Below are 240642 nucleotides of genomic sequence, written 5' to 3'. Positions count from 1 at the left end.
AACTTCTGCTATTTTTAACAGGAAGACTTTGTTTTGACTTTTATTTTAAAAGTCTAAAGAACTCTTCATTCTCTTGCTTTTTCTCTCATGCTTTTTATGTATGCATATAAAGGTATATACATATATATATAGAGAGAGAGATAGATATAGATATATATATATATTTAACTATTTAGCATTTTTAAACTTTACGCTGGATCCTTCATCCCTGCAGGGATTTTTTTTTTTCAGATTTTATTTCCTTTGTTTATATTTTTTTTTTCAATTTTCAACAGATAATTTGTCATTTTTTTAAATTCACTCACCAAAATTTTAGATTTTATTTTCAGTCAATTTTTTTTTTTTTTTTGAAATATTTTAGTTTATCATACGTAGATATTTTAGCAAATTTCTTGGCAGTTTGAAATCAAAAACATCTTTTGAAAATAAGATTAAATCTTTGAACGAAAACTAAATATAAGAAAAAAAAAAATTGAGGAAAAAAATGGGGTTAGTGCTTCTCTCATAAAAGTCCCTGGTTGGCTTTCAACAAGGGTTTTTTCTTTTCTTTTTGCTCTTCTCTTGTCTGCATGGGTTTCCTCCTGGTTCTCCAGGTTCCTCCCACAGTCCAAAAACATGCAGTAAATGATTATATGTCTCTTAATGAGACCCCAGGATCGATCCAAGGTGAACCTCGCCTCTCGCTCAATGAGAGTTGGGTTAAATTGGAGCACCCTGGCAACCCCGATTGCGGAATAAGCAATGCAGTTATGAATGAATAGAAAAAAATTCTAAATTATTGTCTGTCAGATCCTTAGATCCATCCATTTTCTGCTGCTTATTCGAGGTCAGGTGCAGAAGCAGGAAGCAGCAGTCCGCAGGATCTTCCAGAACAAATCAATTTTACAAAATTCCCTGTTTTCGTTCTTCCTTTTTTTTAACCACCTCACTGTTTTTGAAGATTTTGCAGCGGCCATTCGGCAGCCTGGCCTCTAAACATCCAGTCTTGAAGAAGTGTCAGACTTGCAAGGGATGCAGCTGTAAAAATAAAAGCCCGCAAAAAAAACAGATCGGGCACCGGGAGCACCACATATCGGATATGTCTGATAGTGAAATAATAATCCGACAGCGACCGCATCACCTCGTCCGTCTTCTTTATGCGGGAGGACCGAGCGCGGCGTTCTAGGCTGATGTATTAACTAATAACTAAATAGCTGCGAGCGGAGTAGCACCGAGAGCTTAGCGATGCTCGGTGATGTTGTTTTTTTATACCTTACAACAACACAGGGGCTGGTTAAATAGAAATGTAAAGAATAAAAACAACATTTTCACTCCTGTTACCTTGACTGTGTTGGACCACAATGAAATCCCAGCATGGATTTTTTTTTTTTTTTTTTTTTTTTTTGTTCTGTTGCTAGCAGCTGGCACACCGCTGCATCTTCTTTTATGTCCGCTGCCTACGCGAGCAAGGTTGCGAGGAACTGCCGCCGCCTCTCTTCGGTTCAGTGCAGCAGTGTCCGGCGTGTGACCTCAAACCCCGCCGCAACAATAACAACAGGATGATGGCGTCCCGAGGCCAGATGGCGCCCGCAACGCGTCCCCTCATCTGGGTTTGGCTGCACGTGCGACGCTAATCGTAACTTCCGTCACGGAGATGAGGCAATGGAATAGAAGGTGGCAATTATGCAATTTCAAAAGGTTGCACATTCTTCTCCTAAAATTCCGCCGTCAGGCACTATTCTGTCTTTCAGAGCCCACGCTGGCTCAGACAGAGTTGTGTGGGTGGAAAAATGAAATGTCGATTGCATGGATACAAGGTCAGCGGAAACAGTACAGGTAAGAATATATTTGACAAAATATTAATAGCAAACTCATTCATTAGGAGAATGTGATTATCAAAAGTAACCACTAAATTTATCACATGTGTATATATTATTTATATTTATTTATTTTATATATTTATAGTGTTTTTATTTTTTATTTTCACAAGAAATGACGAAAAATAACAATATTTTTTTTTAATATATTCATATTTTTATTTAATACAAATATTTAAAAATGTAATAATGATTAATATTGATTGTTATTTTATATGTTTATATATTTTTAATGCAAATACTGTATTTAAATATATTTTTGGGGTGTGGAAACACCAGTAAGATTTAGAAGCATTATTCGAAAATGATATTCAGTATCAGCAAACAGTCAGTATCTAATCAATGGAATGATGCCAAAAAAAAATGAAATTAAAAAAATGAAATTAAATTGAATCTATGCGCTTGCTCACGGGGGAATCTGGCTTTCTGTAGATAATGTCGAAGAGTTAAGTCTTGCCATAAATTTAAATTGTCATGAAGTAAACTAAATCTGACTTGAACTGACATCAATAATTTGCCAAATTACCAGAAAATCTGCACGATAAATTATAAATGTTAATCCTGGCCAGCTACCTGAAATCCCATCCGGTCCAAACAGCCCGCAAACTCACGGGAAAACAAAAAAAGCTGCGTCGGCAGAAACACTGCATTCGGCAGATTTGAGGGACTTTCGGCGGAGGAACTCCGACGGGACTGTGACGTGAGGTCCTGCTGCTGACGCCGGTTCTTGTGTGCGAGGGAGGGAAAAAAAAAAAAAAATGCAATCTTCACAAAACAAAAAGCAATCCTATTTTCGGTCACACTCTATTGGCTCGCGGACAGAATCATTTTGCTAAAACTGCATCCCATGATAATTGCTATATAGTAGCTACTGTTCACTATTTGCAGACTGAGCGGAGGCTGGAATAACTCATTTGTTCAGATTTTTTTTCCAGCCTTACACACATCTGGACAGCCAACGCTGCCCCTGCTTGCAGTTTTGGTGACCCGGAGTGCCACAGAAGAATAGGGCTAGCCGAATATAGCTACTTTCTCCCTCGAAATGACTTCAGGGAATTCGTTTTCTGGAGTCTCACAGCAGGAAGCGCCCCGGTTCGATTCCCAGAGGGAGGCCATACCGCGTGTCCTAAAAAAAAAAAAAACAGCTCCAAAAAAGCATGCAGCGGATCAATCGGAGACTGAATTGCACTGCGTGAAGGAGAGAGTGAATGGTAGGATGTCTTTCTGTATAACGTCATTTTCTTAAAATAGTCACATAATGCCGCCCGTTCGTCTAAAGACTTTGAAAAAGACTCGAGGTGAACTCAGCGGAAAGCTCACATTTAAAGACTACTTTTTAAATTCTTGTTGAAATCTTCTTGTCGTGGTAACCGGACTTGGATTTCTTTACAGAAAGACGCTTCAGCCTTCATCCCAGAGGAGTCTTCAGTTCCAATAACCTGTGGGGGGTTTCCGGGTATAACTGCCAGGGTTTTGGACGGGTCTAGTTTATGGTGGTTTGTTATGTAAATGGAAAAGTTGATCGATGACATAGGTGGAAGCGCAGGTAGTTGCTGTTGTCTGCGAGGTTCCTGGCTGCCTTTTCCAACTCGTGCATGCGTCGAAGGGCGGTCATCCCAAATTGTGCTGCAACATGCCTGTGGAGGTTCTCAGTCATCCAGGTGAAGGTATATTCTTGTTGATATATTCTGGTCGTGGCGACTGGACATGAATTTCTTCACCTGAATTGATTCAAAGCATGTGTTGTCACATGCTCAGTGTAGAAATATGTACGGTGAAATTCCTACTTTTCTGTCCGCAGTGCATTTGTATATGTGCTGATAGGAAGAGTGTACACAGTGTACACAGTGTACACAGTGTGAACAGTCCATGTTGGGGGTGAGCGTGATCCTTGGCTACGGAGGCAGCTCTCCTGTGGACTCTGCGATGGTAGATGCTTTGTCGAGAAAGCAGTGGGGTTCTGGTAATCCTCTCTGCGGTCTTTACCACTTGCTGCAGGCTTCTGGCGCTGCCATACCACACTGTGATGCAGCTGGTCAGGATATTCTCAACAATGCAGCTGTAGAAGTTGCTTAGGATCATAGGTGACATGCCAAACTTCCTCAGCCTCCTTAGGAAGTACAGCCACTGTTGAGCCCTCCTGACCATCTGCGTGGTGTTGAGGGACCGGGTGAGGTCTTCCCTTATGTGGACACCTAGGTATTTGAAGCTGTTCACCCTCTCAACCTCAAGACCTTGGAGGAACAGTGGTCTCCTCTCCTTTTTCATGTCCACTATCATCTCCTTGGTCTTCTCCATGTTGAGGGTGAGGTTGTTGTCCTCATACCACTTCCCCAGATTGGCCACCTCCCCCCAGCGGGCTGTTTCGTCTCCGCCGGTGATGTGTCCTATCACTGTGGTGTCCTCTGCGAACTTCAAGATGTTTTAGCCTTCATCCAAGAGGCTTCGCCAGGTCTAATGACCTGTGGGGAATTTCTGAATATAATTGCCAGGGTTTTGGGCAGGTTGATCGGCAGAAACTAGGTCTGAGGGGGTCATTATGCTGATTGGGTTGTCATTTGTTGGGACAAAGGAGCAACTTTTGTGGGATTATCTGGAGGGAAACCTCAAAAGTCAAAAGAAAAGCCAAAACTCAGTCTTATTGTCAATTTCTCCACATGTACAACGTTGGTGACGTAGACGATACTAGGGGCTAGTTCTCCTGGTGGATCTCTCCTGGTTGTTTGGAGTGCATAGAAGGTCCTGGTCTGTCTTGGTAGTGATTCCAGGTTCTGTCTTAGGCCCCCTCCTCTGTTTAGAGAAGTTTTTTCTGTTTTGGCTTATTTGACTCCTCTCTCAAACCACCTGTCTTCTCCGGCCAGAATACAGACATTGCCTTTCTCTAATGAATGTTGCTCTTTTGTCCCGATAAACGACACACCGACATTAGCATAACAACGCCCTTACACCTCGTTTCTGCAGATCAACTCTTCCATCTACAGAACAAGCCACCATAACCTAGACCTGCCCAAAACCCTGGCAGTTATATTTGGAAACTCCCCACAGGTCATCAAAACTGAACAAGCCTCTGGGATGAGGGGTGAAACGTCTTCAAAAGTAAAAAATCCAATACCGTTTGCCCCGACAAAATAATTCACCATGACCTGGACAACTGAGAACGTCTGCAGACACTATTTTTTAAAGTTTTCAAACTGACACAAGGCTGAGACTAAACCCTACATCTAAAGACGTTGATCATATTTGGAAAATACTCATGGAAAAATACAACTCGATTCTTAAAGTAGTTTTTTTCAGCGGGTATTTGCAGAGCCTCTGCTGCTCCATTCCATCGGTTCTCCTTCTCTGCTTGGGTTGGTGTTGACATGGTCCAGGTTGGACTGTTCTCCCCACAGCTCCACCATTTGCTCCTCTTTCTGGACGCTCCATGATTGTGATGTCTTTCATCGTTCCTGTTCATCTATACCAGGGGTCGGCAACCCTTAACACCCAAAGAGCCATTTGGACCCGGTTTCTTCGGAAAAGGAAACACTGGGAGCCGCAATTACTTTTTGACGTCTAAAATAAAGGAACCACTATATATATTGCTTTAACTTCAGTTTAACTAAGTTAAAGTGAAAATCATCAACATTGGAAAAAAAGGCTTGCGCATTTTTATTTGATACCAACAGTGACCTAATAATAACAGGAAGATCAAGATATTAATGAGGAAAACTTTCATTTATTAATGATTTTAAGTCACTTTTTAAAGTTCCATACATTCTTTTTTTTCAATTTCATAAAGTGAAACTTATACTTGTCCTCACAGTGCTAAAGAACTTTCATTCTTATTTTTAATCATTATCATTTTTCTGCATGTCCTACACCCTTTATTAGTTTTTATTTTTTTTATTTGTTTATTTATCTATTTTTAGGGATATACACTTAAATGCCTCATTTCCACCGGTATCAAAGGAATATCTCTCTCTTTTCTAGTAACCGGTTGAGACAGAAGGCCGGCCAAAGTTCCTGCACAAATAGAAAGAATTTTTTTTTTCCTTACCGCCCACGCTAAGCGGTCGCTCATTAGGGAATGTTGTGTTCGTTTTACAGGGTGAAAAATATCAAGGCAAAGAGAACAATTTCAGAAAAAATCAAGATATTGATGAGGAACATTTAAAAATCACTTTTTTTAATTCCATTAATTATTTTTTTTCTCAATTCATAAAGTGAAACTTATACTGGTCTTCATATTGGCAAAAAACTTTAATTCTGTAATTCTTATAATATCTCCTCTGTGTGCCCAACACCCTTCACTTTTTTTTTTTTTTTTTTTTAATATATATTTGTTTGAGGGAAATACACTTAAATGTCTCTTAACTGATCGAGGCAGAAGGCCGCCCAAGGTTTCTGCACATGTTGAAAGCAGTTCTGTTCGCCCCTGCTAAGTGCTCGCTCATGGGGGATTGTTGGGTTTGTTTTACAGAATAAAAAATAAAAAAGCCAGGAAATATTTATTTACTGTAATTTCCGGACATTTGAGCACACCTGAATATAAGCTAAAAGTAACAAAATAAATATTTGTGTACATATGTAGGTGCGTGTGGATGGACCTGCAGTTGTCCGCCCTGCAGGACTGCCACCTGGTGAAGCATCTATTTTGTGAAAAATACAAACTATGGTTTAGATAAACATACAGATCCAGGTTCAATGAAAAATGATGTGGGTTTTAAGGGAATGTTCGCCATTTACCTGGCAGTTAAAGACATTGAAGTGAGAACATAACGTTCATCATGCAAAAACACCACCCCCACCCCACTCACATATATTCTTTCCCAGCACACACACACCCACACGTACACACACATGCATCACACCTCGCAAGCACGCATGCATTGCTAATATGTACACGTGTATCCACATTTGTGAACATATCTGCGCACTAACATGTACAGGTATTTCAAATGCGCAACACATGGTGACTGTTATGCTCGTTTCCAACCCACCCCTGCACTTTACACATCAAAACCCATGTCACATGTGCACGTGACATGCAAAATACATGTGGTGTCTATGCGTGCACACACACACACACACACACACACACACACACACACACACACACACACACACATTCACAAACATTTTGGGGAAAAATAACAAACAGGCTAAAATTAAGAAATTTGATTGGAATTGGGGATTTGTTTCGAGCATCAATCTCTCAAAACATTGCAAATAAAATAGTTAATTATATTATGACACAAGTCCTCCTCTCTAAAGTATAATTTGATATTTCTGCAATTAATGTGGCCTATCATCAAGCAGAATTGAGATAAAAAATAAACGCAATCAAAAAAAAGATAATTTATTTGTTTTATGATTTATATTGTGACTAAATAATGATATAATTTGATTTAGTGGCAGTTTTATTCTCTTTATTATTATCATTCCCAGCATATGTTGATAACAGCTGAGCCGTTTTTATCAAATGGCTCTATTAGCACAGTTTGTTGTTGTTTTGTGAATAATTTTGCAGAAACTTTCAACTCTGTAGCTATTTGGTGTTTATCCTGAAAGAAATTAAAAACCCCACCGGGAAACATTCTTTGGGTTGCACTGTTGTCGCAGTGGTGTCTCTGTGAAGTTCTGTCTTTCTTCCCCACAGGCATCTGCTCAAAATTAGCAGTTTTTCAGGATCTAGGGTTTTATTTTTGAATTCTTCACCCACAATTGTGCAAAATCATCCCTTTTGTTGTTGCAGTTGGTTTGTCAGGCGTTTACCATGATAAACATCTTTATTTTGCTTCTGCGACGCGCTGGATGTTTGAAATGGTGAACGTCCCGGTGTTTGCACGGCCATGGCACCCCAGGACGACTCGATCGTTGGACTCCGACGCTTCTGTGTGTGGTAAAAACCCCGTCAACCCCTGTCAGGTCTTCAAGGAGATAGGGGAAAACACACACACCACACACACTCACACAGGATGTGTATATGTGTATACACATTCACACACAGGTAGGTACAAACACAATGTATACATATAGATGAATGGATGCATGGATAGGCAGACAGACAGACAGACTGATGGACAGACGGACAGATAGATAGATAGATAGATAGATAGATAGATAGATAGATAGATAGATAGATAGATAGATAGATAGATAGATAGATAGATAGATAGATAGATAGATAGATAGATAGATAGATAGATAGATAGATAGATAGATAGAATAGGATGGATTTATTTCAGAAAAAGAATCCTGAAGTGTGAAATAAGATGAAGCAGCTCTATAACTTTCTAAATGATCTATAGTATTCTCGAACATGGAGGAGTTGGTTTTTTTTTTTTTGGTTGTTTTCAACAAATTCTTTTCAGCCGTGTCTTTAACGATACATTGCAGCGGTTGCACAGGTGCCTCATTAATACTTGCATGGAGAAACCACCACTTTGATCGTCAAGTTTTTACACCCGCCTCCCTAAAGATATACGAGCGCTACACTAATTGCCTCATGTTTGTATCGATCACGCCCACCTCCTCCAGCGGTCACTCATCTCCACCATCGCCGCTGTCTTGGTGCACATCAGGAAGGAGGAGTGTCGGAAGATAAAGTTTCGACACCTGCGCTAAATATCAACAATTTTTGGGATGACGTGAAGCTACAGGAAACATCCAGCTGTGACTAATTGCTGCATTAACTCCTATTACCGAATTATATTATCTTGAACCACCTCAATATTTATCCAGGCATAAATAGCATAAAATATGACCACAAGTTAAATAATGTGACGATGTAATGTCACTGATTACAACCGTGTCGTCCCATCCTTTAATCAACCTTGACGCCATCAAAGTTTACTGCGTCCTACACTTCCTGCGGGCCTGGAGGTAATTGAATTGCGTTTAAAACATCTAATCTCTGGAAAGCCTCCCCGCTCCTCTCTATCAATCAACCTCCACGATGCCCAAATCATATTGCCCAGGATATATTATATCCTCTATGGGTTTTCTCTATTCTTTTTCAGGGCGTATTCGTCTTTATGCAGATGACACCCTGGTGTCTGTGACAGACAGAAGAACCTGAAGTCCACATTTGGGTGGAGTTAGAGGGGTACGAAGGTGAAGGACAGTGGCCTCCTTTGTCATACCCATGTCCATATTCACCAGAAAGGGACGCTTTCCCAAAGTCCAATATTCATCTGCAAGTGTTGTTAATGTACCACTCACACAAGTTTAAACTCCTCTGATTAATTTTGTACCCCAAAGAAGGAAGTGTTGCCCTCCTTGGCTGCATAAATGTTTAATTCTTATTTAAAACATCATATGATGTAGAGTCTTGAAGATTGCCTGCGGGCAAAAGTGAGCTGGGATGTTTCTTCCCACGCTCAACTCTGCTACCGGAGATCAGCATCCTCTTTGATGCCCCAGATATATTCTGCCCTTTGTGGATTTTCTCTATTCATTTTTAGTCCATATTTGTCTTTATGCAGACGACGCTCTGGTGTCTGTGACAGAGAGCAGAACTTGAAGTCCACATTTGGGCGGCGTTAAGAGGGATACGAGGGTGAAGGGTAGTGGCCTCCCTCATCATACCTGTGTTCATATTCCCCAAACAGGGACCCTTTAAACTCTTTTGATTAATTTTGTACCCCCAAGAGGGAAGTGTTGCCCTCCCTGGCCGCATTAATTTTTATTCTTATTTAGATCCCATCATATGATGTACAGTCTTGAAGATAGCCTGCGGGCAAACTGAGCCAGGATGTTTCTTCCCACGCCGAACTCTGCTTCCGGAGATCAGCATCTCACGAGCATCCCTGGTGAGTAGCACTCCCCTATACTAAATTCTACACTCCTTACCCAAGATACTTCATTAAAAGAAAAGAAGTAAAAACTTGTCCAAATTAGCGATGCATCAAACCACTCAGAATCAAACACAGAAATAATGACCATGAGAATAACAATACGGTGGTTTGTATCAAAGTACCCAAAAGACATAAATTCATGAAATGGTTATTACAAATTTTGAAACATCCATAATTTATAAATCCCTTCTCTGCATTTAACCCATCATGGATGAACCATGAGCACTTGGCAGCTGTCTAGCGCACTGGGGGAGCAGTTAGGGGTTCAGTGTCTTGCTCAACAACACAGGGGTGTCAAGCTAATTTTTACTAAGGACCACATCAGCGTAATGGCTGCCCTCAAAGGGCCACATGTAACAGCAACAGTAAATATACAGTATCAACTAAGATACTTATAATTAAGATTACATTCATACATGTAACTACTCCTTAATGTTATATAACTCTGAAGGACTCATTCAAATCCATAATGTTACACATGCATTTGCATTGATGTAAAAAAAAAAAAAATATTTACTAGCTGCTTTGCTACAAAGCTAGCTTTTACTGCTGCACTTTTTTTGGAAGCAGGTTTCATAACCACATTTTGCTGCCATTGCCATTTGGCTTTCGATTCTTGGAATTTGTTGCTGATCAGGAAGGCTAATGTTAGCATACTTACCTTTGTGTTTGGTGTCAAAATGCAGACCTAGATTGTACTCTTTGACAACTGCCTCATAACACAAAAGACATACGTTTTTTTTCTCCTTGAAGCACAAACATGTATTTGCCTTCCCATCTTTCTTGAAACAGCCGTCCATCTGCATCAACTTTTCACTTCCTGGACGTATCGGGATCATTTGTATTTCTCAATTCCACTTGTTGAAATTGGCATTGATGTGAATACACCGCAATCCAATGGCGGGAGACCGTCACTTCGCCGGTAACAATATTCAGCCGAATTGTGGGCATTTCACTTATTTATTTTAAGACAATCAGACAACGTTCTCACGGGCCATATAAAATGACAAGGTGGGAGTTTGATACATGTGTCTTAAATACTGTGACCATTGATTCGCTCGGCAATGTCCAAGCATTTTTTTTAAGAAATCATTTTCAGTACATTTTTAGAATTTAGCATTTAGAGTCCTGCTCTTCTAGCATTGTTAGTGTGGATTGGAGCTGAATTGCAGACTTCTGCATTCCTGTTGTTACAGAGTCAAATTCAAATCTTGAATCTTGAATCTTGAATCTCGAATCTCGAATCTTGAATCTTGAATCTTGATTTTCCCCCCTGCAGAGATACTGCAATACCCTATAGGTGGGCGGAGTGGACAGAGCAAATCCATCTCCTCGCTCCAAAAAGCAATTCAATATACGGTCCCCACTGAGGAGATGAATCAGATATTAATCTGATAAGAACAGATACTACACTTGATCTTAGCCGAAAGGCCGAGAAGCGAATATAATATAAAAAAAAAAAAAAATGATAAGGTTATTCGTTGGAAAGTCGGTTGGGTGTTCTTGCTGGTGACGACACAACAGGCTGGTGCCTGGCAGAAGTTATTAGTGTTTCACCGAAGAATCTTGAGGCTGCGATGCAGGGGGCGGTTGACTCCTGAGTATTCACCGTTGTGGAACTCCTCTATATCTTGTGCGAAATATAAATTAGATTATCCGGGTGGATTGTCAAAGATTTTATTGAACTAGATACGATACAAAAGGTGTATTCAGAATTTTTCAACCATTATTATGCAAATTTAATTAGAGTAATTAAATTTCTACCTGAGTCATCGATTCACGATTTCCTCAGAACTTTTACAAAAAGTTCCTGGAAGTTAATATCAATCTTTAATATTACTTTTGGCCCGACTTTTGACTTTTAACAGTCAGCTCCTCCTTTTGGTGTCCACTGAGCGGATTAATTGCAACAAGCTAACTGCTAAATAATTTAGCTGAACGGCGCAACCGATTTGTTAAGCCAGAAAATAGAACTGGTGATTCATGTGGAAAAATGCTGTATAGGAAGAACCTGCTTTCACCCGCTCACAGCGTCACCAACACATTTCTCTGATTAAAGTGAGTCGGCGCCACTTTGGTCTCAAAAGGCACAACTCGGCTGTCACTTGAAGTGGATTTATTGAGTGGTATTGATCCGTTCCGGGGACCCTCGCCCCTCCACATGGAGCAGGAGAGCAAAGGCAAGGACCTTCATGGTGCGCGGAGCGGAGTCGGCCACAATGACAACGCGTCACGTTGATTAATTCAGACGCAGCGTGAGAAGGAGGAGTCGGGGAGGGCTGTGCGAGGCGCTGGAAAGAGCAAGAAGCAGTTTTTCAAAGGCACCTTTCATGATATTAAGCATAGGCGGGCGTGGATTCAGACAACTGCTGTTAGTCCATGTTTCCTGGGTTAACTGATCTTCCCCGCCAAACGCTCTGCATAATTGGTTTGACATGGAAAAAAAGAAAAGAAATAGAATATATGAAAAAATCCCCATATCTCAGTCACACGGGAGATTTCCCAGATCTGACATGTTGGTTATTTATCGCATCATTGAAACTCAATCAATGAATTATACTTAAATATACATGGGAACCTTGGCTTACAAATGACTCTTGGATGAACCGAATCAATGTTTAAGTGTAAATCGCATTGATTTGTTTTACAGCACCAAAAAACTGACGGCACTCTTTTGAAACATTTTTATGGGCTTATTTGTGGCAAGACAAACAGAAAGAAATTAGAGTTAAAATTACTTATTACTGTGTTTCCGGTGTTTTTTCTGTCCTTGCCAGCACATGCACTCTGCTAATGCTATCTCTGGCTAGCTGTCTTTCATTCATCCAAACTAACAATCAATTTTCTACTTCTAAGACTTGAGACCTTTGCTTTGTCGGCCAACATTTCCCCTTTTGCCATAGCAGCTGTCTTTAGCGCATGTTTGTTCTTGAGGATTGTACAGATGATTGACTCAGCCACGTCTTATTGCTTGAAGAGATTTGCAACACCAACACTATGCTCACATTTTGCAATTATTTCCTCCTTCAGATCAACTGTCATTCTTAACTTCTTCTTAAAACTGCTATCACTAGCACTCTTAACTTTTTTTGGAAGCCGTAATAAGAGCTAAGTTAAAAAGCGTTAGAACAGGAGGACACGGCGATGAACGATGTAAACAATGTGGAGTTACACGCAAGATTGCCGCTACGCTGCAATGCCACACAGTGGAAAGCCAGAGACTTTGTTGATTCATGCACCAAGGCTTGTTCATAGCTCGATTTCGAAAATTTGATCAAAAACTTGTAGGCTGATTTGTTTGTGATTAGGAGCGTTTGTAAGCCAGGGTGACACTGTGTATCCTGAGAAAAGCCTCACCACGGGAGGGTCCCTGGTTTGATTTACTTTTTGTGAGTTCAATTTGGAGTTGGATTTATAAAAAAGCAATCACTTTCCGGCCGTGTACCTTATCAGACCCAAAGAAGAAAACCGCTTTTTTGTCAAAAAAAATCTAAATTTCTTCAGATAATTTGGACTTTTGTCGGAAACTTCACCTTTGAGCGACTTTAAATTTCTGCGTGAGATTTCCATTTTGTTTGTCACATTCATCTTTTTCAGTCTGGCAGTGCTCCATCCCCAGTTCATTTCTCTACTTCATCCTTGAAAGTAGTAATAAAAAATAAATACAGTAATTTCCAAACTATTGAGATTCAAGGCATTTAATTTCACATGCATAATGTGCGCAAGAACCATTAAAGTCGTCCTCTTCAGTGTCGGAATTGAACAGCTTCAGAATTTTAACGGTAATTTCATTGGTCTGATGTGACAAGGCTAAATGTTTTGGCCGCATAAAGCTCGTTTAGCCCCCCAAAAATCCATAAATTGCATCGCTGTTTGAAAGTAGCAGCTTGTCTTGAAATTACAGTAAAGAGACAAATAATGTATTGCCCTCACTCCATAGTTCATATGGCCTCTTTTAAGTTGCAGCATTATTAGTTACAAAATTGCAATTTACAGGTTTCTCTGTCTCCTGTTTGAATTAACATATGAATTCACCGATTTATTTATCATTATTACTATGATTGAATTAGAGAGTGAATGTGTTTGCAGATGACATTGTGATCTGTATAGAGAGCAGGGTACAGGTTGAGGGAAATTATGAGAGGTGGAGGTATGCTCCGGAAAGGAATAAAGGTTAGTCGCAACAAGACGGAATAAATGTGTGTGAATGAGAGGAAACGGAGTGGAGATCAAGAAGTTGGAGGATTTCAACTACTGTCCCGAGCAACAGAGAGTGTGGAAAGAGGTAAAGAAACAGGTTAGAATGGGTGGTACTTTGAGCTAAAAGACCATCAGCCAGAATGAAAGGTGTACAAGACAGTGGTGGGACCAGTGATGCTGTATGGTTTGGAGACGGCGTCATTGAAGAAAAGACAGGAAGCAGGGATGGAGGTTGCAGAGCTGAAGATGCTGAGGTTCTCTTTGGGAGTGACGAGGATGGATAGGTGTCACAGGCCAGGTGGACTCGGGCAGGGAACCACACCACCAGGACTGGAATCAGATCGCTTTATTTCAATGGCAAGATGGTGAGCCGAGAAACAGGGTTAGGTGAAGAGTCGCAGCAGAGTCACAATTCTCCAGCCCCAGGCTGGGCGTGCCGCTGCTCTTTATGGAGATGTTGATTAGCGACAGCTGGCCGCTGCTGCAGCTGGCACTGATTCTCAATTGGGACCCAGCCGTGTCTCCTCTCGGCTGCCTGACAATAGGATCATGGATGAGTCCATCAGAGGGACAGCACTTATTAGATGTTTTGGAGAGAAGGTCAGAGAAGCCAGACTGAGATGGTTGAGTCATGTAGACGGATGCTGGAACTGGAGGTCTAGAGGAAGACCAAAGATTTATGGACGTAATGAAAGAGGATATGAAGTAAGTAGGTGTGAGGGAGGTGGATACAGAAAATAGGGTTAGCTTGAGAAGGTTGATTCGCTGCGGCGACCCCTGAAGGGAAAAGGCCAAAGGAAAAGAAGAAGAAGAATCAGAGAGTGAATGCCTGTTTGTCTCTTCACGAAATGTGAATGTGCTTTGTATGTGGCCCCGCAATCGACCCCGGGTGTACACTCGCCTCTTGTCCAATGAAAGCTTGGATAGGCTCCATAACACTTGATATAGAACCTTTTATTTTTTTTATTTACTTACTTATGTCACCGACAGGCGAAAAGAAAACAATCAACAATGCACTGTAACTTTCTTACCATTCATGGTCATTGGAAAGGACATCGATGTTTCATTACAGAGACTCCTCTTTGTCTCACCAGGGGTCCGGCCTTTTCGGCGGCAGCTCAGTCGAAGGCAGCCGCCTTGGTGTCGATGTCACGCGCGGGGTTGGCATTCGCGATACATTGGCCGGTCGCTGAGAAATTACGCTTTACGCTACATCTGAACACTGATCTCAAACAGCCACTCCATCAGGTCAGCCCAATGGACCCGAGAACAAGTGTTCTAAAAAGAATCTGGATTAGTTCCCAGATCTGAGAAAATTGGTTCTGGTTTTAGCTCATATGATGGCCTTATTGTACCGTGCTTTACAAAAAGCTGAGAATATTACGAGCCCCGTCTGACTAAGCAGTGTAACACTATTATTCATGATATTTCCCAGGCTGGGAAGCTATTTGGCTCTATATAGCATTTCGAAGTTTTAATTTCTTTGTGGCGTTGCTAAATATGCAGAGTCGGTTTGATATTGGCAACTGAAAACCAAAGAGCAGCGGGTAAGATTTCAATGCTTTTACCGACTTCTCTTACATTGGAACCGGGTTTAGTGCGATAAAAATTGCAAACTGGATCACCGTAGCTTCAATCGGAGGTACAGCTTTATCTCCAGGAGCTGCATCAAATGGTTGCTTTAGGTAATGTTGAATTTATCTGAGAGGTGCCTGGCTGAAAATCTTACAGGGATTCATCAAGATGTTAAATCCAGAAAAAAAAAAAAGTCCATTAACAGCATGAAGGTAGATACATTCCCAAAACTAATTAGAGGAAGATGTAATCATAACGTTGAGGGAGTCTCTACCTCCGCTTTTGGATGATGAATAGATAAACAGACTTGTAGATTTAGTTGTAAACACTTCGAGCACACTTGAGATGATGTTGCCAAAAAAAAAAAAAAAAACATGTTGATGTCCGTGCTGAAGAAATAAACTCAAAACTAAATAGATGACTGACTGATTTAAGTGAGTGAGTCGTCTCTCGCCAGGAAACCAACAGCCGTTTTTTGAGCCAATGAGAACCCTTGTCCGGCGCCATGGTCATAAATCAAACACCTGCCTCTCGCCATTAAGCTATCGCCAGTCAAGGTGAAAGGGAAAACGGGAAAGAGACGCTCTCCATTCACCCGAGCACTCGGATCCACCGTCTCGGCTCGGCTCAGCTCGCTATCCCGCTGACGTTTGAAAGTCCGCGGTGATGACTTTCTACTCAGCTAGAAGTATGCTCACAAGTAGGTCTACGCTCTGGCCCTGAGGCCAGGCAGAATGGCTGTGCGGCGCTCCTCCGCCATTGTCGGCTACAGTTATCTTCCCAGCTGTGGATACAGTTGAGTGTTTTGCATGTATATGTGAACCTCAGAGGCAGAGCTCTGCTCTGGGATTCTGCCACGGCAGAGACGGAGATGATGGTGGGGGATGGGGGTAAAAAAGCCCCTCAGGATGTGTTGGTCTGTCAAAACCAATCTGATGTTCACTTTATGCCCATTTGTGCAATCATGAAGTTTCTTGACGGGCGGCACCTGGACTGCAGACCTGCAATAACAACCTGGCGAGTGTGTGAATAAAGGGATTAGGTTACAAAATATGTATGTGCCTATGTAGATATGTATGAATGTGTATGTAGGTGTGTGTGTATATGTGTTTATGTGGTTAGGTATGTATATTTGTATATATGTATGTATGTATGTATGTATGCATGCATGTATGTGTGTGGGTATGTCTGTCTGTCTGTATGTTTGTATGTTTGCATGTGTGTATGTATGCGGGTGTATGAGCATGTTATATATGTGTATGTGGGTATGCATGTATGTATGTATTTATGCATGTATGTATGCATGTTTGTATGTGTGTACATGTGTATGTGGGTATGTATGTGTGGGTGTATATTTGTGTGTCTTTGTAGGTATGTATATGTGTGTGTATGTGCATATGTATGTATGCATCTGTGTATGTATGTGTGTGTATGAGTATGTTGTATAAGTGTATGTGTGTGTATGTGGGTATGCTTGTATGTACGTATGTATTTATGCTTGTATGTATGTATGTATGTCCGTGTGTATGTTTGTATGTGCATGTGTATGTCTATGTGGGTAAGTATTTGTGTGTCTATGTGGGTACGTATATGTGTGTGTATGTGGGTATATATGTATGTATGTGTGTATGCATTTGCATGCATGTGAATTTGTGTCTATGAATGTATGCGTGTATGTATATTCATACACATACATGCAGACACTCATAGTCTGTGCGTATGTATGCAAGTATGTGTATGTATGAACACTGCTCAAAAAAGGGAACACTAAAATAACACATCCTAGATCTGAATGAATGAAATATTCTTATTAAATAATTTGCTCTCAACATCGTTAAACGTGCTTAACAAAATCACACAAAAATTACTGATGGAAATCAAATGTATTAACCCACGGGGGGTCTGAATTTGGAGTCGCACTTAAAATTAAAGTGGAAAAACACACAACAGGCTGATCCAACGTTAATGTAATGTCCTTTAAACAAGTCAAAATTGATCAGTGTTGCTTCTCAAGTGGGAAGTTTGATTTTACAGAAGTGTGATTGACTTGGAGTTACATTGTGTTGTTTATGTGTCTGTATGTGACTGAGGCCAGGTATACCCAATACATATATACACATATGTATGTATATATGTGCATATATATCCACACACATATACATATATATGAATATACAAATATATACATACAAATTTACATACTCAGTATTGGGAAAGGTAGAGTTATCAGCTGAAAATGCCCATTAGTGAACCACCCACTTTCCCAGCGTTTTATTAAAGCTAACTGAAAGTGTCTCTGAAAGTGTCTCCCATGCTAATAGAAAAGTACAGAGAAGGCCAGAGGGAGCTGCATTGTGTTTTTGTAGACCTAGAAAAGGCATATGACAGGGTGCCAAGAGAGGAGCTCTGGTATAGTATTAGGAAGTCTGGAGTGGCAGAGAAGTATGTTAGACTGGTGCAGGACATGTATGCTAGCTTTGAGACACTGGTACGGTGTGCTGTAGGGGTAACAGAGAAGTTCAAGGTGGAGGTGGGACTCCATCAGGGATCAGCTCTGAGCCCCTTCTTGTTCGCAACGGTGATGGATAGGCTGACAGATGAGGTTAGACAGGAATCCCCATGGACCATGATGTTTGTGGATGACATTGTGATCTGTAGTGAGAGCAGACAACAGGTAGAGGAAAATCTAGAGAGGTGGAGGTATGCTCTGGAAAGGAGAGGAATGAAAGTTAGTCGCAGCAAGACAGAATATATGTGTGTGAATGAGGGGAACTCGGGTGGAGTGGTGAGGCTACAGGGAGTGGAGATCAAGAAGCTGGAGGATTTCAGGTACTTAGGGTCAACAGTCCAGAGCAACGGAGAGTGCGTAAAAGAGGTGAAGAAACGGGTCCAAGCAGGTTGGAATGGGTGGAGAAAAGTGTCAGGGGTACTAGGTGATAGAAGACTTTCAGCCAGAATAAAAGGAAAGGTGTACAAGACAGTGGTGAGACCAGCGATGATGTATGGACTAGAAACTGTTACAGTGACCAAAAGACAGCAGGCAGAACTAGAGGTTGCAGAGATGAAGATGTTGAGGTTCTCTTTGGGAGTGACCAGGATGGATAGGATCAGGAATGAGGCTATCAGAGGGACGGCACATGTTCGATGTTTTGGAGAGAAGGTCAGAGAAGCCAGACTGAGATGGTTCGGTCATGTACAGAGGAGGGATAGAGAATATATTGGTAGACGGATGCTGGAATTGGAGCTGCCAGGCAAGAGGTCTCGAGGAAGACCAAAGAGAAGATTTATGGACATAGTGAGAGAGGATTTGACGGTAGTTGGTGTGAGAGAGGAAGATACAGAGAATAGGGTTAGATGGAGAAAGTTGACTCGCTTGGCGACCCCTGACGGGAAAAGCCAAAAGAAGAAGAAGAAGAAGGAGAAGAACTGAAAGTGTCTCCCGCACTTGCAAAGGCACATGGATGTTTATGGGGTGCACCTTTTCTCAGTGGCGGGCCGTGCATTTTACACCAAGGCTTTCAGTAGTGTTCCAAATCAGTCCACCCCCCCCTCCCCAATAATTAGTTTAAGGCTATAAAAAACATCTTATTATGCAGAAATGCAGTATAAAGAGAGGTGCACCGCAGATAGATAACTCGTGTAGCCACAATAAATGCCTTTGTAGCAAACAGCTGCAATACATAAAAAGCACCAATAATAACCTTATAAACTTGCAGTATTATTTAGGAAAATAGCAGTATTATACTCACCAAAAATTCTGACCATTTGTAGACAAAATCCATCCTCCTTCCTTTCCTCAAAAAGAGTCCAATTATTCTGTCAAACAGATTATCCGTGCGCTTCAGCTCAAAGCACTCCCAGCAATAAAATTTGGAGTGTACCTCGGAGCCTGCGAGCCAGAGGTACCGGTCACAGTTCGTGGCTAGAAAATGTTGGACAAATCCTTTCCCTGGTTGTGACAGGTTCGCTAGCTTAGGAGTTGTCCGACCTTTCTTCCAATTTTTTTCAAAACTCCATCTAGAAAATGGCTTTAACAATATATAAGCAACTAAATCCATTTCTTCCCCTCCTGCAGCAATTGTGGGTTGAAAAAAACGATATTAAACAAACACAGCTATATTTCTGTTCGCAGCTCTTTAGTACACCGGTCCACTCTCTGAGAAGCCAGTCAGAGGATGTGAATACGCTGATGTTGCTGTAGTCTGCTAGAAGGCTTTGGATGTCACCAACTCAAAATCTGATTGGTTGAAGAAACAGTATCATCCAAAACTTATTTTTTCTTTTGTGTAAAGGGCTAGCAGAACTGATTGTGAAGGGTCCCCCCCAGGCAGATTTCTTTGACTTTGATCCTGCCTGGCAACAGATGATGGATGAAATATGATTGGTTAAAGGCTTTGATATGAAAATGCATGTCTGGAAACGGCACAACGAGGGGAAAAGCTGTGAAAGGACGTGAACAGACCTTTGGAATCATTTTATAAGTATTCACAGACAAAATATAATTAACATGTGTGATTCAGACATTTTTTTGGCCAACGGAGAAGGCCTTGCAGGCCCTGACGGCCCACCACATCCATTTTGGGAGAAAATTAACCTATGTTTGCGTTCATCTTAAAGTGTGGTGTTGGAATCACTTCTAGCACTGACGGGTTTCTGAAATACTCGGCCTCTGGATGAAAGGTGTATCATGCTGAAGAAAGGCACAGCATCAGAGGGAAAATTCACAGATGTGTGTATTTGCAGAAAAATTACCTGACTTAACCAAAATGGTCTCTGAGGCAACAGAGGTTCAGAATTCTTTCCAGATGTTAATTTCACAAACTAGTCCAGCCGAGATGCTGTCAGCTCAAGCCCCACTCCCAATGGGTTCTTGGGGACTTAGGAATAATGCTGATTTGCTGCAGTTGCTGCCAAGAGCTGCCTGTCAGACCAGTGGAATTGATATTTTGGTTTGGCATTTGAGTGACTGACACTTGCCTCCACATCATCAAAATCATGATGGTCATGTAGCTGCAGTCTTTAATTTTTTTCCTAAACACAACCATAATAGCTACAAAAAGGATAAAAATAGGCAGCACGGTGGTGCAGTGGTGAGTGCATCAGCTCGAATATCCCTGGTTGGATTCCAACATGGCATCCACACTTCTCGTTTGGGCTTTTCCCTTCAAGGGTCGCCACAGCGAATCAACTTTCTCCATCCAACCCTATTCTCTGTATCCTCCTCTCTCACACCAACTTACCCTCATATTCCCTGTCACTACGTCCAAGAATCTTGTCTTCAGTTCCGTCATCCTTCTACCAATCCTCTGTACATGACCCAACCATCTCAGTCTGGCTTCTCTAACCTTCTCTCCAAAACATCTAATATGTGCTGTCCCTCTGATAATCTCATTCCTGATCCTATCCATCCTCGTCACTCCCAAAGGGAACCTCAGTATCTTTGCTTCCTGTCTTTTCGTCAATGCTGCTGTCTCCAAATTGCACAACATCACTGGTCTCACCACAGTCTTGTCCACCTTTCTAGCTGATAGTCTTTTAGCACAAAGTACCCCCCCGCCACCCATTCCAACCTGCTTGAGCCTGTCTCTCAATCTTTTGCACTGTCTGTTGTTCTGGACAGCTCTTGAAATCCTCCAACTTCTTGATCTTCACTCCCTGTAGCCTCACCATTCCACTCGGATTCCTCTCATTCACACAGATTTATCCTGTTTTGCTGCGACTAACTTTCATTCCTCTCCTTTCCAGAGCATACCTCCACCTCTCAAGATTTTCTTCAACTCGTACTCTGCTCTCACGACAGATTACAATGTCATCTGCATACATCATGGTCCATGGAGATTCCTGCCTAGCCCTCTTTGTAAGCCTGTCCATCATCACTGCAAACTGGAAGGGGGTCAGAGCTGATCCCTGATGGAGTCCCACCTCCACCTTGAACTTCTCTGTTATACCTACAGCACACCTCCCCACTGTCTCACAGCTAGCATACATGTCTTGCACCAGTCACACATAGTTCTGCTACTCCAGACTTCCTCATACTATACAAGAGTTCCTTTCCTGGCACCCTGTCATATTTTTTTTTTTTTTTTGGTATGAGGCCCACAGTACCAAAAAAATAAAAAAAAACACATGTGTTCATTGGCCATCATTAATATCCCAGATGTGTGGATGATTGCATGGATGACATTTAAATGTCATGTATCACGTGTAAATGAAAAGATAATGAAAGACAGATAACGAATAATACAGATAATGAATGAATGAATGAATTAATGAATGAATGAATGAATAAGTAATAATAAACCAAAAAGTTAGCAATAAGATAAAATTATTGATAGCAAATCTCAAAACTTGCGTACCATGAAGTACCGTTTAAACATACGTGCAAAAAATAATAGGATGATGGGAACCATAATCATAATTCTTCTAGGGGCTCCCTCTCTCAGTGTGTTGATCGTATCCAATTTTCCACCACGATCAATGATTGTTCCTGGTAATAATGGCTTCCGACATTTAATTAGGCTCCAGAGAGAAAGTAAATCTGGTGAAAGTGAAAAGGGCTCATCTGGAGCAGAATCTGATACTTACTTGGAGGATGATACCTCCCGTAAATTAATACTTTGAAAAGCACTCACCTTGCCAAACCAAAAAGAAATATTGATTTTGTATTGTCAACACAATTCCAGCGTTCTACGTGAATGCAATTCTTTTAATGCTGCTGTTTTATTTATCAAGATTGATTTTGTCGTTCTCTCGAGAAAAAAGTTAACAATTTAAGCAAGTCGGAGGATTTCAGGAGTGATTATGTGAATTTCACGTTTTGCTACTGAGTCATGATGCTGCGTTTGCCGACTTTTCTGACGAACTCTTCCGTACTTTGTGTCTTTCACCTGCCCTTTTGTGTGTTGGAATTAATTTTTGTTTTTGCCGGCCGTGTAACATCAATTCTCAATGCCGGGTTTCAGTGCCTGCTAAGATTGGCTGATCTCTTCAAGGTTCATTTTGCTTCATAAGTATGATATTATTGATTTGAGCTTATGATTGATTTCTGGAATGTATTTAATAAGAAAAAAAAAACACACACACGAACATACATAACCTTGTATTCTCAGGTATTGAACCGACTAGAACATATTAGAGACTTGGAAACAGAAGGAAAATAGAAAATGGAAGCTTTAAGATTTGAAAAGTATTCCTCTTCCCCAGCGAGTCATTATGTAATATGGAGTTTGTACTCCATGGAGAAGGGGAACACAAAATTAGATTAGCCGAAGGGAAGCTATATGATTTACCCAGATTTAAAGTTATGAACGTGATGCTGGCTTAAAGAAAGAAGAATGAATGCAGTTATTCATTCTTTAATTATCTCTACCAGCACAGCAGTGATGTGTGGTGAGGCTCATGGCTCGGTGAGGCAGACTGTCTTCTGCAGGTGACGAGTCACAAGAAGAATCCCTGGAATCACGAGCGCCCCTACCATGAGGCAGGAGAACTACGTGCCTCACTCTGTGGCTCTTGACACCCATTTTATGATCGCTCAGCACAAGAAACTAGTAACATACACATTTTAATGCAAACTACTTTTTCTTGACATTACGTTTTTCAAGGGAAACTGCTCATGAAAAAGTACATCTTCAGATTCAATTGCAAAGCCAAGACTTCTGTAAAGAAATGTTTTTGTTTCATATTTTTCTAATTACATTTCCAATCAACCTGAGTGAGTCCATAATTAACCGGTCCCAAGGTGTTTCAGAAGCAGACCCGAAACCAAATAACTCCAAATAAAACCAATCACTAGAATTAGGGGGGAAAGAACTATATTTGTGGGCATCATGTTGGCATAGTAGTTAGCGCTATCTTTTTCTCTCTCTCTCTCTCTCTCTCTCTACATATATGTATATATACTGTATATATGTTAGTGACACGTGATGAGGTCTATGACTGGTGAGGCACTGACTTCATCACAATTAGATTTACAAACATACAGAGTAGCTTTTTCACAGAATAAGCCAAGGAGTTGCAAGAGGAAATCCCTGGAATCACAAGCGCCCCTTCCCGTGAGGCAGGAGAACTGTGTGCCTCAGTTAGTGGCCGTTTTATGATCGCTCAGCACAAGTTAACACACTTACAGTTGTTGACAAAAAACACTGCGTTGGAAATGAGGTTCATATAGCAGAAGTGTTTAAACATTTTAGTTGTGACATACAGAGAGACAGCAATAAGGTCTGGGTGCAGAGCATGCCAGCAGTCAGCCGTCATTGCACAATCTATGTTTAGGTTCAACAGTTGGCGGCCTCACCGGTATACGCTCTTGGTATTTGAACAATAAATGTGAAAATCCAGCCATTTTGAATAAAAAAAAAAGAAAAAAACAAGTTCCAAAATAAGAAATTTGATAGTGCAAATCACTGATAAATTCAACCATTTAATCCTTTTTTTACATTTTACATTTTTTTCTTTCCAAGATTGGCAAGTGAGGCACGGCCTCTCCTGCCTCCCCTGACTGCATATCATTGTGTTAAGATCATTAAAAAGGTTTATTCATCATTTTTTTTACTACACTGCTTATCCTGTGCTCAGGGTCATGTGGGACTGGAGCCTATCCCGGCCATCATTCGGCGAAAGGTGGGGTTCACCCCACCTTTCGGTGGGGGGCCACTGTCTCTTCACTGGGCCTTTTCCCCTTCGCAAAGAGACTCTCCAAAGACATCTGTTTCTTGCTCATTTTGCTAGCTTGTGGGTTCAATTTTGGTGCACAAGTGACCCAGACATCACCAGGAGAATCATTTTTCAAAATAGAGGGTTTTTAGAAATAAATATCGTCCAGACTCAGATAATACATAAATGTCAGGGTCTGACACGGCTGGATCAAATTGGCAATCTGCGGCAGCTGCTGCTAATTACCCGGCCCCATAAAGAGCAGCAGCATGCTCTGCTCGGGGCTGGGGAATTCGCGAGGGATCGAGAAGGCTCGAGAGGGCTCGAAGGAAGGAGCGACTGGAGGTCCCAGGGCTGGAGGATTGTGGGGGCCCTTCCTGTAACCCTGCGTGGGGCCCTTCCTGTAACTCTGCCTGAGACGCTTCCTGAGGCCCTGCCCTGCCTGAGATCCTGCCTGTGAGATCCTTCCTGAGATCCTGCCCTGACCCTTCCGGTAACCCTGCCTGTGACCCTGCCCTGCCTGTGACCCAACCCTGCCCGTGACCCTTCCTGTAACCCTTCCTGCGACACCCTGCCTGGGGCCCTTCCTGCAACTCTGCCAGGGGCCCGCCTGCAACTCTGCCTGAGACACCCTGCCTACCTAAATAAAAGACCTCCAACCCTGATTTGAGCCTTGGTGGTGTGGTTCCCATTCTGAGTCCGCCCCCACCGTCCCGTGACAATAAAGCAGAAACGATTGATTATTTCTTGTGCGACCCGGTGCCAATCGATCCGCGGGCCTGTACCAGTCCGCAGCCCGGGGGTTGAGGACCATTGGGGTAAAGTACAAGCAAAGTGAACAAAAAGCGTGAATAAAAATACTGAATAAAAGTGTCTTTTTTTTTCAAAAAAAAGTTTTTCAATGTCTATTTTTTTCTTTTCTTTTTTCTCCCCCCACAGACACCTCAAGCTCTGTATATTTAAATTTCCCATATACTCATCGTCTTTCTGCCACCCCCGGGCTAAACCAGACGTCAAAATTCTTAGTAGATTTGAGCAGTAAGAAACTCATACAGAAAACTTATATAATAAACTATCTTTTTTTTTTTTGATAAAGTTATTTCAAAGACAAATGCCTTTGGCATTAGGTTGCAAAATTACAAAATTACAAAAAAATTACAAAAAGTTCACATATACAAACCATCCAATGTTTAATTTAAGATTGTGTTAAGATGAAAAGGATGAAAAATATAAAGATTTACTATCGTATGTGTATTTACATATTTATATTGTGTGTGTGTGTGCGCACACACACGCAGAACATAAATATAATGTCTGTTTAATCATCCCATAATGTACAAATATCAATAAAAATAAAAAATAAATACTATTTTTAAAAGGGTTAGGTATACACACACACACACATACATTTATATATAATGTATATATTGTTTAATTTTCCATAATGGCAACATTTCATTTTAAAGATTTTTTTTGAGGGATTTATCAATCTATCTATCTAGCGATCTACATATACACAAAGTCTGTTTAATTGTTACATAATGGGGAAATATCAGAAAAAATTAAAATAAATGTTGTTTTTAAAGGTATGTATAAGACATATATGTGACGATATGTATGTGTCTGAATATTAACACATACACACACACATATATACATATTGATATAGAAAGACATACGTAAATTATTCATATACATATATATAAACACACACACACTAAATATGTACAAAACTGGTCTCTCCACCTTGTACGTTGCTGACCTGCAGATAATATTTCAGATAAATCTAATAGTAATGATCTAAATAATATTGTCCTTATTTTGGGCCTTTGTAAGTTTTTGATATAGGTATGATACCTCTACTGGCCATTATAACTGAATACCAAATGAGCTCTCTACATTCCAGTCCTTCACTTCTGACCTCTGGACGCTCTCCCGTCACCCAGGAAACACCGCTCAGCATCTGACCCGGCTGTTCCCCTTGCGTGAGCGAGCATGTCGGGGGCAGACACGTGCATCTCCCGCCGGAGCCGGACAAGACACGTCGCATTTACATTTTCTATTAGGCTGCGGCGCCCTTTCAGCGCCCGACAGCATGCGGTTGGAGAGCGTGAGCATCTGGTGGGTTCGATGCAACGTCAGGAGAGGGTTCAAACCACGGGTGTCAAACGTACGGCACACCAGAAGGTCCAATCTGGTCAGTGGGATAAATCTGAAATTACCGTATTTTCCGCACTCTAAGGCGCACCTTAAAGCCAATAATCTTCACAAAAACCGACAACGCGCCTTATAATGCGGTGCGCCTTATATGTGGATCAATATGGAGCCGCAAGGGGTCTTGCAACTGGGGGAAGAAGCCGTTGATGCCATTTTATCACGTAGAAGAAGTAGCGCGTGGTGCATGCTGGGATATATTACCGCGCGAAGCATGCTTTTTCATTTCCATTTGTGTGTGTGTATGTGCGTGCACGCGTCTCCAAAGTGGCAGTAAAAATGGTAAAGGGAAATTCCAGTCCCCAAAGTCCCCAAAGACCCCAAAACGGCACCTTCAGTCACGCAGTAGAACACGGGAATAGTGCAGCAGCGAGAGAATCTAACATTAACGAATCAATGGTATGCAAGTGGAGGAAGAGACAAGATGACCTGCGCCAAGTAAAGAATAAGAATAAGAATAAGAACAAGAAAAACTTTATTTATCCCAAAGGAAATTGTTGTGCCAGAGTTTCAAGTAAAACATAACAATAATAAATAACAGTAGGAAGGAGAATAAGAAGTACCATAAAAGTCAAGGCTAAAGAAGACTAAAGAGAGTTTCCGAGGAAAACTAAGCAAGAGGGCTACAGAGAAAGGACAAACTTTAACAGTGGGTTGTTGAACAGAGAGCAGCAAGTAGAAGCGTTTCTACAGTTGCTATTCGAATGAAGGCAACAGCGCTAGCTGGCTAACTTAACATCAATGAATTTAGAGGCGGTCCTTTTTGGTGCTGTCGTTTAATGAAAAGCTTTGTACAGTGACAAATGGAATTGGAAATACATTGTTTTCTATGAAGGTGCCGCAAATATGCAAATACCGGTATGAGCTTCCGGTACGTACGGTACTGTATTGTGAATGCACAAAATTGCTTTGGGAGGGAACAGAGTTGTCAGAACACTGGTTTTCATTCTAGTAATTAAGTTCGATTGACTTATCTGACTGTTTTGTTGACATTCTCATTTGCGCAGCTCCATTTAGTGGATGCATAACGCAACCCCAGCCACTACTGTAGCTTCTATTATATGCCCCTTATAATGCAGTTCGCCTTATATATGATTTTTTTTTTTAAATAGACCATTCATTGAAGGTGCGCCTTGTAATCCAGTGTGCCTTATGGTGCGGAAAATACGGTAATATGAAAAAATACATAAAAATCATGAACTACTTTTTTAAGATAAAAATGTAGCTCCTATATTGTCTGTGAGGGGCGCACTGTTTTAGTCAATGTTTTTTTTTTTTTTTTTTAAATCCAGTTTTTTCAAAATAAACAGAGTGCAGCACTTTTTGTGTTCCAATCTTGCAATGGATTCTGGGATAGTCACGGTACCTTATGGGATTATAGTTCTCGGTGTTCGTGTTCAAATATACAACATCGCTCAAAAAGTGCCTCTTGCCAGCTTTAAACCTATTTTATTTAGTTAATTAAACCTTGGAAGGGTTGTTTGTGCGCAGTAGCTTCTTTTTGGGTGTTGATATTTTTTCTCTAAAAAGTTTTTTTTTTCTTTTTTTAATACAAATTTTTATTGAACACAAATACTATAAACAGATATACATATGTGCAAAAAAACATGGCAAAGTGGAATCCAATGTCAATAATACGAACTGGGATGAGGAAGCATAAGGACATAAGAACATTCGTTTTGTACGCAATCACTTGATCGTATGAGTTAACAGGATTAAAAGTTTGTGAGAAATGTTTAATATTAGAAGAAAAAGAAAATAAATAGATAAATAAAATAAATAAACATTTTTAGTCAGTGTTAGCAACATGGCAAAACACTATGCGACTCAGAGCTTACACCAGATGGCAGCAATGTAGCTTTCGGGTCTGTGAATAATATTTTTACATGTTTGTTAGAAATTAACTTGCTTTTCCGTAGGCCCTGACACTCATCAGCAAGATATTGTTGTCAAACAAGAGAAAAGTGGACATCGATATTAGGATTTTCCAAAAACCCTACGAGAACTGAGAAGACAGAACTTTTCTTACTTTTCTGAATGAATATCAGGTTGTTTGTCATGTATTTTTTTAAAGGAACAGTTCATTACATATAAAGATTTGTATAATTTATCTGTTCTCCTTCACACTAAAACAAAAGAAATATTGGGACTTCGTATTACTTTTAGGGAATTACGCTATAATTTTACTGGTCCAGCCCCTTTGACATCAAATTAGGCCAGGGGTGACAAACTCATTTTGGTCTGGGGACCACATGATTTGCTAATTTGATGCCAGACCAGTACAATCATAGCCTATTTACCTACTAAAATACTAGTAGGTAGTAGTAATACCTACTAACCACTAAGTCTAGTTGTTTCTGAGTCACATAGTGTTGTGCCATGTTGCTAACACTGACTAAAACAGTGCACCTCTCGCAGACAATATAGGAACTGCGTCTTTATGTAAAAGAAGTAGTTCATGATTTGTACGTATTTTTTCAAATTGTACTTTTATTCCGCGGGCTGACACCTCCGAATTAGTCGGAACGTGGCCCCCGGACCAAAATGAGCTGGACAGCCTTGCTTTAGATGGACTAACCTACACACACGGCCAACACTGGCACACCGTCAGATCATGAAGTCAGATAAACAATCATATTCATGGACTTAATTAGCCATTACTCATCCAGCCAAACCATTTGTCAGCTGGAGCGGGAGACGGTCCCCCAGGCCTCCTAGGCGCTCGGTTTCTAACAAGGGAATGGGATTAGCGACACGAGAAAGGATGGCTTCATTTATGGGAATCTGGCCTTTTGGCTCAAACACTCAAGTTTCCCCGCTCATGGGAAAATGAGGGTGGAGAGAAAAGTCGCTCAGCGTTGAAATTACCTCGGACATAAACTGAAATCTCCCTCCTCCGCCGTCGACCATCAAAGGGGAATTTTCTTTGGATTTCAATATGACTTTCAATAAAAATTCAAATGGCAGGGGCTGAGAATGGGACATTAGAGCAGCACTTAAGAGAAGCACTTAGGTGCACCAAATGTGAATTACCATTAACTGGAATAGAGGACCAACAGGTTTATGGCAGCACGTCGCAACATTTTTGGAAGAGTTGCAATAATATGAGATTCGGTAAAGCGAAAGGGGAAGAAACCAGAGTTTTTTTTTTTTTGTTTTTTTTTTTTATTTCCAGCCGAACAGAACAAGTCGGAAATTGGCAATGCAAATAGCGACGATAAAAGTGCACGGTGGAACACGAGAAGAGCAAGGCAACGAAATGCGGGACGGCGGATGATTTAAAAGCAGCGGCGGCAACTGACATGTTTAGGGGGAAAACACTTAAACTGATGAATCCCGGCCGTTCATTAAACAGAGAGCTCAGGGATCAATTAACCCATGAGTGATTTTCCCTCCTGATTGTTTTAATGCAGAACTGCAAACAGGTACATTAGCATTCGGACGACAGAGAGGGTTTCTACTCTGATCCCGTGTAAATGCAAAAATGGTAAATTCAAAATTGAGCAGCTAATAAAGACCTGGGCGTCGTGTTAGAAACAACCATATTAAATTGGCCGTTGGGGAATTAAAGACATTTATGACCATATATGACCCCACTTCCTCAATGCCTCAAAAACAATTAGACACTTGAACTTTGGGCAAACTTTTTGAGATGGCCCAGAATAGAAGCACAGGAAAATGCCGTCACTGGAAAGGATTTGGTATTTTAGCAAAGGAGGAATATGCGAAGCTCATTGGATAAGTTGTTTTCCAGATGCATTGATTTCATGACACAAAGTCACATCCAGTTTCAGCAGAAACAGTGTTGTTGCTCTGCCTTTTTTGCCAGTGCATACAAGTCTGGGGTTATTTTTGTTGTGGCAATTCTGGTCATTTAACTTGGATCTCTGACAGGTTTTGTAGGTGTTCATGCCAACATATGTAGGTCGAGCCAAACAAAGTCAGCATCTTATGTGCTGTCCTTTGGAGGTTTAAAAAAACTGGCTAATGTCTAATCGCTAATTTGAATATGAGCATCAAATTCGCCTTAGTAGTCAACTCTTGGTAAATTTTGTCAGTGAAAAAATTTTTGCTGAGTCTGTAAATTAGCCGTTCTTGCGTTGACTGCTCACGAGCATAGTTAGCGTGCTTCATGTCAGAGTGAATGCTGATAGCTGTATTTTTTGAAAACGGCAACAGTTTCTCGGCATATCAGGCATGGAGAAGTTGTTTGTACATCTTTAAACACTCTCTAGCCACACTCCTTTTCATAGATTTGTTCATTTTTAAAGAAGGTTCCAAAAGGCAAAGTGGAAAAAGGGAAGTACAAAGTAATACGACACACTCCAAAAAAAGGTTTGCGTATGAGGAGTGCGTCATCAATTTGGAGAATGCGGCTATTGCAGGGAAAAGGTACTTGATTGAGGTTTTATTATGATAAAATTGACTGAGGGACGGATTAAAAAGCCAAACGGGCCGTAGATGGCCCGTCGGCCGTAGTTTGCCCATACCTGCACTGAAATAACAAGTGTCTGCTATACATAATGAAAAATGAAACTCTTACAATCCAAACTATCCAAGATATTTTCAAGGAAAATACAACAACAGCTGAAAATCAGCAATGCGTAAGAAAATGTAGTTGAAGAAGTCAAAGTCAGCTTTTTTGTCAAGTTCTCCCCGTGTTCTCGACATGCAGAGGACTCTAGAATACGTTTTTTCACTATCCCACGGTGGGATGAAATCAAAATAATAAAATAATTAACAAAATGATAATGATAATAAAGTGCACATTATACAATAAAGTGCACAATCAACATGAAACAAAAAAACATTAAAATATAAAGTATGCAATCTACTGGTACTAAGTTGAAATGATGACAGATACAACGGTGTAAAACCTGAATGTCTGAATATGTCATTTGAATGTAAAGTGACAGCAGAGGTTACTGCACAGTTTACCACAAAAAACAGTCAGTGAGAAATACCATACAATAGACAATACATCGACTGAATTTATAAATATAAAAGTATAACAAAATATGTCTTGAATTTAGGGAGAATAGATCTGAGAACAGTGCGGTGCAAAAAACAGTCATACCATACAATAGTAGCATGACGATAGCAGGAGAGAAAATGACGTGGATTTAAGGGCATTAAAAAACCTGAATTTATAAATATGAACATATAATTATATGCATTGGGGCGGTAGTTTAGCGCTTCAGACTCACAGCACAAAGGACCCTGGTTTGATTCTGACAAGGAGGACCTTTCTGTGTAGGTTTCCTCCCACAGTCCAAAAATATGAAGCAGGTTAATTGGTTAAAAAATGGGAAAAATAGGCTACAGCATCCTCCACCACCCTGAGTGCGGGATAAGCAGCAAAATATGGATGGATGGATGGATGGATGGATGGATGGATGGATGGATGGAAAATATAAGTATTGTGTATTTAGTCTGAGTTCAGTGCTAAAAAAACATCAGTCAATAATACCATACAACAGCAGGATGATGATAGCAGGAGAGAAAATGGCACAGATTCAAAGGCATAAAAAAAAACCTGAATTTATTAATTTAAAAATATAAGTATATGTGTATTTAGGGATAATAGAAGCAGATGTCTGAGTACAGTTCAGTGCAAAGCAGTTAGTACATAGGAAATAATACAATAGCAGCATGAACTTTAACTGTGCAAAGTACAAAATGGTGCGATGCATTTTCAGAGTCCGGTGCTTTGGGATGCCGGTGGGGTGTCCGCCGTTGCTAACAATCGAGGATAATGCGGGTGAGGCGGCTGCTGTGTCTGTCTGTGGGCACCGGTGACGCCTCCAGCTGCGTTCATGACGCGCAGCAGAGCTTTTCTGTTGTAGTCTTTGGATGCTTTCCGAGGTACCCGGCTAGAAATTGTAGGAGGTGGCGGTTGGATTCTACAATACCTTGCTTTGGCGCCGTATGTGTGTGAATGTGTGTGTGAATGGATGAATGGTATAGCGCTTTGAAACCGCGAGGTATGAAAGCGTTCCACAATTCAAGACCAAACTCATGTAAGGTGAACCCCAATTTGGCAACCCTTTATCGAGTAGTAATGAACACTACTGATGGTGCAGTTCCTAATAAATACTAAAGTTTGCAGACTATAAGCTGCAAATTTATAGATTGCTTTGGGTGGGCTAACAAGCTTTACAGCGCCAAAACATTTAGCATCGTCACATAGGAACAGTGACATGACCGGGGAAATTCTGAGGACGTTCAATTCCAATGCAGGAGAAGACGACTTTCATGGTTTTAGCCGCAGGAGGAAGACCAAGATCGCCATCAACTGGAGTAGGACAAAGCAGGGCTATAAAATGGATGGATGGATGGATTTTTCCTTGGATTTTCCCTATTAATTATTCATTTTTTTCAGGCGCTGTTTAGAAAAAAGCATTTCCGTCACATATTTCAGAATGTCACCGGTATTTCTTTAATTAAAAGTAAAAAATATGTTTTAAGGTGAATATCTCATGTTACAGCGTGGGCACCTTATAGACAAGTTTAGCCTATATATGTACACTTATATTTATTTAGTTATTTTTAGCCGGTGCGACTTATATTCAGTTCAGAAATTAAAGTAAATAGATACATAAATAAATTGATTCCAAGAACAGAGCATGGACCAACCTGTCCACTGGTGTACAAGCAGCATAAGAAAGAAGGGGGTGGAAGCTCCAGCGAGAAATCTGTGCAAGGAACAACAAATCCAATAGCTGGTAAACATTAAGAGGATGAGCAGTGCGGTATAAGTTCATGCGGAGGCTTTCTGAGAGAACGCGTCACACTGCGTTAAATCGAAATAAAGATGTCACGCTCTCAAATTGAACAATCTCACTTCGGAATATTGATACGGATGTAGTCCATCCCGGCGGGGATGTAACTAAATACGAGTGTTTTCTGAAAAGCACGGAACAAAGAAAGTACAGACATTTTTTCTTTTTTATTATTCAAATAATCACCTCATATATGGGAGACAAGAGGTAAGATAGCTGTGACACTGAATTCCACCCCTGTCCAGTCCCACCCCATCCTGGTCCCCACCCCCAAATTGTGAAGCAAAAAAAGACTAAAATTGTAATTTAATCTTAAAGCTATAAATAGTTTGAAGGGCATTGGTTCAAATCTTGAAATTAACAGCAACTTAGAGAGTCTAAAAGTCATTTACACATTCCGGATGATATTTTCTGTAAAAACTCATTTTAAAATGACACACAGAGAGAAGAGTATCGTCTGCATACATGCGAATCCCCCCTTAATTTGGTTACAAGTCAGAAAAAGCTGACGTTTAAGTAATAACGTTTAAAATTGCTTTTTCTCTCTGCTCAGGAGTCTAGAAGACAGCGATGTCTGTATTTTTTTCTTCTGTTAGGGAACCGCCCGTAGGGAGCAACATAAATCATCCGCCACCGCTGCACCTTGAGTTACTTGGTTGCATTACCGGTTGAGGACACGAAGGCGCCGCCGCGAAGCTATTTTCCCTTTTTCGGTGAAGTCGGGCCGTGACTGTCTGTCTCGGCCTCCGGGGTACACGAGGAGACCCTCACGCAGCAGCGGGTCTCCTTCTGTAGCCGTGGTCCACTCACCCCTGAAACTAGATTCCCTCTTCCATCATGCCTGAGGGAACAATTTAATTGAAGGCCAGCGCAGAGCAAAGGACACCAGCACCCCTTCTCCTGACACGACGACTGTCAACAAATAACATGAGCAAATAAATCCCCTTGTGGACAATATCCCAGCAGCAACACTAACTCTCAACACAGATCAACAGATTTTGATAGGATGACAGTGATTTACTGTCTACGGGGACTGGATTAAACGATCGTATATTTTTTTTTTTTTCCAAGTGCAGTTTTCATGTTTGGCATCACCTAATAAATGTTTGATGTCTGTATACACTATTTTTTTTTAATTTAATTTTATTTTTGGACTCTCTCCTCATGTCCAGGCATCCACTCATAAATGATGAGACATTGACAGACATCCTCCAGAAATAGCAAAAAAAAAAAAAAAAAAAAAAAAGGCAGCCAAAACCGACAACACTTTCATTTTACAGTCATTTGGGATAATGTGACTTTTTTTTTTTTTTTTTTTTTTTTGGCTAATGATGATTTTCAGGGAAGTGTCTGGTGCAAGAGCAGAGACAGAAAATAATCCTTATCATTCAAACCTAAGGGAAGCCTAAATATAAGTAGAATAATGGCTTGATGAGGCATCCACCTTTATTTTTTTTTATGAATATTAGTGGTATTAATCACGCATTATGTCTATTTTCACGTCGCTCAGTGCTAGTTATTTTTTTAGTCAGAGATCATTTGTGCCTGTCCCTACCATCCTTCAAACCATCTCCATCTCTATCTCTATCTCTACTTCTATCTGTATCTCTATCTGTATCTCACAAAACCCCAGCTTTCCATCTCGCCATCCTTCTCCCTCGCGCTATCCTCCAAGAAAATCATCCAGAATGAAAGAAGAGGTGGACAAGACAGTTGTGAGACCGGCGATGAAACAGTGACAATGTCCGGATCTCCTCTCGGCTGCCGAGAGGAGACACGGCTGGGCTCAGTTCGTAATCGGCGCCAGCTGCAGCAGCGGGCCGCTAATCAAGAACCCTATGAAGGGCAGCGGCACGCTCTGCATGGCGCTGGGGGATTGTCCCTGACCACTGCGGATCCCTGTCATGACCGGAGCCCTGCCCTGCCCTGCCCTGCCCTGCCCTGCCCTGCCCTGCCCTGACCCTGTCTGAGATCCTGCCTTGACTTCACCCTGCCTGGGGCCCGTCCTGGTGAGACCCAGCCCTGTGCGACTCTGTCTCGGGGCCAGGGACTTGCCAGCGACACCCTACCTGCCTGTTTACCCAAATAAAGCGCTTCAACCCTGATTCCTGCCTCGACGGTGTGGTTCCCTGCCCGCGTCCTGTGACAGAATCCCCCGGCCACCATGGACTCAGAACCACACCCGCCCAGGCCAGCTCCGTGGGGTGCCAGGAGGCGCCCATTGAGGGGGGGTGTACTGTCAGGGTCTCGTCTCGGCAGCCGAGAGGAGACACGGCTGGGCTCAATTTGTAATCGGCGCCAGCTGCAGCAGCGGCCGGTAATAAAGAGCCCTATAAAGGGCAGCGGCACGCTCTGCCTGGCGCCGGGGGCTTGTCCCTGACCAATGCGGAGCCCTCTCACAACCGGAACCCTACCCTACCCTACCCTACCCTACCCTACCCTACCCTACCCTGCCCTGCCCTGCCCTGCCCTGCCCTGCCCTGCCCTGCCCTGCCCTGCCCTGCCCTGCCTTGACCCCGTCCGAGATCCTGCCTTGCCCTCACCCTGCCTGGGGCCCGTCCTGGTGAGACCCAGCCCTGTGCGACTCTGTCTCGGGGCCAGGGACTTGCCAGCGACACCCTACCTGCCTGTCTACCCAAATAAAGCGCTTCAACCCTGATTCCTGCCTCGAAGGTGTGGTTCCCTGCCCGAGTCTGCCCCCGCGCCCCGTGATAGACAATGACCAAAAGACAAGAGGCAAAGCTGGAGGGCGCAGAGATGAAGATGTTGAGGTTGTCTTTGGGAGGGATGAGGATGGATAGGATCAGGAATGAGTCCATCAGAGGGACAGCACATGGTAGATGTTTTGGAGAGAAGGTCAGAGAAGCCAGACTGAGATGGTTGGGTCATGTACAGAGGAGACATAGTGGAAATATTGGTAGACGGATGCTGGAATTGGCGGTCTTGAGGAAAACCAAAGAGAACACACCTCTTCACCAAGCAGTACCTTTCAAATTGCACTTAGCCCCAGACCCCCCTGGCTAAAAAAAAATGTATGCATCTACATGGTTCTGAGATGACTATTTGGTTGAGTGGTCACTTCTGACTTCCGACTTCTGGTACTTTGGATCTTCTGTGACTGAATTGCACTTCTTGTAAGTCGCTTTGGATAAAAGTGTCTGCCAAATGACTGTAGTATAATGTAATGTAATGTAAAGAAGATTTATGGATGTAGTAAGAGAGGATATGAAGTGAGTTGGTGTGAGAGAGGAGGATCCAGAGAATAGGGTCAGATAGAGATGGTTTATTCGCTGCGGAGACCCCTGAAGGGAAAAGCCGAAAGGAAAAGAAGATTTCCGAGCTTCTGCATCGTAGTGCCACGCAGGTCACCATGACCTTGAACAAACTTTGACCAAAGCACATTAAATCATCCAGATGGAAAACCACGGCGGCGGAAACACAGCGGGCACGACCACAAATGTTGATGTCGAACCTGGGCTCTGGTTTAGACGGAGATAAGAGATGACAGAGTTTAAAAAAAAAAAAGAAAAGACACATCCCGCTGAAAACCGCATCTCTCAGAAGATGACTCACCATTCCCGGACAGTGCCGCGGATCTGATTTGTTTATTCTCGTCTCGCTGATTGATTGTTGTCATTTGCCGGGGTTCCTGTCTGGTCGCTTTTGGCGTTGACGGTAAGAGAAATAAAATATGAAAAGCAATCTGATGGTATTGTCACGGAAAGAGCCAAATTCCGCCCGCAGAGACAAGTTCTGCCGGCATGTGTCCAGTTTGATTCTAACCGGGGGATGTTATTGATGTAACTTCTGTGTTTAAAAGTGTAAAAACTGGAAAAAAATAAATAAATAAAAAAGCAAAACATATAATTTACTGGGTCGCAGACAAAGATTTTGTTTTTGTGTGTTTAGCAAAGATTGATTTGTTTCAGGGAAATTATTAATCAATGAAAACATCTCTAATTAGCTTTCGCTACATCGCTATATCTATATCTGCTCGGAGAAAAAAACACGGTCTGAATTCATCTTAAACGTCTTTTCCTTTTTAATTTAAATGAAGTCACGAAATGAGCAATCTGGCGGAAGAAAATGTAAAGGCAGTTTGAATTGCTTATTATAGTTACGAGTCAAAATACGTGTTCTGCTCATTCACACATATATATTCTGTCTTGCTGCGACTAACCTTCAAATAACACCTGCGAATAAGATATATAGTCTAACTATGGAAAGGACAAAAAAAGCTCGTCGGATCGTCTCGTCAAGGTCCTCCAACCCCCACCACGGGGAGCAGCTTTCGCTCGTAAATCAGCGGCGGGCAGATTAGAGGGAGCATAAAACGGGGATAGGCCCACGCGGACCCTTGACAATCAAGGCATGTAAGGGGCGACGACAGGCAGTAAGTAGGTGCCGGAGCCACCTGGGGTCTTGAAGCAGTCGTAAACAGCTGGCGGGGGCCGTTTTTCACCGCAACCTTAGCATCGTTATTATCGTCATCATCGAGGGGCCGCCCCGGCAATCAGACACCGCTCCGCCAGCACCATAACCTCGGAGTTACAAGGACCATTAACATCGATCAACATGCTCTGGGAGGGTGATTGCTCTTTAAATTTGCATCGCAACGCGATGGCCGGGGTGAGGCGAGCGCGCCGAGGCCATTATTTTCTTTTTGAAAAATGGCGTTAAAGATAACTTGACTTAAAAACTATTGCTATTTTTTACTATATTTTTTTTTAACCGACTTGAAAAGGCAGCCGATGATAGCGGATTACTTATCGCGGTGTCGCGGAGACCCCATTAAAAAAAAAAAAAGAAAAAAAAAAAAAAACAGGGAAAAAAAAACATGGTTTATTTTGAGTGGATGTTTCCGTTTTAAGAATATCCACAACCTCACAGTGACATACATTTATCCTTTTACGCCATCATGGATAGAATTGGAATGCTTTCATGAGTTATAACATCCTGAATTGATTCATATTCTTTGCACACGGAAAAATATATGTATATATACAGTTTATAGCTAATTTATGATATCGCTGTACAAGTATGTTTCCTCAATGATAGTTAGTGTTGTATATGGATCACTGCAGTGCTTCCATCTCACACCAACAAGGTTCTGGGTTCTCTCCATGTCCAAGTTCTTCCCTCAGTCCAATAACATGCAGGAGGCTCATTGGAGACCCTACATTGCTGTGTGAATGACAGAGTGAATGGTTGTATGTCACAATATTGCTTGGAAAGGAATGAATGGTTGTATTTCTTTATATGACGTGCGTGTGTGTGACGGGATGGGCGATGGTGGATGCGGAAGAGAGATTCCTGGAAAATGTTTTAGTACCAGAAAACTCAAACTGTCATCATATCCCCCAAAAACAAAATTTGCTAAGTCTCCGATATAAACAGAGGACAACTACGCAGCAAGGGTAAACGCACCAGACTCAAAAATAACTTGTTACTGTCATTTTTGGACTATACTTTTTCCACATGCATTGAAAACACAATTTATGGATTTTTTTGGGCTAACGAGCTTCATGCTGCTAAAACATTTAGCCACTTTGGATCGGACCAATGCCACCCCCTGCCTGCAAGTCAAAGTGTCCTGCTGAGCCTCAAGGGTTGCATACTAGCTTTGCCGCCATAGGTGTGTGAATGTGTGTGTTTGAATGGATGAATAATATTTAGAGATTTAAAACAGCGACATATGAAAGTGTCGAGACCATTTTTTTCCGAACACTCATTTAACCCCAGCTTGGTCAACCACTTGGCTAGCAGTACTGAGCGATACTGACAGTCCTGTTCCTGATAAATACCATAATATCCGGTAAGCCATTCCTTTCATCACATGCTTTGAATACTGCAGCTTAAACAGTCATGCAGCTAATTTATAGATTTTTTGGGGGGGCTAACGAGCTTCATGCCACCAAAACATTTAGCCTCATCACATCGGACCAATGAAATGACCATGAAATTCTGAGGCAGTTCAATTGCAACACCAAAGAAGACGACTTTCCTGGTTTTACTGCGTGAGAATTGGCCCAGATAGCAATCAGCTAGCCATTACATTACATTACATTACATTACATCCATTTCGCAGACGCTTCTATCCACAGCGACTTACAAAAATTGCAATTCAATAACCGAAAATCCAAAGTACTGGTAGTTGTTATTCAGAAGTCACCACTCTACCAAATAGCCATCTCAAAACCATATACATACATGTATTCATTTCTCTGTTTTTTTTTTTTTGGGGGGGGGGGGGGGGGGGGGGCTAAGTGCGATTAGTGGGGTAGTGCTTGGTAAAGAGGTACGTTTTCAGCTCACGGCGGAAGATGGGCAGCGACCCCGCTGTTCTGATTTTTTCCGGGAGTTCGTTCCACCACTGAGGAGCCAAGACCGAGGAGAGCTGAGACCAGTTCGATCGGCAGCTGGGGGCTCTGAGTGATGGTGTGGACAGTCGCCGAGAGGTGGCAGATCGGAGGGGACGGGGAGGGACATGTGGCTCGACCATATCCTGAAGATGTGACGCGGCTGTCCCATTCACTGCCCGGTAGGCGAGCACAAGGGTCTTGAACTTGATGCTGGCAACTACAGGCAGCCAGTGAAGGGACATAAGAAGGGGAGTTGTGAGGGAGATTTGGGACGGTTGAACACCAGGCAGGCTGCCGCTTTCTGAATAAGCTCCAGAGGCCTGATGATCACCACTGGGTTACCGGCAAGAAGGGAGTTGCAGTAGTCCAGGCGAGAGATGACTAGAGCCTGGATGAGTATCTGCCCTGTATCCTCCTTGAGGAATCTGCAAATCTTCCTGATGTTGTGAAGGAGGAATCTGCAGGAACGTGCAACTGCTGCGACGTTCGCTGAGAACAACAGTTGGTTGTCCAGTATCACACCCAGGTTTCTCGCAGTTGGGGTTGGCCTTGTCAGTGTTGTGGATGGTGATGGCCAGGTCTCTATGCGGACAACCTTTCCCCAGGAGAAAGAGCAGCTCAGTCTTGTCCAGGTTGAGCTCCAGATTGTTAATTGCCATCTAATCTGAGGTTGGCTGTTGCGGCTTATATTCAGGTGCGCCCAATAGTCCGGAAATTACGGTATTTATGTTGTATCGCCACATCCAAAGATGAAGTAGAGAAATTTACTGATGATGGAGCACTGTCGGACTGAAAAAGGTGAAAATGAAAATCAGACACAGAAAATTAAAGTCGTTGTTTTGTCAAAAAGCTGACGTTTCTCACAAAAGTCAGTTATTATCTTAGCCTCCTCACATCGGACCAATGAAATAACCGCGATATTCAGAGGCTGTTCAATTCCAACACCGAAGAAGACGATTTTAAAGGTTTTAGTGCGCAGGAGGAAGACCGTGATAAAAAAGCAGGGATAGAAAATTAATAGATGGATTAACTTTTCCCTTTGTTATTAATTATTCATCTTTTTCATCAGCCATGTTACAGGCACTGTTTGGAAAAAAAGCATTTTCAGTATGTATTTGTGGATGTATGTATCTAATTGAAAAAAAAAAAAAAAAGTCGAAAAAGTTTTTAAAAAGTCTAAAAAAAAAAAAAAAAAAAAAATCTGTGTAAATATCTCATGTTACAACATGGACACCCGTGACTTATAGACAGGCCTATATATGTACACAAGATTTATTTAGATATTTCAGCCGGTGCAGCCTGTGTTTTCAACAAACCGGAAATTGCGGTACTATATATATTCAAATTGCACATATTTATACACTTCAGTCTTCATGCCGTCAAATGTCCGTCATCTTTTCACCTCGCCAGCAGTTTTGTATCTTCGTGCACTTTATACTTCATACCTCATTGTTTAATGTTTAATGTAACGGAGCATTTTACCGTTAACTTGGACCCTATTACGATTATCATTTTATTAATTTCACATCACTGTTGGATTGTGAGAAACGTCTTCTCCATTCATCTGTACGTCCAGTAGATGTGGAGAAATTAATGAAAAACCTGCCCTTAACTTTAACTTTGAATACTTTGAATATTTTACATCTCACAGTCAGACAGCTTCGGTTTTACACCACTAAATAAAAAAAAGACACTGCTTTCCCAGTGAATTAGAGTGCAAATGGTGTCTTGTCGATGTCTCGTTTTCTTCTTTGTGACTGCTGAACTTCTAGCACGCTTTTGTTCTATTTTCCCCCAAGACAAACCACCAGCATCATAAAAAAAACAGTGTTTTCTATTTGAAGATCTCAGGAGCCACCCCTTGGGCTCCGGTCACAGGGGCGACGAGGGATAACCGGGTTTTGGGCTTCACTTTGGAGTGTAAAACAATAACTACATCATTTGCAAATGGGGATTCATTCACAGCCTCTTTAACAAGTATCTTAACTATTCCCGTCAGAGCTGACTTTTCACTGACCTTCCAAAAGCGCAGAATTCAAAGACGGCCTTTTTTTTTGTTTTTTCCCCGGCTATTTATGATGTGCTGTTGTTGTTGTTGTTATTATTGTTGTTTAATGTCGCCTTTCCAGCCTCACACATGTTCTCACACGTTATTCCCCAGCGACTCAGATGGCGACGGCAATGTGGATTAATGCTTTGGGGAGGTCTCTCGCGTGTATCCCATGAGGACATCTGTGTGTGTGTGTGTGTGTGTGTGTGTGTATGTGTGTGTGTATTTCCTTGAGCAGATTACGTACGATCACTGGAAAAACAGGATGAAAGTAAACAAAGCTCTGCTTTTGATTTAATGCTCTTTGTTTTACATGCATTAACGCTACAAGGCGAGTTGGAGTCGAATATAAAAAGACATACCGACGTCACAAGGACGCTATTTTATTTTTATTTTTTGAGGTCAACATGAATGGGACATAAAGAAGCAATGAAGTGATGGTTCTCAGAGGAACAACCTGGAGACCCTTTGGCTAAAAATATATATTTGGTTTGCATGCCCCAGTGATCCCTGTGCTATGTTGTCTGGGGCTTCATTCCCCTGATGGGGTCGCTCAAGGCTGATAGGTCCTGGGTGATAGCCAGACGGAGCATGGCTCAAGAAGACCCGGAATGAAGAAAAAGATGAATGGACTTGGTTTTCCCAAGTTTTGCCCAGACGGGGGTCACCGGGACCCGCCCTGGAGCAAGGCCCAAGGCTCGATGGCTCGCGCTTAGTGGCCAAGGCCTGCACCCATCTGACTCAGTCCTAAAGGGCGAGACAATCCCTTGGGCTCACCACCCATAGCAAGGGTGCAATGTGAGTTGATGAGTGGTGGCCTGAAAGGGGGACCTCGGTGGTCAGATCCACGACTGCAGAAGCTGGCTCAAGGAACACTAAACGTCTCTGGCATACCTCTCTGGCAGGGAAGGAGTCTGAGCTGGTGCGGGAGGCTGAGAGGTTCTGGCAAGAGATAGTCTCTTTCAGCTCGACGCACGGCTTGTGCTCTGGAATCAGGCCTCTTGAAAGGGGTTGGTCTCTTCTCCACTCTGGAGTTTTCCCCAGTGAGGTGTGGGCATATTGATGGCCCCTTGTCTTGGCGCTAGCATGTTGGGATTCCAGTAAACGAGAGGGTAGCCTCTCTCTGCCTTGAGGTTGGGGAAAGGAGTCTGACTGTTTGCCTACGCTCTCAAAAGCAGTTCAGACTTCCAACCCTTTTTGAGATCCCTAGAGGGGCTGCTAGAGACCACTCCTATTGGGGACTCCTTCGTCTTACTGGGGGACTTCAACGTTCACTTGGGCAGCAACAGTGAGATATGAGAAGGTGTGATTGGCAGGAACGGTTCTCTGGATTTTAAGCCGATCTGTGCTCTGTTACTGGACTTTGCTCATCATGGATTGTCCATAATGAACACCATGTTCAGGCAGAAAGGTGTGCACACAACTGCAGTTCAATGGTCAACTCTATGATTGTATCATCGGACTTGAGACATTTTCTGCCTCAGTTATAGCACTGAACACTCACGTGAAGAGATGGGTGGAGCTGTCAACTGATCACCACCTAGTGGTGAGCTGGCTCAAAGGGTGGAGGAGGATGGCAACGTCTGGCAGAGTCCCCTGTCAGAAAGACCTTTAACTCCCACCTTTAGCAGAGCATCAACCCCATCCCAGGGGGGCAAGGGACATTGAGTCTAAATGGATAATGTTTCAGGCCCCATTGTAAAGGCAACTGGGAAGAACTGTGGCTGCAAGGTGGTCAGTGCCTGAACCTGTTGGTGGCATCCCTCACCCCAGCACAGAGGGATGCCATCAAGCTGAAGAAGGAATCCTACCACGCCTTTCTGGCCGGTGGGGGCTCCGAAGGTAGCCGACAGGTACCGACAGGCCAAGCAGCATGGCACTATGGAGGTTGCCAAGGGAAAAATTGGGCATTCATTGAAGTTTGGTGAGGCCATAGAGAATGAATTTTGAGAGGCACTGAGGAAATTCTGGTCTGCCCCCCCGACAACACGCCTTTGAATGAGGTAGCAGAGTTGAGGGACTCTGGGCTGGACTCTACTATTTCTGGGGTGGAAGTTGCCGAGGTATTCAGAAAGCTCCTCGATGGCGGGCCCCGGTTGTGGATGGGATCCGCCCTGGGCTACTTAATCCTCTGGATGTTGTGGGTCTGTCCTGGCTGTAATGCCTCTGCATTATCGGGTGGAAATCGGGGGGAGTGCCGTTGGACTGGTAGACCAGGGTGGTGAGACCCCTCTCTAAAAAGGGGGTTTGGAGAATGTATTCCAACTCCTTGGCCTCCCCAGAAAAATCTACCCAGGGGTGCTGGAGAGAAGGGTCCAACTGGTCGTTGCTCCTCCTGATCCATGAGGAGCAGCAACCCGTATGGGAGGGCACATGGAAGCTTGCCCGACCAGTCTTGACCAGTCTTCATGTGTTTTCTGGACCTGCAGAAAACACATGACTGTGTCCCACGGTCATTCCTGTGGGGATTGCTCCAGGAGGAAGGGGGACAAAATCCTTGAATTTGGCCTGTTGCAGTCCTTGTATGATCAGCGTCAGATTCTGGTCTGCATTGCCGGTTGTAAGTCTGACTTGTTTCTGGTCCAGGTTGGACTCCTCCAGGGTTGCCCTTGGTGTTCATAACTTTTATGGACAGAATATCTCGGTGTAGCCAGGGCGTTGACGGGGGTCCGGTTTGGTGACCTCAAGATCAAGTCTCTGCTTTTTGTGGATGATGTGGTTCTGTTGGCTTCATCGGATGATGATCCCCAGCTCTCGCTAGAGAGTGAAGGGTCCGGGGTGAGGATCATCACCTCTAAATTTGAGACTATGGTCCTCAGCCAGAAATGGGCGGAGTGCCCACTCTGGGTCGGGGAGTCCACAAGTCAGGGAAGGACAGAACAGGAGATTGACAGGCAGATCAGCAGTGATGCGGACTCTGAACTGTCTGTCCTGGTGAAGAAGGAGCTGAGCTAGAAGGCGATTTACTGGTTGATCTATGCTCCTACCCTCATGAGCTGTGGACCACGACCACAAAAACAAGGTCATGGATCCAAGCGCCTGAAATGAGCTTTCTTGCAGTGTCCAGGCTCTCCGGAGAGATTTGGTGAGCAGCTGGGCTATCCAGGAGTAGAGTCGCTGCTCCTTCATGTGAAGAGGTGTCAGATGAGTTAGACTCACTGTTTAAGCCTACTTTCATAAAAATCATTCTGAAGAATTATTTTAATATTGTGATACAAGTGGTGATGGAGTCGAGGAAAATCATGTTACAGTGACTGAATCAAGCTAAAGTAGAGTAACAGGAGTGTCAACCTTGTATTATAAAATTGAACCAAAATATGATATTCCAACAAAACATGGTAAAATAGAGAGCTTGCAACTTATTATAATTATTTTTACTTTTCATTTATTAAACGCAGTGACTTTTACCTTTGACTTGACAGTGACTTTTTGTAATTTTTATTGTTCAATTTCCTAAGGGGTTTTCTTTGTCTGTTATCTAGCGTCCCTATTGTTCAGTGTTGTTAACTTATTTTCATTTTATTTCATTCCATTCTTTTAATTCTAGCCCATTTGCCATCCAATTTTATTATTTTCCTTTTTTTTGTTGTGATGAATCGGTTTATTTGAGATAAAATAGACGAGGGAGCGGTACAAATATTACCCGTTCAAGGCTAACAATGAAATTTTTAAAGTATTTATTCACACATCCATCAGACTTAGAAGGTATCTCAACACCATGTCCAGTTTTGAACATGGGCATCCAGTAAATCAGGCTTTTCTCAAGTCTCCCCTTTAAAACTTTCAGTAATCCTTAATGAATTTATGAGGGGATTAAAGGGTTTATTAATGTGCTCAACGGCAGCTATAACTCCTCCTGTGCCCATGATTTAGTCAACAGATAATAAATAGCCGTACAGAGGAAGGCCAGCTATTTATGACCTGCAATATGCAAGTTAATTATTACCTGTTGCACGGAATTACAGCACTAACCACATGGGAAAATTTGGCTTTTTCAAAAAAAATTAATGACAGCGGTCATATTTCTTTGTGGAGGCTGTGGGCTTCTGCTTTAATTCAGTAGCTTAAGATGAATTAATAATGTTTTTTTAACCGGTATCTGGAGTATCTTGAGTACATAATATGTATTTTTAATCAAAAATCTGTCCGACCATTTGTGCATTAAATAGATCCTTGAGACTTTCATCCTGGCTTTATTTATCGTGGAATCTAATCCGTTGTATTTATTTTGCCGCGCAATACCAGTTTATGGCGCTCCGTCCTCTGTGGATCCAACATAAAGAAATGCTTTACAAAGCGTCCGCTTTACTGTCAGACACGGGCCTAGGAATTGCTCTTTGCATCACAACTTTTAAAGTTACGGCTCGGCGCCGTCGATTTGTTTATCTTAAAGTTACCATCTGCTGCCGATTCCTGCAGAGATGTGAGATAGATGTTGAGATAATGTGTGCTGCCAAAAAAAGGCAGATTAATCCAAACTGTGACAGGGTGAATAAATAAAATGTTGGAAGGTTTCATATTTCTTATCACTGGCCCCATTGTCCTCCTTGCCTGAAAAAATGTGAATTCTCTCTAGCTTTCATTTCATTTCATTTCATTTCATTTCACCCATGACCTTCAACAGGCACGGCAAAACAACAAGATCATCCTCAACTACAGCAATGATAATAATTATAACTATGATAATGACTATTAGGGTTATTATTATTATTTTTATTGTTTTAGTGGTTGTTTTATTAGTGGTAGCGTCATTATTATCATTTCTACTACTAGTATTATTATTATCATCGACAACAATAACATCCTTGCTCTTTATTATTGGTAATGTTATTCAATTATCATTGATTGTCATAATGATGATTAATTGTTATTATATTTTTTATTACAATGAATATCAGTATTATATTTATTACCTGCTTTATTATCACGGCAATTTGTTGCCCCCTCGTTTGCTATTAATTTTATTAATATTAATACTACCACTAATTATTAGTATTGTTAGTAGTAGTAGTATTGGTAGTAGCATTATTAACATTGCTACAACTTTTACTACAACTTTTAATATTACCATTACCATTATAACATTCTTGTTCTTTATTATTGGTAATTTCATGATGATCAGTATCTTGATTATTATTGTAATCATTATTATTATGACCTGCATTATTACCAATACTATTTTAATTATAATTTACAATAACAACAATATTCTTCTCAATATGACTTATAGTAATAATCATAATTATTAGTATCATCATTACTGATATTATTAGAAGCATTTACAATAATGAGAATTTTCTTTATTATTATTATATTTATCATTGTCATTATCACCACTTTCATTATCATCATGAACAATGATAACTTTCCTATTGTTCATTATTTGTTGAAGAGTTGTACAGTGTCATAATGTCTTGCTGTATCAATTTGTTGTGACATACAGTGAGATTTTGTTGTCCAATCATTTTTTTTTTTTTTTTCCCAAATGTCACGATGGATTTTGTAAATATCTACTATCTATGCGCTGTGTCCATGTCCACCTTTCTTCCAAACCCCGACAGAATCACGGATTACAAAAACACTCTGGCGAGAGACAGAGATAGGACGTCTGGGATGGACGTCTGGGAACTCAGCAGGCCGGAGGAATGTTCTCGTCAGATTAAAATTATTAACGGCGCTGACATAAATCTGCAAAAGCTCCCGATCCAGAGCTGTCATCATTTTAACTTTATCAAATGTCTGGACTTTCAAAAACATCTCATTTGTCGCTCGGAATGCCGGCAGGCGGTGAAATCACCGGCAGACGCAGACATTCGGTGGACGGAGGTTGTGAAAACGGGTCAATTCGATATCAGTGCAACATGATTCTGTGCGGGCGACATATATTGCTGTTTACAAGTGTATCCTCAATATTTGACAGTAATACATTTTTTTAGGTCCCTGCACTGACCCTGATGTGCAAGTATGATTTTTTTTCTTGATTCTAAATAGCAAACGGCCTTGCAAACCCCAGAGAAAATGTCCCTGTAGGCCCTCATAGATGATGGAAAAAAAATACCTCAGGCAGATGGTAAATAAAACAGTTGTTGTGGCTGAAAGTACTCATTCATAATTAAATAAAACAAAATCGAATATAAACGAATGCATTCTGTTATTATAATTTTTTTACAATAAATAACAGTAAGGACAATAACATTAAAAATATGATACTAATTAATATTATTGTTATTATTTTCTTCTTATAAAACTAATAATGTAGTGATCGAATTACAAATTAATTTATATTCATCATAAAATTCTCATTATAAAATGTAAAATTGTATTAATAACAACGATAAAAGACATATAATAGCAATAGTAATAATAATAATAATAATAATAATAAAAGAATAAATTACTATTATTATATCATAGTATATATTGTTATTATTATTATTATTATTGGAATAACAACAATGACTCAAATAAGTAAAAAAAAAAGTCTCATCAGCTCCTCAAGGATGGATAGATAGATAGATAGATAGATAGATAGATAGATAGATAGATAGATAGATAGATAGATGTGTGTGTGTGGGTGTGTGGGAAGGTGTCAGGGATAAATCCAACAATAACCACTGTAGATGCATTCAGTGTGAAACATAAATTAACAATTTGACGTCTGAAAATGAGAAGGAGGAAGCGCAGCATTCCGTGCAGCTGCCATCCCGGCGGAATAACACCGGGTTTTAATATCAACCTGATTATCATTTTAATAATTCAGCGTCCATGGGACGTTGGATCTGGTTATTGTGCTCTACACCATACAGCCGGAATGCTTTTTGTGTAATAGCTCATTATTTATCCAAATATGCAACGAGCAAACACTTCCAATTCCCCGCCTCAGCTGAAGCAGACAATGGAGTTGTTCGGTTTCTGATGTTCAAACTTGTTTTTCCCTATTTCCTGATTGGCCTCTTTTTGTGCTCTTCGGTTTAAACCGTTGAATACGTTGAATCGGAAAAACCCAAATCGCCCAATTCGCTTTCTATCGTCGACCTTGGGCTGTTTCACGGTGAAACCGACCTCTCTACAAATACGGGAAGGCGTTGCGAAGGCCGTCCCAACATTAACATGTGTGTCACATGGTCAGACATAACATGTGATTCTGTTAAAAAATTCTCTTAGGACTCTTGTTGAACTCTTCTTGTCGTAGCAACTGGACTCGGAAAGAGAAACAATGGACTGGAAAAGCAGAGGTTCCGAAAATACCCAATGAAAACATTGCACGGTGGGAAAAAAAACTGCTGTATGAATTGGATTGTAGTTTTCCACAAGTCTTTTCAAATATTTTCAAAGTCTTTAGATGTAAGTGTAACCCCTATAAATATAGGGCCCCTAAAATGTCGTAATAGAGGAATTACATGTCGATGGCGTACTATGCTCCTCGGTGAATAGTGATCAACTAAGTTCTTCTTCCCCATGTTTTGAACATGAGTTCATGAACTCCCGGCTCTTGAATCGAAAAAAAATAAAGAATACTTTAAAACTGATTATTTTCCATCCACTTAGTATTTTAAGTACCTTCATACCCAAAACGAAGGTTGATGCAAGAAAGCAAGACGGTGACATCGAGTCTTATCATATTGAGAGTTGAGCGTGTTTTTGTCCTCTGCTAAATCAGCCACGCAGGGAGATTAACTTTTCGCTTACTAATAAGAAGTATTTCTATAAAACCAGTCGGAGTAGATGTTGAGAATTATTTTATGAGTTAATTACAGTTACAAATGCACTTAGTGTTAATGTTAATGTTTTATCCACTTTGATACATCCTATATAATTGTGTTTGTCTGATTTGGGGTACCAAATATTCTAACATTTACTACCTTTTTGTTTGGGAAAGCCGTAAAAGCCAAATATTTCAAACTATATTTCATTGAGAGCCATATAGTATTTTTAACGTATAATAAATTAAAAATGTCTTACTTATAATGCGACCTCTGGTGCTGCATAGATTTGTTCGAAGTGCCGCTTTATATTTGACCGTTTCATCAATGCAATTTCATCATAGCATATTAGACATACCGCAGATCCAAATGCTAATTCCTCTGTCCAGGCAGCCTGGAATACACAGTAATTATTGTCTTTTTTTCTTTTCGCCATCTTTTCCGTTGCAAGGGACGACGCCGGTAAACTAGTTGGCTTCACCTTTACAATGACCCTGATGTGCTCGGGAGCCAATGGTTCCCGACCCGACCGACGGGTGACCCGTGAATTTTATATTAAAAACTGATTTCTGTTTACTTTAAAATGACACAGTATTATGGGGAAATATCACACGTATTTTAAAATCAGTTCCAAACAGATTTTTTCTTTTTCAACTCAAAATAGTGTTGGGAGCCAGCGTCACTGGAAGGGCCATATATGGCTACAAGCCATTGGTACCCGACCGCTACTGTAGTTGCTGGTGCTGCATAGTAGCGTGGCCAGTGGAGTAGCCTACTGAACAGCTTCTGAGCATTTAATGTAACGTGACACTTATTTTGCTTATTTTAGGCCACTCCGTTTATACCACTTAGCGAGTGTTAATTGTTTTCACTAAGCACTTTGTTTCTTAAATTAGTAAAAAGGACATTTTATTGTGTTATTTATGCAATATATTTTCTTTACACTGGGGCGTAAGTTTGTAAGTAATGCAAATGCCTTTATTATAATATTATGGGTTGATGTGAGGAGCACTTCATCTCATTGTTAAAAAAGGAGAGTATCCTTAGTTATTGGTTACACAAAGGTATAAGAATATAATCAAAAAGAAATCAGTCATTAGTCTGCACTCTGTATAGATTGGTTCTATGGTGAGCGACAGATTCCGATCCAAGGCGAGTCAGTGAAGACTGAGGACGGTCAAGAAAGTGGTGTGGCCAAACATGTGGTTTCCTCAGAGGAACCTGATATTGGATTCTAAAATAGATGAGACAGCAAATAAGAGTACTCCCACTGACTCAACTTAGTTATTGGATAATACAAATTATTTGGGGGGAATACCGTTTGGAATTTATTTTTGGACTAAGGGCTGAATTCTTGTTGGTATTGCTTCGAAGAGTTCTTCTTTTTCCAGTTCTTTTAGTCCACAAATTTGTTAACTAATTTTTACTGTTCTCTATTACAGTTGTGAGACACCTAAACCATACCTCTCTCCTGGTCCAGGTAGATGTTTGGTGCTTGCAGGTCAAAGTCTACAAGCGCTACGAGAGGTCTACAGTCTCAGCTTTGTGTCAAACTCAAAAAAACTAGTGTCTGTGGAGGTTCTCAATCATCCAAGTCATGGTGAATTCTTGTCCAAATCTTGTTGTGGCAACTGGACTTGAATTTCCTCTAATGACCTGTGGGTAGTTTCCAAATGTAACTGTCAGGATTTTGGGGGATCTAAGTTATGGTAACTTGTGTCAATGGATGAGGTGATATGCAGAAAATAGGTTTAAGGGGGTTGTTATGGTAATGGCAGTGTAGTTCTTTGGGACAAAAAAAAGCAACTTTTGGGGATTACCTGGAGTGGAACGTGAAAAGGTAAAGCTAAACAAAGGAGTGAAACCCATTGGATCCCATTGACCGAGATTTATGTGGAAGTAACCAGGGTCTGGTCCTGGTGGTTGATCTTTCCTGGTTGTTTGGAGGCTGCAGAAGGTCCTGGTCTGAGTGTGCAAATCCGTCTTGGTATTGATCCCAGTAAGACGTTATAAGCTTGTGAAATGTTGGGTCTGAGGCCTCTTCTTTTTTCTGTTTTCACAAAGATGTGTTCTTTGACTCATCTCTCGCCCTCTGTCCTCTCTCGCAAGAATACCGCCGTTGCTGTCTTTGAAAGAATGCTCCTTGTGGACCGTGGAGTCCTGTCTTGAAGTGGTGGCCCTCCTGTGTCAGGCTATCGAATTGTGCAGAGGTGGTTTGGTCTCTCAAACTGTAGACACCCGCACAATCCTCAGTGCAGGTGGCAGCAGACACCAGATTCTCCATTTTATGTCCTGGGTGTCTCTCAGGACATAAACGTCTTTCTAAATAAATCTAATGAAATGAAAGATAGCTTTAAAAAGTCCCTCGTTCCGAAGTTCTACGTCTCACCCTTTCTCGCAAGACCCTCGATCCAGTTTTACGACTCACCCTTCCTAACAAGTCCCTAGTTCCAGAGTTGTACATCACGTCCTTTCTCACAAGTCCCTAGTTCCAGAGTTTTACGTCTTGTCCTATCTCACAAGACCCTCTTTCCAGAGTTCTACATCTCGCCCTTCCTCACGAGTCCCTAGTTCCAGAGTTCTACGTCTCGTCCTATCTCACAAGACCCTCTTTCCAGAGTTCTACATCTCGCCCTTCCTCACGAGTCCCTAGTTCCAGAGTTCTACGTCTCGTCCTATCTCACAAGACCCTCTTTCCAGAGTTCTACATCTCGCCCTTCCTCACAAGTCCCTAGTTCCAGAGTTCTATGTCTCACCCTTTCTCACAAGACCCTCGGTCCAGTATTCTACGTCTCGCCCTTCCTTGCGAGTTCCTGAGACTTCCGTGACTCCAGAATCAACCCAGACCCAGCGCAGTGTCCTTGTAAATAAACTCCCGAGAACGCCTTACCTTTCTTTTCTACTTCATGCCGTACCCCTACACAATAACTCACTCCAAACAGTTACTGCACTTCTTCACATTGCCACTTTGCCCATTATTTTTTTCCTTTGTATTCATTTTTTTAGATCATACTTTTACACTTCTGAGTTTATTCATTTTTTACATGTATTTTAGCTTGTCTTGTCCTTGTATGTCTTGCTGCTGCGAAAACATTTTCCAAGCATGGGATCATTAAAGTACATCTCATCTCCTCAGAGTGTCCTTGCATTTAGGTAAGGCATTTGCCAAAAAATCATGACAGACATTTGCACTAAACTGCACACAAAAAAAAAGAAAACAAAAACCTCTTCTGCTACTCTCGCATGTCTCTATCTTTGTGCACTTTATACTGCATACCTCATAATTCAATTTCAATATTTGCACTCTATGATTAATTTTATTTCACGTAACTGTGGGATTGTGAGAAACGTCTTCTCCATTCCTCTGCATGTCCAGTACATGCGGAGAAATTGACAATAAAGTTGATTTTTGACATAAAAAAACAAAAAACAATGTGTGCATGCGGTATCCCTGCGCCGCCTGCTGCCGAGACGGCAGCTTTCTGACCGACCTTTGCAGAAATCATCCGACAGATCTGAAATATTCAAGACGAACCGCGGGGCGCATTATTCCGTCACATTAGCCGACGCTTTCTTCACACACTGCCGTCCGTCGCTTTTCCCCTGACGGGACAGGTTTCTCGCAGTTGCCTCACATTTTCACCTTCTTTGGCTCCGCTTGAAAAGAAAACAACCCCGCTTCCCAGCCCCTTCGCCTTTGCGGGGGTTGCAAACGAAAACAAAGGGTGAGTCGTTGCGGCCTGAAAGCCTCCGGCGGCGAGCTGGCATGTTGTCTGACAGATGGAGAACAGCGACGGGGTCGGGATGCGTCCGTGTTCGCCGGGATGGAACGTCGTCGACGGATACGGCGGCCGCATGTGGCCTCTATGTAATGAGGCGGGCTTGATTTTGGCCAGATGTTGTTCACGCAAGGAGGACTTGTTGCGGTTCGTGTTTTGTCATCGGAGGCCAAAGATGGGCGGCTAAAAATAAATAAAATGAGAGCAGATGCAAGCACATTCCGTGCAAATATTTCTGAAAGAGCATATATTAACAACGGCATTCACAGCCTGCTGAACTGAGAGTTTAAATGTTGCATTAAATCTAGCTTTAAGGAAATTTCCCCTCGATTGGTCCTTTTACTGATATTTTCCTGCCACAGATTCTTCAACGCACTGAAAAGGTGTTTAGACACTGGTGTGTGTGTGTGTGTGTGTGTGTGTGTGAGCGTGTGTGTGTTGGAGGCAGGGAGGGGGCTGCATTTAAGAGCTTTTAAAATGCAGTATTCTTTCCCTCTCAATCTTTGAACGTCAGTCAACTCCTTGTGATATGGTTTATAAAATATGCCTACGTATTGAATAAAATTAAAAGAAAAAAAAAAAAAGTTGAAATAAATTAAATTAAAATTAAATATATCTAGATAAAATTTTAAAAAATACATTAAATTAAATGTCATATTAGTTAATGATATTTGGCTCCAAGGCTCCCCCTTGGAACCAGGTCCCGGGACGGGGCTTGGTGGCCGGGTCTTTACCCATGGGGCTCGGCCGAGCACAGACCAAGGGAACGACATGGGTCACTCTTCCCCCGGGGCTAAACACCCACAGGAAGTGCCAAGGGGGTCGGGTGAAGTGTGAGTCGGGCGGTAGCCGGAGCGGGGGATGCTGGCAGACCGATCCTGGACTACAGAGGCTTGCTCTTGGAACACTGAATGTCACCTCTCTGGTGGGGAAGGAGCCCGAGCTGGTGCGCGAGTCTGAGAGATTCCGACTAGATAGTCGGACTCTCCTCGAGGCACAGCGTGGGGTCTGGAACCAGGCATCTTGAGAGGGGTTGGACTCTGTTTTTATTCTGGAGTTGCCCCCGGTGACAGGCGCCAGACAGGTATGCGCCCCGTCAAGGGGCCTGCATTTTGGGGTTCTACCCGGTGGACAAGAGGGTAGCCTCCCACCGCCTTCAGGTGGAGGTCTTCAGGTTCTGACTTGTTTGTGAACAGCAGTTCAGTTTACTGTCAGAATATTGTGTCATGACTGTAATGCACTATGTTTACATGCATTCATTGTATTCACTGTTTATTTTGATAGTCCTTGACGTGAGGATACTCACGTCAAAAGAGGTACTCCTACCTCTCACCAACATTTCAGTATCAATTGCAAAGATTGTTAAAATGTAACTGTGAGATCTCATCACGTGATGTCAAGGAACGCACTACTCTGTATTCTTTTACTGACACCCCCCGCGTGTAATCGATCAAAGCGGATCCGCGGTTTTGATTGAAGCAGGGTTTTACGCGGCCCCGCACCCCAGGTGCCCACATTCAAAGAAAGTGTGAAACCAAAAGGTCGGAGGATGTCCTTATGAGGACTTTTTGATCAGAAGTATAAAATGAGCCTGACCCTTTGTCTCGGGGCCAGAACTCTTTAATCTACACATTCGACTGGACGTGTCTCAGTGGGTGTCTCGAGGAGCTGAACGATCTCGGGATATGGCCCGGGATATCTCGTAAGTGAATTTTCCTGACTTTGAATAAACCATTCTTGCTAGATTAGTTCCTGGCCGTTCTGACGTTTTTCCCTGAATGATAATCCGAACACACCGGGACTACAAAGTCCGGTTCCGTGGCGGGAGCCACAAAAACGGACATTACCCACCCCTCTTGGGGTCGCCAAAGGGGCTGCTCGAGACTGTCCTACAGGGACTCCCTTGCTATACTGCGAGACTTCAACGCTAACGTGGGCAATGACAGGGCGTGATTGGGAGGAATGATCCCCTCATCTGAACTCACGGTATTTTGATATTGGACTTCTGTGCTTGTCACAGATTGTTTATAATGATCACTAGGTTCAGGCATAAAGGTGTCCATATTTGCACTTGGCACCAACACACCTTAGGCCACAGTTCTTTGATTAACCTTGGGGTCATATCGTTGGACTTACGGATGTATGTCCTGGAAACTCAGGTGAAGAGAGGGGCGCAACTGTCAACTGATCACCACCTGGTGGTGAACTGGCTCTGATATTGGGGGAGGATGCCGGTCAGACCTGGCAGGCCCAAAAGTAACGTGAGGGTCTGCAGAGAACGTCTGGCAGAGTCCCCTGTCAGAAGGAGTTTCAACTCCCACCTTTGGCAGAACTACAACCATGTCCCGAGGGAGACAGTGAGTCCTAATGGGTCTTGTTCCATGCTTCCATTGTCGAGGCAGCACACCAGACCTGCGGTTGTTAGGCGGTTGGTGCCTGTTGGGGCGGCAACCCTCAAACCCGCCGGTGGACTCCGGCGGTGAGGAATGCTGTCAAACTAAAGAAGTGCCAATGGGCCTTTCTGGCCTTCCTTTCTTCTGGACTCCGGAAGCAGCTGACAGGTACAGCTTCAGTGGTTGCCGAGGCAAAAACTCAGGTATGGGAAGGGTTCAGGGAGACCATGGAGAGCGACTTCCGGTGGGTGTCGAGGAGATTCTGGTCCACCATCCAGCGGCTCAGGAGGCGGAAGGAGTGGTCTGTCAACACTGTGTACAGTGGGAGCAGGGAGCTGCTCACCTCAACTTGGATTTTCAGAATTTCTAAGCGCAGCCACGAGGTCGAGGGGATCTTCAGATCTGATTTTCACAGATGATGTGGTTCTGTTGGCTTCAACAGGCCATGATCTCCAGCTCTCACTGGAGCGGTTCGCAGCTGAGTGTGAAGCGGCCGGGATGATGATCAGCACCTCCAAATCCAAGACTATGGTGCTCAACCTCAAACGGGTGGATTGCCCATTCCGGGTCGGGGAAGAAGTTCTGCCCCAAGCGGAGGAGTTCAAGTATTTTGGGGTCTTATTCACAAGTGAGGGAAGGACCTACAGTACGTACCCACCCTCAACTATGGTCACGAGCTGTGGGTAGCGACTGAATCTGGGATCCCAGGAGAGGTATTCCAGGCACGTCCTTGTTTGAGGAGACCTTGGGGAAGACCCAGGACACGCTGGACAGACTATATCTCCAGGTTGGCCTGGGAACGCTTTGGGGTCCCCCCAGAGGAGCTGGACCATGTGGCAGAGGAGAGTGAGGTGCTGCTGCCCCCGGGACCCGACTCCGGATAAGTTGGAAAAGATGGATGGATGGATAATGTGATAGTAAATGATAGAATAATGAATAAAAATAAAAAATACAATTAGATAAAATAAAATATAATAAAAGAAACAATAAAACAAAATGAAATTTCATATTAATTAGTGGTGTTTGGTTTTATTTCTAAATTGTTTTAATGTGTGAAATAATTAATTGAAGTAAATTAATGTGATAAAATTAAATTAAATCTTCATGTGGAATAAAATAAAGTACACTAAAATGAAATAACATTTCATATTTATTAATGGTGTTTGGTATTATTTCTAAATTTCATTTTCATTTTTTTTAAATATATCTCTCGGGGAATAGATTGTCAATGATTGATGAGGAAAGACTGGTAAAAGCTTCTCAATTAAGTTTGATTTTATTTAATTTGATATCATTTCATCTCATTTAATCGCTGGTGGAATAAAAAGGATAACATTTGTGATAAAAGGAAGATAAGAAGAAGGAAGATACATTTATACACATATTATACACAAACTAAAATTAATTTATAATTTTTTTTCACCTTTGAACGTAGATATTCATTGAATATACATCAAACCTACTCGCTTGGTGTTTTCAGCTCGTGGCTGGAATCTCACTCACAATAACTTCAGTCTTGATAAAAATCTTCCTCCCCTCTCAGGAACCGTCGCCAAATCACAGCCTTGTGGATGGTTTTTATTAAGCAATGAATCTTTTGCAAATCACCTCCGCCTGTTGACATTCGTCCACCTGGGAGGGGGCGGTAACGTCCCTGTGAGGGGGAAACTAGGCAGCGATAACGCCGTAATAACAATAAGCCAAAGAATTATTTTTTTAAAAACAAGAGAAGATGAAGAGTCTGGGAGGAGAGATGATAAACAAGCTGCAATGATTAAGAAAAGTGCTGCAAGAGAATGCAAACCAAAAGGAAATGCAGCTAACAAGGAGATATCACCCAGCTACATTTGTGTATGGAAGCTAAAATGGTTTATGTGTGTTTAATTAATATAGCTGTTTCAGCAGTTAGCATGCATTAGCTATTTCAGCAGTTAGCATGCATTAAAATGAATTATGTGTGAGTTGGGGGGGTTAAAAATTATGTAATGAGAAATGGAAAAAGGCCCTTAGGACCGGGGCCCGATAGACTTGATGGGGTGATATCGGCAGGTGGTGATTGTGGCAAAAAAATTGAACGTACAGAGAAAAGACGAACTTGGCGGGGAGAAAAAAAATAGATAAAAAGATGAAAAAAATATATATAAATCTGACGATCCTGAGGACAGGCTGGAGAAATAAAGTTAAGATGTGATGAGATAACATAAAACAAGCTTTATTGATCCCACTCAGAGAAAGTCCTGCCCGAGTTGAGATTGTCTTTTTCTTTCAGTCGAGCACTGGAGTTTCACCCACGTGCAATGATGTTGGTGCAGAGCCTGATACCAGACGGGTGTTTTAACATCTGCCGAATCAGGGGTGTCAAACATGCGGCCCGCGGGCCGGTACCAGGCCGCCAACAGGTCCAATCAAGCCCCTGGAATAAATCTACAATTTGAAAAAAATACAGAAAAATCATGAACTCGAAGGTCGACAACCTCAAGAAGGTGTCGCAAATTCCGTTTCAAGCGTTTCAAGCGTCCGGAGGGGGACTTTCATCTGGATCATTTAGGACGCCGGTTCTTTCATCGTGTCCCCTTTTTTTGGAGAAAATTCTCTACAAGTTGAAAGAAAAAAACAATCTGGTCATTAAAGTTAAAAAAGACGATTTTGTAACATTTTGCTCTTGACTTATGTGATGGTCATTGGCCAAAAATGTGAAAGAAAAAGGTCAGTTTTGCAGAAAAAGGCTATTAATTTATCAAATGCATACTCAAGCAGACAAAAAAAAATACACAAACTAAAAAGATCCATCTGTGTATCTTTTTCCTTTTGGCTTTTCCCTTCAGGGGTCTCCAAAGCGAATCATCCATCTCCATCGAACCCTATTCTCTGGTCTTCCTCCGGGCAAAGGGTGTCAAATGTACGTCTCGTGGGCCAGGGGGTCCAATCCATTCTGTGGAATAAAACTACAATTTGAAAAAAATACATAAAAATCATGAACTGCTATTTTAAAATAAAAATGCTATTCCGATATTAGTCGGTTAGCAACATGGCACAACACTTTGCAACTCTGAACTTTCAGCAGATGGCAGCAATGCGGCTTTTGGGTCCGTAAATAGCATTTTGTCTTATTGTTAGAAATATAGCTGCTTTTCCGTTGGGCCCCGACACCCCTATCAACAAGATGTCGTTGTCAAAAAAGAGAAAAGTGGGCATCAAGTAAAGGGTTTTCCAAGAAAAATGGAACTGCTTATTTTGTCCTCGCACGTTTGGTGTGGATGGAGCAAGTTGGGCCGAAAAATACTTCAAAATGCACGGAGAACTGAGAAGACGGAACTGAGGCACAGTGCTGTTGGAATCGCAATTACTTTTCTTAATGAATCTCGAGTTGTTCGTCATTTATCTTTTCAAAGGAACTGTTCATGACATATAAAGATTTTTATAATTTACCTGTTCTCTTTTACACTAAAACAAAGGAAAAAAAAAATTGACTTAGTGTTACTTTGAGGTAATTGCATTATGATTTTACAAACATCAAATAAGCCCCGATGTGGCCCCCGTACCAAAATGAGTTTGAGACCCCTGATTTTTTGCGTGGGATATATCACATTACCAATATCTCTGAAGGTGGTCCTTTCCGGACGCTATCATGCTAACAAAAATTTGCATAACTGGGTTTGCTGGGACGCACCGTCTGCCTAACAAGAAAAGTGAGAAATATTTGCATGTTCATCAGACATACATACGTCTTCATTTTCAAAAGACGCTGGAAAAAAGGTTATTGCACTCCAGTTCATTAGCGGTGACGGGTCAAATAATAAACTGCATTCATTATCGTTTGGCTTCCGTCTAAACTATTCCACGGAGAACGCTAAGTGCTATTTTATTGAACAACTCGGCTCATTATTTGAAAAGGGTGAGATACCTGGGGAAAATGGCATTTGATGTTTTAAACCACAATATTCATAAACTTTACAAATTTAATTTTCTGATAAGCTTTTGCTGAGGCTTCCAAACATCATCTTATGTTTTATTTTTTTGTTTTTTTTTGTTGGGTGAGCAGACAGTAGTGCTGCAAGGCTCATCCCTAGGCACACTTCTTTTCAGATAAGTTTAATAATTAATGTGCAGGTGTTTGCAGATGATACAGTGGTATCATTCTGAAACCTGCGATGCGGGACTTTTTTCCATCAGCAAGGACACCAACTTGCTAACATGGCGACCATACCGGACTGGTACAGGTCTGAGGATCATTTGGTACCGCTCCACAAAGAAAATCTTTCTTGGCACAATTTCTTTCATTTGAACTTCCAAATCTTATTTCGAAAAACGACTGTTACCGCCTTCGCGTTAAGGCCGCACTTAACTCTGTCGCACCATTTCACACATCAGCTACCACAAGCTAGGCCTTAAAAAATGAGCCAGAAACAAAAGGTACCGGAGCTTTTTCGGGAAGAAACGAGAAAACGATCAGACCGCAGAACCGTAAAAGAAAAGCAAAAAGAATGCTGTCTTTGAAAGAAAATGTCAATATTCCTACCAAAGTTACAGGTTCATCACAACAGGTGATACACAAACTCCACGCCCTCTATGCATTTTTTTTGCAGTGAACAGCCACCCAATGAAGTTATGAAACCCAAAATCTTCATTCTTATTTATTATTTTTTAGTATTTAGTACAAATTTATTGTACTTGCCTAATATGGGGTTAAAGCAGTCGTCTTTTGAACCAAGCAATTCAGGTCGGATTCCCGACTTACGTCACCACAGTTGTTAAGTGGTACATCCAAGAGAGGGCAGTGCAGAGGTCAGGGTTCACTTCCAAGTTCAGAGTTCTTTTTCAGGTAAAAATAGATATGGCGATCGGGGGGTGCAGGTGTCTTCTTGATCTCTGTTTCTTTAAGCTGGTCGCACACGAGCATACAAGTATAGGGACGGCATGCCTCAGTAGGGTTTGAGCTGTCATATTGGAAAAAAACATTCCTGTTTGATTCCCACAATTCCATCAATCCTCCACGCCCCGCCTGAGTGCTTTTGACCAAGACACTGAACCCTTAATTGCTCTCCTCCTGGCGCGGCTCCTTAGCTACTGCTCCTGGTGGATCCATGATGGGTTAAATGCAAAGAGGAAATTTTCTGCATGGGAGTAATAAAAAAATAGATAAATAAGAAAAAATAAAAATAAAAATAAAAATAAAAATAAAAATAAAAATAAAAATAAAAATAAAAATAAAAATAAAAATAAAAATAAAAATAAAAATAAAAATAAAACCTGGCATTTATATTCGGAAACTCATTACTGAAGAAGCCCCTAGAAGAGCGGTGAAACATCTTCAAGTGACGGTTCAGTTGTCATGACAAGAAGAATTCAACAAGAATTTGCCATGACCTGGATGACTGAGAACCTCAGTAGACTAATGACAATATTAATTACTATTATTACTAATAATATTAATGATAGTAATAACATTAATAACATCAATAACATCAATAACATTATTATTATTATTATTATTATAAATAATAATAATAATGTTGGAAGCACTAACCACTGCACCACCTTTCTATATCTGCAAAAATTTTAATCCATCTTTTTGTTAAAATTGGACACTGTTAGCTTATTTAGCAGTGATAGGATGATTCGGCTCATCTTACAACCAACTCCTTGAAGGTTTGAAGGAGTGCTATATTTCTTATCATACGTAACCATAGCATCGAAGTCTTGTTTCGTGCTTTTCACGTCGCCAAAGATGAAACTTATTTTATATTCGGCAACGTGCTGTCTCTTGTGTCTTATGTATTTTTAAGGCCCTTCTCAGAATAAACGAGATCGAGCTGTAAATGCCACCGAATGTGTCTTCGGTTTGTCCCCGCCAGAAATAAACTTTGGATAGATCCATTTTTAATGAGAGAGAAGGACTAGGTGGCATTTTTAAGGATTTTATGGGCTAATTATATGTTTTCCTGTGCCAAACTATGCCTGATATATATTGCATTTATTTTTTTTTTCATTGGCCTTAATAGAAGCGTGGAGTGACTCTTCAAGTGTCGCAGTCGAAGAACGAGGACAAAATCATGAATAAGGGATGACTAAAGACACAGGATCATGAATAACTTCATACAATATTGCCGTGTGGGGAAAAAATAGCCAATTAGAATTGATTGTACTAACACACACATACACTTATATGTAAATCCAACAGATATACAGTGAACATGTAATGATGTGTATATATACTCTTTCACACTGGCCTTATTTTGTACTGTGAAAGCATCCTGCTGTCCACTTGTTGACCTTCAAGTCCCTGCGAGGCGGAACCGTAAACGGGAGACACTTTGCAGCCACTCTGGGCTGCCAACATAGCTGATTCTAATATTTAATAATATATAATACAATAGAATAAAATATAATATATATATTTCATTTAAATGAATAAATTATTATTTAATAGAGTTTCATGGAATTTACTATTTTCATACTGTATACGGAATGTGAATTCAACTTTTTATCCATTCATATCTATACAATTTATGGAAACATAGATAGATAGATAGATAGATAGATAGATAGATAGATAGATAGATAGATAGATAGATAGATAGATAGATAGATAGATAGATAGATGGATGGATGGATGGATGGATGGATGGATGGATGGATGGATGGATGGATGGATGGATAGATAGATAGATAGATAGATAGATAGATAGATAGATAGATAGATAGATAGATAGATAGATAGATAGATAGATAGATAGATAGATAGATAGACAATTCATAAATCATTCATTATTAAGAATTATCAACATCACTGTTATTGTGTGTCAATTCATTAACTTTTACGGGCCAAATAAACAAATAAATAAATAGATACATTTTTTAAAAATTAGCGCGTAATACTCCATCACGTGGGAAACCCCAGATCCCCATCACCGGTAAACAAACCAACCTTATCAGGTTCTTGCAGGTCCGAGTTTTAATTAACTTCGCCTCTTTTGCAGCCCCTTCTCTCCCTTCTTCCCCTTCCTGCACCCTCTCTCCTCCCTCCGTGCCCTCTTCCCCCCCTCTTCCCCCAACTCGGGGGGCTTTAAGACCCTGCAGAAGTACAATAGTGAACATCTGTCCCTTCGCTCTCCGCCTGTATGAATTGCGCCCGAACTCCACCGTCGGAGGCAAACCGGCAGCGGCGCGCTGGAAGGCGGACCGGACCGGGACGGACGGACGGACGGCGTCGGCGGGCTGCGAGCGTCCGGAGAGCCGGGATCCGGGGGATGCGACGCCGGTCCGCGTTGGTGGAGCGGAGCCGGACCCGGAGAGAATAGACCGCGCAAAAATGAAGACACCCATGGTAAATTTCTTTTTTTTTTTTTCTTTTCTCCTCCTCACCCCTCAACCCGAAAAAAAAAAAAAAAAAAAAAAAAAAAAAAGAAAAAAAACAGTTTGTGCTCCCTCGGTACCGGACCACACTGGCCGGGGACGTTAACGGCGGCGCGTCCAGATGTGCGCTCCCCGTCCTCCTCTTCATCCTCCAAGGGGAGATGCGCCGGATCGCTTTTCTTCTGGTTCCATTTATTTTACCAAAAGTGCACTACTCTGAAAATGCGTTAATTACTCCTTGTGTAATACCAGCTTAATAACTCATCTATTACGGTGTTATTACAAAACGTGTGCACAAGTTCAGTCCGACCAAGATTATTTTTGATTTTAGACTGAAATGTAAAGTTACCAAGAAGCAAATGTAACTTTGTAGCACCCTAAGTAAAATGCAAAAAATATATTTTGCACTTATTTAATAACTGTTACATGTTGTCTGTCTTGCACCGTCAAACAAAGCAAATTCTTGGTTGTTGTAAAATTACTTGGTGGATAAAGCAATGCTGAGTCTGATATAGGGGAAGTAAATCAAATGTAACAAAAAGTGCAAAAAATGGGAAAGCGCTTCTTTCGGGGCTTTTTCCCTGAGGGTGCTCGTAAATGTAGCGGGTACCTGATATGAGTCAAAGTGCGCCCTTTGGAGTTTATGAATTGAACATCAGGCGCAGAGAAATTGCGAGTTAATAATTAATATTAACTTCCCTGCCCGTGGGCAGCTGCTTTTGAAAGCTCCTGACTGGAGATGAAGTCTTTTCATGCTTTGTCACAAAAGAAATTGGAGTTCATCTGGTCCTCTGTGATTTTGTCCGCAAGGCAAGAGTGCGTCCGTCTCGCGCTTGTGAAGAAAAAAAAATGCAAAAAAAAAAAAAAAAAACGGTCATTTGCAGGCAGGAATGGCTTCGCTTTGCCCCGAGTTGGAGGTGACGTTCGGTGCAGGATGAGGAACGGAAGCACCCCGAAGATGCGGCTGATTCATCTTCTTCTGTCTCCATGTCAGCGCCACGGGGTGGCCGTGCTCCTCGTGCTCCTGCTGTGCGCCAGCCTGTTCCTCGTATACAACGGCAGCTTTGGCGGCGCTTCCCGGGATGCCAACGACACGAGGGCCCGCCAGCGCGAACAGCCCCCGCTTCAGGACCCCACCGGGGCCTCGGTCTCGATGGCCAAGCCTCGTCCCCCGGCCCTCCAGGGATACAGCGGCATCATCGACCATAAGGTAAACAGATGTGTGCTAACACGCTGCCAAGTGCGCGCTCATGCTTTTGAAGGTGAAGCCAGTTATATTTTACCCCCATGAAAACCCATTTCGCTCCCCTCCGCATCGGGACCCGCATCTTTTCTCCTGCCTAATGACCGGCATCTATCTGCGATCTATCTGCAGCCCCCTCCCTCCCTGTTGCCATTTATCACAATTTTCTCCTGCATAGTGTTGCGCCACGCTCAATACTCACCTGTCGTTACTAATAACAGCCCAAGCTACCAACGAAATGCTCAGCGGTATAGTCTCACGCTTCTGTTAGGAAACCCGAAAGGTGGAACCTCAAATGGGTGAACCCCCGAGCATCCATGCAAGTAAAGAATAATCGTGTAATCGCATAAGAAACATGCAAGGTGGTGTGCGTTTCTGCGCCTTGTGGAGGCAGAACATGTATACTCACAAAGTGGATTCCAGGTTTGAATATTATGTGATATGCGGAAATCCGACCTCAACCCATGAGCGAGCACTTGGCGACAGGCGGGGGAAAACGACCAACTTTCGCCTGTGCAGAAACATCAGGAAGATCCTGGCTCGATGTGGGCGGCCTTCTGCCTTGTCCATCCGGGTCAATGTGAAGACAGATAGTCAGGAGGGAGAGTAACAAATGATCTCTTACATATTGTAACAGCAGCAACAGATGCATGGTAAGAGCCAAAATGATACATTTACAACTTTTAGTGACTATCGCGGTGTGATGAACCTTTTTTTTTGGCTAATTTACTAATCACGTTCCATCTTTGGCAAAAAATGTTTTCACATATGAGTGGAAAACGGCTCGAGTGCACTAATCGGTTGTTAAAAAGTCAGGAAATGATCCTTGTTCTTCCCCAGGGGAAGTACTTGAAAAATGGCAAGTTGTTAATATTCAGATACATATTCAGATTCATCACATAAATCCTCATTTATGCTAATGTTAAAGAGGCATACGGGCGGTGTGAGTTCATTTCTTGCTTAATCTTGTACACTTTCAGGTAGCTTGTTGACCCGTAGCCAAATGCACCAAATGTAGCAGTACCATCGGAAGTCACTGTTGTATGCAAATGTTGTATGCTCAAGAAAGAAAGAACTTTATTGTCACATTCAGTTATACATCCAGCATAACATTAGTGACATTTGCAATGAATTTTTTTTAACCCATTATGGCCGAACCATGAGCTGAAGGCAGCTGAATGAGCAGCGACAGGGGAGCAGTTATTGGGTTCAGTGTCTTTCTCAACAACACTTTAAACGGCTAGGAGGAGTGACAGAATTGTGGGAATCAAACCAGGAACGTTCATTTCCATGATAACCGCTCAAACGCTACTGAGCTATGTTGCCCCTGCACTTGTATGCTCAAATGCGACCTAAACTCTGCACTGCCCTCTGGTGAATGTATCACTTACCAACACTGGTGACATAGGTAGACAGTGACGACTTTTGAAATGGTAGTGTTTGTTCACGTACATAATGGGAGCATTAATAAGGCTTAACAGTGCATATATCAGAAATTAGGCCAATAATTGATCAAATGATGTTATAGATTGATATTATAGACAGTGTATCAGACAGTATCCTCTCATGGTGATATCTGAAATGCGCTGGTGCACGTCCATTGTTTTTTTTCTGTTTTTTCCTCATACATAGTTGGAGAGCAGACCTCCAGCCATGAAAAAATCTGCTGGCTGCCGCAGACCAGCATGATCAGATTACTCATTTGCATGATTCATCCGAAGGCCGTGTTTAGACGAGACATCCCCGCCGCCGCTACCGCCGCTGCACCGGACCAGACAAATAATCCACAAGAACCCGTGTCACCGGGACAGATTCGCAAGCAGGCACAGTGCCCCCCCCAAAAAAACGTCAGGAAGCCGTATGGGTTTGTAAATGGACTTTTTGCTAAATTAAACAACCAGAGGCCGGGAAGACTTACTTCGTCTTGTGACAAAGTAGTGCAGGGCGGCAACAGAAGGTGGAACCATTATTCATGAGAGCAAATCGAAATGGAGGAAGGAGCAGACAAACACGGAGAACCCGAAAAACAAAAGATGAGCCGGGAGGCATTTATTTTTTCCTCACCTGTCAGCGCGTGCATTTCTTCTGACAACATTGAACACTTGCACGTTGACATTAAATAAAAGTTTCGGGGATGCGCACGCTCATGAATACTGCTGTATTTCATTTTTGGGCAGGAAGGGACGGCCGGTTGTTTAAGTGACTCACCATCAATCCTATTTGAGAAGCGGTAAAAAAAAAAAAAAAAAAAAAAAAAAAGCGACAACCCGTCTAATGGAGATTTTTGGATCTTGTATGACGTGTAACATCCTTATCGAACACACTGGCGACTCGGGGACAGTCAGTCTTTTTTTCCCTTCTCTCCCTGGCCTAGGAAAGCGACGGAACCAGAGTATTTTTTGTGGTAATGAAATGAGACAGTGCGGGTGCGGGTGGGGGTACCCTATTCTCCAGGAAGCCCTGCAGCGTCTCCTCCTGGCAGGGGGTTGGGGGTTGGGATTGACGGTCCTGCAGCTGCAGACGGATCCTGCCGAACACCGTAACAAGCCGGGTTCTTCACCTGCTGCCTCCGAACCCCTATTTCGATGCGAAATCTGTCGACGATTGAAAATTTTTTTGCGATTAATGCTACCAGGTGGCAGGACAGATGATTTGGATCTGAGTGGCTAATAACCAGAATGACAGATGATAGGCTCAATCGAAGTCTTATCATACGTCCATTCACTCATTTTTCTTTTTATTTATTCACAACTTTTTCACTTTTATTGTGTTTAGTTTCAGTGTCTTTTAAATCTGTATTTTTGGTATACATATATGTGTACGGTGTCCTTGAGTGTCGAGTGACACTAAAATAAGATGTATTATTATTGTTATTATTATAATTATTATTCATCATCGATAATGCTTATCCTGCAGTCAGGGTCGCAAGGGCGCTGGAGCCCATCCCAGCTGTCATTGGCCGATAGACCGGTTGCGGATCGATAACACGGCCGCATACGAGTGAACGCAATCGTTCACTCGTTCATTTCGCACTTCAAATAGAGACATTAAGCTATTCACTCCCTCACTTACATCATATAGAGACAAACAGTAAATCACTCTTGTCTGTGGAGGTTCTTAGTCATCCAGATCACGGGGAATTCTTGTCGAAATCTTCTTGTCTTGGTAACTGGACTTCTTCACTTTAAGTTATATTTGGAAACTCCCCACAGGTCATTAGAACTGAAGAAGCCTCCGGGATGAGGGCTTAAATGTCTACAAGGGAAGACATTTAAGTCCAGTTGCCACGGGAAGAAGATTTGGATACGAACACGACAATAATTCACTCATAAAATCTTATGGAGAAATCCAACCATTCACTCTCACATTCATGAGCATACAAGTATTCGCTCCTCAATTCACATCATACAGGAACATCAAATATTCACTCTCTCACTCACACGTCTTATAGAGACATACACTTGTTCATTCACATAGAGATGCTATCCTGTGTCCTTTCTGGGGTTTGGGAGGAAACCGGGGAACCCAGAAGAACATGCAAACTCCACACAAGAAGGGACCTCCTGCGCCATCCAGTGCCGTCCACCGTCATCCAGCCATAGACTGTGATTTTAATCTCGCAGTCCTGACAGTGGTGCGTCCAGCTTCACCTTCTAACCGTGAAGGAAGGTGCTCGACCATCGCTTTTTCAAATTAGCGCGGAATAGGTGACTAGGTTTTAGTGTTAAGGTTAAATTTTAAGCTCAAAGCTGTCGCATGAATCAGACAACAGGATCCCTTTGTGTCACGAATGAATGACTCACCGCTAGATTAGGTGACTGTCGTAAATCTACACCCCGACCCATTACAGCCCGCCGTCTTTCATAATAGCGACAGTGATTGTGACATACGTGATCCGTTAATCAGCATAATGCCTTATTTCGACTTATCTCTTGACAGCCATTGTGAGCAGAAATAAGTCGTTCATTGACCGTCTTCACGCAGCTTTCACCATCCTGGTCGCGAGTCCTGTCATGGAGTCCAAGCTGTTGAGGAATGAGGTTTTGCAGGAATCTCGATTTTCTGTCTCTGAACCGCACACAACACAAAACTTAGATTTTAAAAAAAGAAATACCTTTATTGTTAGATGCAGTTGTACAAAGAGCACATAAGCGAAATTTGACCACTGCATTTAATCCATCATGGATGAACCATGAGCAGAAGGCAGCTAAGGAACAGCATCAAGGGGTTCAGTGTCTTGCACAACAACACTTCTACAGGCTAGGAAACGCTGGGAATTGAACCAGTAATGTTTGCTTCCAAGGATGGGCGCTCTAACTCCCATATTCAAAATATAAATATTGAAATATGTAGCTACACAAAGCAGTGAAAATGACAAATGATTGTATCGCTGGAGTTTCAGCTGTTGTCCGAAGCTGTGAGAGCCAAGTTTAGACGGGGTGAAAAAACCATGATGACATGTTCAACTCTCACAGTGGACCGGTACTTCAAGTAGCATCCACCTAGCAATATCCTGCACTAAGGTTTCGGGGTGCTGTGCTGCCATTTGGCAAGAGGCGGGGTTCACCCTGGATTGATCACAGGGCCACTCACTCCCTCACCCTGGCAATTCAGGGTCTCCGGTGAACCTTTTGCATGTTTTTGGACTGCGGTAGGGAACTGGAGAACCCGCAGGTGAAGGGGCAAGACACGTACACGACGTACGAACATACGAACAGGCAAACCAGGGACCTTCTTGCTAACCGCTGCGCCACCATACCGGTGACCTCACGGCAGATTGGGCCATACACTACGATTTTGATCCTGTACTCTTGCAGTAGTGTGTCCAGATCCACCTTCTCACCCTGAAGGAAGGTGCTCGACCATCGCTTTTTCAAAAAAAGGTGACTCGGTTTTAGTGTTAAATTTGAGGCTTGAAGTGCTAAACTAAAAAAATAAAAAATAAAAAACAGGCATCTGTTTTTGCTACTTCTGATAAAAATCAAACTGACAAAAAGAAAACAAGGACAAAGCAAAAATGTCTTCTTTAAATACTTTAAACGCTCAAACAGGAGCGGGATACTCAAGTAAAATTTAGCCAGGTGAAAGAAGGCTCTTGTCATATTCATTATGTAGATGCTGCTGCCGCACCCTCAGGTGTGATTAATCTCGGTATTTATATTTTGTAGTGTGTGTGTGTGTGTGTGTGTGTGGACCTCACACAAGGAGTTATTTTTGGCAGACAGTTTAGATTTAGGGGAGCTGGAGACCTCTGCGGTTCACGGTAATTATTCAGCGGAGGAATCTAGAGAAAAGTGTGTGAGAGCGGCAGATTGGATTAATGGAGCTCTGTAATCTGACAGGGATCAGCTCAAAAATCAGGGACGAGCTGCTAAGCTGGAATTTTCGACAGATGCGCTGAAATTATGCATTTTGAATGTCTAGTAACTTTTGTCCGGAGGAAGAATCTTTTTCCGGCTTGTCGTTCTCTTGCACATACCAAGGTTATGAGTGTCCATGGATTGCGGACAAAGGGACATTAGTTTAGTGAATGTCACCATTGTTAAATCTTGTTGCAGCGACTAAGCTTTTTTTCTTTTTCTGAAGATGTTTTATCCCACAGAGGATTCTTCAGTTCCACTAGACCGTCGGGAGCAGTGTTCCACTGGGGTCAGGGTGCTGGTCCAAGTTGGTTATTATTCATTATGTTCGTGAGTGAGTTGTTTTGCAGACACTAGCTTGAATGGGCTCGTTGTAGGCACTGATGTCCACTGTCCCTTGGTTCCTGTGTTGTCTAAATACAAACCCTTGTCCTTGGAAAGCTTCGGGATGTGGTCCTCAAGAGAAGTCCAGTTGTCAAGTGAAGATTTAACAAGAACTAACAGGGACCTGGGTGACTGAGAATTTTCAACAGATATGCTGAAATTCTGTATTTTCAATGTCCAGTAACTTTCATCCGAGCTATTATTACGAAGGATCTATTTGAACAAGAAACGCCTTTATTGTCACATACACATCAGTGAAATCTGACTCCTGCATTTAACCCATCATGGATGCACCGTGAGCAGAGGGCTGTTAAGGAACAGCGCCAGGGTAGCAGTTAGGGGCTCAGTGTCTTGCTCAACAACACTTTGATAGGTTAGGAGGAGCCAAGCTGAGGAGCCACAGAACCAGGAAGGACCATCAAGGACGATCGCTCTACCTCCTGCGCCACGCCGCCCCCTAATATTTTCGAGCTTGCAGATACGGAGGATGCGAGTGTCCTTGGATTGCTCACATGAGTGAATTCTTAAGTTCCACTAGACCGAAGGGGCGGTTTCCCACTGGGGTTGAGGTTGGGGCGTTGGTCCAAGTTGAGATGTTCATTATGTTTATAAGTGAGTTGGTTTGCAGGGGCTAGCTTGACTGGGTTTGTTGTAGGAGCTGAGGTCCAATGTCCCTGGTTCCTTTCCAGTTTGAATCCAAAATCAAGTTCCTGGAAAGCTTTTAAGAACTTCAAAAAGTCCCTGCAGTCTGCAGGCGGATAACATAAGCCTTGTTGTGCGTGCCTTATTTGAGGAACAGAGGTATGAATTCCACAGGACTCTCCTGAGTTAGAATCTGAATGGTCCTCATAAGAAGTCCAGTTGCCAAGATGAGATTTGACAAGGACTAACTGGGACCAGGGTGACTGAGAACCTCCAGAGATTCGATTTAGAGCTATTATTACCAAGGATTGCAGAAAAAGGGATACCATTTAGTGTAGTGAACTTCAGCATTGTCGAATTTTATCGCGGCGACTGGACTCTCACCTGAGCAGATTCTTCAGTCCCACAAGACTGTGGGGACCGGTTTCCTGTCAGGGTTGGGGCCAGGGCGTGGTCCAAGTTGAGATGTTCATTATGTTCATCAGTGAGATGTTTTGCGGAAGCTAGCTTGAATGGGCTTGTTGAAGGAGCTAAGGCCCACTGTCCCTGATTCCTATTCTCTGTATACAAAACTTAACCCCTGGAAAGGTTCGAGGAACTTCAAAAAGTCCCTGCAGTCCACAAGCAGCTTACGTAGGCCTTGTTGAGTGCAGGAACAGAGGTACAACTTATACAGGACTCGGCTGAGTTCTGAATCGGACTGGTCCTCAGGAGAAGTCCAGTTGCCAAGATGAGATTCGTCAAGGACTCACCGGGACCTGGGTGACCCGGAACTTCCGGAGATTCTATTTTGATCAAAAGATCCCACAGAATATTCTGCGATGAAATAGTAATTTCCGCTTGTTTCTCATATTGCTTCGCTGGCGTCCATGCAGTCTGACGTGCAGACGAAAAGCTATGGAAGATATCAATACCAGACCCGCTTGGCTTCATACATTGCTATTCGGTTAACATTTCCTCCGGCTGTTTGGGTCCAAGTCCAGTCTGAATTATTGCACAGCAGAGCCAGACGGTTCGAGTGGCGCGCAAATAAGTACAAATATAAATATGAAAAGACACATTTTAAGACATCAGCACAGCAGCATCTTCTTTCTCACTGCCTGAAATGCCAATATTCTCTGACCGAGTACATTTTGATTTAATGAGGATTTGTCTGTAATACATCAGTAAGCCTAGCTATGGATGAGAATTGATTTTTTTGACGAGAGCAGCCAAGCATCATAAGTAAACCACCAATTTATTTTTTTCTCTTGGCAATAAACTCATAGGCATTTTGGCGATAAGGGACATCAATTATGGCCACGGCTCCGCTGAGCATCATTCATGCTTCTTCAAGCCTGCCTTTGTGACACCCTTCGAATTCTGCGGCTGCAAGCACTAATCAATACTTTATGATTTCAATGCAATTTTGCTACTACAGCATGTGCTGGTGAATAATGCAGCACAACCTTTGAATACTCCACATCCGGTTTTCCGGAGCCGTTGTTTACTGCTCTTCGGCTCGGCATGACGGCATGCTGCCGAGACGTCGCCACCTTTGCTTTGCTGAATGATGAGCATCTGGAGCGACTCGCCCGGCTTCAACATTTGTCTTTTCCATCTTTATTTGCTGACCTCTCTGCCATATCGATCCATCCCAGATATCAGCTGGCCGGCAGGCAGGGTTGCAGTGCCAGTCAGCCTTTAACCGTTTCACTTTATCTACCTCCGAAGTATTAAACTCACCAGAACTTTTGCAGACCAGCGGCAAAAGTTGTTAAAAAATCAACCAAAAAATACGATTTTCCTGTCTCGACCATCCACACGACGACAACTCACATATTCTTAGGTCTCGCCGTACTTATGGAACTTGGATACATTTAAATACTTCCCAGCACGTAGTTTGTTTGCGACATATGAGGATAATATATTTCTAGCCATACGGCACCTCGTGCTTTGCCTGGACGAGATAAGGAGGCAAAGAAAGAAAGGAACTCTGGCGCTGAGATGAAAAGGCGCAGGAACTGGGAGAAGAAGGGCAAAGAGAATAAGAGAGGAGGACTAAACTAGGAAAGGGTAAGGACTGAGGGAATTATAAAAGAGAATATAGGGGCCAGGAAAAGGTGCAGCCTGAGACAATAAGATGAGACAGTGAAGGAGACATGAGAGCGAAAAGATAGAGAGAACCCCCAAGGACTTTCTTTCTACCAGACATCCCGTGTTTTATTCTCTCTGTAAAGAGGCGGCGGAGGCGGAGGAAAGGAAGCCATTCTCACCAAAACGGGGTTAGAAAACGGTGATTGCATCTGCCTCCGATCGCCTCCCCGACGCCGGAATCATGCAAATTCTCATGGAATCATGCGGTGTGTCCAAATTTTTTGCAAAGAGGGCCTTATTTGGTGACTTGAAGTCGTGTGAGGGTCGACCAATCGGGCTGAAATTCTTCGAACCACGAACATTAAATGCAAATGAACTACCATCATTTCCGTACTATTGAGCGCACCCGAATATTAGCCGCACCGGCGAAAAATTATTAAATAAAATATAGGTATATATAAATAGGCCGCACTTATCTATAAGACGCAGGTGTCCACATTGTAACATGAGATATTTACACAAATACTTTTTTTAAATTCTAAATGAAATACATTGTTCCATCGTTCTTTAAGCCACAGTGAGGAAAAAAGTTGCGGCTAATCGTCTGGAAAGTAGCAAGTTATTTGTGAGTCCTGTGTTTGATTTTGTGCGGTGCATTTACCCTCACTGCATAATGGTAGTTCATATCGGAGATTTAGCGAGTTTTGTATTTGAGGATATGGTTTGAGTTTTTTGATTTTGAAACATTTTAGAGGAATCTAGCCTCTTGCATCATCACCTATCCCGCCACACACACGTCATATAAAGAAATAAAACCATTCACTTGTTTTCAAGCAATTTAACAATTCACCCTCTCATTCACACAGCATTGAAACATATTTAGACACGGAGAGAACATGCACAGTCGGTCCGGAAAGGCCCTGAATCGAACCCGGGACCTTGCTGGTGTGAAGTGGAAGCGCTGCAGTGATCCATATACAATATACACTATCACAGAGGAAACATACTTGTATAGAGATACCATATATTAGGTATGAACTGTATATATAAAAACATTTTTATGAGTGTGTTCACAAGTAGATGTATATATTCATGGTGTTCTAAGTCATGAAAGTATTCAAATGAAGATTCTATCCATGAAACTGGAAAAGGACGGATACATACTGTGAATACTGTGAACCCGCATTGTGAATTTCATGGTAATTTCAATGGTCCGATGTGTTGAGGCTAAATGTTTTGGTGGCGTGAAGCTAGTTCCCGCCTCCCCAAAAAATCCATCAGTTAGCCGCATTGTTGTTTAATCCGCAGCGTTCAAAGCGTAGGGAAAAAAATAGTGTCTTATAATCCGGAAATTACAGTATTTCTTGATGGTTTTTTGAATGAATTCATGAATTTCGGGTCAAGTCGAAAATGTTCTTGTCTTGTTTTGGACATGAATTTCTTCGCTTTAAGACGTTTTACTTCAAGATGTTTCACCCCTCATCCAAGAGGCTACTTCAGTTCTAAAGTTTTTACCAAAATCACTCTATCTTTCACATTTGAATACCACATAAGATGAGGGAAAAATCTGGATCACACAATGCCCTTTCACCCTTGTAACAACAACACGAGTGGCCACAGGCCTACTGCCATCCTCTGATGAAAAATAAAATAGCTTTTTGTACACTGGGTCTTATGCTGTGCTTAACAGTGCTGGCGGACACATTTTGTCATTATTATTATTGAATTATATATATATATATATATATATATATATATATATATATATATATTTATATATATCTATATATATATATCTATATCTATATATGTATTATTGATTTTATGACAGAAGCTGCAGGCCGTTGTAAATTTGAAGACGGGATGCATTTGGCCCACGGGCCGGACGTTGGACACGTTGCTCTAAACAAAGTCTCAATGCGACTGTAGAGGAGATTCCAGCGCAGATGGTTGATCAAACGCATCGGCAAAGTGACCATTCTTCTTCTCTGACAAGACGGCAGATACGTTTTTTTTTTTGTTTTTTGTTTTTTTTTTAATCATTAAAAGTCAAGCAGTGACATGGTTATTAGAGATAGCATCCGCACAGTCTCGCTAGGGATAGCCATACGCTGACAAGAGGCAGCGTTTGTTTTCTCCCTCCAGTTTTCATGCGTTGGATGAAAAATACAAGAGGTGATGGCCGTGCTGTGAAGGATCACCCAGTTTGCCATCAGGCGAGAGCACAGCGCGGATCCCCTTCCGCTATCGGTGCCGTGAAGTTATGGGCTGGAGACAGCGCCTGACTTGGCTTTCAGGAGAAGTTTTTTTTTTACTATTTTAGTTGAAATCTTCTTTTCATAGCAATTGGACTTGGATTTTTTTCACTTGAAGACATTTCAACCCTCAACGCAGGGGCTTCTTCAGTTCTAATGACCTGTGGGGAGTTTCCCAATATAACTGCCAGGGTTTTAGGCGGGTCTAGGTTATAGTGGCTTGTTATGTAAATGGAAAAGTCGATGGGAAGAAACTAGGTCTAAGCGTGTTGTTATGCTAATAAGGATATCGTTCATCGGGGACAAAGGAGAAACTATTGGGGATTACCTGGATTGGAAAGTGAAAAGGTGAAGCCAGACAAAGGACTGAAACCTGTTGGATACCATGGACTGAGACTCATGTAAAAGTTACCGGGGGCTGGTTCTGGTGGATCTTTCCTGATTGTTTGGAGGGCTCTGAGCAAATCCATCTCGGTCTTGATCCCATTACGGCATTTTCCGTTTGCGAAAGGTTGTGGCTGAGCCCCCCGCCTCTGCAGAGATGGTTCTTCTGTTTTGTCAAAGATGGCTTCTTTTACTTCTCTCTGGAACCATCTTTCTTGCTGTCTTCAAAAGACTGGCCTTTGTCCTTCAGGGGGAGTCCTGTCCTGAAGTGGTGGCTCTCCTGTGTTGGGCCATCCATTTGTGCAGAGGTTGTTTAGTCTCTCCAATGTAGACATCATCCCAACTGGTCATTCGAACTGAAGAATTTCAAGTCCAGTTGCCACGTACAGAAGATTTTGACTAAAATCTTAAAAAAACAAACCTTTCGAGAAAGCCAAGACAGCCTCCAGTCAGCTGAAGAAACTCAAGTCCAGTTGCCATGACAAGTTGTTAAGATGCGAGAAAGAAGGACTTCCATCATTTCTGTGGAAAAAGGTATCAGCACATCGCCGATATTCAGCTAATCCTTCACTTAAAAGCCAGACAAAGCGGATTTTCACAAAGTAAAGGGTCTGTCTACGTTAACTGCACCCAGAGCTTTGATGCTAAAGGACTTACTGCTGTATTCGAATCCCGTGAAACAATAACTGGCCATCTGACCTATTTTTACATCAAACTGTGAGCAGACCAGCAGCACTATGATAACAGAAGTGCTTTGGAGTGGTCGAAGTGTGTCCTAGTGAGTACTGATGAGTTGGTTGGTATTGTAATATAAACACATCAACATGCCAACTGGTCATGATGGGATTTACCGAATAACCTTATGGTTAAAGTCCAAAACCTTGATCTGATTGAGTCCATTAGCGCAATGGTCCTCAACTTTTGTGTAACAGTGACTGGTTTTGTGCATGAAAATGTTTCCGAGCACCGGTTAGAAGCGCGATGGTTCAAATGATAACATTTTTTGTCAGTTCACAGTATTTAATTTGAATACAACCGTTACATTTTATATTGGGAAAGTACATCACATTTTTACATGATTACAGAAACATTACATTACAGAAACAGACGTTTTTCAAAATGAGATGAGGAAGGTCTAATGAAAAAAATATAATTTTTTTGTGCACTTTTGGGGACTGGGTACCCCTGCATTAGCTCATGATGAGAGCTCTGATAACAATAAGTCACATGCACAGCTTGATGTCATCTGTTTTGCAATCTTTTTTTTTTAAATTGCGTAAACTCCAAGGTCACTCATTCATTCATTCTCCACACTGCTAAGTCTGCAGGCAGGGTATTTCCCGATTTTTCTTCTTCTTCGCCTGTGATTCAGATATTCAGGGATTTGTTTTTGTCTTCATTTTGAGATACTCTCCCGTACAAAGTCCCGTGCATTTTCATTATTCCTTCATCCCTGCATGATCCAATCCCAGCTGTCACTGGGCGATCGGCGGGATACGCACCGGATTGGTCATGAGAGACATACGGTCACATTAAAAGACAACTATTCAAACTTCTGGTCACTTTTAGGGGCACTCAAGCCATTGGGGTTCACCTTGATCTGGTCGTCAAACAACGGCATACAGACACGTTCAACCATTCACCCTATCGTTGACAACTTTGGGCAATTTCGGGACTCCAGGGAACCTCCTGTAGGATTTTGGACTTTGGGAGAAAACCGGAAAACCCTGTAGGAAACCCACGCAGATGCGAGGTAACTCCATCGTGACATTGTGATTCCAATATTTTATCAGATTAGCGTAAATAGATGATTGTTCCCACTTGGGGGACAATTATAGTCACAAACAGTAAATACAATCTGACATCAGTCTCAATAGCAGCTTCTTTACCAGCTTTGAGTATAAATACTTGCATTTACTATTTTCAGCTACATTTTTTTTGTTTTTTCTACCCAAGATTTGTATGCAAAAAACTGAAAACACGCCAAAAATGGGTGGGTGGAAACTCCAACAGTGAGACCGCCAATGCCAAAAGGGTCAAATAATTTCATTTTGATTTTTAAAAAAAAAAAAAAAAAAAAAAAGGACAACGACATCGAAAAAACATCAGCAGACTGCTCCCACTGGGAATTCAAGATGAATTTACAAAACAGCTGCGCAAACTCTGGACAGGGTGGATTTTAGACATATCTAGGCTGGGAATACTATCTGACATGATACACTTTGCTTGAAGGCAGGAGCCAAGGAGAACGAAGCCATCTGCGCCAGCAGACATGACAAGGCGTCTCTCTCCCAACCGCAGCTTTAGTGACAGCTGGAGCAGTAAGACATTTAATATTTCATCTCAGACAGCGACATCTTCAATGGCTTCCTCCGAGCAACAAAGCTATTTTTCACCGTTCATTAGGATTTCGCGACGTAATCAGCCAGCTGGAAAGCGAGACGCAAAACTCCCCAATTAGACTGTTGTGGCCAAGGACTCGGCAGTCATTTCATGTGAACTTAAGTTGACGGTGATGTGTGTGCGGTTTCATTGTGTCTCCTTCCATTTTCAGAGTTTTGAATTACACCGCGGCCCAAATGAAACCCGAAGTGACAGTTAACCGCTATTTTTAATACAGAGAGCTCGTTAGAAAACTGAAAGTATTCGGGTTTGACTCAGGAGGAGGAATACAGCGGTGGTCCCGATTGGTTGCCAAAGTCTTGGCTCTCAACTTCCCTGGTTCTTCCTGGCGTGGGGAAGAAATTACATACTGCAAAAGGGCGGTTTGTGGGGGGACGCGTATCCCTTGATGGCACAATTTCCCCACTTGGTGCATCCTGGATGAGGAGTCACCGGTGGAGTTGTATGCTCGCGTCGTAAAACAATGGAGGGGAAAATTCGCAAATGGACCAAACCGGCAATTTTCAGATTCTTCCCAGCATAGGACTTGGAAGCAAGTATGGATAGCGGCGGGTTGGATGTGGGGGGACATGGCCCCTCAATAAGCATTACCTTGACAGTGCAATCTCCCCTCTCCGTGTCTTCTGGAAGAGGAGTCACCGATGGAGTTGTATGCTCGTGACGTAAAACAGCGGAGGGGTAAATTTCGCAAATGGACCAAACTGGCAATTCCAGATTCTTCCCGACATAGGGCTTGGAAGCAAGTATGGATAGCGGCAGGGTGGTTGTGGGGGAACATGGCCCCTCAATGAGCAGTCCTTTGACAGTGCAAGCTCCTCTCTCGATGCCCCCTGGATGAGGAGTTACCGATGGAGTTGTATGCTCACGACGTAAAAGAATGGGCCGAAACGGTGATTCTGCCCTTCTCGTTGGGCGTGTTTTACCCTTCGTGCTTGCTTGGCGGGGTTGCGGCCCACGGGGCGTCCCCTTCCGCGTTAACCCCCCTCCCCCGACACCCCCCTGCAAAGGCTCTGAAAAGGTTAACCAGTGATAAATGGGTGATGCCTCATCGGCAATGTTCAGGAGATAGATGACGGGCCTCCACCACGGCTTTCCGTATCTTTTGAGAGCGAATGCAACGAGATGGCTGGCAATAAAACCCGATTTCTCCGCTTTACCTTTCTGTGGCTTTGCAGACACACAAGGCCAGCTACATTACTCAGCTCTTTAGGCAAGATTAATGACCGTGTCTTCCACAGTGGGAGGCAAGAATGATCAAACCGCGATTTGTATTTTGCTGTAATCTCTTTCTGTATCCCGAGAGATAGGAAACATATTGAATGTGGAGGTTATTAATTATAGAGACCCGGGGTTTGCTAAACAATGAGCTTCCCAGCCAAAAATAGGGAGGAGAGTTGTATTGAAGTTCTGTTTGAAAAACATGAAACGGAAGAGAAAAAGGTTAAGGGAGAAGCAGCTTGCATATGCCAGGTTTTTTTGTTTTTTTTTTCGGCACGGATATAAATCGTCGCCTGCATCGTCGATTCCTTGAACCATTTATCATCTCCCGATCACACGACGGTGTCAAAGTTCTTTGCCCAGAAGTTCTTCAGCCACAGCACGACTCACTTGGTGACCATCCAGTAATCGATGTGTTGATTCCCCATCTCTGGCAGAGGCCATACTTTAATGTCCCTGACCGAAAAAGTGAAATCCCGATTGCCGGCAATGTATGGATGACACAAATATTAGTGTTTTCTATTAACACCAGTGACAATTGTAGGAAAAAATCGACATTATTTTTGCAACGCTGTGAATCCGCTGTGAAGTAAAAAGACGAAATAGACTAACAATGCTGAGGCTAATGAGGCTAACGCAAACCGCAGACATCACCTCACCAAAAAGCTTGATCGGAATTTCAGCTTTGTGCAATATGGGTTAATGCAGTTATATTGATGCACATATTTAACATATAAAGAGCTATCAATATATTCATAAATAAATATATGTTTTGCATTTTTATAGTAGATAAGAATAAGAATAAGAATAAGAATAAGAATAAGAATAAGAATAAGAATAAGAATAAGAATAAGAATAAGAATAAGAATAAGAATAAGAATAAGAATAAGAATAAGAATAAGAACTTTATTTATCCCGAAGGAAATTGTTGTGCCAGAGTTACAAGTACAGTAAAACATAACAATCATAAACAATAGTAGAAAATTATATCAACAGTAAAAAAAAAAAAGGGGGGGGGCAGAATAAGAAATACAAATACACTATTAAGTGTCTAAGTAACAAGTCAAGGCTATAAAGTGTCTTAAGTACCAGGTGAAAGATAAGGAGTGCACAAGAGTATGAAAAAATATTGCACATGCAGCTGTTATGAAATGAAATATTGCAGTTATGAATAAACGTATAGATAAATTATTATGATTTACAGTAAGTGGGTGAGATTTTTTTTTTTTTTTTAGGTTTAAGAGGTTTAAGGTTTGAATCATTTTGACTTTGACATTGTATAAGTAACTTGCATGCTGAAAAAGTTTGTGCACCCCTGGTATTGTGAAGTAGCAAGTAGTCAGTAAGTTTGTGAAGTGCATACGCATTTACGCCAAAATATATAAGTGAAGCCATTTCTGTTTTCGCCTATATTTGGTCTTAGAGTACTCTAAACACCTCCCGGGATCTGGGATCTACCAAGGGGGATCAGACACTGGTCTGAAGATGCCACACTGGGGTGTTTTATTTTTCCACTATAAGGGAATTATGTGCCAGGTAATACATGGAGATAGACGTTAATAAAGAATTTCAATGGTCAGGCTGGGCTTTGCTGGGGGAAGAGAAAGAAATTCAATAAACTAATGCCCCCGCAGAGATATGTAAAAATTAATTGGAACCTGTGAAATAAAACCCCTCACCTCTGTGAATGGGTATGTTGTGTGAAACATCAGCCGTGCCGATGTTTAAAAATGTTTTAAATATGTATGAGCAATACAAAGGACTTAACTGTCATAGGTAAATTGTATTTGACTGGATGAATATTTCGGGTCTCTGAGGCTATTCGGAAAAAGAACAAAGTGCTCCTCTCCGCTGACCACCCTTTGTGCCGCTCTGATCAAATCCAGCGGCCGCCCAAGCCGGCGGAACACCTGCTGTGCTGCCTTTCTCCACGGAGGCAAAATCAGGGCGTGGAGAAAAAAGGGAGCAGACGTACGTATCCAAATACGGCAAGGCGTGTCTGCACGACTTGCTCGTTGTAAAAGCTAAAATCAGCAGTTAGTTGAATTGAAGGGGCACAGGAATGCAGCTTGGAGCATTTTTTATTTTCATTGTGCGGCAGGAAATAAAAATCAAAGCTCCGCCGTCGTCACAAACAGCCTCTACCTGCGCGCCCCGAAAGGCACCCTCCACTGACATGCAAGAGCTGAATAATTCACTTAATGTGCATATTCTGTCAAGTAATTCATCCCGGGGAAAACCCAGAGAGAGCCATCGCAGAGAGAGGATGTGAGAGAGGCCGGCTCCACAGCAGCTCTTTTCCTCCGGGCTGACCGGGTCATCCATCAAAACGGCAACCGTACGCACCGCTGTACGATCTGGTGCGCGGCGAAGGTGCCTTACGGATGCGAACTCCCGCAAGTGCACCTTAATTGTAGCGTTTTACAATGCTTGCTTTGCCGTCACTCAGCGGTGCAGACATGAGTTGAATTTGTTTTGTTTTTTTTGTTGTTGTTGTGAGCATCTGAAGGGGTTCATCTCAAATGTACTGTCTGAATATTCAGTTTCGTAGTTGCACGTTTGCCACTGTAGTTTTAATGGGTAAAGAAACCAGAAAGTAATTCCCATGACAGATGCTGAAAATGAGGCCGGGAGATTTTTTACTTTTTTATTATTGCCAACAATCAATAAGAATAATATATATACATGCAAAGTGACATGCAGTGGTGCTTGGGGGGGGGGATCTTGGAAAAAAAAAATGTAAATGTAATTTAAAAAAAAAGGGCAGTTTCTTGAAAAAATTCAAATCCAGTTTGCAAGACAAGATGATTTTGAAAAGAATTCATCGTGACCTTAATGACTGAAAACCTCCACAGACATAAATGAAATGAATACATTCATCAGTGGTTTGCACTATAATGGTATTTTTTGTTTAACATCACCAGTTTTAGATTTTTTTTTTCATTCAAAATGGCTGGATTTTAACATTTACTGTTCAAATACAGAGGAGAGATGTGCGGTGAGGCTGTGGACTGTTGAGCCTCAACGTAGATTGGCAATGACGGCTGACATGCTCTGCACTAAGACCGTATCCCTGGCTTTCTGTATGTCGCTATTAAAATGATGAAACACTTTTGCTTTATGAACTACATTTCCAATTTGTCAACAACTGTATGTGTGTTAATAGTGTCTTGTGCTGAGCGATCATAAAACAACTGCCAAGAGCCACTAAGTGAGGCACGCAGTTCTCCTGCCTCATGGTAGGGGGAGCTCGTGATTCCAGGGATTTTTCTTGCAACTTCTTGGCTTATTTGGTGAATAAGCTACTCTGTAGGGTTCATATGTTCGTAAATCTGATTTAAATGAAGTCAGTGCCTCACCAACAATGAACCTCACCGCATGTCACTTATATATGTATATATCTACAGATAGCACTAACGACTATGCCAACGTGCTGCTCACAAAAGCAATGTTTTTCCTCTTACTTGTAGAGATTGGTTTTATTTGGAGTTATTGGTTTATGTCTGCCTCTTAAACACCGCGGGGCCGGTAATTCCGGTTTGCTCAGGGGGATAGGAAATGTAATTAGAAAAAAAAAGAAACAAAAGCATTTCTTAATGGAAATCTTGGCTTCGCAATTAAATCTGGAGATTTTTTTTTTTTCATGAGCAGTTTCCTTTAAAAAAAATGTAATGTAAAGAAAAAGTAGTTTGATTTAAAATGTTGATGATAAAGTCAACATGTCCTGACTATCTTTGAAAATGCTTTTTTTTTTTTTTTTGGTTTGGTCGTGGCATGGTTGTTCGTGCTTCCACTTCACAGCTAGAAGGTGCCTGGTTGGATTACAGATGGAGGCCTTTCTGTGTGGAGCCTCAATGCTGTCCTCCTCCCACAGTCCAAAAACATGCATTGTGTTCACTGGAGACTCTTCTCTCCAAAACATCTACCATGTGCTGTCCCTCTGATGGACTCATTCCCGGTCCTATCCATCCTCGTCACTCCCAAAGAGAACCTTGACATCTTCATCCCTGAGACCTCCAGCTCTGCTTCCTTCTTCAATTCACTGTCTACAAACCATACAGCATCAATGGTCTCACAAAGATCTTCTCCACTACTTCTCTTGGCCTATAAATGGTCTCGGCCTATAGAGCACTTTCACCCCTTGCGGTTTCAAGGCACTTTACACCACTTAGCTTTCACCCATTCACACACCAGCTGCCATTCTAACCCTAGCCCTAACCCTAACCCTTAACTCCTAACCCTTAACCCCAAGCCTTAATCTTTAACCCCAAATCCTATCCCTAACTCTAGCCCTTAACCCTTAACCCTTAACCCTTAACCCTTAATCCCCTAACCCTTAACCCCAAATCCTATCCCTAACTCTAACCCTTAACCTTAAACACTAGCCCTAGCCCTAGCCTTAACCCCTAACCCCCTAACTCTAATCCCCTGCCCCTAAGCCTAACCCATAACCCTAACCCCCTAACAATAACCCAAACCCTAACCTTTAATTCTAACTGTAACCCTAATCCTGAACATGGGGAGCAACTTGGGGTTCAGTGCCTTGCTCAAGGACACGTTCGTAAAATGTTTCCACGGACCGGTTAGAGATAAAATAATAAAAACTTTTGTCAGTTCACAGTTTTTAGTCTGAATACAACCATTACACATTATATTAGGCAATGACAATAATATTGCTCTATAATAATAAAAAATGAACAATAAATAATAAAGTTTTGAGAGTATCATAGCTTCATTAGCTAGGCGTTCACCCCGAATAATGCAAAGCAGTTGCGGACCTTGTGTATCACCTAGTTCGATTAACCCCTAACATAGGTAGGGATGTTTTCTTTTAAATGCAGCTTTCTTTTTGCTGGCAGTCTGCGACAGTTCTGCAGTCTCATAATTTACTTATTTCCTCCCAAAAAAGCTCTCTGGTGACTTTTGTTTCTGGCTCATTTTCTTTAGGGGCAAACTTGTGGTAGCTGATGTGTTCAATGGCATAACAGAGTTAAGTGCAGCAGTAAGGCGAAGGCGGAAACAGTAATTTTTCAAAATAAGATCCGGATGGTCTTATGAAAAAACTATCATTTGTGCCAAGAAAGATTTTCTTTGCGAACCGGTACCAAATGATCTGCTGACCTGTTTGTTTGCTACGTTAGAAGCTTGGTGTCCTTGTGCTTTTAAGCAAGAGGTCATACAGTAATGCAAGGGTGTAAAAAGGCCTGTATCATCTGCAAACAGACGCACATTCATTTTTAAACTTATCTGAAAAGAAGTGTGCCTAGGGAAGAACCTTGCAGCACTGCTGTCTGCTCACCTAATTAAAAAAAAAAAAAAAAAAAAAAAAAAAAACACAAGATGATGTTTGGAAGTCTCCGCAAAGGCTTATCAGAAATTATATTCATAAGTTTATAAATATTGTTGGCTTTACAGCATCAAATGCCATTTTCGGTTGAGGCATCCCCAGATACCTCGCCCTTTTCAAGTAAAGAGCCGAGTTGCTCTATATAATAGCACTTAGCGTTCTCCGTGGAATAGTTTAGTCAGAAGCCAAATAATAATGGATGCAGGTTATTGTTTGACCCGACTCAGCTGACAAACTTTTTTACAGTTGATGCATGACGGAAACAGTCGTTAGTACCGAGAAAGATTTTTATTTGCAGGCCGGTACCAAATAATCTGGGGGTTTGGGGAACCCTGGTCTATATGACATGCAAATGAGAAGGTGAATGGTTAACTGTCCCTGGAAGTGGACCTGTGATGGATCCTTGGTGAACTCCGCATTGGTGGAGCTAACAAATGAATGTTTGTATTTTTGTTTGGTGACTAGAGAGGGCAGACAATACTTATTTGTTTCTTCAGTGCTAATCATTGCAATCTTAACCTCCCGGAATCAACGGGGCCACTCGTGTTCCATTTATTTCTGCACTCCCTATTGTTCCCAACCCAAAAAAAAATAAACAAACTCAATACTTCTGACGGCACGAAATGAAACCGGCGTCGGCAGAAAGTCTCCTCCGGGAGCGTTTCACATCAACTTCATCGAGATCTCTGACAAACCACCGAAGAGCAAAGTGGGTCACAATCACATGTAGGTCAACACTGGAAGAGACCCTGATTGTTGGGATAAAAATGAAATTGATTTTTCAGCAGCGGGGCCTGGCGCGTAGGTTCATGTTGTCTGACGCTCGCTGCGTCAACACAACTTCATTTGCGAAATCCGCCCGGCTGCGTTTGGCGCGGTTAAAAATAGAACCTCAAGAAATTGGATATTAATTCAAGCGAAGCCAGCAGCGCAGCTCTGTTTCATTAAATTCATGGATCACTCAAAATGCCAAAAGTCTACATGTTTGGAAGGAAACTGTAAAAGAAGAATGAAGAAGAAAGTCAAGGTCCTTCTTATCGAAACTATCAAGTAATTTTTCACAGATATTTGATCAGCAAAAGCATTTTTTATTAATTTAATTTTTTTATTAAACATGCTCTGTGAGTGGATATTCCAGCCACCTCTACTAGCACATATTTCTCTATCGAATTTTTTGAATAGTAATTTATAATCATAATAAAGGATTGAAAGAAGTCCTTGTTGAAAAAGCAGTTTTAACAAATTTAAAAAAATGTGTTGGAGCGCCAATCCGTGGCAGAGAGTGGAATTGTGGGATTTGGACTCTTTGTACCCTGCTTTGTACCCTGTAAAATCGAATTAATCATGCAAATTAATAATCTAAATTATGCTATATTAATGCATTAAATTTGGCAGCCCTCGTACATACGTATTATTTTCCAGTGCATGCATGCCTTTACCATTATTCTTCTGCAAATCATCTCCATTGCCAGCTCTTGATGTCTCATTTATGATGGGTAAAATGCAGAGAAATTATTTCCTGCAAGGGATCAATAAAATAAAATGTAATCAAACAAAATATTTACAAAAAAAAGGTTTAATAAAAATAAAATAAAATAAAATAAAATAAAATAAAATAAAATAAAATAAAATAAAATAAAATATTTCTCTTATGCTTTGCTTTCTTTTGTTTTGTTATTTTTGCAAAGATCCTCCACCCCAACCCAGCTGTGTACACCCCCAACATGAGCACCCCTGTCCATGTCAAATGCTTTATAAGCCCATACAGTATTTTACATTTACAACAGACCCAGGAGATTTTTCTCCCGTCTCACAACTGCCTCTCATTATTTCAACTGCCAGGCGAAAACGCTCATATTTACAACCCGCCTCATCGTTTTTCCCCTAGGAGTTGAGAAACAGTGAGAGGCGCCCCCACCGCGATTCCTAGCTTTAAAAAGGTTGAGGTGAACCCGCCCAGTCCCTCGCAATGAGACGAGGTGCGCAAAAAAAACACAAACACACCCAATTTCTCTGCCAGACAACCTTCAGCTGGTAATTTAGGGCTGCACAAAGCGTTCATTCGACGCGGGCAAGTCCTTGTGCTGCCCTCTGTTGTGGTGCCACACGGAAAAAATAACCTTCTCTGGTCCAGACAGCTAACAAGTACACCGAGATACAGGTTCAAATCTTCCTTGTAGGATCGATAGATTCCAGTGGGATCAGTGTTCATTATGAGGCGGCAGGCAAGTGACTTTAAAAGGCGGCGCCGGCGTTTAGCGATGAAAATAATGAAATGCAATGCTTGGCAACCAGAGCCAGCAATCAAATAAAAGCTGAATTATCTCCTCATTAAACATTCGCGCCGGCACTCGTCTCGCTTTCTCGGGATTTTACTTCTTGTTTCTGAGGCGACTTTATTTAAAAAAAGTTACCTTGTGAAGCGTCTGCCAGCCCCGCTATTATCTGACAACAAAATTACTATGTTCTTTGTTAGTTGACTCGCATGGTCCCCGAATCCCAAAATTGTCTCCTGAATTGCTGCTAATACTTCGGCGCTAGGAGCGGCAGATGAACGTTTTTGAAATTGATTTCTTTTGTTGTTCGTTTGCTCGCTTTCAAGCTAAAAAATGATGGTTCCAGAGTGGAAGGTCCCCGGATTGACCCCCCCCCCCCCCGTGTCCATGTTTGTATATTCCAGCTTCTCCAGTTTTCCCCTCGGAAACACCTTAATTGCATGACAGTGACAAAGTGAATGGTTATATTTCTCAAAAAGTGGCCACGTAATCGATCCAGGGGGAACCCCCACCTTTCGCCCATTCTGTGCCCTCACCACCCTGAGTGCAGGATAGGATCATGACTGAATGAAAAGGATAATTTCAAGGCAGCTGGTGGAACAAGAGACCGCTAATTGCTAAAGCAATGGAAGCTATGATGATAATGATAAGTTCTGGGCGCAGTTCAGCACAAAGGTGCTTGAATAGGAGTAATCAGTTGCTATGGATGCCCAAATCCCTTTGGAAGTTCATCTGACGGTTTGATTTGGAGCCAATTTTTTTTTTTTTTTTATGCATCTCAAGTTAAAACCAGTTTTTATTCTTAAAATTGTCTGTTTATGCTTTTTCAGACAATTATGACCAAAGTCCGGCCTGCGGGCCAAATGCGGCACATGTTCAAGTTTACACCGGCCCGCAGCCTCTGTCATGAAATCAATAATATGCGTCCGCCAGCACTGTTGAGCACAGAATAAACAAAAAGCTGTTTTATAATCCAACAGAAGATTTCACTCGCCGTTGTCAGAAGGGTGAAGGGGCATTGCGTGATTCTTTCCAGTCTATTTCAAAAGAGGCGACAGTACCTAAAAAAAGGGAATATTGACTGTGAGGGCTGCCACTTTCAGGACAAGTGGAAATTGAAGTATCTTCTCATCAAAATGTGAAATAACCGCCTAATTTGCCGAGAGACTGCAGCTGTTTTCAAGGAATTCATCATCAAGAGGCGCTGCGAGGTGAAGCACGCAAACTGCAACAATCTAACTGGGAACGAACTTGGCCAAAAAATTAAGCCAGTGGAAGCTGTTTTAACGGCACAACGGTACTTTTTTACAAGAGCCTGCGAATAAAATGAGAACCCCACAAAGGCAAGCTATGAGGTAGCACCGCAAATCTTTTAGTGCATGTGAAATTATTAAAGACTGTTTGATGAAAATGGTGGAGAAAACTTGTCCTGAGAAGAACCAAGAGTTTGCTAATGTTTCCATGGGTGGTAACACTGTGGTACAGAGAACCGAGGATGTTTCATCTGATATAAAGAGACAATTCAAGGCAAAAGGAACAGAGTTTGACCTTTTTCGTTAGCCTGCGACGAAAGCAGGTTACCTAAACTAAATCGGACTGAATGGTCGGCCATCGCACATTTTCACCTTACCAAATACGACCCTCTTTTCAAAAAGTTCGGACACTCCTGCTTTGAGAGTATCTACAGCTTTCAAATTCATAGCGAGCCAAAATTCAAAACTGGGATTAGGTCACAGGCCGACATTGATATTTATTGAAAATAAATAGCTAGCCTTTACGATAGCCTAACTTTGTGATATGGCTTTTTTGGACATAGTCTACCTCTTCATCTCTTCTACTTTCTGGCACCTTTGAGTCATGTCCAGTACTTCTCCTAGTGTTTTTGTTTCAACGGTTTAATGTTGTACTTTTCAGTTAAAGCCACATTGGCTGCAGATACAAGACAAACAGGTGTGTCTTTTACATATGTAAAGAGATACTCTGCCTCCCACCTGTTCAGAAAGCTCGTGTTTTCTGCCTTTCTTTTTGACATTTTTTGGAGGGATAGCACGGTGCCAGTATTAGCATAAGGTTGCTATGACTACTGGCAACGGAATGCATTTATTGGTCCTGTCGTGATTTTCGCGCCCAAACCGGAAGAGCATTCTGAGATTTTTAGCATTAGCGGTGCATGTGTTGTAGGCTATCATACCAGCAGGCCAGCTTTAATAGTTATTTCGTATGGCTTGGCGGGCCAAATAAAATTACTCTGCGGGCCAAATTTGGCCCGCGGGCCAGAGTTTGACATCTGTGCTCAACAGGAACCCAACAGTCCCCCATGAACCAACCCTGGGCAACAGTGATGAGCGAAAACTTGGACCTTGGAGAGGTCTCCATGTGAGAGGCCTTCTGCCTCGACTGACTGTGATAAAAGCTATAAGAGGGAAACAGAAGGCAAGATGTGAGAGAGGCACCATGATCTCATCGAAGATAAGCAAGTTATCAGTGACAAAAGTTTCAGAAAAATTAAAAATTATTTTCACCGTTTTTTTTTTTTCTCCTATATTTAAAATGTAACATTTTGACCCGAATACCACCTGCGTATGAAATGCATGATTTTCTTGCAGATACTTCTGTTAACTTGTCAATGCCATAAGAATACTATAATCAGAAAAAGGCCAAATATCAATTCCAGCGCGCAAAGATATCTTTGTGTCTTGCAGCCGGCAGCGCTTCATCCGAAACCACTCGGATTGTCAGTTTTGAAAGAGAGAAGTTCAAAAGATTTAAAATGAACCAATATTTCACAATAAAACCCACACAAAGCTCAGTAATTACCACCCATTTGTGAAGCAGAACTTCATCCGGCCTCCCCGAATTCATCTCGCGACGCTTACGAGATAAAATGCAACACCCAAGGAGATTCAATTACACCCTGACCCGCAAGTACAAACTCCGTAACTGCAGGGGAACTTCTCCTGCCAAGGTCCGCGAAATACTTCCAAAAGAATGATGGTAGGCCAGAGGCATTGTTTCAGCGAAAACCAACGTCCTTTTGCCAAACAAGCATTTCTATACTTCTATATGACTTTATATTTGCATTTTTAATTGCCTTCTGTGTACTTTCAGGTGTTTCGCGTGCGTACCCGCATTGCTAACTTGATCTAAAAATGCGCGTCTCAACGGGTCATCCGGCGGCGAGCTGCGTCTGATATTTGCAATTCAATATCCACCTTGAAGAACAATGGCGGCTCCCTGGAAAAAAGAAAAAAAACCCTCTCTATCTGATTGTAATTACAGTTTCACCAGCATGCACAATATTTACCGCAGAGATATCAAGAGTGGGCTCGGGAAGGACACCGGCGCTTCTTTTAATATAAATCATTCAAGAACCATCCAGATATTGATTGGATAAACCTGGAATTCTTCCGACACCCTCCTCCCGGTTCTGCCGGAGATCCAAATAATCAATAAGGAAGGGCTGCAGCATCTCATGCATAAAGACTTATGTTAATGGCAAGGAGAGCTTATCATTAACCGCTGCGAGTCAAGTAGATTCGGATTTTATTTATGCGCCGGCGAATTACAAACCAGTTGTGTGATGACACTTTCCATGTAGAGTTGGTCTGGAACACGCTCTTTAAAATGATCTACAGAAATTCTGCCCATGAGCGAGCACTTGGTGACAGCGACGAGGAAATGAATGCCATTTTACCCGTAAAAAAAAAAAAAACCCAGACGCACCTGAGCTCAATAAGGGCAGCCCTTGAAAGAGAGGGAGGCTGAGAGAAGGACGGAAAGATAGAGAGAAAAAAAAAATCAAGAAATACAAAGCGATATTGTTGATATATTAAGATATTCAATGAGAATTCACAGTAAAAACCTGTCACAAAATTAAGCAAAAGTGTTTATATTATGACCTAGAAATAAAGAAGCCAAAAATAGGCAAGACCTTTTGTGGTTCCCAGAACTTTTTTCAGAAACTGCTGTTTCTTTGTGCATTCTGACGGCAAAGGAGCTGGGAAATGGGACCTCATTTCATACCACCTTTTTAATTCATACTCCAAGGCAAGGTCTTTTTATAGTGCTCACAATAGGATTTTAAGTATCTGGTCATGGGTTTGGATTATGAGTTCCACCAATTACAAAGCACCTATGTCACATAAGTTCCAATGGAACCGTAACAAGACCCTGACTCAGATAAGAAACTAGACTGTTTCTGTTATCTGAAGTCCAAGTTCCCAGCCCACTCTTCCCTGGGTCCCATCCTGTCCGAATGCTCGAAAAAAAAGATTGGATGATGTGGGAGATGGTTCAGCGGTCATGATGACTGGAATTAGCATAACTAGCATTAGCTTTCCCTTGTGAAAATCCATGTTGTTAGCTGTTGTTAGTTCCCAGTCCACTCTTCCCTGGGTCCCATGCTATCTGAATGCTTGAAAAAAAAGATTGGATGATGTCGGGAATGGTTCAACGGTCATGATGACTAGAATTAGCATGACTAGCATTATCTTTCCCTCGTGAAAATCCATGTTGTTAGCTAACCCTGCACTTATTCTGGAAAATGTTTATGGAAAACCCGTCTGTGGCGCGGTGGGCCAGAAGACCTCGGACAACTTCACCTGTCTATTACCCATTCCAAAAACAGTTTAAAGGTGACAAAAACTCCAAGACCATTCATGGTTTACGAATTGGTGATGCAATGACAACAAACTAAAGTTTGTAAACATATCGTCAACTACGAGAACCTGAACAAAGATAGGCATCCACTTACAGAAGATTGGATAATGTGAGGGACGGCTCAACGGTCATAGTAACCACTAGAATTAGCTTAACTAGCATTACCTTTCCCCTGTGAAAATCCATGCTGTTAGCTAACCCTGTACTTATTTTGGTACAAATGTTCATTGAAAACCCCTCCAAGCACCTATGTCACATTAGTTCCCGTGGAACTGTAACAAGGCCCTGACTCAGAGTAGGAGCTAAAATGTTTCTATGAACTGATGTCCTTGTCCACAGCCATGGTCCTCTGGGTCCTACCTTATCTGAATGGACGAAAAAAAGATTGGATGATGTGGGGGAAGGCTCAACGGTCATAATAACAACTAGCATTAGCGTAACTAGCACTTCATGCCTTTAGCTAACCCTGCATTTATTTTGGCAAAAATGTTCATGGAAAACCCCTCTGTGGTTTACCAGCCTGGAGGCAATTAAGCCATTGCCGCATTTTTTTTTAAAACATATTAATATTCTGAATTTCAAAATGTTTCCTAAGACCGGGTCAGCAGACAGAAGAGAAATGGACCAACAAAGAGGTCTGAACTCTTCTGGCCTTCTGCGCCCCACAGGGGTTTCCAGGGCTCGGCCATATTGTTGAAAATAAACACGAAGTTAGCAGACAGCAGGGTTTTAACAAGGAACTTTTCTTTCCAAACGCAGCTAATGTGATGAGTCCTGGAGGAATTCCCTCGAACAAGGCTCAACAAAACAACTGTGTGGCTCCAAACATTTGTTTTAAAACATTTATTTGGACAAAATTTTGCTTCCAAATCCAACTGACTCCCCCTCGGCTTTTGTGTCCGCATTTTACACAATATCTCACACCTGTCCTGACAATTATTGTCATTGGCAGCTGTTCTATTTCACCTATCACACACACACACACACACACACATAGGTCTTTATGTACTTTCTCCATTATCCTCTGCTCCTGCACATAATGGACACAATCCCAGCTAGAAAATTGAGCCGCGAAAACGTATTTGAAAGGGAAGCGGGAGTGTTTTTCCGCGCGTAAGCACGTCCGTATCGGTGATGTATTATTGATGTCTCCTCTTTGTTTATCCTGGGCTCGTTGTTATTTTTGCGGGAACACGGAGATAATTGCCCCGTTGGGATTTTCTGGCTTGACGGGATTTATTACGCACCCGCGCGCTCCAAGATTTAACAGCCAGTCTCCAGTCTGGGAGTGGAAGTTTCGCATTGGCTTGGAACAATTGCCTGTTTGCCCTTCGTTCAGAGCAAACTCGTCATCTGGAGTTTGATGGTTAACAGCTCGCCTGAGTGTCATTTTGATGTTCCTCCCCCAACGGCGCGTATATATTCGGCTGCACGCTCGGATGACGCCGCATCTTTTATCGCGTTCCTTTTCGACTCCCTGTATCTCGCACGACTTTTTCACCAGCGACGTGACGCGAAAACCAAGCGACGCGGCTAGAACATCTCATCCGAGCCCGCCGCTAACAAGTTCATCTTCTGGTTATCGACTCTGGTGGTCACCAAACGGGCGATCGGCAATTTCAAAAATCTCCTTAAACGTTGATTACAGGTGGAGCGGCGCGTTCGCGCGACGACCCCTTCGCGTATCGCAGGTATCGCCACGTTGCGGCTGAGGGTGATGCAAGCTTTTTCGAACTTTTCTTCCCCCTCCTCATCAAAGGACGCCCCTGAAATCCCGCCGGCTCCCTCTGAAGGCCCTGCCCTACATTCCTCGGTCTCCAAAGTGCCTCTTTCTCTGACAGCCACTCCTTTTTCTTGCTCCTCTCTTTCATCTATCAGATTGCCTTTCATTTTCCTCCCCTCCTCATCCCGCCTCTGTCTGTCACACCTCCCCCCTGCTCTCTCTCTTTCTCCACGTCTTTCTCCCATCTGTTCGCCTCCCTCCCTCATCCTAATGTCCCGATGTCATTTCCTTGCCTTTTTTTCTCCTTTTTTTTCAGATCGAAAAGGTGACGAGAAAAAATACTCCGACCTGGTAAAATTGTACCTTGCCTTTTTTTTTTTTTTCCCCTGCATTCGCGTTCGGGTAAACCTTCCCGCAGGGGTCGTGTCCACCCAGGCGGTCTCCTTCCTTCTTCTGTCCGTGCACAGTTAGAAAGACTGCGCGCAGTCTGAGCCAATTAAGGCAAAAACAGGTGCGTTGCAACGTTACGCGACCTGATCTTTTCCGCGTTCTCCCTCGGGCCGCCAGGGTCCGATACTGCCGGCTGAACCCATTCAGAAACTCACAAAGAGAAGATTATTTGTTGCGTTCATCGGGTCACCAAGGTCATCAGAAGAGCGCCGGGTTTATGTGATAGAAAATAAGTGGCTGCATTGTTTCCTGTCACCTTTCCAGCAACTTTGGAGGAGGGTTCAGGTTCTACGGCGCAAAGGTCGTGGCTCCGGAGAACATTTGGCCAGTTTTGACGCAAAAGGCCACTTTCAACTTGACAAAGCAGAGAAGAGGAGCGAGTTTAAGGGGGATAAAGTCCCGGGGTCAAGAGTGGGAGGACAGATGACTATGTCCACTCGAATGCACCTGTGGTTGAGGTGGATGCACTTTTATGTTAGCGCTACTTCTTCAATTTCAACTCTGTCGTCCTAAATTGCCGTCAGCTCCAAAATACCCTCAAGCAGCAGAGGAGTCGAGACACTAATTTATAAAAGAGTGTTTATTCCGTTGCAATTTTAGGGATAATCAAGTCTGTGATCCCACCAAAACGACAATGCTAAAATCGATCCAAAAACAGCTTAAAGGTGATAACAACTCTAGGAGCATTAATGATTTACGGATTGGTGATGCAATGACAATAAACCCAAATTTGTAAACCTATCGTCAACTACGAGCATCTGAACAAAGATAGGCATCCACTTACCGAAGATTGGATGATGTGGGGGGATGGCTCAACGGTCATGATAACGACTAGAATTAGCATAACAAGCATTAGCGGAACTAGCATTAGCGTGCCCTTTGTAAAACCCATGCTCTTCGATAACCCTTAATTTTTTTTCCGGCAAAAATGTTTGTGGAAAACCCCTCCGTAGCACGGTGAGCCAGAAGGGCTCGGACAACCTCATCGGTTGGTCTCCGTTGGTCCGTTGGTCCGTTGGTTCCAAAAACAAGAAGTATCTAGTAATGGGCGTGGCATATGAGCTCTACCAATCACCAAGCAACTACATCACATGAGTCCCCATGGAGCTTAACAAGACTCAGAGTAGGAGCTTAATATTTCAATGAACTGAGGTCCTAGATCCTAGTCCACGGTTCCCTACCCTGTCCGAATGCATGAAAATGGTTCCGGAAGAGGTCCTGTAAAAGTTCCTACAGGTTGAAGAGGGCTATTTCACAATGTTTCCAAAAGCAGGTCAGGACGGCACCAAGAAGGAAGAGAAATGGACCAACAGAGTGGTCAGAGCTCTTCTGGCCTTCTGCGCCTCACATGGGTTTCCAGGGCTCGGCCATTTTGGCCAAAATCAGTATCGAGTTAGCTAACGGCAGGGTTTTGACTTTGAACTTTTCTGTCCAAAAGAAGCTCATGTGATGAATCCTTTAAAGAACCAAGTTGTGGCTCTAAAGATTTTTTTTGGACATTTATTTAGACAACATTTTGTTTCCAAATCTGAACTGAATGCCCTCGGCTTTTGTGTCCACCCACGTGTCCTAGCGATTATCGTCACTGGCAGCTGTTATATTTCACCTATTTCACACACACACAGGTCTTTATGAACAGCAAAGTTCCTGAAAAGGTCCTTGGAACTACACAAAGTTCCTTCAGTGTGAAGGGGGTTATTGTGACAACTCGGGGAACTCAGATGTAACAACATTGTAAAAAAAAAAAAGTAATGTCTTCTATTCTCAAAGACATACCAGAACATAACACAGGGATCAATTGAGCCGCTGTTACAATTTTTCAGGACTGCACCAAGATAATGATCAAGGTTGGTAAGGGGATAAAAAAAAAAAAAAATCATCCCTATGCAGATATAGGAGATGGTTGAGTCCATATTTTAGTTTTAAGTGATTGAGATAAACTCTTTGCAGTCTATTTTTACAAGCGGGAACAAAGAGAGATTAATTAATACGATGAAACCTGGCCAACAAACTGAAGCCGGAACAGCGTGAAACGAACCCGTGCACTTCACTCGGACCGCGGTGAAATGATTAAAGCTGTAAAACAAAACCCCGGCGCGGGTTCTGCAACTTAAGTGCCTGCAGGAAACTAAAATACCGTGATAATAAGGCAGGACAACGCCGGACATAAAACTTTCCCGTTTAATGAAACTGAGTGAGTGTCTCTTGAGCCAGCCTGAGTTAACTGGCGTTTACGGCTTAAATATCATTTGAAGTCGGTCTTATGTTAAAATATAATGCGGTGATGTTGTAAAACAACATTGACGAACAACTCCATCAATAGAGTAAGAGCTTTAATAAATTAATAAAGTTGTTCTTATCTTATCTTATCTTAATCCGTTTAGTCTTTGTTTTGGACGTATCAGTGTCTGTGGTGTCTGTGGAGGTTCTCAGTCGTCCAGGTTACGGTGAATTCTTGTCAAATACTTCTTGTTGTGGCAACTGGACTTGAATTTCTCCACTTGACAATGTCTTAGCCCTCATCCCAGAGGCTTCTTCAGTTCTAATGACCTGTTGGGAGGTTACCAATATACCTGCCAGGGTTTTGGGTGGGTCTAGTTTATGGTGGCTTGTTATGTTGATCTGCGGAAACAAGGTTTAGGGGGGTTGTTATGCTAATTGGTGTCGTTCGTTGGGGAAAAAAAAGAGCAATTTTTGGGGATAACCTGGATTGAAATGTGAAACAGTAAACCCAGACAAAGGTGTGAAACCCGTTGGATCCCATGGACTGAGGTTGATGTGGAATTTACCAGGGATGGTTCTGTTGCGGATCTTTCCTGATTGTCTGGAGGGTGCAGATGGTTCTGGTCTGTGTGTGCAAATCCATCTTGGTATTAATCCCAGTATGTTGTTATATGTTTGAAAGGTTGTGTCTGAGGCCCCCGTCTCTGTTCAGAGATGTTTTTTTCTGTTTTTACAAAAATGGCTTATATGACTCATCTCTGGAACCTTCTTTGGCCAGAAAAAAGACATTGCTGTCTTCAAAAGAATCGCCCTTGTCCTTCAGAGGGAGTTGGACCTCAGTGTCCTGAAGCAGTGGCTCTCCTGCGTTGGTTCATCTGTTTGTAAAGAGGTTGTTTGGTCTCTCCAATATAGACGTCATCACAGTCCTCAATGCAGGGGACAGCAAACACCACGTTCTCTCCCAGGCACAACCTTTCACAAACGCATAATGCCATACTGGGATCAATACCAAGATGGATTTGCGCACACAGACCAGAACCATCTGCACGCTCCAAACAACCATGAAGGATCCACCACCACAGGAGCCTCAGTCCATTAGACCCAACACTCCTTTATCTGGCTTGACCTTTGGCCTTTTCATGTTCCTATCCAGGTAATCCCCAAAAGTTGCTCCTTCGTCCCCAACAAATGACACCCTGTTAGCATAACAACGCCCCTTAGACCTAGTATCTACCCATCAACTCTTCCATTTACAGAACAAGCCACCACAACCTAAACCTGCCCAAAACCCCGGCAGGGCTGAAACATCTTCAGTTGAGGAAAATCAAGTTCAATTGCCACGACAGAAATATTTCGACAAGAGTCCCTACTGTCATTGGGCGAGAGGAGGGGGTCCACCCTGGATCGATCATGGGGCCACTTGTAGAGACATTTAATATTCACTCATTCATTCACATATCTGGGTCATTTAAACTCTCCGATGGAGCTACCGCCTGTTTTTGGACTGTGGGAGGAAACCGGAGGAAATCCACGCAAACACGGGGGAGAACAAGCTAACTCCACAAAGAAATTGAACCGAGGAGCTTTCCTTTAGGGGTATTCAAAAGGGAAATCAGTCTTGAATTAAAATGCAGGAGCAAAGTTTACCCCTATAAAATGAACAAGTGTTGTTAATATCTTTATTTTTGAGTCCCATCATTTAGAAATTGAGTAATTATGCTGATCGCTATCCAGAAATGAATTAATCACCCGAATTAATTTCCTCTACTCTCTCCGGCCACATGGACCGTGGCCATGACTTCCTAATTGTACCAACTTTTTTTTTCCAAAAATATTGATTAAAAAAAAAGCAAAAAGATTAAGAAAGCTGTCAAACCGTTCCGTGTCCTCCTCTGACTCGAGTCCGCTCGCGGGTCAGCTGGCACTAAAAACCCAGGTCTGAAACTAATTTCATTAATATCACTTCCAGTGTCCTGATTTTTTTTTTCTGCTTCCAGTTCCACCTTTTCCTCGCTGGTTATCAGCCGCTGCCTCGGCCGTGACTGTTTCCGCAGTTAAAATAAGGGATAAGGGCACTAAAGACTATGTAGTGTAGTGAATCACGATTGCGTTTTTTTAATGGCTCGCAAACCATGACATCCCATAAAAATCCGTCCGGAGATATACATCGCCACACAAGACCGTACAAGCCCTGGAGGCGATTCTCCATCCTGACCTTGTCCGATGCAGATTCGAACTTAGACTCATTTGTCGTGTTGCTATAAAAGTTTAATGTCCGTTTTGTCCGGTTGTTTGTTTGTTTTTTTGTTTTTAATTGCGCAGCACACATCTGATGGCCCCCAAATGACCAAACTAATATCACAACAATATCACAGCAATATAACTTTCAACTTGGGTTTTACTTAATTTATTGCCTGTTTATATATTGTATAGTGATTTTATTGCCTATTTGTATATTTTATATGTATTTTATATATATTTTATTGCCTATTTGTATATTTTATTTATATTGTCCATTTGTACAGTTTTATATTTGTATTGTCTTCCCAGGACTACAGATGGAAATTAGCTATGAGCTACAATCTGGTACAAACATGTCTGCCTCTGTGCTTAATGTAATTGTACACTGTCCTAATAAACTTTTTAAACTAAACTAAACTAAACTAAACAAATCACAGCCCAACTCGCAGTACAACAGTCAATCACATCAGCTCGCTGGGTGTACAATGTTGTGCTGGGACTCGGCAAATCTCGAGATCTCCATTTAAAAGATTTGAGCTATTTATTTTTCATTAATCGCTAAGCCAAACCTTGTTCTTCTGTCATTTTTCATTCATTCATTCAGTATCGATCTATACCACTTATAGTGCACCAAAGGTCGTGGGAGGGCTGGAGCATATTCCAGCGTCATTGGGCGAGAAGTGGGGATCGAACCCTGGATCGATCCCGGGGCCACATATCGTCATCTTCTTTGAGTAATAATGATTTTTTTTTTTTTTTGGCAAGTCAACTCCTTATATGGCATAGTTTTTTATGTTTTCTGAAAAGCTTGAAAAAACATCTTCAGCGATTATTTTAAGAAGACGACAACATAGAGACACGCAACCATTCAGCTTCTTATTCACATGTCTTACGGTCTCCACTGGACCTAAAAACTGTTTTTGGACTGTGGGAGGAAACCGGAGGACCTGAAAACTCCAAACAGAAAAGGCCTGCTGTTAGAATTCAACCGGGAACCTTGTTGCTGTGAGTCCCAGCTAGTTTCTCACATCATACAGAAACCCCCCCCAAAAATTAACTCTCTCATTAATGTGTCATATCAATGTAGCAAAGGTCAAACAAAGAACGTATGATGACTTGTATGCTTGGTTACACAGTGAGGTGGGAGAAAATGATTTATGCAATTTGGCAAAACAGTGCGATGAGATGGAAAGAATGTACATTATGTTGGGGTGATTGAGGGTAGAGAGGGAAATGTATTGACAGATGCTCGAAGAGCAATGGGAAGATAGAAAGAGTACTCAGAAGAGCTGATGAATGAGGAAAATGACAGAGAGCAAAGGGTAGAAGAGGTGATGATTGTGATCCACAAAGATGCAGAGAATAGTAAATGTAAAGTGAGGAGGGCATTAAAGAGGATGAAGAGTGGAAAGGGAGTTTGTCCTGATGATGGACCTGCGGAGGCATGGAAATGTCTACGAGAGGCTGCAATAGAGTCTCTAGTTAGATTATTGAACAGAATCTTAGAGAGTGAGAAAGTACCTAAGCAATGGAGAAGAAATGTGATGGTGCCCATTATTTAGAGTAAGGGAGATGTGCAGAATTGCAGTAACCATAGAGGGATGAAGTCGATGAGCCATACAATGAAGTTATGGGAAAGAGTGGTGGAAACCAGACAAGGAGGAGAAGTCAGTCAGTTGTGAGCAGCACTATGGCTTCATGCCTAGAAAGAGTACTACAGATGTAGTATTTGCTTTGAAAATATACTGCTCAAAAAAATAAAGGGAACACTTGAACAACACAATGTAACTCCAAGTCAATCACACTTCTGTGAAATCATAGTGTCCACTCAGGAAGCAACACAGATTCGTCTTGACTTGTTTTAAGGACATTACATCAAAGTTGGATCAGCCTGGAGTTTGTTTTTACACTTTAATTTTGAGTCTGATTCCTAATCCAGACCTCCATGGGTTGATACAATTGATTTCCATTGATCATTTTTGTGTGATTTTGTTGTCAGCACATTCAACTGTGTAAAGTGCAAAGTATTTCATAAGAATATTTCATTCATTTAGATCTAGGATGTGTTTTTTAAGTGTTCCCTTTATTTTTTTGAGCAGTGTACTAATGGCAAAGTACAGAGAAGGTCGGAGGGAGCTGCATCGTGTCTCTGTAGACCTCGAAAAAACATGACAGGATGCCAAAAGAGGAACTCTGGTATTGTATGAGGAAGTCTGGAGTGCCAAAGAGGTATATTCCATTGGTGCAGGACATGTATGCTAGCTGTGAGACCATGGTGCAGTATGCCATAGGTGTAACAGAGAAGTTCAAGGTGGAGGTGGGAGTTCATTGGGGATCAGCTCTGATCCCCTTCTTGCTTGCAGTGGTGATGGACAGACCGACAGATGAGGTTAGACAGGAATATCCATTGACCATGATGTTTGAAGATGACATTGTGATCTGTAGTGAGAGCAGGGAACAGGTGGAAGAACATCTCGAGATGTGGAGTTATGCTCTGGAAAGGAGAGGAATGAAGGCTAGCCACAGGAAGACAGAACGTATGTGTGTGAATGAGAGCAACCCCGTTGTAGCACTGAGGCTACAGGAAGTGGAGATCAAGAAGGTGGAGGACTCCAAGTACTTAGGATCAACAGTCCAGAATGTGGAAAAGAGGTGAAGAAATTAGTTCAAGCATGTTGGAATGGGTGGACAAGACTCTTGTGAGACCAGTGATACTGGATGGTTTGGAGACAGTGGCATTGAAGAAAAGACAGGAAGCCCAGCTGGAGGTATGATGAGGACAAGGGTCAGTAAAGGGACAGCACATAGAAGTTTTTGAGAGAAGCTCAGAAGGTCAACAGGGAGCCTTTCTGACAAAAAACAACAACATGTTCACTGAAGACCCAGACTCATTGTAGGCCATGTTATTGCCTGCAATGGCCTGCAGGCTATCATGCTAACGTTTGAAACCAAGCATAAACGCCATCCCACTCTGTTTTTATGAGTGTTTTTTTGCATCCGTTCGGGATTGACATTCTTTTGGCAGAGGATTTGTAAAGACAGAGAAGTGTCTGAAAATTATGTTTGGAATAAGAAAAGATAAGGACACAAAAGTATTTGTGAGGACTAAGCAGAAAGATTCTAACTTGATATTGTGATAATTACACTTAAATCAATGATAAAAATTAAATGTATCAATTTTTTTTAGCTAAATCATAATAATATGTATTATTATGAGAATACACAATTATTATTTATCTAATAAGTATTATTATTGATCCAATACAACGCATGTTGCCAGAATATTTTTATAGATACCATTTTTACTGAAAGTGTGCAGGTAATTGACAAGTTTACCATTTAAGTGTTTAAGTGCTAAATTATAATAAATTATACAATTATAAATTATATTGTTTATCATAATACATATATGTAGTATTATTATGTGTTATGTACATGCATTATTATAATAATAATACCATTATTATTATGATTATGATTATTATTAGTATGATTATCATTATTATTGTTGTTGTTGTTGTTGCTGTTGTTGTTTTTGTTGTTGTTATTGATCCAATGCAACAAGTATGTTGCCAGAATACAATATTTAAATACCATTTTTAGTAAAAGCGTGCAAGCAATTAACAAGTTTCACATTAAAGTCTTTAACCACTGAGCCTGCAAAAGAAGACAATCAGCAAAAAAGATAATTATTTGAATTCCTAGCAACAGCCCGTCCGAATCAACACTTAGAAAAGTTGGGATTTTCTCTGGACAGGTCATTTGTCAAAGGCACAATAGAGATATCCAACCATTCACTGTGTCATTTGGACTTTGAGAGGAAGCCGGAGAACCTGAAGAGGAACCCATGCAGACTTAGGAGATCCCATAACCTCTGCAACATCATACTTCCATACAGCAGGAGTAATTCCTCCTCTCTCCAGCTGACAGCAGGAGTGAATCTCTGCAGCAAACACACACACACATATACACTGTCAAATGAAGAAAATCCACAAACAAAATAAAGATCACTGCAAACAGCGACAACCAACTGTGTTTGTTGGCGATGAAGGGGGAGTCATAGCTCGACGATCCTCTGTGAAGCCAGCAGCTTTTTCCGCATGCCGGTATAAAAAAAAAAAAGGATCTCAGTGGGACCAATCAAGCTCGTATTTGCAATTATAATTAATTATTTTATCAACCAGAAAAAAAAACACCCAGAATCAGAGGAAGGAACAGAAAACATATTCAAGCAAGTTCCTATTGTGCACCCAAGGATGTGAAGTGTTGGATATTAGAGAGAAATGCAACGCTACAGACAGTAGCCATGAGGGAAGGTGAAGGGGTATTGGTGAAATGGGGATGGGGGATGAGAAGCAGGGGGTCTGGATGGGGGAAGAATTAAACCCCCCCACCTTTAAGCTACAGGGGGAGAAGCTTCTTTAACTCGTTTATTTATTTATTTTAAATTAATTTTTTGTTCTTTAATTTTGAATGTTTTCATTTTCAGTTTATTTTACCTTAAATTTTGAATGTTTTCATTTTCAGTTTATTTTACATTTTACATTTTTTCACTTTTATTTTTTCATGTGTAAATTTATTTTTTTTTGATTTTACAGTTCATGATTTTTTCATTTTTATTTTGAATTTATGTATTCATGTAATTTAAATATTATTTATTTAATTTTTAACTTTTTATTTTCATTTTTTTATTTTTACATTTTACAATGTATTTAGTTTTTATTTCTAATTTATTTATTCATTTATTTTCATTTTAATTGTCATTTTCTTTTTTTATTTCAACATTATTTTTTTTTCATTTTATTTTTAACTCAAATTTTTTTCATTTCATTTTTATGTTTTATATATAGTTTCAATCTTTAGTTTTACTTTTATTTTATTTTTTTCCACTTTGTCACATTTGTTTTTATTTTTTATTTTCTCTTTTAAAATCCGTATGTCATGTATGTATGTCTTTATTTTGTGTTTGGATGTCGAGCAAGGCGCCTTATATTAATTGTATTGTTATTGTGATTAGCTGCGCTTTGTCCGCATTGTTGACGTTGGTCGACGGTCATCAGAAAGGGATGCTAGGTGGGAAGCAGGAGCCGGCAGGGGAACTAATGAAAGGGGAGGAGAAGTGGAGGGATGATATCGAAAACCGGGGCAATTAGGGATTGCGGCGGTCAGCGGTCGAACCCCGGGTCGACGGCGCCGACCGCTCAGATCTTAATTAGGGCTGAGTTTTCTTTGAGCACCTTGAAAGGGATGCATGTTTGATGGGGGGCAATTATCCTCCTCCTCCAAAGAAGAAAAAAAAATCTGACCTAAAAAGAGCCTAATAGATACACTCACCGGTGGAGTGTGTGTGTGTGTGTGTGTGTGTGTGTGAGTGTGTGTGCATTTTTTTGTTCTCTGATAAGTGACACGGCTGATGATCTTATTAGCGTGGATCGGTTCAAACAACAACCGATACCATCCGTCGCTTTTGAAGACGCGGCGAGGATGTAATCTTCAAAGCAAGCGGGAGCGGGGAAAAAGAGTGCTCTTCGTGGCTGTGTGTGTGTGTGTGTGTGTGTGTGTGTGTGTGTGTGTGTGTGTGTGTGTGTGTGAGTGAGAGAGAGAGAGAGAGAGAGAGAGTCAACACAGACAGTGCTATTACAGAGTGGATTTAATTTGTGCCTTCGTGGGCCTGTTTGCGATCAAAGTAGAAATATTTGGCCACTTGGGAGGGATACGGCAGTTTCAAGAACACCAAATTGGGCCTCGTGCCGGACTACATAGACACACACATACACAAACATACACACACACACTCTGAAATATACAGTGATTAGTCCAGTTTACTTCCAAGCGACAACCCAATCCATTAAAAGGATTGATGCCTCATCCTTTTCTGAAGTGACACCAGAAGGTCAGATGCCAGCTGTTTCTCAACCTCCCTGTTTCCTCTTACCTCGCGTTAGCCTAGCAGGCTAGTCTGATCCTCCCATTTCTTTCATTAATTTTTCTTCTCAAGCCACCGAGGTTGGGCTTGTGGTTCGTGCTACCACGTACAACCAGAGGGTCCCTGGTTGGATTCCGACTGGAGGGCTTTCTGTGTGGAGCCCTCCCGTTCTTCCTGTGCCTGCATGGATCTCTTGCCACAGTCCAAAACCATGCAGTATATTCATTAGACACCCTAAATTGTACATGTGTGAATGGGTGCTGCTCCCTTCAGGGGTCACCACAAAGCATCAATGTCCTCCAGCTAACCCTATTCTCTCTATCCTCCTCTTACACAAGCTAACTTCATGTCCTCTTTCAGTATGTCACTACCTCTCTTTGGTATCTAGACCTCTAACCTAGCAGTTCCAACCCGAGCATCCTTCTAGAAATATATTCACTATCCTTCCTCTGTACATCACCAAACCATTCTATATGCTGTCCCTCTGCTGTCCCTTGTCCTCGTCATACCTCCAGCTTGGCTTCCTGTCTTTTCTTCAATGCCACTGTCTCCAAACCATCCAGTATCACTGGTCTCACAAGAGTCTTGTCCATCCATTCCCACCTGCTTGAACTCATTTCTTCAACTCTTTTCCACATTCTCCTTTATTCTGGACTGTTGATCCTAAGTACTTGGAGTCCTCCACCTTCTCGATCTCCACTTCCTGTAGCCTCACCGCTGCAACTGGGTTGCTCTCATTCACAAACATACATTCTGTCTTGCTGTGGCTAGCCTTCAATCCTCTCCTTTCCAGGGCATACCTCCACATCTCTAGATGTTCCTCCATCTGTTCCTTGCTCTCACTACAGATCACAATGTCATCTTCAAACATCATGGTCGATGGATATTCCTGTCTAACCTCATCTGTCGGTCTGTCCATCACCACTGCAAACAAGAAGGGGCTCAGAGACGATCCCCAATGAAGTCCAACCTCCACCTTGAACTTCTCTGTTACACCTACGGCACACCGCACCACTGTCTCATAGCTAGTATACATGTCCTGCACCAATGCAACATACCCCTCTGCCTCTCAAGTCTTCCTCATACAATACCAGAGTTTCTCGTTTGGCACCCTCTCGCCTGTTTTTCCGAGGTCTACAAAGGCACAATGCAGCTCCCTCAGACCTTCTCTGTACTTCACCAGTAGAATTTTCAAAGCAAATACTGCATCAGTAGTACTCTTTCTAGGCATGAAGCTATACTGCTGCTCATAAATTACTGACTTCTTCTCTTCATCTGGTTTCCACCACTCTTTCCCATAACTTCATTGTACGGCTTACCAACTTTATCCCTCTATAGTTACTGCAATTCTGCACATCTCCTTTATTCTTAATAATGGGCACCTTCGAACTTCTTCCCCATTTCTCAGGCATCTTCCCACTCTCTAAGATCCTGTTGAATAATCTAACAAGAGACTCTATTGTAGCCTCTCATAGACATTTCCATGCCTCCGCATGCCTCTGTTTTTTGTCAGAAAGGCTCCCTGTTGGAATCCAACCACGGCCCTTCTTGCTGTGAGGCAAAAGCACTAACCACCGAGCCACCATGATAACCTAGAGTCTATTATAAGAACCTAATAGCAAAGAAACCATTATATCTGCACTCAAATGATTGATTTGATTCAGAAATGATTTTTCTGTATCTGTGCAACGCTCACTCAATCGCCCAAGAAAACGTTAGATCAGTTAATTATCTGCTTTTATTAAGAAAGTCATTGAAAAAGTTTACGAAACATACTCGTTGTATGGGATCAATAATACAATAACAATAATGATATATATTATATATATTAATGTATGTAATACATAAAATAATAATAATATGTATTATTATTATCATTATTATTATTAAACGAGTAAAATATTAAATATATTATTATTCAGACCTTATTGGTCATTATAATAGGGTTTAAAATGATAACAATTATTACCAACAACAATAATAATACTAATGATGACATAATAATTTATCTTATTGTTCTTCGTATTGTTATTGATATTATCACCATTATTATCATTGTTGTTATTATTATTATTATTATTATCATTATCATCATTATTATTCATTTATATTTTTATGACAATATGCAGATTTTATTATCATTATTAGTTTAGGCACTTAAGTATTAACATTGCCCTAGAGCTTGGAAAACATGCACACGTGTGGATTGAGTGTGAAAACGTGCGCGATGGGAACAATCTTCTCAACATGCTCTCATCACGCGATCGATACCATGCCAGACAAAAAGTGATAGATGAGAAAAAAAAATTGGGGGTTGTATCTCACAAATACTCCTCCAAGTAATTTGACATTGATGAACGCTCAGCAGGTCCGTCACCACCTGCACTGCAAAGCTTATCGGCCTCCAGACGCTCGGAGGTTGCAGCTCGGTTTAAATTATTGCAGGGAGCTAAACAAGGTCAAGGCACCAATTAGTAAGGTTAAGGTTGGGATGGGTAGAACAGTAACACAGTTGTAAAATGATAAATTACTTCTAGCAGACACCAGCCTGAATGTTACCTGATCAACGGTCGCAGGAATTTTTTTTTAACGTTTTCTTATGAATCACTTGTGCCTTTTGTTTCCTGCAAGTTCATAAGAAGCACTGACAAGTACAAGCTTCTTCTTCTTTTTTCCCTTCTAGCTTGTCCCTTCAGGGGTCGTCACAGCGAACCTTCTCCATCTAACCCCATATCTGTATCCTCCTCTCTCACACAAACTAACTTCATACCTTCTATCACTATGTCCATAAATCCTCTCTTTGGTCTTCCTCTAGACCTCCAATTCCAGCATCCGTCTACCATTATATCTAATACCCCTCCTCTGTACATGACCCGACAATCTCATTTTGGGTTCTCTGAGGTTCACTCCAAAACATCTAACATGCGCCGCCTCAATCCTGATCCTATCCATCCTGGTCACCCCAAAGAGAACCTCAGTATCTTCATCTCTGCGATCTCCAGCTCTGCTTCCTGTCTTTTAGTCATTGTCACTGTGTCTGGTCCACACAGCATCTCTGGTCTCACTACTGTCTTGTTCACCTTTTCTTTTATTCTGGCTGATAGCCTTCTATCTCATAGTGCCCCTGACGCTTTTCTCCACCCATTCCAACCTGCTTGAACACCTTTCTTTACCTCTGTTCCACACTCTCTGTTGCAGTGGACTATTGACCCTAAGTACTTGAAATCATCCAACTTCTTGATCTCCACTCCTTATAACCTCACCGTTCTATCCGGGTTCCTCTCATTCACACATATATATTCCGTTTCCATTTCAGACAATAACAAATGATGATAACAATACCAAACAGTGGTGATTCTGACATCCTGAGCAGCTCCCCTTCCAGGGGTACTACTCTGTTTACTGCGTTAGGCTACCCATCTGCAAACTCTCCGAACAGGTGCACAATTACGCAGGGAATGAACAGAAAGCTCAGTTTGTATTCTTATTTAATGTAGGGTATAAATGACCCGTTATATCCCAAATGATGAGCGATCACCGTGGCGATGGGGGTAGGAAATGGTTTAACCTTTTGACTCATCATGTTTACATTGAGGCTAAAGCTATCTGGCAAAAGTGCAAATGATCTGCGTTTCTATTCCAAATGTACTGGGCGCTCATTCTGTCTCCCCGCTGAGTCTCATGAACCTCAGCCTGACACCATATCCATCACATGGTCCTTGAACCCATTTCTTTATGTAAGAAACAGGCCCCTTTCTTAAATATCCAGTCAGAAGTTTCCCCTTTGAGAGTGCTCTATTCTCCAGATGATTCCCAGCTGTCTCTGGAAGCCACGAGGGCAAAAAACACCAAAAAGAAACCGGAACAAAGGCTTCACCGCTGAGCCTAAAGGTCGGCCTGGAGGACAGCGAGAACGCCTTGTTCTATTGGGGCGTCTCCAGGCGACTGCAGACAGCCAGACAGCATCCCGCTGGTGGGATGATGATTGCCGCCTCTCGGCTCCCGGCGTTCACCGTCCGTATCTTCTATTCCCCCGGACCCGGCATGCTCGCCAGGCTTTGCTCTATTTGCACCCCCTCCCTCATTCACTCGCGCAGAATCAATAACACTCCAGTGCTGTTTCTCCACTCCGAGGAGGCTCGGCATACGTCAGGCGTAATGGCTCACTGCAGCGTAAGTATGGCTTTTCTCAAGGGACTGAGGTGCGCTGGAGCAGGGAGGAGAAGAAGGAGGAGAGGCGAAGTGAAGTGGTGTTGGTGGCGTGGAGGGGCGGCGGCGTGACAGTCTGGAATTAAAGCTGATTTCACACCCCCTTAAAACCCAACGTCAGTCCTAACCACCAATTACGGCCTGTTTTGCCCACAAGCGGCGAGGGAGTCTCGGCGCTGACTGTGAGCCCGATGGGAAGGTGTCGACCGACGCCGACCTTTAAGCTACAATCGGTAACAATAGCTGACTCTTCCGCCGCGTGCGTTGCTTCCTGTTGGTCGGTGCAGAAGAGCCGTAGATTGCACCATTCCTGAGAGGGTTAACGTTCACAAGTTTTGCAACCCCTGCAGTTCTTTTCTTTTTTCTTTTTTCTTTTTTAAGTTGATAACAGTGCCGGACTTTTAAATTGAACAGTAATAATCTTCCCGCGGCACATCCCCGGTGCGGCACGTCTCTGGAGTGACGCCGCAGATGCAATTTCGCCAATAAATGATCTCGGGCAAGGCAGAGGTGACCATTTATTTGTACCTTACCTACAGAGCGACAAAATGAGAACTTACCATTGAAAAAAAGAAATATATATATATATATATATATGTATATATACACAGTGTACCCTCACATTTCACGGGAGTTACATTTCAAGACCCCCTGTGAAAAGTGAATTTCCGCTAAGTGATAATTTTGATGGTATTTACATATATATTAACCCTCAATGAACCTCACTCAACCCTTTACAAACCACCCACAAACTTTTATCAATCCACCATTGACTGTATTACGCTTTCCATACTCTTATACAGTAGACTAAAAACTTTTGGATTGTTGTAACATACAATTAACATTGAAATAGAATACAACGACTTACGCAAAGTGGACCAGAGCATTGTATGCTGGGCACAACCTACAAGGAGAGAAGCTGCTTCTCTCCATGAACCAATAAACATGAGGAACGGAACAACATGCTCAATCAGCCAATAGCATGCCAAGTACAAATCTACTCAGCAAATGTTATTCCGTATAAGATCTCGCAATCTCTGCGCTGCTGGGTATCTTTGTTTACCAAAGGAGATCTTGTATTTTAATAATTCTATAAAATGAATTTTAATTTAATTTTACTATACTTTTTACATTTTTTTCTTCTTAGGCTGCAGTATGGCTATTTAATCATAAAAAAATTAAATTCTGCAAAAAAAATGCTAAAGAACGGTAAGTCGCAAAAACCGAATTATAAAAAAAAAATCCTCAAAGTAGCAAGGGTCATGCCATATGCTAACTGCATATACAGTTGACCTATGGCTATTCAATCATAAAAAAAAAAAAAAAAAAAAAAAACTTCAAATTTTGCAAAAAAACGCTAAAGAATGGTAAATCGCAAGAACCGAATTATAAAAAAAAAATCCTCAAAGTAGCGAGGGTCATGCCATATGCCAACTGCATATACAGTTGACCTTTGATTTGCAAATCCTCCAAGATACAAGTCATCACTCTTGATTTTTTTTTTTTTTTCTGTGAGGCAGTGACATGTGGTGAGGTTAATGGCTGGTGAGGCACTGGTTTCATCTTAATCAGATTCACAAACATATAAACTCTACATAGTAGCTTATTCACTATTTGATTGGCAGCAGTTAACAGATTATGTTTAAATTCTCCAATCACCTTTTTTCACACATATAAACTGTAGCACATAAAAAGCACATTTAATTAAAAATAAAGATTTTTGTGGTCTTACCTTTTCTTATAAATGAAGTCCATGCGAATCTAATTTAGAAAACTGTCTAAGTTGGGATATGTTATCCTCCATTGTGAAAGTGAGGAGAGGAAAAAATAAATGGATTGATGCACTTGACTTGCTAACTAGCTGTACTCTGCAGCCGAAGAATCACAAGCGCCCCCTACCATGAGGCAGGAGAACTGCGTGCCTCATTTAGTGGCTCTTGGCAGCTGTTTTATGATCACTCAGCCCAAGAAACTAGTAACACGCATACAGTTGTTGACAAATTGGAAATTGAGTTCATTTTGCAAAAGTGTTTAAATATTTTAATAGCTGCATACAGAGAGACAGCAATCCAGTCTTAGTGCAGAGCATGCCAGCAGTCAGCCATCATAGCGCAATCAACTTTAAGGCTCAACAGTTCACAGCCTCACCGCACGTCTCTTCTCAGTATTTGAAAAATAAATGTTAAAACCCAGCAATAAAAAACAATCTAAAAGTAGTGAAGTTAAATGAAAAAATACCTGTGCAACTGTTAAATATAACCATTTCATTCTTTTTTTTCATTTTACATTTTTTTTCTTTCCAAGATTAGCAAGTGAGGCACAGCCTCTCCTGCCTCCCCCTGGCAGCATGTCACTACTGTGATACTAGCTGAGATCCGAGTGTGGAATAGAGTTCTCACCACTGTCCGAAAAGTGTCATCTAAAAATAGTCGTACGTGCCGCCCACCACTAGGTGGCCCAGAGAAATACATAGAATAACATGAGAAGTGTGTGTATTGTTTACTTGTCCATGACGGGACAGAGAAGTTGTTGTTGCTGAGATACCTTGACGGAGAGCATCATCTGTGAGTAGGCAGGAAACATTTACGGGGATTTGGTACAAAAGATGTCGGGAGCATCGATGGACAAGGCGTTAGAAGAGTCATTTGTTTTAAAAACCGGTAAGAACCACCCTGTCGCTAAATTAAGTTTAGCAATAAAGTGTAGCAAAGTGTGCAAGTTCCATTTAGCAACACAATGTAGCATGTAAGTTCGGTTAAGCAAAATGAAAAACTTATCAAGGTAGAAACCCTTAATAAAACCACTTAATTTTTCAGTTACTTTTATAATAATTTATTTACTTATTTTTACTTTTGTCTATGGAGATTCACAGTCATCCAAGTCATGGTGAATTCTTGTTAAAATATTCTTGTCATGGCAACCGGACTAGAATTTCTTCACGTTTCAGTTCTCATTCAAGAGGTTTTTTCAGTGTAATTTTTTTTTATTTTTTTTTATCTTTTCATGTGTTTTACAATTTCTTTTACATTAAATATTTTTTATACATTAAAAACCCATTTCAAGCCTGTGGGGCTGGAACAGATGAAGAGCATTCAATTCATTCTAATGGAGTGTCAGACACTCCATTAAGCAATAAATGTTTTACTGTACTAAAACCCCTACTTTTACACAAAATTATTGCATTTAATCATTTACATTTACTGGTAAATACGCATATTTATCCATTACAAATATTTTCATATATTATTACATACCTTTAATTTTTTTCATTTATTTATTTTGTTTGTTATTTTGTATTTTATTTTACTGTTTATTTTTTATTATTTATAATATAATTATTGTTATAAATATAATTTTTTTTAATTTTATTATTTGTCATTTTTATTCTTGTTTTTTTTTTTTTTTATAGTTTTATTCTAGTCTTTCCCAACTCTCTGGGTATCAATAAAGTATTCTGATTCTGATTCTGAAGTAAAATTTGATGTAAAAGCAAATTGACCAATGAGCCCAATGAAACTCCTAAGTTAGGGTACTCCAGGAATTCGGTATTGGCATAAAACCGACGTCACGTCGAGACCACGAGTCTCCGGCGCTGGACTCGAACGAGTCACATGACCGCTCCCCCGGTCCGGGGCGAATACGGATGTCCACAAATCCGAGCTGCATTAATTACGCCGCCTCGACGCAGCGGCTCCCGTCGCAGCATCTCAATTAGATCCCCAAACAATCGAAACCAATTTCCGTCTCCTCCCCGTAAGGTCCAGACACCGAGGCCCCGCTCCCCTTTTGGCTCCTCGCCGATCCTCTCAAGGTTAATCCCTCCGCGGGCGGAGCGGGTCGAGGGTCGGCCGGCAGATGTGGATGCCGACGGAATAAGGAGGCCCTCGGCCCGTGGCGGAACGGGGATGTGACTGGCTGTTGTCTGTCTGCCCGCTGTTATTTCCGTACCTTTATTAGGCCACAGCCGAAACCGGGGCAGAATATTGGAGCCACAAGTGGGACAAGGTCACCTCTTAGGCAACATGTGATGTCTATCATTCAATTTAAAAAAGAAGGATAGATTATTATCCTATTCAAACAGTGAAAACCAAAATTATCAGTGAGAATAAGTATATTCATTTAATAGAATTTTACTTTTACTCAAGTATACGGGAAATTTTCCATCCACTATATATATTTGACAGCTTTATCCACAACTTAACATATCTTGATTACTGAACGGGTTTTACATAGTTCATTTCTTAATGAAATAATAATGTTTTCTTTTTGGATAGATAATAAAAAATTCCCAAAGCATAGCATTATTAATTATTTTCATTTTCCCCATTCAATGGGGAATGTCCATCTCCCTTAGATATTTGACAGCTTATCCATGACCTAAAATGGCTTGATTACATTACAAAATACAGATAAAGACAATAGAAAATACAAATTTCCCATTATATAGTAAGTGTTAATTATTGTCACATAATTACATAATTAATTGCATTATTATTATTACAATATATATATATATATATATATATATATATAGTTTATAAAAGCATGCTTCTTTTGTTATTATTTTGTTTTTGTTATTTATTGCTTTTCAGAAATTGGATTTTAAAGATGTATTTACACATCATATTATGATGCAGCAACAGGTATATAGCTCTTGTATAAAGACTAAATAGAATAAGATAATAAAATTAGATAATAATACTTTATTGATCCCTATAGGGGACATTTGTTTGTCACAGCAGCACAACAATAAATATAAATATAGATATAAATATAAATATAAATATAAATATAAATATAAAGATAAATACAGAGAATAGAATAGAATAGAATAGAATAGAATAGAATAGAATAGAATAGAATAGAATAGAACAAAACATTATTTTTTCTTTTTCTTTTGGTTCCAACGACCAACTCAGAGGTGGACTTTCTATTTACAACTCTTCAACATTTACTTCTGCAATGGACCTGAGTTGTTTTCACCGTCAAAAATTCATACAAAAATGGAAAAAAAAAGAAGTGGAATAAAAAAAGGACAAATAAGATCAGAAAAATGCACACAATGGCGTCTGAATCCAGCCTGGTGGAGACGGTAACGGAAATTCACATCAACCCTTAAAGCAATCCGACATAAAGTTAGAATTTCATAAAAGCAATGGATCGAAGGCGATTGTCTGTTTTTTTGTTTTTTGTTTTTTAAGAAATGATTTGCATTGAGAAGATTTTGCAAAGCACTTGGTGCAGTTGGGTTAAGCTTGGGGGGGATAAGAAACCTAGGGTGTTTACATTTTCAAACTCGTCCGTCTCGGCTTTCCCTTCGACTGATTAGGAAATGACTCGAAAATGAAAACATTTCTGAACCAGCCGTGGTTGCATTTCTGAGTCCTCCTTGCGGCAACAGATGATTTTATCGATGCTGTATTGATCTGAGGACGTCCGTGTAGGGAAATACTACACGATAAAAAAATATTTTTGATCACACGAGGTCTGGATGTATGCAAAGACATGCAAAGAGAGAATTGGAAAAGATTTATCTGGGAAATATAAAACATTTTTTTAACAAAAACCAAAATTATAAGAATTGGTGGCAAAGTGGTTAGCGCAGGGGTGTCACTCATTTCTCATTGCGGGCCACATACGGCCGAGGTAGATGTCGAGTTGGCCGAACCATTAAAATGATTGCATACTCCGCTATAAATAACCAAAATATCATGTCTTTCTTCTGTTTTGGTGTAAAGAAGTACAAGGACATTAGAAAAATCCTGGAATTTAATGAACAATCCTTTTACAAAACATTTTATGAAACACCTCATATTTCCTTAGACAAACATGTAATTTACTTTTATCATTCACATGTATGCAGTTTTCAGTTGCATTCTGTGTATGCAACTGAAAACTTTAACAAGAAATTGGTATTGAAAAATATAGTAATGCACTTTAAGATTAAATGAGACTTATAAAGAAAGGGCTTTTTAAACCATTTACACATGTGCATATGAAATCTAAATTGAATCCCTACCTACATCTTACAAATTAAAGAGAGTGCTATTAAATGTGTAAGGAAGAAAGTATTCACCTATAAATGTGTAAACATCATCCATGAAACATGCATACACATACAATACATACTGAAAATGTATGGAGTTGCATGAACAGTAGAATTCCACCATACTCTTTTGTAGTGAAGCTGCTGACGAACATTAAATTGCACATTTTCGCTAGCAATTAGCTAGCTGGCTTTTACCGCTGTTTCACTGATTTCTCGGCTATCGGTGGAAGTGGACCGCTGTTTCCTCAGACCTGCCAGCAATTGGTTGATTTTATCTCTTCTCAGTTGTCTTTGCAAGCTGTCATATTTTTCACTGTGATGAGTCTCGTATTGGGGCTGAGTATTATATTCCTTAAATACCGAAACTTGTTGCAAACACACCAAGCACAAAGGTTTCCCGTGCGTCTCCGTAAATAAATAGGAAGTAGTCCATTTTTCTTGGAAAATTCTACACTCTTTATCTACTTTTCTCTGTTTTGATGACAACATTTTGGCTGATGAGGGAGTAGCGGTGAGTTAGAGAACAGGGTAGAAACGACGTTGTAAAAAGCAGAAGATGGCGCATTGATAATGTCTGCTGATTGGTCGGTCTCAGTGATGCGGCTTGTCTTCTATTCTGACCAAAACCGCGCGCCCCCTCGCAAAAAATTCTTGAATTGTATTTAATTAAAAAAATCTAATCCTTGTCTTTTATGCATTTTTTTTCTTTCAAATTATCCTGCAGGCCTGATTGAACCTCCTTGCGGGCCGTTTCCGGCCCGCGGGCCGTATGTTTGACACCCCTGGGTTAGCGTGTAAGAAGGTCCCTGGTTTGAGTACTAAAATACCCAGATGTGTGAATGAGAGGGTGAATGGTTTTACGTCTCTATAAGAGGCCACATGATCGATCCAGGATGAACCCCACCTTTCGCACAATGACATCTGGGATAGGCTCCAAACCCCCTCGAGACCCGAGTATCGATTACATATAGATAATGAATCAATGAATGAATAAATAATGAAAATGTATGGGATTTTGTGTAACAAAGTATCTGAAAATGAAGACAAAAAAAACATTACTGTAATTTCCGTACTATTGAGCGCACTTCAATATAAGCTGCACCAGCTATGCGATCGCTAACTTGGGCTTCCTCCTGCGCACTAAAACCGTCAAAGTTGTCTTCATTGGTGTCGGAGTTGAACGGACTCAGAATTTCCCGGTCATTTCATTGGTTCGGTAATGTTTTAGAGGCGTGTGCTCGTTAGCCCACCCCAAAATTTATCTGTATCGTTGTTTAAGTGAAAAAAAATTGTGGTTTATCGTTCAGAAATTACTTTACTATTTCACTATTTGAATGACACATAAGTAAGAAAATTGAAAATAAATAGTCAATGACTTTAGGATGACGTATGGTATTAAAACAAAGCAAAACAAAAAAAAAACAAAAAAAAAAGAAAAAAAAAACAAAACTATATAAATGTATTACAACAAAAAAGCGAACAAAAACAAAAGCCAAAATAAAATAAAAAATAATAGAGCACAAAATAATACAAAAATAAATTAAATTAAATTAAATTAAATTAAATTAAATTAAATTAAATTAAATTAAATTAAATTAAATTAAATTAAATTAAATAGCATGACAGTGACCACCAATAATGCACCACATTCTTTTGGCTACCAAACAATAAACTTCAGCGTGACTGTAAAGGTCCATTGGCTCAATTGAAAAAATCTGCATTTTGTTGACCTCCGAAGAAAGACGACAATTTTGTAAATAACTGCTTTAATCGTGAACAATGTCCTGCAATTTGGTCTCACTGAGAACAAAACGTATTTTCGGCACATGTCCGATAGATTGAACTGGATTTGAGCGGGGAGGAGTCCGGCCCGGACTCTATTACCTCAAGTCAAGCCACCATATTGGAACGGTCGCGTAATTCCGGCTAAAATGGAGAGCCTTGTTCTGACCATCCAGAGTATTTCTCAGTAATAGCCTGACTGGGTTCCCTGAAGAGGCCATTTCTGGCCAGCGCGGCCCACTTAAATTCTCTTTTCGACAGAAGAAGAGAGAACCGGGTCCGTGGAGCACTTAAAAGCCCCCTCCGACCCCTCCCACGGGCTGAAAATGGGATTTCTGACCTGCTCCACCGCCGTTACATCTAACCTGCCAGATTGGCTGTCAGCGCGCTGCCAGGTGGGAGATGGGCGGACGGGGGAGGGGGTTCGGCCTCGCCGAAAAACCACCAGGACCTCGTTAGCTCAGGGTTTCGTCGAATATACAGCTTTTTTTTTTTTTTTTTAATCGCCCCTCTGCCGTTTTGCCCTCCTTCCTCCGCCCTCCTCACAAGGTCTCGTTAACCAGATGAAGCAGTCATAACCGGGTAATAAGTCAAAGTCAGTGGGGTGATAATGACACATCACCCGCCCAACCACCCAGACACACACGCACACACACACACACACACATCCAGCTGTTATCATTTGCTCTGCTTCCACCGTGAGAATGTAAATTTAGCTGCGGCTATAATTGCATTATGGCAAAAGTGTCGAAAAAAGTAGGATATCTCTTCTCGGGAGCTATTTCAGGGCACAGTGGAGGGCTCCACTTTGCATATTATTGATTTTCTGTTCGGGCGGCGGGTTGTTGGAGAAACACCTACGTGGGGGAACTACGGGTGCGGTTTCACGTTAATATGGAATATGCACGAAAATCATGCGAGTGATTTATTAATGCAGGCAGATGATGATGTTGTTGACAAAAAGTGGCCGCGTGTTAGAATACATTCCACCTTTTGAGACACGGAAGATGTGTCTTTGCATGTGTGTGTGTGTCTGTGTGGGTGTGTGTGTGTGTGTGTGTGTGTGTGTGTGTGTATGTGTGTATGTGTGAGTGTGTGTGTGTGTGTGTGTGTGTGTGTGTGTGTGTGCGTGTGTGTGTGTGTGTGTATTCAATGCCTCTTTCAACAACCCTTCATAAAGTCAGTAGTCAAGGCTGAAGATATTAAGATCAGTGGGTCTGTTAGATTTAAGTTCGTCTTTCTTTTACTTATAATTCTACTGACTTTTGTTTAATTAATCTCAATGATGAAGGACAATTTAGAAAAAAAAATGATTAGGGAGGGGAGAGAAAATGGTGATAATGTTTTTTTTATTTTTTTATTATTATTATTATTCAAGCGAAAAAAGGGATTGGAATAATTTCATGCAAATCAAAATGTTTTATCACTCGAGAGCCGAGAGGCAAGCGGGGACTTTTCTTTTGGTTATCATTATTATTATTATACTCGTTTCATTGCCAATGCTGTATTTTTTTTTTTTTTTTGTTTGATGATAAAAATGGAGAATAAATCACACAAATCCCCGTGGCGCCTCACACACCGTGTCGTGCGCTAACAATAACATCTGTACCTGATCAACACCCCCTCAACACAGATAATACCTTCATCAAAACGCGAGTTTTCATCATTTCATGTCACCAAACAGTCAATTTCGTCTGCTCAGACAGCAATAAACATTTCTGCTATAAATAATACGTACCTGTACATATATATCCCTATTTTATTGATCTCTTTGCACTCACTTGACTCATGACCAAACTACATTGCACTTCAATTTTGGTGCAAAGGTGTATAATGTCCTATTGTCCAGTCGCTTCAGTGAGTTGGAACCGTAAACGGACCGGATTCCTTGTATGCGTGAGCGTTCTTGGCCAATAAAGCTGATTCTGAATTTATTCTGCTACATGTTGGACTGTAGAAGATGGGCCTTTGGTTGCCCCTTGTGGCCAAAAGAAGTAGTGCACCCAACCTATCAACGATAATAAAATAATAATGATAATACCGGTTTGAAAACTCTATAATTTCATTAAAGCTGATTCTGATTTTATTCTTCAAAATACGGCTCCTTACAATTGGTAAATATGGATTTTTTTTTTTTTTCAAGTTAGATTATACTTTGCACTTTTATGCGTCAGATCTTATTTATTTTATTTATTTCTTGCTTTCATTTTTAGCATGTCCTTGTATGTATTGCTGTGGCTGCTAATCAATTTCTCAAGCATGGGATCAATAAAGTACATCTCATCTGATCTAAATCTGTGACTGTAGAAGATGCGCTTTTAGTTGCCCCTTGTGATCTAAAAGGGTTAGTGGACGCCACCAATCAAAATAATAAAATTATGATAATACAGTAAACCCTTGCTAATCTGCGGTTTGGCTTCCGCACCCTCGCTACTTCGCAGATTTTATTTGTACTTTATTCCTCGCAATTTATCGTTCTTTACTATTTGAAAAATTTTTTAGCGATGAAATAGCCGTATTCTAGCCTAAGAAGAAAAAAAAAACAGTAAAAAGCATAGTCAAATTAAATAAATTACATTTTATAAAGTAAATTAAAATACGAAATCTCCTTTGCCGGCGCATGTTCTTGAAGGAGACGTCTGACGGCATCAATGGCTTAACGGACTTTTGGATCTGTTGACAGACGAGGACCTCAGCAAGACAATGAAGTCTGCCAGTGAGGAAGAGGAAGAGAAGCGACAAGAAAGGGAAGAAATCGGACTGGTCTTGCGCTTGACCAAACGCCACAAAAGCCCTGCAAAAATATGTCGCAAGATTGGGACGACCTTGTGGTTCGGCCGATCCATTTTTGTAACTAGATCGACGGGCGCGTGGCAGTTTATGAAACCATTTTCAACCACAAAAAAAAAGCAGCAACTGCTTATAAGGATGTTTCCGAAGAAAAAAAACATACGTATACGCAGGGAGGTTCGTAAAGGGATGAGTGAGGTTCGCTGAGGGTTAATATATCTGTAAATACCATCAAAATTATAATACGATCAAAATTATCACGTCCCCACTTCACGGAAAATCCCTTTTAGCGGGGGGTCTTGGAACGTAACTACCGCTAAAAATGAGGGAACACTAAATCATTTTAATAATTATTTCAGTAAAGCTGATTCTGATTTTATTCAGGTGATTTGTTCAACTGTCTGCAATTTGGTACAAATGTTAGTTTTTTTCATTCGCCGTTCAGGATCTTATTCTGAAAAACGACTGTTTCCCCGTTTGACTAACTGCCTCACTTAACTCATCAGGTACCACGAGTTAGCAAGAACATTTCGGGAAGAAATCAGCAATCATTGCAACGGCGGAAGTGTCGCAGACAGCCAGCAAAAATATTGCATTTAAAAGAAAAAAATCAAGATTCCTACCTAAGTTAAGGGTTCATTGCAAGAGGTGATACATAAGCTCTGCGCCCGCTAGCTGTGAGCGGCTAGCAGATTAAATACTGTGAACCCACAAATGTTTTTATTATTCGAAACCCCGCACCTTTAACCGTTCTGAAACATTGTCAGAAATAAAACTGGTCTCTGGTACAAAAAAGGTTGTGGACCTCTAATGTAGAAGTTGGGCTTTTGGTTATTTATTGGTAATAAATAAGACAAGGAAAAGTCCATCCATCCATCCATTTTTTATCCTTGCTTTGTCGTACTCCAGCTGACCGCTGTCTTTGACTTCCTCCTGCGCACTAAAACCATTAAAGTTGTCATTTTCGGTGTCTGAATTGAACGGCCTCAGAATTTCACAGTGATTTCATTGGTCCGATACGATGAGGCTAAATGTTTTGGCAGCAGAAGCTTGTTAGCCTCAAAAATTCATAAATTAGCTGCATCATTGTTTAAGCCACAGTAGAGGCTTATAGTCCAGAAATTATTATACGTAGGTTCAGTTAAGAGAAAACATAGAAATCAAGAAGAACTTGACCCAAGAGTATTCAGCCTCTACCGGAAAATCGACATATAAATCACAAAAAAGAAGCTAACTAAAATTATTTGGGGGGAAAAATGTTTTGTGGAATTTCTTTAAAATCATCAAGAATGAATTTAAGCTCATCAAAAACTTTTTTTTTTTTTTTCTAGAAATGCAAACAAGTTTAACTTTAATAAAATGAGCAAGAAATGTCAGAAAAATTACTGAGAAGAAATAAACGGCAAGAATGTCCTCCAAATAAATGCAAGAAAACACAAAAAAAAGCTAGGAAAATAGTAAGCATAAAACGTCCAGGCACATATTGCAAAACTCCAAAAAAGTATCACTTTTTACTTAAGTATACTAAATATATACTAATCATAAATTAGCCGCATCATTGTTTTAGCTTCACGATTCAAAGCGTGTGAAAAAAGTAGCGTCTTATAATCCAGAAATCATGGTAAATATACATATATATATCTATATATAGAGAGGGAGGGAGATTTATATATGTATATATACAATAACAACATAAAAACAATTTCTTGCAGGAGAAAGACTCCAGTAAATCAACTCTACAAACAGGATGGATGATTTAAGGTGAATCCTTTTCAGGCCTCCGGGGTTTCTACCAATCGCACAGCAACATGACAGGCTCCAAACGCAGCGGCTTCTGCCTCCTAACATTTGTCAGCCTGGTGTTTTCGACCTCAAACACGCCACGAAAAGCTTTACACCAAAAGATTCCCCTTGGTGCGTGTTCCTCACTGCTTTGCATTTTTCTGTGTAAACCCAGGGATAAACACAACTTTCTGGGTATTTCTGACGGCGGGAGGGAGATTCAAGTGTGCGTAGGGAAGTCGAAAAATCTGCAGGAAGTGCTTCAGGTGCCTCCACGAGGGATTAGGAGGCCACATATTCCTTCGCGCAGTAGGGCGGGATTGTATGCGAAAGGATTTGAACATTCTCCTTTTTTTTTCCCCGATCCAGCCTCTGAAGATGCACTGCCAGACGTGCTCCCTTGTGACCAGCTCGGGTCACCTGATCGCAGGAGGGCGCGGGGCGGAGATCGACCAGGCCGAGTGCGTCATCCGCATGAATGACGCGCCTACCGCGAGGGGATACGCCCAGGATGTCGGTCACCGAACCTCCCTGCGGGTCATCGCTCATTCCAGCATGCAGCGGGTCCTGAGGAGCCGCCACGAGTTGCTGAACGCCAGCCAGGACACCATCTTCATCTTCTGGGGTCCCAGTAACTACATGCGGCGCGACGGGAAGGGCCTCGTCTACAACAACCTGAGGCTGATGAACCAGGTGCTGCCCAAACTCAAGGTCTACATCATCTCCTGGCAAAAGATGCTGCAGTTTGATGAACTCTTCAAGAAGGAAACCGGCAAGGACAGGTGAGAGTTCCAAACCGTGCACGGTTATGACCAATTTCCATGGTTACTTAAAGAAATACAACGCAGCCTCACAGGCAGCAGTGTCTCCCTGAGCCGGTCCGAAACCCAGAAATCTGCAAAAGGGTTGTGTCAGGAAGGGCATCCAGCATAAAACTTTTGCCAAACCATGTGAAAGCATGTGAATCAAACAGAGCAGAGATCAAGAAGTTGGACATTTCAGGTACTTGGGGTCGACAGTCCACAGCAGTGTGGAGTGTGGAAAAGAAGTGAAGAGACGGGTTCATGCAGGTCGGAAAGGGTGGAGAGGGGTACTATGAGATAGAAGACTATCAGCCAGAATGAAAGGAAAGGTGAACAAGACAGTGGGGAGACCGGGGATGCCCCAATTTTGCTTCAGGATTCCCCGAAGGCATTACCAATACATGGATTGTACAGGGAAATGTTACCACCTGCTGTCGCACCTCCTAACCCTAGCCCAGAATGAAAGGAAAGGGGGACAAGACAGTGGTGAGACCAGCCGTATGTTGTATGGTCTAGAACAGGGGTGTCAAACTCAAGGGCCGTGGGCCGGATTAGGACCGTGAGCAGGTTTAATCCGGCTCGCAAAGCTAAAAAATACCAAGGTACGTAACAGTAGTTCATATGTCATGATTTTACCCTTCAGGCCCACCTTAGAATAGATTTTCCCCCGTGTTGCCCCTGAGCTACAATGAGTTTGATACCCCTGGTGTAGAAACAGGGACATGACCAAAAGACAGGAGGCAGAGCTGGAAGTCACAGAGATGACGATGTCGAGGTTCTCTTGAGGTGCAGGTATGCTCTGCCAAGGAGAGGAATGAAGGTTAGTTGCAGCAAGATGAAATATATGTGTGTGAATCAAACGGAACGGTGAGGCTTGAGAGAGTGAAGATCAAGAAGTTGTTGGTTTTCAAGTACTGAGGGTCAACAATCCGGAGCAATGAAGAGTGTCTAGAAGAGGTGGAAAAACGGGTTCAAGCAGGTTGGAATGGGTGGAGAAAAGTGTCGGTGGTGATATGCAACCGAAGAATATTAGCCAGAATGACAGGAAAAGTGAACAAGTTTGGTGAGACCAGAGATCCTCTAGAAACAATGACAATGACCAAAAGTCAGGAGGCAGAGCTGGAAGTCGCAGACATGAAGATGTTGAGGTTCTCTTTGGGAGTCACCAGGATGAATAGGATCAGGAACGAGTCCATCAGAGGGACGACACATGTTAGATGTTTTGGAGAGAAGGTCAGAGAAGCCAGACTGAGATGATTGAGTCATGTACAAAGAAGGGATAGTGAATATATTGGTAGACGGATGCTGGAATTGGAGGAAGACCAAAGAGAAGATTTATGGATGCACTGAGAGAGGATATGAAGTTGGTTGGTGTGAGAGAGGAGGATAGGGTTAGATTGAAAAGGCGACCCCTGAGGGGAAAAGCCGAAAGGAGAAGACTTAACTGAAGAAATACAACGGCCCCATAAGATATCGATCACTTTATATACAAATTTTTTTAAGCTATGAAGCGTGACTCGAGCAAATTCTAGCCTTGAAATGCGAAAAAAAAAAATAACGATAAGAATGTCAGATCGAGAAAAACAAAATTTGAAATTTGTAGAAAAGCGAGCTTCCACAACTCCAATACGCTTCTTCGTATCTGATGGGAATGCTGTACTAGCAATATTTGATAAATGTTTGCAAAAATAATTTTTTAATTGACTCACTTATTTTTCTTTATCACGGTTCTTTTTATCTTTTCTATTCATTCTATTTTTTGTTTTATTCAGTTATCAGCATTTTTCCATTCAGAAGCAAAAAGGCTGCGTGTATAAAGTCCATAATTTATATATTTTCAAATCGCTGTTATTGCTAGATTCAGTTTTCGGGGAGCTGCCGGTCTCAAGAGGCTTTCAAACTTTAAATAGACAACGCCGAGGTCGGGAAATATTCAAAAAACAATTTCCTTTTTATTCCGTCCTATGCAGCTGTTCGGAAAGCTTTTCTTTCTTATAGTTTGCTCTTCTTTGGGGTGGGCTGGGGATGGGTCCGAGGGTCAGTCCCTGCAATTGGGAGATTGGAGGACACTTCTTGCCGAAGCGTCCTTGGACAACTAATGATTTTATGTGTAAATGAGTGAATGCTACTGCAGTGGAAATGGAGACCAGCCACCGAACCCTTTTTGGTAAATGTGCGCACTAAAACCATTAAAGTTGTCTTCTTCAGTGCGGGAATTGAACGGTCTCAGAATTTCATGGCCATTTCATAAGTCCGATATGACGAGGCTAAATGTTTTGAGATTAAGACTTGGAAATAAGCTGTAAAAATGATTTCAAAAATATGGCACAATGTGAATCATTTTATAACTGAATATTTTTTGGTTGCCAGTGTTAACAAAAGTGACTTTTGTTAAAAAGTATTAACAAAAGGCACATGTTCGATGTTTTGGAGAGAAGGTCAGAGAAGCCAGACTGAGATGGTTCGGTCATGTACAGAGAAGAGATAGTGAATATATTGGTAGACGGATGCTGGAACTGGAGCTGCCAGGCAAGAGGTCTCGAGGAAGACCAAAGAGAAGATTTATGGACGTAGTAAGAGAGGATATGAAGGTAGTTGGTGTGAGAGAGGAAGATACAGAGAATAGGGTTAGATGGAGAAGGGTTGACTCGCTGTGGCGACCCCTGACAGGAAAAGCCGAAAGAAGAAGAAGAAGAAGAAGAAGAAGATTAACAAAAGTGACTGCATCGAATGGTCACGTTCATTTTAGCTTGTGTTGCTCGCATGCGTACATTTTCGCTGTTGCCAAGAAAATTGACCTGTATTTCCGTAATTTCCTATCGTGTGCACCTGAATATAAGCTGCACCGGCTAAAAATAACTAAATAAATATATGTGTAAAAATATAGGCAGCAGGTGTCCATGTTGTAACATGAGATATTTACACGGAAAATGTTATTCTACCTCTTAATTAACATCCACAAATTACTATTTTCTGCACAGCGCCTGTGACTCTGAAAAGATTAACAATAAATAAGACAAGGAAAAGTTAGTCCATTTTCTATCAGCCGATCGCTATCTTTGTCTTGATCCTACGTAGTAAAAACCACTGAAGTCGTTTTCTCTGGTGTCGGCATTGAACAGCCTCAGAATTTCATTGGTCCAATGTGACGAGGCTAAATGTTTCGGCGGCATTGAAGTTCGTTAGCCCCAAAAAATCCATAAATTATCTGCATCGTTTGTTCAACGCATGTGAAAAAAGTAGTGGGTTATAGTCCAGAAATTACCGTAGATATAAACAACCATTCACCCTCATTCACACCTATCTGGTCTAATTAGCTGTTCTTTCTTTAATCGTGAAGACCGGAAATGATTAAATCATTTAAAAGAAATACTTTTCCCTTCTCCGGCAACTCTGTCGGCACGGCGTAACTCCCATCGCACGGTGAAGGTCAAAAAAATTCCACGTGTGGGACGCGGGCGTCGAGCTGTCGGTGGTAATTGAAGATGGAGGTTGCCATTGGTGACCGGCGCTGACGGCAGACAGGTGAAATTAAAGAGGCGGGTCAGTCGAAGCGAGAAATGAGCAAAGGGGTTTTCGCCTTGGAGAAGCGCTCGGATGCGGCGATGCATCGGGACGAATTACTACCGGGGAACCACCGTAGCCTTCAGGTGTTTACAAACCCGGGTTTGTTTGTCCGCACAAACAACTGGGCGCCAAAAAACATGGGAAGGGTTGAGGACACGGGAGGGCATACATCAAGTCCGACAAACAGCCAAGTCGGGCAGGTCAAACCGAATAATGAGGAATCGTCAGGGTCAGGCTGAGCGTTTGGTTTTCTGTACAAAACACTCGCGGGGAAACTAAAACGCAGCGTAAAATATAGTTGTTTTTTTTCACGTCGGTCACATCGTGCGGTTGGGAAGGAGACATTTGGTATATTTCACCCCGGGGGGTTGTTTATAAATACGTTTGAAAAATTGGTCACGGAAGGAAATGGCACTGTGGCTTCTCTGCGCGAGAGGCGCGTGTTTGTTCGCAAACAACCTCCTTCCTACTTCATATTATGAAAAACTCCTTTTGCAGGAACTTTTTGCAGTTCCTTGAACCTTTTCAGACACCATCTTTTGTTGCTTTCGGAGCCAGGAACTAGGACAGCTCTTAGAGCCATTTTAGCACCTGCACCAAGGCGGGTCTTTTTACAGTTCCACAGGAACTCATTTGGGTTAGGGTACTTGGTTCTTCTTCTTCTTCTTCTTCTTCTTCTTCTTCTTCTTCTTCTTCTTCATGGAATTCATAAGCCTCTGCCAGTGCCAGATACTTCTTGCGGACCACAGAGCGCCATTTATTTAAAAAACCTATTTCCGTCACTGCCAAGCTGTTTTCTTGCGACAAAACGGACGGAGCCAGTGAGAAATGGCTCGGTGATGAAGTCCGAGCTCTTTTCACAATAAACTTTTCTGTCCAAAAAGCGGCTAATGTGACAAATCCTCAAGGAATTCCCTCAAAATCTGTTTGAAAATTTTGATCCGGGTCCAACTGACTTCGCCTAGTGCCTTTGTGTCCGCAACTTTGGCCAAAATAAACCCGGAGGTAGCCAACGGTGAGAAAATGAAAACCATTCAACCCATTTGGGTCATACCAGTCCCTGCTGGGTCCCTTACTGCTTGTGTGATAGCAAAACCAAAAAATCCTGGAAGGACATTCATATTCGACAGTTCTTAGAGGACTTTCCTCCATCCAAAAAAAACTCTTTTTTTGGTCAAACAAGTGTCAGACAAATAGTGCAGATACAATTTGGTGCTGTTGTTTGTTCTATCATATCCCCTTGTGGGTATAAATAGTAAGAATGGCACCTGATAGCTGTAAATAATGATTGTGTTATAAGAGCCCTGAGATTGAGTGTGGTCTGATACTCTTTTGTCATTGATTTTTCTTTCATTTTTTACCTCGCCTGCTTCTAAAAACATTGCCGCGAACTGAATAGATGTCTTTCGCCGCCGCGGAGACTCCAAACAAAATAGCGCTCCTTCCGCTCGATGCCTCCGTTTCGTTTTTCCTTCATGGTGATTCATTGTAGGCTATCAAAGCGCCTCTCCAGGTACAGGATACAAAAACACCCCATAAAACCACCAAATATGTCAAAGTGCATTTAAAGCACAGTTGCTAAAACTTCAGTGTTTCAATGACATTTCAAGTATTCAAGGTTTTGGTGTAAATTTTTTGAACGGGAAACACAAGACCATGATGTCTAGTGATTCTAAGAGAGCACCAAGAGTGACATTTTTATAAACCAGAAACAATCTCAAGACAGTTAATAATTTCTAGATCTTGTACGACGTAACAAAATAGTTTTATAACCCTGGTGATTCTCCTTTCCCCCGACCGGTGAGGAATTAAGGATAAATACTGTAATTTCTGGACTACTGAGGTGACTATTAGCCGCACCGGCCAAAAATACACAAATAAATATATGCGTACATACACAGGATGCACGTCAGTAAACTGCAGTTGTCATTTATTAATTATTCAATAATAACTTAAATATAGCACAAAATGAATCGTTTTATAAGTATGAATATTTTTTGTTTGCTAGTATTCACAAAAGTGACTGCATCAAATGGTCATGTTCATTTTAGTTTATGTCAGTCGCATTTCTACATATTTGAAAATTGAATTGTATTACCATCATTTCCGGACAATTGAGCACACCTGAATATAAGCCGCACCGGCCAAAAATAACTCAATAAATCTATGTGTACATATATAGACCGTCTAGAAGCCGCAGGTGTCCATGTTGTAACCAGAGATATTTACACAAAAACATTTTTTTTAATCTTTTAATTAACTGCATCGCTCTTTAAACCACAGCGAGGAAAAAAATAGCTAATCGTCAGGAAAGTAGCTAATTATTTTTGAGTAACATCCACAAACACGTACCGGAAATGCCGAACAGTGCCTGTAACATGCTTGATGAAAAAGAAGAATAATATAACACAAGGAAAAGTCCATCCATCCATCCATTTTCTATCCCCGCTTTGTCCTACTCCAGCTGATCGCTATCTTTGTCGTCCTCCTGCGCACTAAAACCCTTAAACTCATCTTTTTCGGTGCCTGAATTGAGCGGCCTCAGAATTTCGCGGTCATTTCTTTGTCCTAGAATTAATAGCTAAATTACGAAGGTAGCAGAATGTGTTCACAAAACACTGCGGAGGTGAACGCTAGCTTTTTAACAGAGCAACTAGGAAAGTTTTTTTTTTTTTTTTTTCACATTTATTACATTTTGGATTTAAATGAGTAATACATTCAGAGTTATTTAGCGTTAAGGAGCAGTTACATTTCTTTTGCATTACATTTGGTTACCTTTAGTTACATTTATACTGTTACCGTTACATTTGGCCGTTTGAGGGCAACCGTTATGCTGATGCAGAAAAGATGAAAAACAAATAAGACAAGGAAAAGTCCATCCATCCATTCATTTTCTATCCCTGCTTTGTCCTACTCCAGCCGATCGCTATCTTTTATTATTATTATTATCTAGTATTATTGTTTTGTTTTACTTGAACAATGGCACAACAATTTCCTTCGGGATAAATAAAGTCGTTCTTATTCTAATTCTTATTCTTATCTTGGTTTTCCCCATTAAAGTCATCGTCTTCGGCCTCAGAATTTCATCGGTCCAATGTGACAGGGCTAAATGTTTTGGCGGCATGAAGATCGTTAGGCCAAAAAAATCCCCAAATTAGCCATATCATTATTTAAGATGTTCAAAGTAGCACCTTATAGTCTGGAATTTAAGATATTCCATTTTTTGAGAGAACTTTTTCATCAGCTGTTGTATCCATTATGTTTTAATGGACAATACATGTACAGACTATTATTATGAATAAATAAGAATTATTTTTCCCACCGTCCAAAAACCTGTCGTGGGTATCATTTATAGATATGTGAATGTTTCATTGAAGTGGATCCAGGTGAAAAATCATTTTTCAAGTTTTTTTGGAAACACAAAAAATGAGCCATATATCAAATAAGGAGTTGATTTACATTACATTACATTACATTGCATTTGGCAGACGCTTTTATCCAAAGCGACTTACAATAGAGGACATAGGGACTGCAAATACACTTGCAAATACACGATGCACAGGATTTAGGCCAAAAAAATGTAAATAAATATTATTTTAAGAAAGTGACAATATGTTGTCCTGGTGAACCTCCCTGTGACCCTGAATGCAGGATAAGCTGTATAGATAATAAATGATATGTCCAAAATAATCAATTGATAATCAGAGATTAAATTGATTTAAATTGATTCTCACGCCATTGATCAAGAGACTTTTAATTCAAAAAGCACAGTTTGTCTCACAGAGTGAATGGTTGCATTTCTCTATGGTGAATGGTGAGTGAAGGATAAACATTATCGATAACAAGTTCATGAATGAATATATGATATTATATATTCATACGTAAGAAATGAGCTGCAATCGATTGACATGATCAGGCATATTTCTTCCATCAGTAAATGTTGCTTTTTCTAATTATGTGTATAAGACGACACACGCATATGTTTGAATGATCAGCAAAAAAAAGAAAAAAAAAGATTTTTCCATTTTTTTTTTCCAAGTGAGTCCACCGAAGGGTTAAATTAGCTTCCAACCATTAGCATATGTTTGCCTGCAGCACACTTTGTTTATTATGCCGTTGTCGACAGTTATTGCATTTGATTTCACCCCCGAAACCATTCAATCCCAGGAAAGAACTGTTTTATTTCATTTATTTATTTTTTTTATATTTTTGCCAAGCTTAAAAGTCTACGCATTTTAACGCGGCTGTGATGAAACTGATGAGAAATCGGAAGTTCCCGCAATCAAAAAAAAAAAAAAAAGGCCCCCGCCGTTTGATTTCTGGTCTTCAGATGTGCCACCGGGAGTCGGGATGGGGGGAGGAAAAAAAGCTTTGCTTTGCGTAAGATGTGCAAAAAGCCTGGTAAACATCGACTCCCCACCCTCCCGAGTCCCCGCGACACGTCCTCTGGAGCCGAACGGCGTTAACGGACCGAAGTTAAATGGAACCAAGCTGAGCTCTCACTTCCTCTCATTAACGCTTAATGAAAACCCGGCCGTTCACACTCTGTTTGTCTCCGTCTCCCGGTCTTCGTCGCCGCCTTTGTCCCGGCTGTCGGCAGAGATTGAATCTGACTTCAGCTTAAGATAGATGTCAGAGGGGGGAAATTGCGGCGCGGAGGATTTCGCTAATAGCTCCGACTCCGTGCCTTGCATCGCCGTCGAGGTTTTGCAGCTTCAGAGCAGCTTTCGGTATCAACTACATCCTCGCCCTCATTGGCGAGATACTAGATTCTCTGTGACTTCTATTTTTTTTTTTTTGTTTCCCTTCCCCTCGGATTAATCGCATCGTCTCCGCAGATTGGAGAGGCGGTAATAGCAGCGGTAAGCAACACCCAGTTTAATAAAAAGCTGCAGAAGGAGGGGGGGGAATAACAGGTGTCGTCCCCGCGTGTGTGAAACTGTCAGGTCGAAATGAGCTTCAGTCGGTGATTAAAGGTAAATTAGTTTTTGAAATAACTGTTTTCTGCCGGCGGTTTATGCTCCCATTATGTTTTATTCTAACCGCTGAGAGTTTTTCGATGCCCTGATACATTCTGGTCCAGGTTTGCTCAGACGAGACAACATTTTTGCAGGCAGCAGACGACCCCTCGGCCGATAAATGCATATATAAATATCTATTGATCAATTAATGGGACTTAATTTATGTAGAACATTCACTATAAACAAAATGCAATTTAAAATATTTCACATGTGTGAGATTGTGAATGAGAAAGTGAATCAGAAACAGCAGGGAAAAATATAACTTTTAAAGTAATATCAACAATAATAATAGTAATAATACCAAAAATAATTAAAATGTAAATATAAAAACTATGATTTTTAAAAGCTTGTATTGCGTAGCTCTTTTTTTTCGCTGCCCGGATTGATTCAGGTTCAGGTTTGCTCAGAACAATTCATGAAACTTAATCTATGTACAATATTTGCCATAAATGAAATGCAATTTAAAGCATTTGACATATTTGAGATTGTGAATGAGAAAAGGAATTAAAAAACACAGGGAATAATATAAATCATCTAAATACAAATGTAATATGATATAAATCAATAATTCTGATTATACCAAAAATCAGTAATATATAAATATAGAAACTGTGATTTCACAATGCTTAAATTTGGGTAGCGCTTTTTTTTTTTTTTTAGAAAGATACATCATGATAATCCACATTGACATGGTAATTGTATAGAAGCATGTATCAAAACAAAAAAAAATTCAAATAAAATGAATACTTGGAAAAATAACTAGATAAATATGAATATGAAATATGATAAATATGAAAATAAAAAAACACATAAATATCTAAAATAGATAAATAAAATAAGAGCATAATTAGTAGGTAAAATAATAAATGAACTAAATGACTAGCAATGATTCTAACAAAACAGGAAAATTATATTTATTATGGACAGTTTAGTCTGTCTATTTAGTCTGATGCCCATTTGAACCGTGGGAGGAATCAGGGAGAGCCTACAAAGTGTGATAAGTGGGATCAAAAACGTAGAAATAACCATATCATTTGACATCACAATCATATTAATGCCATTATAATGGGTTAAACTGCGCCAGACAAGGAGAAGCCCGGAGAGGAGGTTTTATTTCCGTTTAAAAGTATCAAAGAAAGTGCATGAAAATTCACAGCGTGTAGCAAATCGATGAAAGGTGACGGCAGGATAATAAAGAATAAAGAAAGAGAAATGCTCATTCGGGCGAACGTGTTTGCTCGCGGAAACAAACGCGGCGAAGCGGCGGAGGGGTTTGAAGCACGGAGAAAGTCAAGTGGATACAGATGGCCTTGGAAAAAGGTAAAGAGGCTTTAATAAGCAATCAAGGCAACGCGACCTTTAATCGCCTCCGAGAAGAATTGCGAGATTTATGCCTCACGCTGCTTTTTCTCGTGCAATCAAAGGCCCTGATACCGCCTTAAATAATGAATTCCGACCTTTTCGGGGTCTTTTTCCGTGAAAAGAGACCTTTATGACCTTTACGTCTGAGCCGCAAAAGTGCTCTCGTCTCTCTCCATCAGTGACACAGCCGCCGCGAGAAAACAAAGAGACGGACAAGGCTACGCTCGCGTGTTTTTTGTTTTCCGAGCTCATTTATTGAACATTCTTCAAAAACGTTGTGCCCTTGGAAGGCATTAAAGAAAAATAGAAGGCGGCAAAAAGGACCCTGGTATAAATCTAACTGTTTGGAGTTTGTATATTCTCCCTCCTCCGTGAGGAAAGTGTACCATAATATCCAGACAATTGAGCGCACCTAAATATAAAGCCACTAAAATAATAAAATAAATAAGTGTACATTTATAAGCCTCACTTGTCTATAGGCTGCAGGTATTATTTATTAAATATTTAATTAACTATTTAATTATTTCAAAAAATACAGCACAAAGTGAATCCTCTCATAACTATGGATAATTTTTTGTTTGCTAGCGTTCACAAAACTGACTGCATCGAATGTTCATGTTCATTTTAGTTTGTGTCACTCACATTTGTATATATTAGATGTAGCCAAGACAATTGTTTTGTATTACCGTCGTTTCCGAGCGCACCTGAATATAAGCTGCACAGGCTAAAAATATGAAATAAATATATGTTACGTATATAAGCCACATTTCATGGTAATTTCATTGGTCAACTGTGACGAAGCTAAATGTTTTGGTGGCATGAAGCTTGTTTGCCCCCAAAAAATCCATCAATTAGCCACATCATTGTTTAAGCCGCAGGGTTCAAAGCGTGTGAAGGCAGTAGTCTGGAAATGACGGTAAATAATTGTGAATTATATTGTGTGAATTATACCATAATTTCTATTTAGCATACCTCAATATAAGCCGCACCGGCTAGCCGATGGCTATTTTAGGCTTCCTCCTGCGTACTAAAACAGTCAAAGTCGTCTTCTTTGGTGTCGGAGTTGAATGGACTCAAATTTCTTGATCATTTCATCGGTTTAGTGTCACAAAACACTACAATCAGCCATATTGTTGTTTAAGTGAAAAAAGTCGAGGCTTATTGTCCGGAAATTACGGCATCTCCGGACAAGTCAAAGGAAAAACCCCAACGCCTTGTTTTATTATACTTTTCTGAATCAGCACCTCAGATCGAGGCTTCAGCGCATTCTTAAACAGGTTAGCATCCGTCCTTTGTGGTCAATCCCACTTGGAACTTGACCACACAGAGGCCACGGAGGTGGGAACTACTCGCAATCCATTCAAAAAGAACGTTCAAAGAGTCGGGGTACAAAAGCAAGGAAGTAAAAAACTCAAAATGAAAAGTATAAAGACCAAAAAAACGTCATTTTTGTTTTACTCGTAGCAAGCAACGCATCCCTTCTCCAACATTCCAGAAGGACGCAGCCACAATCTGCTCGCTAAACCCTAAGTTAACAGAAAAAAGGAAAAACAATGACGTGATTGAAAGCAACGCTGAGGTGCATATCCAACCAAGCTTTTTTTGTACTTTAAGGTGCATTTATGTTTACCCTACTTAGGCAAACATGTAAATATGTTTCCAGCGCTGGGAAACTTCCCTTTCCATGCTCTACATAGTGATGGTTGTTAAGCGATGTACCCCCTAGGGGGCAGTGCAGAGTTCACTTCGAGCCACAACGCTCCATCTCAGGCAATAACAAACATGTTGACGGGGGAGAAGCTGGTGATAATTCCATTGTAAGAAAATTGTTTTCTCATCTGTTCCCTTCCACTTGTCACTTGTGCAACACTGCGCAACACTGTCCCCCACCATTGTCCAGTAATACTGCTCCTTTAAACTATGCAGTTAAAGCTAATTCATGCTCACGTTTTGTACATAAACAAGTACCTCCATTTCAATCATTGGCAAGAGTCGCTGCTCACATACTAGCCCACATACTAGCCAGGTCGGCTTTGTTTCCAAAACTGTTGAGCAAGACATTCGCGAGAGGGCAGTGTAGAGGTCAGGAGTGCAGGGGAGTTTTGTGTTGCAATTCAGACGATAACAAACATGGTGATAGTGTACATTCTAAGAAAGAGACATAAAAATAGGAAGCACAGTAGATGGCAGCAGTCCATGTGGCCATTAAACACATTAGGGCATCCCTAGATTCTATCAATGCTATGTTCTCGTCTTGTTCTCTGTTCCTTTATCTGGTCGCACGTAAGCATACCGCACAAGAGTGCCATTGCTGATTCCCGGTGGTACCGCTCCTTTTGCTGCATTTGGCTTTGCAGCTCCAAGCTCCCCAAAAACATACACTTAAAGCTCATTTATGCTCCCCTCACAAACATAAATAGGTTCGCCCACACAGTATAATGTCAAGCGTCACGGTCCACATACTGCCTATGCGTACTCTACATTGCCATGGTCGTTAAGCAATATTTCCATTAGGGGTTCTTGTCGAACTCTTCTTGTCTTCCACTGAAGAAATTCAAGTCCAGTTGCCAAGACAAGAAGATTTTGATGAGAATTCACCATGACCTGGATAGCTGAGAACCTCCACAGACATGTCCACTAGGGGGCAGTACAGAGCGCACGTCCACATTTCAAGTTCCATTTCTCTGTATCCTCCTCTCTCACACCAACCAACTTGATATCCTCCCTCACTACATCCATAAATCTTCTCTTTAGTCTTGCTTTAGTCTTCCTCTACACCTCCAATTCTGGCATCCATCACCAATATCTTCACCATCCCTCCTCTGTACATGACCCAGTCTGACTTCTTTGACCCTCTCTCCAAAACATCTACCATGTGCTGTCCCTCTGATGGACTCATTCCTGATCCTATCCATTCTGGTCACTGCCAAAGAGAACCTCAACATCTTCATCTCTGCGACCTCCAGCTCTTCCTCCTGTCTTTTTGTCATTGTCTCTGTTTCTAGACCATACGGCATTACTGGTCTCACTACTGTGTCCTCCACCTCTCCTTTCTTTGTGGCTAATAGTCTTCTATCGCATCGTGCCCCTGACACTTTTCTTCACCCATTCCAACCTGCTTGAGCCAGTTTCATAACCCCTTTTCCACACTCTCCGTTGTTCTGGATGGTCGACCCTAAGTACTCGAAATCAAACTTCTAAGTCTCCACTCTCTGTAGTCTCACCCTTCTACTCGGGTTCCTCTTATTCACACAAATATATTCTATTTCCATTTCAGACAATAACAAATTATAATAACAAAAACAAACAATGGTGACGGTGACATGCTGATCTGCTCCCCATGACTTCCAGGGGTACTGCTCCATTCACTGCATTAGGCTACCCATCTGCAAACTCTCCAAACAGTTGCAGAGTAACACAGGGAATGAACAGACGGCTCCATTCGTATGCTTACTTAGCATGGAGCATAAATGACCCGATATATCCCAAATGATGAGCAATCGCTGTGGCGATGGGGGCAGGAAATAGTTTAACCTCTTGACTCGTCATGTTAACATCAAGGCTAAAGCTGTCTGGTGAACGCGCAAATGATCTCCGTTTCTATCCCAAATGCACTGGACGCTTATTCCGTCTCTCCCATTGAGTTTCATGAACCTCAGCCCGATGTCATATCCATCATATCCCGCAAACACAACAAACAGCCCCACTGGAGGTAATAACCTTGGCGGAGGTAATAGCAATTCATTAAACTGTACTTTTTTTGCAAGGTTTAAAATTCCAAACGGTGCCAACGGGAGGAGACGCTCGGCTCTTCAAAGGGATAAATCTATCCTCCCACTCACGGCTCACACCGAGTCCCTTTTTAAAGACAGCCATCAAAGCTAAGAGCTTGACATTTCACACCACATTATTCATCAACATGTTCATAAACACGGAAAACGATGAGGACGTCTTAAGTGAGATTAGCTGCACGCCTCATCTCTCACCACCCTGCACATCTGCCACGTATCACCAGATGACAAAACGCCGTGCTTTTGAACTTTGAAAGTTTTCCCATTTCCAAAGATGTTTGCTTTTCTTTTCTTTTTTTTTTTCCATTAGGGTCCCGACTGTTATTGTGTGTCGTGTTTGCGCGTTCGCAACAAATCAACATGTTCCAGACAACCCAGGCCGGGCCTTAATTAAATGAAAATGAGGAGGCTGTTCTTCAGCTGACGCTTGTTGTTTGCGGTGTGGACAGAATCTAATAAAAAATGAAAGTTGGGCAAAAATGGATTAATGCACTGTCATAGTGCATCATCACGTTGTCACTAAGCAGACACGTCATCCAGTTCAAGGTCCTCTGGTCTTGTTTGGTACCGTCAGCAGGGGCTGGCAATTTGTGGACACATTTCTAATGTGGACATAACGGCACCGCATTAAAAGTCAACGAATGCACAAAGCGGCGGTTTTGCTTTCAAGAAATGACTAAAAAAAAAAAAATGTTCCTCTGCACAAACAGCATGTAATCCGGTTGATGTAGGAGGCGCACAAAGGAAAATAGGTTGTTAGTATTTCCTTTACTGTGTTACAGTAAGGCTTATATGTATATGTATATGTATATGTATATATACATATATATATATGTATATATACATATACATATATATATTTATATGGGGTGTGGGGTGTATGAGTTTGTATCGCATTACAGTATGACAAACTAATTTCTCCCTGCACACTTTGAGTTATTTACGGATTACAGGCGTGAAAATAAACCAAGCCAGAAACGCTTTTACAGTCCCGAAAGAAAAAAAATAGATAAATAAACGAAAGCGGGGGAGCGGTGAAAGCGAAACGTAAAATCGAACGAGCAATGACGTCATGTGACGTCCAAATGTAGCTGCATGCTAACAATTTAAGTTCAATTGAGTTTGTTTATTTAGAAGTAGCCAAAGGTCCATAGCAGCACCTTAAAATACAAAACATGTCGATTTTAAGTTTTAATTTATGACTGAATTCATGTCGGAACTGAAGAGTCCTCTGGGATGAGGGCTGAAGTGAAGAAATTCAAGTTCAGTTCCCATGACAAGAATTCACCATGACATTGACAGCTGAGAATCTCCGCAGACACAACCGAATTCAGTTTTATTCACCATCTCTGAACAGAGAAGGGGACAGATCAACACACATACACCAGATCCACTCGTACCCTAGAAACGGAGATCTACCAAGTACCGGCAGAGCCTCGGCCCATGCGGTCCAATGGGTTTCTTGTCGAAATCTTCTTGTTGTGGTAACTGGACATGAATTTCTTCACTTGAAAACATTTCAGCGCTCATCCTAGAGGCTTTTTCATTTCTAATGACCTGTGGGGAGTTTGCCAATATAACTGTCAGGGTTTTGGGCATGTCTAGGCTCTGGTAGCTTGTGTAAATCGAAGAGTTGATGGGCAGAAACTAGAAAGGGGTTGTTCTGCCGACGGGGGTGACATTCATTGGAGCAAACGACAAGATTTCGACAAGAATTCACCACGAACTGGATGACTGAGACCCTCCACAGACATCCCACGAGATTCTTCCATGTAACTCAAGCTACACACAAGCTACTGTTTCCTGTTTAGGTTCTGACTCAGGCGAGTCCCTGGTAGCTTTTCCCCCCAAATGGCAACAGAACACATTAACATAACAACCCCACTCAACTTCAGTTTCAACAAAACAACTCAACCATTACGGATGCAAGGATTCAAGAAACTTTTATTGTCATGCCGTATGTGGTACAAAATTTGTACCCTGGTCCGGTTCAAAGCATACAAAGAAAAATAAAAGAACAAAAAAGAATAACAAGAGCAAAATGTGAATATGTAAGAGTTAGCCCTGTTGGCAATGAAATTTACCTGTGAAGCAAGGAGGTAGTTTGTATTGTATTGAAATAAAAAGCAATCTCAATTTTGACCAATAGCATACCCCAACCCTCAGAGTTATGTACCATGGACTCCCGCCAGTCGAGTTTCTAGACCACTCGGAGTGACTCCATGGGTGTCAAACTCAAGGCCCGCAGGTCAAATCACTCTCAGGAATGGGTTCAATACGGCTTGCAAAGCTAAAATATACCAGATTTCAGGGGTGAATTAAACAATAACTACATTATCAGTGGTCAATACACCACAAATTTACCTGTCCGGCCCACTTGAGAATTGATTGTCCTCCATGTGGCCCCTGAGCTAAAATGAGTTGGACACAAGAAGCGTCATCCTTGACCCTTCTTAGTCTAGAAGGACCTACTAGACTCTAGTAGGACCTTCTTGGCCAGGGGTGTCAAACTCATTTTGTTTCGGGTACCACATATGGCCTAATTTGATGTCAAGGGGGCCGGACCAGTAAAATCATAACATACTTACCTAAAAGTAACACTAAGTCGGAATGGTTCCTTTGTTTTAGGAGAACAGGTTAAATATAAGAATATTAAATATCTTAGATATATATGAACTCTTCCTTTAAAAAATATGTGACAAACAACCTGAGATTCATTAAGAAAAATAAGTACAATTTCTACAAAATTATACCTCAGTTCTGTCTTCTCAGTTCTCTGTGCATTTTGTTGTATTTTTCGTCATGGCGAGGCTCAATGTGGCACTAAAACTTGCTGCATCCACACTAAGCATACAGGTTTCTCATTAACCTCAAGGAACAAATAAGAAGTGGTACATTTTTCTTGGAAAACCTTACACTACATGTTTACTTTTCTTTTTTTTTTTTTGACAATTACATCTTGGTGATGAGGATGTCAGGGCCAACAGAAAAGCAAGTACATTTCTAACAATAAGTAAACGTGCTATTTACAGACCCGGAAGCTGCATTGTTACCATCTGCTGTAAGGTCTGAGTCATATACCGTAGTGTTGCACCATGTTGCTAACACTGACTAAAATAATGCACCCCTAGCAGACAATATAGGAACTGCGTGTTGATTTAGAAAAAGTAGTTCATGAATTGAATGTATTTTTTCAAATTGTAGATTTATTCCACAGGGTAGATTGGACCCCCTAGCAGGCCGGTACCAGCCTGTGGGCAGTACATTTGACACCAACTAGAGTATAGTTACTAGACTCTAGAAGGTATCAAATGTAGGACCTACTAGAGTCTAGTAGGACCTAAGAAGTGTCTACGATGAGATGTAGATGTACTCAAGTAGTATTCATGCTCGTAACACGTGTGATAAGAGAGTATCGGCAGGAATGAACGGAAGGGTGTGTGTGAGGTTGCGTCATCTGGTTAAGAGACAGTCGCATTGAAGAAAAGACAAGAAGCAAAGCTGGAGATGATGTTGCAGAAGTTCTCTTTGGGAGTGAGGAGGAAGGATGAGATCAGGATTAGCCAGAGGGACGGCGCATGTTCGATGTCCTGGAGAGCCCTGAAAGGAACAGAAGATGTATGCTCGTAGCGCACCACGTGTAGCTTTGCACCTGTTTTTATGTTTGCACGCTCAGTTATCTATTCACCATTTAACAGTTTCAGTCCACGTTGCAGATCTTCCCACTCATTTATTTAAATCTCCTCTGGTTCCGCAAATACTCAGCCAATCACACCCAGCTGCTTCAGTTCCATCAGGGTTGATCCAAGGATTGGACAGAAGCTGCTGAGATGCCCGCTCTTGGATCTTTGCGTGGCTGCAAATGCACAAATACCCGATGCCTCGGGAAATCTCAGAACAAGTGTGGGCTCTTACATTCAAGGTCACAGCAGTCACCTGGATTTTTTTTTTTTGTTTTACACACAGGGAACTTTCCTTCCTCCCAGCTACGAGCTAAATCTTACCCATGAAGTTGTTTTTCCGTTCTCGCCAGCCCCGAGCAGGTGAAATGTTCAGAACACAATGGTAAAAAAAATACCTTTTATTCTTTGATTTCTACCTGACATTCATCCCCCAACATTTTTTTTTTGTCTCAGAGGAAATAAGAGAAAGAGAATGAGGATCTTTTCAAAGAAGCAGGTAAACCCTTGCCTCCAACCATGTCACCCTCATCAAACAGAGCCAAGCAGGGTGTCGGAAAAGCCTTCTTGTGGTTGTCCTTGTCGAGATGTAGCTTATCAGCCCTGAGCTTTGTTTCCGTCGTGCCAAGTAAAATCGCCAACTACTGCGGCGGTTGCTAGCCCATATGTGTCGGTGCAGATAAGAAGCGAGAACAAGGTCCTCCAAAGGTACTGGGGTGACGGGCCGGAGGCAAAGACAACAACACAACCTGTCAGAGTGCTGCTAAGCAACGGTGTTAGGCTTGTACCTCCTCAACGTCTCTACATTTGGAGCCAAGTAGGAAATCATGCGAAACTTTGGATATTCGATACCAGACTAAGAAACATAAACAAGATTATATCCATTTTATTTTTGTGTGACATTTTTCCAAACTGGTTTAAGGTTTGTTTTGTTGGGTATGCTTGATTGTGTAGAAACACTACACAAAATGATGCGCCATCAATCGGCTTTTGCCAAAAGATTTTGATTTGGTTTTCGTGTGCATTGTCACGTGATTAGAGTAGAGTTAGGTTTTTATTTCTGTTTTTCGGATTCAGATTAGACGGCCGAGTAGTGCTTCTGCAATAAGGTCCCTAGCGCTGTCCTAGTCAAAATCTTCTTGTCATGGCCAGTGGACTCGAGTTTCTCCTACACGGAATTCGTCCGGGTTTCCTGGTTTCTTCCCACAGTCCAAAAATATGGAGGAAAATAATTGAAGACCCAAAATCGCTGAGACACGTGAATTTCTATATGTGTCTGCGGAGGTTCTCAGTCGCCCAGGTCATGGCGAATTCTTGTCGAAATCTTCTTGACGTTGCCACTGGACTTGAATTTCTTCACTTGAAGGAGTTTCAGCTCTCATCCCAGAGGCTTCTTCAGTTCTAATGATCTGTGGGGGGTTTCCCAATATAGGGTTTTATCCAAAACCCTGGCAGTTATATTCAGAAACTCCCCAGAGGTCGTTAGTACTGAAATGTCTTCAAGCAAAGAAATTCGAGTCTAGTGGCCACGACAAGAAGATTTCGACAAGAATTCCCGACTTTCTTTAATAACTTCAATCAGACCCTGATGAGAGCGAAATTGGGGAAGAAAAACGAAAACAAAAAAAACAGCACAAACCCATCTAAGGCTTAATGAAACAATGACTGAAAAATCAGAGTAAAAAAGAAAAACGTTTGCAGGAAAAGGCCTTAAAAGCACCAAAGAGGGACTGGAAAAACAGTTAGAAAGTTCAATTACCTTTCAGCTAGAGTTTATTTAATTGTCATTTAGAAAGCTCTAAGACTAAATATCACTAGACCTTAGACTGACAGACAAAAAAAAAAATGTTTTTGGTGTAAAAAGCTGGATCAGTAAACCTTTTAATGTAATTCCTTCACGCTTTGTATTTCCATTTAGTGACCTTTCACTGGCATTTAAGTATGAATAGAATTCTAAATAAAATAAAATATAAACACGTTAAGTTTAAATTTATTGGATTTCGACAATAATTCTCTGTATGTAAGTGAAAGCAGGTACAGATAATGATTGAATGAATTAACTTTTTTTCAATGCTCTTAGTGAAGTTTAGGTTATAAAAAAACACAACGTACATCCCTCATCTAAAAAATTTTAGAGTGCAAAGATCAGACATGAGACCTCATAAAAGAAAAAAAAAAAAAAACTCCCGCTATCTCCAATGTTTCATGTGTTTCTGATTCCCTTTTTTAAAAGAATCAGAGGCTTTCCTGCATGGGTCTGACAGACTGCCAGCGCAGACCCGGGGGGTTCCCGGCCAAAACGCCGGCGTCCCGCGGTGCCCCTGAAAGTGGGCGGCGAGGCTGCAGCGGACTCCGCAGCCTCGCCGCCGCTCCTCTGTCAATCAGCGGGAGGGGAAGCCGGCAAACAGCAGGAGGGCAGCGCGGCGTTGAGGTGAAGCTCTGACGTTCGTCCGCGGCAAGCCGGGATTCAGCTGTTTACCGTCTGCACTTACAGGTGCTGCGGGTTTTGTTTTATTCATGGAGGGTTTGCGCAGAGGGAGCCGAGATCACGTTAACAAGCGATCGCTATATTGTGGGGTTTTAAGTTCAGTCATTCATTATCTATAACGTTTATCCTGCACCCAAGATCACAGGGGTTTGGATCCAATCCAGGCCCATTTTTGTGAGAGGCAAGGTTCACCTTGGACCAGTCGCCAGGCGATCACAGGGCCGCGTACGGGGACGTACGACCGTTCACTCTCTTGTTCATACTGAGAAATGCAAAAATCTAAATCAGAATAAACAAACGAAAGAACATGGTCATACCGTATGTTGCTGGTGTTTCAGAGAAGCTCCAAAGAGTGTACAATTCAAACCCCAAAACACCCTGAGGCAAAAACTGGTGCACCCCGAGGAGAAAACACCCAGGCAGAAGATAGAGATCGTGGTGTCCGCCGCCAACTGCATCGAAGATTGTGGTGACGTCTACATTGGAGAGATCAAACTACCTCTGCACAAAACAGATGGTCCAACAGGAGAGCTACCACTCCACAGGCCACCTCCACCTGAAGGACAAATGACATTCTTTTAAAGACAGCAATGTCTGTATTCTGGCCAGAGAAAACAGATGGTTCCAGAGAGGAGTCAAAGTAGCCACCATTGTCAAAACAGAGAAAAAACATCTCTGAACAGAGGAGGGGGGCTCAGACGCAACCTTTTCAGAAACATGTAATGTCATACTGGGATGCCCAGAAGGGATACCTCCAAACAACCAGGAAAAAGCCACCACCAGAACCAGCCCCTGGTAACACATGAGCCTCAGTTCATCTAATAATAATATTATTAATCCCTGTAGGGAAATTCGTTGCGCCGCGCTGCCCCAAAAGCTTTGTTCCCATAACGGGAGTCGAACCTAGGTGCCTAGGTGAAAAACAGAAATTCAAACCACTAGACAAGTGTTTCCCAACCTCTGTGCCGCGGCATATCAGTGTGCCGTGAGAGATCATCAGGTGTGCCGTGGAAAAATGCCCACTTTCACCTGATTGGTCCGAAAATTATTTATCCAACGCAAATAATGTGTCTTCCTATGTCTATGTGGGCAGCGTGCCCATTCGATGGCAACGGGTAGTGAATTAACCTGTGCATCTGTGTATCAGAGTGATTAGTGACGCTTTGCGTGATACATTTTCAAAATAAAAAGTACCGTAATTTACGGACTAATGAGCGCACCACAATATAAGCCGCACCGGCTCGCCGGTCGCTATCTCGGGCTTCCTCCTGCGCACTAGAACCGTCAAAGTCTTCTTCTTCGGTGTCTGAGTTGAACGGACTCAGAATTTCCCGGTCATTTCATCGGTCCGATGTGACGAGGATAATCGTTTTAGCGGCGTTAAGCACGTTAGCGTCCCCCACCCAAAATCCATATATTAGCCGCATCGTTGTTTACGTGAAAAAAGTCGCGGCTTATCGTCCGGAAAAAAGAGGTACTTGTATCTGCGTAAACAAACAGGCAGCATTGTTGAAAACTACCAAGACGAGTGAGAAAGCAGTGAAAGCTTGCTACCAAGTTGCTGAACTCATCTCTAAATCCAAACAGCCACACACCGTAGCAAAACATTAGTACTACCTGCCAGCAAAATCATTGTAGAAGAAATGCTCGGCTCTGTCGTTGATAAAGAAATAGTAATGGTATTATTAGAGTTCTCTCTAATAATACCATTTTCAGACATATTGATGACATGTCATCGGACGTTACCAAAAAGTGGTCTGGAAAAGTTGCAAATCAGTGGGAAATCCGACTAAGTTGGTAATTCGACTAAGTTGCCCATTTGGTCCAATAAACGACGACCCTCAACAACCCCCCTTACACCAAGTTTCTGCAGACTACCTCTTCCATTTACACAACAAGCCACCATAACATAGACCCGCCCAAAACCCTGGCAGTTATATTGGGAAACTCCCCATTCAAACTGAAGAAGCCTCTGGGATGAAATGTCTTCAATTTAAAAAAATTCAAGTCCAGTTGCCACAAGAAGATTTTGACAAGAATTTACCATGACCTGGACGTCTGAGGACCTCCACAGACATCAGAATCAGGATACTTTGATCCCCCAGGAGGAAATTGCTTTTCGTTGAAAGCAGCCCCTGCTAACGTCAAGTGGGGAAGAATCAAAATAGAACTCTATATAAAATAAAATAAAATAAAATAAAATAAAATAAAATAAAATAAAATAAAATAAAATAAAATAAAATAAAATTAAATTAAATTAAATTAAATGTGTGTTAAAATATCTAAAAATGTATTTGTCCGCTCAATCACATGTATGAGCAATTTAGGCTCTCCAACCTGCAACCTGCAGCGTGTTTACTGTGCATGGAAACGCAAGCAGACACGTGGAGAATATACAAACACCTTACAAAGGCCTGTTGAAATCAACCAGGGACCATCTTGCTGCGAGGCAGAAGCACTAACCGTTGCAGCAACGCACCACTCTGGTGTTGGTTTGTCCCAGATAAAATGTGACGAAATATCTTGACATCTTTGGCAAAGATAAGCATCTTGCAATCTATGTGACAAAAGTGTCAGAAATAGAGGATTTTTCTTTTTCTTAAACGTTAGAAAATTTAATCTTGAGGTCGCACAGTACCCCAGCACACTCTTACGAAAACTACTAAATATATCGAAAGAGGAGAAATTTAACCTGCACTGACAAAAGCGACACTGGCGTTGATCAGGAGTGAGAAAAAGCAGCTTCACATGCAAATCGGCTATCGTCCTGATTTAATTTCAGGTCCGTGACCGCGACGGTTACAAGAACTCATTTCCTGGTTAGCCGCCGCATTTAGCTCCGCTTGCAGCACTGGCGGACGCCGTCGAATAGTCTCGGCATATCGACCCGTGTCATAACCCACGGTTCGGGAGGCTTTACAATTGTTTGGCCGACACGGATCAAATGTGATGCCGTCCCCTCGGTTATTAGATCTGTGCGGCGCAGAGCCGTTCGCCGTAAATCTATAAGACGGTTAACGTTTGCGACCAGCTTTATTCCCGCTCACACCTGGAAACTAAAAAAAAAAAAAAAAAACGATCTAATCCCAGCCTTTTCTCACCTTAAAAACAAAGCAGTGGTGGTCAAAAATAGAGGGGAAGATACTTTATATTCTCTCGCCGAGGTTCTTCTGATCAGTTCAACTGCTCTAACCTTTAGCCCTCCTTCGGCAGTGAAGATGAGACTCTTGGAGCAGCCAGCGGTCAGCAGCATTCGCACATCCCTTTCTGTCAAATCTATCATCTGTTCAGGTCCATCGGATGTGATCGTTTAAAAGCTTCACTTTATTCCTCCACTCATCTGCAGCCAGTGAAACCTGTTCCTTCACCTCTGAGAGAGTAAATGATGACATAGCCGATGGTTTCCATGGCGGCGAACGGTCCGAAAAATTGTCTGGGGACAAATGCGACAAGTCTGAACCGGGTGTGAATCACAGCACTTTAAATGGCTCCTGGGTGTTTTCATCTCTTGAACCTTTATTTATTCCTTTGTCGTTTGTCCAGGGTTCGGAAACCCGCGGTTATTTGGTCCCTCTGATGTGGCTTTTGAAAATAATGAACGAGTATTTAATTCAAACGTTTTTAATTTTACTTCTTTCATTTTTAAAACGTCATTTTAAATTTGAAGATTATGGCGATCTTGTAACATCTAAATAAAAACATGTTCAAATATTTTTGTTGTTCTTAATCAGCAACTTCAGGCGCCAGCATTTTTGGTTTGCTGCCGGTGGATCATTTAAGTCCTGCTTTTCTTCATAAAAACAAATATAAGATAAATAAATAAAATAAATACATGTTGAGATGAGATAAGATGTACTTTAATGATCCCATGCTTGGTAAAGTGTTTAGCCACAGCAGCAAGACATACAAGGAGAATACAGTGACAAACTACCTAAAAATACAATAAAATAAATGTATCAAATAAATTCAGAAGTGTAAAAGTATAAAGTACAAACTATTAAAAAAAAAATTCTCAATATTAACCATTAAACATTTAGTATTTTGCTTAGTATTTGATTAAAATGTATTTTATTTTAGTTTGTTCATTTTTTAAATGTCATTTTAAATTCAAAGACTATGGTGTTCTTGTAACATCTTAATAAAATGTGTTGAAATATTTTTGTTTTGCTGCCGGTGGATAACTTTTATTTTAATAAATACAAGAAGATGAGCTGAGATGTACTTTAATAATCCCATGCAAGACATACAATGACAAGACAGTGACAAGATTGCTAAAAATACAAATAAAAAAAATAGTTAATTAACTTAAAATATAATAACATAAACTGAAAGTACAATATAGTTTATTATAGTATAATAAAGTACAATCATTAAAAACAGTTTCTTCATTTTTACCAAAACACAGGAAAAAATAATGAGAAAGGACTAAAATAGACATTGAGTATTTTGCTTAAAAGCAACCTTCAACCGGACGTCTTGTTTTTTGTAAATCAAAATGTTTTGTTCCATGCAGAAACGTAATTTCTTTTTCTCTGTGGTTGTTCATTAATTTAAAACAACACAACACATATTTTGTTGATACATAGCATAAAGGCAGAAAAGAAAAAAAAAAAAAGTTACATGCCATGGTAATTCATTTAAAAATTTCAAAAGGGTCATGTGGCTCCCGGTATTTTATTTTATTTACTGTGGGGGAAATGGCTCCAAATGGCTTTTTGAGTGCGAAAGGTTCGGGACCACCGATTTGGACCACTTGCCCTGCACTCAGGGTCACAGGGCTACTGGAATCAATGCTAGCGGCCACTGAGCAGGAAGCGGGATTCCTCCTGGATCAATCACAGGACCACTTATGGATTGTTTGGACTGTGTGACGAAACCCGCTCTGACACGGGTAGAACATGCAAACCACACACACACACACACACACACACACTGTGACCAACCAGGGATCTTCTCACTGTGAGGCGAAAGCGCTAAACCGCTTCACCGCCCTTCTGCTGAACTTCTGCTGATTTAATTATTAAACACCACCACCCCTTATCCTGCTACCACTACATCTCAAACCAGCTGCCAGCAGAGAAAGTGAGATTAGGCACTCACAACACACAGATGTGTGTGTGTGTACGGGTGATTCACAATGATTCAGCAATGACACATCACATGTTTATTTTATGAGGGGGTGTGTTTAATGTGACTGCCACCGCCGCGAGGAGCCGGGCTTTATTCTCCTTCTTGAGCGTTATCAGTCGGGACCCCCTTATGTTATGCAGCTTGATGTTTGACAACTGCGGTTTTTCCAATCGGCCCCGGGAAATTGCCCCCGTCAGAACAATCACGCTTTCCGGTCTTCCGAAAGCTCGCGCAGGACAAATGTGGCCCACCACGCCATTTTATGTGGTCCGCGAGAACCTCTTACAAGGTCTGACTGACTTAAAATAAATAAGTCAAGCATCAACTACATTTCCCTCAATAAATGCCGATCATGTTACCCGTAAGGTGCTGGCATTCGCAGTGTATCCACATCAATGAGATTATCAACACGTGCAATTGAGAAATACAAATAATTCCTAAATGTCCAAGAAGGGAAAAGTTGGACGGCTGTTTCAAAGAAAGATGGGATGGCGAATTCATGTTTGTGCTTCAAGGAGAAAAAAATGATATGTCTTTTGTGTTGGTTGTCAAAGAGCACAATCTACGTTGGCATTTTGACACCAAGCACGGAGCCAAATATGCCAAAGTTAGCCTTCCAGAAAAACAACAAATTGTCCAAGAATTAAAAGTAGCAATGTATTGAGTGTTTACAGGTCTATGTATTTCTTCTTCTCCTCTCACACCAACTAACTTCATACCCTCTCTCACTACGTCCATAAGTCTTCTCTTTGGTCTTCCTCAAGACATCCTGCCTGGCAGCTCCACCTTTAGCAACCTTCTACCCAGATATTCACCATGTGAATCAGTCATTACTTTGTCAGTCATCACTTTATCTCGGGCATACATGTCCTGCATCCCTATGACAAATTTTTCTTTTCCTTTGGGCTTTTCCCTTCAGGAGTCGCCACAGCGACTCAACCTCCTCTTTCTAACCCTATTCTCTGTATCCTCCTCTCTTGCACCAACTAACCTCATATCCTCTCTCACTACATCCATAAATCTTTTCATTGGTCTTCCTCTAGACCTCCAACCCCAGAATCCAACTACCAATACATTCACTATCCCTCCTCTGTCCATGACCCAACCATCTTTCCAAAAAATCTACGTTTTCCGTATCTCTTATGGACTTATTCATGATCCTATCCATCTTGGTCACTCCCAAAGAGAACCTCTACATCTTCATCTCTGTGACCTCCAGCTCTGCCTTCTGTCTTTTGGTCATTGTTACTGTCTCTAGAGCATACAGCATCGCTGGTCTTACAACTGTCTTGTCCACCTTTCCTTTCATTCTGGCTGATAGTCGTCTATCTCATAGTATCCCTGACATTTTTCTCCACCCATTCCAACCTGCTTGAAATCCATTTCTTCACTTTTACAGGTTTGTGTTTTTATGCAGACGAATTTACAAGGCTTACTGCAGCCCTTTGTTTATGTAAAATCCTACATCTGTCACACATGTTCTTAGCAGTTCACAATTGTTGGTTGTGCTTATTCTGTTATTCTGCTCAATTGTGACAAAAAGGTATTGAACAATGTCATAACTAGAGTTGGACAATATTTATATATTCACTTAGTTTGATCAATGATTGATGGAATAAACCTGACAACATAAAAAGATTTATGTCATAAGATAGCAACTAGTAAACTTTTTTTTTTTTTACATCAATACAAATACATATGTAACATTTTGGATTTGAATGATTACATTCAGTTGTTTTAACATGAAGGAGTAGTTACATTTATTTTACGTTACATTTGGTTACATTTATACTGTTACCCTTATATGTGTCCCATTGAGGGCAACCATTATGCTGATGTGGCCCTCGGTGAAAATGAGTTTGACACCCCAGTTCTAATATATTCGCCCCGTCACCTCGCCGCGCATCTGATAAGAGATGCATGAAATACATCCGGTGAGCCGCCCTGGCCGTCCCGGTGGAGGCGTGGCGAGGATGGGCTGAGCCGCAGGGAGGCGTGATGGGATGCACAGCTGCGCCTGATTTACTCCCCGAGTATTCAAATTTATTTTTTCATTGTAAAGCTGCTACATGCCTGAATTCACAACGGGTGCGGAGGAACTACAATACCCCCGTCCACGCTGAAACCAATCAATTGATTTGATGAATATTGATTGTTGGACCGCAGCTTGGCGGCTGAAAAGTGCGTGTGTGTGTGTGTGTGTGTTGCGGTAATTAAACCTGGCTGCAGGCCAGACATCAGCATCATGGAGTTTTGTGATTCTTCAGCTATAATGATATTCATGTCCCCGGCAGGAACTCGAGAAAAACAAAACAAAAACATTTTTTTTATTCCCCTGACACGTACTCGCCATCATTACTTTTTATTATATATAAAATTGGCTTTTTTTGTTGCTGTTTTTTTTTTTCCCCCTGAGCCAGATTTAGGACATCTAACGCCAGTTAAAGGCCCAATGAAAGGAAAACAACGCTTTAATCACATCTTTAAATGCTCATTTATCCAATGTCTCGATGGTTTTTACAATGAATGTCTCTTTCTTTGTCTTTAAAAGGGTCAAAAATGCCCCCTAACTACTTATTTGCACGGTTTCACACTGTGATTATATTTATGGTCTTGTCTGTGGAGGTTCTCAGTCATCCAGGTCATGGTGAATTCTTGGAAGGGTGTTCAACAAAAACTATATACAGGTACATTTCAAACCCTACAACACCCTGAGGACAAAGCATCCAGGCACAAGATCGAGAATATGGTGTCTGCTGTCACTTGTACTGAAGATTGTGATGATGTCAACATTGGAGAGACCAAACTACCACTGCATAAACGGATGGCCCGACACAGCAGAGCCACCACTTCAGAACAGGACTCCACGGTCCACCTCCAGCTGAAGGACAAAGGCCGTTCTTTAAAAAAAAGCAATTCTGGCCAAGGAACATGGATGGTTCCAGAGAGGAGTCAAAGAAGCCAACATTAAAAAAACAGAAAAACCATATCTGAAAAGAGGAAGGGGGCCTCAGACACAACCGTTCACAAACATATAATATGATTCTGGGATACCATGAAGGATTTGCACAGTCCGACCAGAACCTTTGGTACCCTCCAAACAACCAGGAAAGAGCCACCACCAGAACCAGCCCCCCGTAACGTCCACATGAGACTCAGTTCATTTGAGCCAACAGGTTTTACATCTTTGTTTGGTTTCACCTATTGACGTTCTAATCCAAGTAATTCCACTGAATTGCTCTTTTGTTCCAACAAGCGACAATTAGCATTACAACCCCCCTTACACCTAGTTTCTGCAGACTAACTCTTCGATTTACAAAAGCCACCATAATCTAGACCCGCCTAAAATCCTGGCAGTTGTATTTGGAATCCCCCCACAGGTCACTCGAACTGAAGAAGCTTCTGGGATGAAGGGTGAAACATCTTCAAGTCCAATTGCCAAGATTTTGAAGTATCTATGGTCTTCTGTGACGACTAATGATACAAGTGGCTTTTGCTGTTGTTTCGGTCATTGTTGGCTGGGTTGGATATGAATGTTCAGTATGTGATAGGTCCCTCCATAACCTCTGCTTCTGCAACCATTTAGATATTCTTCTTTCAGTTGCTCCCTTCAGGGGTTGCCACAGCATATCGCCTTCCTCTATTGAACCCCCTCCTCTGCTTCTTCTTCTCTCACACCAGCCAAGCTCATGTCCTTATTCACTCCATCCATAAAGCTCCTCTTCTATTTTCCATCAATTCTGGCCACCTAAGCATTCTTCTGCAAGTATATCAGTATATCAGTCGTCCAAGATCTTCTTGTCATGGTTCCTTGACTTGAGTTTCTTGTTCAGTTCTGGACTGAAGAACTAGAGAAGCCTCCTGGATGAGGGGTGAAACGTCTTCAAGTGAAGAAATTCAACTCCAGTTGCCACGACAAGAAGATCTTGACAAGAATTCTACAAATATATTCAAAACAGTTGAGCCTGGCCTCTCTAACTCGATCTCCAAAACATCTAACAAGTACTGTCCCTCTGACGGACTCTGTCTCCATTGCTCCAAACTGCTGACCCGAAGCATTTCAAATCCTCCACCTTCTTCATCTCAACTTCCTGTAGCCTCATGTTACCACTCAGGGTCCTTTCATTCAGCTTAGTGCCAATCCCTGATACTCTCCCACCTTGACCTCAAACTCCTCTGTCACCCCTATGAAACACCTCACCACTGTCTCACAGTGAGCATACATGTCTTGTACCAGTCTGCCACTCCATACTTCCCCATACTGTTCCATAGCTCCCTCTATCAGCACCCTCTTGTGCGCTTTTTCTGGATTTTTTACAATGTAGCCCCCTCCGACCTTCTTTGGACATCTCCATCAACCTTCTAAAACTTAGCCGATCAACCTGGTAACCATGGGAAATATCATGTGACATGAGAGCACATGGCTGCACTAACAAAGCGGCCTTGTTAGGATCAGCTTTGAGTACAACCCAACTACATATGATGTAGGTATTTATTTGATTTCATTTTCAAACAGCACCTTTCCCTGAAAAGTCTCGAGGCGTTGTTAACATTAATGCTCGTTTTGACTCTACACGCCTTCTCACAAGCCTCTGAAGAACCACGCAAGTACCGGGCCGACCAATTCACTGACTGCGCAGGCCATTAATTCAAGAATCCACCATGAACTCATTAAAAAATGCATGGCAGTCTTCCTCTTCACCTGACAGCCGTCCTGAGAGAGAGCGCTCACATTTAAGATTTAAAAAAGACTCTCTAATGCGGGCACAGATTCCATTTCATATTTTCTTCATTACTGTGAATTTCCGGAGCGCACGATCCGATGATCGGCGTCGCTTCCTTTTGCCAACGTGAGCGTATCGTCCTTTGTCATTCCGCCGGTGTACGTCGTCGCAGAGCGAGGCCGCCTTTCTGATTAAGGGTTTGATTATTTGACGGGGGTGGTTTGTATCGGTCGATATGTGGGATGGAGTTGTATTTTAATGAAGCTGTGCGGGAGCTTGAATGATCTCACCGACGAGGAAATGGATTCTGATAAATCTCTAGCGTGGCCCGGAACAGAGCGACGTGTGGATTCTTACCCGTCCTGTTGAATCAGAAATGTTTTTTTTTTTTCCATCTTCCAACACATAAAACGCATCTCTCCTCCTGCACCTTTGCCCCCTTTGTCTGCAGGAGGATATCGAATTCCTGGCTGAGCACCGGCTGGTTTACGATGACCATTGCCCTGGAGTTGTGCGATAGGATCAATGTCTACGGCATGGTTGCCCCCGACTTCTGCAGGTGAGCCGGCCGTGCAGAATGTAAAGCATTGTCAACTGTTCAGCTGGAGCAGCTCTAACGCCCGACAAGAAACTTTGAATGTATTCGGGGACGGCGCTCGAGAAAATGTCGGTAAAGAGAGAGATTTTATGTCGGGCTATTTTCAATGTTCGAAAAGCAAAAGTTGCGAAACACGTTTGTGTTGCTGATACCGAGCAGAAGGATGCGTCTGATATGGTAAAACAGTGAGGAGTCAAAAGGACGCTTCACCCCGATGTTAAGATAAGATAAGATAAGATAAGATAAGATAAGATAAGATAAGATAAGATAAGATAAGATAAGATAAGATAAGATAAGATAAGATAAGATAAGGGAAATTCTTTCGTCACAGCTAAGCAACAGTTCTAAGTGTCAATGAATATGAATATAATTATAAATAGTGAGACAATTAGAAGACAGTTAGAAAAAGCAAAAGAGACAATAGCAAAATAAATGATTAAATAATAAAAAATAAGAATGGGCAACAAAATAGAAAATAAATAAATGCATGATTTTTTCATTTTGCAGAATTTTGAGGAATTTGTCAGATGTGAGCGGCTGATTATTTGTCTTCTGTCAAATGTCACTTCTAGTGGGCATCGAGGTGTCTAAAAATAAAAAATAAAAAAAAAATTAAAAAAAACATTTTAACTCAAAAGCCACGTCAGATGACAGATATGACTTTGCCATCAACATCCGGCAAATCAGAGTTGTAAGTAGAAAATGTCCTCTGGTGAATCAATTTTTAGATTATATGGCATTAAACTGCCCCCGCCACTACAACACACACACACACACACACACACACACACACACACTGCAGCTCATTCCAAAGAAAAGACCTGAAAGTACATCCACCAAATTCTCACCCTGCAGCAAACAGACATTACCATTTAGCTTATTGATTCCAACTCCGCTGTCTGGTTGCGTCGTATCCACGGCGACGGCAGGCGTATCCTTTACCCGCGCCTGGATTATTTAATAAAATAATCAATATGGATACACTGAACTGCAAGCTCAATATTTGGCCCACCTTTGTTGAGAAAGAAAACAAACACATGAGGTCTGAATTCATTACCGCTCCCAACTTCGACGTCCATCGTTTGCCGCATCGCCATGGCGATTTACTCCATCACCCAGGTGATGCACGGGTTAAAGTTGTCTCCCAAAATTAGTTTTGTCCTTTTTTTTAATTAATTCGGAGGCAATTTCTTTCCTCTAAGTGCCTGGATGCGTGGATCTGAATGTGAATGCACACACACACACACACACACACACACACACACACACACAAGCAAACCAGTGTAGAAATGGCTGATTTATAAAATGTTATTTTATAATATTCTAAATTACCTGTCTCAATAATAACTGAACCCAGTGGGATCCGATAATTCATCAAATCACCCAACGGAAGGATCAACTTTGGAGAGCGGGGGTGAAAAACATACCTCAAACATCTGACTGCATTTTACATGAGACGGATCTGAGTGAGGCCTTCCTTCATGGCATCTGGATCATTTTGCTTCTGAAATGCAAAGTTCAGAGGATTCGCCCCGTTGCTTTCATTTCATTAAAGCACATGAACCTGACGGAAGATTAGACGAGATTTCTTAATTCACTTTCCTAGTTCGGAAACGAATGACTAACAAAGTAACGTGCGGTCGTTTTGTCTATATTCATTTCATTTCTATGATTCGAATGACCGGATTTTAATAACGAAAGAAAGGCGTTAATAATTCACGCAAATTCACTTGTTAATTTTGGTTTAAAAAGAACCTGAAAAACGATGGAGAAAAAAATAAAAAATTAACTGCAAATAAGTCAAAAGGAAGGCTACTGGAAGAATAACAAATGCAAATTCTAAAATGAAATTTTACTTGAAAAAAAAAAGGAATAGAATTTAAAAATGAAGCTCCAAACTTGACAAGGTACCTCCTTAAAAGCACAAAACAAAAACAAAAATTCTTCCGCTTTGCTTATACTGAAATGATTGTTATTCTTTTCATTTTTAAACTTTGCCACAAGCCACTTTCTCACTTTATGAACTTTTTTGCAGTGGACCTTTAGTTCCCACAACTACTTGTAGCTCTTACTCCAAGGTGCTTGGTGATTGGTGGAACTCATGGGCCATGCCCATTTCCAGATACCTCTGGTGGTCGCCAGTCAGCTGTTTTCTTGCAACCAAATTGAATTAAAAAAAAAACATGACAAATGAAGAAGAGGTCCAAGCTGCACAATCACAGACGTTTGAGTAAAACTAAAAAGTCCTTCCTGCAGGAGACAAAGTTGAACGTAGAAAGTTCCTTCAACTGTTCTGTGAGCAGCTCCAAAAGTAGCTCCAGTTGCTTCCATTGAACTAATATTCTTATGAAAATACATGTCCCTTTTCCCTTCAAGGGTCTCCATAGCAAATCAACCTTCTCCATCTAACTCTATTCTCTGTACTCTCCTCTCTCACACCAACTAACTTCATACCCTTGATCACTACGTCCATAAGTCTTCTCTTTGGTCTTCCTCAAGACATCCTGCCTGGCAGCTCCACCTTCAGCAACCTTCTACCCAGATATTCACCATGTGAATCAGTCATTACTTTGTCAGTCATCACTTTATCTCGGGCATACATGTCCTGCATCCCTATGACAAATTTTTCTTTTCCTTTGGGCTTTTCCCTTCAGGGGTCTCCACAGCAAATCAACCTTCTCCATCTAACCCTATTCTCTGTATCCTCCTCTCTCACACCAACTAACTTCAAATCCTCTCTCATTACATCTATAGATCTTTTTTTTGGTCCAATTCCAGTATCCATCCACCAAAATATTCACCATCCCTCCTCTGTCCATGACCCAACCATCTCAGTCTGACTTCTCTGACCTTCTCTCCAAAATATCTAACATGTTCTGTCCCTCTGATGGACTCATTCCTGATCCTATCCGTCCTCTTCACTCCCAAAAAGAACCTTCATCTCTCTGTCCAGAACATGCAGGTGAATAAATGGGTGTTTGTCTATTTACAGGACTGTCTCAGAAAATTATAATATCGTGATAAAGTTCTTTATCGTCTGTAATGCAATTAAAAAAAACAAAAAATACCTTTTCATGATACTCTAATATTTTTAGATAGGATTTTTGAGTTTTCCTAAGATGTAAGCCATAATCCACATAAGCCACAATATTCAAATAATAAAAGGCTTGCAATATTTCAGTTGATTTGGAATGAATCCAGAATGTATGACATTTTTGTTTTTTTAATTGCATTACAGAAAATAAAGAACTTCATCACAATTTTCTAATTTTCTGAGACAGTCCTGCATGTGGCCCTGCAATTTCCTAGCGACCAGTCCAGGGTGTGCACTGCCCCTCCCTCGATGACGGCTGGAATAAGCTCCAGTATCCCCTGTGACCCTGAGTGCAGGATAAGCAGAAGAAGGGTGGATGGATGGATGGATGGATGGATGGATGGATGGATGGATGGATGGATGGATGGATGATCTCACCACTGTCTTGTCCACCTTTCCTTGCACTTTTCTCCACCCATTCCAACCCGCTTGAACTTGTTTCTCCATGTCTCCTCAACACTCTCCATTGCTCTGGACTGTTGACCTCCAACTTCTTTATCTCCACACTCCCTTAGCCTCACCATACCACTCTATTTATACACTTATATTCAATCTTGCTGCGACGAACCTTCATTCCTCCCCTTCCCAGAACATACCTGCACCTCAAGAGAACCTCATCATCTTCATCTCTGCGACCTCCAGCTCTGCCTCCTGTCTTTTGGTCAATGTCGCTGTCTCTAGGCCATACAGCATCGCTGTCCACCTTTCCTTTCATTCCAGCCCAGGGGTCGGCAACCCGCGGCTCCGGAGCCGCATGCGGCTCTTTCATCCTTACACTGCGGCTCCTAGTGGCTTAGGAAAATAAATTATAAATATTTAATCGAAGTGTATTTCCTTTGTGTTATTTCCTATTTTTAACTTTTAGTTCTAAGTTGGAAGATTATTGTGATCTTGAAATATTAAATTGAATTATATTTATTATTTTTCGACGCTCAAAATAACATCACACTCGCGGAAGCCGGTATACCCGCCAGCCGGTAAAGTCCCGATTTGCAGATGCTGTGTGCAGAAGTTCAGGAACAGAAGTCCAATAAATCAGGTAAAATAAATATTTATGAAGATATTTTGCAAATATTTATTTTTTATTGTTTACTGACACAGTGATTTTTTTACCCGATTTATTTTTAGAATTCAGGTCAAGGCTCCGCTAAACGCTCCGAAAGCCCAAATCTCAAAATGAGTTCATTACATAAATAAAATTTAATTTTCTCCATAAAACTTTGTGAATTTCAGAAGCTACACACTTGTTTATACAAAGTGTGAAGGTAATTAAAAGCAATTTATAAAGTGGTACCTTTATTTAAGACGTCAAAAAGTCATTGCGGCTCACAGTGTTGTCTTTTCCGAGGAAACCAGGTTGCCGACCCCTGTTCTAGCTGATAGTCTTCTATCCCATAGTACCCCTGACACTTTTCTCAACCCATTCCAGCCTGCTTGAACCCATTTCTTCTTTTCCAGACTCTCCTACGTCCTGGACTGTTGCCCCTAAGTACTTGCAATCCTCCAACTTCTTGATCTCCACTCCTTGTAGCCTCACCGTTCCACCCGGATTCTTCTCATTCACACACATACATTCTGTGATAATGAAATTTGGAATTAAACGTTAAAATCACGAAACAGTCGCAAAGAAATAGAACTGTTTGCTCAATATAATACCTCAATATGAATCCAGGTCAGGAAATGGGTCTGATTTCCAGCTGCCATGGCAATGCCGCTTGTTTGAAAAAGGCTTCAAAGAAATCTTTTTTTTTTTTTCTTTCTTTTTAACCATGATATTCACCTTAGCTCTAATGGAAAGAACATTTGCAGCTAATTTTACAGCTCATTAATTGAGATTCACAATTTGGATCAGAGGCCAGCTGAAGGAATCAGACAAAGACGGGCTGAACAGCGTTGGCAACGGCTACGGTCGGCTTCTTTGGCAGAGCTCAACGCTTTAAATCAAACCCGTTTCCCCGAACCCTTCGACCGGGACATTTCATTGAACGAGCAACGGGTCAATAAAAGAACCAACTGTAAAATGTTGGTCGCTTCTTTATTCCTGACTGTAACTGATTATGTAGGAATATATCATCTATTTACGAAGGGAACAGTTGACTGTATCACTCATTTACCGAAAGTTCCATTTTAACCTGGTGTTATTTTACTGTATGTTTCAGTGAGACATACAGTGAAATGAGAATGAAAATAAAATAAAATAAAATAAAATAAAATAAAATAAAATAAAGTGAAAAAAAATACAATAAAATAAAAAAAAAAAAATCTAAAAAGTACATTCTGCCCTTCACTTGGATTTTGTGTGACAAGGATGATCACAGAATCAAGAGAAGGTTCATGGTCAGAACTGAATTGGGGGGATCAGGAGATTTTTTTTTTTTAGCTCAAATATTATTTTAATTTTTTTTTAAACCGGTTTGATTTTGCCATCACCAATTTTTAAAAAAAGGAATAATACATTTTTGTAGTCTGGTAATAAGAAATCACCTGAATCGTTGCATCTTCGAAAATTGGATATTGTATTTTCTGTTTTTGTGTAGAATCACATTGTATTCAGCATGTTTTAGCACCACAAACCAGCTTTTAAAAATCTCCATTTATTTACAAGTTTGTCAAAAACGCTTCAACTCGGCAAGATAAGCACTTTTGGCCACCATGGCTGGATTTCTAAAACTACGGTTGGTAGCGAACTCGCTAAAATATGACATTTAAACATTTTTGTAGGCAGATCGCACTGTGTTAATAGTTTAACGCTGCAAATGCTCAATTGCCATTTAAGGAGCGGAGATACCAGAGTTTGTTTGTGTTCCTTAAAAACCAATCACAATCATCCTGGGTAGGCTCAGCCAAGGATCCAGCAACGCTGTCCTTGAATATCAGTGCCGGTGGAGGTCATTTAAAAAAAAAAAAAAAAAATGACATTAACACATGTGTAGGCAATTCTTGCCTTTCAAAACGGAATAAATCCCTGCGAAAGAAAAACAGCACTTAACAACCGACTGTTAAAAAGCGCGGATGTCGGTTGGACGCCGGGCCAGAGAGGTGAAAGCACTGCTTACCGGAGCTCCGGATCCCGCGGATCAAACTAATGAAACACCGGAGCGACTCACAATCGGATAAGTCAAGGCCGCTCTACATTTATACAAATGAAAAGATTGTGACTAATGGTAGAATTTAAAAAAAAAAAAAAAAAAAAAAAAAGGTACTGCCTTTTTGCTTGCGTAGCCCATGTGAAGGCAGACATGGACAAATGTCGTAGAAAGGACTTTGTCAGCCATTGAAATTTAACGGAATATTATGAAATAAAGTTGATGAAAAATATTACTGTCGGGACTAAAAGTGATGATTTTTTTTTTTTTCTTTTTTTTTTGTCTTTTAATCCACCACGGAGCTGGTTTAGGCGCTTCGAAACGTCTCCGCGGCTGGAACTAATGATCGCAGATCAAACAGTCATAGCAGCCTCTCCGCAGGATATGGGAAAACATTACCGCGCGAAACTCAATGACTCATTAAATCTTTCTTTAAATGTCATCTCTCTGTTGTTTCCGTCTCCCGGCAGGGAGCCTCAGCACCAGTCCGTTCCCTACCATTACTACGAGCCTCGCGGCCCGGACGAATGCGCCATGTACATATCCCATGAGCGTGGGCGGCGCGGCAGCCATCATCGCTTCATCACGGAGAAGCGGGTCTTTGCCAACTGGGCACGGACGTTTGACATCCACTTCTACCAGCCGGACTGGAGCCCCCCGCCCCTTTCAGCCAATCGGACCCTGGGTGGGACGGCCGTGGCGGCGGAGGTGGAACCCCTGAGAACATGACTGGCGCTAGGTTAACACCGGAGTCGTCACAGAAGTTTTGGGGGAAAAAGAAGGACCGTTCATCGGCGTTGGCGTTGGCGTTGGCGTTGGCGTTGGCGTTGGCGTTGGCGTTGGCGTTGGCGTTGACCGGACCCTTGGCTGAAAGGACGAAAACAATCAAAATGGCGTTGATCCTGACCCGTTCCTGCTAGTTTGAAAATGAGGCAACGCCTTCACACACCAACCCCGAAAGCATGCGTTGTTCGTTTTCGAGTGTGTTGTGCTTTTTTTGACTCTGACTGGAGTCCGATGGAGAATCGATGCGGAGGAAAAGCAAATTATCTGAAGGCGCAAAGAGCGGTTCGATTTGGCCGTGTGAAAAATTAAATAATAGTCTCGGATATTGGGTATTTTAAACGTTCCGGAGTTCTGGTCATATATTGGGATAGAGGTGACTTTCAACAAACAGGATTTTACAGTAAAGTCTATTCGATGTTTTATTGCAAGGAAAATAAATATGTGATTAAAATGTTTTAATACAAATCGAAAATGTTTTGTTTGTGGAAACCCCAAACTGGTTCACATGTATACTGCATTTTTTATTTAATTTCAATGAAATTCTTGCTAATTGCTTGATAAATAACTAGCGGCCTAGTCAGTCATTTTAAGGCTGATCTCATAATTTCATCATTGGAAAAAAAAAAAAAAAAAATCAAACATTTCTTGACATCTTTTAAATTTAACATATTTGTTTTTTTAAATTGTAATTTCCAGAAACTCAATTTTTGTTGTTGTGGAAAGGATTACTGTTTTTGCAATTTATGGTATACAATATGAAGACCCATGATAGTGTTATATATAAATATCTATATATCATTCATCCAATGATTCTCACCCAACTAAATGTTATGTGACATTACTATCTTTTATCAGAAATTCAATATGCAATCAACTTCAGTTTGGATGAACTTCATGCTAAATGCTTGATAAACAACTAGCTGACTAGTCAGTCGTTAATGTCATTAAAAAAAAATGTGAAAGATTTGATAATTCCTCAAAATGATTGTACAATGTATCTATTCATTTATTTTAATTGTTTTTATTGTATTGTATTTCATATTTTATATAAGTATATATGACTATATCATGGGTTTTGTGTGCTGTATACATATATATATATATATATATGACTGTCTCAGAAAATTAGAATATTGTGATAAAGTTCTTTATTGTCTGTAATGCAATTAAATTATTTTGAGATAGGATTTTTGAGTTTTCTTAAGATGTAAGCCATAATCTGCAATATTAAAATGATAAAAGGCTTGCAATATTTCAGTTGATTTGTCATGAATCCAGAATGTATGATATTTTTGTTTTTATAATTGTATTACAGAAGATAAAGAACTTTATCACAATAATCTAATTTTCTGAGACAGTCCTGTATATACATAAATATGTATTATGGTACAAGTCCAAGTCCAATGACTGTCAACCAATCACAGCTTGAGTCACATTATTACATCCTTTCCTGCAAATTTATTTAATAGGCAATAAATTTAATTCTCGCAATTTTTTTTTTTTTTCACTGCAAAGCTTTTCTGTTTGACTATTCAAAAAGTGATATAACCAGCCACCTGACTGTAAACTTGCAAAGCGTCAACTGTATCTATACACCTGCGCTTCCCACAGGTGTGTATGTGTGTGAGTGTGTGTGTGTGTGTGTGTGTGTGTTTGCACTTCAGGAAATGCATCATGAGGCGGCTCCGGAAACCCTGTCACCACTTAATGCTGCGATTTATGAAACTACAGGCTGGATTTCCATGGAAACACGCTGCCGTGTCACGCAAGACAAGTGTGAGATTAAGACGGAGTGCAGGGGAGGCGGCGGCGCCATCCATCCTACTATTTTCACCTGACGCCGCTTCCCGGAGAATTACGGCATTCCCGAAGAATAGCATGTCTTCTTTTTCAGTTAAACCGACGAGTATGTGATACGCCGCTCTGCCGAGGATGTATTTTATGTGCTTAGCGGAAGACGCCGCATCCGGCCTCGACCCCCGCCCGCCTCTTTCTCCATGAATAAGAATCAGGTGCCAGTCAGGCAGAAGCGATGAGACGCGCCGTTATGATAATGATCCGACCCCGGCGGCCGAGTCCCCTGTTGAATCCGCCCTCTTCGCCGTAATGTGGGAAGCAAGAGCGGAGACCCTCCAGGCCGGATGTGTCGGCGTTTCCGCCGCAGAGTTCCTGGAGGTAATGGGTTCGGGGACAGAAGCGAAAACACGATGGAGTCTCCAGTCGCTCTTGTGTTTAATTTTTCAGATCTCTGTATCGATTTTCCGAGCCGCTTGTAAAAAGGCGCGGTGTGAATTTGCTCTTCTTTCTTTCTTAAATCATTTACTTTTGCTCTATTTAACTCTGTACTAAGGTCTAATATATTTATTAAAACAGCACCTTCTGATTCCTTTCATGGTCTGTTCTTACTTAGTGTATACATCAGGGGTGTCAAACTCATTTCTCATCACGGGCCACAAACGGCCTAGGTAGATGTCAAGTGGGCCGGACCATTAAAATGATAGCATACTCAGCAATAAGTAACCAAATTATTATGTCTTTCCTCTGTTTTGGTGTAAAGAAGTACAAGGACATTAGGAAAATCTTGGAATTTCATGAACAATCCTTTTACAAAACATTTCATGAAACACTTCATATTTTTTTAGATAAAAGTGCAATTAACTTCTATCATTCACATGTATGCATTGCAATCATGTGATCCTGCGATCCCAACTGATTGTACAAAGGCACAAAATTTTAGTAACTGGTATTGAAAAATATAGTAATGTGCTTTAAGATTAAAGGAGACTTATAAAGAAAGGGATTTTTAAACCATTTACACATGTGCATATAAAATCTGAATTGAATCCCTGCCTACACCCTACAAACTAAAAAGAGTGCTATTAAATGAGTGAGAAGAAAGTGTTCACCTGTCCTGTAAATGTGTAAACTTCATACATGAAACATGCATACATATACAATACATACAGAAAATGTATGGAGTTGCATGAAAATTGAATTCCACCATACTCGTTTGTAGTGAAGCTGGCGACTAACTTTAAATTGCAAATTTTCGCTATCAATTAACTAGCTGGCTTCAGTTCCGCTGCTTCGCTGATTTCTCGGCTATCGGTGAAAGTGGACGCTGTTTCCTCAGATCCGCCAGCAATTCGTTGATCTTATCTCTTCTCAGTTGTCTTTGCAAGCTGTCATATTTTTCACTCTGATGAGTCTCGTAGTGGCGCAGAATATTATATTCCTTAAATACCAAAACTTGTTGCAAACACGCCAAGCACAAAGGTTTCTCCGTAAATATATAGGACGTAGTCAATTTTTCTTTGAAAATTTTACACTCTTTCACTACTTTTCTGTTTTGATAATGACATTTTGGCTAATGAGGGCGTAGCGGGGAGGTGGAGAACAGGGTAGAAAAAACGTCATTACAAGCAGCAGGTGGTACATTGATAACGTCTGCTGATTGGTCCGTCTCAGTGATGCAGATTGCCATCTACTCTGACCAAAATAGTGCGCCCCCTAGCGAAAATAAATAAATCCTTGTCTTTTATGCATTTTTTCACTTTCAAATTATCCTGCGGGCCAGGTCGAACCCCTTTGCGGGCCGGTTCCGGCCCGCGGGCCGTGTGTTTGACACCCCTGGTATACATTGTCAGGAAAGTACAGATAAAAAATCATCCCCTGTAATTTGCAGATATTCATTATACTAACATAATTTTATTGACATAATTGTCAGGAAAGGAAAAAAAACATGTAATTTTCAATTATTAAACCAACATAATATACCATGTTCAGGACTGTCTCAGAAAATTAGAATATTGTGATAAAGTTCTTTATTTTCTGTAATGTAATTACAAAAACAAAAATTTCATACATTCTGGATTCATTACAAATTAACTGAAATATTGCAAGCCTTTTATTATTTAAATATTGCTGATTATGGCTTAAATCTTAAGAAAACTCAAAAGTCCTCTCTCAAAATATTAGAATATCATGAAAAAGTATTTTTTGTTTTTTTTAATTGCATTACAGAAGATAAAGAACTTTGTCACAATATTCTAATTTTCTGAGATAGTCCTGTATATATTGTTAATTTATTCATCGTACCGTCACCTGTTGCTTTTTAGTATGTGTAATGAAAATAAAGTTGACTATAATCATATCTAATATTATAAAAGCTTTATAATCTACATGAATGATCACCTAATTAATCCGTGGCAATTCATCTTTGATATCTTTGTGAATTATCATCTTTCAGGCTTTCAGCATTTTTTTATTAAGTTAAATTAATACAATTGAGCTAATGCTTACTTTCAGTATTATAAGTAAGAACAGTATTCCCAGTTAAATAGTTAATTTGGTTTATAAATGGTCAAATATATATGTATATATATATGTGTGTGTATGTATTTATATATATATTTATATATATATATATGTATGTATGTGTGTGTATATATATATATACACTGCTCAAAAAAATAAAGGGAACACTTAAAAAACACATCCTAGATCTAAACGAATGAAATATTCTTATGAAATACTTTGCTCTTTACACAGTTGAATGTGCTGACAACAAAATCACACAAAAATGATCGATGGAAATCAAATGTATTAACCCATGGAGGTCTGGATTAGGAATCACACTCAAAATTAAAGTGTAAAAACAAACTCCAGGCTGATCCAACTTTGATGTAATGTCCTTAAAACAAGTCAAAATGAATCTGTGTTGCTTCCTGAGTGGACAGAAGTGTGATTGACTTGGAGTTACATTGTGTTGTTCAAGTGTTCCCTTTATTTTTTTGAGCAGTATATATGTATGTATGTATGTATGTATGTAGATGGATAGATAGATAGATAGATAGATAGATAGATAGATAGATAGATAGATAGATAGATAGATAGATAGATAGATAGATAGATAGATAGATAGATAGATAGATAGATAGATAGATAGATAGATAGATAAATAAATAAATAAATAAATAAATAAATAAATAAAGCTTGAATTGTCAAAAAATATAATGACTGAAAACAGCTTCGATTGATTTTACAGCAACATGGTGACAGGCTGAGGCATGTTAGATGTTTGAGATACCCCAGTCAGTAAAGGAATAGTTAAACCTTATTCTTTCCGTTGTGATGCCATCACCTTCTGTCCACATCATTTAAATAGCCATTGTCCCTGTGAGCTCGTCGGGGGAGACGGGAGACATCAGGCGTATAATTTCAATCTGGGATGGCGAGATTTATTCAAATTTTCACCTGGCAACTCGCTGACTGGCACCTAGGATGTGCTAAAATCGCTGCGGAGCTTTTCTGCTAAGTTTAGTCTCATTGACCTAATAAGGCTACACATCCAAGGGGGCGAGGAAAGTGAACTGTTATTCTAATTATTTAGTTTAGTTTATTTTCTCGAATAAGAAGCCACAAATGACGTTATCTCACGCTGAGCTAACCAGGCTAAACAACTCTATTAGCTAGTAGTCACCAGAAGCAAAGACCCAAAGTCGACAGAGTATGAATAAATAAATAAAAAGATGGGTAAATAAATAAATCAGCAAAATGAAATTAGAACAACTGGCAGAGGATAGCATCCAAAAAAGAAAGAAATAGGTCGAGAAAGCCGGCTAATGTTGTTCATCTTCCCACACAACTTATCTTCAGCGATTATTAACAGGATGTTCATATTTAAAAGTAATTTTTAACAACATGAACAGCTGTTGTTACTTAGTGGTGTCCATTAAAAACTCACACGCGTAGATTTTTCTTGAATCCAGCAACGTACCTGCTGCCGACACCAGGGAGCGGAAACCACATCACACCACTTTGTTTTTCGTTTCAGAGAACGATAGTCCGGTTCCTCAGCCGCAGCCTTCCACCATCACTGTAGGTACTGTCCGACATTTAGCAAAACACAGACAAACAAATAAAAAAGGAGAAAATGACTGCTCTTCTGGTAATACACAACACCGTGACATGACATGACATGACATAAATTACATGATTCATCGCTTCCGGGCAGGAACATTCCAAGAACCGTGTTCGATGCGTTCCAAGAACTCCTTCAGTGAGGGCAGTCAGGCACCGACTTCCATTGAAATAATAGTTTACAATTGTAAGAACTCAAAAGAGTTGCTTGTTTCCGATAGTCTAATTTTCTCATAAAACTGAAAGCAATTTGTGGTCTTTACAGACTTCTCCACCAAAAGCTCTGGTGCTTTGTTGTAAACACTCCCTTGTTTTCTTTTATTTATCCGATTTATTTTATCCTACATGGCATTTTAAAGGGACAGCAGTTCCTCGCATCTGCCAGCTCATATACGCCCCCTGCAGGTGAGGCACGGTATTGTCTGCCTCACCTCTTCACCAACTTTTCTCTAATGTGTATTTTCCAATCAGCGGAAATAATTGTATCACACACTTGCACAAAAAACATTACACAGCTTGTAGAAGGTGGTGGTCTATATAATAACATAAAAATCTTTCTACAAATATTCTATAGGCAACCCAGTTCATGAGGGACTGTGTGTGCAGAGGTGAGCCCCGCTGCAGTACCTTGGTTTATATTCGATCAGGAAATGCACGAATTGAGCGATTTGCTCTTAAGAACATTTATAGGATAGGAATCATACAGAAAATACATTTACAAATCAGATCAGTGGAAAAACGTTTATATTTATCTCACACTATTTCCAGACCACACGTCACTGTCCCAGTGCCACACTTTTATGTTCTGCATGGTGGTAAGTATAACCACGGACGATACAATAAGTTGTCGGGGGTTCATTTCTCCCGGAACAGCCTGACCGTGAGAGAACGCTAACCCCATGCTTATTTCTGCAAAAATGTTTATGTTCAGCTGTGAGCCTTGGAAGCCCACAGTGGCGCAGCAGGCTAGAGGAGGTCGGACTTCTTTGTTGCTTCTTTTGACACAGCTTCTATTCGTTTTGTGGCAAGAAAACAGCGGGTGAACACAGTAGTTTTTGATAATAACACCACGCAAGAATTACCTGGGAATGGTTGTGGCTTATGATTTTCCTCTAAGAACCAAGCATCTACGTCATAGGAGTTTCTGTGGCAACGTGAAAAGACCCCACTTTGGAGGAGGTGAAAAAATAATTCAAGATTCAGGGATTAAAGCATTTTATTGTTGTAACATAGACGCAACAAAATTTAGAGATAGCGTCATCAAAAACAAACCAACCTTAAGAGGCTGGATGCAACAGAACAATATGACAACAGCAGCATCTCTGGGTTGGAGATATAAAACAGATAAAATAAGAGACAAAAAATATAAAATAACATCCAGAACATAGCTGTCAAACTCTGGCCCGCGGGCCAAATGTGGCCCACAGTGTAATTATATTTGGCCCGCAAAGTTATACCAAATGACTATTAGAGCGCATGTCCCACTAATACTACAAATCCCAGAATGTTCTGCTGGTGTTTTGGTGCGAAAATCACAACAGGATCCATAAACACCTTCTCCTCTGTTGACAGTACTCATAGTGACCTTATGCTAATACTGGCACCCTGCTACCCCTCCTAAAAATGGCAAAAACAAAGGCAAAAAAATTGAGCTTTCAGGACATGTGGGAAGCAGAATATCTGTTTACATATGTTAAAGACAGGCATGTTTGTCTTGTATGTGGAGCCAATGTGGCCATAACTAAAGAGTGCAACATTAGACAATGCTATGAACCCCACATTTAGTTTTTAAGCAAAAGTTGTTTGGGTCCAGAATGAAGGGGTTCGTAGTTATATCTGGAAGAAGATTTTTATATCAATGTTGGCCCATGACTTTATCCTGGTTTTGAATTTTGGCCCAATGTGTATTTGAGTTTGACACCCTTGTTATAGAAGAATAAATAGATAAATATGTAGGAAAAAAAGGAAAAAAGAGAAAAACACAGTACTGGATGTAAGGCTCAAGTGTTCAGGGTTGTGCCGAATCTAGTGTGGTGACCGCTCTGGAGTAGAAATTGTTTTTCAATCTGTTTGTTTTTGTTTTTGATTGTCCTCAACCCCCTCCTTGAGGGCAGCAGTTGGAGTAGGTTGTGGCAGAGGTGGAATGGATCTCTGAGGATACTGTGGGCTCTCCTGAGGCAGAGTGTGTCATGATGTCCTCGAGTGATGGGACAGGATGACCCATCATTTTTTGGGCAATGTTTATGGTCCTCTCTGCTATTTTGCTGCTGGCGAACCACACAAACCAAAGTGACTCCACAGCTCAGGACAGACTACCCAGTGCAGTGATAGAAGGACACTAGAAACTCCTAGGTGAGGTTGTTCCTCCTAAGTGTCCTTAGGAAATGCAGCTTCTGGGGTGCCTCTTGTTAGTAGGAACTGAAGGACCATAGTTCCCAGTTCCTGCTCCGACTGAATGCAACATGAAATGGTCTAGTTCCTGAAAAGGTTCTGGGAACTTCAAGAAGTTCCTACAGTATGAAAGGGGCTGTAGAGTTCTGGTATCACGGTTTAGAGTTCTCGCTCCCCTTCAAGCGGGAAAGTATGAAAATGTACTGTCAGCATATAAAGACTGTGGCTTGCACTTCATGGAAAGAAGGGCACGGAGGCAAAAGGTGGGGTTCACAACAAATTCACAAAGGTCAATCGGAATGTACAGATGTACAAGAAGTTGAGCGACGGGAGGAAATCCACCCCAGCAGTGCTCACCTGCTGCGCTCCATCTTCACATTTAACACCACCAAACAACCACCAACATTTTTTTCCCTTTAATTTAACCTTTATTTATTGGATCTACAATGAAGACCTAGTCAAGAGGTAGCGCAACGGCAGATATGACTCACTCTCCACCGTTGTCCCCCCTTTGTCGCAATTATGCCTGCAAGTGCGACATGCCACATCAGGCGGGGCCTGTGAGGACTTCAATTCACCATGTACGAAATGCAAGGGCTGGAAATAACTTCCTGTTCTCACAGGAAGCGAGCGAGAACAAAATTGTATTTGGGCAGCCTTCAGGGTCTCAGCACCTACTTCAGCTCTAAGCTAAAAGTCTGCGGTGAGTATTTAGACTCTAAAAACGGCGTAAATGATGTCTTTTCAAGTCAAACTCACATGCCTGGATGTGGATCTAACCAACTTGGAGGGACCTTTCAGTTATTTACTTTTGGGGGACTTTTTTTCCATCCATCTTCCTCCAGTTATCCAAAATAGGGTCGTGGGGGCAGAGTGGCCCAGACTTCTCTTTCCCCAGCCACATGGTCTAGCTCTTCCGAGGGGATCCTAAGGAATTCCCAGTTCAGCCTGGAGACATAGTCTCTCCACCGTGTCCTGGAGCTTCCCTGTGGCCTCCTCCAAGATGGACATACCCAGGCTACCTCATCTGACTCCTCTTTATGCAGCGGAGCGGTGACTCTACTCCAAGCTCCTCCCAGATGGTCGAACTTCTACACCCTATCTTGAAGGGAAAGTCTGGCCACCCTTCAGAGAAAACAAATTTCTGCCGCTTGTATCCATGATCTTGTTCATTCGGTTACAACCCACGGCTTGTGACCATAGGTGAGGGTAGGAACGTAGATTCACCAGATTTGCCTTCTGGTACAGTTCCTTCTGCACCAAGACAGATCAGTACAGAGTCCGCCTGTCCATCTCCCGCTCCATCCTTACCTCACTCAAAAACGAGACCCCGAGATGCCTGAACTCCTTCACTTGGGGCAGGACCTCTTCCCCGACCCGGAATGGGCACTCTTCCTGTTTCCAGTTGAGCACTGTGGTCTCGGATTTGGAGTTGCTGTTCCCCCTTTTTCTTTATCTTCTTAGTCACATTATTGGACTCCGATCTCGACCTCAGTGATGGCAGCGGCCGATATCGCTCTGCTGTGCGGAGGCTCAAGTGCTCCATGACCATCGGCATGACGTGAACGTGAAAAGGTATATAGTCTGAGGTGCTCTGTGTTATCATATTTCCGTCTAGAGACGGGTCTGGCTGTCGAGCTGGCTTATAAAAGAATAGCAGTGAAATAAAAGTTTTCAGCAATCATTTTCAATAATGAGGACGGTGTAATGTTTTAATGCAAAAGTACGCACGCCTTTCTGCATGAACCTTTGCACCCTCTCAAGATAATACGAAGCGATGCAGGGATGGCGGTTAAAGCAGTCCAGAGCGTTCATTTATTCACAGATTCACTCCGCTTGTGATTTATAGATAAGACTGAACTGGGTCATGATGGTTTGTCAGTTTTTTTAAAAAGTAGGTCTTTAGAAAAATAAAAAAAAAAGGATATCTCGGGAAAGGAGTATTATAAACACTGCGGGATTTGACATTTGGGTTTGTTGGAGTTTTCAGTGGCGAACAGTCAATGCGGGCAGTGAGCGCCGCTAATATCTTCCTCCTGGGAGAAAAAAAATGTTGTGCTGTGTTACCATGGCAATCTGACACCTCATATCTATTTCTTAGAGGACTTAAGAGATGTGACCTGCCGATTGATCCATTGGCGTCCAGAAACATCCCTGTGAATTTACGAGGTGACCCAGGATGGTATTTGAACCGGGCGCTCATCTATTAAACTCCGTTTAAAATAGCCGGTATCGTGAAATCGGCCTTGACTGGATGAAAACCAAGCGCGGCGAGCACTGTATCCTTTGCTTTTAGATAAAAATGAAGGGTCCTCAGTTCAAAATAAAGCTGACATTGAAAACGGCACAGACGGTAAAAGTGACGAGAGTCCTTTCTGACAACTCTTTTGATTTCTTTTCCAGGAATTTTCAGAGCCGTTCTGCTTGACCGATGGGAATGTCGGGAGATAAAACTACCATTCGCTTACTCTTACAGCGATCGCCTGTATTTCATTCATCCGTTGCGCCGAGGGTCGGGAGCCTTTTCCAGCTGTGATTGGACGAGAGGTGGGACTCACCTTGGACTGATCGCCTGTCAATCTTAATCCTATTTCACTTTATCTTAATCTATCCAGTCTTGTATTAATCCTATCTTATCTTACCATCCTGTATGATATGTACCTACATATGCAGTGGACTCTCGCTATTTGGATTTTTAGCGTTTTGTTTTTTATTGTTTGTTTTTTTTTGCAGTATTTGAATTTTTTTTTTGTGATGAAATAGCTATATTCAACAGTAAAAATATTGAAAAGTTAAACTAAAATTCATTTTATAAGATAAATAAAATACAAGATCTCCTTTGCTAAACAAACAAAGATACCCAGCATCGCAAACTCTCGCTACCTACCAATGTACCCACGCGAGATCTCATCTGGAATAACATTGGCTAAGCAGGCTCGTGCTTCGTATCCTATTGGCTGATTTTTGTTCGGCCCCTCATGTTGATTGGTTCATGGAGAGAAGCAGCTGATCTCCTTGTAGGTTGTGCCCAGCATACAATGTCCTGGTCAACGTTGCTGCCGTTTGCGTAAACATCAATACTGTTTTATGGGATTTTTAATTTACTCATTTACTGTACTTTTTGTATTGTATTTCAATGTTTATTGTATGTTACAATTATTGTCTACTGTATAAGAGTGTAGGAAGCGTATTACAGTCGATGCTGGGTTGCTAATAGTTTATGGGAGGTTCTTAAAAGGTTGTGGGGAAGTTTGTTGAGCGTTAATATATCTATAAATACCATCAAAATAATCACATCTCTACTTTGAAATTCACTTTTCTTGGAACGTAACGAAAAATTGACGGTACACTGTATGCAGATGTTGGTGTTTTCACCTTTACTTTTACCTCAGTTTTTGTTTTACCTTTATTTTATTTATATGTATACATTTCTTATATCTATAGATGTTGGACCTGTGCTCGGATGCTGTGCTACCCCATGTGCTCTTCAACTGCCCCTCGAGGGCAAGACATTTTTTTTCTGATTCCGATTCTCTAATTTCATGTATTTTTGGTTTTATCTCGTCTTATTTCATCCCATCTCATAAATTTTTGTTTTATCGTACCCTATCTTTTCCCTGTCTTTTATCTTATCCTATCCTATCTTATTTTATCCTACCCTTCTTTTCCTCTGGGCTGCTCCCTTTAGGGACCACAGCGAATCAACCTCTTCCATCCAACCCTGTTCTCTGTATCCTCTTCTCTCACACCAACTGACTCCATGTCTTCTTTCACTCCATCCATATTCAAAGTCCCTCCTCTCATTCCCGCCCTGCCGCCTTTCCTCTTCTCACTCGGATTCCGAAAACGCCTTCCTCCGATCCTTCTTCCACCCAAAGCAGCAACAATGCCAACTGGTACCCTGCAGGTCATCTGCACCGATGGCGGTCGTCGTAAACCCTGTTTTCAACGATGTATGGTAGTACATTCGATTTGCATGGATGTTGCAGCCTTTTTTGTTGTGGCATCATTTTTTAAGAGTCCTCTTACATTGTCAGACGCTTGAACCCGACTGTTTCCTCCCCCCAAAGAAGAAAAAGAAAAGATTGCTAATTCACTTTTGTAAAAATAACCCCAGTCACTACCATGGCAATAGGCCCCATCAAAAAAAGGCAATTCTATCACTCCTTTTTGCATTAAATGTATTTTTAAAGCATTCCCTACAATTGGGAACATGTATCATTTGTAATATTAACTTACAAAGATTTTTTTAATCAGGAGAGGATATCAATATGCCAAGTGGTCTCAATGTTCTCAAGAATAATGTAAAATCAATGGTGTTAATTAATAATTGCCCCAAATATAACCTAAGGGTCGGTAACCTTTAGCACTCAAAGAGCCATTTGGAGCTGTTTCCTCCCCGCAGATAAAAAGAAATTACATTTCTGTACGCAACAAAACATTTTGAACTCCAAAAAGAATTACATCGGGTTGAAGGTTAATTTTAAGTAAAATACTCTATTTGAGTCCTTCTTGTTCATTATTTATTCTTGTGTACAGTTAATATAAAAGACTTTTTTTATAGATTATACTTTATACCTCTACACATCAGGGTTTATTCATTTAATTGGTTATTTTTTTCTTCTATTTTTAGCTCCCCTTCACTGTCTTGTCCTTGGATGTCTTGCTGCAATTTCCCAAGAATGAGATACTTAAAGTACATCTCATCATCTTGTATTTACAGAAAAAAAAAAAAAAAGTATCAACCAGCAGCAAACCAAAAATCCTTTTACTGGCACGTGCAAGAGAAACAAAAATATTTTTAACACATTTTATTTAGATGTTACAAGATCGCCATAATCTTCCCATTTAAAATGCCATTTCAAAAAATGAACTAAATAAAGTAAAAATTATGAAATACTCAGTGAAATACTCAATGTCTATTTCATTCCTTCATGCTTATCTATTCCTATGTATTGGTAAATATGAAAATAATTTGCTATAATTTATACTTCATAGTTTATTTATTTCGTATATTAATTTATTATATTTTTTTATTAATTTATTGCATTTACTTATATTTAGAAAAAATAATAAAACATTTTAATTGCATACCCGAACATTATTTTCAAAAGATACAGGGAGCCACGAGTCGCCGCCTCCTGGTCCAGGAGCTCTTGGGCAGATGTGACGTAGATGCAGCGCACAGACGGAGAGTACAAAGTGTTTGGACCTCGCGGGAAGCGACTGCAGAAATCTGTTGTAGGATACAAGGAAAACACGAAGCGACATGTAAATGAAATGCCCCTCTGCAGAGGATTTTCCCCCTAGAAGGCCGGGATACGGACGGGGAGCCGATCAAAAATAAGCTGCGAATATCTGCGAACCGTGACACGTCACGCAAGAGCTCCTCTTCGCGAGGGGATAGAGGGCTGCTCCAGTCCGTCGAGAGCAGCAGATATTTTTGGCGGGGGAAAAAAAAAAAAAAAAAAAAGGGGCTGCGGTGAATCCTGTCGACGTGTCTTTTGATGATAAAATATTCGGGTTTGCGGTGGCATCCTCTCCTAGTGAACTGACAAGGTTTTCACTCACAATCTTGCCTTGTTATGAAGCAAAACTGGTCATATTTTACATTTTTTTAACGTATCACTGATTCCCAGTGTGAACCTAAAGCAGGGGTCTCAGACTCGCGGCCCTCGGAACAATATTTTGTGGAACCCTGCCGGAAATCAAATCTTTGTGTTAGTGCCGCCCGCGTGTTATTTCATGCATCTGGGGTTTTATACAGGGGGTTCAAAAAAAGAAAAAAGGTAAGGAAAAAATGAAAAGGAAACTTAGCAATGTACTTTTTGCTTCAAAATTTGAAAACAAAATGATTTTTTTAATGAAGAGATGTCTGGTGACATTGTTAAGATGGTCTTTTCTTTTCCTATTTCTATGAAAACCGCAACATAGGAGAAAAAAAGGCAAAGTTAAAAAGATTGATTTAATAATCAGAATAGCCACCAATATACCGCTTCCTTTACATGCTACCAATCAATTTTCTGATAAATTCAAGTGACAAATTTTCCCACAGTGACAAATTTTCTCTTTTAACTCAACAATATTTTTAGGGTGTAATTTCATCCATTTTTTTTATAATAATTTTTAATATTATTTGTCATGGACGCTACAAAACTGACGCTACAAAACTCATGTAAACCTCTGTGATATATTACAGCTTCACTTATTTTGCCATTTTGCCATACTTTTATATTACATGGAGAGAAAAAGACAATATAAACAATATATATATATATATATATATATATATATATATATATATATATATGAACAGGCAACAAATGCACAGTGAATTAAATTGATTCAATGAATTTCAATTGTGACTCTTTCTATTTAGACCTGAACATAATTACCAATAAGTGCAGAAGTAGGTATTTTAGAAAAAAAAATGAAATGTTGCTTGATTGTATCGGCCTTTAGTGTTTCTATATATGAATGTTCAATGAGTTATATGTATGACTAACGAAATAAAAAGACTCTTTTATGTCTGCTTGGAGTTATTAGCTATAACACTTGCGTATTCAGTGTTGGTAATAAACTTTAAATCTCAAATGTTCTTTAAACACATTTGTTTCATACGCAAATATCTACACCGCAATAGATATCCATGGTTTATGATATTTAACAGAACCGTTATTTCCATATTATAAGCTGCTACTTTTTTCACTATGCAGCTTAAACAACATTGAGGCTAATTTATGGATTTTTTCTGGCTAACGAGCTTCACACCGCCAAAACATTTAGCTCCGACACATCCGACCATAAAATGACCATGAAATTCTAAAGCTGTTCCATTCCTTTTTGTACTTTTTTGTATTTTTTCAAAATGTGCCTGGTAATTTTATGCTGACTATTTTCCTTCCTATTTTTTATTTTTTTATTTTTTTGTATTTTCTTGCATTTATTTTTTGAGAACATTCTTGCTGTTCTTTTCTTCTCAGTTATTTTCCTTACATTTTTTTGGTAATTTTATTTCCATTGTATTGCTGTTATAAAGGGAAATATGCATTTTGAAAAAAAAAAAATCTGTTTTGTATGAGCTTGAGCTCATTCTTGACGATTTCAGGGAAATTCCACATAAAAAAAAAAAAAAAAATCACCATATCATTTTTGAATGTTTTTTTTTGTGATTTTGTGATTTATTCATCCACTTTCTAGTAGAGGCTGAATACCCTTGGGCTAAGTTCTTCTTGATTTTCAGGTTTCTTTTAACTAAACGTAATCTACAGACTATAAGACGCTACTTCTTCCACATGCTTCGAATACTTCGGCTTCAACAACAATGTTGCAAAATTTTGCTAACAAGCTGCATGCCGCCAAAAAAAAAAAAAAAATATATATATATATATATATATATATATATATATATATACACATAAACATAAACATTTTTTTTGTTATTTATATTTTTTATAATATTAGCTGGTGCGGCTTATTTTAAGATGCGCTCAATAGTCCTGAAATTACGTTATATTAATGTTCAATATTAATTTGTATGCAATGTAATGCAGCATTTATTCCATGGTTATTGTTACACAAGGTGTAAAAAAAGAAAAGCTTGCTCCTGAAATTGCCATCATAATAATGACATTGGAGTGCCGTGTGAATAAGGCAAAGAGGCCCATGTTTTATATGGATATGTATTTTGTTGAAAGATTAAAAACTAAAGATGCATCATACATGTTCACGCATTTGAGTAGAGACAACAGCATGTATGTGTTGTTTTTTTAGCTTATGGTTTTCAAGCCTTACCATTAGTTATTGTTATAAGAAAAAAAATTCCCACCACTTTGAGGACAACCGCACTCGGGTCAGGTCCAAGCGAAGAGAGACTAAAAAGAAAACAAGCTGATTTCATTTTTTTTTTTTTTTTTTAGAGCAAACACTTCATTTGTGCCTCACTGGTTTACCGCCTTTTTAAATTTAGCCAATTTGCACCAAAAGGACTGGATCCAATAGCTTCGGCAGTAAAGAAACTCTAAAAAAGAAACAAACACTCACTTTTTTCTTTGAAATGTTTCCAGTAAGGAAACAACAGAGCAGGTGTGTGTGTGTGTGTGTGTGTGTGTGTGTGTGTGTGTCAAATCAAGTGCTCCCATTCTCTAAGCATGCTTTTGTGGTACAAAATTAGCTTGAGACTATCTGCTCCACCAGACGTGACTTCAAGAGTCTATCTTTTTAATGGTTAAAAAAGCAAAAAAAAAGCGGATCTGGTGTCTTTAAATAGTATTACAGAATAATGAAGGAAAGTCGCTATAATCAGTTACAAGCAGTTAACGACAAATATATTCCTTTGATTCCGTGTTTCATCTTTAATCGGGGCATCAAGAAATCTCACCAAATGAGGAAATGAAACATCCTTGATCTCCGCAAACGGGAGGCGCCGGGAATAAGATTACAGGAAATAACAGGGAGGAAAGTGGAGGGAGAAATAAGTGTTGCATTAATAATGTATAAAAGAAGAGGTAGCCGTTGGCTGATGCGGCAGCCGCCTTCCACATACATTTAGTTTCATTTCAGACCCATCCATCTTCTGCTCAGGCGCGGGATCAAGAATGTATGAGGCCCCTGGGCACAACGTGATGGTACCCTCCACACACACACACACACACACACACACACACACGTGTTCAGATGTCTTCAATAAGATATCTGATCAGATGTTGCAAAAAATAACACAAGTTGAATGGAAATTATCTCAAAGCAGTCTGCTGGATATGACTTTAACTGAAGAAAATAAACAAAAAATTAAAAGATGAAAAAATATTGACCAAAAAATGTAGAATAAATCATCATCTTTTCCCTTCAGGAGTTGCCACAGCGAATCACCATTTAACCGTATTCTTTGTATCCGCCTTTCTCACACAAACTAACTTCACTCAATACGTCCTGAATCTTCTTTTCGGTTTCAAAAAATGTGGAATAAATAAGCCCCTTATTATTTTAAAACTGTAAGGAGTAAAACATGTCAGCCCACTCGCATCCTGCCTATTTTTTGTTTATATATTTTATTCTTGTCTTTGCTATTGTCAATCTATGTTGTCGCCTCTGTCTATTTTCACCTTTACGGTCTTTTTTTTTTACATTCTGTTGTTCATTCTTATCCTTGATGTTGTTGCTGTTGTTGTTCTTCTTTTGTCTATTTATTTGTGAATATATTTTGCTTTTTCTAACGGTCTTCTTATTGTCTCCATTGATTTTTCAATTCATATTTTTTGACACTTAACTGTTATGCTGCTGTGACAAAAGAGTTTCCCCCTGGAGATCAATAAAGTTTATCTTATATGTATTTTCATCTTAGAAAAAAAGTCAAATAAGGGATTGAGCAGTGAAAGACCTGGAAAGATGCAAAAAAATGGCTGAAAACTAAAAGGGGATTTTTTTCTATAGCAGTTATATAGATAAATAGCAAATCAATAACATATATGTATGTATCCATTTTTTTTATTCATATAATATATATATTTGATGTATTATATTTATAAATTCTAATTATTAATTACTATTATTATTTTAATATATTGTATTATGTTAGCTTTTTGTGAGACGTTTTACCGACCTTTGAATTGAAATAAGTCACTGTGCACTTTACTGTGGACAAATTCAAGAAGTTTATTTGCATAAAAACAAAATACAAAACACGCCAGGGCAGGACAAGGCCCCCGGGGGCCCGAAACAGTTAATCTGTACATGCATCCCCGCTCGGCCTGAAGGGGGAAGAGTGGCTCCAGGGCATCTGACGGATGCGGAGTCGAGCTTGAGATAGATTAATAAATAAATAAAAACCCTGCAACCCGTTCAATCCGCATGCTTTCAGCATAAATCGCGCTAATGCTGCTCGGTGAGAGAAAGAAGAAAGCGCATCATGAACGCAGGGGAGATTCATTCGGGACGTCCGGCAGCTTACTAGCTTATCACTCACTTATCGCCGGAGCGCCGGACTGGGAACGGGCCGGGAAAATAGCTGTCCATCATCCAGGAGCGTACCGAGTACACGGCCGGGGAGCTAATGGCTGCTTCCACGGGGGGAGGGTGGGAAGGCAATTTGGCAGATGGGGGGAAGCGGACAGCTCCATCACGCGCGATTATATTACACAGGATTGTTATCCGTCACGGGCGCGATATGACGGTCAAGGGGTGTAATGTATATGGACAGAGGAGATATCACACTGAAATCTCCCCGCAGCCTCGTCACAGCCGGTCCTCATCCTGCATCCCTCTCTCTGAGTAGCACTTAAACAAACAACAAATGAAAAAAAAAAAAAAAGGGAGCTGAAATATGCAGAGCGACGCGCTCAGAAAGAGATTTAATTCTTATCCGACGTCTCAATTCGGCGGGTTCTAGCCGAGAGCGGTGCAATTATAACAGGATGGACTGGGGGACGGAGGATGGACATACAAGTCTTGCTCCCAAAATGCGCAATAAACCGTTTCCCCATTAGTCAAAATAAGAAATAAACAATCAAACTGTTGGAGCTGGGTGTGTGTGACAGACACACGGACGAGCCTCAGAAGATGTGTTTGAGGTGCTTGATGCCGTACGTCTTGAAAAACACCAGGAGGATTAGCGTCCACAGGCCCAGGATGAAGCCGTCAGGGGGGTGCCAGTCTTTCTGCTTGGGTTTCTGCACAGGAGGGTGGAGGGGTGACACGGAAACAGGGGAGGGAATGGGAGAGAGTGCAGGTTAGAAATCATGCGCATATCTCCTGCTGAGGCCGTTGTCGATTGACACATTCACACAGAAAACACACTTTATCTCCACGTACCATTAATGCATTGCTTCTCCAATTGTGGGGAATATGCTTTTGGTGCAGTATTAGCTCTACGGTGGAGGAATACATACACACACACAGAACAGAGTAGGAAATATGAAGTGCAGTGAACAAATCCTCAAGAGACACCATGGAAAATATTTAACAGTGATGATGAGCTAGTGAGGAACCCCACGACTGGAGAACAGAACAAAACTCTTGACCGTCCAGAGGTGCATCTGTGCTACAACAACCTCACTCATTCACACGTGTCATACCCAAACTCCATTGTTTACTTTTTTTATCCTTGCTGGTCTCAGTCCACTTGCATCCTACTTATTTTTTTTTATTTTTGTCACTGCTATTGTCACTTTGTTTCTGTTCCTATCCTTGTTGTTGTCATTCTGGTTGTTTTCAACTTTGCTTTTTTTTTTTCTGTCCCCCCATTCCGTTGTCCATTCTTATCCTTGACGTTGTTGTTTTTGTTTACTCTGCTGTGTATTTATTTTCATGGAATTGTGGAAGTCCATCCATCCATCTACCCATTTTCTATCCCCACTTTTTCCAAATTTTCCTAACAGCTGACACTCCTATTTTGCACTTTAACTGCAGCAGAGCCAGTGTTGCGCTCATTTTGCACATGTACTCACTACCAATTCAAACTGCGCTCAACTTTTCACCTGCACTTTGTGAGTTAGACAGCAAGTCGCACTGCCACACTGTTCATATTTATAATTAAAACGTATCCTTGATAATGATGTTTTCTCTGCTGTCTATTTATTTGTGGATGTCTTTGCTATCGTCTCATTGTCTTCTCACTGTCTCTGTATTCATATTTATTGACACTATAACTGTTACGCTGCTGTGACAAAAGAATTTCCCTGATGGGGACCAATGAAGTTTATCTTATGTTATGTCCCTGGCGGTCGTTGTGTGTGTTTTGGGGTGTTTTCTTCTGCAGCGCTGTTTCCCCAACTATCGTATTTTCTGGACTATAGAGCGCACCTGTAAATAAGCCGCATCTGCTCTATTTAAAAAAGAAAAGGTAAAAAAAAATATATATACAAGCCGCACCAAGCTATAAGCCGCAGATATCTATGTTGAAAAGAAATGTCCTCCAGGACATTTTCAAGTTCAGGCCACCTGCTTTTATGTCCTCTGAAAGCTTTTTTCGACTTTTGGCAACATCTTACCATAGATTCATTGACGCTAAGCTTGCGTGCCGCAGCGCGGTTTTCCTTCGTGGATAGCAAGCTCGATGGCCTTCAACTTAAAACTTGCATCATACGAGCGTCGTCTTGTGGTTTCCATGATGAAGGGGCGATGATTCGAAAATGTCGTTCGTGTTCTCTCTGCTTTTTATCTGCTCTTTCTGCTATTCTTCTTTGCATTGATTTATACGTCTTATCTTATATTGGGTTCTACTTCCGCTCCCTAGCGGTGGAAGAAAAATCCACAGAATAGCCGTACTTTTGTATACGCCTCATGGTTCAAAACCTAGGAAAAAAGTAGCGCCTTATAGTCCAGAAAATACGGTATATGTTGCAGGTAGTTACGAGCAGCTGGGAGAATTTTTGGTAATTGGTCGCAGTTCCCAATTGGTCCCGGCAAGGGCGCTGGCCCTTTAATACCGTCTGTGACGTCATTCCCGGGGAGTCTCCGGAGATCTAGGGAGAGAACACTCAAGGAAAGTAGTTCTTAACCTGAGTTCGATCAAACCTCGGGGGTCTGGCAGAGGTCAAGACACACACCTGACTCATATCATTTGTGATGACTTGGCCATCATTGGCTGGAGGTGATCTTGCTACATAGCTTGGTCTATCTGTGCTGCAGGGATTTTGGTGCGCTTGGTCATCAACTTGTGACTGTCGTGATGGTACGTAATCCCTTCATACTAGTTATGTCGAGCAAAAAAAAAAAAAAAAAGTGGTCGGATGAATATGTGCAATATGGATTCACCTGTATAACGGAACGTGACAGGAGTCGGCGTCTTAACTGCATGATTTGCTATGCCAAGTTGAGCAATTCTAGTCTGGCACAGGCGAAACTATGTCTTTGCGAGATATATAGTTCCTTTTGGAGGGTGCTGGACAGAAAAACGCAGAAAAGGAACAGATTTTGTTGTGAAAATGACATGAGTGACACTTGCCAAGGTGAAGCTGTGCATTTCTGAACTGGTCTCTCAAAGGCAACAGCAGAAGTCACACTGATTTGCAGTCAGTATTCATTATTATGTTTTTCTTTTTGTGTGAAAATGATGTTTTGCATGGTTTTGTTCTTTGAACACAGTGATGCTGATGGACGTTTCATTTTGTGCACCAATAAAACATATACCTATGACTTGAGTAAACAAAAAAAAAAAACATAATTTTCCAATAAATCAGGGTTTGCACATATGAAAACTGCTGAGGTTCACTACCTCCAACAAGATTAAGAACCACTTCTCTAGGAGCCAGGACTTTAGACTTTTTACCGTTGTTTTTGCACTTAATGAATACAATATATATTTCCAAAACTCGTGTCTGCATACTTTCGTTCCCAACCTTTGGTCTTTTGTTTGGTCTCACAGCCCTAGACATTTTGTAACATTTGTTAGGTCCATGTCTAGAGACCAAATGAAAGGTTGGGAACGAAAGTATGCAGATAGGGGTTATGGAAATATAAAGTGTATTTATAAAGGGCAAGCACAACCTTAAAATCAGAATCGGAAAAACGCTATTTGTCCCCGAGAGGAAATTGGGGGGCACATGGGGTAGCAGGAGCAAAGTTGTGAAGATCAAGAGTAAGGCTAATAAATAAAAATAAGAAAAATTATATATATATAAAAATACGAAAAAAATTATAAAAATAAATGTTTATAAAAATATAGATTACTTTACAAAATTGTGCAAAAAGTGGAAATGTGTAAAATGCTTGGCTCCTTGAGTGTATCTCTCCCCAGATCCCTGATGATTCCCTGAAAATGATGTCATGGCCAGTATTGGAACTACCTGCAACATATAGAAACGGAAAGCAGCGCCACAGAAGACAACATCCCAAAACACGGTGAGAGACGGAGATAACGAGACAAACGACAGTCACCCGAAAGCAAAGACGAGGAAATACAACCCGGTGTGTGTCGTGCTTGGCTTCACTGTGACTGGTGTGTTTACTTTCTAAAAATGTTGTCAGCGGACAACATGAAGCCAAATAAATAAAGGCGTCACCGTAAGACATTACACCCCCTATTACATTGAGATGCCGCTTTTTCCAGCGAAAACGTGCAGAATATTGCCAACAATCATCCTGCTTCTTGAAAGCTACTGAAGTAAACCAGCTAACAGAGATATTCTTTGCTGCAAGTTGATCTAGATTTGTTTTTTTCCTAATGTTAATAAGGATACAATGTTATACAGAGGTGTACATAGAACAATTTTACAGACAAATTGTACTATTTATAGATGCGGCGGAGAGTGGTGATGCTCGAAATGTTTTGTTCTTCTTGGGGGGGGGGGGGCGTAATAGAAAATAATTGAGAAGCACGGCCTTAATGCGCACGATGAGCTGTTTGCGCACACACAAACGATGCTACGCACTGAAAAAAGAAAAAAAAAAAAAAAAAATTGCGGGGAGCTCATCAGTACACCTCACCGGTCCCGTGTTTGTCCCATCATCACTTTGTGTATGATTATACTTTTAAATCTCACTGGTATTAAACATGCATCTAAGAAGGAGCGCATTTATATGCTAATGCAGACGCAATATTCTGCGGCGAGATGAGGTTTAACCTCTAAAAAAAAAATTCCTCCACTGGCGATGAGCTATAGAAAAATGCGATGAGGACACACTTAAGAGATTTCTGGTATCCTTCGCTATACAAGCTGCCATTATCCTGTCGGGAAATCACCCGTTGGAGGAGGAACCCCCCCCCCAAAACATCCAGAAGCCGCAAAGAGAACACACACACATACACGATGACACTTGTGAGTCCACTGATTTACTGTGGGATTTTGCTGTTGTCATGCAGAGCATTTCCGATTTGGTCAACTTTCAAAATCGAGGGATTATCGGAGGAAATCTGTCGGGATTCAACAAGTCGGCGTCGCATTGGTCCGGGGATCTGTGAGGAGCAATAGGTGCGGCGTTCGTTTTTTTTACGGGGCTGGAGTTAAGTCTTTTTTTTTTTTTTTTTTTTCCTCCCCGAAATTAAACGTCGTCCTAGGCGTTTGAACCTTCATTCACTTCCGACTGAAAAGATGAGAGAATGATGAAAGTTGTGAGCGGGGGGGGGGGGGTTGAAATTGAAAAAATCTTAAAAAAAAAAAAACAATTTCTTTGTATTCATCTTAAACATAATCGGGAGATCCTGTTGAAACCTCGCCAGACACCGCAGCTTAGAGTTCTTTATTCACTCATACCTCTTTTTCCTGTTATTTCTTTTCTAAAATTTCAGAACTGACTAAGCCCTTTCTTGTCAAACCTCCTTATTCTTTTCGCAAAAGTGCATTTGGCCCTGAAGCCGAAAGGAGATTAAATCGGCGGGTGAAGGGGTCAGTTTGAGTTTGCTTTTTCGTCCCGGGACTTGTCGGCTACTACTTTTAACCAGGTGCTCATTTCCGAAAGTCTTTATCGACTTACGAAAGCACCCCGGTGCGGAACTGACCGCTTCAGAAGCTCCTTTGTGCCCAAGGCCATCAGACTGTACAACAGCAATCTGGACCAGAGGAGCATCTGTGCTACCACGCCATTACTTCCACACCCGCTCCCTGACACTGTTGTCTATTTTTTATATTTGTTGCTCTCAGCTCATTCGTATCTGGCTAATTTTTGTTTATTTTATTTTTGTCATTGCTATAGTCACCATGTTTATTTTGTCGTTTTGGTTGTCTTTCCCCCCCCACTCTGTTGTCCATGCTTATCCTTGATGTTGTTGTTCTTCTTCTTTTTCTTCGCTTGTTTTACTATTTTCTAATTGTCTCTGTATTCGTATTTATTGACACTATAATAGTTGCGCCGCTGTGACAAAAGAATGTCCCCTATGGGTATCAATAAAGTACGTCTTTTAAAAATGAGCTGTGATTATTTTCGATGAAATAAAACCGTAATTTTGACGTGATTTTACCCGTCCAGCCCACTTGAGAATAGCTTTTCCTCCATGTGGCCCTTGAGCTTCCGCACTTTAAACTCATTCATATTCAAATCACCCTTCATACCATCCGCATCATGTATATAACGTAGCACTGTGTAAATAACTTGTCTATTTTTAGCTTTATAAAAACCTGTACAAGCTCCGAGCCCGGAGCTCTCATCGCAAAATTCCACTGTGCCTGCACAATGAAATCTTGATTAAAAATCTTGATTCTTGAGCTGAAATGTTGCTTCTCATACAGCGGGGTGCTGGTAACCCCGGGGAACATGCTTATTTTTTGCTGTACAGTATACCCTTTGTTTTTTGCGGGGGTTACGTTCCAAAAAGAACCCGTGATAGGCAAAATCTGTGAAGTAGAAACCTTTATTTTTTTTTACAAAAACTTTTATTTTTAATTATTATACAGTTAAATACTCTATTACACATTGCTGCTGTCGTCCTTATGTTTTTTTCGTCCTCCTTTATGGAACGAATGCAATATTCATTAATTCCGTAATGCCGACCTACAGCCGCATAGCTTTTACCTTCCCATAGCATGTCCAGTAGTTTAACTTTATCTGGGATAGATAGCATCTTGGGCCCTGCCGCAGTTGCTGTTGTCGGTCCAGAGCGTTTTGTCAACATTATAGGTTTTAGAGAAACACGAAATTGCAAGAGAATTTGCACGTGCGTAATGTAAATTTGGCAAGCTGTTTTACGTACGTGTACCTATTTAACTGCAACGTTATTAAAGCACAGGTAGAGAAGAAGCGGGGTGACTTTTTAGCCAATCAGAATGCAGAACACAATGCACGATGCAAATCCGTGAAGTAGCGAAAACGTGAAAAGTAAACCGCGTTATAGCGAGGGATCACTGTATTTAAATAAAATGACACTGCAGAGTTGCAGAAAGTGCGCAGAGTATTAGCGCTACGGTGGACGTGTTTTTTTTTGTTTTTTTTTTTTGCAGCAAGCATCCACACACACAGCAAAGAGCAGGAGATATGACGTGCAGTGAACAAATCTAAAGACACACTGCGGGAAGGCGGCGAGAGAGGGAGACAAACAAAAATCACCTAAAAGCTAAGACGAGGAAATATGACAAAGTGAATGTAGCGCTTGGCTTCATTAACTATCACACCATAGAAGCTTTCTCTTCAACAATATGGCCGCCATATTTAGTGCTTAACTTCTCTGCTAAATATACCGTATTTTTCGCACGATAAGGCGCTCTTAAGATCCTAATATTTTCTCAAAAATTATCTGTGCGCATTATGTATGAATTCTTGTGATAACTGACCAAACAATTTTATGTGGCACACTGCACTCAAACCTCTGTCAAATTGTTTCAGTGCGACTTTGGTAAATGACGAAGCTGCTCCGCTTGATTGATTGTCAGACCGTTCCCGCCTGACACGGGGTCGTCGTGTTAAAGTCGGTCTCTGGTTGAATATGAGTTGCGACGTCAGACAACGTTAGATAACTCATTATGTAGTGCTGGGATACAACGTTGTTCCAACCTCATACTTACTTCAGGTGTTCGCTATACTGGCAACTATAAACCAATCAGAGAACAGTACATAGTACGTTTATCTCTGCCACTTATTGTAATAGCGGTACGTACTGTGCTGCAACATAATACTGCTGAGGATCCCCAAAAATGGCACCTGTTAAGAGACATGCTTACGAGTAGAATTCAAACTCAATGCTATCAGTCGCGCTGTAGATGATGGGATTAGAGCAACCGCAAAATAATTCAACATTAATGAATCCATGTTGCAGAAGTGGAGGAAGCAAGCAGATTTTATTATGCGCCTTATAACGCGGTGCGCATTATGTATGAAAATAGACCCGTTCACTGACATTGCAACTTCTGCGCCTTGTGCTACGCAAAATACGGTACAAAAAAAAAAAACTTTTTTTTTTTTTTTTTTTTTTAGACACAGCCCATTCCCAAAATATATTCCTTTTTGATTGAATCGAGTGCGATTCTGCTGTCTGCACAACTTTTTGCACTCCCGCTCTCCCTGTCACTGTGAAGATGGTGCTGGCGGCCGTGCCAGGATGCTGTCCGGACTGTTTTTCGAGCGAGATGCCGGAACGCCGGTTGGTGTGTATTGATCTGATTCCAGAAACTTTGCCTCCCTCTTGAGGAAGGCAAAGATCCAGTGCAGTTAGCAAAAGCTGGGAAAATGTATGAGGCATCTCCAAAATACAGCTCGTGCTGCTGGGAGGCAGCAATAAAAAAAAAACAAAAAAACATTGAGATTATCCTTTCTTTTTTTTTGACACTCTTTACCTTCTGAATTCTTTCAGAGTTAAGACTACTTTCCTTCGACCATGTCTGCAAACAATTTTTTGCGGTTAAATGAAAGGTTGTTGGGGAGTCATCTGACAGAGCAATAGCTCACTGGAAATCGCTGGAAACTCGATATATCGGTGAAACTTTCTCCTGAAAATATACAAGAATGTACCAACGCGTCAAGAAAACAACTTGGGACTAACTTCTATCAAGTCACCTGTGGAGGGTAGACTTGCCCACTCATTTATTATCTTTTCAACTTATCCAGCACTCAACCTCTAATACATGTCTGGCGGATTTAGGGTTTCAAATGAACCTCCTGCATGCTTTTGGGAGAACATGGAGACTCCCTCTCTTGCTGTGAGGCCACAACCAGTTGCCACAAAAAGAAGATTTTGACAAAGATTCACCACGACCTGGATTACCGAGAACCTCCACAGACATGATGCGGCGCAATTTGGGATGACCACCCTTCGACTTGTGTGGGAATTTGAAAAGACAACCGGGAGCAAGACAACAGCAGCCACCTGCGCTTCAAACTATGTAGCCGATCAACACGTTTTTGGAACGGAGACCAAGACTTTGCATGTAGTCCCATTGTTGCCACGGCGTCAAGACAACCGCACATCATGAGGGAGGACAGCCTGGTGCAGCGTCCTATCGTATCATATATGCTGGTATGTTTGGGTGTTGTAAGAATGGAAATTATTTTTATTCGACAAGAATTTCTGATTTTCTTCAATAACTTCAATAAAATCCTGATGAGAGTTGAAGTGGATAAAAAAAATAAAATAAAATAACAGCGCAAACCCATCTAAGACTTAGTGGAACACTGACCCAAAAATCATCGAGTGATAAAATACAGGCAGGAAAATGCCTTAAAAGCACCAAAGAGGGACTAGAAAACCAGTAAGAAAGTTCAACTATCTCAAGGGTTTATCTCATAGTCATTTAGATCGATGTAAGAGGAAATATCAATAAACCTTTGACAGAAAGACAAAGAAAAACTTTCTTTTAATTTAATCCCTTCACGCTTTGTATTTCCGATCAGAGGCCTTTCACAGGCATATAAGTATAGATAGAATTCTAAAGAAAAAATAAAATTGTTAGACGTAAATTGAAACACCGTTGAGAACTTCAGTGAAGAACATTTTGAAGATGAAGGGTAAAAATGGATTCATTCCCCCCTCATCGACATTGAACACTGGGGCTGGAAAAAAAATAAAAAATATGTGAGATTATTTTGTCAAAGAAATGAACAGAAGAAGTCGGAGTATCTGAGTCGATCTTTATCATGAAAATTGCATTTTCTTTGCCGTTCTCGAAGTTAAATAGCCGGGAGAGGAGTAAACTGGTGAGGTGTTAGAAGCACCGTAAGTATGATTCATGATAGCATCGTAAATGAAATATGCTCTAGGATACCACGCCAAGTCGCTAATCTCAAAGGTGGACAGGAACGTAATACCAGATGAGCGATAGCGTTATCAACAAATGAAGCCGAAATCTGATCCATCAAGACTGTGAAGACCGGTTGCTTCCGCATTTTGTTTTCCCTCAACAGCTAAATTAAAATATAACCTTTTAAGGTTTGAAAGTTTGTACATCACACCGGCAAGCAACGTTTTGCTCTATTTCTATAACTTGCAGCGTCGGCACAACAATGAGTTAAATCCAAAGTGCTGTTCGCGTTTCACTTTTAAAACTATGGGTTCTGCAGTCGATAAATAATCGGTCCGTGCATCCAAAGTGGGGAGCCAATCATTTTTCCCTTTCAGGAGAGCTGGCATGTAGACTGTGAAATCCTCTGCCGTTTTTGTCTACAAACTTGGGGCTGAAGCGTAAAAAGTCCTGCCCGCTGCACACCCGACGCCAAGAAAAATGTGTTGTTGGCAGCCGATTTATTTATTTATTTTTCATTTTTTTAACACCACAACAATGCTTTAAGGATGTCACCTTTTACTTACCTGGGTGTGGAATAAAATGCATCGCACAAGCATGGGTTCAGTTTGGAGCATGATAGGATCTTTTTTTTCCTTTGGGCTTCTCCCTTCGGGAGGTCGCCACAGCAAATCATCTTCCCCCATCAAACCCTCTACCCTGCATCCTCACTGGATGTGAACTGACGCGTACGTGCTACATGCTCATCGTATCCCGGAAATGTAAGTTCAAGACGTGACAATCGGTATGGTATCTTTTTCTGTATTAAATTAATCCCACCTGGGGGGGGTGGGGGGGGCCAGAAGTGCAGTTGCCATAGAAGCATCACCTTTACCTTCGGAGCAACAGAGGTGTCTCATTAAGGGCTAGTGTTTCTACCAACATGGCCACCTGGTGCTAAAGTGAAGCTAGCTTCTGAACCTGGACAGACTGTTATTTACAGATTTAGACTCACATCCCATAGCTTTCATTGGAAACTATCTATCATATCTATATCTATCGTCCGATGATATATACTATAAATTCATATGACACAGTTCCGAGGATAAATGTAAATAACTTTGGCAGATGTACCGTAAATTATTTTAATTCCTCTTTGTTGAACATCTATTGGCAAGAGAGTTGAAAGGAAGCATCTGGACCGTCGATCTGACCGGCTGCCTCTTCAATCCACACTCAAGGTTACGTGACCACGCTGACAATGTCTGGTGCAGAAAGACTGAGGACGAGGATAAAATTGGATTAAACCTGAGTCGAAACTATATTTAACAGTCGAATAAAGTCAAATCAGTGGAAATGCACGGTTCTCCTGAATGCTAAGGCAGAGACACAGCATGAAACACACATATTAGCTTTGAGCTGCGGGCTGCGCGCAGTATGACAAAGTCCAAGGCAAAGAGGCTCTTATTGTTTTAACGGTTCGCATTTGCACTACAGAGATGTCCAAGTTTTTCATTTTCTTTTTTTCTGTTTTTTACTTCTTATAATCAGTCGGCAAAGTCCAGCTCGAGCAGTGGATGGCGAAAAGAGTCTGAATGAGGGGAGGGGGTGGAGCAGGGGGGGGGATGTCAGTCACACAGGAAGCTCGGCGAAACCGCCATTCTGCCGCAGGCGCCTTCCCCACCTTCAAGCCGTGAGCTACGTCGTGATGGATGGAGTTCGGCGTGTCAGAGGAACAAAAGCGACTTTCTCGATAAGGATGTAGAAATGATGAAAATGCGTTCAAGTTGTGACTTAATGAGGTCCGTCTTACACGTGTCATGGTGAAGGGCACCGTCGAGCAACGGCGTGTATGTCAAACATGTCATACAACTCTGCTGACGATTTATATGAAGAAAAAAAAAAATCTAAGGGTTCATCTCCACAAATGGTCAAATCTAAGTTAAGACTCCTTGAATCTTGTCGTGGCAACTGGACTTGAATTTCTCCGCTTGAAGACGTTTCGGTTCCCCGATATAACTGCCAGGGTGGGTCTTGGTTTTGGTGGCTTGTTATGTAAATGGAAGAGTTGATCGGCAGAAACTAGCACTTATATTTGTTCTAATGACTCCCCATACGTCATTTAGGCTGAAGGAGCCTCTGGGATGCGGGCTGAAACGTCTTCAAGATCAGAAAATCAAGTCCAGTTGCCACAACAACATGATTTCAACAAGAATTCCCCATGACCTGGACGACTGACAACTTCCACAGACAAATCATGACATTGATATTTAAAGGTGTGCCAGAATCGAGGGGGTGCTTGTTTTATCAGAAGATGTCTATGACGGTAGCCTTATACTGTATCTCCCTGCACAAAAATAGTCGCTTTTCTTTTCACAGAACAACAATGACAATGTCAGTTTTTTTTTTCTCTACTGCACCTTACGCAGGTGCATTGCTCAACCAGCTGACTGAGTGGACAAAGGGCTTTTCAACAAGTACACTCCAGGGGATGCAATACACCTGAAATCCAGCTTTGGATTATGCTAAAATGTCCATCAGTTCAAATCAAGGTAATTTTCACAAGTTTTCCAAGGGGCTCGGTTTCCTACGGTTTGGTTTGCTTGCACACTACTCTTTGCCATGCTGACCGAACAATATCGTCACTCGCCGAAAAACGATAATGCGTCTTCCAGCAAGAGTCCTACATGTGAATAAACACCAGATGAGAAGATATTGGGGAAGAAAACCATTTGAACCGCCGGCTTATACAATGACAGGAACGCCACTTTACATGTAGGATTACAAAACACTGCCTTTTTGGTGTACTGTAATTTCCGGACTACAAACTGCTACTTTTTTCCCCACGCTTTGAAATCTGGGGCTTAAACAATAACGCGGCTAATTTATGGATTTTGGGTTAACAAGCTTCACGCCGTAAAAACATTTAGCCTCGTCACATCGGACCAATGAAATGACCGTGAAATCCTGAGGCCTTTCAATTCTGACGCCGAAGGAGACGACTTCAATGGTTTTAGTGCGCAGGAGAAGCCCAATATAACAATTAGCTGGAGCAGGACAAAGCGGGATAGAAAATGGATGTGTGGATGGACTTTATTATTCATCTTTTTCATTATTTCATTCGTTATAGGCGCTGTTTGGAAAAAAGCATTCGCTGTGCATATCTGTGGATGTTACTGTTATGTATTTGATCAAAAGTTTAAAAAACAATCTTTCTGTGTAAATATCTAATGTTACAACGTGGACACCCGTGGCTTACAGACAAGTGCAGCCAATGTATATACATATATTAATCTAGTTATTTTTACCCGTTTCGGCTTATATTGAGGTGCACTCAATAGTTAGGGAATTACGGTAATTGCAAAATACAGTCGTCAGACAATTTTCAATCAAGGCATTCATTTCCTCCCGACATGCCTTGAGTCTGAATGCATCATTTGTTGATCGTCTTTATGCTGATGATGCACTGCGTTTTTTTTCCCAGTTTGTTTCTTTGAATGTTCGAGTGGGCTAACTGAGAAAGCGCACCTGGGCCCAAGAGTGCTTGCTCGAATGCACAAAGCACTTCCAACGCTAAGGACCGCGCGCTGAATACAACGAGCCTTAAATGGAATCGAGAACATTCATGTCAGCTTCATAGATGCGATTCCTCCGCTTGCTTTCCTGCTGGAAGTGAGTGGGCTCAAAAGACCTCCAAGCACTGAAGAATTTAGCATAATTCAATTTAAAAGTCAGACAGCCAGATATTTGTCCAAGTTGAGAGATCACGGCTCATCAAGCTTTCTCAAACAAAGATGTGATCCGGATAAAGCAGACTGGCCTTTGTGTGTTTGACGGTAAGGGGATCTTTAAACTCACCTCTGTTTGCCAACACAGAGTGCTTTGCTATATACGATAATATTAAAAGGTTTGAAATTTGAAAAGAAAACTCTTGGGATGTGGGCTGCATATTTTATGCGGAACAAAAAAAATGCTTGGCTTAGTGTAATATCAGTTCTACTAGCCCAAAAAAAAAACATAAGGATTATGTTTGCTAACGTTGGCAATGGCAAAGTACAGATTGTTCCAAGAGAATGATGGTGTCCGACTTACGAAAGTTCAACTTCGGATATTTCGATCTTAAAATGGTACAGGAGGTCCAATAAAATTGTGAAAATAATTCGTGATTCTCACAACACCCAAACATACCAGCATATGGGACGCGATCCGTGAGAACGCGCCAGGATGTCCTGCCTTATGAGGCGTTTCGCTCCCGCGAGCAGATCAATGTTCAGTTGTCTCGACGTCGGGGCAACAATGGGGCTTCATACAATCAAGAAGTCGTGGTGGGTCTCCGTTTAAAAAACTGCCATAATTAGACTGATCTGATGGACGCAGAAGAAGCAGATTCATAAGAAATGCACAAGATTATACTAGTCGAAATTTTCTTGTTGTGGCAACAGCACTTGAATTTCTTCTCTTGACATTTCAGCCCTCAACCCAGGGGCTTCTTCACTTCAAAAGACCTGTGGGGAGTTTCCCAAAATAACTGCCAGTGTTTGCTTGTTGTGTAAATGGCAGAGTTTATCAAAAGAAACTTGGTCTAAGGGAGTTGTTATATTAATAGGGGTGTCATTCGTTGGGACAAAAGAGCAACTTTTTGTGGGATTACCTGGAAGTGATTATATTGGGGAAACTCCCCACACGTCATTAGAAGTGGAGAAGCCTCTCAGATGAGGGCTAAATATCTTCAACTGAAGAAATTCAAGTTCAGATGCCATGACAAGAAGATTGACAGGAATTAGCCATGACCTTGATGTCTGAGAACCTCCAGACATACATAAGATCAAATTACTGTATTTTCACAACTACAAGGCACAGATAAAAGTCTTAGATTTTCTTCAAAATGTGCGGCGCGTCCTATAGGGCAGTGCGCCCTGTTTGTTTCGTTGCTGTAAGGCAGACGTAGTAGAGAACACCTTGCGAACGTCAAAGGGGGGAGTGTGGGTGTCTATTGTATGTAAAAGAACAGGTATGTGCTTTATGCAGAACATCGTTGTTTAAACAACTCTGAAAAATGCAAAGAGAAACGCTTATGAAGCACAGTTTAAACTGGAGGCCATCAGCTACGCGGAGGATCATGGAAATCGAGCAGCCAAGAGAGAATTCAAGATTAATGAATCGACGGTTCGCAAGTGGTGGAAGCTGGAAAACGAGCTCCGACAGGTCAAGAAGCGGCAGCTGAGTTTCCGCGGACATAAGGTGAGGTGGGCCGAGTTGGAGGAAAGACTCGAGCAGTGGATCATCGAGCAAAGAACGAGTGGGAGAAGCATTTCGACGGTGACCGTTTGACCGAAAGTAGCAGCAGAAGATGCAAGCAGAAGAAATGAAAGTTGAACATTTCCGAGTTACGCCACAATTTGTGAACGGATTGTAGATGCTTGGGCTAACGTGTCTGCTGGTGCTGCTGTTCGAGCTTCCGCAAAAGCCAGCATCATTTCCAAGGAGCGGCACGGCACAGAAAGTGACTTTGAGAGTGAAGAAAGTGAACCATGTTTGATGGAGATTTAGCGCAGCTGTTCAAATCAGAAACAAAGGATGAAGTCTTCGATGGGTTTGATTGATGATGATTACCGGTTAAAAAAAATGTGAATACCAAACTCTGTTTTGCTCCCGCTCTATTTTTAAATACGCACACTTGTATTCTTGTGTGTGTGTTGTTATTGTGAGGCAGACGTAGTAGAGGGACACCATGAGAACGTCAAAGGGGGAAGTGTGGGCTGGATTGTATATAAAACCTGCGCCCTATAATCAGGTGCGCCTTATGTGTGTGTTAAATGGCACACATAGCTGACACTGCGCCTTTTAGTACGGTGCGCCTTATGGTCAGGAAAATACGGTACACCTGATTCCTTTACATGAACTCACAATATTGTCAAATTACGGTGGGGTCGCCCGAATCCATCTCCATAGTAGATCGGAGACGACCCGCATTCAAGAAATATATTGCATAAAGGCATGCAGAAAGCATTCAGCAACAGCATGAGGGAAAATGCAAACAACAATATATCGGTGGAGGTTCTCAGTCATCCAGGTCATGGTGAATTGTTGTCGAAATCTTCTTGTTATGGCAACTGGACTTCTCATGCTTGTCTTGTTATGAAATGCAAAGCCACCATATCTTAGACCCACCCAAACCCTGGCAGTTATATTAGGAAACTCCCCACAGATCATTTGCACTGAAGAAGCCTCTGGGATGAGGTCTGAAACGTCTTCAAGTGAAGACACTTCAAGTCCAGTTGCCACGGCAAGAAGATTTTGACAAGAATTCAAACATTAAGTTTCATTTTGGCATGAAATTGTGAGAGTGAGGGTTGTACAAAACAACCGAGAGATACCGGTAAGGTGACCTCTTCCCCTCTTGTGAAGAGGAACTTTGAATTTTCCCTGCGCCCTTGTTGTTAAGGAGTGTTGGTTCAGGAAGTGTAAGTGCGCAGGGATCTCTTGTTCCGAGTTGCCGATGGACCTTTTCTAAGTGATGGGATGATGGGATCCCAACCAGAAGGCTACTCGAAAAGCTTGAGATGAGTCCCTTTTACACATGCAATGCAAACCCTTAAATATCACCAAGAATGTCTGTACAGGTGAAAGAAAAAAAAAAAAAAAGAATACGATGAGGATGTCATATTTTGGACAAACATTTCCTTAGTGGCAGGCTTGTGAAATCCCACATATCAACACACAGGGATCTCTAAAGTACAATTGGTTAGGACACATCAAGCCTCCTGCAAAGTGTACCCAGCGACATGTTGACAAAATAGCACATTGACAACCTTATTTTTAGCACCGGCCTGTTGCAAATTACACTGACTGTGTTCACTCGGGGTAAATGGAGTCTGGGTTACTTTGACTGATGTCGGGAATCGACGCGGCACTGGAGGGAGACGCCGAACGGCTTTCCATCGTCTGATCATTAAGGAGGCAACCGAATCTCATATTTGATCAAATTGGGCTGAATTATCCGCATTTAAAGAAAATATGGGCCCATACTGACAAAACACTGCCAGTCCACTGTCATTTTGTTTCATGTTAGACTTTTAACCACTTCGAGGGAAGTAACCTTTATGTCAAAACAACAAAAACATAATATACCTTGACAAGTCTCGGTGAAACAAAGCGCTGACATTAACTGCACTGCACTACATCCTGACATGACTGGCTCCCATTTTTACTTCCCAAAGTAAGTTCAAGGTCAACGAAAGCGCATTATGCAGCCACGGCGCTGGATTTGCAGCCTCTAATTTAGAAGCTGAACCGTCTCACTTGTTCGAACATGATTAATTTTGATGAATCTGCTCGAGTTTGGCTGAAACAGGGGCCTCTCCCAAGAGACCAATTAAATTTGTTAGGATGCTTGATTTGCTGTCCTCTGTTTTTTTTTGTGGTTGAAACAGACAGAGCTGTGACAGCAGTGATCCGTTCCACCGAGATGTTGACATGACGGCCAATATGAATACTGATCCGTAAGCTCCATGTGCAAAGCTCCGCCGGTGAATCTCAACAGCCTGCCATGGTCCAAATCATGATATCGCATCTGTGCGCCTGTGTTAGCTTCAAAAATGTATTTTCTTTCTTCATCGGGAAAAAACAGAAGGAGATGGCATAGCCCAAGCGAAGACGTTCATAGAGGCCGGCAAGGAACGCATGTCAATCCGAGGTAATTGACCTCCATGACAACGGTGGGGAGGGGTGTGTGCATGACTGTGACTCAGCACGCATGAGTGTGTGTGAGTGTGTGTGCAAAAGCCTCTTGGGTGAAGGAGTGTGCAGGGAGATATATCGACATTGACATGAAGCCACATCAGCACAGCCAGCAGGGAGAGAGGAGCATATGTCAAGGGCTAAATGAGGGACGGGAGGAAAAACACAGCAGGAGAAACTGGGGGCTAAAACATAGTCCAGAAGGTAATAAATGTAATCGAGACAGGCTAATTATAATGTGGAAATCCATGCAGTTCTTGACAATTTTATTTCCAATTGACTAATTAATTACACATCAATAGTAGCTGGTGATTTTAATAATACAGGTATTTAAACGTGGGAGAATTTCATGTATTTACCAAATTTTTTGCATTATAAGCGCACCTAAAATCCTTACATTTTCTAAAAACAAAAAAAAAAAAAAAATCACCCATCTACCTACATATGAATTCTAGTTGTTCTTACTGACCTCCAACCAATTTTATGTGGCACACTGTGCTCAAACAGTTTTCGCTCGACTTTGGTATGCGACAAAGCCGATTGATTGATCGTCGGACAATTGCCACCTGACACAGAGAAGTTGTGTTAATGTTGGTCCTTGGTTGAATATGGGTTGCACCGTCAGACAAAATTAGATAACTAATTATATAGTGCTTGAATATAAAGAGGTGAAGACAGGTTCAAGCAGGTTGGAATTGGTGGAGAAAAGTATCAGGGGTACTATGAGATAGAAGACTAACAGTCAGAATGAAAGGAAAGGTGAACAAGAAAGTGGTGAGACAAGAGATGCTGAATGGTCTAGAAACAGTGACAATGACCGAAAGACAGAAAGAGGAGCTGGAGGTCTCAGAGATGAAGATACGGAGGTTCTCTTTGGGAGTGACCAGGAACGAGTCTATCTTAGGTACAGCACATGTTAGGTGTTTTGGAGAGAAGGTTAGAGAATCCGGAATGAGATGGTTGGGTCATGTAGAGAGGAGGGATAGTGGTAGACAGATGCTAGATTTGAAGGTCTCGACTTCAGGTGTCCGCTATCGCCGGAACCATAAACCAATCAGAGAACAGTACGTGGTACGCTTACTTCCGCCCCTTTTTGTAATAGCGGTACATACTGTGCTTCAACAGAATTTACGAAGGACCCCCCAAAATGGCACCTGTTAAGGGATATGCTTACAAAGTGGAATTCAAACTCAATGCTATCAATCACGCAGTGGATGATGGGAATTCAACATTAATGAATCAATGGTGTGGAAGTGGAGGAAGTAAGCAGATGAAGTGCCAAGTAAAGAAGACCGAACAGTTTCCAAGGGAACAAAGCGAGACGAATGACTTGAATAAAGTTCGACTCAGCTGGCTGTTTTGTTTGGCTTTATATATCGTTGTGGTGGACATGAAAGGGTGTGGCCCCTTACCCCATGGGACTAAGGGTTGGGGGATGTGGTTGAGGCGGATATATATGGGCGATCCCGGATGTTCAAGTTCTTGTTGTTTTGGGGTTTCAAAATTAAAGAAACAAACTCCAAAAAAAAAAAAAAACAATTTGACCGCATGTTTATCATGTGTCTTATAACACGGTGCGCCTGATGTATGAAAATAGACCCGTTCATTGATATTGAACACAAAATACGGCAAGCATTGAGTTTGAAAGAAAAATCAACGGATCGCAGTGACACAGACGATAAACACAAACAGAGGCCAAAAGTCATGTCTGGTCGGCCTTGTGACTTCAAATTTTCTCCCACGGTTTCTCCCACCTCATCCTCTGGTTTCAGCTTTTTATCAGTGTTTTTCCAGTTAACACCGTTAAACAAACAGTCGTATTATTTTCAACCACGACTGACGGTGCTAGAGAACATGAACACAGCAGCACATGTTCCACCAACGATCTTATGTATTTAAACATCATACGTATTCATAGGGTGGATAATGAGGGTTGCCTAATTCAGGTAGTTTGATCAAAAAAGATACAGTGAAACTAAAAGACTGCAAATTCACTTTGGTAAAAATAACAGTTGATCCCAGTCACTAGCGTGACAATAGGCACACCAAAAAAGGCAATTCTGTCACTTTTTGTTTTTTTTGCATTCCATATATTTTTGTAACATTTCCTACACTTGGGAACATGTATCATTTGTATTAACTTACAAAGTTTGTTTTTTTTTAACCACGAGAAGACATGCCAAGTGCTCTCAAGATTCTCAAGAATAATGTAAAATCCATGGTGCTAATTTATAATTACATCAAATACAACCTAGTGTTATATTACATTAGGGTTCGGCAACCTCTAGCACTTAAAGAGACATTTGGAGCAGTTTCCCCAAAGTAAAGAAAACACCGGGCACCATACAACCCTTTTGCAATTTAAAATTAATACGGCATATAACAGCCTTTTTTTTCTGCCTTTGTGCTATATAGAAACAAAATGTGCTTTTCTTTTTTTTTCTTTTTTTTTCAATCAATGAACAACCACAAGGAAAAAAAATCATTTCAGCATGCAACTAAATATTTTGAACCCTGAAAAAAAGACGGTGGGTTGAAGGTTACTTTTAAGCAAAATATTAAATGTCTATTTGGGTCCTTGTATTTATCAAAAAAAAAAAAGAAAGACAGACTTAAATGATCTAAAAATGCCGTTGTTTTACTGTAGTCGCTTATTAAGAGCAACAAAAATATTTTAAACACGTTTCATTTAGATGTTAATAGATCACCATAATCTTTAAATTTAAAATTACATTTTGAAAATGAATGAACAAAAATAAAATATATTTGAATTAAATACTTAGCAAATTATTCAAATGTCTATTTGAGTCCTTCTGACTCATAATTTATTCCTGTGTATTGGTAAATACGGAGAGACTTTTTTTAAATAGATTATACTTTACAGCTTTACATTTCAGACTATATTTTATTTATTTATTTATTTATTTATTTATTGCATTTTTAGCTAGCTTGTCACTATCTTGTCCTTGTATGAATTGCTACTGCTGCTAAACAATTTCCCAAGCATGGAACCATTAAAGTGCATCTCATCTCATCTTCTTGTATTTATGAGAAAAAAAGCCAAACAAAATATCCAGCGGCAGCAAAAACCAAAAATGCTGTCCTTTTACTGGTTCGTGCAGTTGCTTATTAAGAGCGACAACAATATTTAATCATGTTTTATTGAGATCGCCATGATCTTCAAATTTAAAATGACGTTTAAAAAAAACCGAACAAACTAAAATAAAATACATCTTAATTAAATACTCAATTATTTTCGAAAGCTGCAGGAAGCCGCATCAGAGGGTGCAAAGAACCGCTGGTTGCCAACCCCTGTATTAGACGATCAATGTCCAAATTTCTAGGTTTGAGAGGGACTAATGCTTTCCTTCACAACATTGTATTGATTTTCCTTTCACCCCCCATGCATACATGCTCCTGTAGGTGTCACTGTGAGAAAAGGTGACAGCTGTCAGTTTGAGTGTTAGCACTACCAACAGAAAAGTTCTGTCCGAATCGAATTTTGCTCCGGGAACGACCCTCCTTCGGGGGAGATCTTTTAGGTTTGCACTTCCGCAGGCGGTACGGGAACAAACAAGCGTCCGTGACGTTTACCTTGAGGGCCACACTCAAAAACAACCCGCCGCAGAGAAGAGGAAGACGACACGGTCAACAGGAAGATTGCACAGGTAGGAGGATAACCGTGGACTATCAAATTGGTTCATGTTTTTTTTTATTGCACGACTTCTGCCCCTCCTTTCGGTCTTTCACTTCCGAGGTTGCCACAGTGAATCTACCTTCTCCATCTAACCCTATTTTCTGTCTCCACTTCTCTCAAACCAACTACCTTCATATCCTCTCTCACTACATCCATAAACCTTCTCTTTGCTCTTCCTCTAGACCGCCTGTCTGGCAGCTCCAATCCCAGCATCCGTCTGTACTTGACCGAACCACCTCAGTCCAGCTTCTCTGACCTTCTCTCCAAAACAACAAACGTGCTGTTCCTCTGATAAGACTCATTCCTGATGCTATCCATCCTGGTCACTCCCAAAGAGAACCTTAGCATCTTCATCTCTGTGACCTCTAGCTCTCCCTCCTGTCTTGTCATCATTGTAACTGTCTCTAGACCGTACAGCATTGCTTGTCTCACCACTGTCTTGTCCACCTTTCCTTTCATTCTGACTGATAGTCTTCTATCGCATAGTACCCCTGACACTTTTCTCCACCCATTCCAACCTGCTTGTGAACCTGTCTTCACCTCTTTTCCACTCTCTGCAGCTCCGGACTGTTGACCCCAAGTGCCTGAAATCCTCCAACTTCTTGATCTCCACTCCCTGTAGCCTCACCGTTCCAGCCGGGATCCTCTCATTCAAATACATATAACGTAATTTCCGGACGATTGAGCGCACCTCAATATAAGCCGCACCGGCTAGCCAATCGCTATCTTGGTCTTCCTCCTGCGCACTAAAACCGTCAAAGTTGTCTTCTTCGGTGTCGGAGTTGAACGGACTCAGAATTTCCCGGTCATTTCATCGGTCCGATGTGACGAGGATACATTTTTTAGCGGCATGAAGCTCGTTAGCCACCCTCCCCCTCCCCCCCCCCAAAAAAGTCCATATATTAGCCGCATCGTTGTTTACGTGAAAGTCGCGGCTTATCGTCCGGAAATTAAGGTACTCTGTCTTGCTGCGACTAACCTTCATTTCTATCCTTTTAAGCACATAAGTCCACCGCTCTAGATTTTCTTTAACCTGTTCTCTGCTCTCATTTATTGCTCGGCTTCAAACCCCGTCGTTAGCCAACTCTGGAGTACCTATTCTGGCAAAAACTTCTACGTTCCCCTTGCGAGCCATCTACACTCTAAGGTGTAGCAGGCCAGACTTGTACACCTCCAGGTCCCTAATGCACTACCTTGCACTGCTTTACACAACTTGCCATTTTGCAAAACCAATCACAATCGCACTGATCTTACTTTCATTTTTCACTTATTAAATGCCTGTTACATATTGTCTGTTTAGCACAGTCAACCAAATCAAATAACTTGTAGTTGCAATTAAGCAATATTGCGAATAAAGCAATATTGATTCTGATTCTGAAAAGCTTCTTTGTCGGTCCATTTCTCACCAGTTCCGTCCGTTTTGTCGTAATTCACAAGAAAACAGCTGACCAGTGACTACAATAGTTTTAGATATGGTGAGGTGGCTTAAGAGTTCCACCAGTCAGCAAGCACCTTTGTCAAATGAGGCACTGCCTTGGAGTAAGAGCTAAAATGGTTTAATTTATTCCATAGCACATTAATTCAGGAAGCGAACTACGCAGTGTTGTTGCTCCATACATAATTTTGTTGCCTTCTGGACAATGACAATAAATCTTGAATCATCTTCTTCTGAAAATGGTTCCAGGAACTGAATGCCACAGTACCTGGTTCCTACATTCTCCGAATGCACGATAAAGCAGCCAATTATAGTGGCTGTCGTAGCAACGTGCTCATGCTGACGAGCCAAACAGTGGCTTCTCTTTGTTCAGAAAATGGTCGGTTTGCAACAAAGTCATGGCAAACTTTGTCTTGCTGCTGTAAAATACTCTGCAGACCCCGTGACTGTTCTGAGTTACAGACAAAAATAGAATTTAAATTTAGTTTTAGTTGTGCCGTGTTGGGATACCTTGCTCGCTATGATGAATCGTGTTAAAATCGTATCAAGTCTCCGTTCCTCTGTGATAGATTGGCATCAACTGTAAGAAGCTTTACATCTTCTTTTAAGCATATTTCCAAGCAGACCACACACACACACACACACACACACACACACATACATTTTGAAGTCAGTGATAGTAGCTCATCTTCATGAAACAGAAGTGATCAGAGCTGAAGAACACAGGCTTGGTGACTGCTGTTTTGCAATCAGATCTCATGGTGAAGGAGGTGGAAACAGAAAGGAGTTCTACGGAAACAGTAAAAGAAACTGCAGAAACCGTGGAAACAGTTCTACGGTGTGTGCAGATCAGGCGTGTCGAACTCATTTTCACCATTTTCACATATAACAGTAACGGTATAAACGTAACGAAATGAATTGTAAAATAAAGGCAACTACTACTTTATGTTAAATAACTGAATTTATCACTCATCAAAATCCAAAATGTTACATATGCATTTGCATGGATGTAAAAAAAAATATGTTTACCAGTTGGTCTCTTACAAAGCTAGCTTTCACTGTTGGTGTTTTTTTTTTTTTTGTGAACACATTCTTCTGCCATCGTAGTTTGGCTGTTAATTCTTGGACAATTTTTTTATTTTTCTGGAAATTTAACTTTGGAATACATCGCTCCATCCGCAGATGGTGCTCTTTGACAACCGACGCAGAAGACATACCGTTTTTTTCTCCTTGAAGCACAAACATGTACGCCTTCCGATCTTTCTTGAAACAGCCTTCCTTCTGCAGTAACTTTTCTCTTCCTGGTAATTTCGGACCGTTTATATTTCTCAATCCAAGCTTGTTGAAAATCCCATTGACGTGGATACACTGCGATCTAATGGCAGGATGCTGTTACTTTGTGAGTAACATGATCAGCATGAATTATGGGAAATGTAGTTCATGCTCAGCACACCCTTTTGACATTTATTCTAGGACTATCAGACTTTTTAAGACGTTCTCGCGGGCCACATAGAATGACGTGGCGGGCCCAATTTGGCCTGCGGGCCTTGAGTTTGACACGTGTGGCGCAGATGATGTTCACCATCTTAAACGTGTACCCAAGTGGGAGACCACCATCGCATCATATCATCACTGGAAAGGACTCGCTCTTTCGTTTGACCGGTTTAATTGACTTTCTCCGAAGGACGTTTCGAAACAATGTTGTGAAAATCAGCTGCTGAATTAGCGGCATTGCTCGGCAGAGAGCCCACTCCTCCCGCCGGGAGACTATCCAGAAGGCAAAACAAATTATCAACGAATATAATCATGTCTTGTCCAGTGAATTGACTATAATGCCCTCAGGCTGGTGATATAATGCCCCCCTCAGGAGGCCCTACTGTTACTCCGAGCCGTCGATTTCCCCCCACACACACCTCCCGACCATCAGGCTGCTCAACGCTGATCGCGATCATCATTTCAAATGCGAATCAAATCATCTGAAACTTGGTTTGGGTGCCAATGAGGCAGCGCCAAAGTCATTCGTCATTGCTTTTCTTTTTTGGCTGTTTTTTTTTTTTTTTGAGGGGGGGGACTGGAGAGGGGGGGTGAAATGTGACTGTTTGACATAATAATAATTTATAATGACCCGTGGCGAGTTTCCCGATGTAACTGCCAGGGTTTGGGGCGGTTTTGGTGGCTTGTTATGTAAATGGGAGAGTTGATGGGGGAAAAAACGACGCCTAAGGGGTGTCTGCGGAGGTTCTCAGTCATCCAGGTCATGGTGAATTCTTGTCGATATCTTCTTGTCTTGGCAACTGGACTTGAATTTCTTCACTTGAAGACGTTTCCCCCCTCATCCGAGAGGCTTCTTCAGTTCTTCACAGGTCAGAAGTGAAGATTTGGACAAAAATAGGTCCAAGGGGGTTTTCTTATTGAAATCTTCTTGTCTTGGCAACTGGACTCTACTTGAAGATGTTTCAGCCCTCATCAAGAAGGCTTCTTCACTTCTAATGACAAGTTATGGTGGCTTTTTGTGTAAATGGAGGAGTTGATCTGCAGAAACTAGGTATAAGGGAGTTGTTACGTTCATGGGGGTGTTGTTCACTGGAACAAAAGAGCAACTTAGTGGGATACCTGGATTGGAAAGTGAAAGAGTAAAGCTAAACAAAAGAGTGAAACCGGTTGGATCACATGAGCTAAAGCTCATGTGGACGTTACCGGGGCCTGGTTCTGGTGGTGGGTCTTTCCTGGTTGTTTGGTAGGCACTGTAAGGGGGGTTGTTATGCTATTGGAGGTGTCATTCCGCCTTCAAGTGAAGAAATTCAAGCCCAGTTGCCACGACAAGAAGATTTTGTCAAGAAGTCATCATAACCTGGATGACTGAGAACCTCCACAGACAGTAATAATTTATACTTTATCAATCCCTTGTGGGGAATTCCTTGTCTGCATTTCACCCGTTGTGGATGAACCATGAGTAGTTGGCTTCCATCTAGCGGTGGCAGGGGGGCAGTTAGGGGTTCAATGTCTTGCCCAGCAACACTTCAACACACTAGGAGAAGCTGGGATTCGAACCAGCTGGAACCGGTATGACCCCTGCACCACAACTTCCCAATGCAGCTTTATTTAATAGCCATGTTCCACGACTGGGGAACTGCGATTGCCTTTGTAGGGATGGCTAAAAAAAGTCCAAATCAGAATGGGTACGTGTTCTCTAATTGCGATATGCACGATATGGCTCAAAGTATTTGCTCATCCATCCAACTAATCCGATTCAGGTGTTCCGATCACTTCCATGGCCACAGGTGTATAAAATCAAGCACCTAAGTATGCAGACTGTTTTTACAAACATTTGTCAAAGAATGGGTTGCTCTCAGGAGCTCAGTGAATTCTAGAGTTGTACTATGATAGGATGTCACCTGTGCAACAAATCCAGTTATGAAATTTCCTTGCTCCTAAATATTCCAGTCAACGATCAGCTGTATTATAAGAACACTGAAGTGTTTGGGAACTACAGCAACTCAGGCATGATGTGGTAGGCCACGTATGCTCATATGCGTGTCAAGGACGGTAAGCGAATACTTTTGGCCATGTAGCGTATGAGTATGGGGTTAATTTATGCCACATGTAAAGCAGGCATGGACAAACGCAACAGAGTGAAATTACGCTCTCTGAGTTCACGCTCTTCCTGATCATGGAGTTCACAACACAGGTATTCGGAAAGTGCAATCTCGATTTTGGATAGTGTGCTATATGTGTACAGTATACCCTTGTTTTCCGCGGGGGTTACGTTCCAAAAAGAACCCGTGATAGGCAAAATCCGTGAGGTAGAAACCTTTATTTTTTTTTACAATTATTATACAATCAAATACTCTATTATACATTGCTGCTGTCGTCCTTATGTTTTTTTCTTCCTTCTTTATGGAACAAACGGAAGATTCATTAATTCCGTAATGCCGACCTACAGCCGCACAGCTTTTACCTTCCCTTGGCATGTCCAGAAGTTTAACTTTATCTGCGATAGATAGCATCTTCCGCTGCCTATTGGGCCCTGCCGCAGGTGTTTTTGTCGGTCCAGAGCTTTTTGTCAACATGATGGGTTTTAGAGAAACTCGAAATTGCAAGAGAATTTGCAGGTACGTAATGTAAATTTGGCAAGCTGTTTTACGTACGTGTACATATTAAACTGCAACGTTATTGACGCACAGGTAGAGAAGAAGCGGAGTGACTTTTTAGCCAATCAGAATGCAGAACACAATGCACCTTGCAAATCCGTGAAGTACCGAAACCGTGAAAAGTAAACCGCGTCATAGCGAGGGATCACTGTACCATTAAATCATTGGACATAGGTATAACAAGTGAACACATACTGCCCATCTCTGCAGTCCGTAACTCCAAAAAGATGAGCCTTGAAACAGGGGAAGGTCGAATGAAGCTCCTTGAGAAACACAAGGGAGGTTGGAGAAGGAAAATGTTGACATGTTGGAAAAAAAACAAAAATATGACGGCGGGGAAGAATCAAGCTGGCTCACTGTCATAAACTGAACAATTCACATCTGATCGCCAAGGACAGCGGCCTTCAGGTAAGCAGCCTGCTTCCACAACAACCCCTTTCCCTGTTGTGTATTCAATTCGCCGGGGAAATCAATTAGTGGCGGCCCGTCTGATTGATCGGGGCTAATTAACATGGCTGCGCAGGACGCTGACGCTCATCGGGGGGGGGTCTGAAACGGCGTTCCGAACTCTCGTCGCTCTCAAGGTCACAACTTCTGCAGTTTATGTCACTTCTGCAGTTTACAGTATGTTACAAAACAAGCCTTGACATCTCAGCTCCGGGAAGAGAACAGGTCCGGTAGCAATACTTGGCGGTTTTTGTGTGCGTTCGCCTTTCCAGAGGACGTAATTTGTGCTCATTGAGCAAAGCGCAACGCGATGATGCACATTCGAATTGATATTCGATTAAAACGAGAAGGGTGTCCGTGGGGCGCAAAAAAAAAACAACAAATCCCAATATCCGCTTTTGATGTGTCGCCGCCGCCTGCGGAATTTCGGGCGATAGATGTTCGGAGAGCGAAAGCTTTCATTTCACTGTTTCCGTCCTCGGGATTTTCATTTCTCCGGGGCCGTGTGGTGAGACACCAAGCTGGCAAGAGAACAAGAACTGTTCGAGGCCAGAAACAAGGTCTTGTGGAACACAGAAGAAAGAAGTAAAGAAAGAAAGGAGAATTGCTTTTTTTTCCAGAACTGTACACAAGGTGATTAGGCGGCAAGATGACATGCATGGTAAAGGGGGGAGGCGGCGGGGGGATGCGCCCTGCCCTGCCCTCCGATTGCGCGGCAGGTTTCGAGACGACCGCCGGCAGCGACGGAGCATTAATCAACTCCTCACGTCCGCAAACACAATGGGGGAATGTTTGTACACACACAACATGCGGCACTGCATTATACACCCACTGTCAGTCACTTGTGACTTTTCTATTTACAATGCATTGCTTGGTCTACCGGCGAATGAAGGGAGGAGGGAAAAAAAAACACAAAACAAAAGAGAACGTTAATTTTTTTTTTTTTTTGGCGCGACTGACGAACAGCAGTGCAGTATTTCGGATGTCGAATCAGACGCGGGTCGATCTTATTGGATGATTGTGCCCGATTAGCGTGGACCCCCAAAAACAAAGTTATCTAAGTGAGACCTGCGTCACGATATGACTGTAAATCAAAAAAAGAGGAGAGCTGTCGATAGGCTTAACGGACATTGGTCTTTCTGCCTTTATGGCTGATGGACTATGGTGGTCGGGAGGGAGGGAGGCAGGGAGGGGATATGCCTCATCCTGTCAGGACTCCAATCTTCAGCCCAACAGGAGTGCTAGCCAATAATCAAACTCTCTGGCGGAGGTCATCGGGTTGTGGAGTGTGTTTGTGCGCCGGACGTGTGGGTGCATGTAAAAAAGGAGGGGGGAGGAAAGAGAGACATACAGGAAAGATGGGGGGGAAAAGCTGAAAGATCATATTGAGTAAAATGAAGCTTTATTTCTTCTTGGCAGAGAAAAAAAAAAACTCATCTTCCGGTTTGGATTTTTTTTTTTCCTTTCAATAAATAGTCGTTTTGACAAGGCGAGCAGACAGTTTTCAAATTCTCCAATTAAAAAGATGAAACTTTATGCTCCAGATTACGAGAGAGATCCATTTAGAAAATCGCAGGTGTCGAAAAGTGCCGGCGTCTGGATACTTCTTCGATCTCACATGTTGGAAATGTCAACGATTTGATAATTCAGAAGTATTGATTAATACCCGCATTAAAACAACGGACCTGTCCTCTAATTTCAACTAAACATCACAGAATGGAGATGGGAGAGAAAAAAAAAATCATTTGATCAAATCACTTGGCAAAACCTGAGACTTAAGAGGCCTGCTAATGGAAAAAAAACAATTAAAAATGGCTTCTTTGACTAGGTGGTCCGTTATTTACGTTGCAAACATTTGATAAAATATAAACCACGAAAATGAAGCAACTGCCAAGCATCCAATCAGACACAAGCAGGAAGTATTTGTTGATGGATGATTGTGCCCACTGTGATGTTCTTTCTGGTCCATGCCAGTTCATCAAAACAAAGGCATGATAAAATGAATCAAATAACTACCCTAATTTCCAATGAGAGCAACTAAATATAAGCCACACCGGCTCAAAATAACTAAATTAATATGTGTACATATATGGCCCGCACATGTCTAGAAGCCACAGGTGTCCACATCGTAATAAGATATTTACATAGAAACTTTTTTTTTTTTACTTTTAAATTAAATACATACCGCTAACATCCACAAATACATACTGGAAATGCTTTTATCCAAACAGTGTTTTTTTCTTTTTTTTATTGTAGGATTTTCTTAAAATCATCAAGAATGAGAGGAAGCTCATTTAAAACAGATTTTTTCCGCGAAATACAAGCAAATTGGACTTTAAAATGGTGGCAAAATGGAATAAAATGACCAAGAAATGTCAGGAAAATTGCTGGGAGGAAAAAATGCCAAAAATGTCTTCAAATAAATGCAAGGATACACAAGAAAATTAAATAAAAGCCAGGAAAATAGTAAGCATAAAATTCTTGGGCACCTATTGAAGAAGTACAAAAAAGGAAAGTTCAAAAATTATGGTAATTTAGAAATGTAACACACGGAAAAATATAGTTGATAAAAAATAAGCAAGGTGACAAGAGGTGTCATTTTGATCAGAATTCTTTTTCTTCGATAAAATATGTTTTGCCTCGCGCCGAAAAACGCCAAGCCTAATATGGTAGCAGCTTGTGTGTCATCGGCGGCTGCTGTCGCTCAGTCCACGACGTGATCCGCCGTGCTGTCTGTGTTTGTGCATCAAACCGGCACAAAGAAAAGCAATCCGCTTGGAAACGCAGGCAAGGATATGAAGCTAAATTGCAGATGGCAGAGGCACCGAGGGGTGAGATGGGGATCTTTCAATGGGTTGATTGCAACCAGGTATTGAAAATGACGGTCCGCGGTTTCTCCGAGCGCCCGGATCCAGACTCCTGTTTGACTCCATTATGAGACGACTGTTTACCTGGAGCTGGCTGTGAATGGGCTCGACAAATATTTCTAAATTCGTATATATCGTGCAAAACACTTATGACCTATGAGTTTCCGGGCAATGATCTGGGACGTGCCGACTTCGGGTTACCCCTGACAAAAGTATAAACTTCTTCTTCTCTTTTCAGCTTTTACCTTCACGGATCGCCACAGCGAATCAACTTTCTCCATCTAACCCTATTCTCTGTATCCTCCTCTCTTAACACCAAGTGCCTTCATGTACTCTCTCACTACATTCATCTGTCTTCTCTGTTACGCCCACAGCACACCTCACCGCTGTCTCACAGCTAGCATACAAGTCCTGCACCAGTCTAACAGACTTCTCTGCCTCTCCAGACTTCCTCTTACAATACCCATACAATACAATCATATAATTCCAGGATGCAAAGAGTTCCCCTCCTGGCACCATGTCATACGCTTTTTCTAGGTCTACAAAAACACAATGCAGCTCCCTCTGGCCTTCTCTGTACTTCTCTATTAGCACTCTCAAAGCTAATACTGCATGCTGTAGTACTCTTTTTAGGCACGAGACAAAAGTATAAACTTATCCGTTACAAAAGTCGCTGATGAATAATATATGGTTCATGTATCATTCAGTCAGTGTCGCTCAGGGAGACAGCGCCATGTCGGAGCTCTATCTGGCCACGGAGAGCAAAGTACAATACAGTACATCTGACAGTATTTCATTTGGGTTTTTTTCCCCCACACTCCCGTGACGATGATCAGCCCCTGAAGTCCTCTGCAATCTCTTTGTCCGAATCCTCTGTTGTTTTTGGTTCGGCCCCCAACCATCTGTACTCCGCGGGCTAATTTGGACATTTGCGATCAACGAAAGGCTTCATTTCACTCCCGCGGAGGAGACAATCATATTTCAGATGAAATGTTTCAGGACAAATGACTGTTTAATTATTTGTCCTGGGTATAATTTATGATTAAAATAGCTAGTGTTTCTTTAGGTCCTCTTTCACTGAGGCGCTGTTCACAGGAACACTGGCCCGGAGGGAGGAGAGGGGGCGTGATATTGTTTCAATAAAGGGACCTTGGTGGGTCTGTTCAAACAGGCTCGCCTCCTCGCCTTGAAGGCAAGAACAGTGTTGCGCCGAGGCAGGTGTGCAAGTGACAGAAAAGAGAGACTTCCGAGTGGAAAAGAGATGTTCGAGCCGCCGTCTTCTGCCTCGACTCTACGGGAGCAAAGTCCGCAGCGCCGTGAAATGGTTATGAAAGAGGAACTGTCAGATTTGGAAACTAACGCAGAGTGTCAGCCGGGCCGCGACGCAAATTCTGACATTTTGAATGTGCGAGTGTGTATCTGGAGCCCCTGACAAGCACTTCCGATGGGCTCTTGAAATAATTTAGCTTATCTTTGGAGAGAGGGAAAATGAACTCGGAGTTCACGTGAGTGTTCCACTCTATACCGACTGGGAGACTGCTTTGCACCTGCTTGTCGCAGACAAAGCCAAAACCGAACCATCACTGTGACGCGTGTCCGGACACCAAAGTCTTGTTGTTGCGCAAGAAAATGAACCCCTACTGCTCATGGTTCATCCGTGATGGGTTAATTGCAGAGAACGAAATTCCCCACAGGGATTAATAAGGGATAAATTATTATTATTATTATTGTTATTATTGTAATTGAATGCATCTTTTTGAGTTTGGTTTAACATACAATGTACCCTCAGTTTTTGCCGGAGTTATGGTACAAGACTCCCCGTGAAAAGGGAATTCCCGCGAAAAAGAGATCATTTTGATGGTATTTACAGATATACAGTATTAACCCTCAACAAACCTCGCTCAACCCTTTACAAACCTGTTTTCACAGACATGTGCTGTACTGGCGTTTCTTTCTTCAGAAACATCGTTTCAGTTCCTGCTTCTGCTTTTTTTTCCTGGTTGAAAATGGTTTTATATACTGCCGTGGCCCCGTCGATCAAGCTACAAAAGTGGAGCGACCGAACCATATCGTCGTCCCAGTCTTGCAACATATTTTCCAGGGCTTTTGCAGTGTTTGTCATAGCTGCAAGTCTTTCGAGCGCAATACCCATAGCTTCAATTTCTCTTCTTGTTGCTTCTTCTTCTTCCTCGCAGGCAGATTTCATCGTCTCGGTGAGGTCCTCATCTGTCAATGGATCCGAATGGCCATCTATTAAGCCATCTGTGTCATGTCGGAGCAGCCATCTCCTCCAAGGATGGGTGCCAGCAAAGAGTGTTTCGTATTATATTTATTTTAAAATTCATTTTAGTTTTGTTTTACTATTTTTTTTAACTGATTTTTTTCTTCTCAGGCTAGAATATGGCGAGCTTAAATACATCAAATACTGAGGAAAACGCTAAAGAACGATAAACCGTGAGAATTGATATAAAAAAAAAAGGACGAAAGCTAAACCGTGAAGTAGCGAGGGTCCACCGTACAAGTCAAACACAATTAGCGATTAGAACGAGCTAGGTTGCATCACATAGTCAATACACACAAAAGGCAAATAAAGGTAGTGACAATGTACACGAAATCAAGTCTGGAGTCTAGGGACATCAGTGGGACACATAAGGACGGAATTTTTAGAGCCGGTGAAATCCGATCGCACCTGTGAGGAAAACAAGTGCGACTTCCCACCTTTTTGTACGGCGCAAATTGAACCCAGAGTACAGAGACGCTATCCTGAACAGGGCAGTAATGATAAGCAGGTTGCGAGAGCCCAGCTTTGAAAGCACAAAACATGCTCTGGAGGCATAATTAGGAGGAATAGGTGTATTTTGAGAGCGTCGACCTGTCAGGACAAGCCACGATCCATTATCATTATGAGGTGCGCGCACCATTCCTCGCCACAGCCCTGCCTATCCATTCCGCTGGATTTCACAGCCGCCCCTCTCCGCCGAGACTTGGGAGGCTATTGCATTTCACACTTAAAGCTGTCACCATGGAAACGGCACAAAGACATCTGTTGGTAGATGTAGCGCATAACTTTCTGTTCTATGTCCAAATTAAGGAGAAGCATGGACACACTTCAAGAAACGGAATTGCAGAGCTTGAATAATTGGCCTCCAATGCTCAGGCATACATTAGCATACCGCTAAAACCCCCATACATCTCATATGAGCGCCGATATGTCTGCACATTTCAAATGTCTTCAGTGCTTGCGCCAGTGTTCTTACCTGATGGATGATCTCGGACACTGGCAGCTGGTCCACATACCAATGCGTGTCTTTCAGCTCTTCAAGCGCAGGACTGGACAGAGACGCAACAAAAAAGCAACACATTAGCATTTTCTGAAGTCAATCCTGTGCCCAAAGATATCTCTCTTTTATTTGGGAGCTGCCTGAAACCAAAATAGTATTGTGTTTACAGAGTGCATCTGTGTAAGGAGCCCATATTCTCATGATTAATTCATCAAATTGATACTATCAAGAAGTGACCTGTGACCGACTATGAACAGTCGGGTTAAGATCTGCAGGTTAAATTTCACAACACATATCCCTACTTCACACGGTACTTCGCAGTTCGGATTTCGCTGATTTTTTTTGTTATTCGGTTCTCCTGATTTATCATCCTTTAGCGTCTTTTGCAGAATTAGAATTTTTTTTCGTGATGAAATAGCCATATTGTAGCTCAAATAAAAAAACAGTATAGTAAAATGTAACTAAAATGAATTTTATAAAATAAAGTACCATATCTCCCTTGCTAAACAAAGATACCCAGCAACACAACTCTCGCACCTAGCATTGTACCCACGCCAGATCTCATATAGAATAAAACTGGCTAAGTAGATCCATACTTGGGAGCACACACCTGTGCCTTCAGCAGAAGATCCACAAGAATTATATAATACTGTACCACCTGACAAACCAGCACTAGTGCCGTCATCAAAAGAGTTGTAAAGCTCACTAACTACTACATAGCAAATTCATCATTATTCAAGTTTCAGCGCAGCGCAGTATTTTTAATGGTGAGTAACATATGAAATGATTTAGTAAAAATATAAAATTTGATTACTTTCCATAAATAATTTCTATATACCTTACATTTAACATAATTTTCAATGTACACATTGACTGTGCATTTTGTATTGTATTTTAAATGTTTATTGTGTGTTACACTTATCCAAAAGTGTTTAGTCTACAGTATGAGAGAGTGGGAAGAGTATTACAGTTGATGGGTTGGCAGGAGGTTCATAAAGAGTTGATATATGTGTAAATACCATCAAAATCATCACGTCTTTACTTCGCGGAAATTCACTTTTCGCGGGGAGTCTTGGAACGTAACTCCCGCGAATAGTCAGGGTCCACTTTATATACATTGTTGTCCACAGCAACAAAATAAGCTCAATGTCCATTGTAATGTCGCAATCCGGGCCGTTAACAGGGAGATGTATGTTTCGTATTGTTGGAACACAAAATAAATCTCTGACTTCAAACTGGCACCACCACTTATATGACATGCAACCATTAAACTGATGTTTTTCTGACGATTCAATCGATGTCTGGGACGTCTTCTCATTCCAGAACACTCAAACTGTGCCATTATGAAATGACCCTGGCTGTGACAACCTAGGAAACCGAAAACGTCAATGAAGTCCATAATATATATGATTGACAAATCCCTAATATGCTTGTTCTACATGATGAGCCCTTCGGTTCTGATCATATTAATAGAAACGGCATAAATATATTCGCATCACACGAAAATATCTACAGATTTGTCATTATTGGACTTCAATTTTTCTAGCAGAGCTCGAGAAATGGAAGTGTGTCCTAAGGATGGCATAAAATGGGTTGGAAAGTCATATGAAGCAACGAGGCAGAAAAAAGAAGCAGTGTTTGATGCAGAGAAATGGTTTCCATCCGTCATGTTTACTTTTATAGGTTTATTGGTCGGCAAAATTAACTGCATTGGTCTTGTAAGTGGAGCTGGATGAGGTCCCGGAAGAAAAAAAAAAATGATCATCAGGACCCATTTTCTTCCGTAATTGATATAAAAAACAATAATCCGATCGATGTTCATCATACCGGTACTGCCCTAGAGAGAGAAGTGTGATACTTTCCAATAGTAATTTTGGTCCGACATTTGAAACGTCTCAGAAATTGGTTTCAGAAAATTATGACCATCTGATTTTTGCTTTTTAGCCCTGACTGAATGCAGTTCAGGCTCACAATTCTTGCTAATACACAAAGATACAAAGAACGATACCACTGTAAGCCCTGTGACTTACGCAGAACTTCTGTCTTTTACCGAGGGCCCGACCCTTGGCATTGATTTTTTTTGTTTATTTTTTTTGTTGTGATTCTGATTGTTTTTGAACAAAATGAACTTTCATGAGGAGCCACTGTGTACTTTCCAATGTGTCAATGTCGTTCTGTCTGGCACTGACTGCCATTTTTTTCCCAAATTACTTGTCTACATTGTACAAAAATACAGAAGAGAGCCAAAAATAGTTTTTGGACGCTTTCTTCCCCAGCCAGTGGAGATAGAAGGCCGCCTGAAGCGAGCTGAGTTTTTTTCCTGGCTGCTGTCACCAAGCGCTTGGTCATACTTCTAATATTGATAGTATTTTGGTCAGCAACTATCATACTTGTCACTCAATTTCCTGCCTGACACGCCAGAGCAACAGGTCATCGGGGGCGCCATCTTTTTCTGCCATTGTCCGAGGGTATTGTCGAGTACAGTAGAAAGTAGCGTATTGGTGGGTATTCCCGCTTTCTTAGCCAAGCTCTACACTCTATGGCCAAAAGCATTTGCTCACCCATCAGGAGAACGGTACTTGTATGACTGCATTGTGCCCAGTGTGGAGTTTTGTGGAGGGGGCATTTCGGTGTGGGCTTGGTTTTCGGGAGCTGGGCTTGGCCCCTTAGTTCCTTAGTGAAAGGAGCTCTGAAAGCTTCAGTATACCAAGACATTTTGGACAATTACGTCCTCCCAACTTTGGCCCCTTCCTTTTCCAACATGACTGTGCACCAGTGCACAAAGCAAGGCCCATAAGGTGGATGACAGAGTCTGGTGTGGATGAACAAGACTGGCCTGCACAGAGTCCTGACCTCAACCCCAAAGAACACCTTTGGGATGAATTCGAGCGAAGACTGAGAGCCAGGCCTTCTCATCCAACATCAGTGTGTGACCTCACAAATGCACTTCTGGAAGAATGGTCAAAAATTCCCATAAACACACTCCTGAATCTTGTGGACAGCCATCCCAGAAGAGTTGAAGCTGTTATAGTTGCAAAGGGTGGACCGACGTCATATTGAACCCCATGGATCAGTAACGGTATGTCACTTCAGTTCATATGTGAGTCAAGGCAGCTGAGTGAATACTTTTGGCCATACAGTGTATATCGATCACAGCTAGGTCTGGAAAGAGCTTTGTGTTCTAGCTGTTGATGTAATTTCAGTACAACTCTCAGCTGGAGAATGTCCTGTCCTCCAACAATTGGCCGTCCATTTTGCAGGGCGCACTCACAACCCCAGGGCAATATTTATGAAAGAAACAGGCAAAGCCAAAAGGTCTTGCCGCTCTCTTCCAACCACTTGCTGAATGAAGCAAACCCTTTTATTTGGCTCCGGACGTATTTCCGGGGCAGACAAGCCAGGGAGGTCACCAGACAAGAGCACTGTCTCCTACCGAGCTTTCCGTGCGCTCATGGTTCTTCCCGCCATTGACGACATGTCGAGTGAGAGCAGCGGTCTTCTCTGCCTGTCACTCAGAACAAGAGACAACTTCTAATTGCATTCACTTTAAACTTTATTTCCAATAAGGAGATTTTTTAGAAAGCATTTTCAATCCACTTAGCTGATCCTATCGATGGGTCTGTCCCCAGAGCCCCTATTGCTCTGGTATCCCTGCTGTCTCAGACCTCCATCTTGAGGTCAAACTTCTTTCAGCATCTCATCTATTAAGGAAACTGAATGCTTGAGGCTTTTGTTTTGGTGAACTCCATCAGTCACCAATTACATTTTTTTTTTTTTTTTTGACGATAATTCAACGGAATATGAAAATAAGCATACATTTGACATTTATCCCAGGAACTGTGTGACCTGCCCAAAAATGCTATATTGGTCAACACTCACTAATAGCTGGGGATGGAGAGGATAATTGCACGATGCCATTACACTGTTAAGACAACTTATAAGGAAAAGGATTGAGGGTGTCCATTAAAATGTCTTCTCCATCAAGGGCAATTCACTTAATGGAGGAGCCCGTTCTGAGGAAAAACGGCTATTAAGTAATGGCTGAGAGAAGACAGGAAGGGAGAGGCAAGAGTGAGATATGAGCCGGGCAAAACACAACCGTGGCCATCTTCTGCAAACAGCCCCCTCCTCCGGACTGAGTGGCCCAATGACCTGACAAAAGTGGATTAAAGCTGCTCCAGATTGAATAACGGCATGCTTCGGGGGGCATTTGTGTTCTCGCACCATGGGAACACAAAGGGTTTCAGCAATATCACTTTTGGATCTTATATTTCAAATGCTGGCGCCGGAGTAGAGGTCGCCCAGAGAAGCGGTTTCAGTGCATTTCTTGCGTCATTAATGCTATTACCTCCACAGTGCTTTAAGCGAAAGACATGTACATCATTTCTATGGTGCTCACTGTCAGGCGGGGATTATGATCCATATGCAGTGACTCCTCTATTCAGTCAAACGTCAACTTTTTCACAATAAAAAAAAATGTAATTCTCCAATCCTGGCTCTATTTCTTAAAAAATATAGGCAATATTTAGGGAAATGTATTGGAGTTGTACTGGAGTTGTTTGCAGATGACATTGTCAGGCAGGGATTATGATACATATGCGGTGACTCCTCTATTCAGTCAAACGTCAACTTTTTCACAATTAAGTCAGTTTGACTTGTATTTGAGGAGAAAAAGAATGAAATTATCAAATCCTGGCTCTATTCCTTAAAATATAGGCAACATTTAGGGAAACGTATTGGAGTTGTGAACATTTAAGGGCATTGCTCCGGTGCGTGACCAACATTCTTCTCCAATTTGACAATCAAAAGACTAATTGAACCAAATGATGAATAGAAAAAAAATAGACTTACACTCCCCTCTAAAGGCCAGTTCCTGCATTTGCACAGTGGACTGAAACCATTTGGGTTTGACACCAGAACATGAGACAAGAGACCCGCATTTCAGCTTTTGCTTTATTTCCAAGATTTTCCATCTAGACCCTGACGTCATCACTGACATTAGCATTCTTCTTTGCGATGCTTTTCCAGGCTTCCACCGCAGCCTCCTTCGGTTATCTTCCACTTTGAAGAGTTTGTCCCTTTGCAGCTTTGGCAGTGTTTTGGGTCATTATCTTGCTACGTGAGGACGGACCTCCCTATAGGTTTGTATCTTTCTCTACATTGGCAAACAGTGTTTCTGTCACGTTCATTTTTCCGCTACCGCCACATGTTACCTAATCAGTGAAGAATAATGTGGCCGTCCCAGGGGAGACACTGTGTCTCACAAACAACCTTGTATGTTTGGGATGGCAAGCTGATGCTGTCGTTAGCCTTTCAACCACTTTGGCAAATATTAATGTTTTTGCCATCCGTGCATAAAATTGCACATTCCAGTTCTGCCTTGTAGCCCCCGTACTTCGATTAATGACGTTTTCTCCCAACAGTACGTTGCGATACTAATGCTTGTGCAATGGCTCTGATTGATTTCTTTCACCCTCTCATTAGCTTGTCTTTTTTTAACCCTAACAGCTCTTTGGGCTCCATGTTGGATTACCTCTAACTACACATGAAACTGATAGCGGACATTCAGCATCATTCATTGTTTAATTAAACAACACGTCACTCAAATGAAAAATGGGTGGGTTCATACAAAGCATGCTTTATTCTCAGTCCGGATGTAAATACTTGGAAATAAAAGCTGAGATGTTGATCTCTTGTCCCACATTCATCTTTTAATGTCAACCCAAATGTTTTGGGCCTTTTGCAAAAGGAATTGGCCTATGTTGTAATTGCACCGATACTTCTAGTATCTAAATGTGGCCTATGTATGAACATATATTTATTTTTATGAACACATTTATTTAGTTATTTTTAGCTGGTGTGGCTTACATTCAGCTGCGCTCAAGAGTCCAGAAATTATGGAACGATGTCTTTTTTTTTTCCACAGAAACTCACAGCTATAGGCTTCCTCTTTCCATGTTGGCCTACAGCTGTGAGTTTCGAGTAGAATTTTGTTATGTTTACATATTAACAATGAAAAAGTCTCGAATTATTGGGGCGTGTAGGAGCTGTGAACATTTAGTGGCCTCTTTATCAGGTGGAACTGACATTTTTATTTTATTGACCAATCTATCAAATAATAAATTGAGAAAAGTAGCACAAATAAATTGACAATGTCAGTGATATTTGTTGCCATGGATTATTATATAACTTGCACTGGAAATGAAGAGCTTTTAACAACAAAATAACTGTTATTGTTTAAATGAGAGTAAGTTTGATTATCTTTCTTCAATAGAATTTCATATAATAGTGTAAAACAACAGTTTACCCAGAGCTTGTGACATTTAAATTGCTTGTTTTACTTCAAATTCTCATCTCAAATCCAAAGATAGCCAAGTAATTATCATCATTATTATTGTTATTACTACTTATTACCAGCACAATGGGGGGGGGGGGGGGGGGGTGAAATAGAAAAACTTCATGATTTTCTTTTAAATGAATGCACCGAAAACTAAATCCAAGTTGCAGCCTTTGTTAATTACAACTCAACGTTCTAAACTTCCTTCCCTTCAGATATCAGGAAAGGCTGCGCCCACAGGATATTCTTTAGAGAAGTTTGAAAAGGAATCCGTATGCTGCAGTCTTCTAACAAGCAAACACTTCAAGGCACAGGCCTTGGATTCTTCTGCGATGTTGCACTTGACTTATTGGGTACATTCTTTGTCTTGTGTAATGGATTCTTATTCATAACTTATTGTGCTGCTCGTGTAAAGTGGGCTGATTTTCATGTATGTATGCGCATGTACGTCCTTAAAGCACATTTATGTGCAAAAGCGGAGATGCAAGTACTCGTTCTGACTAAACAAACAAAACGTTGAAATAAATAATGATCATTTTCCATTTTATTTTCTCAGATCCCAACTTGATTTCTTCAAAAGTCCACAGCCTGACATCATTCAGTTTACTGACATAGAAGGTAAACACAATCAGTATGTACCAGAGGGGTGTTAAACTCATTTTGGTCCAGGGGCCACATACGGCCTAATTTGATGTCAAGGGGGCCAGACAAGTAAAATAATTGCGTAATTACCACAGTTCAAATTTTCCCTTCGTTTTAGTGTAAGGGAGAACAGGAAAGTTATAAAAAGCTTTGTGTGTCATTCTGTTAAAAAAATACATGACGAGCGACCTGAGATTCATTACGAAAAGTAAGTACAATTTTAACAACAGTATACCTCAGCTCTGTCTTCTGGGTCCTCTGTGCATTTTATGATATTTTTCACGATGGCAAGTCTGATCGTGGCACCGAAACTTGCGGCATCCACACCAAGCATGCAGGTTTCTTATTAACCTTAATGAACAAATAAGAAGTGGTCCAATTTTATTGGAAAACCCTCTTTTTTGACAATGACGGGTATCTGGGCCAAAAGAAAAACAGGTACATTTCTAACAATAAGTAAACATGCTATTTACGGCCCGGGAAGCCGCATTTCTGCCATCTGCTGTAATTTCTGAGTGAAGCAGTGCTGTGCCATGTTGCTAACACTGACTAGAACAGTGCACCCCTAAAAGACAATATAGGAACTACATTTTTAGTTAAAATAAGTATTTTATAATTTCTATGTATTTTTTTAAATCATAGATTTACTCCATGGGTTGATGGACCCCCTGGTGGGCCGGTACAGGCCCACGGGCCATACGTTTAACACCCCTGATTTACCTTTTGATTCACAGATACCAGGAGAGAGTATCTTTTGCAATTAACCTGTAAATTGTTCCTCGCCACTTTTTCCACCGAAAGCCATCTTTTCCATCTCCACTTAAACCTAATACCCTAGATAAGAGTTGGCGCACAAAGAGGGACTCACCCTTCATTTACTTTAAGGAAATTAGCATATCCATGCGCTCTCTTACCATCTGGATGGAGAAGCCAAACTTTCTGGTGATGCACTGCCTCCCTTCGGTCTTATGTAGAATAGGGGGGGGAATATGTTCTGATCAGATAAGTTACTTCTATCTTCTATCAATCGCCATAATAATGACCAATTTCCAATTCATTAAAAACACTGCTAACTCTTCAACGCAACGACTACCCTCTTTAGTTAAATTACTTTGCCTCCCCGGGGAGCAAATTTTCAATTTTCTTGCAGAGCACTTGTGTGTAATTGTTCTATTGCTAACCAAAGCCCTTTTCTTCTGCTGTCCCACTGGGGCCTGCAGAAAGTCAAGGCAGCCATGTTTCATACTAAGAAAATAAAGGACCGCATCACAGAACCAGTTTATTGTAAAACAGAAACAGAACCCCAATGTTGATGCTTTATGTTAACATGACGCTACCGACCGGTAAGCTCCCAACATACGAACGCCATTACACTTCTTTGTGTTTGCTGTTGATACAATTATGACAATGGATTTCATCAGCTGATTTTTGTTTACCTCTTCAGTTTCTTGAGCTGTTCTTTTTACGGCCGCTTGGCTACTCGGCAAGCTAAACTCCAAATTGTACCCTTGTCTGAATCGGCCGTTCACGTAACCCACCCGCCTCTGGGGGAACACGGATGACAAGTACGCACAAGAAAAGTCCCACAACGAATGCGGCAATGGCGCGAAATAACTCACCGAGCAATGGCACTGTGAGAAAAGGCGCAGACGCAGCAGGTGCACATGTACATCATCGCGAGCTACAAATCTTATTCCGCCCGACGAGCGTTGTCATCTGCATCGTTGTTCGTGGTGTCACATGTCAGTTGGGTAACTAAACAGCAAATCCGAAATTCCAATTTGTTTACTGTGTGCCTTTGTGCGACTATTAGAGCTGCAACAATTAATCAGGAACGACTGTGATAATATTTATTCACATGTCCATATCAGGGCCTCATTAAATGACCATGTTTTCTGGTTTCTTTACCGAGAGTGAGTTGAACGACGCGGTTGTTGATGTTTTTCGCCTTCAGACACGAGGACCCGGGTATCAACCAGAGGCTACGGCTTCTCCGACAGGTACAATCTGCTACGAGACACCGGTAGATTTCCGACACATCGACGAAACCTGGCTTCATGGAAAAATCCTGTGAACCGGGGCGACGCTGCTCTCGTGCAAACACGACGCGAGATAACACATCTGTCTGGAGGACTGAATTAGCTAGCTCAATAACACTGGCTGTTCCTGTGTTGTATTATTGATTAGCTCCAATGTGTTAGTGCTGATCAATAATAAAGTAATAGGGGAAGTTGTGTGCAATGACTAACCAGCCTGAGGCCAAAACAGACCACTAAAATCACTCTGGCAATTGCCTCTAATTACTAATTAGCAGACAGCCGCACTCGATTCTTTAACTATAACACCTCCCGGTGGTTCAATTAGAGGCCAAGTTAATGAATCTAACACAGGAGGATGGAACCTACTCATGAAGACTTTGAATTTGTATCATGACATGTCAAGGGCATTGAAATTATTCCTTTACTTACAAGTACGTCTCTCCACCAACTACTGGTGGGAATAGTTCGTCTACTAGCAGGCCGATAACGGAAGGCGGCAATATTTCAGCAGACCCGGAGAAAGCGAGAGGCACGAGTCGGGGGAATGTGGCGGGTCTCTGCAGCCATCTACGGGCAACGCTCTGTCGTTACAAGACGGACGGCAGTTGGAAGGGAGTGTGCGCGTTGTCACTTTCGCCACCGGGGGGCACCGTAGATGATCTATTCCTTCACGCTACGGCTCATTCACGGGCCTCATCGGAGGAGCGACCCCGACGTAACCCGAGGACATGGAGGAAAAAAAAAATGTGTTTGCGCTCGGCAGTGTGCTTCACGCCCAAAGACTCAACGTATCATTACTGGAGGAATCAATGTCAATAATGGGAGGTGCTGTAAATAGCAATTGAATTCTAGTTAGATGGAAAGGCAACGAAATCGAATTTTGCCCACAGCGGCCATTAAGTATTTACGCACGGATCGTCCCTAATCCGCATCTTAATCTACTTAGATATTCTCAGCTAAAATGTACTTTTTTTTTTTTTTTCTCTCCAAAGGATCATTAAAAGAGAGTAATGAGTACAATGTTGTTAAAGTGCATTGCAGACGCAGGACTGGAAACTAGTGACAGCCAAGCATGCGGTTATAATTTATACCAGACCAACAAATCAAGCACAATAAACAACTCGTGTCGGTGTCGGCTTTGAACAGACTGTCACTTTAAACGAACGTAAAGATTCAAGAATAACCAAAACTGATTTTTTTTTCGCCATTAAGTCCATTAAGTAGAGCAACAAATGCGTCAGTTTTTAGTTCCTGATGACAAATACGCTTGTTAAAAAAAGATCCAGGACGAGAAACTCAGCTACTCCAATGCTTTTTTTGAGGGCGGAAAATTATAGTTAATTTTTCTTACTTAGAAGTTATTTTCCATAGGGGGGGTAAGCTATTAACAGTTTGGTAAAAATGAATTAATACTGAGCTCATCCATTGGTGAAATTCTAGGTGTAGCAAATTATTTTGTTTAATTTCCTTTTCTTTTTCTTCGCACACATAATTGTTAGACCGGATTACATCCTTTGAAAAATGCGATTGTTTTTCACAAAGTCATCTTGCGATCCCTTCAGGAACCTCCTGTCTGCTCCAATAAAAAAAAAAATACATGAGAGCAGGGTTTCTAAGGGCAGATGCCAAAGAAAGGGAAATAAAATTTCATCTTACTTCTCAGCCTGCGTCACTTGGTCGGTCAGGTTGACGGTATCCATGGTGATCTCGACCTTGCGCACACTCCCAAAGAAATCGGTGATGAGGACGCTTCCGGGGTCTCTGAGGAAGAGGTCGGTGCGGTGGCCCGGGGTGGACACACACTGGCTCTTTGGACACACTTTAAACTGGGGAGGAGAAAAAGAGGGTTTAAACAAATGGCGCCAATATTCACTAGAGGTGGCAGAAGCAGCTCCGATCATACACCGGTACAGAGGTGAAGTGACAGCTGGAAGGTAGAGCCAGCTCCGAAGTCGCATTGTAGTCACAAGTGTCAGAAAAATGAACAACTCGCAGCAGATAACAAGAGTCTATGTATGGATGGGAAGATTTTTGAATGAATGAATGAATGAATGAATGAATGAATGAATGAACAAACAAACTAAGTCTATTGGGCACAGAAGGAAGGAAGAAGAAATACCTTTGTCACATACAGTAATACATAGACCACAACATCAGTGAAATTTGACCACTGCATTCAACCCATCATGGAGGCACCATGAGCAGAAGGCAGCTAAGGAGCAGCACCAGGGGAGCATTTAGGGGTTCGGCGTCTTGCTCAGCGAAACTTCGACAGGATAGGAGGAACCGGGAATTGCACCAGGAATGTTCAGTTCCAAGGACGATCGCTCGAACCCCCTGCAATACCAAAATCTCTTCCTTACATCCTCTGGGTGAAGTTGTCGGTGAAGGAGGGATCATCCTGTTCTCTCCCGTCTCCTGCACTGAGTCCGCAGGACTCTTCAGGACGTTGCTGGCCTTCTTCAGCAGTTCCGGCCTCTGCATTCCCTATCACCATCAGAGAGTGTCTGCAGGTGGCAGTTGTTTGGCCTATCTTCCTTCGCTTATACCAAATCAGGTCATGGGGGCATTAGGCGGAGCAGTGAGACTCAGACTTCCCTTTCTCTAGCCACATGGTCCAGCTCTGGGGGGATCTCAAGGTGTTCCCGGGCCAGCCTAGAGACATAGTCTCTCCAGTGTCTCCTGGGTCTTCCCCATGGTCTCCTCCCAGATGGGCGGAATCCCCAGGATACCTCCGTCCGTAATCTCGTTCTTTCACTACCCACCGTTGGTGACCATAGGTGAGGGTAAGAACGTACATGGACCGGTAAATCGTGAGCTTCGCCTTCTGGCTCAGCTCCCTCTTGACCACGACAGACCGATACAGATTGCACATCACTGCAGACGCTGCACCGATCCACCTCTCCATCTCTCGCTCCATCCTTCCCTCACTCGTGCACAAGACCCCGAGATACAGGAACTCCTCCACTTGGGGAAGGACCTCTTCCCAGACCCGGAGTGGGCACTCCACGCCGTTTCCGGTTGAGCACCATGGTCTCGGATTTGGAGGTGCCGACCCTCATCTCCCGGCTTCTAACCATTGCAGTAAGAGCTTGAGATCACGGCCTGATGAAGGTAACAGAACCACATTATCTGCAAAAAAGCAAAGACTCGATCCTGCAGCCACCAAACTGGATCCCCTCGACGCACTGGCTGCGCCTAGAAATGCTGTCCAGAAAAGTTATGAACAGAATCGGTGACAAAGGGCAGCCCTGGTGGAGTCCAACTCCCCAACTCTCTATATATAAATGAAAAAAATAAATATAAACAAGCAAGAGGCCGCGTGTGGAGAGGATTAGAGGTCCGGGAGATTGACAATTACAAAGCTTCCGATGCCCGGTGTGTGACCACTCCTGGGTTAATCCTCTTAAGTGTCCGAATTGTCAGTGTGTTGTGCGACAAAGAAAAAGGAGAATAGAATCACTAAAGGGGAGGTGAACGGTATATCTGCTGGATGAACGTGATTAGAGGAGGATTGGTCGGGGGAGACAAGGACGAGACGATTCGTTTCATCGGAGGATTGGGGCCTGGATTAAGGAAAGGAAGAAAAGAAGAGGAAAGACGGTTTGAGAGAAATCCATGGTATCGATCTGGTTTTCCCAAAGAACAACGAGGAGAATTGGAAAGAATAATAAATGGGTTCATGCGGACTGGCTGACCTTTGACTGGCAGCCTCGGTTAGGATTCGCCACGTTTGGATTGGCTCAGGTGGGGTCAGCGCGACATGAAAGGGAAGGCGCAGAGGGATCGAGCGGCGGGCCGGCACAGCACGACCCCGCCGCTGTGTGTCAAAGGTCAACAACCTCAACAAAGTGTTGCAAATTCTGTTTCAAGCGCGGCCTCCGATGGGGAGGACTTTCATCTGGATCCTTTGGGGGGGGGGGGGGCGGCAAGGACACCGGCTCTTTCATGGTGGCCCTTCGTTTGGGAAAATTCTCCGGCACAAGTTGGAAGAAAAAAAAAAAATCTAGTCATTAAGATTAAAAAGGCGATTTTGTAACATTTTGCCCTGGACTCATGTGATGGCCATTGGCCAATAATGTGCCAGAAAAAGGTCAGTTTAACAGAATAATTTCTCTGGATCCTCCTCTCTCACAATACCTAACTTCATATCCTCTCTCACTATGTCCATAAATCTTCTCCTTGGTGATCCTCTAGACCAGAGGTGTCGAACCTATGGCCCGCAGGCCAGTGCCGGCCCATCGGGGGTGGAATAAATCTACAATTCGAAAAAATACATTAAAATCATGCACTATTTCTTTCGAATAAAAATGCAGTTCCTATATTGTTGGCTGGGGTTGCACTGCTTTAGTCAGTGTGAGCAACAAGGCGCAACATTACCTGACTCAGAACTTACAGCAGGTGGCAGCAACGCGGCTTCCCGGATCTGTAACTTGCATTTTGTCTTATTGTTAGAAACGTACCTGCTTTTCCGTTGGCCCTGACACGCTCATCAGCGAGATGTTGTCAAGTGACATCAAGTGTAGGCTATTCTAAGAAAAATGGACCACTTCTTATTTGTTCGATGAGGTTAATAAGAAACCTGTATGCTTGGTGTGGATGCAAAAGTTTAGGTGCCGCTATGAGACCCGCCATAGCGAAAAATACAACAAAATGCACGGAAAACTGAAAAGACTGAACTCTGGTTGTTTGCCATGTGTTATTTTTAAAGGAAACGTTCATTACACATTAAGATTTTTATGATTTACCTGATCTCCTTTACACTAAAACAAAAAATTTGGACTTAGCGTTACTTCTAGGTAAATACGCTGTGATTTTACTGCTCCCTTGACAACAAATTAGGCAGTATTCGGTCCACAGACCAAAATCGGTTTGACACCCCTGCTCTAAACCTCCAATTCCAGCATTCGTCTACCGATGTATTCGCAATCCCTCCTCTGAACATGACCCAAACACCTCAGTCTAGCATCTCTGATCTTCTCTCCAAAACACCTAACATGTGCTGCCCCTCTGATGGACTCAATCCTGATCCTATCTGTCCTCGCCACTCCCAAAGAGAAGCTCGACATCTTCATCTCTGCGACCTCGAGCTCTGTCTCCTCTCTTTTGGTATTTGTCACTGTTTGTAGACCTTACAACATCGCCGGTCTTGGGCGCCTTTCCTTTCATGATGATCCATCTCTAAATGAAAAGCTGATTTCCTTTTTAGCCAAATCTAATCGTGTCAAATTGTGTCATTTAAGCCAAAGTAACCATGTGAATGTTAACATTATCCACGCCGTCGCTTTGGCCCGTACACACGGACAAATCTATCTACTTTCCAAAAGCCCCCATGGGGAAATTATGGTCATTTTACACTTGTTTTTCACAAATGGAAATGTGATCGAGTGTTTTTCGGGAGGAGGGCGGAGTGAAACGCACCTCATATCTCTTTGGATCACCAGCCGGACGAGTTCCCAGGGATTAATATTTGCTGTACTCATCGGGCAACGGCAAATGAGTCACACATAATCACGGTTTCCTCGACGATACACACATTAAATCAGGTATTTCGCTCTCTGTTCTTGTCAAAATCTTGTCATGGCAACCAGACTTGAAATTCTTCACTTGAAGATGTTTCACCCCCTCATGCCAGAGGCTTCTTCACTTCTAATGACTTGAGGGGAGTTTCCCGATGTAACTGCCTGTGTTTTGGGCGGTTCTAGGTTGTGGTGGCTTGTTGTGTAAATGAAAGAGTTGATGTGCAGAAAGGTGGTTGTTATGCAAATGGGGTAGTTGTTTGTTGGGGACAACAGAACAAATTTTCTGGGATAACCTGGATTGGAACATGACAAGGTAAAGCCAGACAAAGGAGTGAAACCTGTTGGATCCCATGGAATGAGACTCATGTGGAAGTTACCAGGGGCTGGTTTTGGTGGTGAATCTTTCCTATTGGTTTGGAGTGTACAGAAGGTCCTGATTAGTCTTGGTATTGATCCCAGTATGGCATTATACGTTCTTGAAAGGTTGTGTCTGAAGCCCCCTCCTTTCTCTGGTTTGACTCCTCTCTGGAACTGTCTGTCTTCTCTGGCCAGAATACAGACATTGCTGCCTTCAAAAGACTGGTCCTTGCCCTTCAGGTCGAGGTGGACGACCTGTCCTGAAGTGGTGGATCTCCTTTCCTTTCTGTTGCGACAGTTTAAAATAAAATGTCCTCTTCGCCTGTCAAAATCCTATAAGCGTCGTGTCAGTGAGTTCCTCGGGTGCTTTGGGAATCACGATAATGGCATTTGGACAGTCACGAGAACGAGGTCGGCCCTGAGGCTCTCAATTCGTTTTGGACCCCGGGAAAGAAATGAAAATCTGAAAACAAATCTATTTCCTTGGGATCTCTTCAAAAACAAACTTACGCTTACACAATTTCAAGCAATGTGTGCCTTATAAATAACTTGGCGGGGATCCTGAGCCCAGTATCGTTGGGGAGCTGTCGAAATCTCTTTCTCGCCTGAATGGTGCAAAGTAAACCCCCGAAAATCTCCTGATTCAGAGATGGGACTCTGCAAATGTCACATTTCTAACGCTGACTCCACGCTATTTCTGTCAATCTGTCTATGATTTTAGCACATGAGCGCAACTCGACCGGAATCCATCTCCTCCTCCAAGGAAGGGAATTTGAAAAAAACATGACAAGACAAATAAATCCGGGTTTAAAACATGTATAGATGTATATTGGAAAAAAATTGTAATACAAATAGCGACATTTAAACAGCGTGTGCATCCTCTGCTGGCGCTTGTAAAAACAAACAAACAAAAACGTGAAAAAAAACTCACCAGGTCATTCATGTTGGCCTTGCTGGCGGGATGAATGTCTTCCAGGAACTCCAGCAGGTAGAAGGTGTAGCGGTCCATCAGGTGGACACCAATGGCCAGGTCCGGCTGGTGCTGCATTCAAGAAAAAAATGGAGTTTAATAACAGAGGGATGATATTTGGGACAGAATTGCTGCTAAGTAAAGTTAATAATAATGTGACAAGGCTAAACGTTTTGGCAGCGTGAAGCTCATTAGCCCCCCAAAAAGTCCATAAATTAGCCGCCTCGTTTAAGTGGCGGTGTTCAAGCATGTGAAAAAAGTAGCGGTTTTCAGTCCAGAAATTATAGTACCGTATTTTCCGCACTATCAGTCGCACCTGAAACCCTTTAATTTTCTCAAAAACCAACAGTGCACCTTATAATCCGATGCGCCTTACATATGGAGCAATATTGGTTAATTATGGCTACCATAGTCAGGGGGCGTCGCCGAAGTAGCAGCGGTAAAAACGGTAAAGGGGAATTCCAGTCCCAAAACACTTGTGTGTGTGTGTATAAAGACCCCAGAATGGCACCTTTCAAGACACGTGCTTTCAACACAGTTCAAACGCAAGGCGATCAGTCACGCAGTACAACATGGGAATAGAGCAATGAATTTAGAGGAAGTACTTCTTGGTGCTATCGTTATATGAAAAGTTTTGAACTGTGACAAATGGAGTTGGAAAAACATTATTTTTCAACGAAGGCGGCCCAAATACCAGTAAGAGCTACCGGTACATACGGTACCGTATTGTGAATGCACTTACTTGTTTGGAAGTGAACGGAGTTGTCAGAACGTTGGCTTGTACTCTATTAATGAAGTTTGACTGACTGACTTATCTGACTGTTTTGTTGACATTCCTTTAAACGCAGCTTCATCTAGTGGATGCATAACGTAACCCCAGCCACGACAGTAGTTTCTTTTTTATGCGCCTTAAAATGCAGTGCGCCTTATAAATGAAAGCAGTTTTAAAACAGGCCATTCATTGAAGGTGCGTCTTATAATCCAATGCGCCTTATAGTGCAGAAAATACATAAACACATTAAACAATAAAAACATATTTCCAACTGAACTTCTTATTGTTGTATTCTCGAACAAAAGTAAAATAAACTTCCAATGATAAAAAAAAAAACAATAGTATTATTATTATTTGGCATGTAATTGTTGAGCAGCTGGAATGTTACCAAGGAGAAGGAAAAAAAAATGAAGTGCGTTTGTGTTCTTGATGCCAAAAAACACTTGTAAAAAACAAACAGAAAAAAATGACATTATGCAATAACTTGTCAAATTGTTAACAAAAAAATCCCCACGGTTATGTAAGAACACCCACAATGTGATGAGATATTCTGTGAGTTTATTCAATGAGAATCCTCACACAATAAATAACGCATTCGCCCACATTGTGTAATACAGTATTTCAGACTTCAGGGATCGTTGCAAAACTTCCTCAAATCAGGCAGCCATTAACATCGCTTTCTCAGATTTAGGCTTTTAGCTTTTTGTTGGTCACAGCATTGTGGACTATTCAGTTTTCATTCATTTAACAACCACTGCAAAAACTAAAAACAGAGCAATATTTAAATGCTTATTCTGGATGGCCGACTGCAGCTCCGCTGTCAATCTCTACTACACGTACTTCCAGGTACTTCATGATGCTTTCATGAAAAATGAAAATGAGGAAATTTCATGATAATGGATTTACCATAATTTCCGGTTTATTGAGTGCATCGGAATATAAGCTGCACCAGCTAAAATATATGTGGGTACATATATAGATCACACTTGTCTATAAGCCGCAAATGTCCACATTCTAACATGAGATATTTACACTTCAACCTTCTTTTTACTTTTAATGAAACACATAGCGGTAAAATCCACAAATACGTACTGGAAATGCTTTTTTTTTCTGAACAGTGCTGATCGCTATCTTGGTTTTCCTCCTGCGCACTAAAACCTTCAAATTCGTCTTCTTCGGTGTCAGACTTGAACGGCCTAGGAAGTTCACGGTCATTCGATTGGTCCGATGTGAGGCTAAATGTTTTGACGGCGTGGAGCTTGTTAGCCCGAAAAAAAAAATCTATAAATTAACCGCATTGTTGTTTAAGCTGCAGTGTTCAAAGCGTGTGGGAAAAAAGTAGGGGCTTATAGTTCGGAAATTACGGTGAATAATTTCAGTTCAAAAATCTTAAAATCAAGAAGAACTTCGTAAAAGAAATCAAAAAAATATATATTCAAAAATGACAGGAAAACGATTTGAGGGAAGCTTTTGAGTAACTTCCTTAAAATCATCAAGAATGAACTAAAGCTCATGCAAAACAGATTTTTTTTTTTTCTAGAAACGCAAATGAATATAAAAAACAAAATATATAATAGCTACAATGGAAATAAAATGACCAAGAAATGTCAGGAAAATTACTGACAAGAAAACAATAGCAAGAATTTTCACCAAATAAGCGAGGAAAATAGTAAGCATGAAATTACCAGGCACATATAGGAAAAGTACAAAAAAGTATACATTTATACTATACTAAATTTATAGCAAGCATAAATTAGCCGCATCAGTGTTTAAAAGTAACAGCTTAACGTCCGTAAATGATGGTATACAACCTCAATGCAACAACTACACCACGGCATTCTTACCTTACTGTTGCAAAGTGTATTATCAAAACACGTTAGAAATATATAGTGTGAAATTTGCCTTTTCAGATGGCTGGTGTCCTTGTGTAAGGTCGGCGTCTTGCTGTTAATATAAATAGGCTTCTCAGTAGCCTGAATGCGTTTGTCTCTAGTTGTGTGTGCTTCTCATGTAGTGTGTGTTCTCGGTGGAGGTGAGTGCTCAGCAGCAACAGAAAACCATAGTAATACAGTGGACCCTTACTTTTCGGGGGAGTTACCTCCCAAGACCCATCACGAAAAGCGAATTGCCGCGAATTAGAGATGTGATCATTTTGATGGTATTTAGAGATAGATTAACCCTCGACGAACCTCACTCAACCCTTTACAAACCTCCCGCAAACTGTTATCAACACACCATCGACTGTATTATGCTTCCTACACACTTATACGGTACACTAAACGCTTTTGCTGGGGCGTTTAGGAGGCTTCGTAGAGCGTGGGGTATCGCAAAAAAATTATAGACACTTTCACAGACTAAATGGCACAAAGTAGACAGTATTCATGCTTACGCAAACAGCAGCGAAGTGGACCAGGACATTGTATGCTAGCCCACCAAAAAGGAGAGAAGCTGCTTTTCTCCATGAACCAATCAAAATGAGGAACGGAACGACATCAGCCAATCGTATGCCATGTACAGACCTACTTAGCCAATGTTATTCCGGATGAGATCTTGCATGGGTAAAATGGTAGGAATGAAAGTTCGCAATGTTGGGTATCTTTGTTTAGTAAAGGAGATCTTGTGATTTATTTATTTTAATAAAATTAATTTTAGTTTAATTCTACTATATTTTTTACTGTTTTTTTTCTTCTTGGGCTAGAATATGGCTGTTTCATCACGAAAAGACATTTCAAATACCACAAAAAAAAAAAAAAAAAATACATTGGGTTTTTTTCCAAAAAAAAAAATCTGCAAAGTAGCGAGGGTCTACTGTATTCCAAACTGTTCATATCGCTGGCTGGAGAACCCACTCCTGATTCGTTTGGGATTATTACAGAACACCAGTGTTGTGATTTAAGTATTGTGATTTTTTTGCACATGTTGATCAGGAATAGCTATAGATGAACCAATGAGGACCTTCGTATGGATAAAATTTGATCGGTTAGAGGGACCGTGGTATTCGGTTTGGTTCAAACACACCCCACCCCCAACCTGTTGTTGTCCATTCTTATCCTTGATAATGCTGTTGTTCACTCTGCTATCTATTTGTGGATGTCTTTTGCTATCTTCTAATTGTCTATCGATTTATATTCATATTTATTGACACTATAACTGTTATGCTGCTGTGAAAAGTATTTCCCCACTTTATTAGGGATCAATAAAGTTTGTCTTATAGGGAAGGTGGTGAGAGTTGGAGACAAATGAAAGTCCCCTGAAAGCTAAGACGAGGAAATATGACGAAGTGTACGCAGTGCTTGGCTTCACTGTGACTACGGTGGGAGATGAGGAGAGACCGGTGTGTTTACTGTGTCTAAAAATGTTGTCAGCAAACAGCATGAAGCCAAATAAATGAAGGCGTAACCTAAAGACACGACACCCCTATTAGGCTGATAAGTCGCTTGAGTTTTTTCAGCCAAAATGTGCCGAATATTGCCAACAATCATCCCGCTTTATGAAAGCTACTTCAGTAAACCAGCCAACATAAAGTTGTTCTTTGTTGCTTCTATATTTCTTTCTTTTTTTCTTCAATGTTAGTAAGGATACAATGTTATGCACGGGTGTACATAGAACATTTTTTTTAGACAAATTATAATATTCATAGTTGCAGTTTAATGGTGTTCCTATCCTTGTTGTCGTCGTTTTGGTTGTCTATTTTCACCCTCGCTGTCCCCCCCATTCTCTTTTCCATTCTTATCCTTGATGATGTTGTTGTTGTTCACTCTGCTGTCTCTTCATTTGTTCTCTTTTGTTGTCTGCTAATTGTCTCTCTCTTTATATTTATATTCATATTTATTGATACGATAACTGTTGCACTGCAATAAAGTTTATCTTATCCGATCACATAAATGGTTTCGGCAGAACGGTGAACTCACCGACAGAGAGTCCTCGCCGACTTGACTGCTGGCCAAAGCCATGAGGTTTGGCGAGTAGAACCTCTCATACATGGATGCCCCCTGACAAGTGTCAATTATGAAGAGCAGCTCGTTGTACCTGCCAGCGCACACACACACACAAACACACACACACACACACACAAAGTACAGGATCATACGGCACCTCATATGAAATTGATGAGAATACACAGCTGGCGTAACACTTGACCAATTGTTCCGATAAAACCCGGCAATGTGCGCAACCTTCGAGCCATCTTTCATTTTCCAGTTGCTATGGCGACCAAGAAAAAACAACAGCCCCTTTCCAAGACGCCCACGCGCCATCTTTCTCTCTTGGATGGAGACTCAGCCTTCGCTCATGTCGTTGGTTCATGGAGGATCGGACGACGGCGCCGGCATTTGCCCGCTGTCGCTGGCAATTATCGTTTCGTTATCAAAGCTGGCGTCACTCAGCTTTTATTCGGCGGCTGGGATGTCGATTTGGATGACAATAGACGTGGTGGTTGCTCATTTAGAGGCATCTGAAACTCTGATCCTTGGCTGAAAAGTCCCCCGTCTCGCTGCAACAGGGATGTCAAACTCATTTTCACTAACAGTATGAATGTAACTAACGTAACTACTCTTTAATGTTAAATAACAGTCAATTTATCACTCATTTCAATCCAAAATGTTACACATGCATTTGCATAGATGTAAAAAAAAATATATATATGTATTTGCTAGTTGCTTCACTACAAAGCTAGCCTTCACTGCTGCAGAGTTTTTGATGCGGCTTTCATGAACACATTCTGCTGCCATCGTAGATTTTAAATCTTGGACAATTTGTTGTTTTTCTGGCACTTGGGCATAGTTAGCTCTGTGTTTGGTGTCAAAATGCCGCCGCAGATTGTACTCTTTGACAACAGACACAAAAGACGTACCGTTTTTTCTCCCTTAAGCACAAACATGTAATGGGCTTCACATCTTTCTTGAAACAGCTTTCCAACTTTTCCAGAATCAACTTTTCTCTTCCAGGACATTCAGGGATCATTTGTATTTCTCAATTCCACTTGTTGAAAACCGCATTGATGGGAACATACTGCGATCTAACGGCGGGATGTTGTTACTTTGCGGGTAACATGATAGGCATGAATTGTGCGAAATGTAGTTTATGGTAAATGAACACGTTTGACTTATTCATTTCGAGACAATCAGACCTTTTAAGACATTTTCATGTCAATTTTTTTGTCAATACTGCCAATCGCTCACACATTGCATTGTAATACCATTACTCTAAAACCTACGGTGCGAAAGTACAAAAAAATTATGTATAATTTGTCACAGAAAACAGCAAACAATGACAAGTTGTTCTCTGTGACAAATTATTTACAATAATTGAAATTACATAACAAATGAAAGTCCCAGATTTGAAACAGCACACAAAGGGAAACCTTTTTATGTATGAAAAAAATAATAATTTAGGAGATTAAAGTGGGAAAACTATAAGAGAAAAATGAAATGGAGAGGAGTGGGGGAAAAAAAAACCTTTTGATGACGGAGGGGCTGATGATACTGAGCCCAGATTGGGATGACATTATCAGCTCATTGCTAAATCCCACTAGAGAAAGAGTGTAATCCAGATTGGGCATTCCGCTACAACACCCACACAAGAGCCATTAGCAGAAAAAAATAAAGATACATATCTTATTTTCCCCCGCTCTATGTTAATCACAGACATTTTTGAGGATAACTTCGAAATTTCTCACTATTTGCATTGTGTTTACTATAGCTAATCTAGTTCAGCTTTATTCTTATTATTTATTTGTCCCCTTCTAGATTGGTATTTTAGTCAATATCATTGTTTCTCAAATAGTGGGTACAATCCCAGGGGGAACATGCTTATGGTGTAGGTGTTTTTTGCAGCAAGCATGTGCACGCACAGCACAGAGCAGGAAATATGAAGTGCAGTGAACAAACCCTCAAGAGACAACCATAGAAAAATATTTAACAGGGATGATAAGAAAGATGGTGAGAGACGAAGATAATGAAACAAGCGAAAGCTAAGACAAGGAAATATGATGAAGCGTATGTAGCGCTTAGCTTCGCAGACCGGTGTGTTTGCTGTGTCTAAAAATGTTGCAGCGGACAGCATGAAACTAAGTAAATGAAGGCGTCACCTAAAGACATGACACCACTATTACGCTGATAAGCCATTTGAGGTTTTCCGGCGGAAACGTGCTGAATATTACCAACAATCACCCCCCATAAAGTTTTTGCAAGTTGATCTATATTTCTCTTTTCTTTTCTTCAATGTTAACAAGGAAACCATGTTGTGCAGAGGTGTACATAGAACAATTTTATAGACAAATGATACTACCTGGGAGGGGCTTATCAGAAAATAATTGAGAAGCACTGGTCTATACAAACGTCAGGAGGCAAAGTTGAAGAAATCAAATAACACAAATCTCTATCTGTAACAGTTGGCAATTAAATCGTGAAAAAATATCAACAACGGAAGTGATCGCTGATCAATTGATCACTGTTCCTGCTTCTGATCGTGAGCTGTGGTGAACGGCACGGAGTCTCCAAACCAAAAACCCTCTGACTTCCGTTTGCCGTCCGGCAATTTTGGGGTTAAAAAACGAGGGAGGGGAAAACAAAAGCTGCTCTGCATCCTCTGAAGAACAATCATCCCATTACTTTTGAGGATTCTTTGGTTCCTTGGAGCTTTAATTAAACGGGATGACACAAATCATGCATTTTGCTCAAGCGCTGCCTTTTTTTTCCCCCTCTTTTTTTCTATAATTTTCTCTCTTTTCAGGGAGTAATTACAGAGATATCACTGTTGGCGTGCATAGGGGAGCAACCGCCTTATCTTTGTGCCATTTTCCATTTTTTACTTACCGTCTTTTCTGCCACATTTGCTCAAAAGCGTCGGCCAGCTCCACGTTGCTGATCTCCTCGGAGTCCTGGAACTTCAGGAAGCCGTTTCCTCCGTGGCCTGTTAATCACAAGCATTTTCAATTATTCATTTTTCTTTCCTCTCCTGATGCATTATGCAAAAATAAAACACGGAATGCTAAATAACATAAAATATATGAGGGAGTGTCAGCAGAAGGTGTGCGTGCTTGCATGAGCACACTATCCAGCTCATTAAAACCAGAGTAAGGATTGCTGCGAGATTCAAATACAGATTTAGTCAATTACAGTCATTTCCAGACTATCAGCCCCTACTTTTTTCCACACGCTTTGATCACTGCGACTTAAACAACGATGCGGCTAATTTATTGATTTTTTTGGCGCTAATGAGCTTCATGCCGCCAAAACATTTAGCCTCGTCACATCGGGCCAATTAAATGACCGTGAAATTCTGAGGCCGTTCAATTCCGACACCGAAGACGACAACTTTAAGTGGGAATAGAAAATGGATGGATGAATGATCTAGAATTTGTACTTTTTTTTTGTACTTTTCCAATATGTGCCAAGTAATTTCACGCTTACTATTTTCCTAGCTTTCTATTTATTGTATTTTTGTATTTTCTTCCAGCAGAAAATTGATGGATGGTTCGACTTTTTTACGAATTTGTAGATGTTACTTTTCCCATACATGCCTGTGTCTTTATTGTAAGACAATCAGGCCTTTTAAGACCTTTGTAGTAAACCTTTTAAAAAGGTTTTGAGACGTTGAGTTTGACACATGTGAATTAAAAGTTTTGAAAAAATGTTTCAGTTTAATATCTCATGTTACAACATGGACACACGCAACTAATACACAAGTGCAGCCATGAACACACGTTTTTATTTAGCTATTTTTAGCCGGTGCAGCTAATATCCAGGTGCGCTCGATAGCCTGGAAATTACAGTAACTAAATTTGTCCGTCTTACTGACACGGTGAAAGTTGGGGGCTTATTTTTCCTTTGGAGCACTGTTTTAGCCAAAAGGATAAAAAAAATGTTAAAAAAAGCCTGTACACCTGCATGTAATCCTTTTCCATTCATGATCTATGAGAAGTTGATTATTTTTTTCCATGTATGGGGTTAGAACGTAATAGCCGGACAAAATGAAGGAAAAAAAATAAATAAATGAAAAAATAAAATAAAATTGTAGTTCTGACAGTGTCTGATAATGTCCTCATGTGCGCATGTGGGGAGCTTTGGAAGAAAATAACAAAATGAACAGCAGCCAGGTGAAACAGTTTGACGCTTCCTGATTTTAAAACGCTTTTGTTGTCGCTAAAAAAAAAAAAAAAAAGATTGAAATTTTATCACAAATACAAATACTTTTCCAGCTCTGAGAGGAGTAAATGTACTCAAAAAACATATGGTGGTCTGCCTTTTGCTCACGAAGAACGGCGTTTACGTTGTCTTGCAAGAAGTATCGTGGCAAAAACACGTTTACGTTCTCCTTTGGCTCCACCTACTTACCTGTCAGGTAGATGAGGATGTTGCTGCGGTCATCGGACAGGAGACGCTTGGAGCGCGGCGTGCTGGGCGGCAGCCTTCCCGTCAGAACTCTCAGGAAGTTCTCCACCGTCACCTGGGCAGGATAGGCTTAGTTACAGCGGCATGCCCGGTCAGGAAGCGAAAGGCGAGCGCGATAAAATTGAGATTAACAAACTCCTGATTAGGCTTTGTTGAATCAAATGTCAGATGCACGGCTAAAGTAAATACAGCCAGGGTGTGCCTTGTGAATTTTAGGTTTACTCCAACACTTGCGAGCAGTATTGTCCAGCAGCTTAACAAGGATGTTGACGCAGAATGAACAATTTCAGCCGAGGCCAGAATGTTTTTCCCCAAATATTCAGCCTCCAAATTCCCATTCCCAATACAGTAGTAGTGCAGCTTCATTTATTTTTTCTGTGCTTAGAATAGAATAGAATATTCCTTTAATCGTCCCACGGTGCAAGAAAAGCTATGAAAACTAGAACTTTGTGGATTTGTTTTTGGAATTATTTTCTAACTTTTTATCATTCTTTAGCATTTTGCGGGATTTGAATTTTTTTTCATGATGAAATAGCCATATTCTAGCCTGATAGAAAAAAAATATACATATATACATATATGAAAAAAATATGTAAAATATACAAAAAACTTAGTAAAATGAATGTTAAAAAATAAACAAAATACGAAATCGCCCTTGCTAAACAAAGATACCCAGCATCGCGAACTCTCGCTCTGATCATTGTACCCACGCAAGATCCACGCAGAATAACAACACGCTCTACGATGCCTCAAAAACACCAAGCATCTGCCTAAAAGTCTGGTTTAGAATCCATCTTCCCGCTACGCTATTGCTGAAAAGTTAAACCTTCTCGATGTGTTAAAGGAAGGCATAAGTTATGCTGAAGTTGGCCGCCATGACAGCATTAAGAAATCATTTCTATAACCTAACATTTAATATGATTTTATATTAACTCATTGACTGTACATTTTGTAATGTATTTCAATCTTTATTGTATGCAACAATTATTAAAAAGTGTTTATAGTGTACTGTATAAGAGTGTGGGAAGCATATAACAGTGGATGGTGGGTTAACAGTTTACGGGAGGTACGTCAAGGGTTGAGTGAGGTTTGTTGAGGGTTAAAATATCTGTAAATACCATCAAAATTATCATGTCTCTACTTCGCAGAAATTCACTTTTCACGGGGGGATCTTAGAACATAACTCCTGCAAAAAATGAGGTTTCACTGCATAAAAATAAGTAGGGTTTGTTTAAACAAGTTGCACCTAAACAATGTGACAATATATAAACAGTCTAACCACTGAAATAAACAAGTTTATTTCTTACATTTTCCTTAGATCATGTATATTCTCTGCTACTTTATAATGACTTCTTTTATGATACACCTGATCCATATCCCTCATTACTGTGAAACTAGTGATTTTTCACGAGCTTAGTAAATTTAGAATTATCAAAATATTTCAGAAAACTATTCAAAATGTCTACACACCAGACGATGTGGAGAAGAAAAAAAAAAAAACAAAACAACGATGACAATGATTTTTTGCCACCTTTGCCGCCCTCCATTTCATTCGGCAGAGCAAATATTCTAAACGTACGGTGAGATAAAGCCGGCAGGCCTCCTCGCTGTTAGTCCTACATTGGGGGATAAATATCAGGTCATTTACTTTCCGAACATCAGACGACGAGTGTGGAAACATGCTCGTTCCAGCCATGTGGAATAATATAAATCGGGTTATATCGTGCCCTGTTGGCCGAGATGTAGGTATTTATCCAGACTATAAAAACACATCGAGCCCACCTCGTATCCCCGGTAGTCCACCTCCACGTCATCACCGTAGACGTTCAGCTCCATGTTCTTGTGGCTGAACACGGTGGCAGGCTTTGGGTTTCTATGGTTACAGGCCATGTCATCAGCCAGCATGAGGACGATGTGGCTAGAAAATTAAAACCAGTAGAGTAAAACGTGCAGCCACACCACAGCAGTCCACGTCTGGATATTGGAAGTGACAACAGTAATCGTGACTTTCAATTTTTAAAAACAAATACATGGCATGATTTCACATTGAGAAAATATTTGATAAATCACCAATAATCTTTTTCTCTGATCTTTTCCCTTGAGGTGTCACCACAGCGAAATCAAACTTCTCCATCTAACCCTATTCTCTGTATCCACCTCCCTCACACCAACTAACTTCATATCCTCTCTCACTACGTCCATAAATCTTCTCTTTGGTACAATTCCACCATCTGTCTACCAATACAGGACTGTCTCAGAAAATTAGAATATTGTGATAAAGTTCTTTATCTTCTGTAATGCAATTAAAAAAAAATATATTACTTATTCATGATATTCTAATATTTTGAGATAGGATTTTTGAGTTTTCTTAAGGTGTAAGCCATAATCAGCAATATTAAAATCATAAATGGCTTGCAATACTTCAGTTGATTTGTAATGAATCCAGAATGTATGACTTTTTTTTTTTGTTTAATTGCATTACTGAAGATAAAGAACTTTATCACAATATCTAATTTTCTGAGACAGTCCTGTATATCCACTATCCCTCCTGTGTACATGACCAAGCCATCTCAGTCTGGCTTCTCTGACCTTCTCTCCAAAATATCTTGAATGTGCAAATGCAAAACATATTTATGACAAAGTTAAACAAAAAGGTTTTGTAATTTAAACAAGATTTTGGACACAACTTGTAGACAGTTATTTGTTTTTTAAATTAAAAAAATGAATCAAAACATCACCGTGGAAACCTTCTCCTTTGAGCTTTTCCCTTCAGGAGTCACCACAGCGAATCCTATTCTCTGTATCCTCCTCTCTCACACCAACTCACTTCATATCTTCTCTCACTACTGTCATGTCCACCTGTCCTTTCATTTTGGCTGATAGTCTTCAGTTGTATTTTTGTATTTCACGCCCAACACATTTCTCCACCCAGTCCAACCTGCCAGTTTCTCCTGCTCTTTGCCACACTCTCCATTGCTTTGGACTGCTGACCCTAAGTAGTTGAAATCCTCCAACTTCTTGATCTCCACCCCGTGTAGCCTCACCGTTCCACTCGATTCACACACATATTTCACCTTGCTGCGACTATCCCTCATTCCTCTCCTTCCCAGAGCATACCGCCACCTCAAGAGAACCTCGGCATCTTCATCTTTGCGACCTCCAGCGCTGCCTCCTGTCTTTTGGTCATTGTCACGGTTTCTAGACCAGGGGTGTCAAACATACGGCCCGCAGGCCAGAACCGGCCCGCACGAAGGTTTGATCAGGCCCGCAGAATAATTTGAAAGTGGAAAAAATGCATAAAAGACTAGGATTTGATTTTTTGTATTAAATGCAATTCGAGAATTCCCCGCTAGGGGGCGCGCTATTTTGGTCTGAGTGGCAGATAAGCTGAATCTCTGAGACAGACCAATCAGTAGACGTTATCAATGCGCCATCTGCTCCCTGTTCTCTACCTCCCCGCTACTCCCTCATTAGCCAAAATGTCATTATCAAAACAGAGAAAAGGAGATAAAGAGTGTGGAATCTTTATAGAAAAATGGACTATGTCCTATTTATTTACAAAGACGCATGGGAAACCTTTGTGCTTGATGTGTTTGCAACAAGTTTTGATATTTAAGGAATATAATACTCAGCGCCACTACAAGACTCATCACAGCGAAAAATATGACAGCTTGCAAAGACAACTGAGAAGAGATAAAATCAACCAATTGCTGGCAGGTCTGAGGAAACAGCGGTCCACTTCCACCGATACCCGAGAAATCAGTGACGAAGCGGTAAAAGCCAGCCACCTAATTGCTAGCAAGAATGTGCAATTTAATGTTAGTAAGCGGCTTCACTACAAAAGAGTATGGTGGAATTCTACTGTTCATGCAACTCCATACATTTTCAGAATGTAATGTATGTGTATGCATGTTTCACACGTTTACACATTTACAGGACAGGTGAATACTTTCTTCCTTACACATTTAATAGCACTCTCTTTTGTCTGTAAGGTGCAGACAGGGATTCAATTTAGATTTTTTATGCACATGTGTAGATGGTTGAAAAATCCCTTTCTTTAAAAGTCTCATTTAATCTTAAAGTGTATAACTATAGTTTTCAATACCAAATTGAAAACTTAAAGTTTTGTGCCTTTGTACGATCAGTGGGATCAGTTGCAATGCATCCATGTGAATGATAAAAGTAAATAACACATTTGCCTAAGGAAATATGAGATGTTTCACGAAATGTTTTATAAAAGGATTGCTCATTAAATTCCAAGATTTTCCTAATCTCCTTGTACTTCTTTACACCAAAACAGAGGAAAGACATGATGTTTTGGTTATTTATTGCTGAGTATGCTATCATTTTAATGGTCCACCCCACTTGACATCTACCTAGGCCATATGTGGCCCGCGATGAGAAATGAGTTTGACACCCCTGATCTAACCCTATTCTCTGTGTTCTCTCTCACACCAACTCACTTCATATCTTCTCTCACTACTGTTTTGTCAACCTTTCCTTTCATTCTGGCTGATAGTCTTCTATTTCATAGTAGCACTGACACTTTTCTCCACCCATTCCAACCTGCTTGAACCTATACCTATGTACTTAAAATCCTGCACCTCCAGTATCTGTACAAGATCTTGAAATGTACTTTTCAGATTTTCAAAAGCGTTAACCTGTTGATGTTTACCTGTCGGGGATGCCCAGGCGTTTGACGCTTCTGTAAACGGACAGCGTGTTGGCCACATGTCGGTAGTTGAACCAGAATCTGGATGTGCAAACCTGAAGTTCGAGCAGGCAAATTCGGAGAATCATGCTAGTCAGCAAATGGCATGTCGGTACTCCCGCAGCCCAGGTAACTCTTTTTCGCATGTAATTCAGTCACAAAGATGTATATTACTCACCAGTACGGCCCAGTTGTTGGTGTGACCGCTGCTGAAGAACTGCCCTGCGGTGTCCTGAGAAACAAAAAGGGAAGAAGTAACTCATCGAAGTTCATCATTAGGCATCATCAGGAGTGCAGGTGTTAAGCTAGCCGGTTAGCACGGAAGCTAACACGAATGACTACTTTGTAGACGTGCGACACAATATGACAAAAAACAAACAAGAGGGATGTGATATCATTCGCTTGTAAATCTTCACTCGCCTCGATGTTGACGCTGACAGAGGGATGAAATATGGTAAATAAGCCGAAAACTGTCAGTATTTTCATTTTGTATCAAATTAGCCGAGCGCATCCGGGAAGTTGTAGAGAGCGACCCCACCCGGTAATTACTTCCGGTAGTGATCTTTCAAAATAAAAGCACCACCGTGTTTCAGCTACATGACCTACATAACACCTGCAATGTACGAAGTAGGACATGCAAAAACATGCAAAAATAAGATGACATCGACAGGAATACGGAATAAATTATTCTAAAAAATAAAAAATATATATTTGGGGGAGGGATCACCGGTACCACTGATTCTATGCAAGAAACCAACGTGCTTTTATTTTGTAGCCGGAAATAGCCCTGCAAAGTTATTGTATATGTACGTGTGTGTGTGTGTGTGTGTGTGTGTGTGTGTGTGTGTGTGTGTGTGTGTGTGTGTGTGTGTGTGTGTGTGTGTGTGTGTTTTGAATAGGACACTGGTATATCTTATCCTATCTTATCTTATCCTCATTTATTTCTTTATATACAGTTCTATTTGTGATGAAGGATATAAAATGGGTCATATATGTACGTTGTGTTTTCCCTTCACTTCTTTCCCTTTAGGAGAATACATTGCTGCAAGAGATTCAAAGAAACATAAAAT

At 41.3% G+C, this 240642-nt stretch overlaps 2 protein-coding genes and 1 non-coding gene across 3 annotated transcripts; 1 reads left to right on the top strand and 2 right to left on the bottom strand.

Annotated features, from left to right (window-relative positions):
• Positions 1-10958: 10958 nt before the first annotated feature.
• On the bottom strand, positions 10959-11140 carry LOC147230162 (U2 spliceosomal RNA). The gene has a single exon (XR_015106761.1). It is a non-coding gene; the product is annotated as a U2 spliceosomal RNA (small nuclear RNA).
• A 51426-nt stretch (positions 11141-62566) lies between these two features.
• On the top strand, positions 62567-158957 carry st6galnac5a (ST6 (alpha-N-acetyl-neuraminyl-2,3-beta-galactosyl-1,3)-N-acetylgalactosaminide alpha-2,6-sialyltransferase 5a). Its single transcript, XM_086153400.1, has 5 exons — positions 62567-62737; positions 63761-63976; positions 120558-120970; positions 151206-151313; positions 158003-158957. The coding sequence occupies exons 1-5, from the start codon at positions 62723-62725 to the stop codon at positions 158259-158261; spliced, it is 1011 nt and encodes a 336-aa protein (XP_086009526.1). The 5' UTR covers positions 62567-62722; the 3' UTR covers positions 158262-158957.
• A 17310-nt stretch (positions 158958-176267) lies between these two features.
• Positions 176268-240125, bottom strand: pigk (phosphatidylinositol glycan anchor biosynthesis, class K). Its single transcript, XM_086153399.1, has 11 exons — positions 239993-240125; positions 239751-239804; positions 239537-239628; positions 236644-236779; positions 234805-234916; positions 233284-233380; positions 230380-230497; positions 225658-225768; positions 220504-220673; positions 209806-209878; positions 176268-177298 (listed from the first exon to the last, which is right to left on the bottom strand). Exons 1-11 carry the CDS (start codon positions 240056-240058, stop codon positions 177182-177184), a joined length of 1146 nt encoding a protein of 381 aa, XP_086009525.1. The 5' UTR covers positions 240059-240125; the 3' UTR covers positions 176268-177181.
• Between the last annotated feature and the right edge of the window lie 517 nt (positions 240126-240642).

The sequence above is a fragment of the Fistularia commersonii genome, chromosome 10 (assembly GCF_037954325.1).
Source record: "Fistularia commersonii isolate RoL2024-O1a breed Wild chromosome 10, RoL_Fcom_v1.0, whole genome shotgun sequence".
Classification (NCBI taxonomy): Eukaryota; Metazoa; Chordata; class Actinopteri; order Syngnathiformes; family Fistulariidae; genus Fistularia; species Fistularia commersonii.
This window is presented reverse-complemented; position numbering and strand designations above follow the sequence as displayed.

Bases quoted from the DNA above. Each gene is read 5' to 3' on its own strand.
- pigk (XM_086153399.1), bottom strand. From the start codon at position 240,058: ATGAAAATACTGACAGTTTTCGGCTTATTTACCATATTTCATCCCTCT. The intron at 220,674-225,657 runs GTGAGTTTTTTT...TCTCCTCCCCAG, and splicing joins AGGCCAACATGAATGACCTG to TTTAAAGTGTGTCCAAAGAG. The intron at 177,299-209,805 runs GTAAGAACACTG...CCTCCTGTGCAG, and splicing joins TGTCCGAGATCATCCATCAG to AAACCCAAGCAGAAAGACTG.
- st6galnac5a (XM_086153400.1), top strand. The intron at 63,977-120,557 runs GTAAACAGATGT...TCCCCGATCCAG, and splicing joins GCGGCATCATCGACCATAAG to CCTCTGAAGATGCACTGCCA. The intron at 151,314-158,002 runs GTGAGCCGGCCG...GTCTCCCGGCAG, and splicing joins GTTGCCCCCGACTTCTGCAG to GGAGCCTCAGCACCAGTCCG.